The sequence below is a fragment of the Misgurnus anguillicaudatus genome, chromosome 17 (genome assembly GCF_027580225.2).
Source record: "Misgurnus anguillicaudatus chromosome 17, ASM2758022v2, whole genome shotgun sequence".
Lineage (NCBI taxonomy): Eukaryota > Metazoa > Chordata > Actinopteri > Cypriniformes > Cobitidae > Misgurnus > Misgurnus anguillicaudatus.
This window is the reverse complement of record NC_073353.2, coordinates 35,699,830-35,905,857: the sequence shown is the minus strand read 5'-3', so window position 1 is coordinate 35,905,857 and position 206,028 is coordinate 35,699,830. Positions and strand designations below refer to the sequence as shown.

Sequence of the window (206,028 nt, the reverse complement as noted above, 5' to 3'; positions counted from 1 at the left end):
TCAATGACCAATCAAGATTCTTGGCACAACATTCACTGTTTTTTTTTTTTTTTTTGGTTGATGACTGACACTTGATCTAACACGAACTTCAGTACTCAGTGGATTGCAGTGCAAATCTGTCGCACACTGGACGAGAAGCGTCGCGTCGTGTGTACACTCAAAAAATGATTAATTGGATTAACTCAATAAAATTGTGGGCAGGATTTCCATCCAATATGAATGTGTACCCCTAACTTATAAAAAACTGCTTTACACAACAAACATATATTGAGTTAGTCCAACTCAATTTAAAGTAAATGGCAATACTCAATTAGTTGCCTCAACTCAATTTAGTGTAGTCTGTATAACCCAATTTAGCTTAGTTTGAGTAACACAATGTAGTGTAGTCTGAATAACTCAATTCTGTTATTTTATATAAAACGTTTTTATATCATATTAATTAGCATAAGCACATGTTAGCATGCTAATAATGATACTTTGGATGAGCATGTGAGAAGAGACTGATCTCCAAACAGGCATTAACACAGTTAGTGCTCATTGAGAGATATACGTCACATCCACAACCTAACCACAAGCGCCACTCTTCTGCACGATGGTAACCAAACAATTTGAAAAAATATAACACAAACGCTTCTAAATCAAGAAGATAAACGGACATTAAACACTATTAAGTCTTTCTCTTTACCTAAAAATGCATAAAATAACACTAAATTAACAAAATTACTCTCCAAAAGCAGTTGCATGCAAAGCATGCTGGGAAATTCTTTTTCCAGAACCCAGACCCCAACTAATTGGGTTAACGCAATAAAAAAAAAAAAAAAAATTATAGTACATATTCTTTTTGTGTTAGACTAATTAAATATATATACTTTTTGCTCTTAATGGGGTATTTTTAATTAATTGAACACAATTTTAATGTGTCATTTCTAAGAAGGGCTTGAATCATTTTTTTGAGTGTAGGACAACTCGCAAGTATCACACACCAGAAGTGCACATAGCAAGCTTAGTCAGATACTTCAACATGCAAAATATACGTTAGCAGCCTTTGTTAATCGTAAACGATTTAGGACAAATATGATGTTATTTAATGTAAAACTATGTGAGTGGCGCTCTGTGGCGCGACAGGTAGTCTATTGAGCAGCGTACAGAGTCACAGCGGACAGCCTCCACCAGGTGCAGCCGGTGTGCGTACATTAATAGAAAATAATATGTTCTGTTTTTAGATTCATGGCGCGACGTGACGCGGCACGGTGCTTCTCGTCTGGTGCGACCCCCTTCAGATTTACCTATTTCTGTCCAACTTCACTTCATGCAACTCAGTCAGTAAAGCTGCAAAAGTTAGTGAGCATTTTTATTATGTGTAAACAATTCAGCAGAAAACTTATAATTTCTCTAGTTTCATTGCTGCACTATAAAAGACGAGACGAATTAAGATGAGACTACAGAATAATTTGGAGAATGACATCATCATCTGATGATCTGTCTTTAGAAAAAGGTCAGGAAGAAAGGTTTGCGATTCTCTCAACATCTGTCCGCATTTTCTGCCAAAGAAGCAGGAACGTGCTCGGGCTTCTACCCTGAACAATAAACACGATAGGGAAATAACGCGGCGTTATTATGTTTTCTGCCGTATCCCTGGAGACAAACGTGTGTGTTTATTTTCACTGATTAATCACTGTGAACCGAATCTAAACTAGTTCTGTCTCATAAACCAGCTGAGTTTCTAAGGGTCATCAGGAGAGACAAACAGAAGTGTGCTGAAAACAAAAGCACAAAATGAAAATGTGTGTAACTTTAGACATGGGATACAATACCCCAGCCTAGTATTTATTTAAAAAGATTTCTGTCATTATTTAACTGTGTTACTCATGTTAATCTAAAGAACATAAATCTGAAGAAGAAGTCATCCATTAATCTTTTTTTCTAGGTAAAAACCAAACCATTCTGCCCTAGACTAAGTAGTCTGTGGACTCGACACAGTCGAGATCTTTGTTAGCAGCACAAACAGCATTTATTCATGTGCTTCCCCACATCCCTGGAGAGACGGGAGCAATGCTCACTTCATCAGTGTCAACTTCTACTGCAGCAAAAAGAGCACACAACACAACAACCAAGATCTGCACAAACAGCCACAGTCACGCACAAGATGATCACCACACCGTGATCCTCATTTATAATGCAAAAATCCATGGCAAAGTCCATATTTATAATATCTTTGACGTGGAGAAGTGCTTAACGCCACATTAAGGTCTGAGCAGATGTGCGCACTTTTGCTTGTCCGATTGCTACAGGTTTTTGGAAATGAAAGGCATTCTTGCTGCTCGAAAAGGATTTAAACATTGACAGGTGCTCTTTTATATGTCAATGACATTCATTAGGCATCGTTTAAAGGGACTTTCCACTATTTTTGAAAATCGCAGCTTTTAAATTTCCTAAAAAAAATTCCTTCTGTCTTAGTACACAATGTTACTACAGATGAGTCAAGTTTTAAATAGGAAAAATATCGAAACTCTTTGGTTATTTTTTAGCGCGTTGCTAATGGTCTAATCAGATTCAATGGATTATGCTAAGCTATGCTAAAAGTGGTAGCGCCAGACCCGGAGATCAGCTGAATGGATTCCAAAACGGTAAAAATCAAATGTTTAACTCTAGGAGAACTGGAAAATGAGCATATTTTCAAAAAAGTGAAATGTCCCTTTAAATCTGCAACTATTCAGTTACGCACAATTTCAAGCTCATTTGCGATTTATAGATCTCATTTCTAAAGTGAGTCGTACGATGTCAATGCTTTTGAGAAATGATCGTAAGATCAAATTTAGAAAGTTTTTACTCATTTTATAAATAAGGCCCCACACTGCAAAAAATGATTTTCAAGAAAAAAATTCTTAGTATTCAGTAAAAATATTAAAAAATTCTTAAATTAAAGGTATAGCGGAAAATTTTCCCGAATTATTTAAAAGAACCGCCCCTCGATATTTAAAAAAAAATGCACACGCAACACTCACGAGAGGGAACACCTGTTAAACGCGTGCACGAGACAGAGAGAGAGAGAGAGAGAGAGAGACCATGCAGGAGCTCAGTTCTTCTCTTCGCTCTGTTTACAAGTTTCTGTCGGCATGTTTACCGTGTCTGTGCGGTTCGTGACTTGTGCCCAGGGCCGCATTAACACTGTAAGGGGCCCCTGGGCTTTATCATTTTGTGTGGCCCTTTATCCACCAGAATTGCAGCCTACATTCACACAATCTTTATAATCACTAAGTGCAAGTTGTCAGGCTTTTATTTTGCTGGAATAAATGGAATTACAAAATATTAAAACCATATCAGAATGCCCACAATATACACAAATATCACTGCATAACATGCACATAGTCCTAGGTGACCCGAATAGTCTAAGATTTGATGCTTTGACAGGAGAAGCCTGATTCGACTACTGCATAGTCAATTGTCGCAGATGTGTTATAAAATTGAGGATCATTTAATTTTGGCTGTATAAGAGTGCACAGTATCTGATTTCACATTTAACAGCTTTCTCCCAATATAAAAAATATACATCATATTATAATAATACTAAGTAAATAATATAGTAGCTTTTAATACATATTTTTAAAGTCTGTTAATAGCCTAAATCCCGTGACAGGGCTAGACGTCCATATCCAGAAACCATTGCAAAGTCTCTTTGTTTCTGCAATTAAAAAGACAAAACAGGTAATTCTATACTTTCGTTATTTTAAAATTAATTTTAATATTTCCTTGTTTTTATTTCATTTATAGATTATTTAGTGTTATCTGATTAAACTATTTGTGGGTTTTATTCCCATGCGCATTTAGGCATTTTGCACCCATGTTCTGCACCTATTGATTCTGACTTTATTTTGTTTTTATGTTTTATTAATTATAAAGGTAAATTCTGATCTAATTTAATTCTGTAAGTTTTGGATTGCTTTTCGTTGTGTCGATGTTGCGCGGTTGCATGCTGTCACATTCAACTTAGCCGAACGTGCTAGGTGCTCTGCGTGATCATATTTAGGCATTCATCAAACGTAACATCAAAAAACTGTTTTTTTTTGACAAGTATAAGTTTTAAAATTTATTTAATTTAACTGCCAGCTCAACCAAACGGTTGAGCACATTTTGAGTCCCTATATTTTATTGAGAGGAGTACCTAACTTAACTCAAGCTGATTGAGCCATCTCTACTATTTGTGTAAGATATGTTTTGCCAAAAAAATCCACTAGATACCAATGTATCAATCAACAGCGCTTGTCACAACACATCTTGTTATGTGGATTTTAGAAATAAAAAAATAACTTCTGTTATATGAACTGTTCTTGTTGAAATTTTGCAAGGAAACCATATTTTTTTGACATATTACACTGTAAGAGCCCTAACTTTACAAAATTATGTTACTTGGTGCCATGAAAAAACTTTCATATGTTTTGAATAATTTTTCAAAAACATGCTCAACCAAACGGTTGATTTGTCACTTAATGGTAAATGTAGAAAAGCTAGGGTAATGTTTTCAGATCATCCATTTCTGCAATCAGAGTGTACTATTTGCTATGAAATATACATTTTTGATCATTCACAGCTATCAATATGACACAGCTATTGTTATTTCTTATTTAATATATTGAGATCATTTCTTAATTATGTATTTTTGCCACTTCTGGATATTTTTTTGAAATAACTATAATGAATTCATATAATTAATGTATGGAAATCATAATTACTCATTAATTAATCAATAATTACTTCTTAAATGATGTTTTAAATTGTTTGAAGGATTGTTTGCAATGTTGGCTTACTCTACACAGCATTGCTGGTTTACAAATAAATGTTAAAGGGGCCATGTCACAAGACTTTTTTAAGATGACAAATAAATCTTTGGTGTCCCCAGAGCACATATGTGATGTTTTAGCTCAAAATATCATATAAATAATTTATTATAGCATGTTAAAATTGCCACTTTGCAGGTGTGAGCAAAAATGTGCAGTTTTGGGTGTGTCCTTTAAAATGCAAATGAGCGGATGAAATGCAAACACCGATCACAATGATGGTGGTTTGTTGAAATTGAAACTTAGTTGTGCTGTGAATTATTTTCTCTGGATTAAATGGCAATGCTGTGGTTGGAAAGTGCAAATTAAGGGGTGGTATTATTATAATAAGGGCTCCTTCTGACATCACAAGGGGAGCCACATTTCAATTACCTGTTTTTTCACATGCTTACAGAGAATGGTTTACCAAAACTAAGTTACTGGATTGATCTTTCTCACATTTGCTAGGTTGATAGAAGCACTGGGGACCCAATCATAGCACTTAAACATGGAAAATCTCAGATTTTCATGCCGTGACCCCTTTAATTTATCTAAAAAAAAGACAAAAAACATTATTTTGCACTACCAAACTTGACAGTGTGTTTCTTAAATCATAAAATACTAATATGCCATTGTATTACTATCTTTGGCCTTCTTTTATTTTAGGTTTTAAATGCAGAATATCCTTATTTTTTGTTAATTTTGGTCATTTTTATTGCAAAAAACATGAAAACATGTCATGTCCTGTGTTAAAATGAAAACCTGAAATATTTTAATATGTTATACTTCAATAAATAAAGAAGATTAAATATACAAAACCATTTTATTTGGATTATGTTTGTAAAAAATTAGTATTATAGTTCATATTTTCTAATTTCCATAGTATGTGTTTGAATTCCTTTAAGTGACATATCAACCGTTTGGTAGAGGCCGATTTTTTTAAAATGATGGGATGTGTTGAAAAAAAATACATTGATTGTGTTAAGTGGTGACATAAGGATATAAGAAATGCAAACAAAATTTTTTTCAAATGCCTTTTTCTTGGTGTGGCAGTTAAAGGGTTAAAAAGGTTGCTTAACTTGTCAAAAGTTGAGCTACAAAACAGGTAAGCCGTTTTTGTGAATACAGAGATGATCAAAGTGAGAGTAAGCAATCAGATATTTCTGTGCAAAATAATAAAGCATATATAGTGTCTATAAAATCCTTAATTTCAGTGTTTTTTGGTTATAAATGAACCGTTTAAGTAATTGTATATAAAGCTTGTTTTTTATAATTTACAGTAACAAATTATATGTAATTTCTCGTCTTTTATTTTCTTGCCACGCTAAATCTCAAAATGAAACGATCGCTGAACTTAGCCGTGGCTTCCGAGGCAGAATCTAATTTGTTATTTATTAGATTTAGTTATCAAAAATGTTTTGTGTAATATCTTTGTGTGCTGTTCTGTACATCTTGGCTTTAAAATGTTACGAGGAATCAATTAATGAATGTTTATATACACGTTGTCTTTCATATTAAGATAAAAACGCGTCCTCAGTTTAGTCTTTGTTCATCACTTGAAAGGCACTTTTGGTCACTTTATCAGAAAGCTGTCTGTGTTGCCTTCAGAAATGCAATAATGGATATTTCAGACAGAAATTTTAAAAAGCTCAATAATGATTGCAGGGTAGCCTATAGTAAGTGAGGGATTTTCTGCCCAGGAACTGCATTCATGCACGGACATTCAAAGCAAAGCGATTAAGCATAATTTTAAAGGGAGTATCAACTTTTTTCCGGCAACTCGGGGCCCTTCCCAGCCCGAGGTCCTGGGCTTAAGCCCAGGTAAGCACATGCATTAATGCGGCCCTGCTTGTGCCAGGGCTAGCATCGCTAATCATAGCTTACATGAACTTTTACTAGCAGTGATTTTAAATGGATTTCTCCAAATAGCATGACAAAATGTACCTTTCCAATAGAAACCTCGCGTGGAAAGCCCAACCTGTCCTTTTAGCTCACGCCAGCGTGTGAAATAGTCTCCCATAAACATTCTGGTCTTGTTTCTTTCTTTATAGTCCTTTCTCTTCTTGTCATACAATTCGTAGACACTTTTTCTTTTGCGACCCTCAGACATTTTGAAAAAAAAAACACAGCGAGAACGCGAGCTTCAATGAATGGTTGAAACCGTAGCACAACACACATACACGTGAAAGTGCGTATGTGCAGCAAGCGAACCTTAGCCGTTTCTCAATACCAAGTACGCCAAACTCGGACTTGTGTCCTTCGTAGTTCGAACTTGCAAGTTCAGACTCGGAAGAATGAACTTCTGACGCGAAATGCATTCTGGGAAACTTCGCTGTCATAAGTCCACACAAGTCTCCTCTGATGCATCCTCGATAAAATGGGCGGATCAAGAACACATCCGGGGATTTTATGTGAACTTGGGCTTGATGTGAACTTTGAATTGGAACAGTACTTGGGCCGTGACTGATGACGTTTCACAAGTCCACAAGAACCCAAGTACAGACAAGAATATTGAGAAACGGCTCTAGAGGCGAGCACGTACGACGGTTATACGTCAACATATAATCAGAATGATTGACATCTGGGATGACCAATAGTCTTGATGATCCACCCGGAAAACGGAAATCTTCCGTTATACCTTTAAATTAAGATGCTCTTTCTTGATGAGCAAAACGACCCAAGAAAATAAGTATATTTTTCAGACCAAAAATATGAAATTTAAGTGATTTTGTGCATAAAACCAGCAAAAAAAATCTGCCAATGAGTTAAGCAAAATAATCTTGAAAATTTTTCTTAAACACTAAATTAAAGAAAAATTCAAGAAAAATTTGCTTACCCCATTGGCAGATTTTTTTGCTTGTTTTATGCACAAAATCACTTAAATTTCATATTTTTGTTCTAAAAACTAGACTTTTTTTCTTGGGGTTTTGCTCATCAAGAAAAAGCATCTTAATTTAAGAATTTTTAGATACTTTTACTGAAAACAAGACAAAAATACTAAGATTTTTTTTTCTTGAAAATATTTTTTTTTGCAGTGCAGGAAACGGTTGCACCAGCGTAAACCCAGTAGTAAGACTAGTCTGGACGTAAAATGCGCTTTACGTCTGACGTAGAATTTACACCTGTTGCACCATCTAGGCGTAGTGCACGTCTGAGACTTAATATTACGTCTAGTCAAGGGTGAAGTAGGTACACTGCAAAAAATGATTTAAAAGAATATTTTTGTCTTGTTTTCAGTAAAAATATCTAAAAATTCTTAAATTAAGATGCTTTTTCTTGATGAGCAAAAACGACTTAAGAAAATAAGTCTAGTTTTTAGACCAAAAATATGAAATTTAAGTGATTTTGTGCATAAAACTAGGAAAAAAATCTGCCAATGGGTTAAGCAAAAAAAATCTTAGAAATTCTTAGAAAGAAAAATTTGCTTAACCCATTGCTTGTTTTATGCACAAAATCACTTAAATTTTATATTTTTGGTCTAAAAACTAGATTTATTTAAATTATATCATAAAATTATAATCATATCATAAAATACCTAACTATTTACAAAGACAAAGTAGAGAACTTATTAAAAGCTTTCATTCATTTCATTCTAATCCAAAGCTGTTAGAAGTAATCTGTAAATGATTACCCTTTGTGCAAACTAAACATTAATGTGCAGGTTGTGTTTGATGGGTCTGCACGTGACACACCTATCTTGAGGGAGAGCACACTGGTAAATGTGAGGAGGGAAAGCTCTCATTTGTCATCTATTATCTGGTGACGGTAAATGTTAGTTTATAACCATAGAAAACAGGAATCGCATCTCAATATTACTGCGGTTAAACGTATACGCGGGGACACGCATCATCTGAGTGTAGCTGCGACTGGTGTAAATATTTTTCACCACGTCAGACGTAGCTAAGCCCGACGTAGGGCTTACACCCAACTGTTTTATGTCCAGCTGGTGCAACCGACTCCAGAAGCCGTTACTACACAGCAGGTTGATTCCATGATATTGCTATTTAATTGCCTTCTGTGGGAACCCAAACACATCCTGCTATTGTACTGGGATCGCTCCGGGGATGGGAACCTAGTAACATTGCAGTAACATTTTCAAAACGGGACGATGTCGTAAGGGTGTTGTACTAGTGAGGATGTGTGTGTCGTTGCATACTTATCGACGTTCACCTATTTGACACGAGGGAGTTAAAATGCAGATCAAGAAAGTAGAAAGAAACAGAGATCAGGGAGCTTACTAAAATATTATGCGATGCACTACTTTATGACCGAATTAGAAAATAATGCATGCAAAATGTAAGCAAATTTAAATCGCTGCAGAAAATATGCACAATAACAATTACATACTTTGCATGTCTTGCCTCGCATACTTTGCAAAGACAACGCGATCTTCCAATAGTGTAATGCCGCTCTTCATCTCTTTCCACTGGCTACCGATTGAAGCGCGGGTCAAGTATAAATCCCTACTGCTCGCTTACAGAACTTTCACTGGCACTGCACTGGCATACTTTCACACTTTCCTGCATTCCTACACCTCGTCCAGAACCTTACATTCAGCAAATTAGCAGCACCTTGTCTTATCTTCACAAAAGGGCACTAAATCATGTTCCCGCTCATTTTCCCTCACCACTCCTGGTGGAATTATCTTCCTCTAGGAATCCGAAACATCTCTCGCTACATTCAAAAAGCAACTAAAAACCATCTTTTTTAAAAATATACGTGATAAATTGATACTGACTGTAGACACCTCTTCTAGCCTATTTAAAAAAAAATACTAACTCTCTTTTTCTCACAACAGGTATTTTTTTGAAAACTTGTAACTTAAGCACCTCTTTATTATTTCCTCCTTATGACGAATTGCTTGATTGTTTTCTTATCTTTGTAAGTCGCTTTGGATAAAAGCATCTGCTAAATGCCTAAATGGGATCTTTACAAGAGGTGTGTTAATTCGCACACAGACTCCAGAAAGTCACCGGCAGGGTGTGTGAACCAAAATCAAACAATCCCGGACAAATGTTTTACGCAACATGATCTCACAAAGTTCCGTGGCATAGTCACGGAATTTTGTGCTCATTTTTCCGTGGCATTCTCACGGATCTCCGCATTTTTCCGTGGCCCTGCTACGGACTGTCTTTTTCTGTGGCATTCTCACGGATTGGTTACTCAACTGTTTTGTCCTATTTTCTTACCATTTTTGCTTCGGTTTAGGGTTAGATTTGGTGTTTGCGTTAGTATGTCATAAATATTGGTTTATACTATTTTTTCTGATTTATTCTTTTATATTTTCTAAACTTTAAACAATTGTTGCCTGGCGTTGGGGTTAGAGTTGGGTTTGGGTAGGGATGTAATTTCATGTAAATCTAACCCTAAACCGAAGCAAAAATGGTAAGAAAATAGGACAAAACAGCTGAGTAACCAATCCGTGAGAATGCCACAGAAAAAGACAGTCCGTAGCAGGGCCACGGAAAAATGCGGAGATCCGTGAGAATGCCACGGAAAAATGAGCACAAAATTCCGTGACTATGCCACGGAAATTGCATAATCTGTGTAAGAAAAGGGCTCATGTTACAGTCAGCCCAATTTATGGTCTTTGTATTATGTGTGATTCTGACCCAGAAACTGTTCTGATCCCCTGAATTCACAGGACGAACAGGTGATCCGAGTTCCTTTTGTAAAATGCATTTTCTGCACCTGTTTATGCACTGTAAAAAAATCTGTAGAAATTACAATGTTGTTGCAGCTGGGTTGCCGGTAATTTACCGTAGATTTAAATTTATGTTATGTAATGGCAAGACTTTGTTCAAAGTTAAATAAATTTTAAATATTAACAAGTCTTTATCCCTACAGAATAAAACTATACAATTACAGCCTCATGCAAAGCATTCTGGGAACCAGAAATCATCAACAACCTTTTTTCTGTATTTTGCTTCAGATTTTGTTTCCCAGAATGTTTTGCTTGATGCAGTTTTTTTGTTTTACTCTGTAAAGACAAAGACTTGTAAATGTTAAATGTTCATTTAACTTTGAACAAAATGTTGCCAATAAATAACATAAATTTAAATCTACGGTAAATTACCGGCAACCCAGCTGCAATTTCTACGGATTTTTTTTTACAGTGTGATCAGATTTCCACCAGGGGTCTCTGAGTTCATATACTGTACATCTCTTATTGCATCAGTGTATTGTTTGTTAATTAAACGCAGAAAATAGAGAAAAAGGCCTAAAAAATACCGCATACAGTCAGTATCTCATCACAGATGTGACATTTAGAAGCAGAAGGCTCATGGTTTTTTAGTCAAGTACTTATCTAAAATGAACTTCACATATTCATACAATATATTATTTAAAGGTGCCGTGTGTAATTTTTAAAAGGATCTCTTGACAAAAATAATACACAAAACTATATTATCAGGGGTGTATAAAGACCTTTTTATATTAAACTATTATGTTTTTATTACCTTAGAATGAGACGTTTTTATCTACATACACCGAGGGTCCCCTTACGTGGAAGTTGCCATTTTGTGCCGCCATGTTTCTGCAGAAGCCCATTAACGGACAAACTTTTTTTACTAAGTTGTCTCCGTCGATGACATAGTTTTCGGGTGGCGGCTACAGTAGCTTCTCTATGCGTTTCAAAAGCGAGGGGTGAGCAGTAGACTGAGCCGTTGGTTGCCATTCATAATCTCACCACTAGATGCCGCTTAAATGTACACACTGCACCTTTAAAGCAATTGATCTGTGATCTATGTTACTGCATACAATGTGCTCTTTTTTTGTATATTTATGCGCTTTTTCAGTTTTTTTGACTTATGCACATAACGCATGCTTAAAGCAACAGCTGATTGACAGCTAAGCAGAAGGTCATTTGCTGTTGTCTGGGACCCAAAAGGACACATCAGCATTTACACTGCAAATGTAATATGGTAAAATGCATTATGGGGCACTTTACCGGACCAGGATTAGCTAAATCCAAGACTAGGCCTTAGTTTAATTAGGAAATATAACTAGTTTTAACAAACATGCCTTACTAAAAACATTACCTGTGTGCATTTTGAGGTAAAAGAAAGGGCACTGATGTATTTAAAGATATGTCAGTGCAAGTTGTTTTCAGTTTGGAGAGCTCTTAAAAGTATTTAAGTCTAGGACTAGTATAATCCCTGTCCGGGAAACCGCCCCTGTGATATTTAAAGTAGTATGGTTCAAAACCACCTACCACACCACAACATCATAAGACATAAAGGTCTCTTCTCTTTTAATTTCAGAGCAGATGCCCTGCTGTTGCGAAGAAGAAGAGTTCAGAAAAATAGAAGTCCACCCTTACAAAAACTTAACATGGTTTTATTGTTTGTTTATTTATTCTTAACGCCATTCTAGCATATATGGCTATATTCATGGCAAGTTAAACCATACACACATTGGAGAAGGGACAATTTGGCATCTCTAATTTACCTAACCTGCATGTTTTTGGCCTGTGGGAGGAAACCAGAGTACCCAGAGTAAACCCATGCAAGCTCCACACAGAAGGACCACCTGGCCTACACTGTCAAAAATAAAGGTACAAAGCTGTCACTGGGGCAGTACCCTTTAAAGAGGTCCTAATATGTACCATTTAGGTACAAATATGTATCTTTGAACTGCCAATATGTACTTTTGAAGTACTAATATGCACTTTTTTGGTACAAAGATGTACCTTTATGAAAGAGTACTGTCCCAGTGACAACTTTTGTTCCTTTATTTCTGAGATTGTAGCTGGGGCTCGAACCGGGGACCTTCTTCGTGGTTTTGTAGCAACACCATGGTTATTTTGTGGTTTTAGGCTTTGAAATAGGGTCCCAGTGAACAGCACTATAATCTCCTCACAGCAGGCTCTTCCCCTCCAGGTCTGGCACCCAGTCAGACCAAAAAAACTTCCTCTCAATTCACAGTTAACAGGTTTTCTCTCAGCGCCAGAACTGATGCTCAACTGGGGATCTACAAACCTTTCACAGAACTGCTCAGTTTCCATTACATTTACATTTATTATTTTAACAATGTGTGAAGCACATCAAGAGCCAAACACTTACGTAACTATTTAAAGTATGTTACTATACAACCTCTTATTCATCTCAAAACTAAAGGTGCTTCATGATGTCACAGAAGAACGATTTTTAGTTGAATGGTTCCATAAAGAAACTTGAACATCCGAAGAATCTTTCTGTTAAAGGCTCTCTAAGCGAATAATGTGCGGCGTCACTTCCTGTTGATGTTTGAACTGTTTTCAAACAAACGGAGCGTAGCTAACGCCTCCCCCTCCATCTCCCGTCCGTGCTTTCATGAACGTGCCCAACCCCCACCCTCAAATCCTTCTTGTCGTTTATTGGCTGGAACACTTTGTTATGTTTTGTTGTGCTGGGTTTGGCCACTATGTTGATATTGCCGTTTGTCGAGCCTGAGCTGTCTACAGAGATCGTGTTTTTTTACAGTTTGATCAGTGGACAGGCAGCAAGCAGATAGTGAGGAGATGTTTGCTGTATGTAACAAAAAATGTTTTATGGTCTAAAACGCGTCAATTCGCTTAGAGCGCCTTTAATATAAATTTTTTATATTATAAAAAGTTATGAAAGAAATGATTCTTCTACACTGCAAAAAATGTTTTTCAAGAAAACATTTTGTTAGTATTTTTGTCTTGTTTTCAGTAAAAATATCTAATTTTTTTTAAATTAAGAGGCTTTTTCTTGATGAGCAAAATGACCCAAGAAAATAAGTCTAGTTTTTAGACCAAAAATATCAATTTTAAGTGATTTTGTGCATAAAACAAGCAAAAAAAAATCTGCCAATGGGGTAAGCAAATTTTTCTTGAATTTAAAAAATTTTCAAGATTTTTTTGCTTACCCCATTGGCAGATTTGTTTGCTTGTTTTATGCACAAAATCATTTAAATTTGATATTTTTGATCTAAAAACTAGACTTATTTTCTTGGGTCGTAAATTAATTCTTAATTTAAGAATTTTTAGATATTTTTACTGAAAACAAGACAAAAATAATTTTTTTTCTTGAAAATCATATTTTGCAGTGCACTATTTTCTTTTATAAACTTTTACATAGCATCTTTAGGTTATAAAAACATAAAAAAATCAAATCCATGATTTGATTTTCAAAGATTTATTATAAAAACAAATTATTTTTTTCACAAAATGTCACTTCTCACTCGGCCTTCCAATCACAGTGGAGGAGGGGCGGAACAAATATCACAACAACCAACCGGTGAATCGTTCAACAACTGATAAACAAAGCAGAAGTATCATAGCAACCAAAGCACTTAGCTTATAAAAAGCTGGCAAGCGCCCACAGTTGGCGTCCCCCTGGCACTTTCAGTCGCATTTAAAAGCTTTGGTGTACACGCCCGCTAAAGAATCTTTTGAGAACCTTTTAAGTATTTTAAGTCTAATTTGATTTAACATCTTTATGCCAAATGCTGGCTTTAAGTGTGAATGATTTTTTTATATATTCATAGTAATCAATGTACATGGGGCATGATGTGCTACAGTAGGCTACGCAGCACAACAGAAACTCAATGCCTTGCCAACATGCATTGCTCAAAATCTCCTTTTTTACAGTGAAAACATGCTATATCATCCAGCTACTGTTTAAGTTCTGACTTCACATTGGTGTAAAAGACAGAAAAGCATTTTACATCCTGTGTTAAACTACAACATACTGTATACCCTAGAGCTCCCGCAGAAATAACCTGTCAAAACTGAGATTGCAATATCATTTATATGCCATGGATATATAAAGAGTCATTATTTTTATGAAATATAGGCATATTTGATATTGAGACACATTTTATATTGTGTTTATCATTAACTATCAGCCAGACTGCCAATCAATGCAGACAAAAGGTAAAAACAAAAGAAATAGATGGAAAACATACTGTGCCTTGCATTTAAATCTGTAATAACAGTACGTCATAGTTTCTATGGTTTGTTTAATAAAAGCCACACCAGAAAACAACAAGACAAGTAGCTGTGTGAGTGGATTGATGCTGTCCAATGCAAAGAGACTAAACACATCTATTTAAAATACACAACTCACATTGTCTTTATAAACTCATCAACACTACCACTGAAAAGTTTAGGGTCACTGAAATGTTATTCATGATTGTTAAAACCTTTCCTCAGGGAATATTTCTGAATGTTTGAAATTGGTTTTGTTGAACATGGCTTGGAAATATACAGTAATTGTGCCAAATAATGCCAGCATGTTTTTTATAAAACACACATTTTAATTAAAAAAAGTTTTAAAAATACATGACTTATATAAAGAAAGTGACCCTAGACTTGGAAGTGTCTGTACTTGTGTCTCGCTTTAACTGAAAAACAAATACAGTATACTGATCTGAGGAACTTTTAATGTAATACTGTAATTGCAATGATTTCTTAAGTACAACAATGGCCCACCCAATAAATGTAGTGAAAATGGTTAAACTACTGAAATACCCAAGAAAAAAAGAAACATTAGAAGCTACAAAGACATTTCTGGTAAACGTTGTGCATTTGAAATACTCCCCCCAAAAGGAAAAGTACACTAGTAACACTTTACATTGTGGTTGTTAACAATAATGCATAATGAAAAGAAACAGATATATAAATTTACTCCGTGTGCATTCATTTAGGGTTTTTATTTGTACCATAGACTGTAAAAAAGATGGAGGGCGCCCGTTCGCTTTCTTCCATTGGTGAAAATGAAGCCACTTAGTGTCCTGATACGGCGCTGACATCTTGGGTCTTGAGTCTGCGCAGTAGCGATTTCGAGACCAGCCCTGCGCAGTAGTGAGCAGGAAGTAAAGCCGCGAAGTCAAGGCCCCGCCCTCGCAGAATGCACATATCACAGCTGTCAATCATGATGTGACACCACTGTTTTTATAGCATTAAATAACTAACTAAAAACAAACTTACTTTAAAAAGCAAACACTTGAATTTACATCAGGGTGATAAAAACTACAGTAAATGACAGAAACCAGCTTCGGAAAAAATTTGAAGTGTAATTAAATAGTTTTAGTTGGTCTCAAGTCCCATTAAATAACATGGGGAGGCGGGGTTTATGACCTATACTGGGACCAGTCACTGGGGGGGCGATGGCTTTACTTTTCAAGGCTTGTGCGGAACGTTTGATTTGTACTCATATTTTTATTCTGTGTGTATTTATACTGCATCCAAATCACTCGTAAGGCATTTGAATAAACCTTGAACTTGCATTAGCTTACTTGGACTAACAATGAACAATACTTCTAAAGCATTTATTAATCTTATTTCATGTTAATTATAGCGTTTACAAATATTTTCTCCATATAGTGGACTTAAGTATTATCTAGCAAAATGGTCGTTTTTTTACTTTTAAACCACAATTTCATCATGTGAAGCACCAGTGCGACCTTACGTATTACATAATCACATCAAAAGGTCACACATTACATATGTGAAACACTGGAGCGGTGGTTTCGCATACATCATGCAAGACCTTTTGACGTGAGTGGCGCGAGTGATTTCAATGTTAAGTCAATGTAAAGACGCCTTGGCGCGCATCTGGAGGTCTCGCGCCACGAATGAGGCGTTTAGCATGGCGCAGTAGACGCGATTCCGCCTCATTCACGCCTCTAGTTTGCGCAAATGGTGCGAATTGAGCGTTGCCACTGGAAACGTGTGAGTTGAAAAATGTGAATTTTGGTGAAAAAACGCACTTCGTTAACCAACCAGGAGCTTGCTCTAGTAGTGACGTGATTACAGGAAGCGGGTGGAGTCGCAGAAGCCCCTCCCATGAAGCAAATTTCCGCATGAATGTCTCTACAACTAAAATTTCACGCGAGGCTTTCATGCGAGAATCAAGCGAGTTAACTCAAAATGTTCAAGCGTCCAACTGCGTGCGGTAGACGTGAATTTAATGCCTCAACCGCGTCTGGTGTGAACCCAACATAAGACCCTTAAGTTCAATTTATAGTTGTGCGTAAGGTTTACGCCGTAGGTTATCTGGAGCCTCTGAGTAGCTAAATACTGGAATGTTTTCCTCAAAAAACTTAATTTCTTTTCGACTGAACAAAGATAGATATAAACTGAGTAAATTATCAGATTTTTTTATGAAAGTGGAAGAATCCTTTATCTAACATTCCCAAACTATATTGCTTATTGTTAGTTCATGTTAGCTGACGCGTTTACTAATGTCAGCAAATAAAAGTTTATTGTAGAGTGTTACCGGAAAAGCAATACATGTCCCAGTTAAATAATGGAGGGCATCATCATTATTACCTAAATGATCTTCAGGCACAGTACAATCAAAACTCATACTGCAAAACAACCTCATAAATCATCTTTCATTAATCGAGGACGCTGTGAGTGAACATTTAGGATTGTTATTGACATGCACAAATCCTCAGCACAAAACTTCACATCAACAAACGCACACATCTTTTACTTTTCTTCTCATGTGACAAACAGGCATTGTTCAAGATGAAGTTTTCCCCTGCCGTGTTTGCACACACACAGACGCCTCTGCTGTTGAATGTCTCACCCCTCGTGTGAGTCAGACAGCAGGGCACGCAGGAGGAGACACGCGAGGCAACCAACCGTGTGGCGGCTGCTGCCCCAGATAGAGAAGACGACACACCCCGAGTGTTGGGCTGTGATGCTGTTCATTTAGAGACAAGCGATTAATTCAGTTCCAGCACAAAGGGGAAAACAGTCTGCGCTGCACACACACACCAACACCTTCATCTGTAACTGGTAAACACTTCACCTCCGCAGGGTCTCTGTACTGAGGATCTGAAGCAGAAAGGGTTGATGTTTCTACAAACATCGAGCACCTAGACATGTCTATATTTAGCTCACATCCATTTGAATTCCTTAAATCTTTTATTTAAAGGAACAGTTCACCCAAAAATTTATATTTCTTTTATAATTGACTCACGCTTATGTATATGATTTAAAATGGCTTCCTTTTCCTCGGCTGAACACAAACAGTTTGATATTAAAATTATGTCATTTTATATTCTTATACAGCATAAATTGTCCAACCATTACAAAAATTAACCATGCACTGGAAAAAATTATTTTCAAGAAAAAAATTCTTAGTATTTTTGTCTTGTTTTCAGTAAAAATATCTAAGAATTCTTAAATTAAGATGCTTTTTCTTGATCAAAATGACCCAAGAAAATAAGTCTAGTTTTTAGACCACAAATATTAAATAAAAAATTTGCTTACCCCATTGGCAGATTTTTTTTGCTTGTTTTATGCAACAAAAAAACCCCTAAAATTTGATATTTTGGGGTCGTTTTACTCATCAAGAAAAAACATCTTAATTTAAGAATTTTTTGATATTTTTACTGAAAACAAGACAAAAATGCTAAGAGATTTTTTACTTTTATTGTCTGGAGTTGGGGTTTGAATGTCTAAAAATGTAACAGAAAGTCATTCTAACCCCAACCCCAAGCAACAATGGTAAGAAAATAGGAAAAAACTATGAAAAAACAATACATAAAATAAAAACGAAAAAGAAAGTCGTGCAACGGACACGAAAAAACTATTTATAGAAATTCGTGTGAGTGACACAAAAAAGACATTTGTGCTCAAGGCACAAAAAAAGCTAAATTTCGTGCAATAGACACAAATAAATTAATCAAAATTTTAGTGACTATAAAATGACTTTTCGTGAGATCAGTCTGATATATTCAGTACTAAATTCAAATATGACACAAGGCACACAAGAACCAATGAGATTTGAGGTTACCAACATCCTAGCAATGGTATCATCTGTGATGCCATTAGGGTCGGTAAATTATGAGAGGATTTTCATTTTTGGGTGAACTAAAACAATAGCTACATTTACATTGGACACATTGTGCCTCCATCGGAATCAAATTCTTCAGATTGATAAATCCCATTATAGCGTTTACATGAACACTTATTAATGTGATCGGTTTGGTGTGCGTGTTTATATGACACATTGCACAAATATAGTTTTGCGCTGTTTCAAGATACGCATACAAATCATCCTCTAAAAATCGCTGTGCATCTATTTTAGGTCATAATTAATAAACGACAAGCCCATGAAGCTTTGTGCCTCGTTGATTATCAAGCAGCCGCAAAAACAACCATTCATGTGTATAAAAATCATAAAATCAGAGTATAAATAATGGACTGACTGGACAACGCTGTCTTGTATCACTTTACCGGGGATTGGAAGGAGAATAGGAACATTTTAAAATTGACAAGATAAATCACTTCATGTGACTTCCTTAAAAATTCTACATCATTGCAAGTGTGCATATGCTCCACACTCCCGTCCTGTAGGTGGCGGAAATGCACCTTTCAGTGGGTTTGCCAATTAAAGGATTAGTCAATTTAATAAAAAAAAAATTCAGATAATTTACTCACCACCATGTCATCCAAAATGTTGATGTCTTTCTTTGTTCAGTTGAGAAGAAATTATGTTTTTTGATGAAAACATTGCAGGATTTTTCAAATTTTAATGGACTTTAATAGAGCCCAACATTTAATACTTAACTCAACACTTAACAGTTTTTTTCAACGGAGTTTCAAAGGACTATAAACAATCCCAAACGAGGCATAAGGGTCTTATCTAGCAAAACGATTGTCATTTTTGACAAGAAAAATAAAAAATATGTACTTTTAAACCACAACTTTTCGTCTAGGTCCGGTCCAGCGTGACCTAACGTAAGTGCGTAGTGACGTAGGGAGGGCACGTGTTACATATATAAAACGCACATTTGCGGACCATTGTAAACAATAAACTGCCATAAAGACATTAATTAGTATCAGTTGACATACAACAATGTAGGATCGGTCCTTTTTCAACACACTTGTAAACACTGGGGCGGAGTTTCGCGTTCATCTTCTGTGACCTCTTGACGTGATGACGTATTGCGTGGGGTCAGCTGGCGCATCATGACTGGATCTACATGACGAGAAGTTTGCTTTAAAAGTGTATATTTTCTATTTTTATTGTCAAAAATGACAATCGTTTCGCTAGACAAGACCCTTATGCCTAGTTTGGGATTGTTTATAGTCCCTTGAAACTCCATTGAAAAAAACCGTCAAGTGTTGAGCCAAGTATTAAATCTTGGGCTCTATTAAAGTCCATTAAAATTAGAAAAATCCTGCAGTTTTCCTCAAAAAACATAACCTCTTCTCGACTAAACAAAGAAAGACACCAACACCCTAGACGACATGGTGGTGAGCCAACCGTCTGGATTTTTCTTTTAATAAAATGGACTAATCCTTTAACCGCCATTAAAAAAGAAGAGGAAGATTGCACATGTGCAGAGCATCGCAGTTTCAGTTATCCATCCGATCAAGTGTTTACATGTCCTTTTGAGCGGATTACAAAAGGTATAAAGCACCCCTATCAAGCGGATTAGATTTCTAATCGGCTTGGCTCTTTTTAGTCTGATTGAGGTGTTTACATGGAGCATTGTTATTTAGATTGAACATTTAAACCAATTACAAATGTCAATGTAAACGCAGCTAATGTTTCTAAATCAAAATACATTATAGTCTTATCAAAAGCATGACCATCTTCAAGTTATAATTTTTTTTGTTACAAGGACAAATAACAAGTACACAACTCTGCAACATGCTCCATCACTCAATCAATCAAATAATACCACTGACTCCTATCAAGCTCTGTATAAGGCACTCATAATGTCTTATATGATTATTCAAGTCTTATAAGCTCATTACAACAAGACACACTGGTATTAAAGCATAACTCCTTCAAAGCACAAATACAGCCATGAATTTCATTACCTTTGTTTAGATGAGTCAGAGAGTTTCTTTAGTGGAGGTGTTGAGTGACTCATAATGACCATCTCTCTCTCTCTTTCTCTCTCTCTCTCTCTCTCTCTCTCTCTCTCTCTCATTCAAAAAAAAGCATCTTAATTTAAGAATTTTTTGTATTTTTGTGTCTTGTTTTCAGTAAAAATATCTAAAAATTCTTAAATTAAGGTGCTTTTTCTTGATGAACAAAATGACCCAAGAAAATACGTCTAGTTTTTAGACCAAAAATATCAAATTTAAGTGATTTTGTGCATAAAACAAGCAAAAAAATCTACCAATGGGGTAAGCAAATTTTTTTTGAATTTTTTTCTTGAATTTAGTGTTTAAAGGTAGGGTAACACATTTTGAAAAATGCTAACGGTAGCCGCCTAGCAATGAAATCCCGATCCCACCCTCAAGTCAAATCGCCATCCAAAGTCACGCCTCTTTCAAAACACATGAACACGCACAGATCAGACGGTCACATCTCATGTCTCATTCAGCAGTGAAAAAGCTTTGCAGTACAAAGTCGAATAACACTTCCAAAATAACCAAACAACTGGTTTACATCAGAATTAGTTTAAGCACACGTTCGGTTGTGTAGACGTAGTAACTATATCGTTACGCTAATCCGTAAACGAACACAAATTTCATAAGCAACACAATGTTTCATCAAAGTAGAATATCTGCATTCAAATTACGCTTACGTATGAGGGACAAAAATGGAAACGTCCGTTCGGACTGAAATCTATGATTTGTTGAACATTTTTTGGTGCTACGCCTTTCACAGATGACATAAATTTCTACAAATACATTTAAACAACTTAACACAATGATTGCTATCAGGATGTAAAGAGACTTTTAACCAGCATAACTAAAAATGTTTCAGGATCAAATCTGTTACCCTACCTTTAAGAAAAATGTTCAAGAATTACCCGATTGGCAGATTTTTTTTGCTTGTTTATGCACAACATCACTTAAATTTGATATTTTTGATCTAAAAACTAGACTTATTTTCTTGGGTCATTTTGCTCATCAAGAAAAAGCATCTTAATTTAAGAATTTTTAGATATTTTCACAGGAAACAAGACAAAATACTAAGATTTTTTTTTCTTAAAAATAATTTTTTGCAGTGCAGTAACAGATATGTACCTTTGAGGTACTAATATGCACCCTTTTTAGGTACAAACATGTACTTTTTAAAGGGTATCACCCCAGTGTCATCTTTTGTACCTGAGTATGGTTGATGATTGATATTTATTTGACTTTCTCTGCCCAAATGTATGGAAAATTTGGTCATTTTTACTATTTAATTTATTCTTGAAAATAATTTTTTGCAGTGTATAACCATAGAGAGAGCAATTAAGTAAACACATGCAAATACAAAATATAAGTAATGATAACCTTTAGTCTGTAAGTGGCTACAGAGATGTTCGATAATTTATCAACTCACCCAGAAGGCTCTGACAAGAATATATTTGAGAAATTATCATACTGTAGATTTTATATTTAATGTTGAAAACCATCACACAGTTTAAGATACATACAGATTTTGTAATGGATCCTGTGTAGTCAATAAACACTGTATGTTATACAGCGAGAAGTACACATTATTCATACGCTGTTAATGTTGAAAAATCATGAAATTAGTTTCTTTCAAGAGGACCTGATATAATTACGCAGTTTAAGAAAATGAAGAAAAGAACAAACAAACTACATTACACTACTTTAGCTGTTGACACAGGATCATTTTCAAGCAATTTTCTTTCCTAATCGACTGTTTTGATGAACAGTTCTGCAATAAACTCATCTCTCCCCAAACTAATAAACAGTGTCTGAAAACATTACCTGAGTCAAAGCGCTCATCAAAAAATCTTAATTGTGTTTATGCTGTAGGACACATCTGCCAACAAACTTCATTTGTTATTTAAACAAGCAGCAATGATAGGAAAACTTTTAAACAGTGTTCAGAGCGCAGAGGAAACTTATATTGGGTAATGTGTTTTTAAAGATGCTGTAAGCGATACACAAAAAATAAATCAGAATCAACTGTCAGTTCTGATCATGTCAAATTTAATGCGGTTATTGTCCACACATACCTATGAACTAGCTCCCAATAAACATTTGTAACACTGGTTTAATATAATAAATCGCACTTTAATGAAGAAATAATATCCAACTTACCGATGCCCCAATGTATCAGCAGATAAAAACATTTTCCCAAACTGTCGGCCGAGAGCTGATGATCAGAGCAGAAAAATGCATCAAAACATAATTGGTTTGTACGGTCTGCAACATAATATGTAAAAAAAAGCAAAACTATTGATATCTATCGGTATTGCTACTTGTCATACCAAGTAATTGACTATCGGCATCGCCCCATTTTTTTGGGTATCAGTGCATCCCTAATACATTACTAAAATAATAGTTTTATATGCGAAAATTTATTGGAAAAGCTGTCCTAAAAGCAAAACTATCAATATCAATTGGTATCGGTAGATGTCATTCCAATTGAATATAGGTTTTGACACAATTTTATTTTATTGGTGCATCCATTGTTAACTGCCTCTCGACCAAATGGTTGAGCACATTTTGAGTTACTATATTTACTGTAATTGAGATGAGTACGTAAACTGATTGTGCCATCTTTACTATCAGGGCCGGGTTTCCCAAAAGCATCGTAATGCTGTGTTCACACCAGCCGCGATAGAGGCGTCAAGCGCAAGTGATTTCAATGTTAAGTTAATCTGAAGACGCGTTGACGCACCTCTGGAGGTCTCACTGCGTGAATAAAGCGTTTAGCACGGCGCGGTACACACGATTCCGCCTTCTTCGCTCGTCTAGTTTGCGCAAATGCCGTGAATTGAGCGTTGCCGCAGCAAACGCGCAACTAGAAAAATTTGAACTTCGGCAGAAAAACGTGCTGCGTTAACCAATCAGAAGCTTGCTCTAGTAGTGACGTGATTACAGGAAGTGAGCAGAGTCGCAAAAGCCCCTCCCATGACGTGAATTTACGTGTGAATGTCTCGATGACTAGAATTTAGATAGTAAAAATGATCGTCGAATCATCTTAGAATTACGGATCGTTTCCCAAAAGCTTCGTAACTTAAGTAGCACTTGAAAATCATGGTAGATCTACGAGTGCTCTGGAATAAACTTTAATTCATAAGTGCATCGTAAGACAACAGAGTTACAAGGTCACCTGCGGGACAACCAGCAAATTGTACTAAATATTAAACTTAAAACAATCTGTTCAGAAATGTTGTTTAGGCTGAAGATTCTAGCTCAAAATACCATATCGATAAATTATTATAACATGTTAAAACTTTGTAGGTTTGAGTATTTTTGGTGTGTCCTTTTAAATGCAAATGAGCTGATATCTGCACTAAATGACAGTGTGGTGGTTGGATAGTGCAGATTAAGGGGTGGTATTATCCCCTTCTGACATCACAAGGGGAGCCAAATTTCAATGATCTACTTTTTCACATGCTTGGTTTACCAAAACTAAGTTACTGGGTTGACGTTATTCACATTTTCTAGGATGATAGAAGCACTGGGAACCCAATTATAGCACTTTAACATGGAAAAAGTCAGATTTCCATTATATGCATTCCATTTAAAAGCACTTAAAAGGATTATTACTAAAATCAGAAATGGAAGCAAAGATTAAATTCATTATGATTTCTATCCCTATCTTTAACAAATATGCATAATCGTCAGTTAATTTCTCCCTCTTCTGTTCTTTAAAGCCTTTAATCTGTACAAAGATGTATCATGTACAAGGGGGTGTTTGTGATTCATTTAAATTTCATTTATCTCCAATGATTTTGAGCTTGCACACTGAACCCGTAGAGCTCCAGGTGAAACATGACTTCATCGTAAAGGTCATTTCTTTTTACAGGGCTGTTTATCTATAGTTAGTTGGCCAGGATAAGTGGGCTTCTGTTGTTTATTTACCATGCATCCCCCAATGAGTCATGTTTATAATTATGTATGGTGTGTTTTCACAAACATTAACCTAAATTAAAGCCCTGCATGGTTTCAAATAATAGCTTTGGGATCGATATAGGTATTCATTTGCGGCAGGGGGTGAAGACCTGGCTGTGAGATTTTATTTCTGTTAAGAGATTCAATAAAAGCAACGGGCCACCTGGTGATACATATTTTAATTGAGTTTATCGTTAGATTGCAGGGTACAAATCTGTAATACTTCTCTTATTCAATTATGTTTTAATGAATATTTTAATGATATCAGCAATCCGTCAAATTACAAGAAACCTTAATTATTGTAAAAATTGCCTATGAGCAATGCCAATGACAAGCTACAATAATAAGAAATATGGTGTGCCACAGATAAAGGATTATTAGGAACATCATACTAATACTGTGTTTGACCCCTTTTGCCTTTAGAACTGCCTTAATTCTACGTGGCATTGATTCAACAAGTTGCTGAAAGCATTTTTTAGAAATGTTGGCCCATATTGATAAGCATCTTACAGTTGATGGAGATTTATGGGATGCACATCCAGAGCACGAAGCTCCCGTTCCACCACATAACAAAGATGCTCTATTGGGTTGAGATCTGGTGGAGATCTGGCGGCCATTTTAGTAAAGTGAACTCATTGTCATGTTCAAGAAACCAATTTGAAATGATTCGAGCTTTGTGACATGCATTATCCTGCTGGAAGTAGCCATCAGAGGATAAGTACATGGTGGTCATAAAGGGATGGACATGGTCAGAAACAATGCTCAGGTAGGCCATGGCAATTAAACAATGCCCAATTGGCACTAAGGGGCCTAAAGTGTGGCAAGAAAACATCCCCCACACCATTACACCACCACCACCAGCCTGCACAGTGGTAACAAGGCATGATGGATCCATGTTCTCATTCTGTTTACACCAAATTCTGACTCTACAATCTGAATGTCTCAACAGAAATCGAGACTCATCAGACCAGGCAACATTTTTCCAGTCTTCAACTGTCCAATTTTGTTGAGCTCGTGCAAATTGTAGCCTCTTTTTTCTATTTAGGGTGGGGACTGGACTTCTGCTGTTGTAGCCCATCCGCCTCAAGGTTATGCGTGTTGTGGGTTCACAAATGCTTTGCTGCATACCTCAATTGTAACAAGTGGTTATTTCAGTCAAAGTTGCTCTTCTATCAGCTTAAATCAGTCAGCCCATTCTCCTCTGACCTCTAGCATCAACAAGGCATTTTCACACCATTCTTTGTAAACCCTAGAAATGGTTGTGCATGAAAATCCCAGTAACTGAGCAGATTGTGAAATACTCAGACTGGCCCATCTGGCACCAACAACCATGCCACGCTCAAAATTGCTTAAATAACTTTTCTTTCCAATTCTGACATTCAGTTTGGAGTTCAGGAGATTGTCTTGACCCGGACCACACCCCTAAATCCATTGAAGCAACTGCCATGTTGATTAGATAATTGCATTATTGAGAAATTGAACAGGTTAATAATCCTTTAGGTGAGTGTAAATGCAATATTGCAAGAGAGTAATCATTGAATCATGAACTGAATCAGTCAAGACAGATAACTTTTTAATTGAATTAGATCAAAATACACTCCGTAGAAAAAAATCCTCATTAAAGTAACCCATGGTTGGGAAAAAGATGGTCAAACCCAACCATTGGTTTAAATTAACCATGAAAATGTCATTTGGGGTTAAAACAACACAAAGGTTGAAAAATAAAGATCTGCACATATCAAAATGTAAACTAAAAAGCTCACTTGACTATGCAGACCCAGCCTGCTTCTTTCTCCTCCGCAGGCAAGGTGAAAGCAGCCGTCTGCTCGGCACGGGGCTCTGATGACACCTGCGTGAGGGGCCTGCTAATGGTTCTGCGTGATCGCCATCTCACCCAGAGCAAGTCCACTTCTCGGAGCTGAAAAAAAAAACGCTGGGCAGACAGAGGATGAGTGATGCAGGGGATCGGAGGTTATCAATCAACCTCACCGGCTCACTCTCTGATCCTCGTCAAGGGGAACACCTGAAGGGAACTCGAAAACAGAGAGGAGGAAATAATTGATCGCACATATATTACCTACGGAACTGGTATAGATTTGCCAAGGTTGGAGCAAAATGCAAATTGAGAGGTTTGAGGTGGGACGTCTATGTTTTCTCTCATCCTCTGTTCTCAGTGAGTTAGCGACGCCTGGCGGTTCCATCAAAGCCGCTTTCCAGAACCTTCAATCTCTACAAACTTGGAACAAACTTCAAACGTCCGGCCCATCTGCTAAAACCATCCAACTTTGAATAAACATCATTTTTAGGGCATCGTACTCCCCTAATAAAAACTTGGAGTTGGATTGAACTGAGGTTATTCATTGTGAGTTTATTACTCCACAAAATAGCATTGGCATTCCCCTAAGAGGAATGACAGGAAAGAGGGGCTTGGCATCACGTATTTCTGGCAAACAAAAGCTCCTTTTTGCTGGGTCGGCCTCGAAATAAACAACACACTGCCCAGCTTAAGCTTTCCTCCCCTCTGAACAGCCATTATAAAGGCCTTCCCCGACAGCAAAAGAGGACAAGAAGCGAATAAACAAGACAGAAATGACCCTTGTTTTCCTGAGAAAGGACTGAATCCCAAAGCACTGACAGGTAAGTCAGGGGTGTTTAGATGCACAACAAAAGCAAAGGACAAAATAAAGGTCAAAGAAAAATGGAGGGTAAACTTGAAATGCATTGTGTCATGCCTGAAGCAATTTTTGACAGCACTCTTTCAATAAACTTAAAGGAATAGTCTACTCATTTTCAATATTAAAATATGTTATTACCTTAACTAAGAATTGTTGATACATCCCTCTATCATCTGTGCGTGTGCATGTAAGCGCTGGAGCGCGCTGCGATGCTTCGATAGCATTTAGCTTAGCCCCATTCATTCAATGGTACCATTTAGAGATAAAGTTAGAAGTGACCAAACACATTAACGTTTTTCCTATTTAAGACGAGTAGTTATACGAGCAAGTTTGGTGGTACAAAATAAAACGTAGAGGAACTATATTTTATGGCGTAATAGCACTTTTGGGAGTACTTTGACTCGCCTGAAAAATCCGCTCCCCTTCTCACTCTCATAATGGGAGAGGGAGGGTGTTACTGCGCCGAGTCGAAGTACTCCCAAAAGTGCTACCACGCCACAAAAAATAGTTCCTCCCCAAAATCCGCCCAGAAAAGTGCTACGTTTTAATTTTTAACACCAAACTTTCACGTATAACTACTCGTCTTAAATAGGAAAAACGTTGATGTGTTTGGTCACTTCTAACTTTATCTCTAAATGGTACCATTGAATGAATGGGGCTAAGCTAAATGCTATAGAAGCGTCGCAGCGCGCTCCAGCGCTTACGTGCACGCACACAGATGATAGAGGGATGTATCAACAATTCTTAGTTAATGTAATAACATATTTTAATATTGAAAATGAGTAGACTATTCCTTTAAGGTTTCTTGTAATTTGACGGATTACTGATATCATTAAAATATTCATTAAAACATAATTGAATAAGAGAAGTATTACAGATTTTTGACATTCGAAGTACTCTAAACAATCCCAAACGAGGCATAAGGGTCTTATCTAGCGAAACGATTGTCATTTTTGGCAAGAAAAATAAAACATGTGCACTTTTAAACCACAACTTTTTGTTTCCTCCGACTGTGAGACGCGCCAGCACAACCTCACGTAATATGTCATCACGTCAAGGACACGGATGATGTATCGTTTAGAGTCAGTGGCGGTTCTAAACGGAGGCCAAGGGTGGCCCGTGCCTCTGTAAACATGTCCTTGGCCACCCCTGTGGCCACCCCGTGCTGACCAAATAAAAAAGTATACATTTATTTTGATTTTACACGTGAGTGCCAAAAGCGGAACTAATGCGACGCAACGTTCTACACGGGCAAGTTAGAGCGGCGCACTCAACCACTGTAGGCGGCTGCGGGTGAGTTCTCAATTCGTTCCCAATCTCCCGATGTTGTGAATTTGTATGCAGGTTTGGGCACTGGTAAGGACTCTAGCTGACTTCACATTGGAACACTGTTCACTTGTTCTCCTGTGACGTGGCTGCTTAAGTGCGGTGATCATTCACAGCTGTTACTCATCAACAACTGGCAAAACCAACATCTCGCTAACTTTTTAAATTAAAATTGTTAAAAGCGCTGTAATTATGCTCTTACATATACGTGCATAAAATTGGAGGAATATAATTAAATGTTACATATATAAATATAAATATTATATAAATATATAAATAATATATAAATATTATTTTAAATACTGATTAGATTGTGGTCCCTAACTGTCTAGCAATGTGTTTTTTAAATATGTAAACTAAAACAAACGTTTGTCTTTATAAAAGTTTGCATTTCATAAAGTTTATTGAGTAGGCTCGCATGATTTTCGGTTGGGGGGCTTTAGAAAAGAGCCCAGCTCCCCTTTTGCACCTGCACTCACTCTTTTATTAAATAAATATTTATATGATTGTAAAGTAAAATAAAGTTTACGTGGCAGTTTCCCGGCAAGGGATTAGACTAGTCCTAGACTAAAGTAAATGTAAGAGCTGTCCAAACGGAAAACAACTTGCAATGTCATATCTTAAAAATACATCAGTGCCCTTTGTTTTGCTTCAAAATGCACACAAGCAATGTTTTTAGTAAGGCATGTTTGTTAAAACTAGTTTTATTTCCTAATTAAACTAAGGCCTAGTCCTGTCTTAAACTAATTCCTGTAACCACACCTATAATCTTTAAATATAATTTCTTGCCATTTTTTTATGTGCCCCTCTGGTAAAACACTGGCCCCTCCTTGGCCCCCCTAGTGAAATTTGTCTAAAACCGCCACTGTTTAAAGTCCTTTGAAACTGCAATTTTAAACTGCATTAAAACTGTTAAGTGTTTGGGTCCATTAAAGTCCATTAAAATGAGAAAAATCCTGGAATGTTTCCCTTTAAAAACATAATTTCTTCTCGACTGAACAAAGTAAGACATCAACATTTTGGACGACATGGTGGTGAGTAAATTATCTGGATTTTTTTTTAAGAAAATTGACTAATGCTTTAAAGCTGTACCTCTTAAAGTCTCCCTGTAGTTGATAATTTTATCACTAAAAAGTTATCTTTGAGCATCATAATAGCATACGCAAGTTTTTCCTGTGATAGTTATTTCTACATGCTTTAAAACTGCTTGAATGTAATTCTCTTATTTAGTATACGCGAATCTATATGCAAATTAGCCTCCACCTCTACTCAATCTCGGACATAGATGTGAATATACAAATTAGTCCCTTCCTCCACCCTTTCATACATGTAAATAGATGCTAATTTTAATAGTTTCAGACGCTTTGTTTATATAATTTGCTGTAATGTCTAATTGTGTGGTATATACAGTACTGTGCAAAGGCTTAGGCCACCATGTCACAATTAGATTTGTTGTTTTTGCAATGTTATAGTGATTACATATAATTGTTTCTCAGTCTCTTTAATATAATATAATACATCCAGAAAATACAGGAAATGTGTATATTAAAGGGTTAGTCCATTTTCTAAAAAAATCCAGATAATTTACTCACTACCATGTCATCCAAAATGTTGATGTCTTTCTTTGTTCAGTAGAGAAGAAATTATGTTTTTTGAGGAAAACATTCCAGAATTTTTCTCATTTTAATGCACTTTAATGGACCCCAACACTTATTAGTTTTAATGCAGTTCAATCAAAGGACTCTAAACGATCCCAAATGAGGCATAAGGGTCTTATCTAGCGAAACGATTGTCATTTTTGGCAAGAAAAATAAAAATATGCACTTTTAAACCACAACTTTTCTTCTTCCTCCGGCTATGTGATGCGCCAGCACGACCTCACGTAATTGGGTAATGACATAGTTTTATAGGAGGAGGCTTTATAGATTTAGGAGGAGCTTTATAGGTTAAATAACTGCTATTGCTTGCTGGGCTGGTGATCAAACTGCACTGCTAACACAATTCTCAACCAACTGAGATACAAGAACACAAATTCACTTGAGATAGCAGTCGAATAACAGAAAAAATCATCAGTAACATCAACAAACAATTTCAAGCAACAATCAAACACAAACTCCACTTAACACTGGAAATGACAGAAATCAGTATGTACGATACAGTCCAAGAAATCAGCAATCATAACAGAACGTACCGTGGAAAATAAGACAGCATGTTTTATCGTGCTCATATGGCACACAAGCATGTCTTTGTGGTGTCAGTTTACCCAACCTGTTTGCCCATCATGCTGATGAGAGCATACAGCGCCAGAAACAGACAGCGCTTTGAAACATACTGACAGTATAACAGAGATAAATAAAGACAGACATATGGTTAAAAACCCAATTACCTCTTATAGCAGCGGAGGCGTGTTTGCGGGTAAGACATCACACATTCCAGTTTGACTTTTCGTCCCGCTGTGATGTCAGATAATGGAGGTTCTCTGACTCCGGCTGATGACAGGTCACTTCTTCAAACAAAACAGAGCCATGCATCCTTCAACACATATTCTTCACATGACATGTCAACCTTGCTTTAGCACGCTTTTAAGCAGCCCGGGATCATTGATCTCCCTGCTGAAAAAAACAGCATCAAACCAGCATGGACCAGCATGGGAATTATGCTGGTCTATGCTGGTTTAGCTGGTGGTCACCAGCACTGTAACTAAAAAAGTGTGTACTTATTTGAAAAGGGACCGTGTACAATTTTTTACATAAAAATTCTTGTATTGTACCGGATTTAACCAAAAACTAATTTTTATCCACAGTCTGGCAGGTCATTAATAACATATGTGACCCTGGACCACAAAACCATGAAGTCATAAGTTGTATACTTGTAGCAATAGCCAACAATACATGGGTCAAAATAATCATATTTTTTTTTCTTCATTTGGACAACTTTAAAAGCGATTTTCTCAATTTTTTAAATTTTTTTATCAGCCTAAGATTCCAGATTTTCAAATAGGCCTAATACTGTGCAAATATCTATATTATATCTAAGGCAAATATTTATATTCTAACAAACCACACATCAATGGAAAGCTTATGTATTCAGCTTTCAGATGATTTCAGCTCTTAATTAAAAAAACTGACCCTTATGACTGGTTTGTGGTCCAGAGTCACAAATAATAATAAATATAAATGATAAAACACAAACAAGTGCTTAATTTAACAAAAACTTACAAGCATGCATGCAAACACACTTACACATCCTATCAGAGCCAATAAAATACAATTTAACAGCATCAACAGAGTCATTAAAAAAAAAGTTAAATTTAAAAAGACCAATAGATGGGCACCTTTTTATAACTTTTGGTAAAGCATTTCAATGAGTAGTAGCAGTCACTGAGAAAGACAATGACGGGTAATGCAATTCAAGTCAACATGAAAACAAAATGAAATCCATTAACTTTCCTGCAGGTTATTTCAAGTATGCCTCCGCTGTCTTTCATTAAAATATAATAACTTCTGCCACTTCTAAAACAGTTATAATTAAATTTTACAAATCTTGAAAATTGAGTTTGTCTACAAAATAATTTTCATGCAGGGCTCTGTATGTCTGCACAGTTTAATCAGGTCCTACATTGTTAAAGCAGATTATATTGGGTCAGAAATCACTTTTTTACTTAGCTATCATTTAATTACCCAACAGTGATTTTATGTTTATGCCACACTGTGGGTATTTATGGGTATTCAACACATTGAAATGTTGTACATTTTGGGTATGCTATTATACACTAAGGACCTATTGTGTACCTTTAAAGACCTATTTTGTAAATGTGATGGGTACAACACATTTAACTGAACATTTAAAGGAACAGTATGTAAGAAATGTATATCAATGAATCATAAAATGGCCCTGATATGTCACTACTAGACATTAAGAAATCATTTTCATTTCAAATACTTATATCACTGACAACAGTGGTCCGGCCAAAATATTTTCATTTAAAAAGTGGAGTTGCAGCCCTCAGCTGATGTTTACGTTGTCATTTTGTGTATTGGCCGCCAGTTGTGAGATTGCAGTACCAGTTTCAGCCACAAGTGTTGTGATTGCAGTACCAGTTTTGGCCACAATCCTACATACTGTTCCTTTAAACTTGCAAAAAATTGAAATGAAAAACTGTAATTTGTTTTGGAATATTGTGGTCTTTTTTGACAAACGACTTATCGGTGAGCTTCATTTTTAAAATAAAATGTATGTGCCTTATAATCTTAAATCAAAAATGCAAATCTCCTCCCCTCCCTGAAACAATAAGTGTGTTTGACTTCATGCAGCACTGCAAATAAGACAATCACTTCTTCCGTTTCATGGAGACATTTAACCTACACAATAGGTCCATAAGGTACAGTAATGTACCCAAATAGGTACAAAATTGTATTATGCTTTGTATACCTGTAAAAGTACAAAACAGAACCAAGATACCACCCCAGTTACAGAAAAGATTAGGGCTGTAACGATTGGGTGATTCTCACGAAATCAAGACTTAAAAGGTGTCCAGCATCATATTTTTTAAAAAGCCCTTGAAGCCAATTTTTTTGCACTGAATTTACTATAACCATTATTTTTAGAGGATTAAAAAAATATTTTTTATAGAATTATTTAATTTTTTTAGATTAGCATTATAAAAAATTATCATTACCGCAACATGATATTACATTAAATATATGCATTTACAAACTCATGTTTCGGTAATGAGAACTAAAAAGTTGTCTAGTTACTATGACAAACAACATTTTAACTTTGATCCGGAGAGAAAAAATAAGAACTGCTTACCTGGTAGACATATTGAGTGTCACAGTTTTTTTTTTTTTTTTGAAAATGTTAGTTCCTTGAGGGCTTAAACAATGATTGCAAAGTGTTGCGGAGGATGAGAAAATGTTTCTTGGACACATTTACATTCCTTATTATTGTCTCTACATTTACCAATGATCACCAAATACCACGTTTCTTTACTGTGAATCTTTATAGTATAACATGCACTGAAGCTTTTTATTTTTTAGATTTTTTAATTATAAATATTTCAATGTCAAAGAACCCAAATCCAGTCATGGACACATTGCGGTAATGAAAATGTTTCCCTTAAATGTGGAAAAAAACAAAATTGGTTTGTATGATGTCATTTGAAATCATGTGCAAAACAGTACCTGAAGAGATGTTTGTAACTGTATCATTCTTATTTTGATACTCTTACTTTGCATTATCATTACCGCAACATGATATTACATTAAATATATGCATTTACAAACTCATGTTTCAGTAATGAGAACTAAAAAGTTGTCTAGTTACTATGACAAACAACATTTTAACTTTGATCCGGAGAGAAAAAATAAGAACTGCTTACCTGGTAGACATATTGAGTGTCACAGTTTTTTTTTTTTTGAAAATGTTAGTTCCTTGAGGGCTTAAACAATGATTGCAAAGTGTTGCGGAGGATGAGAAAATGTTTCTTGGACACATTTACATTCCTTATTATTGTCTCTACATTTACCAATGATCACCAAATACCACGTTTCTTTACTGTGAATCTTTATAGTATAACATGCACTGAAGCTTTTTATTTTTTAGATTTTTTAATTATAATTATAACACGGGTCTGTTGAATGCTGCATTCCGATTGGCTGAGAAATGTTCTATGGGTGTTGATTATTTTTCTGTAAACCGCACACCTAATTTTTCAAATGTCTTAAAAATAGGCACCAGAGCAATGTTTGTGGTAACCGTGGTATAAGCGGAATAATTGACTCCGGTCCTTTGAATTATTTGAAAATGGTGCACACCTGCGGAGTAACGGCACTCCGCTTCGCGTCGTGCCGCATTACCACCTTGGTGTGCGTTATTTTCTTATAATTCAATGGCCCGTCGTCAATTATTCCTTACATATTTCAATGTCAAAGAACCCAAATCCAGTCATGGACACATTGCGGTAATGAAAATGTTTCCCTTAAATGTGGAAAAAAACAAAATTGGTTTGTATGATGTCATTTGAAATCATGTGCAAAACAGTACCTGAAGAGATGTTTGTAACTGTATGATTCTTATTTTGATACTCTTACTTTGCATTAACTTTTTTAACAAAATGTTTCATGACACCTTATAAGTCTAATTTCAATTCAATTCAATTTTATTTATGTAGCGCTTTTCAAAATTGTTAATTGTTTCAAAGCAGCTTTACATTAATAGATGTAGGAAAAGCATTGAAAAGCGAGCGTAGTAATAATGTAACGTATACAGTAAAGTAGTAAGTTAAGCCAAATGTGGCGGACTCTCCAGGGGATGAAAAAAAACCCTAGGAGAAAAACCCTGCTGGCTAGTGCAGGGGGAAAACCCCTAGGAGGAGAAAAACCCCTGAGAGAGATACATAGGGCGCTTTCGTGCAGAAACTTCCTTTGTGCCACAGAAAACGTGCCATTACAAATGCTGTTCCAGAAAATGTCAATAAGAATATTTATATTACTGTTCTTCAAATTGTTTCAGGTATTTTCATGATAATAAAGAATATTTTGAATGATTTTGTTTGACGAGTGTTGCTTTTTTAAATGCATGCTATAAGCGACTCAGACATATAATGATTTTAGATTGATAAGGACTTCTTACTGCGCCGTAGCCGCGCATGAAACACAGAATCGCAGCCTTGGGATCCAGAATCGGTTTCAGACAGGTCTTTTTAATGGGACGTGCAATTTATCGTCACAGCCCTAGAAAAGATACAATTTTGTACTTTTTTCTGACAGTCCAGGGCTGATTTAGTTATAAAGCCTTTTGTCTTCAAACGTCACCTCATGAGGAACCATGACTATCCTCACATTTACCACATTTTGTCATCTCTGCTGTTTCTGAGATGTACTGTACCCGACATATGCTGACAGTTTGGTCTTTTTTCACATTCTCTCTCAGCCCTGCGTGGCTGCTAACTATTTCTGCATGCCATCTGCTAATTTGTTTGCCGTTCCCTCAAAGGCTGACAATCCGATTCCTTTCCAAACCGAGCTTGTTCCATGTTCTCATTTTGTTTTTAATTGGGCAAATAAAGGGACAGCTATGTGGCGTTGATTCTCATGGAATTAAAGAAGCGTGTCTGTGGATGTCGTGTTCATAAATCCCAATCTTCCCTTCCACCCACTCATCTTGTGTTTTTATTTTACAGCTCTCTTCAGGCATATATCAGTGAAAGCCAGAGAAAATATTTTTTAGAAGATGAAATGAGCAGGAGGATAAAATCAGTCGTGATCGGTACAAGTGTGTGTTTGTGTCTGCGGCAAAATGAGGTAATGATGTAAGAAAATGCAAACAGCAGTGATGCAGCCCTGTCCAAAAACTATAGATGATGGATTACACCTACTGGCTGTCTGACAACTCTGTGGTGATCTAATCACTGACTGTGCACAGTTTGTTCATAAAGTAAGTTTGCACAAAAATGTAGGATACTGAATTGAAAAGCATGTACAGATTCTGCACATTCTGTGCTTTTAAAATAGACTATGTGTCCATATGATAAAAAGTTATCTATTATTCTCTATTACAGGTACCTTTAAAATTTTAAAATGCAAAATCACAGAAGTGCACCAGAAAGTATCATAAAAGTTTCAACGCTACATTCCAAGTCTTTCGGATAATGAGATTTTAGAGCTGCAGCAAAAAAGACACTGAATAATTTACTAAATTTGAATCTGTTCCTTATACATGGCTTCAGAAAACTTACAGGAACACAGAAAGTCAAACAAATCATTTTTACAGTACCTTTTTTGGAGTGACCAAATATGGACATCCAAACATGGATGCGAGTAAATGATGACACATTTATTGGCAAACTCTTCATTTACATAATCTACAAAATATGTCTGAATGAACTGCATTGAAGATTGTGGAGATTAAGAAAAACGAGATGCTTTGAATTGCAATGCAGTGATGCCTTTTATGTGCTGTAATAAACATTAATCATCTGACTCCGTTGCTTTTGAGCACCCTGGCTACCCTACAATGCACAAACAGACACCATCCTTGTGTCTTTCTGTCTTCCGTGTCTTGACAGCAGAGCTCTGCGGTCAATTTAATATTTTATTTCACTCTGCGTCTCTTTGCGAGTATTTATTAAAAGGGCAGAGAAGAATATTTCAATGCTTGTATAATTCATTAAGCCTGAGCCCTCTGTGAATGGTCCATTTCCATTTGAGCCAGTCTGGATGAAAGAAATGCGTGGCGAGAAGGACAAAATCTCAGTTAATGTGTACTTTATAGTCTGCCTCACATACTGCACTTCACAAACGCAGAATGACTCTTTACAAGTATTACAAACAACACTCATGAACTCCTGACTGGGATGATCATGAGAGTCTTGACAAGAAGTGATGGATCAGAAAACTACATAATTGGACATGGGGGGAAAGACATACGTGTGTTGCCATGTATATTTGAGAAATTTGACCACTAGCACAGCGTTGAAGTCAAGACAAAAAAAGACCAAGACTTGAAGGGGCCGAAACAAAGACAAGATAGAGACCAAAGTTGAGACCAAAACAAGACAAGATTGAAGGGACCGAGACAAAGACAAGACAGACACCAAAGTTGAGACCAAAACAAGACCAAGACCTGAAAGGGCCGAGACAAAGACAAGATAGACACCAAAGTTGAAACCAAAACAAAACCAAGACCTGAAGGGGGCGAGACAAAGACAAGACAGAGACCAAAGTTGAGACTAAAACAAGACCATGACCTGAAGGGGCCGAGACAAAGACAAGACATGGACCAAAGTTGAGACTAAAACAAGACCAAGACCTGAAGGGGCAGAGACAAAGACAAGACAGACACCAAAGTTGAGACCAAAACAAGACCAAGACTTGAAGGTACCGAGACAAAGACAAGACAGAGACCAAAGTTGAGACCAAAACAAGACCAAGACTTGAAGGGCCGAGACAAAGACAAGACAGAGACCAAAGTTGAGACCAAAACAAGACCAAGACCTAAAGGGGCCGAGACAAAGACAAGCCAGAGACCAAAGTTAAGACTAAAACAAGACCAAGACTTGAAGGGGCCGAGAAAAAGACAAGACAGAGACCAAAGTTGAGACCAAAACAAGACCAAGATTTAGAGGGGCCGAGACAAAGACAAGACAGAGACCTAAGTTGAGACTAAAACAAGACAATGAACTGAAGGGCCTGAGACAAAGACAAGACATGGACCAAAGTTGAGACCAAAACAAGACCAAGACCTGAAGGGGCCGAGACAAAGACAAGACAGATACTAAACTTGAGACCAAAACAAGACCTAGATTTAAAGGTATCGAGACAAAGACAAGACAGAGACCAAAGTTGAGACCAAAACAAGACCAAGACTTGAAGGGCCGAGACAAAGACAAGCCAGAGACCAAAGTTGAGACCAAAACAAGACCAAGACCTAAAGGGGCCGAGACAAAGACAAGCCAGAGACCAAAGTTGAGACCAAAACAAGACCAAGACCTAAAGGGGCCGAGACAAAGACAAGCCAGAGACCAAAGTTGAGACCAAAACAAGACCAAGACCTAAAGGGGCAGAGACAAAGACAAGACAGACACCAGAGTTGAGACCAAAACAAGACCAAGACTTGAAGGTACCGAGACAAAGACAAGACAGAGACCAAAGTTGAGACCAAAACAAGACCAAGACTTGAAGGGCCGAGACAAAGACAAGACAGAGACCAAAGTTGAGACCAAAACAAGACCAAGACCTAAAGGGGCCGAGACAAAGACAAGCCAGAGACCAAAGTTAAGACTAAAACAAGACTAAGACTTGAAGGTACCGAGACAAAGACAAGACAGAGACCAAAGTTGAGACCAAAACAAGACCAAGACTTGAAGGGCCGAGACAAAGACAAGACAGAGACCAAAGTTGAGACCAAAACAAGACCAAGACCTAAAGGGGCCGAGACAAAGACAAGCCAGAGACCAAAGTTAAGACTAAAACAAGACTAAGACTTGAAGGTACCGAGACAAAGACAAGACAGACACCAAAGTTGAGACCAAAACAAGACCAAGACTTGAAGGTACCGAGACAAAGACAAGACAGAGACCAAAGTTGAGACCAAAACAAGACCAAGACTTGAAGGGCCGAGACAAAGACAAGACAGAGACCAAAGTTGAGACCAAAACAAGACCAAGACCTAAAGGGGCCGAGACAAAGACAAGCCAGAGACCAAAGTTGAGACCAAAACAAGACCAAGACCTAAAGGGGCCGAGACAAAGACAAGCCAGAGACCAAAGTTAAGACTAAAACAAGACCAAGACTTGAAGGGGCCGAGAAAAAGACAAGACAGAGACCAAAGTTGAGACCAAAACAAGACCAAGACTTGAAGGGGCAGAGACAAAGACAAGCCAGAGACCAAAGTTGGGACCAAAACAAGGCCAAGACCTGAAGGGGCCGAGACAAAGACAAGACAGAGACCAAAACAAGACCAAGACCTGAAGGGGTCGAGACAAAGACAAGACAGAGACCAAAGCTGAGACCAAAACAAGACCAAGACCAAGACCAAGACAGTTTAGGCCAAGACAAAACCAAGACCATCAGAAAATGGATAGAATTACTGTGCATCTTGGATATCGTGGGCCTTTGTATTAATTTTGTTGATAGATTTCTTTTTGGACAACCCTCCATATATCTCTAACTGGCACAACAGTAACAAAAGAAATCAAATAAGAAATACGTCAATGAATGCTTTTGAAGCCAAAAGTTTTATATCCAATCACATTAATGATGCCAACACATTAATCAGACAATGCACCAGCAATTTAATGTAATTCCCACAGTTGTGGTCTTGACCGGTCTTAAATTAAAATCTTAAGACCACTAAGACCAAGGGTCAGATTTACTAAAACTTCTGTATCCACTGCGAGTTTTTAGTAAATCCTGACAGTCGTTTTTTTACGTCAAAATGATGGTATGGCTGGCACAAGCTGTAAGTAAATCTGGCCCAAAGAACAAGACCAACACCAAAAATCATTTAATCTAATGCTTAAAATGTTGAAATTACTTTTGGAGACAAAAATATAAGTGTCAAAACCAAAATGTTAATTAAAAATAATTTTTTGATCTGGATGACTAAATAATGAAGATTTAAGTTCATAGATGGAAATTCCTTCAGTACCATTTGAAAACATCTCAACGTGAGACCTCAAGAAGGTGTTTGATAAAAAGCCGTGACATTTCTGCAAAATGTAGGCAAATGGTGACTACACTGAAGATGATAAAATACAACATAGATTTGATTTATTTTCAATGGTTTCAACATAATTGCTCCATAACATAGTGTCTACCTAGTGAAATCAACTAGTTAAGTCTATTTAGTATTTAGTATATTTTTCAGTAATGCAGTTATTTGCACCTTCAAAAGACCAAGGTTCCTGATCCTCAGCAGTTTTTGCCAGGTAGGCAGATACATGTTGAATATGCTAATGGTATGGTAGTATAATCTCCTATTTTGATCTTTAATCTCCTATTTCCCCCTCTTCTCAATCACATACATAAACATGTTAACCAAATAATAAAAATTAGCTTATAAAACCAAACAGAATAGCTTTTTTTCTTCAAACATATTTTTATTTAACTTTATGTATGTAAGCAGATGAAAAAAAATAAATTAATATATTCTACAATTAAATAAGAGCGAGTACACAAGAGCACTTCACAAACCCATGACTACAAATAGGCCTAATACAGACAAACACCCAGGATGTAAATTGTTAAAGCCAACTTACAAGGCCAGATATCCATTGCAATGTATAATGCCAAGCAGTGTTGGGTAAGTTACTCAAAAAAAGTAATTAATTTCTAGTTACTAATTACATCTTCAATCATGTAATTAGATTACTTTAGAAATTACTCTCTCCAAAAAGTAATTAATTACTTATTACTAATTACTTTCTAAATCCTATTTAGTACATGATACAAGGATAGGCTTGAAATGGCTCAAAGAAATAATATATAAAATTATCAATTATTCTGGTCCCACTTTAGGGTCCAATTCTCTCTATAAACTAACTGTTAAGTACTTTTGCCTCAATGTACTCCAACTACGGCTTATTAATACCAAAGAAGTTGTTAATTTTAAGTATTGGTAGAAATGGGAAGGGTTAAGGACATAGATTAAGATTTTGCAGAATCAGGCATTAATATGTGCTTTTAAGTATTAATAAACATCCAGCATCTCATTAATATAAAGGCTAATAATCAACCTGTTAATAGTGAGAATTGTAAACTTAAACCATGTTAAATCCATTATTGTATTATAGTATACATAATTGTTTTAGAGTCCATACACAGTATTTAGTTACATCAGAAGTAACTGTAATTAGATTACAAGAAAAATAAGAGTAATCCCTTACTTTACTTTTTCAAGGGAAAAGTAATTAAATTACAGTAACTAATTACTTAGTAACTAGTTACACCCAACACTGATGCCAAGCTATCATAAAATGTCATTTTTCATTCATTAATAGTGATTTTTTAAATCATTAATAGTGAATAAATATAAAGCTTTTAAGAAGATTATTATGTGATATTTATTGGAGGGGGTGCCCTTTTTCAGTTTCAGCACATGCCCCTCAAAAGGTCTGTGCACGGCCCTGCAAGGTACTATTATGAACTCGTTAGATACAAAGGTTTTGAAAGAGTACCACCCCAGTGACAGCTAGGGACCATTTCTGGACGATTTTGGCTAACATTGTTTAGAAATCAGGCTTATGTGGGACATGCATACATTGATAAATAGTTCATGTCTATTAGACAATCTTTGTTAATGTTTTTCTAATACAAATAACACTTATGATGCTTTTAGATGCCTGAAGCACCACAGATATATTATAAATGTAAGAGACAACAACGTTATATGCATAATGTATATATTCAAACTACTAAAGTGTACATTTCTGCACCATAAGCATCTTCAAATCGTAAAAGTAATGGCCTTTTTTTCTAACAAAGGGCTTTTGTGGGGTTTTCTAAATAATATCATTGTCTGCCTTTTCACACGAAATAAAACAAACTTACGCTATTGGTTGAGACGATGTTGCTGAGCTGAGATGGTGGGGATGTTCTGCTAACACCACAGAGCTGCTACGTTCACTTTTCACAGGAACAAACCTATGAAGTATTTAATTTACAACAAGCAGTCATGTCAACTCTGAAGCAGGGACGTGCACAGACATTTTGTGGGGCAGGGGCTCAAGTGAAATAAAGGGCACCTTTCATAATTATGTATATTTTTTCTTTTTTTTTTTAAACAAAAAGTATATATATATATTAACACAATTCTGACTTCCTTTTTAAAAAAATTATTTAAAAAGTTAATTAATTTTATCTTCCTCAAACTCACGCAATTGTTTAATTTTCAAAAGATGTCTACAAAATAATCAGTTCACACAGACACCATGGTCTCCTTAGTATTCTAGGTTTATAGAGCAGCAAAGGAAGCCATTACACAATGTGCATGTTTTGAAAACATTAAATTACACATTAATTACAAATTTGTTAAAATGCTAAAAAGAAAGTTGTGACTGCTGAGTTAGCGCTACAAGACAATAAATGCTATATCATATGCTAGCGTTTAGCTGATTAGTTGTTAGTTGTTACTCAAAATGTATTTTTGTCTGATAAGGGCTCAAAATATAAGGTCTGTTTACTAATGTGAGCTTCTGGCATGAGCCTCAGAGCAGAGCAATTAGAGCAGAGCTCAACATTATTATTCATGACCCTTTCAAATAGGGCAAAAACAGACCATTTAATTAAAATGACAAATTCTAGGGTTGTAAATAGACATGTAAAAACGTTTCTGGATAATTTTTGCACTTAATTAAGCAACATACCTTCTATGTAATTGTCAAAGAACAATTTAACATATTATGACAACACATCCTATGGCACCTTTAATCTTAGGTTTCATATTTATTAGGGTTACACATGTCAGATACAACAAATATAGATTAGACCTATTTTATTTGTATTTTATATTTTACTTTTTTGTGATGTCAGTGAAAATTCAGACTGGGCAAGTAAAATACTGAACCATCAGATTTCTTCCCAATCTACTCCAGCACTTCAGTATAACACATTATACTTATTTAACAGACATTACTAAAAATGCAAACCAAAAAGCTTACTACTGCAGTTAGCAATTATTTTATTGTTTGTGCTTTATTATTTTATGAGCAGTCTGTTTAAACTACATACACTACACTGTTACAAGTTTGCAACTCTTCAGGTTAATATGGGATTGCCATGGAAAACAATGTCCCTGAATCGTTATGTGTAACAACGTGTCCCATATTTTGTGCATAAAACTGTTAATATAAGAATGCTTTCTTCCTCACACACTTACCGGTAGCTGCCTGCGTAATCATGGACATCGCGTCTCTTCAGGCTGAGCTTTGGCGCTTGAAGCGAGAATGATGCAGCACGAGTGTAGACAAGCCAATCATAAAGCGAAGTATGTTAGAGAGGCGGGACTAAGGAAAGGTAAAGCCAATCATATTAGCGATGTGAATTTTGGAGGCGGGACTCATCTGTTAACCGTTTGTGTGCCACAAATAGCGCTATTTTTCTTTAAATACGAGTTTAAATCTCATTTAAATGATTCCTGAATAAATTCATGTTAAATTAAATAAGCAACAAGTAAAAAAACACAAGAAACAGACAGACATCAGTTGTTATATGAATAAAGATCATATTATTATTTTTTTTAAAGCACCCCAGAAAAAAAGGGCACTTTCTCTCCAGGAATAAAAAGGGCAGGTGCTCAAGCCCCCTTTTATGTCTATGTGTGCACGTGCCTGCTCTGAAGCACCTAAATTGTGTGAAACAGGCAATGTCAAATCTTTTATGAGCACTACTAGTTTATATCCAAAGTAAAACTCATGTACAATAACTGTACTCATCCACCATCTGTTGTGATCAGAAGCACCTGGGGCAAAAAACTTGTCTTTTTCTGCTCTTCAATGACCCATCAATTTACATCCAGCGAGTGAGAACAATGATCACCGAGCGCATCCGAGATAAATCTTTCACGCGTGAGGCAGCTGGCTTTCCATTTATTATGCCGCAATTTATACGGCTCATCTGGAATACAGCATTTTGTTGTCTGGTGGACAAATGATCTCAGACAACCTGTACTTTGTTATTCAACATGTTTTAATGAGTTTGGGTTGAAGCCTGCATCATAATTAAAGTGCAGCCGATACATCTGTCAGGTTAGGCTGCTGAGTTGATTCACCAAACACTAAAAATAGTGAAGTATGATAAACAGGACAGAGTGATTTGCTTTCATCAGGAGACACCTTCTATTTTGTAGAGATTGTGTTTCCTTGGCAGCTTTAAGGGCCTGTGGATTTGAAATATTACATGTTGTTTTAGCATCAACTGTGAAAAGTCTACCGGGAAAGAATTATTAGATCCCGGGGCTCCCAAGAACACGGGAATGCTAACAGTGTGCATGGGCCAAATGTAAATACACTCACTTATTTAGGTCCCAAATTCCTCAGCGGTATCTACAGTCGACTGCTCCAACTGTTCATCCGAAACGTCTGCGCTGCTCTGTAAGCCTGCAGTAAAAAGACAAAGGGCTCCAACTGCTTAAAAATGCATTACACGTGGGCGGCAACAACAAATCGATAAAATGATGATAATAATAATGAAAACAAAAAACAACAAATGTCATTAACGATTGACAGCATCTTAGCCTAACAAACTAGATTAGTAAAGCCACTTAAAAGTAACGAAACATGCATTTCTATAAGAAAGAAAACACATTTAATTGCGTTTTATGGTTTATGCATTTTGCTATCTTAGAATGCTAAAACAAATTAAATGCAATACTTTCAATGTTTTTTATTTATTCTAATAAACAACAGCATAATGAGCACTGCTTATGTACACTGCAAAAAAAAATATTTTCAAGAAAAAAAATTCTTAGTATTTTTGTCTTGTTTTCAGTAAAAATATCAAAAAATATCTTAAATTAAAATGCTTTTTCTTGATGAGCAAATGGCCCAAGAAAATAAGTCTAGTTTTTGAAAAAAAATATCAAATTTAAGTGATTTTGTGCATAAAACAAGCTAAAAAAAATCTGCCAATGGGGTAAGCAAATTTTTCTTGAATTTTTCTTGAATTTAGTGTTTAAGAAAAATTTTCAAGATTTTTTGCTTACCCCATTGGCGGATTTTTTTGCTTGTTTTATGCACAAAATCACCTAAATTTGATATTTTTGTCTTAAAACTAGACTTATTTTCTAAGGTCGTTTTGCTCATCAAGAAAAAGCATTTTAATTTAAGAATTTTTAGATATTTTTACTGAAAACAAGACAAAAATACTAAGAAAATTTGCAGTGTGAAAATATGAATTAAAAAAAATTATTAGTATTTTTGTCTTGATATCAGTAAAAATATCTAAAAATTCTTGAATTAAGATGCTTTTTCTTGATGAGCAAAACGACCCAAGAAAATAAGTCTAGTTTTTAGACCAAAAATATTACATTTAAGTTATTTTGTGCATAAAACAAGAAAAAAATCTGCCAATCGGGTAAGCTAATTTTCCTTGAAATTTTCTTGAATTTAATGTTTAAGAAAAAATTTTTGCTTACCCCATTGGCAGATTTTTTTTTTTTATGCACAAAATCCCTTAAATTTTATACTTTTGGTCTAAAAACTAGACTTATTTTCTTGGGTCGTTTTGCTCATCAAGAAAAAGCATCTTCATTTAAGAATTTTTAGATATTTTTACTGAAAACAACAAATACTAAGAATTTTTTACTTGAAAATCATTTTTTGCAGTGTATGCTTAAAGGTGCCAAAAAATGCATTGAAATAATTTGTTAAATTGTTCTTTAATATTTACATAAAAGTTATGTAACTTTATTAAGTGCAAACATTATCCAGAAATGTTTTTACATGTCCATTTACAACCCTAGGATTTGTCCTTTGAATGAAACAGTCTATTTTTGCCCTTTTTGGAAGGGTTATGAATAATAACATTAAGCTCTGCTCTGATTGGCTCTGCTCTGAGGCTCATGTCAGTAGCTCACATTAGTAAACATTTTAACAACTTTGTAATTAATTTAATGTGTCATTTAATGTTGGGGCGTACATCTCCACTGTGAAATCACAGTCAGTGTTAAATTGAGATTGGCCTGTTTTCCAGTGTTCTTTTGCGAGGTTTACATAAAAATAAGGAAACAAACGCGTTTGAGGCTCATGATATGTCATTATCATATACAGAGCTCTTATTATTCACTTATGCCTAGGTAAATACAGTTTTTTATTCTATGGCACCTTTAAAATACAAAGATGTATGAACCCTACAGCAGCATGACCTTTAGTTCTCAGCTGATATTTAGGGAAATTAAAGGATGGCTGAGTGATGGCTTAGTCTCTGTTTCTTGCACTGCTATGAAATTAAGTTTGATCTCTCCCTGAAATAAGTCTCATGAAAAATCACACCTGTCTCTGTGACAGCTAAGCTGTTTCAAAATCTTGCTGTCTACTATCTTCATTAAGTATCGGCAAGAATCTTTCAATATGTATCGATACATGGGTTGCGATGCGGTACGTTACAATACATTGCGATACTGTGATGGGATGTTGGAATATTCCTATTTTAGGATATAATTTAGGTAAGATGTCATTAGCAAAAAAATTAGGTGCACTACATGCTAGTACTTCCTGTCACTGTTTAAAGGCTGGGTGCATGATCTCTGAAAGCCAATGTTGACATTTGAAATCACCTAAACAAACAGGCCCCTACCCCAATACAATCTGGACCTTCTATTGATAGACCCGTCTCACACATATACGCAACCCAGGCAACGATGTCGCCCCTTAATGCTGATTGGTTACAAGTGTGTTTTGGTACTTGGCCCAACTCCCTTTTCCAAAGTGTTTCTCAAAAATCATGCACCCCGCCTTTAAGCTCAGAGATAATGAAACAACTGGCATGAATCTTGTATGATTCGTGTTTAAAAATATCAATATGGTGTTATTTTTATAATCGATACAGTATTGCTAAGCAAAATGCATGGTATTCAAACGTAACTGTATTTTCATACACCCACAATCTTCATAGTATCCTAGTAGTCTGTGGAAATAGGAGCTTTTTAAAATAAATACGGGTAAACATCTACTATAACATAATGACTTATTTGTGGTCATATGTCTTGTTGCGGTGAATAACCCTGTCCAACAACGACTGCTTTGAATTTAAATGCACCTGTTGGCAACGTCCACAACTCCCTTCTGGAGCTTCAGATGTCTTCAAGTTTGTCTTTGATTACATTTTTATAGTGAATGATTGCAATTTTGTCTAACAAGTTTAATTCAGAGCCACTTAGTTGTCAACACATGGTTATTGACTGCCGCAGGCCTTGTGAAGTTGAGCTGGGCTTTATATCAAGACTTTGAATAAACGCAGTGATCAAAGTCAGAATTAAATATTTAAACCAGATGCTGGTGCGTGTAACGGAGCCCTGCAACAGGTGCAAATGAGTCTTAGAAAAGTTCACATGCAGGAACACTGCAAAAAATGACTTTCTTACTTTTCAGTATAAATATCTAAAAAATCTTAAATTAAGATGTATTTTCCTGATAAGCAAAATGACCTAAGAAAATAAGTCTAGTTTTTAGACAGAAAATATCAAATTTAAGTGATTTTTTTTCTCACCTCATTGGCAGATATTTTTACTTGTTATTTATACTGAAAATAAGACAAAAACACTAAGTAAGAAAATCATTTTTTGCAGTGCAGAGACTGCATCAGTACTGCAACTTAATAACTTTATATAGATCATTTTAACAATATTGATAACTTCCTGTGACAAATTATTAAAGTACATTTTGGACTTTTAAAGACACAAAATATTTAGGGTATGACCATACCAACTTCTTGACTTTTTTAATATCATCACAATCACGCCCATGAGTTTTTATAAGAAGTAAAAGAGTAGACATTTGTATCCCAATTATTATTATGTTAATTGTTTCTATTCTCGAATCTTCCGTCTTTTTAATTCTTTTATGTCCTTTGTTATAAAAAAAAAAACGTGGGTTTTTTATAAATAGGTTGGGTTCACTGTCAGAAAAAAATGGCAGAAATACAGTATGGTCCCAAGCTGTCACTATGGACACTTAAAAGGTCCTAATATGTACCATTTAGGTACATATATGCATACATTACTACTAGTATACACATAATATGCACTCTTTAGGTATGCTTAGATGTTTCAACCTAAAATGCTGGGTGTTTTATTGTTTTATTTAAATTTTACCCAACCTTATGGTCAAACAGAACACAAAAAATCAGACTGATCTCGCGGAAAGTTGTGTTATAGTCATGGAAAATTTGATTAATTTATTTGTGTCAATGTCACGATATTCAGCTTTTTTCGTATTTCTATAAATAGTTTTTTGTGTCCGTTGCACGCCTTTCTTTTTCATGGCATTTTATGTATTGTTTTCTCGTTGTTTTTTCCTATTTTCTTACCATTGTCGCTTGGGATTGGGGTTAGAATCACTTTCTGTTACATTTTTAGACATCCTAACCCCAACTTCAGGCGAGAAAAGTTTTAAAAGCGAAAGAAAAACATGTAGAAACCAGTATATAAAAGTACATCCTAACCCAAACCCCAAATCTAACCCCAACCTCAAGCGCCAATGATTTAAAAATAGGGGAAAAAAGAGAAAACAATACATAAAACGACATGAATAAAATGTTTTGTGCTAGTGACACGAAAAAGACATTCGTGCTCCAGGCATGAAAAAAATCTGAATTTCGTGCCATGGACACAAATAAATTAATAAAATTTTAATGACTATAACACAACTTTCCGTGAGATCATGTTGCAAAAATAGTTGGGTTAGATACATACAAAGGGAGGCTTCCTTTATAATGCCACATGCATTTTATTTTGCATATTTATTGTTTCAACTGAATGCAAAACATTGTCTTACTAAACTATGGCATTGTTCAAACCCATTCAAATGAAAGACATCAGAAATATCAAAAGACGTTCACGTTGAGCACAGAACCAGGACCAAAATGGATTTAAGGGATTTATACTGTTCCTCTCTCTAAAGGCCGAACACCACACCACTCCTATCCACAGTCTCAAACCTTGATCCTTTTATTGATCTACCTTTTTGGCAGGATGACATCTGTCAAGTGAGAAAGTGAAGCAGAAAATGGCATAGCTTTTGATCAAAGTTTAATAGGATCTTCCTATCTCCAGAAATATATATTTCATTTCTGTCAATCAGAGGTTTTGATTTTATAAGCTTTGATGTTTTTTAGGCTTGATAAAGACTACAGTAACAAATACATCTGTGTGTTTAGTCAGGAACAAATTAAATAAAAAAAATAGGGCTGGGCAAAAGAAAAAAAACGATTTTTCAATTAATCTTTTTTTTAACGTGGTTGATTCAAAATCGATTCTCAAAGAGCAGAATAATTTTTTTTCTTTCATATTTATTTCGGCAAACATTGAATGTAAGATTAACATTAATAATTACTAGTCTTCTTCACTAGATATCACCCTCTTTTTTGCCTTGCACAATGTTACCAAGGAGTGAGAGGCGAGCCTGTCATTCATTTATTCAGTGCTTAAAATGGCAGTTTCAGGTGCTTCATCGACGTTGATGCCACATTCACATAAAAAGTCAGAGGTATGGAAGCAGTATATATAGTGTATAATAGTGTTGTGGCTTTTAATTTCTTTTTATTAATTACCCACTTGTAAACTTGTGTTCACTGTTCTTTTTTATTAATAAAGTATTTGTATTAAATATATATTCATTGAGGTGAATCGAGAAGAGTATAAAAACCGACCTGAGAACCGGAATCGAAAATTGAATCGAGAATCTAAATTGAATCGATTTGATAGCTTGTGAATCGAAATTGAATCGATCTGGAACATCTGAATCGATACCCAGCCCTATAAAAAATATACACCATAGCACAACGGATTAACAACGTGATAGTTTCACGTATTGATTACTCAATTGTTTTTTCCTATTTTTAAACCATTTTGGGCATTTTGGGGTTAGATTTGGAGTTTGGGTTAGGATGTCACTTTAACTATTGGTTTCTACTATATTTTTCCAGATTTTTAAACAATTGTCTCCTGACGTTAGGGTTAGTGTTGGGTTTGGGTTAGGATGTCATTTTATGTTACAGAAAGTCATTCTAACCCCAAACCCATGCGAAAATGGTAAGAAAATAGGAAAAACAACATCAACATCAAGCGCCAACCTGAGAACCGGAATCAAAAATTGAATCAAGAATCGAAATCGAATCGATTTGATAGCTTGTGAATCGAAATTGAATCGATCTGGAACATCTGAATCAATACCCAGCCCTATAAAAAAATATACACCATAGCACAACGGATTAACAACTTAACCAAACTATTTAATAAACAAAAATGAATTTTGTTAAAGGCTTGCATTGCATGCTGTTTTAATCCAAATTTCTAGAGCTCCAATCATAATTCATGATATAAAGGATAATGCATAAAATCAGCGTATTAGTCCTGAAGTTTAATGCATTATTAAACAGAAACATGAACTTAAATCCCAGAGTTCACTTCAACTTGGGGTTGAACATAATGTTGTCAATTAACATATAATGTATATTTTTTCTTCAAAACTGTATGCATATGTAAGGAATAATTTGACGACAGGCCATTGAATTATTCGAAAATAATGCATACCCAAGGTGGTAATGCGGCATAATGTGAAGCGGGTGTGCATTATTTTCAAATAATTCAAGGACCGGAGTCAATTATTCCTCATATACCAAGGTTACCACAGACATTGCTCTAGTGCCTATTTTTAAGACATTTGACAAGTTAAGTGTGCGGATATAAAAAAAAATAATCAACACCCATGGAACATCTCTCAACCAATCAGAATCAAGCATTCAACAGGCCCGTGGTATAATTATAGTATAATTACCGTGCCTGTTGATTATTTTTCGGTAAACCGCACATTTAACATTTTAAATGTCTTAAAAATAGGCACCAGAGCGAAGTTTTTGTTGTAGCTATGGTATAAGAGGAATAATTGACGACGGTCCTTTGAATTATTTCAAAATAATGCACACCCGCTTCACGTCGTGCCACATTACCACCTTGGGTGTGCATTATTTTCGAATAATTCAACAGCTCCTTGTCAATTATTCCTAACTTAATCAATGTTATAGGCTTGCATTCGACCAATTTGAAAACCAACATGATCTTACAAAGTTCTATGTCATAGTCTCAGAATATTTTGCTCATTTATTCATGTCATTTTCAGGGATCTCCGCATTTTTCCATGTCTGTACTACTAACTTTCTTTTCCGTGATAGTTTCACGTATTGATTACTCAATTGTTTTTTCCTATTTTTAAACCATTTTGGGGTTAGATTTGGAGTTTGACGTTAGTCTCCTGACGTTAGTGTTAGTGTTGGGTTCGGGTTAGGATGTCATTTTATGTTACAGAAAGTCGTTCTAACCCCAAACCCATGCGAAAATGGTAAGAAAATAGGAAAAACAACTAAGTAACCAATACGTGAAATTGACACGGAAAAATTTTGTGACTATAACACGAAAATTTGTGAGATCATGTTGTTGAAAACACAAATACTGTAAATAAAATACTGCAATATAAAGTAAATCATCTCATCATTCAAGAAAATACTATATCAGCCTCTCTGCGTTGAAAGACTGAAATCGATACCTCAGCATTTCTACAGTATGACTTTGTAAAATGAAATGTCAGGACTCCAGCGTGTCTACTCTGAGGTCGTTGATGGAATTGCTTTTGTAATTAGACATGCCAGAGTCCTTGACAAACACATCTGGGTGTTCAGGGTGAATAAAACCTCATCTGCTGAAGGACATCCTGTCACGCTTCTCTCTTCAGAAAATGTGCCTCTCAGGAGTCATTGTTCATACAGCAAACTGATAGCAAACTGTGTGACATTCCCTCAATAAGTAAAAAAGCAGATTTGGACATTGTTTGAGTAAACTGTTTAAAATGCAGGTGCTGATAAGGTTTCTTCTCAGCAGTGCCACAGAAGAACCATTTTTGGTTCCCAGTGGAATCTTTCAGTCAAAGGTTTTTAAAGAAACTATTTCTTTTTATCCTTTTAATAAACTTTATAGCAGAAAATAATAAGTTTACAGCCTGGTACAAAAAGTGTTTTTGGTCTATACAGCTAATTTTCCCCTTATGACAACTGTGAGGGGGGTGAATTTTTTTATAACTCGTTATAAAGGATTATAAATAACCTGTTTAAATTATATTAAGCCTTAAAGTTTCGCATAATTAAGCCACTTAATTAAGCTCTTTACCCATTTTTGGTTATCCGCAAGTGACGCGCGACTATTGGCTTAAAAAAAGCTCTTCACGTTCTCTTTACGTCCATATTTTTTACAGTGTATAGACCCCTTAATCGCCTACGTCACTGTGATGTCACCGCTACCTGGAGGCAAAACATAAGGAACAATTCATAGCAGGCGCGCTAAAAGTTTGAGGTTTTGACTTTAAAATGTTGTTCGTCTTGTATTTTTGTCATTCCTTCACAGAAATCAAGAAGACAATTGTGGTCAAATGCAATACGGCATACAAACTGGACAAAGACGAACATAAATAATGCTCATATTTGCAGTGCAAACTTCATATCAAGTAAAATAATCTATGCATTATGTACTGGTGTGTTGGTTTTATCTAGTACAAATCAGCAAGTTTCTGTTTTATAGGTGAAAAGTCGCCAACCTTCAGCGCACTACTAGTTTGCTTAAATGTTAAACAAACATACAGCGATGGATGTGTGTGCCATCCTTTGAATTGTCTTTTAAAATAATCCACATTTCTAATCATAGTTAGCCCAGCGATATGTTACATTAGACAATAAGCCTTGACAAAATTCCCCAAACCACCTGAAAGTAATTCGTATGTTGTCTAGGAAATTTCCAAAACCTGGTTAAAACGTTTCTAATGATGAGAACAAGATACAAGAACTACACCAGGCTTAGCTAAAAAAAAGTAGGGTTTTGTAATGTTATCCACTCGTCAATTATATTTTATAATAAATCCCTCCTAAATGTGCTAAATTATGCTTGTCAACATTGCATCTGTGCCTCTTTTTGCCTCCATTTTGCTAAGCCCTGCCCACCCGGAGACGTTGCAATGTTTACAAACTTTTAAGGGGTCTATAGGCGGAAAGTGGATGGAGCTAAGGTGCCTGTTTGTTGAAACCCCTACAGAGTCAGCTGCAGCGTTGGGAAAGTTACTTTAAAAAAGTAATTAGTTATAGTTACTAGTTACTTCTCACAAATAGTAAATGAGTTAGTAACTGCGTTACATCATTATAAAAGTAACAAATTACCAAGGAAAGTAACTATTGTGCTAATTTTGTGTCAGCATGTGACGATGTGAGGTGTTTCAATAGTCCAGAATTGCTTGCCACAGACATGGAGAAACATAAGTTGCACGTTACATCAAAAATCTTGCCAAATGCATTTTGTGAGTTCAGCACTGCAGTAAATTATTATGATTGACAAATCTTCAGTTTTCCATTCTGTATTTTCACTTTAACAACTACTTACAGTTGTTGATTGAGTTTCTTGGCCTCAAGCAGATGCTGACCATACAGATCATTGCCATAGCAATGAATTCAGCAAATATTCGAAATAAACTGATTTGCAGACAGTCCTGCAGATCATATTTTGTATTTGTATGGAAGCCTCAATGTTTACCTTGAAATGGAGAATGACCCGTGTTTTCCTGTCTGGTCTTCCTCAAGGCTGGAGAATACCGGGGGCCGAATTTCACCACTGTGTCTCTGGAGGTGTAAGTATCTCCTCATATCCATTATGTTTGATTGATTGCTTCTGCAGAGAACTCAATTTTACCTCACAGTTGTACGCTAAAAAGATTAAAAACAATAAATTTGTAAATGTCTTTCCAAGGTTGAGACGCATCTTTTCTATCTAGCAAGTCTGCTGTGGATATAATTAAAGAAAAAGGTCACTTCTGCATATGTGGAGGCAAATGCCAATAACACTGATGCCCTCTGTAGATTGGGCATACCAACTTGGCTTCACCTCCCGCTGTTACGTTTAACATATGCGCAATCCAGTCATTTATATAGATCCGTGAATGTAAACATGAGAGGAAACACGAACTATATTGCACCAAGTATATTGAATTGGCCAATGAAATTATTCCTGTTCTGTTCTATAGATGGTTTTGTTAAACTAAGATAACTTTTGTTAAACTTCCACATATAGATTCAGTAACAACGGAGTCCGCAAGTCATGAACACACACACACACTAGAGATGCGCGGATGGGCTTTTATTTCATCCGCAACCGCATCACAAAACTCATCATCCGTCCGCCATCCATCCGCACCAACGTTTCTGACCAGTTTTCAAAACCGCACCCGCCCGCCATCCGCTGACTGGGCGATGCAAGGCGCTGCTGATGACAGCCGCGAGACTAGCCCTAGAATATAAGCAGTGAACTCAGGCTATGTTTACATTAATGCGTTTGGTTTATCCTTTAAAATGCGTTACTTTTGCTACGTTTACGCCTTTTCATCTACATCACCGTTTTCGACCCTCATAAACAGATTCGTTCGTCAACGCTGCAGACCCTGTTTTAGTTTAAGAAATCAGACGTTGCGCTGAGTGTAAATGTAGATGGGGTCTTATGTAAACAAACAGCTGGTGTTAACGTGACAGCGCATCATTTTCAAAGTAAAAATTATTTTATTCAGGTAAATGGAGGTTTGCAACGGAGGTTTTGACAAAAATAGTAAACATCTACCAACCAGCTATTATAAATGCTATATCGGATTGTTTTAACATGTATCATAATGTCTATTTTATATTTATGTTTGAGTATTGTTGGGTTTGAATATTGTTGTAATGTGTTTATGTTTTGTTTAATTTTAGTTAGCTTATTACGAAAGATAGACTGTAATTTTAAACGCCATATAGGGCGTTGTAAAGGCCAATATGAAGGGAGAATTGCAATGGGTCAGACATTATTTTCGAGTTTAATTTAAGTTTTATTTTCTACTTTAAAATGAATTTCGTTTCAGATAATTTGTCTCTTAATTTTAATCGATGTTTTGTTGATAAGTTTTGTGAATATAAATTAATAAAAACAATAAACTCAACGTCATTAACATTTAATGCTCGTTTAGCTAGCGAAGGACGTGCACGGACCTCGCACACATTTAAAAATTAATGCAATAAGCATTTCTGTAGGCTAAAGCTATACTTCACCTCTTACTATGTTTGATTGAAGTTTACATTTGCTGAAATTTATTTTTGCTTCAAGTTCGTTTAGTACTGTTCACTTGAATGCTTTCTTTTTAAATCATAAAGACCAGTTTCCGATCGGCGCACATGACATGGGACAAAAATAAATAAATAAATAGCCTAAATTAAACGCACAAATTACATAGTCTGCACTAGTGTCATCCTCCTGATTTACCACTTTGTAAAACTTATTCCAGGCAACCCTTTTCTGACCTTTTATTTCCTTTGTTTTTAATTCTCATTTTTTTGAGTTTGCCACGTACCTCCTTCGCCGGCGTTGATAAGAGCTATGTCAAAATGCGTCCTCATTTCTCTGCGCTGTTAATGATAGAACGAATGGATCCTTAACATGCCGAGGCTATCCCAAACAATTAAAACCTTTATTAAATAAACGTGTATTTAGAAAACTTTTTCTTGTCACTGTTTTAGTATTATAAGTTATGTTTTGTGTTAATATTATTCGGTTTATGTTGCGTATATTTCTAAGGTTGATTATTTGATATACTGTTGTTGAATAGTTTAATCTACATCAATGTGTCATATTTTCTAAAATAAATTCATATTTTTCTGATTACATATTTATTTAAATAAGTCAGAAATGTCTCCGCTGTTTATTGCTGACAGGCGCGATGGGCGCTACTGGCTACTGGGGGCGCGTGCAACAGGTGACCCAAATTATGGGTCCTCTGAAGGCTAGACCGTCTCATTTCAGTTCTCTTCGCGAACTTCTGAGCCTGCCACCTTGATAGACATAATGCTCACCTTTAAGGTCGTATGCTTTGAAGAACAAAGCTAATAACAAGCAGTCGATCCGCCACCCGCCCGAATTTAATTAAAATATTATTTTTCGTCACGTCATCCGCCCGATCCGCGGTTTATCCGCGGAGTCCGCGGCTGTAACCGCCAACCGCGCATCTCTAACACACACACACCCAGAGCAATAAGCAGCTATCCCAGTGCCCGGGAAGCAATTAGGGTATTGGTGCCTTACTCAAGAGCACCACAGGCAACAAACCACAGCAAAAAAGATGATTCAATAAGGACCAAATTTTCATTTTGATGTCCCTTTAAATTAGCAATCTTACATTAAATTCTCTGCTCTTAGCTAAATCTGTCCAAAGATCAACCAGATGGTGAACAGATACCACCAAAGTTGGTCCAGTAGTCCTTGGGTCACAAATAACTTAACAATGAATGAAGCAAAACAGCTACAAAGGATTTATCTTGATCCCAAGGACTTCATAACAGTCTCTCAGCATGATCTCTCAGCTTATGAGGTTTATAATAACTGATGAACACGAGACATTTCATGAGGTCTTTTTTATGAAAGACCACCCTTGTGGTTCTGTTCTGTTAATGTTGGCATGGTTTGCTTAATATTATGCATGTTAATATGCACCAGCTCATGTGTAATTTTAGGCCTGAGGTCAAACTGAAGTAGGGAAAACCACAGAAAAAATCTGCATCCAAACAAAAAGCATCTTTTTCCAATTTCACAGCAGACGTTGTGAATATGCTTGCCATTCCCGAAGAAACCGCAACAAATAGATTGTTTCTAATTCAAATTCTTATGAACAACCATACGTTATACAGACAGTATGAAAATGAGCTACAAGGAAAGTACATTTTTGAATAATGATGTTCGGTGAGTCTAAGAGATAAAACACTTAAAGGTCAAATAAGTTCAGCAGATCGAATCAACATAACCCATACAACAGTATAGGTTGTTTTTCAGTTTCCTCAAATACAACCAATAGCATTAACTAACATTCGGATTGGCATCAGGAGATGCAACGTTTCCTTAATGCATTGTGGGATTATATCTGTGGAATAATAAATGATTCCTGTAGCTCTGTTGGTAAAGCATTGTGTTAACAGCGCATAGTAATACACATACTGATAAAAAGTACACCTTAAATGTGCTGAAAAAGTACACCTTAAATACACATAAATTGTAAAAAGTGAAAGTTGGATCTACTTAAAAAATACTTCAATTTTATAACACCTAAAAAATGTAGGTTTTATCAACTTAAACTGATCTATACAAGAAAATGGCAAAACCTCAGAAGAGATCCGATGAAAAATCCGCTAAACGCCACTTTCGTCAAAAAATTAGCTAATGCTTTCAACACGTATTATATGTTCATCAAATACTTCTATTAAATGTTTGCTTCAACAGTGGCGGTTCATGACTGCTCTTCCGAGGGGCGCAAATTCAAAATATGTGTTTGTTGCATCATGTGCATCACGTGTCAAAATAAGTGCCTGCTGCACACGCGTCAAAACCGTTTATGATAAAAGAGACGCTCACAATCACAAAATACACGCAAGACACTGCCTTAAAGGTGCAGTGTGTAATTTTTAGAAGGATCTCTTGACAGAAATGCAAAATAATATACAAAACTATATGATCAGGGGTATATAAAGACCTTTCATAAAGAACCGTTATGTGTTTATTACCTTAGAACGAGACGTTTTTATCTACGTACACCGATGGTCCCCTAACATGGAAGTCGCCATTTTGTGCCACCATGTTTTTACAGAAGCCCTTAACAGACAAACTTTTTTACAAAGTTGTCTCTGGCGATGACATGGCCGGTGGTGGTTACCAGAGGCGGTCTTACCATAGAGGCATAGGTAGGCGGCCGCCTGAATTTTGAAATTATAAACCACACACATGACGGGCTACATACATGTTGTGACGAACTTTGCATCGAGCGCCCTCGAAAAAAGAAGTCACCGGCCGCCAATGGCTTAAAATAGGCTTAATCCCTGCCTCAGGTCATGTAGGGTGCTCTCACATCTGAAGTTTGGTTCATTTGGTCCGGACCAAAGGCAAAAAATTATACATTGTAGCTTTTTAGCAATTTTGGTTCCTTTTATAACATCCACATCACTCACTGGCCACATGTCTTTGAACATATTTACTCGATTGGTCAGAATCAATATGCGGGAAATTCCAAAGGAACCCCGGAAGTAAACTAAAAGGAGGAAAATACAGCAGACACCATGGAGAGATGACTGCGTGCTGTTTGTGGTTGTTATATACATAGTATATACAGCACTCTAGACAAACTCTTCATCATTTCCAGAATTAAGCGCGGGTGCTGCATGAAAACAACATTAAAGCAACACTAAAGAGTTTTTGCTCTTTGCTCCCCCTACAGGTTGGAAGCGGAATTGTCCATTACCACTGTCGTAAATAATTTAGCCTACTGCAGCAAAGCTGGCTCTGATTGGACTGTAGGTCTGCCGTAAAGCAAGTTTTTGTAGTTTCACTTGAACTACAGGACCGCGACCCGACGATTGGAAACTTCTTTAGTGCGGTTTTGGCCGATAGAGGGCTGCAAAGCGAATGTGAAAGTGCCGTTCACCCTGTTACGAGTGGATGAACGACTGAAACTTTTTTGGAAACGTTAATTTAAGGTAAAAAAACTCTTTAGTGTTGCTTTAAAATGCCCTGCAAACGGCAAAGCCACCAAATTTCTGAGGCTCCGCACCTCCTCGCAACTCCAGGTATGTCCGCAACCTGCCATTGTGCTAATATTGCTACTAGAAACTGTCAATAAACACTTCCTCATCCCATATTGCACAGCGCAGCTGACTATGGCAGCTGGTTTAGTCTAAAAATGCGCAGTACTTTTGCAGTTAGGTCTGTTCGATATAGGATTACGTTCTCACCACAAACAAACCGCTCTAGAGTTCGTTTGAAAGCATATCGAGACCACCTCTCCAAGGAGGTCTCGGTCCGCTTTTGGTGCGCACCAGAGTTCGATTGCTGCATTCTCACCTGCCCAAATAAACCGCACCAAGTGAGCTATCGAACGGTACGATTCAACCGAACTATATAAGGCAGGTGTGAAAGTCTGTTGGGAGAATCAAATATTAAGTGTATGTAAAAGAAAACAAGTCAGACGCACTTGGAGGATTTTGCATCGGAGTGCTTCAATTAAAGAAGCAGCTGAAGAATCCAGTGATGTTTTGTGTATTTCTAGTTCATAAGCTGGAAAAAAGACTTTCAAGGATTTGTGATATGGTTTGTTGAGAGATTGTTGAATTCCACGCAATTTACCCACATTTCCTGGAATGTCTGGAAAATGCACTTTATGACATATTATATGACTGATAAGTTTACCACCTGAAGCTAATTCCTGATCTTCATGGTAAATTGCAGAAATGCCACAGCCTTTGGTCATTTTCCTAAGTTAATATACAAGCTTGTACCAATAAGAATCCTCTTATGCATCTTGGCCGGGATTTGGGGAAGTCTGGTGTTTATTTGGGGTTTTGGACGCCGCTGGTATGCTGGTTTCTGAAGCATATCATTACAGTCTGGCAGAATGGGATTATTTTTGTCCAAATCCTTTTCGAGGCAGAGCTGGAAGCCACATCGGGTGTGTGCAGAACAAGAGCTTTCAGTGATTCTCCACTGGTGGACCACAATGATGAAGCTCGGCTGTGTCGCGGAGAAAAACACCATTTGGGCAAAGCTACTAATTCCACAAACAGAAAACAGAAGTCAAGTAAAAATAAATCAGACTCTGAAGCCATGTTTTAAATCCTTCGTAAAATGTTATTAAATGCCTATTTTTTACACGTTCCTGCAAAATGTTTTAGACCTAATGGAGTTGAATAGTGTCTATAACAATGGATTAGCATTTTCAAACAAAAGTGTGACCCTGGACCACAAACCAGTCGGGTAGCAATTGCCAACAATACATTGTATGAGTCAAATTTGTCATTTTTTTAATGCCAAAAATCATTAGAATATTAAGTGTAGATCATGTTCCAAGGAGATATTTATACATTTCCTACTGTAAATATATCAAAAATGCATTTCTCATTAGTAATATGTGTTGCTATGGACTTCATTTGGACAACTTTAAAGGCAGTTTCTCAATATTTAGATTTTTTGCACACTCAGATTCCAGATTTTCAAATAGTATCTCAGCCAAATATTGTCCTATCCTATTCCTAACAAACCAAAAATCAATCTTATTTATTGACATGCAGGTGTGTATAAATGATAAATAAATCTCAATTTCAAAAAATGACCCTTATGACTGGTTTTTTGGTCCACGGTCACAAATTTCTGTAAATTACTCTATTTTTGGAGGTCACTGCCGTTTTGGTTCTTTTGAGCTTTTAAAATGTTACATTACTGAAGTAAACAAACACTATGAAAATTACTATGATATTACTATGTTTTTTGGAAATGGTAATACAACGGTTTCTTTAATGCATATTTGCATGCAATAAAAATATAAGAATATGGCAATAAATTAACACATGGAATACAGAATCATTTGTCACTATAAAGGTAAATATCACCTACCATGGAAATCTGAAAATGCCACAGTTAAGGTAATTCATCAGAAAAATTATCTAAATTTCATCCTACTGTTAAACAGTCTGTTGCCCTTCTCTGGAAATCTCACAACAGCGGTCGATCTCACCCAAAGTGCCCTGAGGAGACAGAAAACCTCGCTGGAGAAATCACAGATCTGTGCTGTTCAGACTGTCATAATAAAATCAGATATGGGCAAAAAAGTCAGATTTGGACCACTTTCACCTGCATGTTTTCATACTCGCTTACAAGCTTCCAACATACACACATGATTGTGGTGAATATCCAGCAGCTGCCAAGAAAACAGTCATGACATAATATATAAAAATAGGGTGTAAATATTGTCTGCCTGTTATGTGGTAGTCACCTAATGAGTCTAATATAACATTGTCAGTTAAAACAGAAATAGACGACGGTTCCTCCCACAAATCATGAAGGATGAGTCTCCTCTCAGATCTGACACCAATAGCATGAAACGTGCGGTGATAAATGAGTTCATTAAAGGCTGTAGCTGCTGAGGTTTAGTTTGAGGTCATGTTCATACTAATTACAAACACTATGACCTTCACCAACTCTGTTGATATGCATGTCTGATGGTCTTACTAGTGCACATCCTGTGGTATTATATCAAGGCATGTTACTCTTTCTCATAGAGTTGTTGTATCTAAAAGTACACTCTTAAAAATAAAGGTTGTAAATGTATACATTTCAACTTTAAATTCAAGTTGGGGGGGTTAAAGGGGTGCTCATTTTCCTGGTCCCCTAGAGTTAAACATTAGATTTTTACCGTTTTGTAATCCATTCAGCAGGGTCTGGCGCTACCACTTTTAGCATTGCTTAGCATAATCCATTGAATCTGATTCTCTTGACTCTTCTGTAGTTACATCGTGTACTAAGACCGACAGAAAATTAAAAGTTGCGATTTTCTAGGCCGATATGGCTAGGAACTGGCGTAATAATCAAGGATTTGCTGCTGTAACATGGCTGAAATTAGTCCCCTGCTATTGAAAGATACTAAGGGGACTATTTTCGAGCACTGCATAATATCATTGCACCTCCTGCAGCAATCAAAGTCCTTGATTGTTGATAACTAAAGAAGAATCAAGTTTGAAATAGGAAAAATATCGAAACTTTGGTTATTTTTTAGCGCGATGCTAATGGTCTAATCAGATTCAATGGATTGTGCTAAGCTATGCTAAAAGTGGTACCGCCAGACCCAGAGATCAGCTGAATGGATTCCAAAACTGTAAAAATCAAATGTTTAATTTAGGAGCATATCTTCAAAGAAAGTAGAGTGTCCCTTTAATGTTATTTCATGCATTCTGACTTATTAACACAGTTAAAGAATTGTAATCTTGCTAAACAAATGCAAAGTCAAATAATAGTATTTCTGAACCAAACTCACGCCTCCTCCTTCCTACACAGCAAAATCACCAGTGTTAAATTTTCAGGGATGGTGTTAAATACACAGTGTTGATGCTGTTTTAACACTATCTGGTAATAAAATAACACTGCCATTGCTAGGCCAGTGTTATATCCACGACAGTGTCGGTGTAAAACAAGGGTGTTATCAGATTTCACACTGAGCGGTGTAAATCAAGCCACGCCTCCACTAAACATTTCCTGTCAGGGATTTTACCGCCATTTTCTTTCAAAGGAGGACTGAAGAGAGCAGGTAAATCTCATAATATTCACTTGGTTTAGCTAAATTAAACTGTTATTTCTCTGTCTGACTCTACGCAGCCAAATGCCAAAAAACCTAAATAAGATATTTTTCCCATTTTATTTCCCGTTTGTTCGTTATTTGGTTCAGTTTAGTTGTTCCCTTGTTAGTTTAGTATAAAGTTAAACTGCTAGCTAAAAGTTTGAACCAAGAAGGATAATATTCCCAGCTAACACACGACGTCCTAGTTACGTAATTTATTTGTCATTTTTGGTAATTTCATGACTTACCAGCTGGCAACGTAACTGTTACGTCCTAGGGAGGTAATTTCATTACCATTACAGTACCAAATCACTACGTCGCCAGTACGGTCTCCTAACGTCGCGAGGTAACCAAGTACGTTCCAGTTAGGTAATACATTCGTACTATTTTGGTAATTTCATAACTTACTGGCAACGTAACTGTTACGTCCCAGGGAGGTAATTTCATTACCATTACAATTATATTAACATTTATTTTATTTTCTATTTAGGTTAGCATGTTAAAACTTTTCAGTCTCAAAGTTTCCCTTAAATAAGTCAAAATAGAATAGATATTTAACCACCATACGAGCTGCTCTTTACATAGGAAACAAAAAACAGCACGCGTCTCCCTCCTTCAGCTGAACTCAATCAGAGCGTGTAACCGCGCATGCACAGCACGGCATCTGACAGGACCGGTCGTTTTTATGACTGAGAGACAAAAACAAAAATTAACAACACAAAACTTTTAATACAATAAGTTGTAACGACCTGCCCACGACAGGCAGATTACGTTGCAAAGTTACGTCGAGGCGACGAATCCAGGAATTTCACTTTTCCGGTCGCCACGACGTAAGTTTGGTAATCATATTACGTCGACGTTACGTAACAGTTACGTATTTGTGTTAGCTGGGTTAACAGGAGATATGAATGAAAGAATTGAACCATGATAAAACGCGACATGCACTACAAATTGAAGGTATGAAATTAAGTTAAATGAAAGCTCGTTTATTCACCATATGATGCTCGTTATGAGGTAATCATATAGGCTAGATACCGTGAGTTAACGAGGTAGTTTACATGCACGCGAGTGCACGGATTTCGGTTAATTATTCAAATTACTGAAAAACACGGAGAAAACCGCAACCGCATTGCCATGTAAGTTATGTGTTTTTCTAAGATGTATGCAAACAGGGGAAATATCACCAAACCAACAATTCATTTTACCAAAACAAAACCTCACTATATATCATCATTTGTATGCACAGATTGCTGGATTGGATGAATTGTGTGTTGTAAGCTTTTCGTGGTGCTAGATGTCAGACAGATGCAAATAGCAAATACATACGAAAGTGTAAAACGTGTATGGCGAACATTTGTTTTTCTGTCATTATAGATGCTAGTTTGGTGAAAGTACACACTGAGTGCTTCAAATCATTCAGAAGAGATGCTGTTTTTAAGGGCAGTTTATTAAAGAAGACCTGACATGGATGACTTCCAATGAGAAACGACTGCTAATACTTATATAAATTCATTACAGAAGGTAAGTTTATATATTTATTAGGGCTGTCAATAGATTAAAAAAATTAATCTAGATTAATCGCATGATTTCATGAGTTAACTGCGATTAATCGCAAATTAATCGCACATTTTTATCCATTCTAAATTTACCCTAATTTAACACTTTTCAGGTTTTTAATATTCTAATCATATATACATATATAGATGCTTTATGCAAATGTATGTTAACAACAGCCTGTTTACATTTTAACAGAATCACCAGCCATTGTTTTGTATATGAATTTTCCTTTCAGAAGATTTTTCTTTCTCCATTTTTGTTTGCTGCTGCATCATTTGTGACCTGTGCTGGCAAGTTGAGTCGGAATTAGCAAATTTTTTAAAAATAGTTCTTCATATTTTGACATTCTCTATTAAAACATAGAACAATGCATGATTTGTTGAAATATAACAAAATATGACAGAACTACACGTGTTTGAAGTTGAAAGAGTCAAATTACCACAAACATTTCCACATCCATACATTATATTACCACATCAATACCTTAAAATCACTGGTAAAACTAATAGATTTAGCACACACAAAGCAAAAACATCATCAATGTATGTTCAACTTTTTTTCCTTTTGTTTGATTGACATTGAGACAGACTGCTTAAAATCTAAGTGATCTAATACACATCAGATAGTTTTACCCAACAGTTAACCAAACATTTACTTAAAACATAACAGATTATAGAGCCTACCTGCGTGAATTCTTATCAAAACAGATATTTGTAAAACTGTAATTTTGTGTAGATGTCTATATATCCGGGTCGCGCACTCGCGCGTCTGTGTGCACGCGCTTCAGATATCAGTCAGTCAGCGTGAGGGGATCGCTTTTGAGTCTTGTCGCTCTTAATAACTCTTTAACATTAATCAGGTACCGAACTTTATCTCTCTTAATGACTCTTTTAACATCAAGCAAGTCCTGCAGTCTATTTTCTAAGTCATGCATAAAAGCGAAACCAAAATGAATTGAGACGCATCTTTGTATTAGATTAAGCATTAGGAGGACGGTAACGTTACACCTCTCAGACGTATAAATAAAGATCATATCAGATGTCCAACGAGCATTTAGAGCATTGGATTTGGTAGACGATTTGCTTAATGTTCTTATTTCTATGAAAACCTTTTACTCATTTAGAGATAGTCACATTTGTCTGCGTCTCTGTTCATTCAACTATGGGCTGGACCAAGGGTCAAACAGAAATTGCGCGTTGCGTTAATCTCCGTTAATAAAATTAGTGACGTTAAAATGAATTTGCGTTAACGCGTTATTAACGCGTTAATTTTGACAGCTCTAATATTTATACATGTAAATCATTTTATTTGACATAACTGAACAGTTAACCAATCTTTTTAGTATAGTTTTGTACATATTATGGTTATTAATCTGGCAAGAAAGTCACATGACCTGCTGCCAACTTTAATAAAAATATATTATCTTCTCATACATCGTTTTGCTATTGATATCATATTAAATAGCAATTAAATTGATTACTAATTTGGAAATGTATAAATGAAGATTCATATTGTCTTGAGTGCTGTTTTAAATATAAAAAGAATGTTGAGTTTTCTGAGTCTTTATTGTCATTTTTTTGTGATAGGACCCTACCAGACTATATTTGAATACGGCATACCCATGAATTCTGAACTGTTATTCCTTAACCCAGTTTGGAGGATAAGAGCTTACCAACTAGTTATGTGAGTACACAGAGTATATTAGTACTGTACACTGTCTCTAACATGATTTGTTATACTGAGATGATTTTGATTCAAATAACGGTTAAAACTTCATCCTTTTTGGTATTTTCTTGACTCTTTTTGTCTTTGAAAATCTGCAGAAATATGCTGAGGCGATGTATTGCCGAATAGCCAACATACAACAATTAAAGGATAATTGCAGACTACGTCCTGATGAAGATATGGATGACCCTCTGTCTGGTCAACAGGAGTTTAAATATGGTAAGTGTACATGGGTTTGCTACTTTTACGGTTTTAAAGTTTAACTGTATACTCATGGTGTTTAACTTCTGTTTTGCTAGGATGGGACAGTTATGTGGCAGCTCTTCCCTGACTCATTCACTTCTTGCCTTCATTTGTGAAAGGAGGAAAGACTGGAGAGGGTCAATGTGCAACTGAAGCTACTGATTGTGCTGTGTACGTTTTTTTTGGTATTTTGTTCTAGTTGTTTATTCAGCAGTTAGTTTGCTTGCATTGTTCACCTCATGTATGCATACAAGTTCATAAATACACATCAAATACATTCATCAAATACACTCTTTTAAAACACTCTTAGGTGATGAGCATCAATCCATGCTTTGAGGGGGATGAATCAGCACAGCCCTGCCTGCTCTGCGTTGGGAACAGAAGTTGCTTCCAGAGTTTTTGCATCATTCTGGACCAAAAAGCCATTCCCTGCATGATGAAGACCACTGATGCAGCCTTCCACTACATCATGAGTAAAACAACTACAGAACTAAATACCAGGTTGGAACGTATTTAAGAAAAATGAAACGTCTTTTGAATTGAAATGTCTGTTTTGTTATGGAAAAATCTTTAGTATTGTGAAGGATAAGCATTTCTGCCTGCCAGTAAGGTAATTGCAGTGTATTTTAATATTCAAGTTTTGAGTAGGGTGGCTAATTTTTTTAACTCTCATTTGATTTATTAAAGACTTTATAATAAGTGGTTTTCATGTCACTGCGCTGTGGTATAAGATAACTTTCATCATTCCATATTGTATTCTGTTTCTAATTGTAGCTGAGGTATTTAAATAAGCAGTGTTAAATGCAAAGTGTTGTGTGTATCAATGTAAATATTGAATGTGATTTACTTTAATAAAAAGAGGTTTTGCAATATTTCTTGTCATTTTTCTTTTATAGAAACAACCCATTAGCAACAAAGGTAGCTATTACTCAGTATTTTAACACTTAACATTGTTGAATTCACATTACACTGGTGTTGACCTTAAATTAGGAGTGTTAATTTTTAACACTGTATTTGTGTGCCAACACCAGTGTAGTGTGGAAACAACAATGAATAGTGTTGAACAAAGTGTAAAATTTACGACTATTGAGTGTTGAATTAACATATAATGGGTGTTGTTAAATTAACACTACACTTTTGACTAAATTAACACAGTGTAGTGTGGACACATATACACACTTTGCCAGTGTTAAATTTGACACCGTGGGTGTTATTTTAACACCAGTGATTTTGCTGTGTACAAGTTTGGAAAGTTTTTTTCGAACATGGGTACCCGTTACGTATCATTGACCACATATTCATTTTATAGGCACTTCCCCCAGAAAAGCAAGCCCACACGTCAATCAGAGTATGAGTGAAAACTACTAGGACGCTCATTAGCATTATTCATTCGAGTAGAAGTCACAGGCATCGCTGCACGCGACAGCTTTGTTTAATATCAAGATTCAACAATGGCATAAAAGAAGAAGTGTGTTTTTGGATGCAAGAAGAGGAAAGCCATGTTCAGCTTTCCAAGTAGGCCAGACTTATGGAAACAATAGATATAGTTTGTTTATCCGGGGTAACAGCGAAGTTTTGCGTGTGTTTGTTTAAAGGTGCAGTGTGTAAATTTTAGCGGCATCTAGTGGTGAAGTTGCGAATTGCAACCAACAGCTCAGTCCACTGGTCACCCCTAGCTTTTGAAACACAAAGAGAAGCTATGGTCATCGTCGGAGACAACTAAGTAAAAAATGTTGTCCGTTAAGGGCTTCTGTAGAAGCATGGTGGCCCAAAACGGCGACTCCATGTAGGGAGACCCTCAGTGTATGTACATAAAAACGTCTCATTCTAAGATAATAAACATTTAACAGTTCATTATGAAAGGTCTTTATAAACCTCTGATAATATTGTTTTGAATATTATTTTGCATTTCTGTCAAGAAATCCTTTTAAAAATTACACACTGCACCTTTAACGCTGGATTTAATTAAAAAGTCCCAACGGGGTCATAAGCCGCAGGCGGTAAGTACAACTGCATTAAATGATTGTATTAGCGGTCTGGAAAGCGGCACGTAAGTGCTTATAATATAAACAACACGAACATGTAGTGAATCGTAAGTTATCCAGAGATAGGGGGATAATGTTTTGTGTGTTGCTTGCTCGTGACTTGTGGGTCGGGCTTTTCTGGAAACATTTGCTAGATCAAACCAACTACTCCTCAGAGATATAAAGGATTGAAGGATGTAATACTACTCAATAGGTAATCCAGATTCACATGAGATGATCAGAAACAGCATGTGTTGGGAGCTTTAAAAATATAAGTGACGTTAATACTGGCATCTATTCAATATTCAAATTCAAGAATTAAATTGGATTTTAATTCACTTCTGAATCAATGCTCGGCTGTTATAGAGATGAGCACAATGCAGGAAAACAGTTTGGATCAAGTTTGATGCTATATTTCCTGGGTCACAGTCGAATGACCCATGAAAAGAAGATCTTAGTGATAACACCAGCTGGCGGTACCATCTGTTTCGATACAACGCAGAGGACGGGCTGGGCAGATGCCACCAGCGAGCTGGATTAAGACCAACCACAACAAACTGATGCGTAACAAAAACACACTGGATGGTGCATGTGGTGGCACACTGGGGTTCAAACTGGGAAGTATTGAAATTATAGCTATTAGACATCAAAGCAGGGAGGATACTGCCATAATTACAGAGAAGCCAAGAGTAATCTAAAAACAAGGCTGTGGATGAATAGATCACATGTTAATCTGTAAGCCATGTCGTGATGAAGTTGGGTTTCATTTTAAATGCACGATCACTTTACCAGCATGAAATGAGTAATTTGAATTTAATGAGATCAAGTAGACCAGGTGGAGGTCTTATGAAAGCCTCTAAGGTCCATTAAGATGGTGAGCAAATTATCAAAGCCCAGAGGTAATGAATACTGACTGGTCGTGTGGTGCCAGCTCTTCCCTCTGTCATGGATAAAACAGTGAAGCAATTACAAATGCATTCCCTTTATTTTTCTTTTTTAATTAAAACACTCCCTTCTTTCCTTAGGGACTGTGAGGCTTTTCTATTTTTATTTTCCTTAACTCTTTTACTGCACTTTAAAGAAGCTGGTGTGGATGTCTGGTTGCTTTCAATTCGGTGTGGTGTGAAAGTGGTTAAAAATAATACAAGCTCCTAAATGTAATTTATAAAATACTCAATCTGAACAATTAGATTCAACAATTATGCATTTTAAAAAAGATAACTAGCCTTAACAATTTGATGTGTTTGCACTGATGATGCACTAAAGCTCGGAGCCAAAAGTAAAGTTTGCGGCTGGGAAGTTGCTCTGCGGTGCTGTCATAATCCAGGTTACTGTGATTTATGAAATGGGTTATGATCATTGCCCCTGGTCCCCTGGTACATGGAAGCAGGGGGTCAGAGAGAGCTCAGCTGTATTGCGGTATATGAGTAGCACGGCCCTTAAATCCAAACCAGTCTGTTTAATGAAATTCACAGAAGATAAATGGGTGCCAAAGTCACACTCACAGCTTTGGAAAACTATGAGGTGCATGCATAACACAATCTAAATATACATACAACACGTTGTCTAGTGTAATGTGTTAATGCAACTTTCAATTTTTGGTGTGAAAACTCGATTTAAGAGTCTTTCTGAAGATATTTGATTGTTCAGGCATTTATTGAGAAAGTACTTGTCTTTTAATAAAACCTGTTTGTATGGTTCGAAGCAAAACTGCAATGCATTTAAATTAAAATAAAACCCAGACAGTGTATAAAGGTAGCCTGACGTTGTCATACTCAATTCTAGTCAGAATTTGAGTCTGATACCGCTCCATTGCACTTAATTGGATAGACCTACGACCAATCAGAGCAACAGAGTGTGTGACGTATGTTGACATTACGTCTTTTGCAGCCTGACCGCACTGCTAGTTATTTCGCTACAATGACACTAACATTGTGATTATACTAAGTCTGAGTTAGCGAATGTACATCAACACCTACTATGTTTAAAACATTTCGTTTATATCACAACATGAAGTATTTACTAAGTCATACAGTAAGACTATCTCTTACCATTTGTACGTCAGGTGAACTTCATCCACGACGATACCCATTACGTTGGCTTGAAAATATTGGAGCCTAGCACGTCCCTCCACTTATTCAGCAACCACGATTCCGGGCTTCCGAAAAGAAGCTGGCAACGACTGCTAATTATATCCATCTCGTCATGCATGCCGAGTTGCATCGCCGTGATAACGTTACCAATTTCAGTTGCGACCAACTTTTGCCGAATCCCGTAGGAAGGACGGTAAAAACATCAACAAATGCCTTGCTCGCGTTTCTCTATTCCTCTTTTAAAATCAATGCTCTGTCGATATCTTTTAGAACAGACTCAATGTCAGAGTCCACACATCTGAATTCTACAGCGGCAGCCATTTCGTTGTAAACAGATTCAACACACGCGCTCTTTGGTGACGTGGTTCATTACGCTACTGTTGATCATCTGTCCATCAACGTATAAAGCCCGCCCTGACAATTTGATTGGTTCGACCAGCTTTGGGTCTAGCATAGGAGCTCTACTAGCTCCTCAACGGGAAACCAGCGGGGCAGGGTTTCATATTTTATTGAAGCTTCCCTGGACGCCACCATTGCTTAGCGAACACCCATCTGCTGTTAGCACCCCTTTGACTCCCATTTATTTTGGCGTCACTTTGACAGCGAATAACTTTACATCTGAGGCGTTTAACGACTCCATTTGTCCATTAATTATTTCTAAAGAAACACGAAAATGTATAAAAGGCTCCATTACCATGTTACCATCTTACGTTATGGCCCAGTAAAAGCAGTTTGTGTAAAAATAGGCTAACGATTGCGTCATAACCTGCGACTTTCTGTCGCACAATACAGAAATTACCGTATGGACTGGGAGAGAAGCTCACAGCCTATCTTTTACTGACTATGAGGCAATCGGGTGGACGTGAAGGCATAAAGTCAAAGGAGATTATTAATCAGAATACTAACCAAAATGTGCTCCTGTTCACGCTCGCCGTCTCTGCAAGATTCAGTAGGTGATTCAGATTTCTCGTGGCACGGCTATTAGAAGACTTACAGTTGTCAGACAGGTTGCTCACGTGACATCTACGTCACTTAGCTCAGTTTGAGTCTGCGCAGTACGCTTGACACCCAGGAAGTGCGTGATTCTAATTGACTTAACTTGTCTCCGTTGAATCCAATGGGGTCGCTGTGTCCATCTCTTTTATTGTCTATGCGGGAAACCCCAGACCGATCTTCCCGTTCTCAAAATGTTGTGGGCGGGGCTGAGATCGGCTGGCACCCAGGCTAGTATAAAGGTATAATAGCTGTCAATGGGCCAGTACCCTTTCGAAAAGTACAAATTTGTACCTACAGGGTGTATATTGGTGCATCAAAAGTACATATTGTTATACGTATCTGAATCTGTACCTACATGGTACATATTAGGACTTTTTTAAAAGCCCCAGTGAAAGCTTTTTAACCTTTTTTCTGACAGTGTATCAGCCTGAAGGAGTTGAGTCAAAATATAAGTGCATTTGGTGTCCTAATTAAAATTACAATAAAAATCTTGAACAAAATGCAAACTAATGAAATTCTAAGGTTTTATTTTTAAATTGCCAAACACATAAGTACAACTATAAATGTGTTGATATGTATTTTTCTAATTTTATACTACTGTTTTTCCGGACTATAAGCCGCATCATTTAAAAATACGTCATGAAGACAAAATAACATATATAAGTCACAGTAGACTATACATCGCGTTTATTTAGAAAATTATTTCACAAAATCCAAGCCGAAAAACAGACATTTAATCTGGAAAGGCAAGTTACTCAACTAAACAATAGCAGACAGAACAGCAGGCTGAATAGATGTCTGTACGTTAAAGTAATATTATCAGTTATTTAAATGATAAACCATAGCATACAGAACATACCTTGAAGGTTGAATAAGCTAAATTAACCAAACAACTAGCGTGAAGTTCAAATACTCGTCATTCCACATTACAGAATCCATTGAATTACAAAAATACAGAAGCAGCATATGGCGGACTCTCGCGGCTGTAGACGGTAATGTTGTCTCTTGCCTCATAAATGTCAAAATTTATTCATACTGACTTACAAGGCGCACCTGACTATAAAACGCAGCACCAGCCAAATTATGAACAAAATGCGCCTTATAGTCAGGCGACAATGGTTTAACATTTAGAAAATATTTTCAAAAAATCAGAAAAAATAGTATAAACCAATACTTACAGTGACATCCTAACGCAAACACCAAATCTAACCCTAAACCGAAGCGAAAATGGTTTGAAAATAGGAAAAAGCAGTTGAGTAACCAATACGTGACAATGACACATAAACAGAAATTCATGATACGATCACGAAAAAACACGAAAATTCCTGACAGTATCACGAAAAAGAATATAGGTACAAGAAACATGATGGTAGTTTTAATCATGGAATAAAAAAACATCATTAACAAAATAATTACAAAACATAAACATTTGCATATGTAATCAGGGTACTGAGAAATTTGGGGGGAAGATGGTGTCATTATCATAAAGAAGTCACATCTTAATGGTCCAAAAACAGCTTCGTGTTTTTTTTAATAAGTGTAACTTGATTGAAGACTTCTGTAACTACCCATGATTCATAAATTACAAGAATAAGAACCCTGTAGCACTTAAAGTAATCAGAGACATCTAAACAGTGCCTGTAATTATTACAATTAACAGATCTCAACTGACTCCATGGGTGAGGGATTAAACAACAACAACAGCTGCTACAAACAAACAAACAAACAAACAAACAGGAAAACATAAATGTTAGACACACTCAAGCACTGGACAAGGATCTACATGTACCGGTCTGTCTGAAAATGAAGTCACGTCTTTTGAGGACAAACTAATCACTGGATTTGAAGTTTGTGGCATTATATAAATGAATGTTTAATTTGAAGCACTACAGTGAGTAGCTTTTTTAATTACACCCTTATTTTCTGGTAACTATTTTAGATAAGCCCTTAAAGAGTATATAAAAACTAAATTAACTGTGATTGGTTGTTTTACACCTAAGTCAGATGGCCTCTTCTTGTGGGCAATTCTTAGGCAGGATCAGCTTGATTAAGATTCACTCCATGTCATTTTAAGGACACTATGGCCCAATTTAACTATCATTGTGTAAAGTGCACGGTCTAAATGGGCCGATGCCACTTTTGCTAATTTAACAGCGGGAAAATGGTTTGTGCGCCAAGCACACAGCCTAAAAGGTTGTTCCTATTCTCGTAATGAGTAATGGGTGTATTTTGGGCGTAACGTGCATTAAACCAATGAGAGTTTCAGCTCTCATCCCCTTTAAAAGCCAGTTGCGCTGGCGCCATGCCAATTTCCTATTTAAATGGCGGAATTTGTAAACTGAAAAACTAAACGGAGGAAGAAGACTACCAGTTTAAAATCTTTTTTTTTTAATTTGTATTGAAATTGTTATTTTTTGGTATTAAAACCTAAAAGTCATTTTCTTTCAGTCATGGAAGTAAAAATAGCAGGCTTTTAATTGCTGTAAATGAATGGATAGCCTACATGATCTGTGTTATCTCAAAAAATAATTTACAAATATGCAAGAAAAGGTTTGTAGCTACTCTAAAATACTTTATTTGTAACAAACAGGAGATAAAGAATTTACAAACGTGCGGAGAGCCTTCAGAACTCGGACAGCGCCGTGAGTGCTTTGAAAAGCATTACTTAAAAATGTTTCTCATCTCATCATATCCTCAGGTACAAAGTCATCATATACATAAATCTGTGGGGTAGCTTAAAAAAAAAAAAACATTTAAAAATAGATGCAATATTTGCATTTGTTTAAAGCAAAACATTTAATTACTTACCAGGCTACAGGTGAAGCTGCTTTTTATGCCTTCTAAAGTCTCATAATCGGTTCTTTATGTTCAAGAGACTCAATAATAATCTTTTACATTTTAATCCTTTGATTTTTCATATTTTTAAACATTTATGCGCATCCATGTGTGTTATAAACAAACGCGTGTTGCCGTCCCATTTAAGCGCATATTCACTAATGCGCTCATTAAATAACAAAAACAATATTGACTTTAGACTTTAGACCAGGTTTTAGTTGGTCAATGGCGTAGTCTATTTTAGTTGCGTCAAAATAGCAATGTGCCAACAATGTGCCTGAACACACGCCCATGGGTGAAGAATTGGGCTCCAATGCATTTGTTATTTAAACAAAGTGGCGCTAAACGTGAAAATGATAATTGTGCCGGTTGAAACTTGCAAAAGATACTTGGGTTGCGCATTGCGCTGTATTGTGCCGGGTGTATTACAGAGCCCTATATTTCTCTGGATCTTTCAACAAAATGATCCCACTAAAATAATACGATATGGGAATTTAAAGTGGGGTAAACCACTGATAATTGCAATGTGTTTTTATCCGAGGTAACAGATAAAAGGCATAAAGCAACAAACTGATGGATGAAATTGAAAGATGCTAGCTTACATGATGTATAATTGATGCAGATGTTATTTTAACAGACAAGGTAGACCATTAAGAATAAAAATAGACTGTGATAAGATGTGACAGCCTTTAAAGAAGTCTTATTGAAAGACAAAGTTTTCCCATACAGAAAGGCCATCAGGCACTTTTTATGATGCAAATATTACATTTGACGGTCAAAATCAAAATATTGTGAAAAAGCAAGCATCACCTCCAGCAAACTTATAAAGTTAGTCTAAACTGCTTTAATCCATGGTATCATCATAACACTTGATCAAAGACATCTTATCATGTGAATAGGCTTCTAGAGCCTGGCATCTGCATCCACCATAGTGGACCAAAATGAGCCTCTCACACTTCCACAACCTCTTCTATTTGCCCTTGTAGATTTAATAGAAACAGTGTAATAAACTACGAAGTCTGACCTTCTTTTATTCTCAGTGGAACATGCATGTCTAGACAAGAACAGGCAAATTTTGGAGAGAGAAAATTAAATTGGTGAATCAAAACAGGTTCTGTCCTCTTCTACCTAAGATTAATAACACTGTGAGAGAGACTTTGCATTTCAACAATTCTACCAACAAATGATCTCTGTCAGGTAAAGTCGATACATTAGCATCATTTTTGGTTAAGCACCTGGTGATTTTTTCTTTTTTTTGTGTGAGCACATATTTTTATTTACATATATTTCATAAAAGTTATATTGTTATCTTAATTTTTTTCTTTACTCTTTTAATGTCAATTGTTAACTTATTCTTTTAAGCTTTAATTCTTTTCATTTTTGGACTAGAGCAATAAAGTCGCTAAGTTGGCAACAATGGCTGAACATTAAAGGCGGAGTGCACAATGTTTGAAAAACGCTTTGGAAAAGGAGACGGGCCGACTACCAAAACACACTTATAGCCAATCAGCAGTAAGGCGCGTGTCTACGAACCGACATCCTTGCCGGGTTGCGTATGTGTGGGGCGGGTCTTTTAAAAGAAGGTCCAGATTCTATTGGGGTAGGGGCGTGTTTGTTTAGGTGATTTTTAAATATCAACATTGGCTTTCAAACACTGTGCACTCCGCCTTAAAGGGGCGGTTTCCCAGACAGGGATTAGACTAGTCCCAGAGATGTTCACAAGTCTCTGAGCTCGAGTCCGAGTCAAGTCTGAAGTCTTTGACCTCGAGTCCAAGTCAAGTCTGAAGTCTTTGAGCTTGAGTCCAAGTCAAGTCTCAAGTCTCGTTGTAACAAATAAAACTCTAATAACAAATAAAGAAATTATAAACATTTATAAAAAAAACAAAGTTGCACATTAAGTAAGGTCTAAAATTAGCATTAGGTACAGAAATTAAATTAAATGGATAAAACACTGTCTTTATTGTACAAATTAAATATTATTATTATTATTTTTGAGCAATAGAAGTGATTTTCTGTTTGTCTTGGGTTGTTTGATTAACATAAATGACACAGACTTAAGTAGGTTAATTGAGGTTACTGTCTCTTTATTAAGAACAAATAAGCCCAGACTGGTTTCTTAAGACATAAACAAACATTTTTTTATTAGAAAAAGAATACTGTGAGATAATTTTGCGTGTATGTGCCTTGTCAAGAAAAGAAAGATTTTATGTTGGCTTAACTTTTGAAACACTTCTCTCTGTATGTGAACTACTGAGGGCACTTAAACGCGTGCTCAAACACAGGCAGAGTGCGAAGAAGATGCAGCAGTCGCTTCACATAAAAACGTTACGTTGTTTTTCATTGCTCTATTCAGCAAATGTATGTTAATGGACTACAGTACAGTATGACACAAAGTAGAGCAACTCTGGACCTGACTGGAGCTGGACCGGATACACTGAACCGCATGTGCGTACAGAAATCTGCTCACTTGGAGGTCCTTTTTGCGGTTAAATTGTTTAACCATTTAAACAATTGCAAGCATTAGAAACACGTTAATGATAAACTTACCCTATTTAAATTGCATATTAATCCGCAAATCGCATGCGAGCCGAACCGCGGATCCGTCACAGCACTACCCAAAGCTTCAGATGAATGCCACAGCAGCGGCTGCCTGCAGGTACGGTCGACATGCATGTTTGCGGCCGCGCGCGCGAAGCAGATACGTCACGTGTTACGTCGTGTGCAGGTTGTAGTGAACGGAGGGAGCTATGACAGCGAGCTCATCAGACGTTTCCTAAAAATAAACATTGTTCACGAGTCGCGCGGCTCTAGTCTGAGTCGAGTCTGAAGTCTTTGAGGGTCGAGTCTCAAGTCGAGTCTGAAGTCGCACTCGAGTCCGAGTCTCAAACTCGAGTCCCCATCTCTGACTAGTCCTTGACTTAAACACTTTTAAGAGCTCTCCAAACTGAAAACAACTTGCACTTACATATCTTAAAATACATCAGTGCCCTTTGTTTTACCTCAAAATGCACACAGGTAATGTTTTTTAGTAAGGCATGTTTGTTAAAACTAGTTATATTTCCTAATTAAACTAAGGCCTAGTCCTGGATTAAGCTAATCCTGGTCCGGGAAACCGCCCCTAAAGGTATTGCGGAGGATTTTCTTTTTCCGGGTGGATCATCAAGACTATTGGTCCTCCTAGTTGTCAATCAGGAGTGTTGCGCAATTGCATTTTTTTTAAAAGTGGAGAAGGCAGTTCTTTTCTAAAATTCGAGAAAATCCTCCGCTACACCTTTAATAAAAGACCTTTTAAAATGCATTTGCAGTTTCTTTTTCACATTTGCTTTAAATTGTAATATTGGCCTTCTTGCCTCGAGATTGGAGTGAAAATCAGTTTTTGATTTTATTTTTATCATTAATTTATTTATTTAAAATTGGCAGAAAAAAACTTCCATATAAGTGGGGTCAAAAGTTGTAAACCAGAAAATTATTACATTTACATTTACAACTATTTCATAATAAATAAATACCATTTGCCTTTAGATCTTAAAATGAAGAGTTTGGTTCCAAAACGTGATAAACGGCATTTAAAAATAAAGACTCTAAAGTAGTCCACAAGTCCGGAGTGTGCCATGAGGGACAGGGCCTTTGTCGCCTAGCTGGACACGTACCCTTCCTATCGCTAATGTTGCATGAAGTCACCAAGCTTCCATAAAAATGAACGAGATCACTATTGCTAGTTGCTGCCAGTGTGCACGCATCTTTACTCTCCCTTAAGTTGTTGCAAACCTGTATAATTTTCTTTGTTCTGCTGAACACAAATGAAGATATTTTGATCAATGTTTGTATCCAAGGAGTTTTGGAGCACCATTGATTTCCATAGTATTTTTCCTACTATGAAAGACAATTGTGCTACTTCCTGCTTGATTACAAATATAATTCTTTGTGTTCAGCAAAACAAATAAATGTATACAGGTTTGTAACAACATGAGGGTGAGTAAATGATGACAGAATATAAATTTTTGGGTGGAGTATCCCTTTAAAGTTTGGGACCCATGGAGCTGTAAATAGTTAGTTTTTAATAAACCATTACAGTTGTACAACTTTATACCTGAATTCTGAATAAAAACCCTTTTGGTGCCAGAAATACAAGCAAAGACCAAAAAACAACCAAAAAAGCTCTGGTATTTGGTGCTCTCCAGCATTATTTTCATTAGCACGAGTCTCTGTGTGTGTGGCTGTCACATGAGTATTACCTCTGCCTCCCACAGCTGACAGCGTAGGCAACCAAGAGTCACGCTTGAGGATCCTTGTGGCATTTTCATTCCTCTCTGCTCTACACTTTTACTCTGCTAGTCTCTTATTGAGACGTACCAAAATACTCGGCAGAGATCACAATCACAGCGTGCCGTTGCAGACACGAATACTGATGTGCTGTGATGAGAGCGATAACATCTGCACAAATAACAGCACTGTTGCTCCTTGACACCAAATCATAAACAAACTGTACGTTGTGTTCTGCAATGTCCTCTGCGTTGTTTTTGAACCTACAGTTAAAGTCGGCAATTTGAGGAGCTCAGATGCAAAAGCCGCTAAACGCCACCTCAGACAACCATGAGATAATGATATTAACTGAATGCTTTTGGCACGAATTATAAATTCTTTAATACGGAGAGACATCTGTCGCCGGAGTCCATCCTTTGGCGACGTGAGGACAAAGCAGGACGTCTGGCTATGTGACTCAGAGCTGTACACAGGCCAAACTGAAAGGACACTAGCATGCCAGCACTTCCAACTGGATTCAACCTCACCACATTATTATGCCTTAAAGATGAGCAGATACTGTAGGCAAGTCATTAACTTACAATGGCACGGCCAACAACATGTCTTATACTGTACGTTACTCAGGACTGAATGACATTGAGGCAGATGTTAATCTAGGCACAGTTAGGAAACAAAGTTGGAGGAAGTTCACAGAAGCCTGAAGAGCAAATGAAAAGTAATTATTCAGGCAATGGATTTGAGCTAATTTACACTAGCTGTGTCCGAAACCGCATACTCACCGAATAGGTACTTAAAGGGACACTCCACTTTTTTGAAAATAAGGTCATTTTCCAGCTCCCCTAGAGTTAAACATTTGATTGTTACTGTTTTGGAATCCATTCATGTGATCTCCGGGTCTGGTGGTAGCACTTTTAGCATAGCTTAGCATAATCCATTGAATCTGATTAGACCATTAGCATCGTGCTAAAAAATAACCAAAAAGTTTTGATATTTTTCCTATTTAAACCTTGACTCTTCTGTAGTTACATTATGTAGTAAGACCATCGGAAAATTAAAAGTTGTGATTTTCAAAGCAGATATGGCTAGAAACTAAACTCTCATTTTGGCGTAATAATCAAAGACTTTGCTGCTGCTGTAACATAGCTGCAGGAGGCGCAATGATATTACGCACTGCCCGAAAATAGTCCCCTTAGTAACTTTCAATAGCAGGGGACTATTTTCGGGCAGTGCGTAATATCACTTCGCCTGCTGAAGTCCTTGATTATTACGCCAGAATGAGAGTATAGTTCCTAGGTTAATAAATGTCTTCTGCGGATAATCAATTGTGTAAGAAAACTATCAATATTTTAAACTTTATAAATGATTCACAAGAGTCCCTGCGTAACAAAAAAAATCTATAGTTAATAGCATGAGTCCAAGATGGCGTCGTTAGCTGAAGCCAGTTATTATAGTTTATACAATTTGCAATATGGATATTTATCTTAGCGAATCACATCGATAGCCCGCTTGAAGCCATGTGTATTACCTCTGTGAAGGATGAATGCACTTTATTGGGATTTAAAGTCAGAAGTTGTTCCCTGATCCCTGATTTCTAACATTATAAAGCTTAAAAGAGCAATGACATTTACTCAGAGGTGGGTAGAGTACCCAAAATCTGTACTCAGGTAAAAGTACAAGTACTTATACAAAAATGTACTCAAGTTAAAGTAAAAGTATCAATCTAATTATTTACTTGAGTAAGAGTAAAAAAGTATTAGATGAAAAAACTACTCAAGTAGTTAGTTACTCGTTACTTCCGATCTGATCAAAAGCACTGAATTTCAGACTACTTGGAGGGTTTTTGCAAACCTCTCCTTAAAAGTCTCATTGTTCTGCTTATATACAAGTAAATCAGCCTATCTCAGTCCTGCAATGGGTACATTAACATCACATAACGTGTCATTTGAGAACAAAAACTCAAACACACACACAGATCTTTTTCTGACGGTTAACTCTGTATTTATTTTCATGTTCACAACACAAACTTGTCAGCATCTGCCTTTAAACATGCAAACAGTAAACGAATAAGAATGTGTGTGTCTGTTTGTTATCATGTTTTTATTTGAATAGGTTTTTTTCATTGCCATTGAAGTGCAATTACTGAACGTAAACAGAAGCTTAATAAAAATGATCATTTTAGAATTTTATATGGAACTTATCTGTTTGTGCAAATCAACTCTACATTTATAATAATATATAATACATGTTTCTTTAAAATCAAACTTTATTCTTTTATTTTTATTCATTCATTCTTTAGGAAGGATTTTGAAATGAAATACAATCCCGTTTTTATTTGAATGTATTTTCTACACATTATTGAGGTGTCCGGATTTGTGTATAAATGCAAGACGACGTTACATTATGCTGTTCAGTTTGTTTAGTTGAGGGGAAATGATATGGAAATGTGCAGATGTGAACGTGCTGTTTGTCAGGTTTAACTCACACTAGGTTTTGTCATCGCTTGCACAAGAGTGCATGCGCCAAAAAAAATCGGACAGTGTGTGAAATGACCATTAATAGTGTTCAAATAAACATTACTGTGACACTTACCACTTCAGGTTGGATCTTGAATTTCTGTACGCTGAGATGTCAGCTCATTTATTGAACAAAGCATGCATCACATTATGAAACTATTCTTTTTGACCTCTTGGAGTGAAAACATAGACCGAACTTGAAGCCACGCATGATCTGCCTCCGATATCTCGCACAACGCACGCGCCCTCATCTGCTTCTCCTATCATCTATGCGCGGTCGCGCTAAAGGGTGAAGCAGCCTGTCTCGCGAAACTTTCAAACACACCCTATAAACTTTTTTTAAAAAAATATATTCATTAATTATTACCATTTGACAGTAGCGCAGTAACGCCGCCGAATGTAGCAAAGTAAAAGTACAGTTTTTTTCACTAGAAATGTACTTGAGTAAGAGTAAAAAGTACCCATCCTTACATTTACTCTAAAAGTACTAATTACCAAAAAATTTACTCAAGTAAATGTAACAGAGTAAATGTAATTCGTTACTTCTCACCTCTGAATTTACTAAAATAACCTCAAATGTGGTAATTTTAATATTTGGCTGGAGTTCCCCTTTAATACCAGGTGTAAACAGCCCAGCAGTTGGGTTATTTGAACCAACAATGGGTTAAAAATAACCCAGAATGTCGGAGCCGATGGTGTAGTGGGCAGCATGTGGTGCTTTCGCACTTTCGGCGACCCAAGTTTGATTCCTGGCTCGTGGTCATTTGCTGATCCCGTACCCCTCACTCCTCCCTGTACTTTCCTGTCATCTCCTCAATCACTGTTAAAATAAAGGCAAAATGGCCCAGAATTTGAGTGTTGAAATTACAACCCAATGGGTTGGGTTTATCCATTTTTGACCCAAAGCTGGGTTGAAAATAACAGCTTGCAAATGTTCCAGATAGTGCCCTACCATGTAAAATCTCAAAGATCAAGTGTCTATAAATAAATCAAGTCACTTTCAGTTATAGTGTGGTTGATGTCAGTGGTTTCTGGCCATTCAAAGTGAAGTTGCTTCTCAGTTCTGTGTTTATGAGTCGTGAAGTGACATGTTGCACATCACTCACCCCCTTACAAAAGCCATGACAGGTGTCTTCATGTATCCTCAGCTGTGATGGATTGCCCAGGTCTTCTCAATAATTCAGAGCCGGGACACAGCATAAACTGATTCCTCTAAGGGACATGACGTCTTCTGCATTGTCTCTCATAAAAAGAAGGAAGAGACTTTAAAATCTATTGGCATCTGCTACAAAAAAAAAAAAACACAGACAGTAGTTTCTTGACAGGATGACAGCAGCATATTTAAATACAGTTATTAGGTTAGGTCAACAGAATAATGACAAGTACTTCTACTTATTATTTTCCTAACAATACTTACATGAAATAAAATGATTAAAATACTTATTAAATTCTTGTCATGTTCATCACTGCTCTATACAGGACATCAAAGTGGATTATTTTTAAGCATCATACAGTATTTTGTTGTGGATTGTTGTTTCTTTATCATTTGTTTCAGTGAAGATGACCTAATTTCTTCTTAACTCATTAACTCAGCCTTTTTTTAAAGTTGCCCTCCAGCAAAAAGTTTTACAAAATGCCTTCCAGGAAAATTTTCTTCTAAAAATATATAAACATACAAATATATCAAATAAAAGAACAGACCCTCTGCTTTCAAACAAACAATAAACAAACAAACAGTGTTCCCACGGGTCCTTGAAATTCTTAAAAAATTGTGAATCTGGGGAAAAAAATTCAAGGCCCTCAGCCTGGGAAGTTTTTGAAAATATACATACATAGATATATTGATCAGGTCATTGAAAGTGCTTGAATATATTTAATGAAAGAAGTTTTCTGGAAAAAAATCCATATTATTCCCTGTGTAGTTTAGGATAATATCATAAAATGTATATCCTTTTAAGGACATGTGCTGAACTGTTCGCATTAAATGTTTATATCTTCTGTATGCCAATGTTGATTCATACCCGAATGCCTTTTTGCATAGTTGTGTTTGACAAACGAAAACGTCTCGGGTTACGTATGTAACTGTTGTTCCCTGAGAAAGGAACAAGACAATGCGTCTCCCTTGCCATAATTCCTGCGTCCCTGTAACGCCGTCTTTGGCAGTATTTCATATAGCGATATACTTCCTGGCTCCTGCGTCACCCTGTCTTTGTCGTTAAGCCTCACCATTGGTTAAATTTGATATACACATTCAAATGCACTTACCCCTGGAGGCATCCCCAAAGTGTCACCACAGTGACGCAGCGCAAGTTCCCTCAAAAGGGAACTGTAACAACGTATCTTAAAAGGTAACACGATGTAACCTTGCTATCACTTGAAATGTGCCCCACATTTAGTCCTTGAATTTAAGGGTATTGGACCTGGAATGTCCTTAAATTTGAAGTTAACCAAGGTGTGGGAACCCTGAACAAACAAAACGGGAAAACCCCATTTCATCCTATCTTTATTTTTTCTCAGTTTATAACCTTTAAAATATGGGTATTTTTCTTCAAAATTTTTAGCAAAAAGCTGAAATAATCGCAGTATTACAGATTACCTTAAAAACTCATCAGGAACACATTTTTTCATGCAAATGTTTCCCTTAATTGACGAGATAACTCATCAATGGCGGGGAATGAGTTAATCTCAAGGGTTAATTCACACATCAGTGACATCATCTTCATTTGGAAGACATGGATCAGTTTGATTATTTAATGCGGGCCACTCAAAGAGCCCTATCAAACACCTGGCGCAATGCAGTGCAAAGCGCAACGCAAGTGTTTTTTGCTAGTTTCAGCCTGGTGCAGTTATCATTTGTACTGTATGTCCATCATCACGTTGTTTAAATAGCAATTTCATTTGCGCTCATTTGTGTGCCCATGGGCGTGCTGGCTTGAAAACAAGGTGTTTTCAGGCGCATTGTTGGCATGTTGCTAATGTGGGGCTAATAGACTTCGCCATTGACCATCTAAAAACTGCTCTAAAGTCCATACCCCCATCTAAATAGGGAATCGGCTTTCACAATTTGCGAGCGCAATTGGCTTTTGAAGGGGATGAGAGATGAGACTCTCATTGGTTTATTGCACGTTACGCCCAAAACACACCATACGAGAATAGTAACGACCCTTTTAGACTGTGTGCTAGGCGCACAAACCCTTTTTCCTGTGGTTAAATTAGCAAAAGTACATTCAAACAGACTGTGTGCTGTGCACTTTTTAGATCATGTGCTTAGATTGTTATAATAGGGCCCAAAGTGTTCAAGTTACATAGTAAGCTGAGGAATAATGACATAAAGCATTCAAGAAGGAGAGAGAAAATACTATAATTTCATTGATATGCTGTCATGAGGGTTATTCAATAACAAAATCACGCCTACTTACATTAAAAAAACAATCAAATCATAATGCAATTCAATCTTCTCACCTCGACACAGAACAAAGAAATTACATCCTGAAGGACTGATTAGAGAGCATATTAAATAACACGACTGAAAACAAGACAAACAGAGTGAGAGGAAGTAACGAAAATTGAATAAAAGGGCCCGGGGCCACGCTTACTGGGCGCCTACTGGACCTCTTAAAGGGCTTTAAAAAGACTATTACTATTGAGTGCTGTGCAAGCAAGTGGATCAAGCAGCAGATAGTTTAGATACTGAAAAAACTACTTCAATAATGTGAATTGAAAGACCTGATTTATAAAACAGAATTTGAATGACAGCAAATATGAAGGAATGCAATCTTCACAGTGTAGCCAAAGTTAACAAGACCTTCTATCATTCAAAAAATGCTAAAAAGATCTTTGGTGCTGCTGTTATGGATGCATGATTCAGTTTTCACAGTGTAATATGAACTTAAAACAGACACACACAGATAGTTAAGTAACCAATTAAGCATAAACTGATTGACAGATGGTACCAAGTATTGTACTGTAGCTGTCAGCAAACATTCATGTAGCACATCACCACAAAGTAATAAGGTGATATTTTGTTTTTGTTAGCTTAAAGATTGCTGAAATTATTTTTAGTCAATTTAATGCACACAAACATGTAAATCAACTTAAAATTGTTTAGTTAAAGTAGTATTGTCAAACATTTTCAGTTCCCAGCATGCTTTGCATACGACTTGGTAAAATATGTTGATTGTTTGTTGGTTACAGAAATTGATGTTTTGAAAAAAATATATTTTAGTTTTTTTCTTTTGCATGAAAATGCTTCCGTTTTCCTTTGTGGTACAATGTTACCTTGAGACAAGAAAAGTTTATTTTTTATAAATTTAACAAAAATGTTTATTAATATTGTAATTATTAATTTTTCCTCATTGGTGTCATTATATGTAGGGTTAAATAAAGGATTTTTTTCTTAATGTCACATTATGATTACTGCATTTCTTTATAAAACCGGTAACATTGTACAATAATGTTGTACTAGTAAACATAAGTAAATGCATTAAATGGCACCTATTATGGCCTTTTTTCAATATGTAATACAAGTCTCAGGTGTGCCCAGAATGTGTCTGTGAAGTTTCAGCTCAAAATACCCCACAGATCATTTATTACAGCATGTCCAAATGGCCCCTATTCAGGTGGGAGCAAAAGCGGGCTGTTTTAATGTGTGTACCTTTAAATGCAAATGAGCTACAGCTCCTCACTTCCTAACAAACAGACAGTGAGCACTTAAAAAATTAAAATGTGATTGCAGTCAATAAAAAAGACAGTAGTATTTAGTGGACAGAAAAGAACCTCGCTGAGGGTGGAAACTAATGCAGGACTGTCAGTGGGCGGGGCTTTATCAATGTGACCCCACATTGATAAGAGAATGTTTTATTTGACTGCTTTGGTTTAATGGGGATTAAAAACAAGGAGCGGGTTGATTTTTTTTTGTAGGCTGGTTGTGTTCACACCCTGCCAACACACATTATGTCCAAAGTTATTCATGTAAGTTCATGGTACATTAACTAATGCTAACAGCTACAACGTTCTCATTTAAAAAAAAATGTATTAGTAAATGCTGAAATTAACATGAACTAAGTTTAACAAGTTAACGAAATTAGACTTATAAGGTGTCATGAAACATTTTGATAAAAAAGTAAAATCCGAACTTTACTTCCGGTTTCTATTTGTTTAATAGTCTGACTAGTTGCTGAAACTGAACTCTTAAACAAATACCTCGTTGAAAATAACAAATGTTTTGCGTTCCTATGTAATCTATGTGTTGTTTATTTTGCTTGTTATATAAATAAACTACTTACAAGGACTTTGTTGTTATTTATTCTTCGCAGAGTTTACCGAAAGTTAAGTGATGACCACGAAAGCCGCGTGTTAATGTTGTTACTGCTGAAACCGTCTATAAAAATGGCAACGAGTAAGGAAATCAAGATAGCTACACTGACAAGACAGATAATGACCCAGCAGACATGTCCCACTTGTGCAAAAGAAATAACTGCTTTACGCTCACTTGTGATTGGCTGAATGTTAGTTCACTTAAAGGAAAACACCACAGTTTTTCAATATTTTACTGTCTTACCTCAACTTAGATTAATTAATACATACTTATCATACTAATTTTTTTTTAATGCGTGCACATTTAATCTTTGTACAGCGCCTTGTGAATGTGTTAGCATTTAGCCTAGCCCCATTCATTCCTTAGGATCCAAACAGGGATGAATTTAGAAGCCACCAAACACTTCCATGTTTTTCCTATTTAAAGACTGTTACATGAGTAGTTACACGAGTAAGAATGGTGGCACAAAATAAAACTTTTTTTGGAGCCATAGGAATGAATGGGGCTAGGCTAAATGCTAACACTAAGAAGCGCTGTACAAAGATTAAAAGTGCACGCATTGAAAAAAGATAGGTATGTATTAATTCATCTAAGTTGAGGTAAGAACATAGTAAAATATTGTCAAAGTAACAAATCAGAAAATATAGGCAAGAATAGTGGCGGTGTGTGGATAAAGTGGGCTGGGATGTGTTCCCTGCAGTTGCACATGGTGGCAGACAGAATTTAAAGTTTAATACATTCTTGCATTGATTTGGGCTGTAAACTCGCAATTAATGATTTTTGTTTGAGTGACAATCACACATGCCTGGAGGCTTTTTGACATCATATCACTATCAGCATCTCTGTCATCACAGGTAATACAGCTCAAGAAAATCGCAAATTGACGCTAAAGTTAAAGACCAAATAAAGAGCACCATGCTGAAAATATGAGACAAAGTACACTGTACAGTATATTTCCCTTTAACACTGTATATTTGGAGATGCCTGCACACATTATAACACCTCTTAATACACAGGGAGTAAAATATGTTGGGGTTAACGCTCAGCTAGCCTGAAAAGGAAATCCAATATGGGTCTGAAGAGCCACTTACTGGCCCGAAGGGAGATGGGTACGGTTAACAGCCGGCATTGCGCAATATGGCGGTGCCGACAGATTTCAATAAAGCTAACGGGAAATCCTCACAGAGGTTTTTCAAATTAATAGTCCGGTTGAGAAGTCGGGGCAATCATTCTGGCGGAGCTGTCGGAGCGGGCAGCAGATACTGAATAATGAATGGCCCGGGCCGCTCGGTGGAGAAAGTGTTTGGACACGAGCAGAGATCTGCTCAGCTGTGACCTTAACAAGCTGCTGTTTCTGCAGACAGGTGCAGGTCTGAGCAGAGATGGGACTCTAACAATAAAAACATTTCAAAGTCATAGAGATCATGAGTCGTATGCACAAATACATGCTTCATATTTGGAATAAGCTTTACAATGGCTGATTTTATTTACCTTAAGACCGCTCAAGACTATCTGACTGTCTGTAACATCATTGTGATTGGACGTTCTGTTGTTAATGCAGAGTCATATGTAACAATACTGTATGTGCAGTGTAATATAACATCTGATATAAATAAGCAATATCACAATTATTGCAAACGTGATATACTCAACAAGTTACTTAAGTTGCATACACACCGCCAGTGGCTAGCAATGGCAGAGCAACGCAATCTCATTTATTTAATTGGAAGCTTGGCGACTTATGGCAACATGAGTGACATTGACCATAACAGAAACGTTGAATTTTATGCATATGATGCACATTGATGAGCAACTTTCAGAAGTGACTACAAATGATTACAATACTATGCACTAATCTAGTGCACTAATCTAGACATCATAGGAATGAGTGGCATAAGTCAAGTAAGACTGTCCTTATAAAAAAAAGCCCAAACCACCAACACACAGACTGCAGGCTTATCTGCACCAAAACAAATGTGTTATTCTGCTATTAAAGATTAGAGCAGGAGTGATAGAGATCAGGAGGGAAGCTGTTATCATACATCCCTGCAGACAACACAGTGCATACACAACCTGACCCAGTGTGCAGGTAAGACTGTTAAACTAGGTCAGGTTTCCCACATCATACAAATGATCTCTGTCTACATACAGAATAAAAAGGCTTGTCAATCAAAACAATATACCATAACTAAATTACATTATGATATGCAGATTCATTCTGCATGTGCTTGTAGGATTGTAGTAGGCAACAGTTTACTTCCTAGGATTGATAATGTAGACAAGACCGACATTATCATAATTCCTCTCGTTTCGGACTCACAGCCTGTAAGTTAACTTCTGTTAGCATTGCATTGTGAGCGAATCTTTCAAACATGGTAAGGAGCGTCACATTTCCAGGTGACGTCAGAGGTATTCAGGCCAATCACAACGCACAGATTAGCTGGCCAATCAGGGACACAAAGCTTTTCAAATCAATGAGTTTTGTACAAAATCCGTGCGTTTCAGGAAGAGAATGAAATCTGGAGCTACAATAATTGTACGGTATGTGGAAAGTAATGTGTTTTTTAACCATAAACCACATAAAACTTGGTTAGTGATGCCTAAAGCTGTAAGAATCAGTCCTTTAAAGGGGTCATATGATGAGATTTGGAGTGTTAAAAGTTGTTTGTACATATAGAAGATCCATAAAGTCTCAAAGATTAAAGTCTCAAACTCAAAGAGATTTTCTTTCTAAAAGTAAAGGCTCATCCACGCCATCCTAGGGGCTGAGCAATAAACTAATAGTTATGATAAACTGGTAGAAATTTGTCAACCGGTAGATATTTTGGACTGTCGTCTCTGTTGAGGTTACACACCCACGTCACGTTGCTGTACGCGTGGTCATGAAAAATTTACGTTTGTACACGTATTTAAGCACCACAGTTTTAAGACAACTGATTCTAAGACCGTTGAAACAAACAACAGTGCTAAGTGCGCAAGCCATGCATCCGCTGCTCATTGAGCTCATGAGCATTTTTGTCACTGTATTGGCCTTAAGTACACAAATGTATCCTCAAAAACACTTAAGAGAAAGTAAACAGCTGAAAAAGAAGATGCATGTGTAACAGTATATTGGATCCAGACTTTGGTTATAAAAGGGAAGTTACTTAATGTTGCTCCTGTCTGTCACCCAATGTTAATCAAATGGCATTGAGAGAAAATGCATTATTTTTTTGGACTATAAGTCACTCCGGAGTATAAGTTGCATCAATCAAAAATGCTTCATGAAGAGCAAATGAAGTCGCAATGGACTACATGTCACATTTATTTAGAAAATGATTTCCTAAAATCCATTTTATCTGGAAAGGCAAGTTATTCAACTAAACAATAGCACAGAACAGCAGGCTGAATAGATGTCTGTACGTTAACATAACATTATCAGTTATTTACACGATACAGCATACAGAACATACCTGGAAGGCTGAATAGGCTAAATGAACAGAACATGCCAACGAGCATCAAGTTTGCAGCCCCCACATTCCACATCACTGAATCCATTGAATTACATAAATACAGGAGTATCATATAGTGGACTCTCGCGGCTGTAGACGGTAATGTCTGTTGGTTCATATACGTCAAAATTAATTCATACTGACTGACAAGGGGCACCTGACTAGAAGTCGCAAGACCAGCCAAACTATGAAAAAAGTGTGACTTATAGTCCAGAAAATACGGTACTGACTATTATTTATTATTCTTATTTCATCACTGACTGTTTATCATCAGTGAGCTTGAGTTTCATTTGTCTTCTGTTTTTATGCTTGTATAAGTTTTTTGTGAGAATTATGAACATTTTATGGCATAAAAGGTTTTATTAATATAAAAACCTTATTGAAAGAAAACGAAAACTCTATCACGATACATATTGTTATCATGATATAAATTAATCCAATTGTTATATAAGATTCTAGTTAAACACCTCATTCAAACAAGCCCCCACACGTCTACATCACCCCTCCCAAATGTACAGTATGCAGGTGTAACTTTTATTCTTGCTGTAGTATTGTTGTCAACGCCGCCATGTCAGGTTGCTGTGTTTTGGTAGGGGCGTAACTTTTCCATCACACGCTTGAGATAATCGGCCAATCACAACACACTAGATAGAAGGCAAATCAAAGCACACAATGCTTTTCAGAACAATGAGTTTTGTAAAAATGTATGTGTTTTAGAAAGGTGAGGCATAGAGGAGCAACAATAATGTAGGCTATGTGGAAAACAATAGCTTACATATCATATCAAGGGGACATATCATGAAAATCTGATATTTTTCATGTTTAAGTGCTATAATTGGGTCCCCAGTGCTTTTATCAACCTAGAAAATGTGAAAAAGATCAACCCAGTAACTTAGTTTTGGTAAACCATTCTCTGCAAGCATGTGAACAAATAGTTAATTGAAATTTGTCTTCCCTTGTGATGTCAGAATGGGATAATACCGCCCCTTAATCTGCACTATCCAACCATGTCACTGCCATTTAGTGCAGAGATCAGCTCATTTGCATTTAAAAGGACACACCTAGTACAGCACATTTTTTGCTCACACTTACAAAGTGGCAATTTTAACATGCTATAATAAATTATCTATATGATATTTTGAGCTAAGTCTTCACATAGGTACTCTGGAGACATCAAAGATTTATTTGACATCTTATAAAAAGTCGTGTGAAATGTCCCCTTTAAACCGTGTAGACACATTGCATTTCAACAAATACACAAAAGTTCCTATAAAAAGCTTTTTCCCATTTAAATGATTACAGTTATCTACAATCTGTACAATAACATCAGGATCAGTTGGGTTTTCAATGTGTGCTTATCAGACAATATGAACCACAGTTTATTACACAGAACCGTCTTCATTCACACTGCTTTCTTGAAGAGCTCATAATTAGACAGACATGCTTTCCTTATCACAGCCGAAATGTCGCCACAACACATTGGCATGTAAACTGAGGAACGAACTCAGGCAGATGCTCGTGAATGATTTACAAACCATTACTGACTGCTGGGTGCATTTTCCTAAATGTGCATAAAGTTTAATTCTTACTATACAGTGTGATGCAGTTGCATTAATAACAGCAAACAAAAGATGGTCTTGCTGAGCAAATGTCATCCCACGCATGGAGTTGATTGGCATGTGACCGTATGGGAAAGACTTTGTCAAGTCAACTAGATGTTTGTTTCGCCTGCCCCAATGCAGAAAATCGCCTGCCCCCTAATGTTGGAAACGTTTGAAACATGGAGTTGAATCGATCTCATTCACAGACTAAAATGTCCAGCCATGTTCTCAAATAAGGGTCTCATATTTGTAAATCATGGACAGGTCCGTGCAAAATCTGTGCCCATGATAAATTAAAGTTATAAACACATGAATGTTCATTAATCTATAGTCCAAAATAAAATTATAATGACCTGTAGCACTGGGCCTGTAACATCTCAAACATTTCTTATGAGACACTGCATGAGAAATACACATTACTGTGAGGTACCAATGTGCTTGAATGCCTATAAAGATGCTGTGCATCACATAAAGCTGCTCTCAGTAATTAAATCGATCCAATTAAAAACAGTAATATAAGTTTATCTCTTCGCCAGTAACAAGCACCCGAGGGACATGAAATAAGAGACAAGGGAAAGAAACTGAGAGGGGAGGGACATCCAGAAATTTTAATACCAGAATATATCAAATTTCTGTTCTGTATGGCACTTCCAATTAAAACATTGGATGAATGGGTGAAACATTAAAGAGATTAAAACACCCAATCGTTTTTTTTGTTATGTCACAGGAACCCAATAATAAATCTGTGTACTATTGCCTGAACCTTTCTGTTCCTCCCCCTTTTCCCTCTTTTATACTGCCAAAAAAGTCAATTTCAAACTTTTCGCCTTATGTATGACCCAGTTTAGCGACTTACTTCCCCAGGTAAGCTTAGCTTGCTGTGTCAGCCCTGCAGACAGCCTCCCCGCAAATGCCATCTCCACACGAGCTTTACCTCTGGTTGCATCTGCGGGTGATGTGTATTTGGTTTGTCACTCTGACTGTATTAAACTAGTCAGACTGCCTACACACTCATCGGTCATCTGATGCTAACTGGACAACAGCAAAGATGTCCCTGGAAACTTGATAACAAAGATTCAGGTTAATATAATAAGTCATTTTAGAGGAAGGACTTACTGTATGCTTTACTGTATAATAGGATATGCCAAAATTGGCTTTCAAATCATTGTAAGTTTAGCTAGGTTAACTGTAGCCAAGCATGTTTATTTATATACAGTACACTATAAAAATGCAATTTTTAACTCAGCATTAGGTCAAAAAGGGACCGTTGGGATGTAATTTAACCTACACTGCGAAAAATTATTTTCAAGAAAACATTTTCTTAGTTTTTTTGTCTTGTTTTCAGTAAAAATATCTAAAAATTCTTAAATTAAGATGTATTTTCTTTATGAGCAAAATGACCCAAGAAAATAAGTCTAGTTTTTAGACCAAAAATATCAAGTGATTTTGTGCATAAAACAAGCAAAAAAATCTGCCAATAGGGTAAGCACTTAAAATTTGATATTTTTAGTCTAAAAACTAGACTTATTTTCTTGGGTCATTTTGCTCATAAAGAAAATACATCTTAATTTAAGAATTTTTATATATTTTTACTAAAATCAAGACAAAATTACTACAAATAAAATTACTTTCTTACTTGGTATTTTTGTCTTGTTTTAAATACAAATATCAAAACATTTCTTAAATCAAGATGCATTTTCTTAATGACTAAAATGACCTAAGAAAATAGCTTTAAGACTAGTTTTTAGGGAAAAATATAATATTTAAGTGATTTTGTGCATAAAACAAGCAAAAAGCCAATGGGGTAAGCAAAAACCTTATGCTGGGTTCACACCAGACGTGTTTGAGGCATTAAATTTGCGTCTATGTGCGTAGTTGGACACCTGAAAATTTTGAGTGTACTCGCTTAATTTGTTCGTGAAAGCCACGCGTGAAATTCTAGTCATCGAGATATTCACGCGGAAATTTGCGCTCGCCTCCTGTAATCACGTCACTAGTAGAGCAAGGTCCTGCCTGATTTTTCAACAACGCGCAAATGAGGCGGAATTGCGTCTACAGCGCCGTGCTAAACGTCTCATTCGCACCGCGAGATCTCCAGATGCGCGTCAACGCATATTTACATTGACTTAACATTGAAATCACTCGCGCTTGACACCTCTACCGCGGCTGGTCTGAATGCAGCATTAAACTTTTTTCTGAAACACAAAAAAAATATTTTGAGTGTACCACGTTTCATACAAAGTAATTCAATGTGCTTAACATAGGAAATTACTTAAAGATAAATAATAAATAAAAACAACAATAAGCATAAAATATATTTAAATGAGTCAAAAAGGGACAAACAAAGCCAGTGGGTTAAATCAACCTAGAATTTTTTTTAACCCATCAATGGGTTTTAGGTTGAAACAACCCACCATAGGTTAAATTACAGCCGGTTGGGGTAGTCCGTTTTGACCCAGTGCTGGGTTAAAAATATCCAAGCATGTTTTAGAGTATAAGAATTTAAAGAGCACCTATTTTGTTGCTAAGAAACAATTTTATTTTGTGCATTTGCTGTAATACAATGTGTTAGCGTGGTTTATGGTTCAAAAAACACATTTTCCACATACAGTACATATTGCATAAACAACAAACATACTGTATTTATTTACTGCTCGAGCCATTTTCCTGGGCCATTTTCCTGGACTTTTTTGTGGCTTCAGGCATGGATCAAGCGTGCATTCTTTGGTCTTTTAAGATTTGGTCTGTTAAAGGTGCATTGTGTAACTTTTAGAAGGATCTCTTGACAGAAATGCATATTACATATTACATACATAACTATATTATTAGTGGTGTATAAAGATCTTACATAACGAACTGTATAGTTTTTATTACCTTAGATTGAGCCGTTTTTATCCACATACACCGCAGGTCCCCGTACATGGAAGCCGCCATTTTGCACCTCCATATTTCTACAGTAGCCCTAAATGGACAAACTGCAGAGCATGTTTTGTCACTAGTGTTGGGGAAAGTTACTTTTAAAAGTAATGCTTTACAATATTAAGTTACTTCCAAAAAAAGTTACTAATTGCGCTACTTAGTTACTTTTCATGGAAAGTAATGCTTACATTCCTTTTAGTTACTGTTGCATTACTTTTTTTGGGCTGAGGCTTGATCTCTTTCAGACCTTGCAGGTGTTTTTATGACTGAAAAGTTCTGCATTCAAAAATTCCATAGTTCATTATAAAAATGTCGAGCTCTAGCCTGCCATCTCAGTTTCTGACTCAAACTCCTCCCACACAGGCGTGTACACAGAGTGCATAATGTGACTATGTTCAGTTTAATTCAGTACATAATTTTATTTTAATCAAATTAATTAAACTAAAAAAGGAATGCGTTACTTTACTCGTTACTTCAGAAAAGTAATATTATTATGTAATGCGTTGCTTGTTATGTGTTACCCCCAACAATGTTTGTCACTTCATTATCTCGGGCGATGCCGTTTGTCCTGTGGCATCTACCGTAGCTTCATTATGCATTTCGAAAGGGAGGAGTGAACTGTGGACTGAGCCATTGGTTGCAATTCACAATCTCACACTAGATGCTGCAAAAATCTACACAGTGGACCTTTAGTCACCAATTCTGCCTTTATTGTGTATTAGAAGAAATCTAAACAATGAAACACAAATTATATATTTAAAGAAATCCATTGTGTTCCATTGTAATGTGCAAATTCAAAAGAACTTAAGCTGCTGTACAGTAAGTGTGCAAGTTACATAATGTCATGGCTGTTCGCCAGGAGACATTTAGGATGAGGAATTACAATGGGAATTATGGGACAGGCTACATCACTTCAGAGAGATAAATTGCTGGCAAACATGCAGTTAGGACGGTCTCACCGGGGAATGTTCCAGATACTATGGCTCCACGCCAACAAAAAAGACTCCAGCACAGCGGAAACCTTCTCTGAGGTAAAGTTTGTAGCAGTGCATTAAGGGGGTGATGGGGTGAAGACCATGATGTCATGATGCACAAAGAATATTTTTTTTAGAGAAGGGGCATATTGCATGCATGGTTGGATAACTACTTTCTAAGTGCCATGCATAATCTCCCTGTCTGATTTGTTCAATAAAAACGTAGGTAGCAGTACACATTATGCGTTATATGAAGGAGATTTCATTAAACGGCTCTTAAGCTTCCCACAAGCCCCATTCAATCACAAAGGTTCAGCATGGGCAACTCCAAATTTTGGTCATTCTGTAAGGTACAACCCAACAAGGGTTTTTTCTTTTCTGTAATAAAAGTACTTGTCCAGTTGCATACAGCATATCTACTGGTCCCCATCAATGAGCGGTGACTCCACGCATGACCATCTGGAGTGGGGATGAAATTGTGTCACTGAGGAAACCTTCTTTTTTAAATCTTTGTTCCACATAGTTCCAGTATAATCTACAATTCAATTGGCTTGCAAACCACTTGAGGTGGTCTCTCTGCATTTAACAATCCTCTCCTCGGCCTCTGGGGAGTCTTGCACATCTTGTCTTGATTTGCTTTAAAGGAAAAAGGATTTCTAATAGCTATACAACGCAATACCCTGCATGCATTTCTATTTCGGTTCAAGTCAAAGTAGTCAGGCTTGTGTTAAATCATTCTGGAAGCAGAGGATAAGAAACCCAGCAAGGGGTAGAAATAACAATGAACTGTTGTCAAATTATCACCAAATGTGGAACGGTCGGATCGAAATTTCAACCGAGAAAGTTTTTATTCTTTCTGAATGTTAGTTTTTAATTACAACCCCATGGGCTTCTCAAACAAGGTATGACTTAAGCAGAAATCAAATTATGTGCTGCTAAGAAAAAAACTGTCAGGACAAACTTTGTATGCTTGCTTGACAAAGCTTTTCCCCAACTGCAAGGTTATATATGTCTTAGAGATGCAGGATATTATAAAATAATCAAAATGTTGCAAATGTGTATATTGTTTTTCAATAACTGAATGATACTTCAACTTATGTGTAGCCAAAATTTAGATCGATTCAAATATGATAGAGACTGGTGAGACAGAGAGAGTGATGCTTTCTTGAAAGAAGGAGAAGTATGTTGGTTTTATATTTCTTTAAAAAAAAAATTTTTAATTTGCATTTTTAATTTTTTTTATATATATATACAAACATATACAGTGAGGAAAACAAGTATTTGAACACCCTGCCATTCCGCAAGTCCTCCCACCCAGGAACCATGGAGGGTTCTGAAATTGTCATCGTAGGTGCATGTGCACTGCGAGAGAGACAATAAAAATATTTAAAAAATCCAGAAATCACAATGTATAATTTTTTTAACTATTTGCACAATAAGTATTTGAACACTTGAGAAAATCAATGTTAGTATTTGGTACAGTAGCCTTTGTTTGAGGTCAAACGTCTCATGTAGTTTTTCACCAGGTTTGCACACACTGCAGGAAGGATTTTGGCCCACTCCTCCACACTGATCTTCTCTAGATCAGTCAGGTTTCTGGCCTGTCGCTGAGAAACATGGAGTTTGAGTTTACTCCAAAGATTCTCTATAGGGTTAAGGTCTGGAGACTGCCTAGGCCACGCCAGAACCTTGATATGCTTCTTACAGAGACACTCCTTGGTTAGACCCAGCCTCGACCCATCTTCAATGCTCTAACTGAGGGAAGGAGGTTGTTCCCCAAAATCTCGCAATACATGGCCCTGGTCATCCTCTCCTTAAAGGAACACGCCCACATTTTGGGAATTTAGCTTATTCACCGTATCCCCCAGAGTTAGATAAGTCCATACATACCTCTCTCATCTCCGTGCGTGCTGTAACTCTGTCTGACGCAGCCCCCGCTAGCTTAGCTTAGCACAAAGACTGGAAATGCATGGCTCCAGCTAGTATACTGCTCCCAATAAGTGACAAAAAAACGCGATCATTTTCCTATTTATGTGTTGTGATTTGTATAGTCACACCGTGTACAAATAACAAGGTCATATGAGATACAGCGATCTTTTAACAGTATACATACTGGGAACTATATTCTCAGAAGACGAAGCACTGCTACTGGGCGGAGTGATTTGCTCGCAGCACACGAGAAGCCCCCTGGTGAGGAGCAGAGAGTTCGGTCAGAGTTGTGCAAATCACTCCGCCCAGTAGCAGTGCTTCGTCTTCAGAGAATATAGTTCTCAGTATATATACTGTTAAAAGATCGCTGTGTCTCATATGATCTTGTTATTTGTACACGATGTGACTATACAAATCACAACACATAAATAGGAAAATGATCGCGTTATTTTGTCACTTATTGGGAGCAGTATACTAGCTGGAGCCATGCATTTCCAGTCTTTGTGCTAAGCTAAGCTAGCGGGGGCTGCGTCGGACAGAGTTGCAGCGCGCACCGAGATGAGAGGGGTGTGTATGGACTTATCTAGCTCTGGGGGATGCAGTGAATAAGCTAAATTCCCAAAATGTGGGCGTGTTCCTTTAATACAGTGCAGTCGCCCTGTCCCATGTGCAGAAAAACACCCCCAAAGCATGATGCTACCTGCCCCATGCTTCACAGTAGAGATGGTGTTCTTGGGATGGTACTCATTATTCTTCTTCCTCCAAACACGTTTAGTGGAATTATGACCAAAAAGTTTTATTTTGGTCTCATCTGACCATATGATATTCTCCCATGACTCCTCTGGATCATCCAAATAGTCATTGGCAAACTTAAGACGGACCTGGACATGTGCTGGTTTAAGCAGGGGAGCCTTCCGTGCAATGCATGATTTCAAACCATGACGTCTTAGTGTATTACCAACAGTAACCTTGGAAACGGTGGTCCCAGCATTTCTCACCTTTCTTAGGATCATTGAGACCCCACGAGGTGAGATCTTGCATGGAGCCCCAGTCCGAGGGAGATTGACAATCATGTTTAGCTTCTTCCATTGTCTAATGATTGCTCCAACAGTGCACCTTTTTTCACCAAGCTGCTTGGCAATTTCCCCGTAGCCCTTTCCAGCCTTGTGGAGGTGTACAGTTTTGTCTCTAGTGTCTTTGGAAAGCTCTTTGGTCTTGGCCATGTTAGTAGTTGAATTCTTACTGATTGTATGGGGTGGACATGTGTCTTTATGCAGCTAACGACCTCAAACAGGTGCATCTAATTTAGGATAATAAATGGAGTGGAGGTGGACATTTTAAAGGCTAACAGGTCTTTGAGGGTCAGAATTCTAGCTGATAGTCAGGTGTTCAAATACTTATTTGCAGCTGTATCATACAAATAAATACTTAAAAAATCATATATTGTGATTTCTGGATTTTTTTTTTTAGATTATGTCTCTCACAGTGGACATATATATATTTGCGTAAAATTAAGAATTTACTTTTTAATACTGGTCTCAAACTATACTAATTTTAGTGGTAACTTTTTTTTAAATTCCAAACTCTTCATATATATATATATATATATATATATATATATATATATATATATATATATATATATATATATATATATATATATATATATATTTATGTGTGTGTGTGTGTGTGTGTGTGTATGTTGAATGGCACGTCACTCGTGCTGCACAGTCGCAGACCAACGGATGTGTATTGTCAAGCACACAGGAACACTTACTTATGACAAAATCATTAATATAATTAAGATATCAATACTTTTATCATTGGCATCTATGCATTGATTTATTGATAAGGCAGCATCGATGTTCACATCCCTATTATGAGCCAGCTTTGTTGTAATATTCTGTGAGACGTGTACAAAGAGGCTCAAAAGAGACAAATGCTAAAACAATAATAGCAATGTGCTATAAAATTACAGCACCTTTAAGCAAAAGTCCTTATTTGCTCTCCTTTAAAACTCATTGCTATCCAATACAAACAATTAAAAATGATATCTCCAGCTACAAGTCAACTTGATGAGACAGCGGTGAGGTTGTGTAGTTTATATTGCGTTTGCAATAGCGTGCATGTGAAGAGAAAGACTGCACTAAGGGATGAGGCAGAAACCGAATCTATTTTTATCACCTTCAGTAGCTAAAGGGAACAGCCACCATCTGCATAAAGCAAGCAAAATCCGAGCCTAAAAATTTCACAGAATATTGTCATAAATGGATCCTGATAATATAATGCAACAGAGTGATTTGCTTTACTGCAGCGTTTTTATGAAATACATCCAAAAATCTTAAATATTTGCTGCAGAAATATGTTTAAATTTATTCATACGGATCCATTTGTATCTGGTTTAGATGGATTGTGTGTTCACTAACATCAGCAGCATGCTGGCCGCAGTTTCCCAGCATCTAATACTGCTGGACTGTCTTCATTTATACGCATGGGTTATTTATACAGCAGTGGCTTTTAATAGCTCGGTTCGCCCCTGCACACCACCCATACACCCACATACACTGCTGCAGTGATCTATACTCAGCACATTGAACAGGGTGGCAAAAGAAGAGAGAGACGAAATACATCAGGATTTTATAAATGGAAATGAACTGGCAGGTCAAAGGCTCAGATTAGCATTTAAACATTATACTCACACTATTTCTGCAGTAGAACATTTTTTGTACAATGCACAAATGACCTGCTGCATTTGACAAAATGTACAGTAGCCTATAAAAACATCCTCATGGTGCAATACTGTATATCACAATGCGGCAATTTTGTCGTGACTAACAGATCTGTTTTAAAGAGTACAGTGCTGCATCCACATTCACCCACTATGCTGATACTAAGTATTTTAATTGGGATGCAGCAAATGTTTCTGAAATTAATCTGTTTTGATTAATAGATCTGATCAAACCAAGGTTTTTAATAAAACATTAACATTTTATTGACAAGATGATGACTAGGCGATTATGATCTGCGGTTTGTAATATAGTATTTTGTAACAAATGCATAGTGTTAATAAAGGTAAATGACATAATTATCTACCGTATTTTTCGGACTATAAGGCGCATTTTGTACATAATTTGGCTGGTGCTGCGTCTTATAGTCAGGTGCGTCTTGTAAGTCAATATGAATAAATTTTGACATTTATGAGGCAAGAGACATCATTACCGTCTACAACCGCAAGAGTTCGCAATATGCTGCTCCTGTATTTATGTAATTCAATGAATTCAGTGATGTGGTATGACGAGTCTGCAAACTTCATGCTAGTTTGCTAGTTCGGTAACCTTCCAGGTAAGTTCTGTATGCTATGGTTTATCGTTTAAATAACTGATAATATTACTTTAACGTACAGACATCTATTCAGCCTGCTTTTCTGTCTGCTATTGTTTGGTTGAATAACTTGCCTTTCCAGATTAAATGTCTGTTCTTCGGCTTGGAAATATTTTTCTAAATAAACGCGACGTATGGTCCACTGCGACTTATATATGCTATTTCATATTATTGATGCTTTTATACTGCTGCGACTTATACTTCGGAGCGACTTAATAGTTCGGAAAATACGGTATTATTATTATTATTATTATTATTATTAATGCACCAATATTAAAATATTCCACTGATACCAATAGCCGATTATTTAGACTGATATCTGTCGATACCGAGAGTTTGGTGGATATATTAACCACCATTTACGCGTTATCTCATCAATTAAGAGAAAAAGCTTCCCTTTTAATGGTGCATCCCTGACAAATTTTTACGGTAATCTATAATTCCGATGTTTTCCACTAGGTGGCGCTCTTACCCAAATTATAAAAACTGAAGCATCAATAACATTGTAAACTCTGTGTATGTTTTGATCGTCGTTCTGAATCTGATCTCTTACAAAAGTCCTTTTTCAAAAATTCAATTATTTCAGCGTTTTGGTATTTTAAATTTTTTTGGATTTGGTATTTTTGAAGAAACGTACCCATATTTAAGAGGTGATAAAAAGAGAACAAATTATTTTTCTTCCCGTTTTGTTTGTTTGTTTGAAAGCAGATGGTCTGCTCTTTCATTTGATATATTCTTGGGCGGTTTCCCGGACAGAGATTAGCTTAATCCAGGACTAGGCCTTAGTTTAATTAGGAAATATAACTAGTTTTAACAAACATGCCTTACTTAAAATATTACCGGTGTGCATTTTGAGGCAAAACAAATGGCACTGATGTATTTTAAGATATGTCAGTGCAAGTTGTTTTCAGTTTGGACAGCTCTTAAAAATGTTTTAGTCTAGGACTAGTCTAATCCCTATCCAGGAAACTACCCCTTAAAGTGCAGCATGTAGGCATTCAGTAAAATGCACATTATTTCGTGCAGCAAGCGTTTGTATAATGGAGTAAAAAAAAATGTTTTCTTACATGTGAAACAATTTTTTTTTATTGAGAACACGAAAAAAGCAGCAGGAAATTATTATAAATGAAGTGTAAAGGTAAACAAAATAGGGTGTTCATTGCTTGATATAATTCTGCCATCTAGTGGCAAAAAATGTGCAAAAGACATTTTTAAAGCAAAATTATATTCTGAAAACAAATGTAATATACATTAATGTAGCACATGTACATAAAGAGATGCTGCAAAATTAACCATAAATCTTGTAATAACATTTTATAATTTGTAACAAAATCTGGGTTTGTACTGTGATCTTCCATAGCATTGATCACATTGCTCACTGTTCAGTCATTACAGATAAAAACTTGCATTAATGAAAAAGAAATTACACTGTAAAAAATGTCTGTAGAAATTACAGTATTACTGGGTATTACTGGCAACTAGCTGCCAGTAACTTACTGTAGATTTTACATTTTCTAATTATTTTGTTTGCATAGTTATCAACCTCAGTCCTGATCAAAACTACTTAATGTTTACAAAAAATCCAGTATTTTAACTCTTTAATTGTCAAGTTCATAAATGATGTCACTGATTTGGGGAAAAACAAACAAAATGACTGATTTTCAATATTAAAAGTGATTGTGGACTGGATTTTTTAACCTTAATCACAGTCTTGGGCATGTCAAAAATTAGTAAAAGTATGGGCTTTCGGATTAATTTTTTTCTCCCTCATTTACTGTTCGTGTCTGTTTTTGCCCCATTGACTTCCAATATAACTACATTTTTTGATTGCAAAGCTGACACCATATAATCATGCATTCTTGATTATTGGTGGTTGTCCCTGTTGCAAAGAGGTAAATTAGTCATTTTTACTGTTGATCACCAGGTGGCACCATTAACCCTTTTGATAGGCCTGTGCAAAAACAAAGCTTATTTCTGGCTTGTACATAGAGTAATATGGAGTATAACAGCAAATTTGTGTGTGGGGGGGGGGGGTTTAGTATTGAGGAGAAAGCATCTCCCTTGCACATCAGTTGCTGCTGTTTTATATGTGTGTAAGGGTTTTTCCCTCCTAGGACATTTTTTTATTTCCTCGGCTAAAAGCCCGGGTTTTTTTCTCCTAGGGGGTTTTTTAACCAGGGGAGGCAGCCTTCTTGGGCTTAACTTAGCTTCCTATTCTAGACGTTAAATTAGTAATACGCTCGCTTATAATGTTGAGTCATAGCCGCAGCAAATTTAACTGCTTATGCTATCGTGTATTATGTTGTGATATCTGTCGCTTTTCTGTGCTTTTTCACTGTTTCTATTAATGTAAAGCTGCTTTGAAACAATTAACTATTGTGAAAAGTGCTATATAAATAAAATAGAATTGAATTGAACTGTACTGGTGACTGGTGAGTAAGATTCATCCTGCAGCTGATTCATCCAAGTGACATCATTTATGAACTTGGCAATTAAAGAGTTAAAATGCTGGAATTTGTGGGACAATTTAGTAGTTTGATCAGGATTTAGGTTGATTAACAGATTTATGCAAAAAAAAATATTTGACAATCATCGTCAATATAAAACAAGCTGAAATTTGACGTTTAGGGTTGTGTTCTCACTTAAAAAAAAATATGCAGCATTTTTGTCAAACCAACATATATTTTTATGTAACTTTAACTTAAATGACAAACATTTTAACTAATGTGATTAGCCTGCTGCTGAACAAATCGTAAAAACAGCACAATGTAAGCCCTGTGCAGGCTAGCTGAACTTATCTTAATGATTACAGAGATAAGAAAACACATAAAACTTGAAACCTTTCTCGAGTTTGCACATCTGGAACAATTTTTCACACATCATAGATTGTAACTTTGGGTAAATCCAGCAAACAATGTGTAAATTTTAGCGATTCTGACGTCCCTCCAATTTAAATAAAAAATATATAAATATAAATATATAAAAACAGAAACTGAAGAGCAGTCTTAAGTCAAAAGCAGAAGTTAAGTGTGCATAAAGTCCATTGATCATCGTATGTATCACCATACGTGACTGTCCAAAAACAATAAAAGCAACCACACATTAAAGTTAATTAGCATATACATTGTTTTAGATAATACACGATTACTTTAGTTTTTAAAAGGAAATGAAGAGTACTGGTTTCAGAGTACAGTTTGTGAATGCTTGTGAGGAGTGTAAGATGACTCACTGGGACGTTTGACTAATGCAGTGTCACTTTCCAAAAATAAGTAAACCAAGAAATGACTTATACGACTTTATCATTTAGAGGAATTGAGCACATAGTTTGGGCTTTATCTTTTAACCCATGCTTTCCGGTCTAATGTGATAAAGCGAGGCCTGTGGTGAATGTGTTGCTTGAAGAGTTCATAAAGAACGTGCATGCAACAGGTAATATATGCTATTAATTTACACACCCTACCTAACGTTTAACACATTTAGTATCAAGACCAACTTGCTTTTATTTTGATCCGTCTGTCTGTGTGGTCAGAAAATAGAAAGTAAGAGAATTCTGGAAATGATGTGAAGGGAAAGGAGAAGTATGTAAAAGCCAGAAGTGTTGGTTAAGTGTGTATTTTTGAATAAATGTTTTTCAGACAGACAGCCCGATCCCAAATTCACAGCATTGACTTAAGTATGTATGTATGTCTAGTCTATTTAACCTAGTCAAACAAATTCCTTTTGGTGGCAACCAGTTCCATTTTTTGAGCCAGGTGGATTTTGCATGCAGCCCCAAATTCAATGAAGCATCTTTTTATTTGTTCCTCTGTTGGTTTTATATGAACTGTTCTTCACTTCACCTTTTTAATCATGTGCTTCATTCTGGACACAATGAATAATTAATGAATTATATTACACTCAGACTCAGACACAACAGTGCTGACACCCTTATGTGCACATTGTATGCTTTCAATGCAATTACAATTAAATGTAAAAAATAAACAAAGTGTTGAATACAGCATTACACTTAGATCAGCTTTGCATCAAATATTTATTTTTATTGAGTTGTTTTTGCAGCGTTGAGGATTAGAGTGAAGGAGAATAAACATCATAAACAAGTCAATGGTGCATATTTTAATATACAGGGTTCCCACACCTTAGTTAACTTCAAATCCAAGGACCTTTCAAGGACTTTCCAGGTCCAATACCCTCAAAATCAAGGACTAAATGTGGGGATATATTTCAGGTGAGAGCAAGGTTACATTGTATTACCTTTTAAGATACATTGTTACAGTTCCCTTTTGAGAGAACTCGTGCTGCGTCACTGTGGTGACACTTTGGGGACCCCTCCAGGGGTAAGTGCGTCTGAATGTGCATATCAAATTCAACCAGTGTTGAGGCCTACAACAAAGACAGGGTGACGCGGGAGCCAGGAAGTATATCGCTATCTGAAATATTGCCAAAGACGGCGTTACAGGGACGCAGGAAGTATGACAAGGGAAACGCAGCGTCTCGTTCCCTTCTCAGGGAACAACAGTTACATACGTAACACAAGACGTTTTCATGTGACAAAAAAGCATTTTGGTATGAATCAACATTCGCATACAGAAGATGTAAGCATTTAAAACTAACAGTTTAGCATGTGTGCTTAAAAAGTCTAGAATTTTTATGATATTATCCTACACTACACAGGCAATGGATTTTTTAATCAGCCTTAAACTTTGTTTTTGTCATTTTTAATATTTATAAACTTTATGCTTTTAAAATTAAATAAATTTAATAACATGACACAGTTGATGTGCAAGTACGCTAATGGCACAATTAAGCCGTTTTAAAGGGATAGTTCACCCAAAAATGAAAAATAGGTCATCATTACTTGTCATTTTATTACAAACCTGTATAAATTTCTTTGTTTTGATGAACACGAAGGAAGATATTTCGAGGAATGTTTGTAACCAAGCCCCATTGCACTCTAAGAAAGGATGTGTCAATTTTTTTCTGTTATGCTTTTAACACATTGTGTTATTTTAACACATTATGTGTCATGTTGTGTTGATTTTGTGTTAAAATAAAACAAGTTGTGTTTAAAGTAACACAAAACGTGTTGTTTCAATAATAACACAAATATGTGTGGATTCTGGGATAACGCATTTAGTGTGTTGTCCCTAAACGAACACTAATGTGTTGTTTTTAACACATCCGTTCTATCAGTGGGTTCACACCAGACCGATTTCAATGATTTGAGCGAGTAGATTACATACAAAGTCAATGCAAAGACGCAATCAGGCACGTCCTCGCGTGGGACGATGCGAATGACGCAATATGAGCGGAGCGTTTGCCGCGGAAACACGTGGTATTCGCCTCAAACACGCGCTATTCGCCTCAAACGCACGCTATTCGCCTCAAACGCGCGTTATTCGCCTCAAACGTGTTTTTGCCCAAGTTAAAAATATTCAACTCGAGCAAAAATTTGCATGATACGAATTTTAATCGCAATGCCTCGCGTTTGGTGTGTACGTAGCATAAGAGTGCACTTCCATAGTATCGTTTTCCTTTTATTATAGAAGCAAATGGGGCTCATGAACGCTTTGGTTCCATATTTGGTGAACTTTTCCTTTAAACAGTCTGTGTAAATGGTATTTCAAATGTAGCTTCTTTCAATATATCCATATTTTGAATTTGTTTTAATGTCTGTGCACATAATGTGCTGTGCACACTGTGTTCCCCCTTAAATAAATTGGGTGCATGACGCCCTTGGCACCAGTGGTGCAGAAATTATTTAATTTAATTTATTTATTTATAATGGGACCATGCACAATTTTTAACATAATTTCGATTTTGTATTGTACCGGATTTAGCCAAGGGCTAATTTTCATGCATTGTCCCCCAGGCAGGTCAACGCTAACATAACAATACACAAACATTACACACTTAATGTCTGGTATTTCATTTTTAAAGAATATGTAGATTGAGTGTTATTTACTTACAGCAGATTTTTTTAATCTTTTTGTTTTATTTAATAATTGTTTAAAGTTAATTCTACAAAATATGCTGCATTATTTTGTCTCGTAATTGTGTCGATAGCCATTTAACCGTCTTTAAAAGAAATTTAGAAAAGTACAAAAAAGACTACTTCCCTTTCTGTGGCTCTAACTTCCTTTTTCAGAGACTTACGAACATTTACACATGTTTTCCAAACTTCTTCAATTTTTTCCTTTCATGGAAAACAACAAATGATATCCAGAAGAAGGTTCGAGCTGCTGTTAAACAATGAAAGTAGATGGTGATATTTACTACAGAAGCATAAAAGTAATCCATGTGCACTGTACCCCTGAAGTTAAATAATAACTGCCGCATACAAATATATCACATAAATACACGTGTCTCTAGATAAAAATGTTAAACACCAAATTTGCATATGGGAACTTTGCGTTAAAAATTGCATTTAAGTCAATTCATATTTAAAAAGGAAGTAGAGATATAAAGAAAAACAGAAGCGTGTAAAATATAACCAAATTATAAACACAACACTTTTGTGCCCATTTTTCATGAGGTGAACTCAAAGATCTAAGACTTTTTCTATGTACACAAAAGGCCTTTTACTCTTAAATATTGTTCACAAAGCTGTCTAAATATGTGTTAGTAAGCACTTCTCCTTTGCTCGAGATAATCCATCCACCTCACAGGTTTGGCATATAAAGATGCTGATTAGACAGCATGATTATTATTTCACAGGTGTGCCTTAGGCTGGCCACAATAAAAGGCCACGCAAAAATATGCAGTTTATCACACAGCACAATGCCACAGATGTTGCAAGTTTTGAGGTTATACCAAGTATATTGGCATGTTGCATGTGAATTGAATGTTCATTTCTCTACCATAAGCCATCTCCAAAGGCGTTTCAAAGAATTTGGCAGTAACCACAGACCATGTGTAACCACACCAGCCCAGGACCTCCACATGCAGCATCCTCACATCTTCACCTCCAAGATCGTCTGAGACCAGCCACCCGGACAGTTGCTGCAACAATCGGTTTGCATAACCAAAGAATTTCTGCACAAACTGTCAGAAATGGTCAAGCTTAACAGGAAGCATATCTGCATGCTTGTCGCCCTCTTCATATGCATATGTTATGGACAACGAACACAGGTGCATTTTATTGATGGCATTTTGAATGCACAGAGATCCTGAGGCCCACTGCAATTCATCCACGACCATCACCCAATGTTGTAGCATGATAATGCACAGCTCCATGTTGCAAGCATCTGTCCACAATTCCTGGAAGCTGAAAACATCCCAGTTCTTAAATGGCCAGCAGACTCACCGGACATACCGGGCGTATACCAAAGCATGTTCCAGTTCCTGCCAACATCTAGTAACTTCACACAGCCATTGAAGAGGAGTGGACCAACATTACACAGGCTAAAATCAACAACCTGACCAACTCTATTTAAAGGAGATGTGTTGCTCTGTGTAAGGCAAATTGTTTCAGACCCCCCAAATACAGTAAAATTGCACATTATATTTATTTATTTAATGCAAACACAGAAAGTGACTCTATTTACATGTGGTAAATAACAATGGATAGAACAAAACAGAAACAGATAAGACAAACAAAGAATAAATATAGTCATTGCCCATACATACCATGTAATGCATACATTTTTAGCAGTAGGTAATCCAATCAATAGATACATTTAGGTAAATTCATTGGGTTATTAAAGAAGAAAAAGAAAGGAAAAAGGGGGGAGAGAAAAGACAGGGGGGTTGAAAGATGGGGGAGATGACAGAGAATTGCTGTACCGTAACAACAGGAAAGCATCATTGTGTACATACATATGTCACAAACACCTAGCCCATGTGTATTGAGGTATTGGGGACAGATGTGGCACCGGGCCCCTCATGACCCCACAGGACAGTTCCCACCCCAGGCCACCGCTTGCACGCCAGGCCTACCCTGTTTTGTTTGGATGTGTGGTGATAAATGAAAACCTCTAATGTATAGTGCATTAAAAAAAGTGGTCATGCTTGGGAGCCAGACCCAGGTAGTAGTCAGGTCAACACACACGTCACACTTACCCTATGTTATATTTGTCATTTTAAGTTGATAATGAATTAATATGTCGACCAAGAAATCTACTGGTGTTTAATGCATTAAAACATGTGAAGTACACGCCACACTTACCTTTACCCTATTTTGTTTAGGGTAAAAAATTGCACATTATATTGGTATTGTGGTAACCATGGTTTTTTGGTTTTAACTGTAGTTAAACCATAAACAATTTTCGCAAGGGATGTGGCTCTGCAAGAACCGACAGGTGGATGACATCACAGTACCGCAAAAGACTTTTCTGTATGATTTCTTGAATCGCTCTCACGGTACTTTAATGTCATCCCTGTTGGTTCTTGCAGCACCGCTAACTTGAACAAGCCTAATAACAGGCATAAAAACGCTTGTACGAGGGACAGGTGCACTAACACCTGATTGCATAAGTTACTTGACAACCCTACTTGTACGGTTTGCAATGATTGGAATGTTTGGACAAAGAAGACGTTGGGCAGCTGCTCGAAGATCTCGCCTTTGGAGAAGACTATTGGTTTTATACTCGAAAAATACTTAAATGAGACATTTTACAAGACTTTTTTAAAGATGTCAAATAAATGTTTGTTGTACAGAGTACATACGTGAAGTTTTAGCTCAAAATACCTTATAGATAGGTAGGTAGATAGGATGTCAGAAGGGGATAATACCGCTCATATTATCCCCTTCTGACATCACCAGGGGAAACTATTTTTTTCACATGCTTGCAGAGAATGGTTTACCAAAAGTTACTGGGTTGATCTTTTTCACATTTTCTGGGTTGATAGAAGCACTGGGGACCCAATTATAACACTTAAACATGGAAAAAATGTTTAAAATTAAGATATCTTTAAGATATTATACCACAGAATTACATTGTTAGAAGTTATGCACAACAATAATGAACAATACTATTTTTTTCAATATTATTTTTCTCATTTTGGTCCACTAAGAAAATGTGTAATATAAGGAAGTATTGGTCATTATTGTTGTAATTTAAACTGTAATTTAATATGTATTGTCAGATGACATGCTTGAATACAAACTAGACAAATGCAGGCGGTGTGAATGCATGCATTTAAAGTCAAGCAATAATTAATGCAGGAATTAAAGGGATAGTTCTGCCAAAAACGATATTAAATCCATTATTTACTCACCCCCAAGCTGTCCAAGTTGCATATGTCCATCGTTTTTCAGACAAACACATTTTCGGATATTTTAGAAAATATTCTAGATCCTTCTGCCGATCAAATGCAATGCTACGGGGTCCAGCAACAGTCCACGACGTTCAAATCCAAAAAAAGTGCGTCAATCCTTCACAAATTAAATCCAAACGGCTCCAGGACGACAAACAAAGGTCCTCCGAGGGCAATCCGCGCGGTGTTGTTTTTAAAATGTTATGAACGTAATTAACCACCCTCCGGCAGCGCCACCATCTTAGAGTCATCTGCATTCAGGATGAGCGCTTACGCAGCATACAGCGGTTTCTCTGCTGCTGCTCTGTCCCCCGCCCTCCGAATTTGTCATACGTCACTAAGAAAAGTGCGTACACTACGCTAATACTCTCTCCTGAGTCTAAGATGGCGGCGCTACCGGAAGCTAGTTAATTACGCTAATACAATTTTAAATATGGATATTTCTACAACAACACCGCACGGATTACCCTCAGAAGACCTTTGTTTATCATCCTGGAGCCGTTTGGATTTAATTTGTGAAGGATGGACGCACTTTTTTTGGACTTGAAGGTCGTGGACTATTGCTGGACCCCGTAACATTACATTTAATCAACAGAAAGATCTAAAATATTTTCTAAAATATCCGAAAATGTGTTTGTCTGAAAAACGATGGACATATGCAACTTGGACAGCTTGGGGGTTAGTAAATAATGGGTTTAATATCGTTTTTGGCCGAACTATCCCTTTAATGAAATGATTTTATTTTATTTACTTAACAGTAAAGATGAATAAATTAATGAATAAAACTATCACAATAAATGAAAACATAGAAGTCCAAACCATATGAAACAAAACTTTATTCAAATGTATTTTTCTAACAAACTATTACATATTTACTGCCATCTCAGCACAGCTGTTGCAATTCTGCAGCTTTATTTTTAACAAAGCATGCACTTTGTGGGATATCCTGGGTCTGTACATGATTTACAAAATAGCCTATTACTTATTGCTTCTGGTGTTTTTGAATGTAAAAAACAAGTGAACGTAATAAGTAGATGTCACACAACAGTATAAAACTTAATTGAGAATCGAAATATATAATATGTTGTAAAAAATGTGTTGTTGTTGGTTAAATTTTACATTCATAAATGTACATTTTGTAAAACTACGTTTTGTAGTGTTTAAAGAGGAATTTGAATTTATTTGGATACCTTAAAAAGTATGAAAAGTCCCAAAGCAAGATATTTATGTACCTTACTACAGGATTTTGAATTAGGAATGTGAAATCCCCGTATATGCGTTTTATTTTTGATGTATTTTTTTCTTTTCATTTTATTTATTTCATTATTTATTTATTTTACTTAATATGTAGCCTACAGATGAATGTAAATGTAATGTCTTTGTATGTAAATCTTAGTCTTGTTTTGTAATTCTCATAGTTATAAATGCCTTTTGTTTCTCCTTTAAAAGTAAGCACTGAATAAAAAAAACAGTATAAAACAATAAAAATAGCCGATTCACCGCACCTTTAATGCTTCGTCTCCATCGTCCTCGCGTCTTTCCTCGCTTGCATCCTATGAGGGTGGAGCTTAGATGCGAGGAAGTTCCATTCCAATCAAATCACAGTGGAAAACGCAAGCCACGCCCGGTATTTTCCTCATATGATGGCCGTTTCTCAAACCGAAGGCTGGAGCCTCCGGAGGTCGCATTTCCAGGCTCCTCTTACGTCATCCAGGCTGTCTTATTTCAGAATATTAACAATTAGAAAGTTAACTTTTATTCTTTGTTAATCGTAAATTGTTGTAATATGCTTATGATTTGCGAATGCTTAAATCGCCAGACTTAATGACGTATGCAGCCTGCATACAGTATGCGACTTCGGAGGCTGCAGGCTTCGGATTGAAAACGGTCACCAACCCAATATTTCGTTGCACTCGAAATACGTAATAAGTTACGTAAGTGAAATCGATCGCGGCTTCCTGTTTACAGTAAGTTTAACTTTAATCTATTACCCAGTAAATTCAGTGCTTTTATATAAATGAAAGATTTTATTTATCTTTAGAAATGACTTTGATGTCAAATCAACTATCATGTCTCTGTTGGGCACAGTAATGTCATATCCTGCCTTAAACTTTCATTTCTGAACTATACCTTGATTTGAGACATCATATTTTTAACAAGCAACACACACTTTTACAACATGACACTCTTATGTGTTCCTTTTTAAATATGGCTTTTTAAAGATATGGAGCTTTGCTCTGAAATCATAGTTGATTCTTATGTTTTTTTCTTCATATTTTTGATGCATCTCCATCTCTATGTCCATGCTTTAAGCTACCTTAAAGATCTTTTATAGCCATTTGTTCCTAAACCATCATTGAATGATTTGTGCCCTGTTTCTTTTGATTAACAATCTCTTCTCGAGCAGTCATCATATTTTTTGTAAATATATTTTTCCCTAAAGTCCACATGTTGTCTTTGTTATCTCTCACTGTTGATCTGTGTCTCTCACCATGATGCTTTTGCTTTTGGATGGTATTTGAAGTTACAGTAGAAATAGTTCAAGTGTGAAAAACACATCTCGAGACCCCTGTGCACTGTTTTGTGCCGCCCCATCCAGTTGTCTTTAAAAAGCAAGAACATGTTATGTTATGCTAATGGGTCCACTTGTTCTTGGTTTGTGTCATTTGTTGAGGCGTGTTGACTGTAGTTGCAGATGGACCTCTGAAAATATAACGGTTGCGGGTGTACATAAATGACATTTTTAATAATTTTTTTAAATTACCAGGGCCGCCCAATGGGTTTATACGGCCCCAGGCGAGACCATGAAAATGGGGCCCACTGGTTTAAAAATGGTCATAGCACTGCAATTTGACAAGTGAAAGTGACACACACAAAAATGAGAATTTATATATTTAAGTGTAGAAGTTTTTATTATGTGCAACTTATAAAGCAATGTTGTTTCTACAGTACTGTATGCATCAATACAAATATCATGGATTTTAAAGGGGGGGGGGGGGGGGTTAATGGTATTTCAAGCATTCTGACTTATTAACACAGTTATAGAGTTGTTTCCTCATGCTAAACGTAGGCAAAGTGTCAAAACAGCAGTTGGACGTGTTACAGAGTATTTCTGTGCCGAATGCACTTCGCCAGGGTTCCTACAAGTTTCGGCAAGTTTTTTTCGATTACAGTTCTAACTGACGTTTCAGGGGTTTTCGATAGGTATCACTTCTTTATATGGGCTTCCACCGGAAAACGTCCCCCGGAAAACCCCGCCCAAGACATCCAGCCTTATGGAAACAATGGATATAGTTTATTATCCGGGGTAGCAGCGGTGATTTGCGTGTGTGTTTGATTCAGTGGATTTTCCCAACCGGGTCATGACGAGTTGCACGTGGTAAGTAAGACTTCTGTCTTATGTTGGAAATAGTCGCGTGTATATTATATAAATGACACAAACATGTAGTGAATCATAAGTTAAAACAGTGTTGTATAGTGTTGCATGACTCGTACTCGCTCCTCCTGCGAAAGTAACTCCTCCTTCTTCATTTTTTCCTATGTTATCGGAAAGATTCGGTAAAGCTAATCTTTCATTTATAAATCTGATTAAACTAAAGACTCTTCAGAGATATAAAGGATGTCATACTACTCTATAGGTACTCCAGATTAACATCAGAAATGCAGAAACAGCGTGTATTACATGAGCTTTAATACAAAATAACTACTATAGGGTGATATAGTATTCTGTATACTAGTGGCGGCCGGTGACTTCTTTTTTCGAGGGCACTCAATGTGAAGTTCGTCACGACATGTATGTACCCCATCATGTGTGTGGTTCGGTGCGTCGAGTGAACCTATGTGCATCACGTGTCCCGTCAAAACAAGTGCCTGCTGCAGACGCGTCCAAAGGGTTTATGATAAAAGAGACGCTCGTGTTTGCCAGATACTCGCATAATCTCATGCGTAATCAGAGTTTACCGTTAAGGGAGTGTCTTGCGTGCATTTTGTGAACATGAGCGTCTCTTTTATCATAAACTGTTTTGACGCGTGTGCAGCAGGTAGTATAGGTACTTATTTTGAAAAAAAAAAAACAGGTAATGCACATGGTTCACATGACGCAACAAACACATATTTTGAAAACACGAGCGACACACAACACTTCGAACACATATTTTGAATTTGCGCCCCTCGGATGAGCAGTCAGGAGCTGCCACTGCTGTATACTGTTTTTGAACCTTACTATAGCAATTTTTTTTGTATCTAAGAATTTTACCACAGTTTAGTATAGTAAATGACATATAATAGTCTTTTTTTGATATGGATTAATTTATAAAGGGTGATGGTCATTTTTCTTGTGTTTTAAAATTAGCATACACATTAAACAATGTAAAGCAGAACATAGGCCTAAGCCTACCACCGCAACCTCACTAAAATAAGTGTGGTTTTATCTTTGTTGAAAGATGTTTACAAACATTACAGGGTGCGCCCTCATCCAGGAGGCAGAAAGCACGATTGGGGGGCGTATTACAGAAAAGTCCTAACTTTAAAATCTTATCTTAACTGTTTGGTAACCATGGTCATTTCAGTTAGGACCTCGTTTAAGACAAAAGCTATTACAGAATGATGTTCCTAAATGCATTATCTTATCTTAACTGCAGATAGGAAAGTGGTGTTACAGAAGCATCCAAACTTGACAAAACATCCTAAAAACTTTAGGGTAACCTCACAGGTGTCCTAACTTAAAACTTTAATGAGAGCCAGCTGAAACAATCACATTATGATAGAGCTGCGGGAGAATGAAATTACATTTTTCACAAAGTGGAGGATGAAAAACATCAATGTTTGTTTTTGGATTACTCTTTGAATGTTTTTTACCTTCACACACTTGATGGGATTATAGTGAATACAGTACACACTTGACTCAGCATCTATTTCTTGTCATGTCTCTTATCAAATGTTAAAATATACAATAGTATCCTAGCACTTAGGAAGAATAATTTTTTTAATTTTTGTAAGTCACATTTGCTAAATGTTTAAATTTAATGGTAACTGATAGATGATGTGCTAAAACACTAATACACAAAACACAGACTATGATTACTATGAATTTAATAAAATGTATTTTTCTGGCCCATTGAAATTAAAAGGACAATTCTTTTGTTTACTGTAGCAGCAGCTCACGCATGGCTGGTTGTTTGGTAACAGACATGACAGTTGATAGCGGAAACATGATTAAGCGATTTGGGATTTCCTAACTAGAGATGAGATAAGATTTGGTGAGATAAGATGAGAATCCTAAATCAATTTAAGATTTGCTTCTGTAATATGAATTTGTGAAAAATCTTAACTTAAAGGAACAGTATGTAAGAAATGTATATCAATTAATCATAAAATGGCCCTGATATGTCACTAGACATTAAGAAATCATTTTCATTTCAAATACTTATATCACTGACAACAGTGGTCTGGCCAGGATATTGTCATTTAAAAAGTGGAGTTGCAGCCCTCAACTGATGTTTATGTTGTCATTTTGTGTATTGGCCACCAGTTATGTGACTGCAGTACCAGTTTTAGCCACAAGTTTTGTGATTGCAATACCAGTTTTGGCCACAATACTACATACTGTTCCTTTAACACATCATATCTTAAGTTAAGACCTAAGATAGAAAGTTTCTGTAATACGCCCCCAGGTCCGCTACTGCAACAACCTTAATTATTGAAGCGTAAAACTTGATTTTAGTTGGATCTGTTTTTCTGTATTTATTTGTGCAGTGTTACTGTGATACATGTATGAATTATAATGTTAGGCTAGTAACGTAATAATCGCATCTACTGGTATGTTAACATCAGGCACCCAGCACTGGCTCTGTTGGTACTATTATCCAAGCAACAACTCCTTGGCATTTTGACTTACAGACACCGCTACTAGCCTACAACACAATGAACGTCTCTTCTTTCTGCCTCTTGGTTGCGCGCGCAAGCAGTTACTGACATCGGCGAGCAACCCATCTATTGTCTATTGTGCTTCATTCACATTGAAGCTTTCTTGCTTTGAAAGACATATCACAACTAAAACATGATTTTTAATTGCATGGAGCATGTTCAAATAAATCCATTGCTGCCATAAGTATATATTATTAAACAATTATAAATCGGGCAGTTCTGGTTTTTCATTCTGATTGGTTGAAACGCGTTCTAAGTCGTGATAAAATACACCGGTAACCTCACGGTTCAGACCACATTACATAAGTATCACTGCGCCACTGTTGCTACGTACTGATTTAATCATATTTTTTTAATTTGTCTACAATTGCACAATTAATGGCGATATCCAGATAAATGTCAATAAATATTGTTGAGTCATCTCGTGGATAAAGAGAAAACGTTGTCTGAGGAGTTTATAACTCAAGTTCATAAGTCCGCTATTATCCACTTACTCAATTTAAACACTGACACATTCACTCAACACAGGCTCTGAATCTGATCTCTAACAAAAGGTCTTCACCAAAATTGAATTATCTCCGCTTTTAGCTAAAAAAATTGAGAGGTGATAAGAGAACAAATGAAGGTCGGATTAAACTTTTTTTTTTTGTTTTTGTTTGAAAGCGGATGGTCTGTTCTTTCATTTGATATTTTATGTTTATTTAAAGAAGATAATTTTTCTGCAAGGCATTAAACTAAAACTGGGTGGCAACTTAAAAAAAAACGCTGACGGGGAAAGAGTTCAGCATGCTTCCATATTTGATCATCACAACAACAGTTGCACAATATAAATGTTAATGTATAAATTAGATGAATGGTGACTTATAAAATAAACACCACAGTCTTAAATCATATTTTCATTGCGCCTTTGCTGCGTCTCTGTTGGTTGGGAACTGCGCTCTGTTTCAGTCACACTTGATTCTGAGGAACTACTTTGTTTGGCGGAAGAGTAATATTTGTACTAATATAATTACAACTTATTTGTGTTTTATTTTATAAAATCCCGCTAACTTTATGCATATGAAGTAACCGTTTTATAAACGCAATAAACCCCTCAAAGCAGTGGGGTTACCAGTGCATTTTATAACAGCTAAGGGGGTTTTAGGCACTCCGCGAGCACAACGCCCCTTAGCTGTTATAAAATGCACTGGTAACCCACTGCTTCTTGGGGTTTATTGCTTTATTATACAAGCTAGCACAAAGTATCACATAATACGCAAATGTGTTAAACTTTAAAGGTCTTGAGCAACCTCAAAATATTAATTAATATTGAAAAAATGGCAAATTTTTTATTTATTTATTAAAAAATATTGGTGGGGTATGAGCATGAACTTTTAAAAGTTGAAAAATAAGGACCACCCTAATACTACATTACCCATAATCCTAAACGTTTCATTTCTAAGCATGCGCAATTTGACACACACCTCCGCAAGCGCAATCGCGTCATTAACATTATGCAAATTAGCCGACTCTTCTTCTATTTTGTAATGTTTTCTGTCTTAATGTATACTGATGATTTGTATTTGTTGTCATTTTACTATCGACTGTTCTGTGGAGAGTTTATTAAATCGCTGTGGGGTTTTTCACCTACCATTTTTGTGACCCATATGTTAATCAAAAAGGCCCCTGCGCATGCAACCAGTATTGCCTCCTGATCACGCCTTTGCTGTTTGTGTATTTATAACATATTATTTTTATGCTTGATGGGCCTTCGTGTTGTCGTAGTGCCTGTATCGCTGTTGGACGGGCCGGCCCTTAAAATTACTATTAATAATTACTATTATAACGTCTGATTAAAAAATAAATGCATTGGTTTATAATGCATGCATAATAACATAATAGCATTAATGTGCGTGGTCATGTGGTTACATGTTTAAATGCATTCATCTGTCTGCTGTATGTTACGCAACAAAATAATTTTGCAGCTTAGTCTTCTTGAATAAAGAAGGAAGTCTTGAGCTATGATTATAAATAGCATTGTTATACCAGTACAGTATGTATATTTTTTTTACAAATTGAGAGCTGATGCAGAGGGAGAGCATTTATTAAAACATATTAGTCGGTTTACACAAAGCAATCATACAGCCGTAAATGATTGCGGGGAAAGAGTTCAGCATGCTTCCATATTTGATCATCACAACAACAGTTGCGCAAATTAAAATGTTAATGTATAAATTAGATGAATGGTGATTTATAAAATAAACACCACAGTCCTAAATCATATTTTCATTGTGTCTTTGCTGCATCTCTGTTGGTTGGAAACTGCGCTCTGTTTCAGTCACACTTGATTCTGAGGAACTACTTTATTTGGCGGAAGAGCAATATTTGTACTAATATAATTACAACTTATTTGTGTTTTATTTTATAGATCCCGCTAACGTTATGCATATGAAGTAACCGTTTTATAAACGCAATAAACCCCTCGAAGCAGTGGGGTTACCAGTGCATTTTACCGCATGCATTTTACGCTTCGCGTCGTGCCTAACAACGCCCCTTAGCTGTTATAAAATGCACTGGTAACCCACAGCTTCTTGGGGTTTATTGCTTTATTATACAAGCTAGCACAAAGTATCACATAATACGCAAATGTGTTAAACTTTAAAGGTCTTGAGCAACCTCAAAATATTAATTAATATTGAAAAAATTGCCAATTTTTTTATTTATTTATTAAAAAATATTGGTGGGGTATGAGCATGAACTTTTAAAAGTTGAAAAATAAGGACCACCCTAATACTACATTACCCATAATCCATTCATCTGTCTGCTGTATGTTACGCAAGAAATAATTTTGCAGCTTAGTCTTCTAGAATAAAGAAGGAAGTCTTGAGCTATGATTATAAATAGCATTGTTATACCAGTACAGTATGTATATTTTTTACAAATTGAGAGCTGATGCAGAGGGAGAGCATTTATTAAAACATATTAGTCGGTTTACACAAAGCAATCATACAGCCGTAAAAAGAAATTACAATCCAATTTTGTTATAATGTGAGTGAGCAGTGAATGTATCCTAGATATTATCCCAAGTGACTTTTATTTGAAATACAATTTTTAAAAACTGTTTAGTTTAGGGCTGGGAAAAGATTAATCGCGATTAATCGCATACAAAATAAAAAAGTTTTTTTGCATAATATATGTACATAATATATTCATGTCAGATTTTTTTAAATTTATATATACCTTTTTTTTTAAATTTATATATAATATAGAATATATAAAAATATAAATGAATATATATACACATGTAAATGTTTCTTAAAATACATACATGAATGTGTGCGTATTTATATGTACATAATAATTACACACACTCATATTTTATGCCAAAAATCACTTTTATTTTGTATGCGGTTAATCGCGATTCTAAATCTTAATCTTAGTTAAATCGTTCGAAAGGCTGGCGTATAAAAGTCTAAATTGATACATTGGTATTAATGGTTTCACAGACATGGCTTAGCTAAAGACAGAACTAGGCCTTACCCAGCATGCAAAAACCGAGACGTTGAAATGACGGCTAACTATAGACTCAATACAGTCCGGCTTTGAGTAACCCACACCCTAAATAACATTAAATTGGGTTACAGGCCATTTTTGCCAAAATAACTTGAAGATGTATGATATTCCAACATGTAAGCAAAGTCAACAGGTGTTTAAGGTGTTTGCTTTTATTTGTTACGCATCGTATATTCTTGGGCTATGGGTAGATGTCTATTAGACTTTCACTGGCAGACCAAATTAGTCAGAAATGATTGCTTGTTAGTTAAGATGTTTAAGCATCTTCAATAAAAATGCCTTAGAAAAGACATTACTGGTGTATATCCTGAGACAAATCAATGGCACTGGCTTATTTTTACACCTGCAAGTTATTTTCAGTTAAGACAGCTTAAACATCTGTTTTACTCCAGGACTAGGCCATGACTTTTTTTTTCATTGCCTAAACTCTCTCTGAACCCCCACCCCTTATTTCCCTTTTCACCCGTTCTCTCTTCCTGCCATGTAGAGTTTGCTAACTTATATTCTGTGCTGAAGTAACTGTGATGTGTTTCAGGAAATCAGATTCTTTTTCATATCCACCCATGACGGTTGTGTGTTAATAGGGCGCTTCATTTCGACTGTCAGTAAGTAAGAACAAAACTGTTTAATGTATTTTATTACTTTTTAATGAGCATAATGATTTAGTTTTATTGCTCTATTCATCTTTACAGTGTTATTTTAAAAGTGTAGTCGTATTGAAGGTTTCATTTTTATTTGTATGCTAAATCTGAAAGCATGGTATAGCTTAAGACTTGAGGGTTGAAATAACCCAGCATAGATTGTTAAGTTTGTCCAAATTGGACGACCCAACATATTTTAGAGTGAATGACTTTAATTGAATAGTTTATTTAAAAATGTAACCCTTTTCAATTTTCAAGATCTTGGGCAGAACAGCTAAGCTGCTTTTTCTATACAACAATAGTAAACAGCAAGTTTTAAAAAGGGCAAAAGAATATGTGCAAAGGTTTTAAGCTTATACTTTAAGTATTGTTTATGTTGTCTTATCATAAAAGCTCTTAATGCGTTTAAATGTACATACGTATTTAGATTGTTACACTTTCACGCACATTAAACGTGTACTTGTTTCAAATCTTGTTGTCATCTTAATGATTAGGGTTCAGGTTAGCGACAGCACATTTTCCATAAATAAAAAATACATGAGAGCGTGCTGCCCACCTAAACATCTGATTAATCCAGTCAAGTGATTATAGTACTGAAGGTTTGAAACAACATGAGAATGAGTAACAGATATGACAAAATTTTCATTTTCACATGTTGCCACATAAATGGAAAGAAGAAGTGTCACAATCTTTGGGTAAACTATTCTAATAATATAAAACTGGAAGCTTCCTGTAAGCAAAAATAATGGCGCCTTGCTCACCACTTCATGTCACCTTAGACCTAGAGGTGTTAACATATCTCTTTGTGGGCAACTTAGTTTTTTTTTTAGAGAGATGAAGCAATAAATGTAGCTGGAGCAATTATAGCAACCACTCCTCTTCTCTAAAACGTGTCATTGACTTCTGCTAAAACATCTCATCTGCAGTTTTATGAACTTGACACTTTTTTTTAACGCCTTCCACGGCTGTTGCAAAACTGCACAGAGATAGCACAGTACATCATATCTAGAGATCATTCGTAAACAGCTAGCAGTAGCACGTTTCAAAATGTATAAAAAAACACAAATTTTCTTATTTGCATTTAAGTGTTGGTGCTGAATGTGGTTGTTTGGGAAACTAAAATGAAACTAAAACAGAACAATTCTGTTTTACTTTAGGAAATGTTGCTGTCAATTTGCCTGAGGGGGCTTCTCTTGTTGTTGGTAGGAAAACATGGTAGGTATGATTTACTACTGGATTTGTTTTGAAGATTATTTTAGTCCTTATCTGAAGGACCATGATGAGCTGGCTACTGGCTACACAAGGTGCTGTCTACTTAGGCAGCATCCTAAATGAGACCGATCCAGGTTAGACCACAAGCCAGTAATAAGGTCAATTTTTGAAATTGATATTTATACAGTTCATGATATGAGTATAAAAAATTATGTATGGTTTGTTAGAACAATATTTGGCCAAGATACAACTATTTGAAAATCTAGAATCTGAGAGTGCAAAAAAATTGAAATGAGTTTAATCGAAATCGACTTTAAAGTTGTCCAAATGAAGTCCTTAGCAACACATATATTACATTATAATAATATAATAATATATTTTTTATATTTACTAAATATCTACATGATTTCTGGCATAAAAGTGTATCATTTTGACACATAATGTATTGTTATTGACACATACAATGTATTGCTATTGCTGCAAATATACGTAATATAATATGCTACTTCTGACTGATTTTGTGTTTAAGGGTCACATATGCAGCTTACATACGCACCAACTACACACATTATACAAATAGCAATCACGCAAAATATATTTCATTGCTTACTATTAGCATGCTGCTAAGCTAACAGGGTTTTCCTCTAAAAAGCGTACAATTCAATCCTGTTGCTTCCCTTACGAAAATTTACCATGTTTTTTTTTTGTAAAAGTGTAATAACAATGTTTTTTGTGGTGTAGCCTATTGATTTATATCAGCAAAACCATGGTTTCACTATACTAACCATGGTTTAACTATCGTTGTCAAAAGCATGGTTATTTTGTGGTTACCATGGTTTTACAACAGAAACCATGTTTTTTTGGTTTTGAATGTAGTAAAACCATGGTTTGTTTTCGTAAGGGTCAGTTGATAAAGCATTGCATTAAGTAAGGAATAATTGATGACGGGCCGTTGAATTATCGAAAATAATGCACATTCATCCAAGGTGTTTATGCGGCACGACACAAAGCGCCATTACAACACAGATGTGCATTAGGGCTGGGCAAAAAAATCTATTTTTCGATTAATCTGTTTTTTACGTGATCGAGCCACAAGGCCACAAATCGTTTTTTTTTCATATTTATTTACGCAAACATTGAACGTAAGATTAACGTTAATTCAATTACTAGTCTTCTCCACTAGAGTGTTCTGACTATTTCACCATACATTTTTCATCTTGCATCAATATTTTATTGTATTTAACATAATTTTATGCATTTGAAAATTAGAGATGGGTTCTGCTTTAATGTACCTCAAATAAAAGAGTTTAATATACAGGTTTGTGGCTCTTGATTTCTTTTTATTAATTACCCTTGTAAACTTATGTTCACTGTTCTATTTTATAAATATAGGATTTGTATTAAATCTATATTCATTGAGATGAATCGAGAGTCGAGTATAAAAATCAATCCGAGAATCGGAATCGAACCAAGAGTCGAAATTAAACCGATTTAATAGCTCGCGAATCTAAATCGAATCGATAGCTTGTAAATCGAAATCGAATCAATTTGATAGCTTGTGAATCGAAATCGAATCGATCTGGAACATCTGAATCAATATACCCAGCCCTAGTATGCATCATTTTCAAGTCATTCATAGGACCTGAGTCAAATATTTCACTTATACCACGGTAACCACAGACATTGCTCTGGTGGTTATTTTAAGTCATTTGACAGGTTAGGTGTGAATTTATCGAAATATAATGCATACCTGTGGAACATTTTTCAACTAGTCAGAATAAAGAATTCAACAGCCAGTGTTATAACAGCAAACAAAGATACTGTGTTCGGTCCCCCACCAAAACACATGCTGATACAATGTATGGCTTGAGTGCGTTTTAAGTCGCTTCAGATAAAGTGTCTGTCAAATTCATAGATGTAATGTAAAAGCCAAATTTTAGTGCACAGATTTTGGGTAAAATGTAATTTTAATTTGCTTAAAACTAAATTTGTTCTGTATCCTTTTTATTAAAATAATCCTTAATATATTTATTAGGGCTGGGCATAGATTAATCTAGATTAATCTGATACAAAATAAAAGTATTTTTTTGCATAATATACGAGTTTGTGCTGTGTGTAAATATTATGTATATTTAACCACACACACACACATATATTTATATACATTTAAGAATGTTTTTTTAAATAAATACACACATACAGTACACACACACACACACACACAAATGTAAATGTTTTTAAATACATACATGAATTTGTGTGTATTTATATATACATAATAATTACACACAGCACAAACTCATATGTTATGCAAAAAATACTTTTATTTTGTATGAGATTAATCTAGATTAATCTATGCCCGGCCCTAACTGTGGGTTTACACCAGATGCGAGTTCAACGATTTGCGCGAGTACCACCCAAGTTAAAAATATTCAACTCGAGCGAAAAATTCACATGATACAAAGTTAAATCCCTTTTAGAGTAATCTAGAGCGAGCAACGCGATATGATTGCATGCTTCACGTTTGGTGTAAACCCACAGTTATATTTATATAATTATTATTTGTCACTTCATCTGCAACACTGATAGGATTTTTCTCTGTTATTGAGCTTATAGCAAATGGATGCACACTGCCTGCAGAAAAAAAATTAAATGGTCCCTAGCTTTTGAAAAGGTCCTATATGTGCCATTTTGGTACAAATATGTATACATTTAGAACATTTGAGTTACTAATTTGCACCATTTTGGTAGACATATGTACCTATAAGGTGTATGTTCTAAAAAATTTGGGTTGTTTCAGCCCATAGTTGGCTGTATTATGGACAAAGCTGACTGTTGGGTAATAAATAACCCTATGCTGGCTTGTTGCTATGCATTGAATTTGGGTTGAAATAAACTAAACTGTTGGGTTTGTCCATATTTCACTCAACTATATGGGTTAAAACCAAGGGGCAACCTTCCAGTCTCTCTGATGGGGCCAGTGCGGAGGTGATTTGAACTGCAGTTGGTGGTGTTGAACAGGCATTGTTGTCACTGGAGTCGAGCTGGGTGGGCATGGTTTTAGCACCCAGCCACCTCGGTTTCACCCACGTCCTGTCTCTAAACCCATTTTCGGAGATCCGTGGGTGATGCGCGGTGTCTTTTAACAGTCTATAGTTAAAACCCAACATTTTTAGAGTGTGCTGGTATCAGGTCTTTGTGATGTGGGGACCGCCCCCAGTAACATCTACTGTAGAGACCATTTTTATTTTGACAGTGTATAAAATTTGATCAGAATGTGAAATGTTATTGGATGTTGAATCATGCAAACAAAATAAATGAACCTAAATGTTGAAACTGTTTCTTTTAGCATACTCTGAGGAGCAGTGCTTAAAAGGTTCAGTAAACACATGTGATGACTGCATCAAATCTGGACCTGGCTGTGCCTGGTGTACAGACTTGGTAAGTTGTGCTTTAAAAAGCAGTAGATACTACAGTGCAGATGTTATTTGAAGTGTTCGGTGAGACATTTTATTTTAATTCAGGGGATTATTTAAAGTTTTGACTTGTTCGAACCCTAACGTTTGTTTCCTCTTAACATTTCACTCCATCCTGTTTAAACCACAGAATTTCACCAAGACTGGAGAGCAGGAAGCAGTACGGTGCAACACTGTTAGTGAGCTTGAAGGAAAAGGATGCAAGGGTAGAATAGACCCTGTGAATGTCTTAAAGAAAATTGAAAACAAGCCCCTGGTTGCTGGTAATAAGCCAGTGCAAATCCGACCACAAAATATAGAGCTGAATCTTAGACCTGGTATGTTTCATACTTAGAAACAAAACTTGTGAAACAAAACTAAACTGTGCACTGGATATATGCTTGTTTGTTTTTAAAGAATGTTGGATGTGTTGCGTTCTCAGGGAAACCCCATACATTTCAGCTGGAATTTAAACAAGCAGAAGGCTATCCAGTGGATCTTTACTACCTGATGGATCTCTCCTACTCTATGAAAGATGATCTGGAGAATGTTAAAAAATTGGGATTATTTTTACTCGAAGAGCTTAAAAAAATCACTGGCAATGCCAGAATAGGTGAGAATGTTTAAAAATGTGTGGCCTGCCCCTTTTAAGTCTCAATGAGCATAATATAAAATAACAAGGATTTACAACAATATATATTGTTTTAAATAGTCACAAATTCAAACCAGTTCAAAGTACCAAAGCAAAAATTATTTATACTGTTTAAATAAAACTACGAATTGAGTAAAATATTGTCTAAATATTTTTCAAATTTTGTTCAAATACACTGTCAGAAAAAGTACAAAACTGTACCTTTTCTGTCCCTGTCAAATGTTTCTGTTTTGTTTCTTTTTTATGGGTATACAACACATTGAAATGTTTTTCTACATTTTGTGGACATTATAATACCCCACGAACATATTGTGTACCAGTTACAGTAAATGTTTAACATTAAATAAATGTTTAACTGTACCTTTAAAATGTACACAATATACAGTAGGTACAGAAATTAACTCAAACATGTATTATGTTTGTATACCTGTATAGTACAAAACTAAACCATATAGGGTACCACCCCAGTGACAATGTAGTTGTACATTTATATCAAAATAAAATAAAAAATAAAGACCTTTTACTTTATTGTGTATTTCTGGGTCTACAGGTTTTGGTTCATTTGTCGACAAGACACTTCTTCCATTTACGGACACCAATGAAGCAAAGCTCCAAAGCCCTTGTCCAGACAAAAATGTACGTTGTCAGCCAGCATTTGGCTTTCAGCATGTCCTTCCTTTGACCTCTGATGGGGAAAAATTTAAAGAAATGGTGGCCAGGCAGGACATATCCGGAAACCTGGACCCTCCAGAGGGAAGCCTGGATGCCATTATGCAAGCTGCCGTTTGTGTGGTAAGACTTTCTGAATGCTTATATAAACCCTGCACCTGTACAAAAGTTCTTATTGCTTTATTACATGTCTGTTTTAACTAGGGGTGTGGCGAGATCTCGTGAGATTAAAATGTCATGAGATTTCTCGTGATATCAGCATAAAGACTTTTACTGTGTGTAAAAAACAAGTGAAATTACAACAAAAATAATGCAATAACATATATTTTAAAAATACAATTCTAAAAATGTAAATGTTTCCCAAAAGTAATAATGTAAACATGAAGCCACAAGTCTCAAGAAGTTGTGATCCAAATTTCAAGTTAAAATCACAAAAAAATTAGGTTTGTGTCACACTTTTAGTGGTTTTACCAACAACGGGCACTAGGGGTCAATAGTTTGCTGCATACTCTTGTCACAAATTAATAAACTACTAAAGGTTTTAAATTATGAAAACTACATTCTAAGAGCTTTCCAGTGATACAAAAATTTGTCAACATTTTTGTATATTTATAATAGGATATAGTGTTATAATTAAATAATAATTAATATGCATTCCTATAGGGGGAGGACATGTTACAAAAAAACTGTCACTACATTATTTCTATCATCAGATCACCTTGAAATATAAAAACTACACTCTTAAGAGCTTTCTCGTGATATGTAGTTTGTCAGGATTTTTTAGGTTTAGAGTAGGGGTTTAGTGTTATAAATATGTAAAACAAATTTGTCTAGGTTTAGAACAAGGTATTAGTGCTATACATATGTAAAAACAAATTGGGTCCACCTGTGGACCCGTGGCATTTTAGAAAATGGCTCTCACTATGTCATTCCTTTACCAAAATGGTGATGATAATTGAAACCTACACTCTTAGAGCTTTCAAACGATATATAGACCAGTTCAAATGATGTAAACAACACTGGTCCAGAAACACTTCTTGTTACAGTTTGTGATAGTTATTTTTTTATTTCACATATATTATTATCTTTAAGATGTTTGTTTAACTTCAGTTAATTCAGGTTTATATGTTCTGTTGGTTTATTTTATCCCAACGTTTATCTAGTGTTAAAAAACGGAAACAGGAAGTGCTTCTGGACCAGTGTTGTTTACATCTTTTGAAATGGTCTATAGTTTTTCATGATTAGATAAAAATTCACATGCAAAAAACTGAAGTAAACGTAGGCGTCCAGCTGAGGACGCCTTCTAGAGGCTTAGACCTTTCCAAAGATACAAAGTTTGTCGTAATAGATAAAAATTTACAAGCAAAATATTGAAGTAAAGTCAGGTGTCCCACTTAAGGGAAGTGCCAGTTAAGGGTTAACATTAAACAATGTGTTTACTTGGTTTTGATACTTTATTTGAAGCAATTATTAGTGTATTATCATTATTATATCTATATGTCGTGGAGTAAGTCTCGGCACACCCCTAGTTTTTACAAATAAATTACAAAACTCTTAAAAAATAGCTCAATGTACAAACTGTAGCTCAATACAGTTGTCACCTCACCTTTTAGCTCTTAAAAGGCGGAGTGCACAATGTTTGAAAGCCAATGTTGATATCTGAAATCACCTAAACAAACACGCCCCTACCCCAATAGAATCTGGACCTTCTTTTAAAAGACCCGCACCACACATACGCAACCCGGCAAGGATATCGGTTAGTAGACATGCTCCTTACTGCTGATTGACTATAAGTGTGTTTTGGTAGTCGGCCCGTCTCCTTTTCCAAAGCGTTTTTCAAACATTGGGCACTCCGCCTTTAATCCTGTTCTATACACACCGTTCAGTAATTTACAGGAGTGACAACTTTGACAAACGTAGTCAACCAATTTGTAAAAGAAATTAACTCATACTGTCATGCTGTAGAAAGTTTCTTACTCATTTTAGTTCTTAAGTCATTTTTAGACAGACCTTTTGAAAGTAAAGCCCTTTACAGCCAAGAGTGATACAAACATTTGATGTCAATTTTATGATGTCTTAGATAATAGTAATCTAACATATCTAATAGGATGAGATTGGCTGGGGAAATAGCACTCGGCTGCTGGTGGTGGCCACAGATGATGGCTTTCATATGGCAGGGGACGGAAAACTTGCCGCCATTTTGGAACCAAACCAAGAAACTTGTCAGCTGGTCAACCAGAAGTACAGCAAAAGCAACATCTGGGTATGACTTATATTTGAAAAGTAAAGTTTGGGCATATTAAATATAAATGAAACACTGGCACTTTCTGTTTTACTTATTTACTAAGATCATGTTGAAAATCTGTTTTCAGGATTACCCATCTGTTGGTCAGATAGCTCGTAAACTGGAAGAGAAAAATATACAACCGATTTTTGCCGTCACCAAGAATATGGAAAGTGTGTACACAGTAAGTAAAATGCTTTTGTAGTTCAGTCGGTAAAGGATTGCATTAGCCAAAGGTCATGGGTTTGATCCCAAGGAGCACATATACTGATAAAATCTTTGCTATGCACTGTCCCTTTAAATTAAAGCTTCTTTTATAAATGCATACAAAACTTTATTTTATATTGTGCTTAATATCGCATAATATGGGCATTGTAAATATGTTGTATATGTTAAATAAAAAATAGGTTAGATTAGTTGGAGGCAGGGGATGTTTATTAAGGCTATAAAAATGACTTCCTTTACACAAACGCTGCTGTATTTTTATTAAAGGGCACCTATTATGCAAAATCCATTTTTACAAGGTGAACATAATGTTGTGTGTTGGCAGTGTGTGAACACAACCACCCTACGATGAGAAAAAATCCACCCGCTCTTTGTTCTTTTGCTCTAATTAGACATGCTGTTTTGATTCTCTCATTTATGTGAGGTCACATTTATGAATCCCGCCCACTAACAGTCCTGCATTAGGGGAGAACCGGGACAAAAGTAACACAGCGATTTTCTCCTGGTTACATTTGCATTTATTTCAAACTATGACAGCATCTTTAACACGCAATCCTTAAGAGCTGACAAATATTGCGTTATTTCATTACCATTTTGTGCGTGTAGATCCAGAAAGCTGTTTTTAACCATGATAAATAAACTCCTAAAGCGGTCTTTTTTTATAACACGTTGTGTTTCTCTTTCATGTTTTGCAAATGAAAATGCAATTTAATTATTTTTGAAAAGATAAATGACAAAATATGAAGAGTTTGGTTCCAAAACGCAATAAATCCATTTTGACAAATTTCGGTAAAAACGTGTTTTCTATACCAAGAAAGTGACAAGATGAAAACCAGTATTTTCTGTTACAAACTTTCACATAGCATCTTTAGGTTATAAAAACATATAAAATTCAAATCCATAACTTGATTTTCAAAGATTTATTATAAAAACGAATTCTTTTTTCCACAAAATGCAATAAATCCATGACAGTTTTTTATTTCAAAATGCTATAAATCTATTAAATCAATGTATAAATGTGCATTCATCTTTACCATTTTATATTTATTTAGTTGACTAGTGGTATACAATGATTAAAAAATAAACATTAATGGCATTAACCAAAACACTTACTTTGTTATATTAAGAACACAATGCTTTAGCATGAGAAGCTTGATGCTGTCTGGAGAACAAGCAACCGAGTGCCTCTCGCGGAAATTATTAGCTGTTGATGGCTTACGTTTCTTTCCCGTCACAGAAAACCATCACAGGTTTAGCGATGCTATTAAAGTATTATTTTGTTTTGTTTGTTGATCACGAAGTACAAAGTAGATGAGGAAAACTAGGACTCCGTGTTCTCAGCGCGCCGCCATGTTTGTTTACATTGCGTGAATGGTCCGCTGTAATATCAGAAATGGATTTATTGAATTCTGTAAAAAAGGAGCAGTGGCGTTTGTCGCATTTTGGGAAAAAAGGGAGAAAAGATGACAGAATATCACGGCGGGTATTGGATTTTGCGTAAAATTAATTATTTACTTTTAACTACTGACCTGATATAATACTGATTTTGGCAGTAACTCATTTTTTTCAAAAATGGCGTTTATTGCGTTTTGGAACCAAACTCTTCATATGTTTGCAGTTACATATTACCAAGGTCATAGTCATGGGAACTTAAATGTAAGTGAATAACCACATTACATTACTTGTGTTTGTTTACAGACATGATAACTTAATGGTAATAATGACAGTTTGGCCAAAACTTTTAACCTCATAGCAGTTCTATGTGCAAAAATAATTATGTACAGCCCTGCACATTCTGCGTACACCTAAGACTTATATTACATTTTGTAAAAAGGCCATAATAGGTGCCATTTAATAGCAGGGCTCTGAACCGGTTCAAGGAATGAAAACGAAAACCGGAAACGAACGAAATTTTAACAGGAACAAAAACGAAAACAAAATCAATTTTAATCGTTCTGAACAGAAACGTTTATTTAAAATTACCATTAACCGGTTAATAACGTTATTTTATTGTTTTCTTTAATATTGTACTTTATCAGTGACGAATCATGAATTAAACAGTACAACATGTGACTTTGACGCATCAAGCGTGAGTGACTTTGACACATAGCGTGAGTGAAATGCCCGCGCCGCAGTCATCGAGTCTCCGGCCCGATAGCATTTGTCTTAAATAACCACAAAGCTACCCATCAAATGTTCAGAGGTATGTTTAAGTTAAAACTTGCTTGGAAATATAAAGATGCAAACTGTAACTCAAAAAAGCCAGGGGACTTATACCACTGTCAATTACTTTTTAGATGGGTCGCCACCAAGAAATTCCTTTTCGTTATTATTTTTCTTACGACAAGCTGTCTTAACAAGTCTGTCTGCAATATTGAAGGATGTGGGGGAGAAGTACAGTAGCCGGGAATCACTGAAGTAACTTACAGAGGCACATTTAACGTAAACATCCAGCAGAGTATGCTGCGGTTTCAACCAGTAAAAGACCGCCATAAAACGGGATGTTTTTTTCAGCTGTTTATACTTAAAATTAATGCAGGTATTTCTTTTGTGGTTTTAACAATTAATGAAATGTTGAAGTTTAGTTATATCATGTTATGTTATTATTTTTGTGTGAAAATACGTCTGTATGCATGCATTTGTTAAAGTATAGCCTGAATTAAAATAACGTTATTAACCGGTATTTTTTCTAGGTAAACCGTTTTCGGAACGTAAATGTTCAATGAGGAACGCAAAAACGGAAACGTTAAAATATCGATTCTGCTCGGAGTGAAACGATTGCTAATTTTTTTCGTTTTTAAGCCCTGTTTAATAGTATGTGATAGTATATTCAAATAATTAATACAATGGTGTATCTGATCATAATTATATTTTCTGTAAAAGGAGCTCAGTAAACTGATCCCCAAGTCGGCTGTCGGTGTGCTTTCTGCAGACTCAAGCAATGTCGTCAATATAATTGTGGAAGCATACAATGTAAGTAAGAAACAATATAGTATTATTTCAAGCCTCATAAGTCAAAGCATACCCTTTTTAACTTGACTTTTTTTGGGGGGGGGGTAAACAGAAGTTAACCAAAAAAGTGATTATGGCTTATGATTCTTTGCCAAACTCCATATCGGTGAAATTCACATCAAACTGTGCTGGTGGGGGAAAGCCCAGCGACAGTGGGATTTGTGAAAATGTGAATATAAAACAGAAGGTGAGTACACACTTTATATGCTTAGTAAAGTACAGAATGATGTGTGAAGAATACTGATTTCAACAGAAATGTGGATACCTTACTTGTTGGACATTGTGGAGATTCAAACTACACAACTAAAAAATAAGGAAGTAGGGGTGTGCGGGGCACAAACTAATGTGGGGTTAGTTGTATCATGGACCATTTACATTGTTGCACAGAGTTGAGTGATTTGTTTTTCTGGTATTGTTTTCACGAGGCCAAAAGGCAGCCCGCCGCAAATTTATGGAAAGGTATAATGTTTTTCCAGAGAGTTATTTATGAACGAGTGTTTTGGTGGCATGCAAGTACATTTTTTCATCATATGTTTTTATCGGTTTCCGAGTTAGGTGTGTAAGATACCAAAACCAATGTCATCTTAATCAGTGTCTTGTTGACTAAAACATAGCATCGTTTTGAAATATGTTTGCCAATCTTAGCACCTTTTTTGGTGGGCTTGAAAATATTTTGAGCCAGCGGGGCTACTTAGCCTTTCGCCGAGCCCCGCCCCCCTTAGTTACTGTTGCTACTTCCGACAAACAAATGACCAGCACGACAGATTGCCATGACGGAAAGCTGTATACCCGTGCGTGTCAGTGACCTTTTTTGGAGCAATACCTCCGCGATATCCTCCAGATCGAGGCAAACTGGGTTACAGTATGCAGTAGAGGGATATATTCAAAATATAAAAATACGCAATGAAGGAGACACGACTACTATCAAGGCTAATGCTTACCGGTCTCAAGCAAAAAATTAGAAACCACATGAACTGTAACTCAAATGCAACCAGCACAGCCTTGTGGACCACTCATGCTTTTGCACTGCACGGGTAATTCCTCTTTCATATAGTATGGCGTATTAATGTCTATTGTGAGTAGCTATTTTGTTAAAATACAAGTGTATGTTAGCTTGCTAAACCTACATGTGCTTCAAAGCCATTCAAAGCTAACTAACATTTCTCTGTTGTTTTGAGAATAGCCGTTTGGAGAATCATGATGTTTTATTTCCTTTGGTGATTACCAGAATTTACAAATAGGAAATTGCTTTGGCTTAAAAGTTGCAGAACAGATAATATAATAAATAAAATATATAATATAATAGAATTACAAAGCATTTACGGGATTGGGAAACTCAGGGGTAGGTTTTCCGTTCATAAAATGCTACATGAAAGATAAAAACAAATTATTTAAAGTTGATTGTTAGGGCGCTATGTTCGACTTTGTCGTAAACTGACGAAAAATAAGGTTGGGGAGCTGGATGTCCCAACACAACAGCAGCTAATGTAGCTAGCGTTAGCTAACATGTTAAAGCAACATTATGTAGTTTCCATGTAAAAATGACTTACAGCTCCCCCATGTGGTTGAAAAGCGCAACAGTGCCTGGTATCAGACACTCTTCTGCAGGCAGGGGGAGGGGCGGGGCTGTGTTTCCTACCCTCCACTGCCACTTTTAAAGTGTGCTTGTAGCAGCTAGGAGGCTGCTCAGGTTGCAACGACAGTACAATTTGTCCAGTTAAAAGTTGTTCTATCACTGAAATAATTTTAGAGACATTATTTAAAGGTAAAAAAAAACTACATAGTGTTGCTTTAACTAATGTTGGCTAAAGAAGTCATTAAACTTAGCTTAGAGAGTAGGTTAACATTCTGGCAATTATATTCATGGTAATCATTACTTTGGTCCAATTTGTGTTTTTGCCTCTAGTTAGTAGATCTAGACAACACTGTAACTAGTTAGCTGTAAGCCTTACCTTTGAGCAGACGTATTTATGCTTGGTAAATGTTTAACACGTGTTTTATCTATTTTATGCACCGCTCACGTTGTGTTTTCGGCTTTGGTAATGGAAAGAACACAACTCCTCCCCATACAATCTCTCGGGGTAACTTATCTAGTGTCCGATTTACAAACGCCGCGGGCATTAATGTTTGTCGGACGTCCTCGCATAGTAACGGTTGCTGTGATGTGTGATTGGACAATGGCCGTTTTGGGGGAGGGGCCGGCGAAAGGTCAATTGTAACGCTGTGTTACAACTAAACCCCTCAGCACTTACGATATGAAAACCGCTAACGTTAGCATAATTCTTGTAGTTGTTTTTAATAGGCTACACACTAATGATTGCTGGCTGCCAACAAAATAAATGTGCCTGTCTTATCAAAAATCGTGTGTCAAATTTATTTTTGTTCATATCTTTAATATTGATTGAATAAGGTCACGCCAACGATTAAAATTCTAATGAAATTAACGGCAAAAATCAGAATTTGATTTTGAGACTTTTTTCCTGCTTTTTCTTACATATTTAGACATTTGTATCCATTTATAATTAAACTATGGTTAGATGAGGAATGAATATTGTAAATACTATTCTATTATAGATAGATATATAAACAAATAGTATTGAAATATATAGACAAAACAGTATGAAATATTTGCCTGCAAACTTAATTTTAGCAAGTGTTACAACTAAACCCCTGTCTGCTACAATTAGCCCCACCTATGGGGTAAGTTGTAACATTTGCACTTCTGTCACGTTTGGTGTAATTGTCCAAGAATGGTAAGTAATAGAAATAAACTTTAAATGTTAATTTGTAGCAGAGATGTGTGTGTTGCTTGTGTAAAAATATAATTAATCAAACTCAAATGTCTTTTAATGATTGAGCCAAAACCAAAAAGGTTGTGCCCTGCTCTCCCCTACTGATTTGTAGGAAATATCTTGTTACTATTTCTGTAATGTCAACTAGATGTGCCCATGCCACAATGTACAAAAATTAGGCAGAAAATATGTTTGAAGTATGTTACTAAGATCATGTTAAAAAACTGTTTTCAGGATTACCAATCTGTTGGTCAGATAGCCTGTAAATTTACACTAAAAATGTACTCAGTTGTGTATTGCGACAGCTCCGTTGCCAGTTTTATGGTTGCCTAAATGAGACTGCAGTGGCTCAAATTTGCAAATGTAAAAATAAGCAAATAAACTTGTGCTTTTCATCATCATTTGTGCTCCTGTATTTGGCTGACAACTTGAGGGGGACATGGAAAAACCTCTCCAATATTTTGAATTCAGACCTAGGTACCAAGTTCAACAGCTGGAAATGAATGTTACATACAATTCCTTTAAGCATCTTTTTAATTTGAAACTCTACGTGCAGAGATCTAGTTTGTGCTGTATGTCTCTCTTGACATATCATATCATATTAATTTAAGAATTCATGTTAATATTTTCATATTAACAAATCAATCTTACCACAATCTGTACAGGTGGTTTTTGATGTGACAGTGACAGCAGAGAAATGTATGGAGAATCAGATCTTCTTTATTGGGCCGTTGGGCTTTAATGAAAAACTAAAGGTAACCGTTTCAACTCAATGCAAGTGTGAATGTAAAGATTCAAACGAAGATCATCCCTACTGCGAAAATCATGGCAAAGTGGTCTGTGGCAGCTGCAAGTACGAAATAATTTCATGATTATTTATGCTTTATTTCATGCCCATTTCATCTCTCTAACATGAACGTCCTCCGCATGTCCACAGGTGTAATGCTGGTTTCCTAGGCCAGAGATGTGAGTGTGAACTAGGCAAAAAAAACGAGGAAACGCTAAGAGCGCAGTGCCGGAAAGACAATGCGACATTGGAGTGCGAAGGAAAAGGGGAATGTGTATGCGGACGCTGCCAATGTCACCTCACACAGGGCAACAGCCAATACTATGGCGAGTTCTGTCAATGCGACGATGAACATTGCGAAAAAAGCAACAATGTACAGTGTGCAGGTAATGTACAGGGATGGACACATATGTGACCGTAGGCTAAAGATGCTCATTTCACTTATTCAGGGTTTCCGCGGAGTCATAAAACGTCTTAAATTTAATAATGAAAATTTTAGGCCATAAAAAGTCATAAAAACATCCGGATTTTCCATACAAGGTCATAAATTACATTTAGCCACGTCTTAAATTTATATACTCGTTCATTCATTGTTGCCTTTCCCCACAAAAATGCGCTGGCGGCGGCATTCACTCGTTTTGCCTGTTGTAATTCTGTCTGAGGAATCTGGGTGGGATTCCAGGACTACAAGGTCCATGCGGCAGTGCAGCAAACAGACTTGTCGGAAGTACTTCAGAAACCCGCGGTCCGGCGCGAACTCCGAACTCTCAAGGGTCAGCTTAGTTTGACTGAAATCTCCGGGTCTATCACAATGGGAAAGTGTACATTTAACAAGCTATGGCTCAAAGACGGTGCGTTTAGTAGTTGGCTCAAGCCCGTAGCAAACAATCGGTATCAAGCCTATTGCACACTGTGTAAGAAGGCGCTGGGGCTGTCTAGTTTAGGCATAAAAGCGATCGCATGCAAAGTCAGAAAAACATAAAGTTGCTGTAAAAGGTCTTCAGCGGGTGCAGGCGATCAGTCAGTTTTGTTCAGCTCCGTTACTACCCGGTCCAAGTACAGCACTGGGTTCCGTTTGTCTCCGTTTGTCTTCGTCTCGGCAAATCGGGGTCAAAGATGGCCCAGCTCCTTTCAAAATCAAACGCCCTCAGACGGGCAAGCAAGGAAAAATTTGCTAAGCTGAAAAAAGTTGAGGGGGAGATAACCATTAAAGGGGACGAACTGAGAAAAATGTAGACAAGCACTAACTGACTTGTTACTTTAAAATAATTTTTAATTTACAATTGTTAAGTGTTGTTCCTGTGTTCTTGATGCTTAAGAAAAGGGAGCCTTCTATTTGTTATTCTTAAGAAAGTGGAACCTTTACTAATAAACTTGTTACTAATTTTAATGAAAGTTAAAAAAATATTAAGACTTTTGAAAGGAATTTTAATGTTATTTTTCGTTATTCGTGTAGGTCATAAATTTAAATCATAATGGTCATAAAAAGGTCTTTAAAAAGTCTTAAATTTGACTGACTAAATCCTGCAGAAACCCTGCTTATTGATTTCTTTACATTATCTATGATGATTTTATGTAAAAAACAGTAACTTATTTGAAACACGTATTTGAGGTTTTTGTTTCTCAATATGTGCTTGTGTCATGGGTGTTCACTATTGTCAGGTAATGGGCGATGCAGATGTGGTAAATGTGAGTGTTATGAAGGCTATGAAGGAACGGCATGCGACTGTCCGAAATCTGATGAAGTTTGTAAGAAAGATGGCACCGTGTGTTACGGACGTGGTAAATGTGTATGTAACGAGTGTCAATGTCAGAGATCATACAGGAAGCCATTCTGCAAAGAATGTCCTACTTGTCAACGTCCATGTCAACAATCAGGGTAAGAAAACATCACACGACTTCATACAACCATTACTTACTATGTGATTAGATGGATTTTTACAATTATAACAAGTACTTGTCTGTGTTTACTATGAGTTTAACTTGCAATCCCTGTCTTGCCTTTTTCAGGGAGTTGTGTTGAATGTTTGGCCTTTGGAACCGGTCCATTGGAAAAGAATTGCTCAGCATCCTGTACTCATCTTAAAGTCAAAACGGTTGATAAATTGCTTAAGAGCGATTGTCGTGTTAAAGATAAAGAAGGATGCTGGATGTCATTTACAATGACTGAGCAAGAAGGATTTGACAAGTACACCATCAATGTGCTAGAAAAGAGAGGTACAGACTCCAGAGATTTTTTGGTTTCTGGTTCTTGGGATTGTAAATCAGATTACTTAATTTCACCTTCATGTTTCTTGTAATAGAGTGTCCTGAGGGGCCAAATATAGCAGCCATTGTAGGAGGATCTCTGGCCGGCGTAGCTTTGATCGGACTCCTGATTCTCCTCATTGTAAAGGCGTGCCTTTATGCAAGTGACCTTAAAGAATGGAGAAGATTTGAAAAAGACAGGAAACAAGAAAGATTTGCTGTGAGTTATGTTTCCTCTATGCATAAATATTAGTTTTTACCCTTGAAATTTAACCCTAAAAAGTCCTTTGGGGTCAATCTTACCCCAAGCCAGTTTTCTTTAGTTAAAAAACATGGTTCCTTCTTCTCAGTGGAATAAGATTTTGTGACTTTTCTACACTATCTGGCAATATTCATATAAAAAAATCTGGGCTTGATTCGATCATTCTAAAGATGTGTAAAAATGTACCAAAAGAGGCCCTACGAGGGTAAAAATGAGCCCAATTGAAATGAATAGGAAATGCAAAAAAAAAAATTGTCAAAAAAAATTAATGCATCTAGAATAAATCTGAAAATTTCAAAACAGAAAAGTAGGCCTGGTTCTAGAGCACAAATGCAATATCGAAAGACATGCTCAATCACACCAACACACAAAGGTATGACTGCCACAGAGAGCATTTTGTACAGAATTTGGCAAAAAAAGCCACAGATCCAAAACAAAGATGTAAATTGGTGGGCTCTAATGCTCACACATGCGCACACACACACAAAGTCACAGTAAAACTTACACACACCTAAAGACACATGCATGTGCACCCACGTACACACGCGCATGCACACAGACGTACATTCAGTTAAACTTCTGTGGTATTTTGTAACAACATACATTTCAAAATGCATCAAAAACTACAAAAAGTTCTACTATTTGAAATAATATTTATTTTTAATGTCCTTTCTAATGTTTATATAAACATAAATTCACAAAATGTATCACTAAAGTAGTGATTTGAGCAGTTGGCCACATCCAGTGAAATGAATGGGTCTCTATGGGCCTTTGCTGGTCGAAATGATTTCCTATGCTGTAATTTTTTTATGTTTTTTCTCCAGATGACCAAATTTAACACATAACATCTAGATCCATATCTTTAAAAAATGTAATTCAAATTTAGATCATAATTTCTGTGAAATTTTATACAAATTTGATATTTTACAAGCAAGCTAATGGTGTAGTTGAGGAATTTAGTGGGAAACAGGTACAAAAGTACTTCATATCTCCCAAAACACAGCATTAATGTATAGATGGGAAGTAAACAAAAAAATGATATATTATTTGTATAATTAAAAATGTATATATTTTTTGTAATCACTCTTTTAATTTCTGGGGTCATTTTTACCCCCAAGGAATTCTAACATATACAGGGAAATTGGGTCTTATGAGGGTTAATCAAACCTATTTGGGGGGTGAGTTGTACATGAGTGTAGAGCTGAAGCCTGATTGGCTTTTCATACGTCACTTTATTGTAATATATGCTTTCATTTCCCCACAGGGTTCCAATCCATTATTCAAGGATGCAACCACCACAGTCCAAAACCCAGTATTTTCAGGAGATTCTTAAGAAAACTTCTAACAATGAGTGGATGTCTATTAAATCATTGATGGACTTTCAGAAATTTCAAACGATGAGTGGATGTCTGATAAATCATCTATGAACTTCATTTAAAAAAAAATATTGTCTTTAACATGCATTGACCAAAGCGATCGCTGTATTTGTATGTCAAGTGTTAAATTAACACATTTGTTTAATTTTGAATCACATTTTTTTTTAATTCTTAAAGGCACAGTATGTAATTTTCGCCACTCGAATCCATCATACAAAAACAAAATCGCAGCCTGGTGATGCTACAGTATGAAGGAGTTATGGACGCTAGTTTTAGTCTTGATTTCCACTGCTGAAAAAATCAATTCAGACAAAAAAATCATATGCATGGATGATGCAATAAAATAAAGTTGTGTAACCGTTATGTTATAACGTAAGCAAACAGAGTGGCTTGATATGAACAACAATAGCATCTACTTCTGCACAGAACGATCAGCGTATGACATTCAATAGTAGTGCTTTTGGATTGCTCCCAGGGGCTATGTTGTCATACGCCAATCCGTCCTCGCTGCGCTCCATGAAGTCGAATACATGTATGATTTCTACCACAGTAAAAGTGGAAACCAAGCATAATATTTACATGGCATCATTAACAGGCGACCCTATGTACAGGAGAAGAATGCTTTTAACTCTTTCACCGCCGTTAATTCATCAATTAAGAGAAAACGCTTCCCTGCCAATGATGAGTTTTTCTGGCAATCTGTAATACCACTATTATCCACCAGGTGGATAATATCCGCAACTTATAAAACCCAGAAGTATCACCCTAGGGCAAACAGCTGTATGTCCTGTATGTTTTGAGAATCGCTCTGAATCTGATCTTTATCAAAAGTCTTTCAGAAAAATGGAATTCACAAAATTTTGTGTTTTTGATAAACCCATATTTGAGAGGTGATAAAAGAGAACTAATGAAGGTAGGATGAAACATTTTTTGTTGTTTGAAAGCAGACGGTCTGTTCTTTCATTTGATATATTGTATGTTTATATATTTAAAGAAGAACATTTTCTGGAAGCCATTAAACTTTTGTAAAAAAAATCATTAAAAATACTGGCGCTGGCTGGCAACTTAAAAAAAATGGTGGGGAAAAAGTTAAAAACTTTGAATTCTCTGGATTGAAAAAACATTTTGATAACTCATGGTGAACATAGGTTGGCGTTCGCTATATCTAACACAGACGTTTCAGAAACGGTAACAGAGCTGCGCTTGCTTTGCTTTGTAAGCTGTTTGTCTTAACCTGTTTTTATTCTTCATAAAGTCAAACTTATGTGAGTGTTTGTATAGTAGGGTAAAAATTCTTAAATATAAATAAAATTATTTAATCTATTATTTTGCATTATGTTTTTTATGTTACCACATTTTCAAGAGGATGGTTCTGGTCTTTGATGCAGTTGTAAGCATTGACCACGATCAACACCAAATACTGAATTCAACGTTTCAGAGTAAAAAGAATATCACATCATCACCTTGTTATCCGTTCAGTCCAGCACAGTATAGCATTATGCTATTCTAATTTTAGGCAAGCAGCATCTTATACACAAAACAAAGACAGAAATGTTAAGCCAGCGTGTTTCTATCGAGCCTGCAGAGCTAGAAGCGGTTGGGTTCATGAACATTACGATACATTACGTTTCTGGATTAAAACTAATCAAAGCTTTGAAAGGCCAAAAAAGACAAAAAAGAAGCCATTTGTCTGACGAGTAAAGCCTGAAGTATAGTAACGTTAATACACGTGAGTGTTGGCCACTGTGTTCGCACCGTCAGATTTGTGTACACACAGGCATAGTCAAATAAAATATTTTTTGCAAAGATGTGCGTGGACCGTGCTTAAGCCCTTGGTATAGTCAGTTATTTTGACAAAATCTGATCCAGAAAATGCAGATGACCAAGCTGATCAATCAACTTTACCAGCGCATCTTGAGCAGGACGTAACAGATTTGTAAGGTAAGGATAAAATAAAACATTAAAACCACGTCTGCATTTGTGATCGTAGAAACGACAAACAACAAAGTAGTGTTGTAGTTCTCGAGACCAGTCTCGGTCTCAAGACCACTTTTTAAAGGTCTTGGTCTCGTCTTGGAATCGACCGCATTTTTACTTGGTCTCGTCTCGGTCTCATACAAAGAGGACCGGTCAAGACCACAACTGATGGCACATTACAAATTTATTTGGCATATGATGTTGGCATTGTTTAAGCATTGTTTATGTTTCTCCCAATGTAAATTTTTCACATTTTATTACTAAAAACATCTGCATTGTGTGTTGTTAAGTTAATTGTTAAGTTGATTTCAGCTCTTTAGTGTTTGTTCACTTTTATTTGCTTATAGACAAAGATAAATTCCCACATATCTGCAATGCCTTTGATTATTTTATCAACTTCTCTGATGACATACACACACACACACACAGACAAAAAGTGCCTAATCATATGCATATTCCACATTTTATCATAAGTGTTTTAGTGCAGTGACTTGCACAGGTCTTGGTCTCGGCCTGTCTTGGTCTTGGTCTTGACTTGGTCTCAATCCTTTAAAGTCTTGGTCTTGTCTCGGTCTCGGCCTGTCTTGGTCTTGGTCATGACTTGGTCTCGGTTTAGGTGGTCTTGACTACAACACTACAACAAATGCTACTCTACACTGCTCAAAACTCACGTTTGAATCATAGTTTAGTCTTTAAATATGAAAACATGGACTACATTACAAAAAATGACTTTCTTACTTAGTATTTTAGTCTTGTTTTCAGTAAAAATACTTTTTTAAAAACACTTAATTCAAGAAAAAAAATCTTCTTTTTTTTGCTTGTTTTAAGCACAAATTTGATATTTTTGGTCTAAAAACTACACTTATTTTCCTAGGTCATTTTGCTCATCAAGAAAAAATTTTTTTAGATATTTTTACTGAAAACAGGACAAAATACTAAGTAAGAAAGTAATTTTTGGAGTGTACTTACATCACTGCAAAAAATGATTTAAGAAAAAAATTCTTAGTATTTTTGTCTTGTTTTCAGTAAAATTATCTAAAAATTCTTAAATTAAGATGCATTTTCTTGATGAGCAAAATGAAGCAAGAAAATAAGTCTAGTTTTTATATCAACAATATCAAATTTAAGTGATTTTGTGCATAAAACAAGCAGAAAATCTGGCAATGCAAATTTTTCTTGATTTTTTTCTTGAATTTAGTGTTTAAGAATTTTTTTTTTAGATTTTTTGCTTACCCCATTGGCAGATTTTTTTGCTTGTTTTATGCACAAAATCACTTAAATTTGATGTTTTTGGTCTAAAAACTAAACTTATTTTCTTGTGTCGTTTTGCTCATCAAGAAAAAATATCTTAATTTAAGAATTTTTAGATATTTTTACTGAAAACAAGACAAAAATACTAAGAATCTTTTTTCTTGAAAATAATTTTTTGCAGTGTGGGCGGAATCATGATAATGACCATCATGTTCATGTCAACAGGCAGAGGAAGTAAAATCTGTGTGATTGTTGTAGTCCAAGAAAAGAGTTTTAGGTTTTAAGGAAATGATACCTTGCGTCATTGTTTACTTTGGGATTTGTAACTTTTGCATATCGTTAACATGTACTACTAAACACTTCCACACCAAAGCAAATGTAAAATTGTAAATCAGATAATTGGTGACCTTACATTTTTTTAAACCAAATGAAGGCATCATAGCAGGAAGTTACACAAGCTTTCCATTCAGACATGATGCCCTAATATCTTCCTGCAGTACCTTCAGATATAGGACACGGCCAAAAAGAGAACAGAACAACACTGAGGCCTATCACACTCGACAGCACATTCACAATGACAGAATCATGGAGCTGAACTAACAGTGTTAATATGTGCCCTGTATTATGTAAGTTCAGATTTGTAGTTAGCACTGGTGACCGCTCTCTAATGAGTTTGCTCACAGAGAGGGAAGTGGCGTCATTTTAAAGTCTGAAGTTCACCTAGAAACAATCTGAAAGAAGAAAAGATACGAAGACGAAGCCCGATATTCTGCCATCAAGAAAAGAAGTGAGCTGCCTTAAAAGGTAGGCGCTGCTCCCTGACAATACATTGAGATTCATATTTGTAATGTAAACTACTACATACTGTATCTAATGTGAAAGCTTGTGCAACATATCTGTAGTGTCACTTTATGGTGAAATGTGTGCTGGAGGTCAGGGGAGGAGAAGGGAAGTATCTTGGAAGTCATAAAATCGTCATAAATTGCGATTTTGTTCAGCAATGTGCCCAGTTTTCTATCTATCCTTCATCATTACTGTCATTCACAAAGGCTCCACTGTTGGGTTGGACACATGGGGCGAAGCACGAATAACCTGATTAAATTGCTTTTACCACAAGCCCTTAAATCCAACAAAAAAATAATCACTGATCCACTTTTGATGGACTGTTTAACTAAAGTGCTTATTGCTGATCTGGCGATTTGTAACTTATCTCGCATGAAAAATGAAGGTCTATGGCTAGGGCTGCACGATTTGGGTAATTTTTCCCATTGCGGTTATTGATGCTAATATTGCGATGTGCGATTGCGATTATACTAAATAAGTGGTTCTCAAACTGGGGTCCGGGGCCCCCAGGGGGGCCGCGAGATGGTGCCAGGGGGGCCCCAGTTTTATGACATTTTATAAAATACATTAATTTATCATGAATTCTGTGTAATTAAACCTAAAAAATAATAAGCCAACTAACCAACAGCACTACTTTTAATATGTTTTGTTTAATTAAAATATTACATTTTAGAACTGTTTTTGTCATAAATTTTCTTTCGGGGGGCCGCGAAAGAATGCACCGTACACAAGGGGGGCCGCACACTGAAAAAGTTTGAGAACGACTGTACTAAATGGTATCATGAGTCAACTTGATGGGTTTTAAGGAAAATCCACACACAGTTTTAAATGTGTATTTGTAAAACTAGAAATGTTTTCGTATTGCCACGTGATGTAGCAACTGCTCAGTGTCAGTAATCCTAAATCCAAAATACCGCCATACAACAGACTTAGAGGTTTTTTTTTTAGCTACCAGATCACCGTCAACCTCCTCTGCATCCATCTTCGCTCTGGTATAAGTGACGACGCACACAACACACGTGCATGCCACACGTGCACTGCCTTTTTTGTTCGTTTTTCTTTCTTTTTTTAAACAGCAAGGAAAATCATCAGACTGTTATCAGAGTTTGTGTTAACAAGTCCACACATTTATTTATTTAATATAATTGCAACATTTTGCTGTCATATAATCGCACAGGCTGACATCGCGATTGCGATTGCAATGCAATTAATTGTGCAGCACTATCTATGGCTAAACATGCATTACTCTAACAAGATCATAAACTAAATACCATGGCATACTAAATTCATAAAAATGTTGGACTAGTGTAGTACACCTATAATTCATCATCTATTATCTATCTACATACTATCTGCAAACTAGTAATCAAAATTATGGCACAAATTAGTACAGAAATTATGTACATATGGGATTAACAGGCCTGCAACTGAAAACAAAATCCGTATCCAATATGAAATACTGGAATTCTATGAAAAAAATTTAGGTTTGGGAAGTATGCATCATTGAGGGAGGGTTAATAGACACAGTCACTTCAACATGTCAAAATAAAATACAGGACAAGTATGCACAGTAGCACCAGATGGGCTGGGGGTGGAGAGCTAAACAAATATATTTGTTTCGCTCTATTGCTCCGAGATATCTATTGGGGAGGGGGCTAGATGAGCCACTTACACATAGAGTAAAACAGATATGACACACACCTGTATGCATATCACCTGCTCTTGCCATATATGGCCTTGAGTGGGTGAATACAGGGAGAGATAAAAGTGCAAGGGTTGTAAAGTAGGGAGTGAGGAGGTTCAGGCTCCACCACCACCTTCGCTGCGATCCGACAGCACGTTTATCCGGCTGCTTTCTTTTTTCGTGTCTCCGGTGGCAGGTAAGTAACTCTGATTCTCGCAAAAATTTAGTATTGAGGGCAATAAACCTTGACCTTAACCAATCCAAATTCAGCTTTAAATGTGATCATTAAAGTGATTCATTTGCTAGGTTGTAAAAAGTTATAAGAACGCTTTCTTTTTCCATTATTAAGCAATTAAACTTATAGAAATATTAATAATGAATCTCAATTTGCAGTAAGCCTTATAGGGGTCTTCCGGCAATGTCATTCAAAAGATTTCTGTTGAACTATTATGTAATATCTAATCTTACTTTTTACTGATAGGTTTTTAAGTCATAGTTACCGATATTGGTACAGTTGGGAGTACGAAAAGTGTCTTACATATAAAAATATACGATCCTTGCACTAACAAGGCTTGTTTGATATTTAAGTTTGATTTCATGAGAAAGTTTGCTGTTGTTGGTAAATGATTCCCTATAATAATCTTATATGCACATTTATGCTTTTTAAAGTGCTTGAAAACATTAATCATTTGTGTTGTAAACCGTCAACTTTGGTTTACAACAATATGTCTGATAGGCAATGATGAAGAGGATGACTATTCATCAAAGTTATAAAGAGGAAGGCAGATATGTACACAACACTGTCAAGCCTGATCAAACACAGGCAGTAATGACAGGTTATATAAAACATATTTTCCTGTTTGTTCTAGTAATGCTGACGATTCACGATACGCCTGTACTGTTATAACCGTGGACTGGAGTGGTTAAGACATTATCGCACTAATATTACAACTTTTAAGATTTGGAAATACGAACCTTTGAACTGGGTAAAAAGTGATTGTCATCGGTGACATATGGGTCGGTGCAATATAGAGAGACGGCGATACGACTCGATAATAAAACCAACCATCCAATCAAACGCGAGAGATTCGGTCATCTCTGTTATCACGCCATATCAACATCTATGCTGCAAGGTACTAGGCAAACATAAAAAGATGCTGATAAGGAAGCTCATAAACTTTGTATAAGCACACAAAAAAGCATTCTCTTAGGACGTGTGTTTAGATACATAAATGTGATGTGTATACATATATGTAAATTTAAATGCAATAATATGCAAATATTACATGGCTGCTTATATGCAAATAAATAGATAGACATATAAGTAAATAGACACAAATCACATAAAAAAAAAACACATCAACTTTCCGTATATGCACTTTTATCAGAAGTGTGATGACCGATAGCAGCTTCCTGCCATTCAAATATGGCTACAACTAGAAAAATCTGTGCCCAGATAAATGAAGTTTACATCTTATACAACTGAAACCACCAATAAGAGATGACACTGTTGATAAAGATGTGGCTAGTACTTCAACATGAGATGAAGCAGTGGTCTTAGTTTTGAAACAAAGATGCTATCACTAAGCAAGCAGCACATCGTTTGTGGGATATTTAAAACAGCTGGGTAGTGTGCACACAACACAAGAGAGCAAATGCAATATAATTAGATTTCAGTTTCCTGTCTATCATAAACTTTGTCTAACTTCCTTTACATTTTAAACATAAATGCAATCTGTTTAATAATAAATTAAAACGTGCTTGTTGTAGGCTACCGTGGTGCTTATTCACTTCACACGGTGAGACCTCATTCGGATTAACTGTCTTAGGTGTAGTAACTTACTACACATTTGCATCAGATATAAGGCATCCGTTACTTCCTTTCTCACGGTGGTTTAGTATCTTTCTTCCTGTCAGTACAAGTTCAATTTTAGCTATGTGTCTGGGTTTACTGATGCGTGTTGTTGAGTACAGTTTAGGCCAGACGTCTCCAAGGGCTTGGTTTTACTTGTTGATTTTGTTGATATGTTTTATCATTGTTTAAAATGTTAACATACATAAAAGATCCCATATGTAATAAATAATAATAAAATGGAGGCTATTAGTAAAATGTGCTTTGGCAACTCACAGGCTCTGTGCGGGCAGCCACGGGCACCATGTTGGAGACCAATGGATTAGGCCACTCCCTCTGTTCGCCTTGAATGACATTGAAGTAGCCTAAAGGGAAATAAATTATTAAACAGCCGTTTAATATATAAAAAAACAGCTCACCAAAAAAATAAAATCTGTTATTATTTACCCGCTCTTGTGTCAACGGTATGCCCATATCGTAAAGCTAATGGTTCAGTTTCATTAAAACTGGCCCTGTGTTTGTAATTTTAAATTAGATTTCACATAATATTTGCTGTGTCACATACGAAATTTGTTGCAACCCACATTAATGCCAAATTAATTCACAGAATATTCATATTACGTAACTTATAACTTATGATTTGTAAAAAAATGTCAACAAATAGTCCCTAGATTTTACCCTTCAAAAAGTACACTAGAATGCAAAGCATTCTGGGAACCAAAATAGGAAAAAAACAAAAAAGGGTTGATGAGGATATCTGGTTCCCAGAATGCTTTGCATTAGGGTGTTATTTTATAGTTTTATTCTGTTAAGATAAAGACTTGTTAATGTTTAATGTTTATTTAACTTTGAACAAACTGTTGGCAGTATATAACATACCTTTTAATCTACAGTAAGTTACTGGCAAACAGCTGCATTAACAGCAATTTTTACTGATTTAGAGACAGCTTATTTGACCATTTGTTCTGACTCGAATTATTTTCCTCTTCCAGGTATTTCTCAAAGATATAAGCTGGCATAATGCCACAAGACGAAGTCAAGACCGAGGTTCCAAAAGTCCTCAATAAAACTACACCAGGACTTCAGATATGGAGAGTGGAGGTAGGGTGAACAATCCCTGCTTTGTCACACCAGCACATTCACCTTAAGGAAATCACTAATTGCTTTTCTGTTTAATCATTGATCAGAACATGCAACTGGTACCCTGTCCACCTAAAACATTTGGACATTTTTATGAGGGAGACAGCTACGTTATACTCTACGTAAGTATCGCAGTGAAGATACCGCGATCATTATCTTGGTTTACATCTTAGTTAGCTTCGCAAGTAAGCAAAGATCAATAAAAATGGGAATGGCTGTGCTAACTAAGCATGTCATTTTCAGACTCACAAGACCAGCAATAACTTCACCTACGACCTTCATTATTGGTTGGGCAAGGACACCTCCCAAGATGAGCAGGGAGCAGCGGCCATATACACCACCCAGATGGATGATCACCTGGGGGGCGTGGCCGTGCAACATCGCGAGACACAGGGCCATGAGAGTGCAACTTTTCAAGGATACTTCAAAGATGGGATTATATAAGCCACCTCTTTACATTAGAAGACCTTAATGTAAATATGATGTGTTGGGGGTAATGCATTACAAGTAACGTGCATTACGTAATAATATTACTTTTCTGAAATAACGAGTAAAGTAACGCATTACTTTTTAAATGAACACATTAATATTTAAGTTACTTTTTTTTAAAGTAATGCAAGTTACTTTTCAGTTTAATTATTTTAATTTAAAAATAGTAATGTACTGAATTAAACTGAACGTAGTCATGTAAAAGTACGCAAACTCTATGCCTGCGCGCCTGAGCGGGAACAGTTTGAGTCAGAAACGAATGTGGCAGGCCAGAGCTTAACATTTTTGTGATGGAAATATGCAATTTCTGAATGCAGAGCTTCTTAGTCATAAAAACACCCGCAAGGCCTGAAAGAGATCAAGCCTCAGCCAAGTAAGAAAAAAGTAACGCAAAAGTAACCTAAAAGTAACCTAAGTATTACTTTCCATGAAAAGTAGCCGAGTAACGCAATTAGTTACTTTTTTGGGGAGTAACTTAATATTGTAATGCATTACTTTTAAAAGCAACTTTCTCCAACACTGCTTATGACAATACAGTATTTATGACCACATGTCGATTCCTACAGTCATATTTATAAAACAGATTATGGATAGGGATGCACCGAATATTCGGCCACCGAAAAATTTCGGCCGAAAATGGCCCAAAAGTGGTTTTTCGGTTTTCGGCCGAAAGACTTTTATCACCGAAAAAATACGGCCGAAATAATGTGATGACGCAAACAGAAACCGCGACCTGCACGTGCTTGTCTGAAGTAACATATCTGCGGTGTGGACTAGATTTCTCTCAAACCCGCGTCCGCCGAATTTCTGACCAGGATCTCCGCAACCTGTGAGTTTCACTCCCGCCCACGACCGTAATGTGTGTGTCCAAACCCGCGGAGTTTCTCTGGGCATTTGTGTACAGTTTTCACAAGCTCCGACTAAACATTCGTTCAGATTAACATCCAGAATAACAGACATTTAACATGATTGCTTTTAAAATTAGGGATGTGCACGAATGGTCAAATATTCGATCTGCAATAATAATTAGAATGGGGAAAAAATGATATTCAAATGTTTTTAATCCGCCACCGCAGCATTACGGCTACTGCTCATTGAATCCTTTTTCACTTCACCTGTACGGTCTTTTACAGACTTTAATATAAAATATACATGAAAATTAATATGTATGTATTTCTGATTGTTTTGGTAATTCAGATTGCAGACTCATTTAAGTGTTTAGAGTTTTAATGCCGGGTGTTAGACGTGCATCTCCGCCGCCGCATCAGCGTGCATCATGAGAGATTTGTTAGCTTCCTTATATAGCCTAGTTTATTTTGTTAAAACGACACGAGACACACATGGAAAGCGAAACGGAGAACGTTTATTTTATCTGTGGATATGGTTATAACAAACCCGATAACTGCAAATGCCGTAACAGCAAACAATAGGGCTTGGGCGCCGCGTTGCATTCTGGGACGTGGCGGCCATGTTGGTGGCCTCGCGAATGTAATCATACAGCAAGTTGAACGAGGAGAACCGGCAGAGTTGGGAGAATTAAAATAAAGAAAAAAGATGTTAAAATCCGGAAAAGTATGTGTAATTTACTGGGATACGTTAAACAGGGAAGCAGGGACCGGTATGTGGACAAAATCGGAACTATTAACGGTTGGGATCCATATGAAAAAAGAGTCATTTAAGATAACAGCGTGGTTGTTGTAAGAGCACGATTTCACGCCAATCTGTAAGCAAAGTCACGTATGACCTAGCTTCACAAGTAGCTTAGTTAATGCAGCAGTTTTTGCTGTCAGCAGAGGGATAGCAACAGAAAGATGAATGTTGAAATGTTCCCGTATTTTGGGCGAGTAAACCGGGACATTTCCCTTATGTTCAATGTTGACTTAAGCTATATAAATTAATATTCAGATGTTATACTTCACTGTCGTATATATAAATGTCATTTATATGTCATGTATACACATTACTGAGGGGTTGAGGTTAATGTTTGGTTTCCGATATTGAATAAAACATAATGAAGTTTTGTTCTTATCTGTCATTTTTAATGTAAATTACTTTTAATGTGTTACTTTATTATTAATACAGCAACGGTTTACCATGGTTGAAAAAATAACGACAAATTAATCAAATTAAGACACACGATTGAGAGAAAGTATGTATAAACAGAGCGCAGCATGGAGCGCAGCAGTAAAGGAGGCTATCAACATGGCCGCCACGACAAGTAATGACGTCACGACGCCCAAGCCCTATAGCTCCGTTTTGTGAAGTGTTGTTAAATTAAGCTCGTAACTTTGCACCCTCAGCAATAATGTATCAAGCCAGCTTGCGTTATTTGTAACATAATATTAAATTCAGATATATTTGTTAGATCCGTTTGTTGTTCTCACTGGATAACAACAGAGCAGAGTTTTTTCTGCAGCTGGCATTAATGAGAAAAACGGGTTTTACCGGAGCAGTTAGGCTAAATATGATTTTCTTTTTAAACAAAAACATGTCAGACTAAATAAAGAAGATATTTATATTTGACTGAGCCTTCGATCCATTCGTGGTTTTAACGTGCATTAAAATGCCATAATTTTTTTATCAGCATTTTGTAACATTAACGTTAGAACAAAACCACAACTAGCACATCTCAGTTTTTAAATGTATACTGCATGGCAAACAAGCACCAAAGGATTAATCAAACAAATCCTTCAGCCTATATAACTGAAGTTGGGCTTGTTTATGCCACATGCTGTTTGGCTTATTTTTCTTCTCAAATTGTGTGTGTTGACTCCATTTCTATTACACACAAAAATACCATAAGTGCAATGGTAGTACTAATAATTGGCATAATTTCTTTCGGTGTTTCGGCTTTCGGTTTTCGGCATTGGTTTCCTCTTTTTCGGTTTTCGGTTTCCGCCAAGAATTTTCATTTCGGTGCATCCCTAATTATGGACTAAGCACTCCAAAAAAAACCTGTAATTTTCACCCCAGCTTTGGGTCAAAACGGGACGAAACCCAACCCATTGGGTCATAATTTAACCTATGCTAGATTGTTTTAACCCATTGTTTGATTAAATATAAACATTTTCCAGGTTAATTTAACCCAACCACTGGGTTTGTGTCCACATTGTAATGTTGAGTTTTTGAAAAAATTCAAAGCATTTTCCCAAAATATGTGTCAAAATAATATGTGTCACCAAAAACCATTCCATTTGCTGGAACATAGTAAAAGTTGTGACCAAATTAAGACTCAAAAGCATCCTATGATGAAAACGGACCCAAAAATATATAATGGTTAGAAGACATCTGCATTTTGCAGATATGTTGTAACTTTTTGTTGTATTGAGTCTTTAAAAGCTAGTTTAAACCATGGCCCTAAATTTTCAGCTTGTGTTCCTAAAATATTCAGTCAGGGGCTACGAAAATGTTTGTCTGGAGCCCTGAATGACAAGACCTTTAAAATATTTGGGTGAGGGCACTTCAAATGTGGTCACCCTAGAGCTCTACATTGTGTTAATCCGGGCCTGGTTTCACACCCTAAGTTTATGGTTTACTGGTTTATAAATTACATTTGCAAAAAGGTCAATTTTTTGCAACTGACCCTCCCTTTTCTTATACTGTGGAAATCAGATGACTTTACATCTGCTCATATGTAATCTTCAGAATGAGTCAATAAGCCGCTTTTGAGGAAGTTTACAGACTTAAATAGGTTTTTGAAAGGTCACAATGGTATCAATAAAGTTATTTATTTTATTTCAGATACAAAAAAGGCGGAGTCGCATCTGGAATGAAACAAGTAGAGACCAACACATATAACATTCGCAGACTGCTGCATGTGAAGGGAAAGAAGCAAGTGGTTGCAGGGGAGGTGGAACGGACACACCCAGATCACAATAGAGGAACTCAACTATACATGCCCAAAAATGGCCATAGTGCGACATTACTCCCTTTTTTTGTGATAAGTAACAAATTATAGATGCCATTGTTCATACAGTCACATATACAAAAACACGAAATATATAATTTTTTTACTAATAATAATAATAATATATACTTAATATACTTAAGAAATGATTTAAAAGCATTTATTAGAATATAGATCTTATGCAGATGACTTTACAAGATCTGCATGATATTTGTATATTCATAAAAGCATTTCAACTCATTTATTGGCTTTGCTACTCTCTAGAAATGACACACTTTGAACTACCATGTAATAAAATCAAGTAATAAAATAAGATGATGCATATATAATCTCTGTACTTTTGAATCCCTCTGTGCTCAGGTGGAAATGAGTTGGAACAGCTTTAATAAAGGAGACGTGTTTTTGCTAGACCTGGGGAGTCTGATCATTCAGTGGAATGGACCCAATAGTAACCGTACAGAGAGGTTGAAGGTAAACCACGATAACTTAAATGAGCTTTATATAACATTGACTTCTAGCGGTTGACCTTGGTACCACAGTCAAAATTCAAAAAATTGGAGATGGTTTTACCCTGCTTCCCTCTCAGGTTGCCATACAAATACAGAAGTGCAACTGAAAATGGAAAGCATAAGTTTATCTGCTCATTTTTAGGTTTAACATGTTTTTGTTATCTGCAAATTACAAACCCTGCTCTTTTGGATTTTTGTTTACCTCAATCTGCAGCTCATTTCGGAGTGTGCGCCCTCATTAAAGCAACCGTGATAACTGGCAACCGAGCTGTCAAAATACAATATTGGGTAAACTGGCAGTGGGTGGGAACAAACCGAAACAAAATCAGATGTTTGAGCTGTCTTACAGAGGACATTTCACAAATTTAAAATAAATCTTTGGTGTCCCCAGAGAACATATGTGAAGTTTTAGCTCAAAATATCATATAAATAATTTATTATAACATGTTAAAATTGCCACTATGTAGGTGTGAGCAAAAATTTGTCATTTTGGGTGTGTCCTTTTCAATGCCAATGAGCTGATCTCTACTAAAAGTCTGTGCTGTGGTTGGATAGTGCAGATTAAGGGGCGGAGCCAGATTTTAATTATATATTTTTTCACATGCTTGCAGAGAATGGTTTACCAAAACTAAGTTACTGGGTTGATCTTTTTTCTAGGTTAACAGAAGCACTGGGGACCCAATTATAGCACTTAAACATGAAAAAAGTCATATTTTCATGTTCACTCTAAAAATGGCTGGGTTATTTTTGACCCATAATGGGTAAATATTGGACAAAACACATGCTGGGTTAAAAATTACCCCTTGCTGGGTTAAAAATGACCCAATGTTGGGTTGTTATTATGCAACCATGGGGTATATTAACCCAGCAGTTGGGTTAAAATAATCCAGCATTGGGTCAATTTTTAACCCAGCATGTGTTCTGTCCAATATTTACCCATTATGGTTGTCATCATTTATTCATCCTTATGTTGTCCTCATGCTGTATGAGTTTTTTTTATTCTGTTGAACACAAAATAAGATATTTTTATAAATGATGGTAACCACATAGTTGATGGTACCCATTTACTCCTATATGGGATAAACAAATACTATGGAAGTCAATTAGTAACCGTTAACTGTGTGCTTACCACCATTTATCAAAATATCTTCTTGTGTGTAAAATTTTTTGGGTAAAACTATCCCTTGAGAAACACCTTACACTGACATATTTCAAACAAAATTAGTGCCATTGTTTTGTCTCAATATGCACAGTCACATTTATTTATTAAAGGTCACGTTCTTTCTGATCCCATTTTTAAACCCTTTTGCTATAACAGCATAAATACCTGTAAAGCTCAAAGTTCACTGCCAGGCGATATATTTTCTTTAACAGAATTTGCCTTTCAAAGCCTACAGCGGACGGCCAGTTTGGACTACAGCTCTCTACTTCCTGCTTTAATGACATCAGTAGAACAGTTTCTGACTAAACTCCGCCCACAGGAATACGTCAGTCGCCAGCTAAGCTAAAGTCAAGCTAAGCTGCTGTCAAATCACAACACACTAAACAAACTAAACAATCAGAACTCGCTACGTATTTCTAAAAGAGGGACTTCATAGAACTAAAAGACATCAGCCTGTTTAAGGATAGTGAAAACAACGGTATACAGATAAGTCAATTGTGTGAAAAATTATTGCGTTATTACACGTGAAACATGAACACGTGTTATATTGTGCACGGTTAACACAATCAAAGCATCTAAAACACAGAAAGAACGGGACCTTTAAAGCTACTTAAATGTTCTAATTTAACTAATGCCTAATCCTGGCTTAATCTGTAAAACCAGGCCTAAGTGCTTATGTAGAATACTGTTTTTACAGGCAATGAATCTAGCTAAGGACATCCGTGATAGAGAGAGAGGTGGTCGAGCACAAGTGACTGTAGTGGAAGGAGAAGATGAACAATCTTCAGAAGAAGCCATGAAATTGATGAAACAGGCTTTGGGAGAGAAAAGAAACATAAAAGAGGCCATTCCAGATGAGATTGTAGATGAGAAACTGAAAACCGCCATCAAACTCTTTCAGTAAGTAAGACTGAAGTCCAAATTTAAACCTGTAGCGTTGTGGTGACGGAAAAATAACACTTATTTTTTTGTGTGTGAAAAGTATTTCAGATGCTGAAGGAAGTCTTGTAGTGCAGGAGGTGGCAGTAAAACCCCTCACACAAGACCTACTGAAGTCTGAGGTAAGACCGACCCTGACCCCTGCCCACTCAGCATAAAGCAATAATACCATATAAAGGTCACGATGATAGCAGAGCCTTCTACGATATTTATAGTCAAATGTCATTCTTAACACTTATCTGTTCACAAGAATTTTTATGAAACCACAGGTGGGTGGAAAATGAAATAGTTTGACCCATAAAATAATCAGGCCTATGATAAGAGAGCATCTGTCTCCATTAGATAAATGTATGTACTCCTACATAGTTAATGACAGAACAATCAAACATAATAGTGCTTACAGGGGATTAAAAATAACATTGAAAGTAATTCAAGCTGCAGTAAAAGCTAAAGCAATAGCGAAAATGAATCTATTTTAAGTTTGTATTAGTGCTGCCTCAGGATTGGTGTGACTAATCGTTTGCAGAATAAAAGTTTTCATAATATATGTCTGTGTTCTGTGTATAATAATTATGTTTATATTAATACACACACATAAATGTATAATTAAAAAAAAAAAATTATATAATAAATATTTATATTTATATATAATATAGATTATATTTAATATATACATCTATATACACATGCAAATGTTTCTAAATTATATACATGCATGTGTGTATGTGTATTTATACATAATTATTATACACAGTACACCCACAATTATTACATAAACAAAAACTTTTATTCTGCAAACGATTAGTCGCAACTAATCGTGAGGCAGTAATAGTTTGTACCAATTTTTTACTCTTTCCCTGCCTGCGTTTGTAAAAAAAGGCGCCCGCCAGCAGATTTTCACGAAAGTTTAATGCCTTCCAGAAAATGTTCTTTTTTAATATATAAACATACAATATATAAAATGGAGGAACAGACCTCTGCTTTCAAACAAAAACAGACCGTTTTATTCTATCTTTATTTGTTTTCTTTTATCACCTATCAAATATGGGTAGGTTTGTTCAAAAGTACCAAATTTTGAGCAGAAAGCTGAAAGAATTGCATTTTTGTAAAGGACTTTTGTTATAGATCAGATTCAGTGCGATGATCAAAACATACAGAGAGTTTTTACTGTTTTTGCATTAGTGGATGCTTCAGTGTTTTATAAGTTGGGTAACAGTGTCACCTAGAGGATAATAGCGGAAATATGGATTGCCATAAAAATTCGTCATTGGCAGGAAAGCGTTTTCTCTTAATTGACGAGATAACTTGCCAATGGTGGGAAATGTGTTTAAGGGCACATATTATGCCTATTTTTACAAGATGAAATATAAGTCTCAGGTTTGCTCCAGTTCAAAACGCCCCACAGATCATTTGTTATAGCATGCAAAAAAGCTTTTTGGTAAAATTAACCAGTCAGTCAGTGGCCATTAGCAGGGCTTTATCAGTGTGACATCACAATAACAAGAGAATCCTAAGGTATATCCAATGGGGGTGTAATCCATGGGGATTAAAAAGGGAGTAGGTGGATTTTTTCATTTTAGGGTGGTTGTGTTCACACACTGCCAACGCAAAAGTATGTCCAAACACTTTTAAAAGTGGATTTTGCATAATATGTGCACTTAAGTGGAACTTGGTTTTAAAATGAAGCAAAAAGGAAACAAGTCTTGATGACAACAGCTTTAAAGCAAAGTTGCATCAGAGTATTCAAATGTATTGCATTTGAATAAAATAATGTGCTTGTGCAATAAAACTGGGGAGTTTAAATAAAGAAGTGGAATAAGTAAAAGGGAACATCACAAGTCATCCGGAAACATAGCAAGGAAACATAAGTTCTCTAAAAAAAAACAATAAAACAAAAGTGAAACTTATAGATCAGATTCAGGGAAACTTAATCAGAAATATGATTTCTATGGCAGGACTGCTATCTGCTGGATCAAGGTGGAATCAAAATCTTTATCTGGAAGGGCAAAAAGGCATCGAAAACTGAAAGGGCGGAGTCTCTAAAGAAAGCAGAGGTGAGTGTTGATGCTTTCCGTTACACATCTATGACCCTGTTTATTATGCAAATTCAGTAAATCATTTACAAAAGATCTCACTTAATATTTTGTTGTTCTAGGCCTACATAAAAGCAAAAAATTATCCGTCATCCACGTATGTGGAGACAGTAAATGAAAGTGCAGAATCAGCAGTGTTCAAGCAACTCTTCCAGAAGTGGACGGATAAGGGACAGACAGTCGGACTGGGCACCACACACAGTGCAGGAAAAATAGGTGAACATCATTCATTACAGTAAAGACTGACAGACAGTTTTTAGATGGAACGCAAGAACTTTAAGAGACCCATCTTTTGATGCATAAATCTGAGTCTTGTGTGTTACGGTTGCTTCATCTTTAGCCAAAGTTGAGCAGATCAAGTTTGATGCCACCTCTATGCATGCCAGGCCTGATCTGGCCGCCCAACAAAAAATGGTGGATGATGGTTCGGGCGAAGCTGAGGTGAGTAAAACATTCTTTTCATTCATCTTTATTAAACAGGACTTGTAAGTCACTACAGTGGGTCTGTTTATCTCTGAGGTATGGAGGATAGAGGACAATGAGCCTGTCCCTGTTGACAGAAAGTGGCTCGGGCACTTCTACGGTGGCGATTGTTACCTCATTCTCTACAAATATGAAGTCAACAGCAAACTACACTACATATTGTACATGTGGCAAGTATGTGTATCTTACACTTTTATTTAACTCTTCATTATACATCTAAAGTAGAGGCAAGAGCGCATGTGATAAAGACACAGCATGAACTAAGGCCTGTTTGAAGTGACTCAATTCCGGCACAGATCAGATATGACCCACGGACATGTAAGCAGGAAAAAAGTGCATAGAAATAAATCAGATACATGCATTCAGGTCCGCAATGTAAACGGAAAGATCGGATATTTCCATCTCTAGATGTGCCGTGATCATCGATAAAGCAAGGTTGGCAAATGACTTCAACTCAGGTGGACACCACCTGCGACACATGACTCTTCTTAGCAGCGCAATGAAGGAAGATGGCTCCACTTAGTGGAGTAATGTTAAAGTTTAATGAAATAAAGCGCTATAATGTTTTATAATAATTTTGTCCGTGTCCATTGCATATCGTGACATTTTACTTCCTCTGTGGTGTCTACCTTGAATTGTTTTGCCAAGTGTTTAGTGTAAATGCAGTCGTTTCATGATGTAAGCAGGTCATCAAAAATTGGGAATTGGGCATCAAGATTCGCAAAGTAAATCCAGCCTAAGACTTTTTTCTATGTCTGTTGGTGATATTTTAGGGTCGTCACGCAAGCACAGCAGAGCTGACAGCCTCTGCATACCAGGCTGTTATTTTGGACCAAAAGTACAATGGAGAACCAGTGCAAGTTCGCGTTCCCATGGGAAAGGAGCCCATGCACCTAATGGCCATTTTTAAGGGTAAAATGGTTATTTATGAGGTGGGTCTGTCAGCCTATTCCTTTTTCATTTTAATCAGTTAAAATATTTAGAAAAGGAAACATGTGAATGTAACACAGAAAATAACCCAAAAAAGACTGTTTCCTGTTTTTACAACGATCCTGTTTTAGCTCTCAAAGTAGAATGTATGTGGGTGGTTAACTTGCTTGAAGTTGGCCACCCACCCAACACAAAACATCTGCAAAATAGACTTAATCGTTTGTGCATAATGATTGAGACTATTTTGGCCGACGTTTTGCGGTAGGTAAGTGGCCAACTTCACGCAGGGTGGGTGACCTAAGACTCACAGAGACTGCCGTGTTGTATTTGCTTTGACTGATTAACAGGAAGGAAGTTCCAGAGAAGGCTCCACCCAGTCTAATAGGCCAGTAAGACTGTTTCATGTTCATGGCACAAATGAGTTTAACACACGTGCCACTGAGGTGCCACCCCACTCATCTTCTCTAAACTCCAATGATGTGTTTGTACTTAGCACAGAGAAATCCTGCTATCTGTGGTACGGCAAGGTCAGTATATTTAAAAAGCGTGCATTTCTGCAAAAGAGAGGCATCAATATGCCAAGCATAATTTCCGGTGCCATCCATGCAGGGCTGCAGTGGAGATGAGAGAGAGATGGCTAAAACGTTGGCTGACATCATCTCAAAGAGGGAGAAACATGTTATTGCCGAAGGTCAGGAACCTGCTGACTTCTGGGTTAATCTTGGTGGAAAGTCCCAGTATGCCAGCAGCAAAAGGTAAAGTAACGTTTGCAGGATTTGCACAGACTGTATATGCACCAAAATTTGACGTTGCACTGTGTTTCTTTGTTCTTATTGACAGACTACAGGATGAGAACATCAGTATTACCCCAAGGTTATTTGAGTGCTCCAATCAAACGGGTCGCTTTGTAGCGACAGAGATTACAAACTTTAATCAGGATGACCTGGATGAGGATGATGTCATGTTGCTCGACATCTGGGATCAGGTGAACATCACTGTACTTCTCCCAAAAAATACCCTGCAAAAAATTACTTTCTTACTTAGTATTTTAATCTTGGTTTTGGTACAAATATCTAAAAATAAATTTTATCAAGATGCTTCTTTTTTGATGAGCAAAATGACCAAAGAAAATGGGTCTAGTTTTTAGAAGGAAAAAAATCAAATTTAGGTGAATTTGTGCATAAAAAAAGCAAAAAGTCTGCCATTTTTCTAGAATTTTTCTTGAATTAAATCTGGGTCCATGATCTCTGAAAACCAATGTTGGCATTTGAAATGACCTAAACTGGAATCTGGACGTTCTTTTGATAGACCCACCCCACAGATACGCAACCCAGGCAAAGATACACTGCAAAAAATGATTTAAGAAAAACATTTCTTAGTATTTTTGTCTTGTTTTCAGTAAAAATATAAAAAAAATCTTAAATTAAGATGCTTTTTCTTGATGTGCAAAACGAAAGAAAATAAGTCTAGCATTGAGACCAAAAATATCAAATTTAAGTGATTTTGTGCTGGAACAAGCAAAAAAAAAATCTGCCAATGGGGTAAGCATTTTTTTCTTGAATTTTTCTTGAATTTAGTGTTTAAGAAAAATGTTCAAGATTTTTTTGCTTGCCCCATTGGCAGGTTTTTTTGCTTGTTTTATGCACAAAATCGTTTTAAGACATCCTAATTTAAGATTTTTTTGATATTTTTACTGAAAACAAGAAAAAAATTTCTTGAAAATTTTTTTTTTGCAGTGAATCGGTTACACCGCAAAAAATGACTTTCTTACTTAGTATTTTTGTCTTGTTTTCAGTAGAAATATCTAAAAATTCTTTAATCCAGATGTTTTTTTCTTGAGGAGCAAAATGACCTAAGAAAAATAGTTTAGTTTCTAGACAAAAAAATATATATAAATTAAGTGAATTTGTGCTTAAAACAAGCAAAAATATCTGCCAATGGGGTGAGAAATTTTTGCTTGAATCTTACCTCATTGGCAAATAGTTTGGATTGTTTTAAGCACAAATTTACTTAAATTGTATATTTTTTATTTAGAAAAAAAATTCATTTTGCTCATCAAGAAAATTAATCTTGATTTAAGAATTTTTGGATATTTCTACGGAAAACCAGACAAAAATACTATATACTAAGAGAGTCATGTTTTGCAGTGTAGACACGCCCCTTACTGCTGAATGGCTACAAGTGCATTTTGGTAGTCAGCCCGACTCCCTTTTCTGAAGTGTTTTTCAAAAATCACGCACCCCGCTGTTAAGTGTTTAAAAAAAAGATAAAGGCTAGTTTTCTTATTAGGAGATTTATTTATTTTTTTGCTTGTTTTATGCACAAATTTACCTAGATTTGATCTTTTTTGTCTACAAAATAGATTTATCTTCTTAGTTATTTAGCAAGAAAATGCATCTTGATTTAAGAATCTTTACATATTTGCACTTAAAACAAGACAAAAATGCTAAGTAAGAAAGTAATTTTTTGAAGTGTAAAAAAAGAAGAAAAATAAATTACATTTTGCATAAAGGACAGTAATAGCCTAATATTAGGCCACACGTTCTCCCTGCACAATGTGCCTTTCATTTGGTTTTTCGGGGTGCAATGTGACCTGAGCTTCATGAGACTGAGCCATGTATGTTTATCAGGTGTTCCTGTGGATTGGCAAAGGTGCCAATGATACGGAAAAGCAAGAAGCAGTGGTTACAGCACAGGAATATCTGAAAAGCCATCCTGCAGGACGTGACCTGGATACACCTATCCTGGTGGTGAAGCAAGGGTTTGAACCACCCACCTTTACAGGCTGGTTTCATGCCTGGGACCCACAGAAGTGGAGTGTAAGTATCTTGCATGAGTTTACCCCTTAACCTTTCGGCCCGTGAACTAACCTTGAAACATGAGTACAGGGTAAAGCTCAGGAATATCTCTGATTCTCTCTTAGGGTGGAAAGTCCTACGATCAGCTCAAAGCAGAGCTTGGAGATGCAACTGATCTTATCAAAATTACTGTGGTAGGTGTTTTTGTTTTATTACCAAAGCAGATCTTTTTGGATGTAGTAACATGTAAAATTAATATTAAGCATTCACAGATGTATCGGCCTATAATTGGTATCAGCAGATGTTTTTCCAAGCTAATGCCAGCCTTAAAAATGGCCGGAAAATGCATCAGAACTCATCAGTAATGTGGAAGATGCATAAAAACTCTAAATAATCAGTTTCGGCACATATATTTTGTATTGGTGCATCCCTAATTATTATATTTGTTTACAGGATTATACCCAGTCCTCAAACCAAAACAAAACATCAAACTCCAAAGACTCTGCGGGCTCTGTAAACGTGATACCTCCTCCTGTCAATCAAACGTTTCCTCCAGAACAGCTGGTGAACTGCCTGAAAGAAGATCTACCCGAGGGAGTCGATCCCACAAGAAAAGAGGTAAACCTGTCCACAAACTGAAGCTTACTTTTTTAAAGACCGCAGATATGATTATCTCAGTCTGGTCTTAGCATTTTGGGGGCCCTAAATGTTGTGAATAATGAAAGAGATTATGAATCTAATTATTATGAATATCAAAGTCATGAAATAATGCACACCTCTGCTGTCTCTGCAGGAATATCTGTCAAATGAGGATTTTACACTGATCGTGGGAATGTCTCGAATGGATTTCTACGCCATGCCAACCTGGAAGCAGCTAAACCTGAAGAAAAGCAAGGGCCTGTTTTAAAGAGCACAAAAATCCCTGTGCCAGGCTGCCTTTTATATTTAATTATTGAATGCCTATGGCGGTAATGCAAAACTACAGTTAAGTGTATTCCTTTTAGATAAACGTATGTGTTTACATATAAATTATTTAAATATATTATTTTTAAAAAGACAGATAATTGACAGTATAAAGAGAAATTGCAATATTTTAAATGAATGTTATAAAGGACAAATTAATTACCTTGAAGTATCATTTAACTGAACATATGGAATGAATGGGACAATATGGGATTTTTTTTACACATGAGTTGTATTGAACCTGCATGGTGAACTGCCGATTTAATTTGTCCTGGATGCATTTGAAGCACTGAATAAATGCTGCTTTTCTTTAGTGGCTAAAGCACTTCAATAACACAAAAATAAAAGTTGTATATGAGGTTATTTGATGTTTAATTATTAAAGGAAATTTCTTTGGTATCAGGTTTTTTATGTACACAAGAGGCGCACCATCTGTTCAATGGAAAAGTCAATAAATGGGTAAAGACCTCATTGTAATGGAAAATCTTTTGTCACCTTTTTGTTAATCCAAATATTAACACATACACAAATTCAATACTGTATTGTTAAACTTGTTCGTGGCCTTGAGCTAAACATTTCACCTTTTCAAAAACAAAACGGTAAACTAGCACTACTGCACTAACTGTTTTCAGTTTATTGCATGGAGATTAAATCTTGGGAATGGTAGTTACAGTATAAGATAGAAAACTTTTCAGCAACAACCATCAAACAAGGCCTAAAACACACTAACTTTGTAATGCTTTAATAAAGCTGATGATTCATATAGATATTTGTAATTGATACAATAAGAATATGTAGGTGACTAAATGTTGGGTCTTTTCAGCAGGGTTTGGTTATTCATCATAGCGTTAGCATTGCAGACAAAACAATATACGGTACAGTAAGAAAAAGTACTAACCTTGACCTGGTTGTAATCCTTGTACTATTACTCTAGATGGCGTCGTTGCAAAGATAAAATGAGATTTTGTTTAAGTCTTGTTTCCTTATTCTGTAAAGATTGTAAAGAAAACACAGTTTCTTAGCGCCATCTAATGAATAACTAGCATAACTTGCATAACAAATGCAGAAATGGTGCCCAATATTTATTTCATATTTCTATATTGGCTTCGCTTCTTTTATCTATGTTAACATTTTAAACAATGATAAAACATATCAACAGGTAAAATTAAATAAAATCAACAAGTATGCTAAAAGAAGACTATAGCATTGTGGTAGGCCTTTCTTATAAAATGGTTGGAGACACTTTTTAAATTTTTTCTTGCCCTCACTAAACTAAAATAAAACTGTATGAAGAGTGTGTAACTGTTAATTAAAGTAAATAAATCAATTACAACGAAAACATACCCGCACATCTTGATCTTACGAAGAGGTCTGACTGAAATAACTGTATTTTGAAGTATATCAAAATGGGTAAAATATAAGGTTCTAATTTCAACTAATTATTAACTTACTAATTAAAACTAATCATTGTCATTTTTGTTGCTGATATAACGTTAACTTACATGTGAAAGATTGAATAAAAGGACAATCTCTGCCGTGTCTGTCAAACGGACCGTTTGCATTTAAACTGTGTGAGCGCGCGCACTTGTGTTTGTTGATACCAAACAAAGACCAATGTCTCGCGTGCTGGATATATTATGGGAAAATTCACTAATAAATAATTTTAATTACCACTGTTGGCTGTTGCTGCGATTGATCAAATAACATACTGGAAGTGTTTCCGCCGCGTGAGGTTAGGCTTGTTCGACTTCATGCGGCGCCGCAAGAACCGACAGCCGAATGACGTCAAAGTTTCGCGAGAGCGAATTAAAGCAAACTTCTCCGTATGATTTCGTAGCTCTCGCGGTACTTTGACGTCATCAGGTACGTGCTACAAGCAGTGGGTACAAGTCGTAACTCAGAACACAAGTCGTAATTACGAACTGTACGTGGACGTGAAGACTTTTCCAGGGGCGTCATGCAGAATTTTTTTAAGGGGGCACAGTGTGCGCAGCTACCCTTCATACTGTAATCATAATTTTTAAAGTCAATTAAACATCAAAACCTTTTATATAGAACATTCTTATAGACTACACAAAAAGAGAAACATTTATTCATTATTTTGTTAATTATAGTTTTTTGTACAGCGCGTCGTAAACGTGTCAGCACTCAGCCTAGCCCCATTCATTCCCCAGGATCCAAACAAGGATGAATCCAGAAGCCACCAAACACTTCCATGTTTTTCCTATTTAAAGACTATTACATGAGTAGTTACACGAGTAAGTATGGTGGCACAAAATAAAACGTGGCGATTTTTAAGCAGATAAAAAATGAGAACTATATTGTATTGTATAGCCTACTTTACCTCGGGCGCAGTAATATTGACAGAAGTTTAAGCGAGAGGGGGTGTAGTCAGGAGTAATGATGTTACTGCGCGCCAAGGTCGAAGTGCTGCAAACTAAGTGCTCTTCCACTAATGAAAAGATGCTTAATTGATTTTTAGGGTTGAGTGCAAAATCCTCTTGGCTCAAAAATACCCCCCAACAACCCCTGCCGTTTCAATGGGCATGACGCCTCAACACTTTTCACATGAAAAGTATCATGAATAGATTCTTGAAATGACATCCATTCTTCTACTTATTCTATTTAAATATTTTGTGTGCACCTGTATAACCAAATAATGTATTTATTTATAATGTGTCAACTAAAATGCAATGATGCTTATTTATTAAACATAGGGTGAAAATGCCCTAATGCGGGACATCTTTTAATTTCCAGCTTCTGTGAAATGTGCTTTCTATTTGATGATTGCTCAACCCATATGACTGGACATTTGAGAGGTCAATTTAGGTTTTGTTTATTTGGCCATAGATTTAGTGTCCCACATTAGGCAGTGCCACTTTAGGACAATTCGCCCAACTTGTTTTGCCATGAAAACCCACAGGACTTAGTTTAGTTTACTGTTACCATCCCAACAAAACAATACCATGTCTTCAGATTTTTTCAGATAACCCTCAACAAAGAACTTGAAGATCTTGTTTTAACAGATTGATTGATTTGGACAAGACAACCAATATCTCAAAAAGTAAAGGACTGCAAATCGTTCAGGATTTTTAATTATTTTTTTAATAAATGTTATAAGCACAAAGTGTCATCATTTACAAAAAATATAACTGGGAAAACAAAAGCAATCAAATGAACTTTATAAATGTGTTTTTCATACATTATGCGTAATGTTGCAATAAAAGACTTAGATAATTACACGTTCACCACTTCATAAAAATGCTGCAATTATAATTTAATTTGAATTTGATTTCTTTATTTAACCATTATACGAGAACACATTAACTTCAACAGCACCATTCCTGTGTTTTTCCATGACGACTTCCGCTTTGCAAAGGACTACAAAGGGCAATGAAGTCAGGTTTTGCAGGTTTAAAGGCGTTGCCGTGACACGCCTTTATGATACTAGAAAGCAGGAGCGATTTTATTACCTGCACTCACAGTAGCTCTTTACTGATGTACAAGAGTTGCTGTTTGCTCCTTGTATTGTAGATCCCTCTAGATCACTTTTACAAATCTCTACATTTGATTTCTGCATCTCTGCTTCTATTAAATTTAACCTTTTTTCTTCTCTTTGTTTAAACAGCCAAGCACAGCAGCAGAAATGAGTGAAGGACCAGAAAGTGTCAGAGTTGTGGTGGTAGGTTCGGGTTTTGCAGGTTTGGCTGCTGCATCCACACTGGTTAAGGCAGGATTTAAAAATGTTCTGGTTCTTGAGGCGAAGGAAAGAATCGGAGGTCGGGTGCACACAGCTAAGCCATTCACAGAGAATGTCCTCGAAATCGGTGCCAACTGGATTCACGGACAGAAAGGAAACCCTCTTTTCCAGATCGCAAAAGCAGAGAATCTGCTGTCAGAGGAAGCATCAGCAAGCAAAAAGAAGCGCGGTCCGCAATCGGTAACCACCAGAGATTACTTTTTTAGAGAAGATGGAAAGCAAGTCTCAGCAAAGGTTGTAGATGAGGTGTGTTCGTACTTTAGCAAGCTCACCGACAAAGCATTCGACGATGAACTTGAGCGCAAGTACAGAAAACTCTCTATGGGCAATTATCTGGACAAAGCCTTTGAAGAATCATCTTTGGCGAAGACAGACGATGGCAAAAAGGTGTTTGAATGGTGCAAGAGGACTGAATGCACAGATGAAGCTTGTTCTTCTCTCTATGAGGTGTCTGCATCTCAGGATAGTAATTACACTGAACCAGAGGGGGGGTTTTACAACACTTTAGGACCAGGTGGCTATCGAGCAGTCTTAGATGTTCTCCTGAGAAACCTGCCAGCAGATACTATCAAGTGTAATGCACAGGTAAAGACCATCCGGTGGGATTTGATTAAAAATGAAGAAGAGGATTATCCCGTTCAGGTCGTATGTGAAAACGAAAAGACCTTTGAGGCAGAGCATGTGATTGTCACTGTTTCTTTGGGGGTTCTCAAAGACAAAGCAAAGACAATGTTTCAGCCGTCCTTACCAAAAAACAAGCTGAATGCCATTGAGAATCTCGGCTTCGGGACAGTGGGCAAAATTTTCCTGTATTTTGAGAATAAGTTTTGGCCGGAGGACTGTTCTGGGATTCAGATGGTGTGGAATGAGGGGCCAGAAGATGAAGAAGTTTATGAAGCTGCGTCTGAAGGAGAAGCCTGGAAGAAGACTTGGTACAAGAAGATCACAGGCTTTAATACAGTGGCACGTCACCCCACAGCACTTTTAGGCTGGATCACAGGTAGAGAAGCACTGTATATGGAGACGCTTCCCGACAGTGAAATCACCTCTGTCTGTTTAAGGTATTTATGAAAGAGTACAATATAATTCATTGTACAATTACTTAGAGACATTTTATGACCAATATCATTATTTAGAGAGCTATATCTTACATTTTAAAGATGCCATAAAATATTTATTTGAATAGCATGCATATAAAAAGCACAACTTGGGTATCTCAGCCAATCATTGTGTGCCCTGAGAAACCTCACCTGTCATAGGCTTTAAACAAAGCAGAAAACAAATGAGAGGTGTGGCACACCCTTTACAGAAATGTTTTATGCGTGTGCATTCCTACTTGTTATTAAAGGGAGGTACCATTTACATTTTAAATAACTTAAAATATCTTTAATGACAGCAATAAGATGTGGCCATAATTTCTAAAACAAATACTTTTGTCTTTAAAGGTTGCTGAGGTCTTTCACAGGCTGGTCGGTGCCAGACGTCTCAAAGGCATTAATCACCAGATGGGGTACTGATTTCCACGTCCGTGGCTCCTATTCATTTGTCCCTCAAGATGTTGATGGAGTGAAAGAACAGAAGGCTTTAGCATCACCTCTTCCCACTAAAAGTAAAGACAGCGAAGGAAAGGTAACATACCAACAGTATTTAACATTTTTGTATCAGATAATTCATACAAAACAAGGAATGTTTATGTAATCCGCTTTTGTCTCTGCAGCTTCAGGTGTTGTTTGCTGGTGAAGCTACGCATGAGAACTTTTACACCACGACCCATGGAGCTTACCTCACAGGTGTCAGAGAAGCACAAAGACTCATCGACTATTACATATGAACAGCACTGTCCTAGAGAAGAAAACATGCACTTTGGTATCATGAAGACAACATTTTATGAGTCTGTTTACATTTATGCATATACCTTTTCATTGTTAAACAGTTACGTGTTGGCATGCATTAATCAAGTAATATTTCTTCTATTTGCTTTTTAAAGCAATGCAAAAGAATGCTCTTTAAATATACTAATGAAAAGATCATTACAATTTTGATCATATATATTAGGGCTGTCAAAAGATTAATTGCGATTGATCACATATAAAATAAAAGTTTGTTTTTGCGTAATCCATCTGTGTGCACTGTGTGAAATTATTTTGTATATATAAATACACATGCATGTATATATATATATATATATATATATATATATATATATAGAGAGAGAGAGAGAGAGAGAGAGAGAGAGAGAGAGAGAGAGAGAGAGAGAGATTGATTTTAATATATTTTATTATATATAAATAAAATATACATAAATAACATATTTAATTACACACAATAAACACACACAAATACATCATGCAAACAAAAACTTTTATTTTGTATGCAATTAATCTTGATTGATTTTTTTGACAGCCCTTTTATATATAAATACATTTTAAATAATTTATATGATAAAAAATAATTACGTCATCATCAGACTTTCACTTAAACGATAAAGTAGTTTTAAAAGTGTGTTTATAGGTTGTCTATTAAGATAAAAAAATAGTTAAATCTCTTTAACAATAAATTCTATATAGATACTCTTGTTTTTTATTTGTCCATTTCTTCAGGCATATTTCTTTTATTTTTTATTTTTGACAAGATTATCTTAGTGTCTAACCTTTGTATAAGTCTCTGTGTGGTCTGTGCTCAAAATTTAAAGACAGTTTGCCTAAAATTGAAAGTACTAACATTATGTTTTGACAATCACAGTACAATTGTAATGCAAGTTTTTTTATAGGTGTTTTTTTTTAGACATTAATGATTCCTACATTACAAACATAGCTACAACTATTATAATTGATAATGGGTTTGTTAAATTTATAGTGTGTAAATAATTAAGCATTGACAATAGTTTGGGGCACTGAGGGGCTCCAAATAAAATGTTGCTTAGGGCCCCATAAAGGCTTGGGACGGCTCTGACAGAGGGAATATTCCTTCCCACAGACTTCCCACTGAGGTGCCTTGATACAGCACTCTGGGAACAGCCTATTTGTTCAGAAATTTCTTTCTGTGTCTTACCCTCTTGCTTGAGGGTGTCAATGATGGCCTTGTGGGCAGCAGTCAGGTCGGCAGTCTTACTCATGATTGCGGATTTGAGTAATGAACCAGGCTGGGAGTTTTTAAAAGCCTCAGGAATCTTTTGCAGGTGTTTAGAGTTAGTTGATTCAGATGATTAGGTTAATAGCGCGATTAGAGAGCCTTTTCATGATATGCTAATTTTTTGATATAGGAATTTTGGGTTTTTATGAGCTGTATGCCAAAATCATCAGCACCAAAACAACCAAAGACCCGAAACACTTCAGTTGGTGTGCAATGAATCCAAAATACACGAAAGGTAAATTTCTATCATTACACTATGGAAAATAATGAACTTCATCACAATATGCTAATTTTTTTAGAAGGACCTGTACATGAATTTGAATTCTGTTTATTTGCTTCTTTTGAAATGGCGAAGTAGGTAATATATTGAACAGTAGGTGGCGGTATGTGTTAAAGAAGATAGGTAAATAGAGGGTTTTACTTTGAAAAGCACGTACTTCCGGTGGTGTGATGACGTCTTTCGCTGCACGCTTCACACTGTTGCTAGTGCAGAAAGAAAACGGTGAATCAGAGGAATAAATGAGGAGGATGAAACGTGCGAGCGCGTGAACCTCTATGTTTGTGTTAAACAAAGACCAAAGGCTCGCGTGCTAGAAGTGAACGGCTTTTCTGCATAAACGGCAAAATAACGTTTACATTTCTCCACCGTTTTAATTAGTTTACGATCTACGTTGAACACAAAACCCTTCGTCTCTATTTAAAATCTTAATAGTTAGACGTGTAAAGTTATTATGATGAGGAATAAGTATTGATTATGTGATTTGGCATTTTGTTAATAATTGTAGAGTTACTTTTAATGTGTGTAGGGCCGTTTTGCCCTTCCAAATATGGCGGCACCGGTGACCCAAACATCGGTGGCAGTGCTGTGTTTACGACGTCACAAAGTTGCATTTTGTTTGTAGGTTACGTCTGGTATAATATTGCATAGGTTTTAATTGGTTATATTTAGTAAAAATAAAAATGTCTTAAATTTATTTTTTTAATAACGAGAAACAAAGGTTTATCTTTACTAAACTTTATTTGTGAATATAAAATTATGCCTAAATTAAAATTAATTTTATAAAATATTTGTTCCCTTTATTGAAGGGGACTTTGTAAAAACAAACAAAAAAAATTCTAAACTAAGAAAATGGGGTCAATATGTTTAATATGAATCTAGACAAATCATACCATGGGTTTCTTAAATAAATAAATTAAAACTGCTGTCTACTAAAGTCAATGGAACTGACGTCATGTTTCTCTATATGAGAGCAACTTATGTGTTCATGTCAGATTGCACGTTTTGCACACAATAATAACAGCCTCCAAAAAAAGCGAGGGAAGCTCATTGTGGATATCATCAAATTCCAAAACTTCCTCTTCTATTGGATATTCTGTGATCACCTCATTTTAATTTATGCACTTGTTAAATAATATATAGGTCTATATGGACTACAAAGGTCAATGGCATCAGGTATGGCAGGTATTTAAGCGTTACCTTGACACATCTTTATGTGTAGATAGCAAAGCAGGAGTGGTTTTATCACCTGTACTTACAGTAGCTCTTTATTGATGTACAAGGGTTGCCATTTGCTCCTTGGCTTATAGTCTGTGTCTAGATCACTAACAAATCTCTACATTTAATCTCTACTCTTCTCTGTTTAAAAAGCCAAGCACAGCAGCAGAAATGAGTGCATGTGCAGGACCAAAAACTGTTAGAGTTGTGGTGGTAGGTTCGGGTTTTGCAGGTTTGGCTGCAGCATCCACATTGGTAAAGGCAGGATTTCAAAATGTCCTGGTGCTTGAGGCGAAAGAAAGAATCGGAGGTCGGGTGCACACCGCTAAGCCGTTCACCGAGAATGTCCTCGAAATCGGTGCTAACTGGATTCACGGACAGAAAGGAAACCCTCTTTTCCAAATCGCAAAAGAAGAGAATCTGCTGTCAGAGGGACCATCAGCAAGTGTAAACATGTGCCTGCCGCATTCAGTAACCCCCCGAGATTACTTTTTTAGAGAAGATGGAAAGCAGATCACAACAAAGGTTGTAGATCAGGTGTGTTCGCACTTCAGCAAGCTCACCGACAAAGCTTTCGATGATGAACTTGAGCGCAAGTACAGAAAACTCTCTCTGGGCGGTTATCTGGATGAAGCCTTTGAGGAATCACCCTTGGCAGCGACAGACGATGGCAAAAAAGTGTTTGAATGGTGCAAGAGGATTGAATGCACAGATGAAGCTTGTTCTTCTCTCTATGAGGTGTCTGCATCTCAGATTAGTAATTACACTGAACTAGAGGGAGGTTTCTTCAACACTTTAGAACCAGGTGGCTATCGAGCAATCTTAGATGTTCTCCTTAGAAACCTGCCAGCAGAAACTATCAAGTGTAATGCACAGGTAAAGACCATCCGGTGGGATTTGATTAAGAAAGGACAGAAAGAAGAACCAAGATATCCCGTTCAGATCATCTGTGAAAATGGACAGAGCTTTGAGGCGGACCATGTGATTGTCACTGTGTCGTTGGGGGCTCTCAAAGACAAAGCAACGACAATGTTTGAGCCATCATTACCAAAAAACAAGCTGAATGCCATTGAAAATCTCGGCTTTGGGATAGTAGACAAAATTGTCCTGTATTTTGAAGAAAAGTTTTGGCCGGAGGACTGTGCTGGGGTTCAGTTGGTGTGGAATGAGGGGCCAGAAGATAAAGAAGCTTACAAAGCTTTATCTGAAGGAGAAACCTGGAAGACAACGTGGTACAAGAAGATCACCGGTTTTGATACAGTGGCACGTCACCCCACAGCTCTCTTAGGCTGGATCACAGGTAGAGAAGCACTGTATATGGAGACGCTTCCCGACAGTGAAATCGCCGCTATCTGTGTAAGGTATGTGCATAGTACATACATAATAGTTTATTGTAAAAAATACTGTAATTTAAAGGGGACATATCATGGAAATCTGACTTTTTCCATGTTTAAGTGCTATAATTGGGTCCCCAGTGCTTCTGTCAACCTAGAAAATGTGAAAAAGATCACCCTTTAACTTAGTTTTGGTAAACCATTCTCTGCAAGCATGTGAAAAATAGGTCATTGAAAAATCTCTTGTGATGTCAGAAGGGGATAATACCGCCCCTTAATCTGCACTATCCAACCACGGCACTGGCATTTAGTGCAGACATCAGCTCATTTGCATTTTAAAGGACACACCCAAAACGGCATATTTTTACAAAGTGGCAATTTTACATTATATTTACATGACATACTTGTGTCTTTAAAGGTTGCTGAGGTCTTTCACAGGCTGGTCGGTGCCAGACGTCTCAAAGACGTTAATTACCAGATGGGGTACTGATTCCCACGTCCAAGGCTCCTATACATTTGTTCCTCAAGGTGTTGATGGAGTGAAAGAACATAAGGCTTTAGCATCACCTCTTCCCCCTAAAGATAAAGCCAGGGGAAGAAAGGTAACATATTGGCTTCTTAACAGTTTAAGTTTAGTTCTAATATTGATTTATGATTTATTTATGTTATATTACACATAAGCTTACAGTATGTAAACACATACATTTATTAGAAATATTTAATGTAAGTGTTTAGTTTTTTTGTATCAGATAATTAATACAAACATAAAACCATAAATGCTTTAAGTTATTTTTCTCTCTCTTTTTCAGCACCTCCAGGTGTTGTTTGCTGGTGAAGCTACACATGTGAACTTCTACACCACGACTCATGGAGCTTACCTCACAGGTGTCAGAGAAGCACAAAGACTCATCAGCCATTACAAATGAGCAGCGCCATCCTATAGGAGAACATAGACTTTGGTATCATAAAGATAACATTTTATAAGTGTGTGTTTATTCAGACTGCTGTACTACAGTATGCTGTGTTAATTGTTAAACAGCTACGTGTTGGCATGGATTACTGATGAAGAAAAAAATATATGTATGTATATAATATATACAATAATTAAAAGATGATTACAATTTTATTAAGTTGTGTTAATGTCCAGTTCATTTTTGACTAGAATAACAATGAATATATTTACTAATTTTAACAAATAAATTTCAAACCAATACATAAGACTATTATGGCTTTAAATATATTTTCTGATCATGCACAATTTATTTATTTTTAAAAGAAACTTAAAAATAAGTAATGAAACAATCAATACATCATGTTAAAGGATTAACACTATAAGTGCTGCACTACAAAGATTGTTTAAAGAAGCAAAGACGAACAGGGAGATTCAAAGCAATGTGTTGTGCTTGACCAGGATAGCTGTGTCTTTAAATATTAAATGAATAAAATATAAAGAAAAACTAGAATATGCTTTTTTGGTCATACAATGTTTTGACAACCATTTAGCATATCGGTAGCACTATAATAAGGTTGTATTTGTTGCACATTAGTAAATGCATTAGCTACTACAAGCATATTTTAGCTATGAGCAATATAGTTTTTAGCATTTATTTATCTTTGTTAATGTTAGTTATTATTATCAATACAATAGTTCATGTTAAAGGCATAGTTCACCCAAAAATGAAAATTGTGTCATAATTTTCACATCCTTATGTTGATCTAAACCTGTATTAATTTCTTTTTTCTGATGAACACAATAGAAGATATTTTAATAAACGATGGTAAGCACACAGCTGATTCTAACCATTGACTTCCATAGTAGGAAAACAAATATTATGGAAAGATTGTGATAAATGACAAAGAAGATATTCTGATAAATTATGGTAAGCACTCGTTACCCATTAAAATCCATCATATTTGTTTTTCCTACTATGGAAGTCAATGGATGACTAATGTTCACAAATACAACCTTATTTTAAGTGTCACCAACATATCTTTTCAGTCATGGTGCACTAAATTCAAGATTCTTTATTGTCACTTTACAAGTACAGCCAAATTACATCAATCCTATGTGAATGACTATGTGAAACACGTGTGCACTGACGTTTGTTTAAAATATGAGTATGTCATAGCTTAGCTTAAATGTGATTATTGCAATAGTGGAATAGATATGTTTTTATTATTTACTTTCAGATAAAAAACACATTTTATTTTGTTATGTTGCAGTTAATGTAAAATATATTTTAAAATGGTTTAATTGTAATGTTTATTTATTTATGTTTTATTGCTGCTGAAACATTTACATTATTCAGTATTGGATGATCATTTAATATAACTACATTTTAACATCGTTTTTATTTCTCCCTTTTCAAATGGTTTTCTCCAGGGAACATGCCTGGAGAAAAATCCTCTCCCCAAGTAAGCCTATTATTTTTAGAATATGATCTATAGGTTAAGTAATGATATCTATGTTATACAAGAAAGGTAAATTCATTTATTTTTATTTTATTTTTATTTATTTTGTTAACATTACTGCACTGTCATAATTCATTCGCCAGAGAGCTTTATTTTGAAAAGCACATACTTCCGGTATTGTGTTCCGTCGTCTTTCCGCTGAATAACTTCACACCGTTACTAGTGCAAGAAGAAACCGGTGAATCAGAGGAACACAGGGGACGGAGGAGGAGTGTTACAGAATATTCGCGAGACGGTGAGACGAATATATAAATGTATATATAGCATCATACAGCAGCTACTGATGTTACATGATTTATGTCTAGAGATGACTTTTCTTATCTTTTTCCCGAATATTTACCCGTATGCAGTCATTACTAGATATTATCATGGTCCTTAATCTCACATCAGCATCTGGGAATGCATGGAAGTTTAAACAGGGTTTTAATGTAAATCGACCTGTTAAACTAAACCAACGTGTCTCATATTTGCTTTCGCTTTAAACGCGTAACCTGAGCTGATCTCTCACAGACACACAGCTAAAACTTTAACTGGTTGTAAATAAGTTTCATGCAGAAGCGGAACTTACAGAAAGAAAGTGATGCATATAATAATAGTACATGGCAATATTGTACTAACTTACTTACAATAATAACTACTTTACTTTACTGTGCTGTTATAAAGAAAGTCTAGAGGCTAAATAAGGAGTTCTTCAATTGTTAGCCCAGAACTTCAGTCCTCATACAAAACAGATTTTTAATAATATTTTGCACTAGTTTATTATATTTATTTATTTTATTTATATGCAACAGTGAATATATTATGAGAGAATTTTGTCATTTTTACAACAATGAAGATTACATTTTAAAACCCTACTGAAAAAAACAGCATAAGCTGGTGAGCTGGTCTCCCAGCTTAGTTTTAGCTGGTTTAGCTATTTGATCACTTTTTAAGTGCTGAAACCAGCTACTGCCACCTTAAAACCAGCTACCAGCTTATGCCACCTTAAAACCAACTAACAGCTTATGCTGGTCTTAGCTGGATTTTCAGTAAGGAAATCTCTTAAATTTTGGCAGAATTGTTGTTCATAATTTAGTAAAATATTTTTTTATGTAATTTTTTTATTTTAACAAAAAACTCACCTTAAAATAAAAACCTCCTCAAAAATAATACAATAATAATAAGTTTCTAAAAAAATAAATGTTAATGTCTTATATGTTAAGAACATCTGGGTCTATGACAATGTTAAAAGGATTAAATCTATACATAAAAGTTAAAGTTGCAAACGTAAATTAAAGAAACAATCTACACAACAAAAATAATAAATTTTAAATCTGTTAAAATCACCCCTTGGGACATAAACACATCAATAGTTGGGGACAAAACTTACATTGCGTGTTAAATTATGTAATCAAAAGCGAAGCTGATGTGGATTATAGCAGAATATATTGCAGCTCAAGAAAGTTGCTCCACCCTCTGTAAACACATACGTGTACATTTCCTCTTCTCTTTTTATCTCTCATCATTCATAAGGTCCCTTGTTGAGAGTGATGATCCACAGGTTCCTGTAAACATTTCTTCGCCTTTAGAACCCTAAAAATCTTCACCAACAGCAGCTTTTAAGTTTCAGCAATGGAGATGTTGCACCAGAGACCTGCGAGGAGAACGTTGCTGTTTGCTTTCGTCGCAGTATGCCTATTTGTAGCTATTTCCTCCGATGAAGATTACTACAAGCTGTTGGGTATTTCTAAAGAGTCCAGTACTCGTGAAATTCGACAGGCTTTCAAAAAGCTCGCTCTCACGATGCATCCGGATAAAAACCCAGTGAGTAGCTTTATTAACGCATGCCATCAAGACGTGTGTGTTTTGTCTTTTCATGCGAAACTGACAACGCTTTCATTTTGTCTTTTCAGAATGATGAAGCGGCCCATGACAGGTTCCTGAAGATCAATCGGGCCTATGAGGTGTTGAAGGATGAAGACTTGAGGAAGAAATATGACAAATATGGAGAGAAGGGCTTGCAAGATGAACAGCAGGGAGGAAGATATGAAAGCTGGAACTATTACAGATATGATTTTGGTAATTTGCTTCAAGTCTTTATGGATTTTTTAAACGGAGTACCAACAGAAAATGAAGGTGTCGTTTGTTAAAGGGGACATATCATGAAAATCTGATTTTTTTCATGTTTAAGTGCTATAATTGGGTCCCCAGTGCTTCTATCAACCTAGAAAATGTGAAAAAGATCAACCCATTAATTAGTTTCTCTGCAAGCATGTGAAAAAAAAGATGTGATGTCAGAAGAGGATAATAGCACCCCTTAATCTGCACTATCCAACCACGCCACTGCCATTTAGTGCAGAGATCAGCTCATTTGCATTTTAAATGACACACCCAAAATGACACATTTTTGCTCACACTTACAAAGTGACAATTTTAACATGATAAATTATCTATATAGTATTTTGAGCTTAAACTTCACATACGTACTCTGGAGACACCAAAGATTTATTTTACATCTTAAAAAAGTCTTGTGAAATGTCCCCTTTAAATATATGCAATATTTGTGTATACTATTTAAATTTCTATCCATTAAACTGTGTTTTTCAGGCATTTACGATGATGACCTAGAAATTACTACGCTAGACAGAGGAGACTTCGGTAAGTGAAGAGTATTTGACCCAGATGCGTTATATTTCTAAAGTGCCTAAAAATGTGTTTGTTTGCTTGAATCTCACAAAAATCAGGTCATGTTTTCTTAGAAAAGAAAATATTTTGCATAAACTTCCCCAGCCTTTCCCGCACTTTCAAAACATTGCAGCATTGAAAAGAGTTTGGAGATCCGTGTCCTGTTTGAGTTGTCATAATTTTTGCAATTGTTGTGATGCTAGTGCTGATAAATACACCATACTACACATGTGTTTTATCTGTTTGCGACCCCAGGGAACACACATGCTGCTAAAAAAAGTATATCTTATAATGCTTTTTAAGTCGCTTTGGATAAAAGCGTCTGTCAAATGTGACCCTGGACCACAAAACCAGTCATAAGTCCCATGGGTATATTTGTAACAAAAGCCAAAAATATATTGTATGGGTCAAAATGATAATTTATGCCAAAAATTATTAAGATGTTATGTAAAGGTCATATTACATAAAGATATGTTGTACATTTCTTACTGTAAATATATCATAACTTTATTTTTGTGAGTGGATGCAGTTGACTTCATTTGGACAACTTTAAAGGCGATATTTTTTTCCGTATTTTGATTTTTACACCCTCAGATTCCAAGTTTTCAAATATTCTCCTATCCTAACAAACTTCATCAATACAAAGCTTTTAGTTGATGTACAAGTCTCAATAAAAAAAAAAAAGTACCCTTACGAATGGGTTTTGAGTGTCACAAATGTATACAAATAAATGCAATACAGCAAAAGAGAAATTGCTTAAAAATGAGTTAGTTTTAGTAACAAATGTGACATAGACAATTGTGACCCAGTCTTAAAGGTGCAGTGTGTAAATTTTAGCCACATCTAGTGGTGAGGTTGCGAATTGCAACCAACGGCTTAGTCCACTGCTCACCCCTCGCTTTTGAAACACATAGAAAAGCTACGGTAGCCGCCACCGGACAAACATGTCATTGTCGGAGACAACTTAGTAAAAAAGTTTGTCCGTTAAAGTCGCCATGAAACGGAAGTAGCGATTGCCTTATTTTCCCCGTGGTGACGTATATCCGAATGAAACGGCTTCTGAAATGAAATAAGGCAGGGCTGGATTTGAATTTGTCCATCGAGATCTGATTGGATCGTTTGAAGTTGGGTCGTGTTGCTATTTGCTAATCGCTGCAATCTTCTCCCGGACCCCGCCCACCTGCCATACCATATGACCCGAAGTGAAGAGAGATCGTTTTGAGGAGGGGAGAAGATTTGCATTTTTGATTAAAGATTATGAGCACACACAAATTTTTTAAAAATAATGAAGCTCACAAATAAGTCATTTGTTAAAAATACCACAATATTAAAAAAAATCGTTTTTTATTTCAATTTCATTGCGACTTTAAGGGCTTCTCTAGAAACATGGCGGCACAAAATGGCGACTTCCATGTAAGGGGACCCTCGGTGTATGTAGATAAAAACATCTCATTCTAAGGTAATAAACACATAACGGCAGGGTCCGAAATTAACACCCGCCAAGCGCCAAATGCGAGTAGATTTTCCGTTTGGCGACTAAATTCAAAAGGCTACCCGCCACACTGGCGGGTGATTTTCATACCAAAATATTAATGCAATATAATGTGTTTGCCAGTAACTGATCTGGGAATGAGGTGAGCTAGCCACAGAACGTCTCTACGCTCCAAGTCTCGCACTAGAGACGGTCTGTTGCTAGCTAGTACTGCAGGTAACTTGCGGTCTGCAGCTATCTGCTGCATATTAGCTATCAAAATGCATCCCTGCCCTGCCCGTCGGGCTATCTTGACTTATAGGGAGGAAAACATATATTTAAAGGCTTATGCATTCTTTCACAGATTTGGATGGGTAATAATGGTGTATGAAATTCAGGCATTGGGAATTTAAATTACGTTTGAGCGCGCGCTCGAGTTTTACTTTCACTTTCGCGATCGCGCGAAAAGACGCAGTACAGGAAGCAATCCGTCATGATTTCTCATGGATTTGTTGGGCAAATCCTCCAACTTCGTCCTGTCAGTCATTACTATCCTCACGTAAGAAAATTAAATCTCTCGCAGCAAGCTTTAAAGTGATATAGATTGTACGGGCAGTGAAGAGAGTGACTCTGTGCAGAATCTCTCTTAAAGCGACAGTAGCCCCTGTTTTTCTGATTGAAAAAATTATCCAATCTGTAACTGGATGATCCAAACTGTGAGTTTTGTGACCCACTAAACCACTTTTAAATGGTGATTAAATCTGGTGTGTGGGGATGAGCAGGAAAAGTTGGTTTACATGGAAATCCAGTCTTTTTGTTTGTTTAAAAAACAACAGCATCAAAACAACAACAAATTTGTGTTTTGATAGATGTTTTGTCTTAATATTCTACATTAAAAGTACTGTATTTTTTATTCGGGCTACTTGCATTCATTTTGGGCTATCAAAAGCTGAAGAGTGCCTGCCCAAGGGCTACCAGGGATTTTGAAATTTTGCGAGCCCTGCCATGAATGCAGCAAATTAAATTAATGTACATGTGACAAAAAAGGCTGTTATTATTCTGGCCGGTAAAAAATGTGTTTGGCTGGTGGATTTTTTTCATCTACCAGTCCCCGTGGCAGGTGAGCCAAAAAGTTAATTTCGGACCCTGCATAACGGTTCATTATAAAAGGTCTTTATACACCCCCGATAATATAGTTTTGTATATTATTTTGCATTTCGGTTAAGAAATCCTTCTAAAAATTACACACTGCACCTTTAAACCCAGCGAAAGTTATTTTTGTTGTGCTTTACTGTTTTCTACATACGTAAAATCTACATAGTGTAAAGTCAAGATGAAAACATAACCTTGATATCTTTAATATTGACTGAAATCAAACTTTGATGCTCTAAATCTCATCAATCTTATCTCGACTTTAGCCTGGATTTCACAGATAGGGTCACATATTCCGTTTTGTTAACTTCACCCATTACTTTTTCAGCTGATCTCATTGTTATTTTCTTTCAAAAAGACATCTGACCTGTTCTTGCTAATGGTGGTGGTCACATGGTTTTTTCTTTCCACAGATGCAGCGGTTAATTCTGGAGAGGTCTGGTTTGTGAATTTCTATTTCCCACGCTGCTCGCACTGTCACGACCTCGCCCCCACGGTACGTAACTCAACCCTTCATCTCATATTTACTTTCTCAATGCATGTTGTAGTGTATTTATTTGACCACCGTGTGATTGCGTCCCACAGTGGCGGGAGTTTGCAAAGGAAATGGATGGGGTGATTCGAATCGGTGCGGTAAACTGTGGTGACAATGGCAGGCTGTGCCGTAGTAAAGGTGTCAGCAGTTACCCCAGCCTTTATGTGTTCAGATCCGGAATGGTGAGAAAGTATTGCTTTTCGTCAGGATGTGTGTATGTGTACTGTACAGTGACCCTAAAATATCAATGTAATACCAACAGAATCCAGAGAAGTACCATGGCGACCGATCAAAATCAAACCTCATCGCGTTTGCCATGCAGTATGTGCAAAGCAAAGTGACTGAACTTTGGCAAGGTATTCGATTTTAATATTTATGATTTATTATTTTTTTATTTTGGTGGGGTCCTAATATCACATTTAAAAACAGTTTTTCCCTACGTAGTTTTAGCATTTGAAAAATGTAAGTGCATTGGGTTTTTATTGTGTGTGTAAAATTGTATGGGTTTATATTTTCAGGCAATATCTTCACTGAGATTGATCGGGCATTTGGTGAAAGAATCGGATGGCTAATAACCTTTTGTGCTGATACTGGAGGTATGATAATAGCGATATTTTTTTTAAATGTCAATTATGGATGCATTTAATCTATAGCAGAATAAAAGTTTTTGTTTACATCATATATGTGTGTGAACTGTGTATAATTATTATATATATATAAATATGCACACGTGCATGTATAATTTTAAGAAAAAATATATATTTATATATAATATAAATTATACATAAATATACAAATTTATATACACATGTAAACATTTCTTAAATATATACATCCATTATATACAGTTCACACACACATGATGTAAAGAAAAACTTTAATTCTGCTATAGATTAATAGCGATTGATCGTTATGCATCCCTAATGTCAATAAAAAATGTACGAAATGACAGCTTTTCCATTAACTGATGTTATGAGACTAAGACGTATATTTCGTTCTCTCGCATGGCAATGTAATTTGTTCTCTCGCGTTAAGTCATTAAAAAAAACGTCGCCATTTTGAATGACTTACCGCTAGAGAACAAATTTCGTTTTAGTCGCATGACTTATTATGCATGTCAGGTGACATGTTAAAGGAATAGTCTACTCATTTTCAATATTAAAATATGTTATTACCTTAACTAAGAATTGTTGATACATCCCTCTATCATCTGTGTGCGTGCACGTAAGCGCTGGAGCACGCTGCGACGCTTCGATAGCATTTAGCTTAGCCCCATTCATTCAATGGTACCAATCAGAGATAAAGTTAGAAGTGACCAAACACATCAACGTTTTTCCTATTTAAGACGAGTAGTTATACGAGCAAGTTTGGTGGTACAAAATAAAACGTAGCGCTTTTCTAAGAGGGAGGGTGTTACTGCGCCGAGTCGAAGTACTCCCAAAAGTGCTATTTCGCCGTAAATTATAGTTCCTCTTTTAAATCCGCTTAGAAAAGCGCTACGTTTTATTTTGTACCACCAAACTTGCTCGTATAACTACTCGTCTTAAATAGGAAAAACGTTGATGTGTTTGGTCACTTCTAACTTTATCTCTGATTGGTACCATTGAATGAATGGGGCTAAGCTAAATGCTATCGAAGCGTCGTAGCGCGCTCCAGCGCTTACGTGCACGCACACAGATGATAGAGGGATGTATCAACAATTCTTAGTTAAGGTAATAACATATTTTAAAATAGAAAATGAGTTAACTATTCCTTTAATGCGAATATTTGCATATGTTCCTTTTTTAAGTACTGCCTGAAAAACCACCTCACCCTAGCGTAAAAAGTTTTTGCGATATATGGGAGTTTTTGCCAAATTGATGTTTTTCCTTTGGCCGTATTTCAATTTGCAGTTTCATTTAGCAAAATTTTAAGGTAAATGGAAACGCTGTTTATAAAATCCTGAATAATTTTTATAGATCAAGTAAATCAGGAATCGTTCTCGGTCTTGCTGAAAAGTCATTCAAACTTCAATGTTTCTCATAGATTGCCTGGAATCTCAGACGAGACGGAAGCTCGCTGGAATGTTGGTAAGTGTTGGGTGATGCTAAATCAAATTCAATTCCTTAGTCCCAATAATGATTGTGAATAATCCATTGTTTCTCTGTTCAGGATGGTCTTGTACATGTAGGCTGGATGGATTGTACTAAACAGGGAGATCTGTGTGACAGCTTTGACGTCACTACCAGCACGACGGCCCTTTTTCCTCCTGGAAGTTCTCTTGAACAGAAAGGAAGTGTATTGGTAAAGATCCCATCTGACGTTTTTAAAGGAATGATTGTGTAAAAGTAGGGCTGTCAATCTTCAAAATCGTTTCTGAACGCATTACAAATGTATTGCAGAAACACGCAACAAAGACTGTAAACCATGTAGTACTGAATTGCAGAGTTAGATCGTTAAATAGTTTTTTCACCATTTCTCAGTTCAGGATTTTTATTAGGAGGGCCTAAAACGGTGGCTCGATGACGCACTTGAGCCAGTGGGCATGGCCCCGCCCCTCACACAATCGTGAGCGTCTATTTGATTGTAGTAGTATTTGAAAGTTGAGAGAGACTGGCAGCTTTTCCGCGAGTGGGCGTGGTTTCAGCGCAGACAGTGGAAACGCCTACAACGTTTGAGAGCAGATAATCCTGCCTGTTTTTCTGTTTTCTGATTTTGATAACTTATTTTATTTATTTGGCTTTTTTTTAATCATTCAAATTTAGCTAGGTGGTTAATCACACTTTTTTTGTGGTGTCGCAAACTCAGAACGCATTTAATATCTGACTTTACAAGGACTTTAAAGAAAAATGCTATATGTGCTATAACTATAAATAATGTAATATTTGATATGCTATACAATAAAATTAGTAAAATTCATTTGAATTAAAATAGCCAACATATATTTTTTACATTCTTTTTGATTGTTGATTATCTTTCACATGTCAGAGAATGTGCATGCATTTTTTTTTAATATACATAACTTTGAAATAATAAAAACATTTAGTTATTGCAAATCATTGTTATATACACATTTGCACTATTCCGATGATTTCAATATATTATGTGACCCCAGTAAAGCATAAATTGAAATTTACTGAGATATCAGTGTGTATTTTATATCATATTGCTGGCTTTGCACTTAAATTTGAATGGCATTACTGTAAAACCTTTAAAAAATTTAACTAAAAAGATAATTTTCTTTAAAATGTTTTAATTAAGCCAAATTAGCTGAAAAGCGCAAATATTTCTTTCAAAAGAGCAAATTTAATTTTACTTATGACTTTATCAACTTTGCAGTTTATTCAGAGTTTGGATGCTAAGGAGATATATGCGCAAGTATTGAGACATCTGCCTGACTTGGAGATGCTTACAAAAGAGAGCTTTGAGGTAAGATCACAAGTAGGGCTGCACGATAAATCGCATGGGATTATCATGCGCATCTCGTCAGTAATTGGGGCAATTTCGCATTAATTATCGCGGACGTATCGCCCTGCGATATGGCCCAGCTTGTCAGTGAACTACGGCTTTGTGTAGTAAATGCCGCTCCATCTGAAAGCAGGTGATGACGATTTACTACTAATCAATGAGCTGGCTTTACTGATGAGATGCGTATGATATCCCATGTGATTTATTGTGCAGCCCTAATCTCAAGTATGTTATCACTAACACCATATGTAAACATAAAAACGTGTGTTTGCATTGAACTGTACCACACCCAACACTACGTGTATCAATGTTTACATGGGAAACTAACACTTGGCGAAGAGTATATGTGACACAACTGTATATCACTGTTAAACTTTCTTGAAAGATACCTATATTATTATATTTTTTTGCATTTTAGCATAAATTGGCTCATCATCGATGGCTCATCAGCTTCTCATTTGGACATGATGACCTGGCATCACATGAGTTTAAAAAACTCAAATCTCTGTTGAAAGACTCTCACATACAGGTGACTAATTTGTTTCTTTGTCATCTTATCCAATAAAGAAATAGTTTATTCAAAAATTTCCTATTCAATTTCACTCCCATGTTCATCTGAACCCGTGTGACAGTCTTCTGTTGAACACTAAATTAAAAATGGATGCTGTTTTTATTTACAAAAGCAGTTTATACCTTTTTCATAACACTTTTAGTGTCTTATGGAATGCTGGTTTATTATACAGGTTATGCTTGTTAGGAAACAACATTTGAGATAAACAATGTCTTTAGTCAGTACAGAAGTCATGATTTATCATATTGGATTGTATCCGTACAGGTGGGGAAGGTGGACTGTATCTCGGATTCAGATCTCTGTTCTTCTTTATATATTCACAAACCATGTGTGGCTGTTTTTAAAGGGCTTGGAATTCATGATTATGAGATCCACCATGGTGAGTTCAAACATGTGAATTTGAATAAAAAAACATATTAAATGATACAATGCAGTGCTGCTGGTTAGTAGCCTTATTTTTCTGAGGTTTAAAGACGCCAGTTTTTTTAACGCTGCTAACAATATCTATATAGCCTACTGTCTACAAACATTAATAATATTAACATTACTATACATCGTTTATAAGGTCTACGGGTTTAGCATCAGCGTATTGTCTCTGTTTTGAGATACAGATGCTTTAGCATCATAAATATAGTATTTTGTTACAGAAGTCCAGATGACAACATGCAAAATATAAACGGGACTCCTTACCTTGTGTTGATATAACGATCACGGATCGAATCCAGCCTGTTTCAGATGTGTGAATAACCCATAAAAACTCTCCAATAAAATACATCTAATGACCATTTTTGTTCACAAATGCGTATAATCCATGAAATATAGATATATAGTCTGTTGTGTACATCAGATTTCACATGAACCTCTTGTAATAGAATATAATATACAATCTGAGGACTAGTTACATCGTAACACTTGTATATGAGATTACAGTCGCGTTCAAACCCTTTTAGTGAAAGTAGGTCTTAGAAACATTGTTTCTAAAAGTAGGCGGGAGTATAATACATAATATCCAAACAGCGCTGTCAAATATCGTGAAGTCCAATGACTTCATGAAAAATATTGATAGACAGAACGTGTAGCCAATTAGATAACAAATCCAACGATCTTTATGTGACGTTATATTTCCTGGTGTGGAAACGGCATTTTATACGCTTACATAAGGATAAATAATAAGAAGAACGAACGTGTATGCATGTAAACAAAAGACTTTTATTTTGGGGCTAACTGGCACTTAGAAAAGGCACTAGTCTTAGAAAAACTCTTGCAAGAACCTCATTTTTGGGCCTATTGACCTCAAACGTGAAACATAACAACTTTAGACTTGTGGCTTTGGGATCATTGCATTTCTAGGTTTCACACACACATTTATCATTAAGATTTTTTTTTATTAAAAAGGTGTTATGCAAAAAAAAGTATTACAATGTACTTCAGCCTCTCTAACTTTTTTAATTTTTATCTTAAAATAATTTTGAAACCTGGAAAACGAAGCTCAAAGTGTCTTCTTTCTAATGATACCACGTATACGCTAAATGGTTTAGTAAAAACAGCCCTTTTAGTGAAAGTAGGTATTTTCATGGTTTGGGCCAGAATGGGGGTGCTTTTCAAGAGGTTAATTACACTTCAATTACAATTATACTAATTTATTACACGGCTCTCTGGAATGCTTGATTCTGATTGGTCAGTTGAGACATTTGCAGGTTCGTTCTTTTCAAATAATAACCGCTCCAAAGTAATAACGCATAGCTGGTACTACTTGTATGTTTAAAATCCCTCCGCGCCAACAAAGATTACTGTTTGGCGCCATCTTGTGACAAACACTGGACAACCGCAATTAAGAATGGAAAATTTTGACATTAATTTTAACATGTACGGAAAAAACTAAACATTTAAACAGTGGATAGAAAAACAAAAAACGACAAGACACAGAGAGCTTATTGAGACTGAACTTGACAAAATAGAGCACAGCTACGAAGCCAACACACAAAAAATACAGAATGGGCATTAAAACTTCTCAAAGACTGGCTAAAAGAGAAAAAATGGAGACAGACAAGTATGAAGCAGAGGAATAAGGTATTACGATCATTTTATGCATTTGTGCAAAGTTTCGCGGAAGGATAAAAATTTTAATTTAAAACAAATATGCCAATAAAATGTTTCAAATTCATATTCATGTCCAGTTTTTTTTCTTATGAAGCAAGTAGCCGTGTAATAAGCGGGATAATGTAGACGCAGCCTGTAGTTATCGCGAAATAAGCCCCTTCAGTGTGATACAAGACCCTTCGCTTCGCGTCGGCTCCTGATCACACTGTCGGGGCTTATTTCCCGATAACTACCGGCTGCCTCTACATTATCCCTTACGTATTTTATAAAATGGCATAAAACTGGGGGGCCCTGGGATTATCTTGAACCCCCCTTCCAGTTCATGCCCCATATGTTTGCTGGCGTCTATTGTTTCTTTTCAAAATAACTTCGCCATCTACTAGCCTGCCATAATACATCTTTAGTCATTATTGCGGATTAAAAACATGTCTAACATGTAATGTGAAATTTTTAAGAAATGAATGGGCCTAGGCTAAATGCTAACACATTCATGACGTGCTGTACAAAGATTAAGTGTATGCATTGAAAAAAGATAGATATGTATCAATTCGTCTAAATTGAGTACATCGTAAAATATTGAAAAACGGTGGTGTTTTCCTTTAATAAATCTCTCACTGTATCCAATCTTAATGTTTGAAACACCTCTCATGGGAAACCAATCTGAATAATTAGATGAGGCGTCTTCTCATGGGATAAGTACATGCAGTCTCATGAAAATTATAAGATGCTGATGAGTCATCAGTGTCAATAAAAAAATGTCACGTACTGTGACATTGACACGAAGATGAACTTACAACGGAAGTGTTTCATTTATGAATTAACATACGGTTCCACTGTCTTTTATGATGAAATCTCAGAAAGTGTAGTTTGGGGTTTTATGACTTTTATTTAAGTAAACATTCTGCGTCTAAACAATGTGATATGCTTTTGAAACCCTTCAAGGTCCAACTTGATTAAAAAAAAATTCAGTATTGATGTAAAATGTTTAACTGTATTCTGATGCCAGCTATGTGTTTTCATTTCCTAGGTAAAGATGCTCTGTATAACATAATAGCTTTTGCGAAGGAGAGCGTAAACGCTCATGTGACCACGCTTAAACCTGAGAACTTCCCCAGTCATGAGAAGGAGCCCTGGCTGGTTGACTTCTTTGCTCCTGTAAGTTATTAATATTTATGAAACTATCTGTTGCACACATCTGATAAAAGACTGTCGAAAGACATCTGTGTTAACTTCCTACCGGTGGCTGATTTTTCTAAGGATGGTGTATAATTATCCACAGGTTTGATCATCATGTATTTGTTCATATATTTTAAAAAATTACCATAAGTTATTTAAAAATCACTTTTTTACTAAATATGGGGATTTGGAAAGACGCAAAGGACAATTTCATGTTTGGGTGAACCAGACTTTTAAAAAATAAACATTTGCATCTGGGTGATTCTCACTAAATCCAGATTTAGAAGGTGTCCAGCATCAGATTTTTTTTAAAAGCCCTTGAAGCCATTTTTTTGTTGTTGCACATATAAGATTAAGGTCTGAACTTACTATAACCATTATTTTTAGAGGATTTAAAAAATATTTTCTATTGAATTATGTAAATTTTTTTTAGATTATCATTATCAAAAATTATCATTACCGCAACATGATATTACATTAAATATATGCATTTACAGACTCATGTTTCGGTAATGAGAACTAAAAAGTTGTTAAGGTATTATGACAAACAAAATTTCAACTTTTATCTGGAGAGAAAAAAATAAGAACTGCTTACCTGGTAGCCATCTTGAGTGTCACAGTCAATTATGTCCCATCCAACAAATTTTTTTTTAAAACAATGATTGAAAATTGTTGCGGAGGATGAGAAAATTGGTCTTGGACACATTTATATTCATTATTATTGTCTCTACATTTACCAATGATCACCAAATACCACATGTTTCTTTACTGTAAATGTTTATAGTATAAACATGCACTGAAGCTTTTTATTTTTTTGATTTTTTAATTATAAATATTTCCATGTCAAAGAACCCAAATCCAGTCATGGACACATTGCGGTAATGAACATTTTCCCCTTAAATGTGAAAAAAATTGGTTTGGATGATGTCATTTGAAATCATGTGCAAAATAGTACATGAAGAGATGTTTGTAACCGTATGCTTCTTATTTTGATACTCTTACTTTGCATTTACTTTTTTATCAAAATGTTTCATGACACCTCATGAGTCTAATTTCACAAGAATCACCCATCTGTGTTTAAATTCTGGGTATCTGATCAACTGATGTAAACTATGAATGAAAGAATGTAAACTACCAGGTGTTTCCTATTTGCATGTCTATATATGTTACCCTGGACCACAAAACTAGTCTTAGGGGCGGTTCACATTTGCAGAAACCGCAAACGTTGGTTGGTTCATGTTGGTTCGCTTGCAGCATTTTAAAAAGTTGAAATGTTTTTAACTCGATGTGGTACAAACGCGCCTAGAAAAAACGAGCGCAACGCGCGCGCGTCGTTTCCATTATGAGCGCGCCTACATTTGAAATAACAAACTTGAGCGCGCAAAAGACATGATATGTGAATCGCCCCTTAAGCAGCACAGGTATAAATGTAGCAAAATCCAAAAATACATTGTATGGCTCAAAATTATATATTTTTCTTTTGTGCCAAAAATCATTAGGATATTAAGTAAAGATCATGTTCCATAAAGATATTTCGCAAATTTCCTACTATGAATATATTAAAAATGTATTTATCATTAGTAATATTTTCTCAATATTTGGATTGTTTTGCACTCTCCTATTCCAGATTTTTAAATAGTTGTATCTCGGCCAAATATTTTCCTATCCTAGCAAACCATACATCAATGAAGAGATGTATAAATCTCAATGGAAACTGGTTTTGTGGTCCAGGGTCACATGTGATTCGATTTTTTTTGTGTGTATGCAGCATGCTTGTTCATATTCGGTAATTAAAAGCTGTAATATCTGTAAACATCATATATTTTATGGCTAATGTTTCTGTCCTACAGTGGTGTCCACCATGTCGAGCTCTTCTTCCTGAACTGAGAAAAGCCTCCATCCAGCTCTTTGGACAGTTGAAATTTGGGACTTTGGACTGTACCGTACACGAGGGCCTTTGCAGTATGTACAGATACACACCACACCATTTCACCCATACTCCTATGTGACAGGTTTCGATGGTTGATCTGGTATGAAAGCTCAATTTTGAAACTGATGACTTTTTTAACATTTAACTGTGGTTTCCTGTCAAGGGGATGCGGAGCGTGTAGTCAATAAAGAGCTTCCTGTTTATTTATTTAAATACACTGCATCTTAAACTTTTCCACAGGAAACCACAATTTGTTTTCAATCATGAAGGTGTGAAATCTCTGCATCAATAGCAGCACCAACCAGAATTGCAATAGTAAAAACGTTATTTTAACCAACACCTGTCCTTTATTGGTCACCCCTGCAGGTAGCCACGCCCCTGATGTACGCTGCTAGTTGAGCCTATGTTTTAGTTGGACTGAGAGCTCAAACAAATAGTTTGCCTTTTTGTTTGGTGGTGCTTGTAGGACATAAACCATCACAAAAAAATTTTATAGCATCATCTAGGATTATTTTCGACTTCTTGTTTGTAAAAAGCAGATTTTTGCAAAATATAAGTACCTGTTTTTAAGACTGCTGGCTCTCATCTCTTGCATTTTTCTCCCCTCAGTACAACGTTCATGCATATCCGACAACAGTCATCTTTAACAAATCCAGCATCCATGAATATGAAGGTCATCACTCTGCAGATGGCATCCTGGAGTTCATAGAGGTGAGAGAGAGGATTGAGACAGGACATATTTGCATGTATTCCTACAATGAACTATACAAAATATGCACAATTTTATATGGTTTTAGTTTTCTTTAAAGAGCATTATTACATTATTATGTATATTTTTAAAATATGTAATGTAAGTCTCAGGTGTGCCTAGAATGTGTCTGTGAAGTTTTAGCTCAAAATACACCAAAGATCATTTATACAGTATGTCCAAAATGTCCCCATATGGGTTTAAGCAAAAATCAGTTTTTGTGTGTGTACCTTTAAATGCAAATGAGCTACAGCTCCTCACTCCTTTGCCAACAGACAGTGAGCACTTTTTGTTAAAAATTGTGAATACAGTATGAGACAATAGTAGGGCTGTCCTCGACTAAGGATTTACATATTCGAATCAGAATTGTCCAATCTTTTCATAGTCGACCGATAGTCGAATCATCTATGTGTGTGTGTGCATGGGTTGGGAGGGGGTCAGACCAGGTACAAATTGATAACTTTTATTTTCTTTCACAAGCAGCACACATAAACAACTTTCTGATAAAGTGACCAAAAACTGTCTTTCAAGTGATGAACGAAGACAAAACTGACCATGCATTTATATATTTTTAAGGTAAAATTTAAGGCAACATTTGTTTAATTATTCATAACATTTTAAAGCCACGATCTACAGAACATCACACAAAAAACATTTTGATAACTAAACCTAAAAATATAACAAAGGTGATCCTGCCTTGGAAACCTCGGCTATAATTCAGTGTTTTTATTTAATTTGGAGAATAAGCGCGTCAAAGCAGTCATGACCAAAAAAAACGACAAATGAGAAATGACAAATAATTTGTGATTGTTACTGCAAATTATAAAAACTAATCTTTATTTACAATTCATAAAAACACTGAAATTAATGATTTTATAGACACTACGCGTTATTATTTAACACAGAAATACCTGCTTGCTTTCACTTTGATCATCTCCATTCACTTTAGATACAGAAACAACTGATGATATTATTTATTTCAGGAATCTCTTTTCTATCATATGAAGGTGAACACCGACAATAATATTAAATCACAAGAAAGACAGTCGTGTCAGGCATAAATATAGGTTCGGTGCAGATATTTTCCGTTTCATCACGGAAATTTAAAGAAACTGCTTACCTAGTATAACTTTTGACAAGATAACCATATGTTTTAAATACATTTTAAAAACGTATACCCGTCGAAAACATCCATTTTTTTAATGTTTAGTTTGATGAACTTCTAAATATGAGACGCAGAGCACCTAGCACGTTCGGCTAAATTGCATGCGCAAGCATGGCCAGCACGCAATAAATCTATACAACGAAAAGCAATCCAAAATGTACAGACTTAAATTAGATCAGAATTTAATATTATAAATAATATATTTTTTTTTTAATAAAATAAGGTCAGAAGTAACAAAGTGCAGAACAAATGTGCAAAATGCCTCAAGTGCACGAAAACAAAACACAAGCCAAATAGATACATCAGATAACCCAGAGTGATTTATAAATTAAATAAAATAAAGAAATTATTAAAAGAATGAAAGTATAGCCAGAATTGCCAGCTTTTTCTTTTAAATGTAGAAACAAAGAGGCAATGGTTTATTTACATAGGAACCTCTTATGGACGTGTAGCCCGGTCACAGGGGTTGCTGGATTTATTAACGCATTTTAAAAATATTTATTGAATGCTGATACTTCACATATTATTTGCAGAATTATAATAATATGCTGTATATTAATATATTGGGAGAAAGCTGTTATATGTGAAATCAGAGTTGTGCACAGAGCACCCATAAACGGCCAAAATGAAAGGATCCTCATTTCATAACACATCTGCGACGATTCGACTGTGAGATTGGTAGTCGAATCAGGCTTCTCCTATCGATGCATGGAATCTTCGACTATTCGGGTCACCCCTAGACAATAGTATCCTTAGCGCTACAACATGCTAACAAACACATTTAGAAAAGCATTTGGGTAAAATTAAACAGTCAGTCAGAGGCCGTGGGCGGGGCTTTGTTTGTGTGAAGTCACATTCTAATGAGACTGCTTTGGTTTAATGGAGAAAAATCAAGAAGGAGAAGGTGGATTTTTTTAATTCTAGGGTTGTTGTGTTCACACACAGCTAATGCACATTTATGTCCAAACACTGTGTAAAAGTACATTTTGCATAATATGGGCCCTTTAAACATCTTGAATTAACTTTTTTTTTAGATTTTTGTCTGATTGAGAAAGTAAAATGAGCTGTATAGATCTTGTCTTGATATTGATGAGATATTGTATTGGCATTCTGCAGGATCTGGTGAATCCTGTGGTGGTGACGTTGACCCCAGAGTCATTTCAGGAGCTGGTAAAAAGACGCAAGTCTACAGAAACGTGGATGGTTGATTTCTATGCACCGTGGTGTGGCCCCTGCCAGGCCCTGCTGCCGGAATGGAGGAGAATGGCACGGGTATGACCAAATCCCTTTCCGCTCTGAAATATACAACTGATTGCTTATCTGAGCACAAAAACATTACTCAATGTCCTGGTATTATTACTGGTTTAAAGTTGTGCATGATGCCCGCACAAAAAAAGCTTAAAGGTCTGTTTACACTATGGACGTTATAAAAAATATTTTTATTCTTAAAATGTTTAAAAACGCCAAAGTTTATCACCAATGCACACTAAAAGAATTATTTTACATCTTAAACTTATTTTAACTACATTTACATTTATGCCTTTGGCAGATGCTTTTATCCAAAGTAAATTACAAGACTTTTTTTTATCAGTATGTATTTTCCCTGGGTTCAAACTAGGGATGCACTGAAATGAACATTCTTGGCCGAAATCGAAAACCGAAAAAAGCAAACCAAGGCCGAAAAACCGAAACACCGAAAGAAATTATTATGCCAATTATTAGTACAATTGCATTTATGGCTATCACTGTGTACTAACTAGGGGTGTGTGACAAATCAAAAAACTCACAGTTCGGATCACATTACAGTTTTTGAGGAACAGATCAGATTATTTTTCGGATCAGCAAAAAGCGGGTGGGAAAAATCTAATAAACAATAAAGAAATTGCAAACATTTATAAAAAAAAGTTGTACATTAATAAGGTCTGAAATCAGCATTAGGTACAGAAATCAAATTAAATGAATCATTACACAATAAATTAAATATATTATTATTTTTAGAGCTATTTGTTTCTTTGTCATGGGTTGTTTGATCAACATTAATGACACAGACTTAAGTAGGTTAATCTGACTGTAATCTATACATACACTTAAGACATAAACAAATGTTTTTATTAGAAAAAGAATACTGTGGAGATAATTTTGTTTATATGTGCCCTATCAATAACAGAGAGAGTTTATGTTTGCTTGTTTTTTTTTAAACGCATCTCTCTCGTATGTGCACTATTAAGGGCACTTAAACGCACACACACAGAGGAGGGTGAATCTCAAACAGCGCAACAGTCGCTCCACATAAAAACGTTACGTTGTGTTTCATTGCTTTATTTGCCAACTGTATTTTAATGGATTACAGTATGAGACACATTAGCGCGACTCTCTCTAAAGTTTACACATCAAGAAATGCTTTATCTTTACAGACGCGTGCAAACAGCTCGACCGTGAGTGAAACCTGCTTGAGCACGAAGGGGAGGGGTGGGTGACGACTGATCACCGTGAGTGAAACCCAAGCGCTAGCGCACAGATGGGAGGGCGCGGTTGATATTCATTTTCGGTTGACATCTTCGGCTGGATTTTTTATTTCGGCCCGAAACCGATAATGCCATTTTCGGCCAAAATTTTTGGTGACAGAAATTTCAGTGCACCCCTAGTTCAAACCCATGAATCCTTTGTGCTGCTAACACAATGCTCTACCATTATGTAATACACATTAACATGTGTCTGTTTTCAGATGCTAAGTGGTGTTATAAATGTGGGCACAGTTGATTGTCAAAAACACCATTCGCTTTGTCAGAGCGAGGACGTCCGAGCGTACCCAGAGATCCGGCTCTTCCCTCAGAACAGCAACCGACGAAACCAATACCAGTGCGCTTTCATTTCTCACTTATAATAGTTTGTGTCTGTACCTTGCAAACAGTTACACACTAATTCTGTTTTTCCTCTTTCATTTGTTACAGAAGTTACAATGGATGGCATAGGGATGCATTTTCACTTAAGACTTGGGCGCTGAGGTGAGCAGAATCAGTATCACTTTATCTTAAAGGAGCATTTCACCCGTAGAAACATTAATTTTTATTGAAAGTGCATCATATTTGTAGTCGAAATGTAACATACATTTCGAATTTGGTGCCTATTTGACCGAGAAAAGGGGTGTTTGTAGTCTCACTCCCTCAACAAAAATATAGCATTTCCTTCTTTCAATGATGCAAAATGATGATTTTTACATCATTGAAAGAAGGAAGTGCAACAGTGAAATCTGTATTTCTCCTGTCTCAGTGGCAACTGTGGAAATAATGCACAACCATTCAAAAACATGACTGGCGTTCTAACTATACAAAGATTAATGCAAGTGGGTGAAGTGTCCCTTTAAGAACATTATGCGGCAGTCCTGGACAATATACTGTATATATCTTAATACAAAAAAACTTAATACAGAATAGAAAAATATTATTATAACTTGATCTAAACGGCTTTAGATTTACTTAAATTAAAAATCAGTTTTAAATTGATTTATTGAAACCTAAATGAATCAGACCTGCCAGCCCTAGAGCTGTTTTTATTGTTTTAGGTCATAAGAAAAGAAGGGCTTGTAACATTGAGTTTTAAACACATAGTCGTGCTAGCAAATTCATTGTAAATATTCAATGTCACTTATGCATATATAAAGAGTTATTTTAGTTTATTAATAATTTAAAGGTGCATTATGTAACGTTTAGAAGGATCTCTTGACAGAAATTAAAATACATAACTTTATTATCAGTGTTGTAAAGACCGAATATTCGGCCACCGATATTTTGGGCCGAAAATGGCCCCAAAGAGCATTTTCGTTTTTCGTCTGAAAGACTTTTATCACCGAAACAATACGGTCCAAATGATGTGATGATGCGAACAGAAACCGAAACCTGCACGTGCTTGTTTGCTGTGTGGACGTATTTCAGTATCACTGTGTCTCAATTCGTTCCATAGCTCCAGAGGTCGTGAATCAGTATATCGTGTATGCAGGTTTGGGCACTGATAAGGACCCTAGCTCACTTGACATTGGGACACTGTTCACTTATTATCCTGCGACAGGGCTGCTTAAAGGAGTAGTCCACTTTAAAGATGGGGCCCATTGACCCACCACAGCATTTTTATGTCCTACTATGAAAAGTCAATGGACCCCATTTTTAAAGTGGACTACTCCTTTAAGCGTGTTGTGATCACTCACAGCTGTTACTAATCAACAATTGGCAAAACCAACATCTCTCTAACTTAATTTTTAAACAGTACATTGTGAAAAACGAAATCATTATTCTCTTGCATATCTGTGTATAAAATTTGAGAAATATAATTACATTTTAAATATAATTTTTTTACAAATTCAAACAAATATTGTTAGAAAATTGCTTTGTTACTTTCGTCCCGCGTTACTTTTCGCCCCGGTGGGGTCAAGTTACACATTTTAGTTTGAATTTAATTTTATACTGTGGTAAATAAATATTTGCATAATTTGTAATTGATTTATTCCTTGAAACTTTAATATTAATTTATGCAATTGCAATGCCTTGATTTTAGTAAAGTAAGTTAGTACACAGTCATAGCCATAAATGCAATGGTACTAACAATTGGCATAATTTCTTTCTGTGTTTCAGTTTTCGCCTTGGTTTCCTCTTTTTCGGTTTCGACCATGAATTTTAAAGGGGCCGTGAATTGGTCGATTTTATTGCTTTATGACGTTGATTGATGTCTACTTATGCATTTCGCGTTGTTTTTACATTCAAAAACATCAAAAGCAATAAGTAATACGCTATTTTGTAACATGGATTAGTGGCTGTCTTGAGAAATGGTTCGTTTGAAGGGGCGGGCCGCATTGAAGACCTGAACGTAAACACCCACTGCTATGATTGGACAGCTTCATTCCCCGTCATTACATGTAGGGAAATGTTTTTAAAACATTAATGTGATAAAAATAGCAGCCGAACACAAATATGTTTGAGACACAAAAGATTCTGGGTGCTAAACATGATACACATAAATGACAATACGTATATTAAAGTAGAAACAAAACTCGACGTGACTAAATTACCGTATAAAACACAGTAAGCGTGCATCCGAATCTAAACTGCGGCTAATAAATCCTTATCAATAACTTTGTATATTTCTATTGTGCTTGTGAGGTTGCTTTTACATTCACATAATGTTAAATACCACAGTTATATGATAAAAAATAAGCTTTGTTGAGTGTTTGACCTTTCAAACGCAACTTGCCTAAGTTACCGTATACAACACAGTAAACGGGCATCAGAATCTAAACTGCGGTTGATAAATCCTTCCTTATAACTAACTTTGTATATTTCTACCTTTAAATTACAGTCGTATTGTTAAGTGTTGTACCTTTATTAATCGTTTAATGTTTTTAGTAAATTAAAACAGTCAACAAACGTATTTAGACACGGATGTTACAACAGGACACATCAAGCAATCTCTTTTAACAAAGCAATAGTGAAACGCAGTAACTTAAATAAAGTAAAATGTCTTACTGTGAATTATACTGCTGTGTCATTGTTGTCAGATCCAATATAAGTGGTGCTTCTGACTGAGTCTCTCTGCAAATCCAGCATCGACTTCTTTACAAATGAATCCATGTCCACAACGTTAACAAACGCTCCCCACACGAGCTGGAACTTCTTCAAAAGCAAACTTTATCCAAGCATATTGCTAATGTTAGGTTCCAAGCCTCCGAATTGAAGTATTTAGCTTCTGTGTTGTTCCCATGGTTGTTCCCACGCGGTTCTTTCAAAACCGAAAAAGCGTTTCCATGGTATCATAACAGATCACCGCGTCAAAATAAAAGTCTCTCAGAAAAAATGTATTTAAAAAGTCATTTTGGTTAAATTTGTCAATCTTTAAAGACATGTTTACTTACTGAGACACACGTGTCACGCGAAGCTGTGGGCGGGGCTACAAAAGTAGACTTGTCCTTTTGGTTATGGGGAGGTGTTTCAATTCTACTTTGACGTCATAGATTTCCGAATTTTAGACTGGAGTTTTTAGCTGGCTTGGTGCCAAAGACGGTTATATTTCAGTAGCACGAACGTTTTCAGTTTTGAAACTTGCAGGATGTTCATTTAAGTATGATGACCTCTTATATAACAAATTATCAAGTTAAAATTGAGTTTTTGATTCACCGCTCCTTTAATTTCAGTCCATCCTTAGTAAAGACCTTACAAAATGAACTGTATATTTTTATTACCTTAACTCTTTTCCTGCCATTGACAAGTTAACTCGTCAATTAAGAGAAAACGCATCCCTGCCAATGATGAGTTTTTACACCAATTCATATTTCCGATATTATTCACAAGGTCGCGCTCTTACTCAACTTGTTAAACACTAGGGCTGTGCCGATACATGGCGTTCTCCATTAAAAAGACCTGCTTGAAATCGATAGTGTATCGCAAGGCTCCGATTCTGTGTTTCATGCACAGCTTGTGTATGTACTACGGCTATGTGATCAATAGGAAGTCCTTATCAATCTAAAATCACTATGAGTCGTTTATAACGTGCATTTAAAAAAGCACCACTCGCCAAACACAATAATTAAAAACATTTTTATTATCATGAAAATACCTGAAAATCAGCGATATAAATATTCCTATAGACATTTCCTGGAATAGCGTTTGTAATGGTACTTTTTCTGTGGCACAAATGTCGTTTTTGCACAAGAGCGCCCTCTGGCTTTTGGATGTGGCGGCATTTCACTGTAATTCATTAAAATTCATTCATTAAGAAAACGCGCATTTGCACGATTAATCAGCACAGCCCTATTAAACACTGAGGCATCCACTAAGAACAAACAGTAATCCCTCTGTGTATGTTTTGATCATCGCTCTGTATCTGATCTCTAACAAAAGTCCTTCACAAAAATGCAATTATCTCAGCTTTTTGCTCAAAATTTGGTATTTTTAAAGAAACCTACCTATATTAAAGAGGTGATAAAACAGAACAAGTGAAGGTAGGATGAAAGTTTTTTGTTTGTTTAAAAGCAGAAGGTCTGTTCTTCATTTGATATGTTTATATATTTAAAGAAGAACATTTTCTGCAAGGAGTTTAACTTTTGTGAAAATCCTTAAAAATGCTGTTGCTGGCTGGCAACTTTTTTTAAAACGCTGGCGGGGAAAGATTTAAAATGAGCCGTTTTTATCTACACGTTTCGCGTCATCATGTTTCTACAGTAGCCCTAAACGAACAAACTGCGCTACAGAATGCGTTTGTAACAACATTGTCTCAGACGACGAGATGTTTGTCCCGTGGCAGCTACCGTAGCTTCACTACAGGTATGTGTTTCAAAAGGGAGGGGTGAGCTGTGGACTGAGCCATTGATTGCAATTCACAGGCTGTGTCCCAATTCGAAGGTTGCGACCTTCTAAGGACGTATTCTAAGACCGATTGCATCACAGCAGCGCGACTTGAGGCTAGTAAGGCCGTCCCAATTCAAAGGATGCTTAGAATGAAGCCTCAAAATGGGTCCTCATTTCTCCGCGCTGTTAAGGATAGAACGAATGAATCCTTATCAGCCGAGGATATCCCAAGAGTCATTGCGCGCCTGCAACGGCTGCATAGTATAACGGCTGGATATTCTAAAATAAACAATTAAAACCTTTATTAAATACAAGTGTATTTATCAGAAAACATTTTTCTTGTCACTGTTTTAGTATTATACGTTATGTTTTGTGTTAATATTATTAATTAATTCATAGTTTTTATGTTGCGTATATTTCTAAGGTTGATTAATTTGATATACTGTTAAATAGTTTAATCTACAAAACGTGCTATATTTTCTAAAATAAATTAATATTTTTCTGATTCCATATTTATTTTAATAAGTCAGAAACATCTCAGCTGTGTCCTGCTGACAGGCGAGAACCAAGCTTCCACCTTGAAAGACCGAGTGCTCACCTTTTAAGGTCGCATGCTTATAAGATTGCAGCCCTTGAATTGGGACACAGCTACAGTCTCACCGCTAGATGCTACTAAAAATAGTAGCGTTAAAGCAGTGTTTCTCAAACCTTACCACTTTATCTTTCGATTTTTTTCTGAGGACCACCTAACAGAATCCCACTCTAACACGCCCCCAAAAAAACAACAAGATAGTAAGGATAAGCTAAATTTAAGTTTAATATGCAACTGTTACGAGTCAAAAACTAATTTTTTAAACACAAATGCAATGCTATGTTCAGAAATTATTATATGAATTTTATTTCATTTGAACAAGTAAATGTGAAATGAGTTACAGCTTAATATGAACAACAAACTGCACATGTGAAAAAAAACCTGCAATTAAACATTCTGTAACAGCCTAGGTCCCACTTAATGTCATTCCAAAGAGCCCTTAGTTTAAAACTGAAGTGGTGGGTATATGAAGTCTATGGTTGTAACTATGGTAACAATAAAATGCTGAAAAAAAGTTCCCCTTAATGTCCAAAATCTCTGAAATTACAGGAATTTTACACATGAAACAAAAACTAGTACATTTCAAAACTAATAGATCTGGATTTTAGCTGCTTTCAGTTGACGCTTGATCCTTCTTTTGATTCCTCTTTGGTTTAGCCACCGATCCATTTTTATGTTAAACAGAAAGGCAAGAACTGATATCACAGTTTCACAAGTGCATTAAAAATCTACTTAAATAAGTGACGATTCAGGGCTCCAGACTGCCACCAAATGGTGGCATTTTGCCACCAAAATTTAAGAGTGTGCCACTGAATTTTACATCCAGTCGCACATGGGCGACCAGTAAATTTGACTTTTTTTGTGATGTGACACTGAATTTGAAAACAGCACTTTATAGTTTTTGCATGTATCATTAAAGTGTTTATTACTAATACAGTGGAAATTAGTAAAAATTTGAATATTTGGTTAGCATGTTGATTTACGGTGTGTGCCCCTAAATTTTCTGGTTGCGCCCCAAAAATTTTCAGTTGGGGGCCACTGCGCTCCTAGTAAAAAAAGTTAGTCTGGAGCCCTGCGATTGTATAAACACTTGCCTAGTTTAGGTCATCTTTTGGCGGACCACTGGGGGGGTTTGGCGGACCACTAGTGGAATTACTGCCTTAAAGGGATAGTTCACCCAAAAATGTTGTTCTGTCATAATTTACTCATCCTCATGTTGCTAAAAACCAGCATAAATTTCTTTCTACTGATAAACATGAAGGATGATATTTTGAGAAATTTTTGTAACCAAACCATTCGTGGATCCCATTCATTTCCATAGTAGGAAAAAAAGAATACCATGAAAGTGAATGGGGTCCGCGAATGGTTTAAAAACATGTCTCAAAATATCTTCCTTTGTGTTCATCCAGAACAAAGAAATTTAAAGATTTGTAACAACATGAGAGTGAGTAAATGATGACAGAATTTTCATTTTTGGGTGAACTATCTCTTTAAAATAATTTTTAGTTTAAGTTTAGTTTAATTTTTAGTAATGTTGCTATAAGCATTTGTCATTTTATTAGTTTTCACACTAATGTTGCTGTTTAGGTTAATTTCAGTTGTTTTGTTTTATTTAATTTCAGTTTTGTTTTTATTTTGTTTTAGTGAATCATTTTAATTAAACTTAATGATTTTAAGTTAAAGTTAATTTTAGCAAAGGGCTACATTTTATTTGATTTCAAAGACTTGTTTTAATAGTTTGTTTGTTTTAGTTAACGATAATGACCCTGTCCATAACATCTAAATCTCTTTAGTGGTTATTAGAGAGACAATGTTTTTTTTTCACTTAGCATAGGGTATTTGGGAATGCTTTGGGTTTGATTTTAAAGTAATTGCTGTTATAATGATGCAAAGATTTGCCATTTATGGCATTTTATAAGCTTTGACCCCGGGACTCTTCTGTCTTTAGCTCTCTGCCTCGAGCCTCAGTGGATCTGTCACCTGAAGATTTTACCAAAAAGGTTTTAGGAGGAAAGGATCACTGGGTGTTAGATTTCTACGCCCCATGGTGTGGCCCTTGCCAGCAGTTTGCCCCAGAGTTTGAAGTCCTTGCCAGGGTGAGAGAGTTTTTTTGTACTTAGGATTTAATTCAACAACCGATTAACACACTTCAGCCTGATGCCTAAAGAAGCTTATAATTAAGGGAGTATTCCATTTTCTTGGGGGAAAAATCCAGATAATTTACTCATCCGGGATGTTGATGTCTTTCTTTGTTCAGTCGAGAAGAAGTTGTGTTTTTTGGGGAAAACATTGCAGGATTTTTCTCATTTTGATGGACTTTGGTGGACACCAACAATTAACACTTAACACGTAACAGTTTTTTTCAACGGAGTTTCAAAGGACTACAAACAATCCCAAACGAGGCATAAGTGTCTTATATAGCAAAACGATTGTCATTTTTGACAAGAAAAACAACAAACATACACCTTCAAAGCACAACTTCTCATCTAGATCCGGTCGTGATGCGCCAGCTGACCCCTCGCAATACGTCATGACGTCAAGAGGTCACAGAAGACGAACGCGAAACTCCGCCCCAGTGTTTACAAGTGTGTTGAAAGAGGACCGTTTCTACGTTGTTGTATGTCAACTGATACAAATTAATGTCTTTGTGTCAGTTTATTGCTTAAAATGGTCCGCAAATGTGCATTTTATATATGTAACAAGTGACCTCCCTACATCACTACGCATTTACGTTAGGTCACGCTGGACCGGACCTAGACGAAAAGTTGTGGTTTAAAAGAGCATATATTTAAAAGACAATCGTTTCGCTAGATAAGACCCTTATGCCTCGTTTGGGATTGTTTATAGTCCTTTGAAACTCCATTGAAAAAAACTGTTACGTGTTGAGTTAAGTGTTAATTGTTGGTGTCTATTAAAGTCCATTAAAATGAGAAAAATCTGAAATGTTTTCCTCAGGAAACATAATTTCTTCTCGACTGAACAAGGAGGGACGTCAGCGTTTTGGATGACATGATGGTGAGTAAATTATTTGGATTTTTTTTTTAAGAAAATGGAATATTCCTTTAAAGTTTGGAAATCTGTTATTGGCATACAAATAAATGCTGTTAAATATAAACAACCATTGGTAATCAAGTACTGGTATTTTCAAGAAATGCACTTCAATTGGCAGGTACTTGTAATGCTTCAGCAAGTCGCATGCATTTTTCTTTCATGCTTTGATGAAAAGGTTTTGCATGTATGCAAATATATTCTGAACAAAATGCATTGAATTTTAGGCTGTTTTGAACTTTAAACCTCAGCCGTTTGACCAACATGCCACTGAACTTAAGTTACTGCTCTGTATTTCTCTTTAACGTGTAACAAAGCAGTCCTGCCCACTAATAGCTACAAAAACTAAATATATCACAATAAAAGACTATAGCAAAATATCCATTTCTAAGTCTCAGCGTGACTCATAGTTTGCTGTAGTGTTTTGATCATAATGAATTCACTTGCTCTGCAGATGATGAAGGGCACGGTAAGAGCCGGCAAAGTGGACTGTCAGGCACATTACCAGATCTGTCAGAGCGCCGGGATCAAGGCTTACCCCACCGTCAGGTTTTACCCCAGCCTGGGCATCCGGCGGGTAAGTATAACCCATCTTTGGATAAATGCATCTGCCAATTGTGTAAATTTAAACACTTTCTATTGCTCATTTTTTAGCGAGATCAAGGCGGAGAGCACATTAACAGCCGGGACGCCAGCGTCATCGCAGACATTCTCCGACAGCGACTACAGCAACTCGCAATACAGGGAAAAAACTTTAAGGTAGCTGTATTCACAGACTTTGCAATCTGGCATTTAGTTAATCGTGTTTACACATCTTGATGTCAATCCATTTTTTCCCACAGGATGAACTTTAGGACATCTTGTGATCCACCAAAGCTTCAGCGGCGAGAAAAACTTGATAAACAGACTCTTTAATGAGAGCGGGACTTTTTGTGTTTGTTCACTGCCAAATGGACCCTAGAGAGGAGTGATATGTGGTGATATCATCATCTCAGCTGCTTCAGAGAGGATTTAAAGAAGAAATAACAGACCTGCAAATATGATGCGTTACTGAAACAAGAAGAGGTCACCACAGTGCAATTTTTATGACTGTAATATATATGAATGTACTGTCAACGTTAATGTTTCTTCAAACAGACTGTATTTATGACTGTAACAGATGCTTTTTCTTATCACAGCTTTTTGAAGGGTATTTGTGTTTATCTCTGTGACTTCTGCTTAAACTATTCTTACAAGTCCTGGTCCTGTTATAAACTAATTTGGGTTACATTTCTGCAACTTTTGTATATTTGTTTTTCAGAATTTCAGATTTGCCAAGTTCACCAAATCCTAACACTACACTGGTTATAATGGTTTCTGAATGACTTCTGTAGTTGAGTTTTTCTACATTTCTACAGATCCATCTAAATCGTCTCTTTGCTTTTTTTTGTTTTAACCACATTTCTTTGCAGATGTTTGCTGTAGTAGAATAAATCTATTAACTTTTTTTCGTGTTATCGGTGTGTGAATAATCACGTGACATTGCACAAGGTGTCCGCTAGATGGCAGTGATGTAATAATAATGCCAATGTTTACGTTGTCTGTTTTAGTGTACACACAACAGTAGCTTAGTAGTAAACGTTAAACAATGCTAGGTTCATGCTTAAATATGCCAAGTAAATATAATTTTTTACAAGTTATTCCTCTTGAAATAATTAATTAACATTGTTCAGTCTGATGTGTCCCAGTGCTGCACGACAATCATATATTAAAAAACTCATCGTAAAAGCATATCGTAAACACGTAAGTGTTGTTTTGGCCTGTCAGCAGCTAACGTTACCCACCGATTTGTCGTAATAGTAGGCTATGGGCAAACAAACACACTACTCACATTTTCTAAAGAAATAATTCGTCAGCTTTGCCAGTTCAATTTCTGAGCACTTAAATATTAACTTTTAGTCTTTTGCCCAGAAATGAGTACAAACATTCTCAAAGAGATGGTAAAATATCTTACATTTGTGTGGCGTCACCGTGTAAATTCTTGTTTTAAAAAAATCTTCCTAAACATTCTCCCATCTGTCATTGGTCAAAAAACACATAGTCCCGCCCCAAATTCACGCCATTGGTTGAGCCAATACAACAGTGAAACGTCACAAAATAGCATTTATTTACCCGTTTCAACCATGGTTTCAACATATTAAAAGTAAAAATAATTTTAACATCGAAACTTTGCCTGCCCGCTTGTCATTTTCCAAATATGTGCACGTAATATTTAAATATACACTTATAAAGACATTTACAAGCTTAGAAGCAAAATTTTGCTTACAAAACACTGGGCAATTTGTAAGTCTCTTTGAATTAAACTGTCTGATAACTTAAATACATGTAAAAAGCTGGTTTAGCAGGCTGGTTTTATGGGGGTTTTGACCACCTTTAACTGGTCTTAGCAGGCCAGTCTTAGCTGTTTAGCATTGTTCAGACTGGTCTTAGGTGGTCAATATTGGTCATAGTGGTCTGAGTTTATCTGGCTAGTCGTAGCCTGGATTTAGTTGTTTAATATAGGTGATTCTGGTCAGTATTTGTCAGAGTGGACTAAGCTGGTCAGTATTGCTCTTGCTGGTTTTCGCTGTGATATTCTAAGGGTCCACTGGTCTTTGCTGGTCAAAATTGGTCAGTGCTGGGCAGGCTGTTCCTAGTGGACGTAGTATAAATCAGGCTGGTCTTAGCCTGGTCTTAGCTGTTCAATATAGGTCTGGATGATCTTGGTCAATATAGGTCAGGCTGGTCTTAGTTGTTCAATTCTGGTCATAGTGGTCTAAGCTTAATATATTAATAAGTTTAATATAGGTGATGCTGGTCATTATTGGTCAGAGTGGTTTAAGATGGAATTAGCTGGTCTTTCCTGGTCAGGCTGTTTTTAGTGGTTTAGTGTAAGTCAGATTGGTCTTTACCCTGGTCTTAGCTGTTAGATCAGGCTAGTCTCATTTGGTCGGGAAGGTCTTAGGGGGTCAATATTGGTTAGGCTGGTCTTAGCTGGTCAGTATTGGTCAAGCTAGTTTTAGCTGTATTATATACTATGGGTCCGCTGGTCAAAATTGTTCAGGCTGGTCTTAGCTGTTCAATATAGGTCAGGCTAGTCTCATTTGGTCGGGATGGTCTTAGGTGGTCAATATTGGTTAGGCTGGTCTTAGCTGTTCAATGCTGGTCATAGTGGTCTAAGCTGATCTGGCTAGTGATAGCTTGGTATTATTTTTTTAATATAGGTGATGCTGGTCAGAGTGGTCCAAGATGGAATTAACTGGTCAGTATTGGTCAGGCTAGTAATATACTGTGGGTCCACTGGTCAAAATTGTTCAGGCCGTTCTTTGCTGGGCAGGCTGTTTCTATTGTTTTAGTTTAAGTCATGCTGGTCTTAGCTGTTCAATATAGGTTAGGCTAGTCTCATTTGGTCTGGATTGTCTTAGGTGGTCAATATTGGTTAGGCTGGTCTTAGCTGGTCAGTATTGGTCAAGCTAGTTTTAGCTGTATAATATAAGGGTCCACTGGTCTTCGCTGGTCAAAATTGTTCAGGCTGGTCTTAGCTGTTCAATATAGGTCAGGCTAGTCTCATTTGGTCGGGATGGTCTTAGGTGGTCAATATTGGTTAGGCCGGTCTTAGCTGTTCAATGCTGGTCATAGTGGTCTAAGCTGATCTGGCTAGTGATAGCTTGGTATTATTTTTTTAATATAGGTGATGCTGGTCAGAGTGGCCCAAGATGGAATTAACTGGTCAGTATTGGTCAGGCTAGTAATATACTGTGGGTCCACTGGTCAAAATTGTTCAGGCCGTTCTTTGCTGGGCAGGCTGTTTCTATTGTTTTAGTTTAAGTCATGCTGGTCTTAGCTGTTCAATATAGGTTAGGCTAGTCTCATTTGGTCTGGATTGTCTTAGGTGGTCAATATTGGTTAGGCTGGTCTTAGCTGGTCAGTATTGGTCAAGCTAGTTTTAGCTGTATTATATACTGTGGGTCCGCTGGTCAAAATTGTTCAGGCTGGTCTTAGCTGTTCAATATAGGTCAGGCTAGTCTCATTTGGTCGGGATGGTCTTAGGTGGTCAATATTGGTTAGGCTGGTCTTAGCTGTTCAATGCTGGTCATAGTGGTCTAAGCTGATCTGGCTAGTGATAGCTTGGTATTATTTTTTTAATATAGGTGATGCTGGTCAGAGTGGTCCAAGATGGAATTAACTGGTCAGTATTGGTCAGGCTAGTAATATACTGTGGGTCCACTGGTCAAAATTGTTCAGGCCGTTCTTTGCTGGGCAGGCTGTTTCTAGTGTTTTAGTTTAAGTCATGCTGGTCTTAGCTGTTCAATATAGGTTAGGCTAGTCTCATTTGGTCTGGGTTGTCTTAGGTGGTCAATATTGGTTAGGCTGGTCTTAGCTGGTCAGTATTGGTCAAGCTAGTTTTAGCTGTATAATATAAGGGTCCACTGGTCTTCGCTGGTCAAAATTGTTCAGGCTGGTCTTAGCTGTTCAATATAGGTCAGGCTAGTCTCATTTGGTCGGGATGGTCTTAGGTGGTCAATATTGGTTAGGCCGGTCTTAGCTGTTCAATGCTGGTCATAGTGGTCTAAGCTGATCTGGCTAGTGATAGCTTGGTATTATTTTTTTAATATAGGTGATGCTGGTCAGAGTGGCCCAAGA

General features: G+C 36.2%; 5 protein-coding genes and 3 long non-coding RNA genes across 16 annotated transcripts; 6 read left to right on the top strand and 2 right to left on the bottom strand.

Annotated features, from left to right (window-relative positions):
- Positions 1 to 43,777: 43,777 nt before the first annotated feature.
- On the bottom strand, positions 43,778 to 163,039 carry LOC129451578 (uncharacterized). Of its 3 annotated transcripts, XR_012358143.1 has the most exons (6): positions 162,746 to 163,015; positions 162,142 to 162,231; positions 146,107 to 146,195; positions 53,391 to 53,560; positions 44,122 to 44,205; positions 43,778 to 43,985 (listed from the first exon to the last, which is right to left on the bottom strand). It is a non-coding gene; the product is annotated as an uncharacterized lncRNA (long non-coding RNA). The 3 variants fall into 3 exon arrangements; XR_008646814.2 differs by lacking the exons at positions 43,778 to 43,985; positions 44,122 to 44,205; positions 53,391 to 53,560 and adding an exon at positions 136,619 to 136,754 and having other exon boundaries at positions 162,915 to 163,039; XR_008646813.2 differs by lacking the exons at positions 43,778 to 43,985; positions 44,122 to 44,205; positions 53,391 to 53,560 and adding an exon at positions 136,619 to 136,754.
- Positions 61,725 to 66,413, top strand: LOC141350165 (uncharacterized). 2 transcript variants are annotated; one of them, XR_012358142.1, is made up of 6 exons: positions 61,725 to 61,986; positions 63,391 to 63,537; positions 65,160 to 65,256; positions 65,397 to 65,517; positions 65,598 to 65,712; positions 65,852 to 66,413. It is a non-coding gene; the product is annotated as an uncharacterized lncRNA (long non-coding RNA). The 2 variants fall into 2 exon arrangements; XR_012358141.1 differs by lacking the exon at positions 61,725 to 61,986 and having other exon boundaries at positions 62,923 to 63,537.
- Positions 110,950 to 139,549, top strand: itgb2 (integrin, beta 2). Of its 4 annotated transcripts, none has more exons than XM_073854695.1 (17): positions 110,950 to 111,099; positions 119,145 to 119,214; positions 120,408 to 120,465; positions 123,812 to 123,903; positions 124,069 to 124,255; positions 124,360 to 124,530; positions 125,120 to 125,361; positions 127,346 to 127,501; positions 127,611 to 127,706; positions 130,631 to 130,720; positions 130,812 to 130,946; positions 134,217 to 134,404; positions 134,489 to 134,724; positions 136,001 to 136,218; positions 136,351 to 136,555; positions 136,642 to 136,805; positions 138,112 to 139,549. In XM_073854695.1, the coding sequence occupies exons 3-17, from the start codon at positions 120,411 to 120,413 to the stop codon at positions 138,178 to 138,180; spliced, it is 2,304 nt and encodes a 767-aa protein (XP_073710796.1). In that variant the 5' UTR covers positions 110,950 to 111,099; positions 119,145 to 119,214; positions 120,408 to 120,410; the 3' UTR covers positions 138,181 to 139,549. The 4 variants fall into 4 exon arrangements, with proteins under 4 accessions (XP_073710796.1, XP_073710799.1, XP_073710795.1 ...); XM_073854698.1 differs by having other exon boundaries at positions 119,145 to 119,218; XM_073854694.1 differs by lacking the exon at positions 110,950 to 111,099 and having other exon boundaries at positions 119,076 to 119,214.
- vil1 (villin 1) lies at positions 142,109 to 161,727 on the top strand. 2 transcript variants are annotated; one of them, XM_073854693.1, is made up of 20 exons: positions 142,109 to 142,255; positions 146,823 to 146,931; positions 147,018 to 147,092; positions 147,214 to 147,413; positions 151,204 to 151,309; positions 151,727 to 151,837; positions 153,735 to 153,937; positions 154,020 to 154,098; positions 155,932 to 156,030; positions 156,132 to 156,285; positions 156,410 to 156,510; positions 156,589 to 156,726; positions 157,326 to 157,484; positions 157,830 to 158,009; positions 158,092 to 158,237; positions 158,323 to 158,467; positions 160,113 to 160,301; positions 160,406 to 160,474; positions 160,734 to 160,898; positions 161,074 to 161,727. In XM_073854693.1, the coding sequence occupies exons 2-20, from the start codon at positions 146,851 to 146,853 to the stop codon at positions 161,185 to 161,187; spliced, it is 2,514 nt and encodes an 837-aa protein (XP_073710794.1). In that variant the 5' UTR covers positions 142,109 to 142,255; positions 146,823 to 146,850; the 3' UTR covers positions 161,188 to 161,727. The 2 variants fall into 2 exon arrangements, with proteins under 2 accessions (XP_073710794.1, XP_073710793.1); XM_073854692.1 differs by lacking the exon at positions 142,109 to 142,255 and adding an exon at positions 144,022 to 144,174.
- Positions 163,040 to 164,525: 1,486 nt separating the features above from the next.
- Positions 164,526 to 167,127, top strand: LOC129452149 (spermine oxidase). Its single transcript, XM_055215831.2, has 3 exons — positions 164,526 to 166,064; positions 166,449 to 166,632; positions 166,721 to 167,127. Exons 1-3 carry the CDS (start codon positions 164,890 to 164,892, stop codon positions 166,832 to 166,834), a joined length of 1,473 nt encoding a protein of 490 aa, XP_055071806.2. The 5' UTR covers positions 164,526 to 164,889; the 3' UTR covers positions 166,835 to 167,127.
- LOC129452151 (uncharacterized) lies at positions 166,470 to 168,705 on the bottom strand. Its single transcript, XR_008647002.2, has 3 exons — positions 168,573 to 168,705; positions 166,787 to 166,845; positions 166,470 to 166,606 (listed from the first exon to the last, which is right to left on the bottom strand). It is a non-coding gene; the product is annotated as an uncharacterized lncRNA (long non-coding RNA).
- Positions 168,706 to 168,915: 210 nt separating this feature from the next.
- On the top strand, positions 168,916 to 172,090 carry LOC129452150 (spermine oxidase). 2 transcript variants are annotated; one of them, XM_055215833.2, is made up of 4 exons: positions 168,916 to 169,588; positions 169,784 to 170,991; positions 171,383 to 171,566; positions 171,774 to 172,090. In XM_055215833.2, the coding sequence occupies exons 1-4, from the start codon at positions 169,562 to 169,564 to the stop codon at positions 171,888 to 171,890; spliced, it is 1,536 nt and encodes a 511-aa protein (XP_055071808.2). In that variant the 5' UTR covers positions 168,916 to 169,561; the 3' UTR covers positions 171,891 to 172,090. The 2 variants fall into 2 exon arrangements, with proteins under 2 accessions (XP_055071808.2, XP_073710791.1); XM_073854690.1 differs by having other exon boundaries at positions 168,916 to 169,597.
- Positions 172,091 to 173,530: 1,440 nt separating this feature from the next.
- On the top strand, positions 173,531 to 202,852 carry dnajc10 (DnaJ (Hsp40) homolog, subfamily C, member 10). Its single transcript, XM_073854689.1, has 23 exons — positions 173,531 to 173,671; positions 174,949 to 175,239; positions 175,329 to 175,494; positions 176,023 to 176,073; positions 179,137 to 179,219; positions 179,309 to 179,440; positions 179,521 to 179,614; positions 179,777 to 179,854; positions 181,284 to 181,327; positions 181,410 to 181,541; positions 182,577 to 182,666; positions 183,124 to 183,234; positions 183,541 to 183,655; positions 186,404 to 186,531; positions 188,403 to 188,523; positions 189,096 to 189,193; positions 191,512 to 191,667; positions 193,121 to 193,254; positions 193,347 to 193,400; positions 200,267 to 200,414; positions 201,821 to 201,943; positions 202,021 to 202,125; positions 202,209 to 202,852. The coding sequence occupies exons 2-23, from the start codon at positions 175,048 to 175,050 to the stop codon at positions 202,218 to 202,220; spliced, it is 2,367 nt and encodes a 788-aa protein (XP_073710790.1). The 5' UTR covers positions 173,531 to 173,671; positions 174,949 to 175,047; the 3' UTR covers positions 202,221 to 202,852.
- Positions 202,853 to 206,028: the final 3,176 nt, after the last annotated feature.

Coding starts and splice junctions, on each gene's coding strand:
- itgb2 (XM_073854695.1), top strand. CDS start 120,411: ATGTTGCTGTCAATTTGCCTGAGGGGGCTTCTCTTGTTGTTGGTAGGA. Junction 120,466..123,811: donor GTTGTTGGTAGGAAAACATG/GTAGGTATGATT, acceptor TGTTTCTTTTAG/CATACTCTGAGGAGCAGTGC. Junction 124,531..125,119: donor CACTGGCAATGCCAGAATAG/GTGAGAATGTTT, acceptor CTGGGTCTACAG/GTTTTGGTTCATTTGTCGAC.
- vil1 (XM_073854693.1), top strand. CDS start 146,851: ATGCCACAAGACGAAGTCAAGACCGAGGTTCCAAAAGTCCTCAATAAA. Junction 146,932..147,017: donor TTCAGATATGGAGAGTGGAG/GTAGGGTGAACA, acceptor ATCATTGATCAG/AACATGCAACTGGTACCCTG. Junction 151,310..151,726: donor AGCAAGTGGTTGCAGGGGAG/GTGGAACGGACA, acceptor CTCTGTGCTCAG/GTGGAAATGAGTTGGAACAG.
- LOC129452149 (XM_055215831.2), top strand. CDS start 164,890: ATGAGTGAAGGACCAGAAAGTGTCAGAGTTGTGGTGGTAGGTTCGGGT. Junction 166,065..166,448: donor ATCACCTCTGTCTGTTTAAG/GTATTTATGAAA, acceptor TTGTCTTTAAAG/GTTGCTGAGGTCTTTCACAG. Junction 166,633..166,720: donor GTAAAGACAGCGAAGGAAAG/GTAACATACCAA, acceptor TTGTCTCTGCAG/CTTCAGGTGTTGTTTGCTGG.
- LOC129452150 (XM_073854690.1), top strand. CDS start 169,562: ATGGACTACAAAGGTCAATGGCATCAGGTATGGCAG. Junction 170,992..171,382: donor ATCGCCGCTATCTGTGTAAG/GTATGTGCATAG, acceptor GTGTCTTTAAAG/GTTGCTGAGGTCTTTCACAG. Junction 171,567..171,773: donor ATAAAGCCAGGGGAAGAAAG/GTAACATATTGG, acceptor TCTCTTTTTCAG/CACCTCCAGGTGTTGTTTGC.
- dnajc10 (XM_073854689.1), top strand. CDS start 175,048: ATGGAGATGTTGCACCAGAGACCTGCGAGGAGAACGTTGCTGTTTGCT. Junction 179,220..179,308: donor GTCACGACCTCGCCCCCACG/GTACGTAACTCA, acceptor TGCGTCCCACAG/TGGCGGGAGTTTGCAAAGGA. Junction 188,524..189,095: donor GGGCCTTTGCAGTATGTACA/GATACACACCAC, acceptor CCCCTCAGTACA/ACGTTCATGCATATCCGACA.